The following is a 256,613-nucleotide window of genomic DNA, read 5'->3' as shown; positions in this document are numbered from 1 at the left end:
TGAAACTTTAGATCTGATCTAGTTTATAGGAAATCCATAAGCTGAAGGGAAAAAAAATCCAGAAGATGAGACACTATACATAATAGCTGGCCTAGTCTCTTTTCTTTTTTCTTTTCTTTTTTTTTTTTTTTTTTTTTTTGAGACGGAGTTTCACTCTTGTTACCCAGGCTGGAGTGCAATGGCGCGATCTCGGCTCACCGCAACCTCTGCCCCCTGGGTTCAGGCAATTCTCCTGCCTCAGCCTCCCGAGTAGCTGGGATTACAGGCACGCGCCATCATGCCCAGCTAATTTTTTGTATTTTTAGTAGAGATGGGGTTTCACCATGTTGACCAGGATGGTCTCGATCTCCTGACCTCGTGATCCACCCGCCTCAGCTTCCCAAAGTGCTGGGATTACAGGCATGAGCCACCGCGCCTGACTAGTCTCTTTTCAATAGAGAATGTTATGGGTGCGAGCACTATTTTCGAAGAGACTTAAGAGGTATAACCAAATGCAATGTAAATACCAATCAAATGACTCTCCATTGGATTCCTGTTTAAACAAATGAAGAGTAAACATTTGAGACAACTGGAGAAACAGGAGTTAGTTACTAGATGCTATTTAAGAATTATTAATTTTGGTGGCCGGGTGCGGTGGCTCAAGCCTGTAATCCCAGCACTTTGGGAGGCCGAGACGGGTGGTTCACAAGGTCAAGAGATTGAGACCATCCCGGTCAACATGGTGAAACCCCATCTCTACTAAAAATACAAAACATTAGCTGGGCATGGTGGTGCGTGCCTGTAATCCCAGCTACTCAGGAGGCTGAGGCAGGAGAATTGCCTGAACCCAGGAGGCAGAGGTTGTGGTGAGCCGAGATCATCACACCATTGCACTCCAGCCTGGGTAATAAGAGTGAAACTCTGTTTCAAAAAAAAAAAAAAGAATTATTAATTTTGTTTGTGATAGTGCTGCTGTGGATAAGTATGAAAATATTTTAGAGGTATATTAATTGGTAGTATGTGTAAGTATTTTAGAGATGCATATTAATAATTAGTGATAAAGAGTTATGCTGTCTGTAACATATTTTATATTCTTTAATATACTGAGGGAGTTATTACAACCTTACTGTATGTTGTAACCAAATTAGGGTTATGTTTCTTAAAAAAATTTTTTTTTTTAATCTTCTAGGCTGGCTAGGTGTGGTGGCTCATGCTTGTAATCCCAGCACTTTGGGAAGCCAAGATGGATAGATCATTTGAAGTCAGGAGTTTAAGATCAGCCTGGCCAACATGGTGAAACGTAGTCTCAACTAAAAATACAAAAAACTAGCTGGGCATGGTGGTTTGCACCTGTAATCTCAGCTACTCCAGGGGCTGAGGCACAAGAATCACTTGACCCAGGACGTGGAGGTTGCAGTGAGCTCATATTGTGCCACTGCACTCCAGCCTGGGCAACAGGGCATGACTCTGTCTCACAAATAAAAATTAAATTTTAAAAAAATAATTTTTTAAAATCTTTGAGAGAGAAATACTAGAAGGAATCTCAAATTTGTCTCAAAATACTTCAGTGGGGACCTCTATATAACAAGATTGGTCCTGTACTGATAACTGTTGAAGCTACTTGATGGGAACATGAAACTTTATTATTTTAGTCCTTCTGTTACATATTTGAAATTTTCCATAATAAAAAGGTTTTTTTTTTTTTTTTTACAAAAAGAGAGAGATACCACTACATACATAACAGCATACTAAACTTAGACAAAGTGCCAAGTTTTGGCAAGGATATGAAACAACCAGAAATCTCATATACTGTTGAGAGTGTAAGCCATTACAACCACTTTGGAAAACTATAGGTCAGCATCTAATAAGTTGAAGACTGGTAGACCCTACGATCCTGCAGTTCCACTCCTAGGTACGTTTCTAATAGAAATGTATGCATATGGTCAGGCACGGTGGGTCATGCCTGTCATCCTAGTACTTTGGGAGGCTGAGGCAGGTGGATCATGATGTCAGGAGTTCAAGACCAGCCTGACCAAGATGGTGAAACCCTGTCTTTACTAAAAATACAAAAAAATTAGCAGGGCACCGTGGTGAGCACCTGTAATCCCAGCTACTTAGGAGGCTGAGGCAGGAGAGTCGCTTGAACCTGGGGGGCAGAAGTTGCAGTGAGCCGAGATCATGCCACTGCACTCTAGCCTGAGCAAAAGAGCAAGACTCCATCTCTTAAAAAAAAAAAAAAAAAAAAAAGAAAGGAAGAAATGCATATGTACACCAACAAAGTATTGATAGCATTCTTGTTTATAATAGCAAAAAAAAAAAAAGGCAACAAAAAAACAATACAAATGTCCATCAAGAGCAGAACAGATAAATTGTGGTATGTCTGTACAACGGAATAATATATAACAATGAAAATAAACTACAATGACAGGCAATGACATCAATGAATCTAACAATGTAGAACAAGAGGGGCCAGACACAAAGATTACACATTGTAGAATCTTTCCACTTATATATAGTTGAAAAAGAAGGAAAATGAATCCATAAGGTTATAAATTGATAAACTGGTACATAGAATGAATTAGGGATTAAGAAGAGAAGAGAAATAAGGTGAGCTGCCAGGATGCTAATCATATTCTAGTTGTGGGGTTGTTTTTTGTTTTTTTGACAGGGTGTAGCAGTCTGGCTCTGTTGCCCAGGCTGGAATGTAATGGCAGAATCTCAACTCACAGCAACCTCTGCCTCTTGGACCCAAGCCATCCTCCCACCTCAGCCTCCCGAGTAGCTGGCAGTACAGGCATGCATCACCATGCCCGGATAATTTTCATAGAGATGGGGATCTCTCCATGTTGCCCAGGCTGATCTCAAACTCCTGGGCTCAAGCAATCTGCCTGCCTTGGCCTTCCAAAGTGCTGGGATTATAGGCATGAGCCACCGTGCCGGCCTATTCTAGTTCTTGATCCCTGAAGTAAGGAACACCCTTAAGTTGTGGGCATTTTCTGTCTATATTTCCATTAAAAAGTGAAAAGATACAATACTTTAACAAAGAAAAAAATGAAGCAAATGTTAACACTTTAGTTGATGAGTATACAAGTGTTCATAACACTACTTCTTATAAGTCTTCTGCTTAAAGATTATTAATAAAGAGTCATTATGATATGGGTGGTGGAACAGGACAACTCTGTTCTAAACCCACATGTTCTTAAATGTATGTTAAATAGTTATTCCCAGATAACATCTAATAACTAACTCAGATTTAAATTCCTCCAATTGACTCAAATATTTTTGGTTTGTTAAAACAGAAATCCAACGGAGAGTCACACATTTGTATTTACATTGCATTTGGTTACATTTTTTAAGTATCTTTTGTTCCAAAATAGTGCTCCTACCTATAACGTTCTCCACTGAAAAGAGAATAAGCCAGGTGTTCAGCAGAGTGTACCACCTTCTGGATTTGTTCCATTCAATCTCTGGATTTCCTATAAATTAGATTAGATCTAAAGCTAAGACTAGGGCTAAACAATTCTGACAAAAGAAATTCACAGAGGTGCTGAGGAATCTAATTCATTAGATTCACTTTTCCTAATGTAGAAAGGGACGGAAACAAATCCACAAACACCATAACCCCTGTCACAAGAAATTCTTCAATTACTATTGCTCATGACATGCCAAACATACATATGTATCTTAAATCAAACATTATTCAAGTTAAAATAAAGGGCATCTCTAGGTTGGGATGCTAATAATAAACAAATAAAGGGTAAAGGTTTTCAGAGCCTGCAGTAGATACAAAGAGAGAGAGAGAGAGAGAGAGAGAGAGAGAGGCTGCTGGGTGTGGTGACTCAGGCCTATAATCCCAGCACTTTGGGAGGCCAAAGTGGGAGGATCACAAGGTCAGGAAATCAAGACCATTCTGGCCAACATGGTGAAACCCTGTCTCTGCTAAAAACACAAAAATTAGCTGGGCATGGTGGCAAACACCTATAGTCCCAGCTACTTGGGAGGCTGAGGCAGGAGAATCGCTTGAACCTGGGAGGCAGAGGTTGCAGTGAGCCAAGATTATACCACTGCGCACCAGCCTGGTGATAGAGTGAGACTCCATAAAAATAAATAAATAAAAATAAAAAATGCTACTTTAACCTCCTTTTTTTTTTTTTTTTTTTTTTAGACCAAGTTTCACTCTTGTTGCCCAGGCTGGAGTGCAATGGTGCAATCAGCTAACTCTAACTTCCGCCTCCCAGGTTCAAGCAATTCTCCTACCTCAGCCTTCCCAGCAGCTGGGATTACAGGCAGGCGCCACCATACCCAGTTAATTTTTTTGTATTTTTACAAAAAAATGGGGTTTCACCACATTGGCCAGGCTGGTCTCGAACTCCTGACCTCAGTTGATCTATTCGCCTCAGCCTCCCAAAGTGCTAGGATTACAGGTGTGAGCCACCACACGCAGCCTTAACCTCATTATTGTAACCTATTAACTTGGCATTTAACCTGAAAGGCTTGGCCTGAGGGTCTTCTGCTACTTTGGTTTTTGCTTTTTAAGTTTCAAGTTATTAGTCAGGTTAATAAAGAATAACCACATATATTTAACTATAAATACCCGGGATATCAGGAATTGGCAGATAAAAATTGTAAATATAATTATTCTGACTGATAAAAAACATTATGTTTTAAATCAATGGCAAACAACAAAGAGAACCTTACCTTTCCAACAAATGGAACCAGGTGATGCTCACACATGGAAAACATGTCTATGTCCTTCACTATCACCATCTCGTCATGATCTTCATCAAATATAGCATCATTTAGGACATCTGAAACCAGAGGCTTGCTTTAGTAACATTTCCAGTTTTACAGAAAGGTAGAATTGAAGAGCTACTATGGATAAATATGAGCAGTCAACATAAACCAATGTTAATCCTCCCTAAAATACTAAGGGAATACAAATTAAAACTAGACATTTTTCCTTATCAAAGGAGCAAAGTCTTTTTCTTTAAGTTACATTTAAAAATCTTTTGATACAGTGTTACAGTGTTAATGCAAGATTATGAACATATCTGCAGTATGAAAAGAAGGGACAAGGGAGGGAGGAAAGGAAAAATTATACCAAAATAAAACAGTGGCTATTTCTGGCAGTAGAAATAAGCCACTTTCACTGTCTTCCTTACATTTTCTTCTACTTTATATTTTCTCTATAATCAATATAAGAAAAAGACTAATCCTTAGCCCTTTGACTTCCAAGGCCAGATACAAACACTTGTAAATTGACCTCTATTACCAATTCCCCAAGTAATTTTCTACATTTGTAAAGTGTTCTATATATTGCAGGCCAGCATCAGACTTAGTCTAAACAGCTGCCTTCCTAAGGAAATAAATCCTATAGTCTGTGTGTGTATGCCTTTCTAGGTAGGCTTTGGAAAATGAGCAGTGTCTCAAGCTATTGACTCTGGCACATCCGGCCAGACATACAATAAACATTTTTAAAAAATTATTTTTAAAAAATGCACTGACTTAGCCTTAACTATGCTATCTGCAAAGGGGAAGATTAATTAGATGATGCCTAAGAGAGTTCTGGCTCCCTAGCATTCTGTGACTGCAAGAACAGCCTGTCCTGGATGCTGAAGAGGGAGAGAGGGAAACAAGACACAATCCCCACCAATCATAATATAGCCATGGTACTGATAATAGGTGGGTACCCAAACAACATTGTAGGTAAACGCCCTATGATACAGAACTTCTTCAGCTATATTGTCAAATGAGAAAAGCAGCTACAAAGAAATAAAGTAGGATCTCATTTTTGGAAAATAAATATATATATAGAAAAAAATTGCACTGATACATAGAAAGCTTAGCAGACTAGATACATCAAGACACCTAGCTGTGTAATTTCAAGGATTTAGGGGATATGCAATATACATAGTAGAATTAGAGAAGGGAAGGGATGCATTAGAGCTTTGCACCTACAGCTCTTTTCCCTCAGAATGGCAGGCGGCTGAGTGAGTCACAGGAAGATGGACAAATGCCACCCACACCCCGTGACCTTCCATGGCTCCACTGCTCCTAGAATAGGGGGCTCACAGAGACTGAGTCATTATGTAAACCACAGTTATCACCCCAAGTCAGGCTATTCAAGGATACATTTGACTGTGTCGTAGAAAAGTCACTAGCGTGGTCAAAAAAAGTGAACATGGCAGGGTTAGACACACACAGCCAAACAGACACCCCTGGTAGAAGTGGCTGAGAAGATCCCAGGAGAAAAAGACTCAGTGTTACTAATTAAGTGAGTGTTTCTTCTCCCAAAGCACTTTTCTATTCTGAATATTCTGCCCCACCTTCAGTAATATTTCTGAAAGAAGACCAAAAATAGATCCTAAATGTTTCCAAAAGTTTGTTGGATTTCTCCCCAAGATTTTAATATGGTATTATTGCCACATATAGCTTACTAAAATCTTTAGTCAGACAAGAAATATTCCTGGAAGGAAAAACAAACCAAAAAAAAAAAAAAAAAAAAAAAGTCTTAAAGAAAAAAACGAGAGAGAATCATCAAATATAGGAAGCATTTGTTTTTTCTGGCAAAGAATCAGAGCATTTCCATCCTAAGCTCTGACGACAACCATGTGGCCCATGTTCAAGTCAGCCCTCAAAGCAGGCAAAGTGAAGATCTGGCTCCAGGCCAGGCATGGTGGCTCATGCCTGTAATCCCAGCACTTTGGGAGGTCAAGGTGTGTGGATCACCTGAGGTCAGGTGTTCAAGACCAGCCTGGCCAACATGGTGAAACCCCATCTCTACTGAAAATACAAAAATAAGCCAGGCATGGTAGTGCACACCTGAAGTCCCAGCTACTCAGGAAGCTGAGACAGAAGAATTGTTTGAAACTGGGAGGCCAGGGCTGCAGTGAGCCAAGATCATGTCATTATACTCTCCATCGAAAAAAAATATGTATATATGGATCTGGCTCCATCGCTTACTAGTTATCAGGTCTTCAGCAAGGTACTCTGTACCTCAATCTCCTTGGCTATAAAATGAACATAAATAAAGTGCCTGCTTCACAGGGTGTCATGAGGATTAAATGGGCACATGCGTTTAGAACTATGTAGGCAGAGCAAGTGCTAGTTATTGTTATCACTATTATTATTACAGTTAAGATTGAGGGAGTTGCAAAGCTATGTATCTCCCATGCACATCGTGGTACATCAAAATTTAAACAGCAATAATTTGCCTTAACAGAGTACAGAAAAGGAAAAATAGTAACTTAGTGGAGAAACCTGGCAGAGGCTATCTTTTAACCAAAAGATCAAGGTTAACTTTGCCAGTAACAGGACATACTGACATCAGGTAGCTCCTGATAGGGCACAATTAGAAGGGCACATCACCTCTGTGGTACTCTTCCCAAAAATCTGTAACTGCACCCTAATCATCAAATTGAGGGACAAAAAATACCTAAACAAGTACTCTTAAAAAGTATCAGGCCACGGCAGGGCATGGTGGCTCACTCCTGTAATCCAAGCACTTTGGAGGCCAAGGCGGGCGGATTACCTGAGGTCAGGAGTTCAAGACCAGCCTGACAAACATGGTGAAGCTCCGCCTTTATTATTAAAGAAAGAAAGAAAGAAAGAAAGAAAGAAAGAAAGAAAGAAAGGAAGGAAGAAAGAAAGAAAAGAAGGAAGAAAGCAAGCATCAGGTCAGGCACAGAGGCTCACACCTGTAATTCCAGTGCTTTGGTAGGGCAAGGCAGGAGGATCACCTGAGCCCAGGATTCTGATTCTGAGACCAGCCTGGGTAACACTGCAATATCCCATCTCTACAAAAAATTAAAAAAAAAAAAAAAATTAGCCAGGCATGACAGCACACTTCTGTAGTCATAGCTACTCCGGAGGCTAAGGCAGGAACATCACTTAAGCCCAGGGGTTCGAGGCTGCAATGAGTTATGATTGCACCACTCCACTCCAACCACGGTGACAGAGCAAGATCCTGTCTCTATTTTTTAAATGTTTAAAAATTAAAAGAAAAATAAAATAAGGCATCAAAGTCATGAAAGACACAGAAAGACTAAGGAATTGTCAGATTGTAGGAGACTAGAGAAATGACAAGGAAAATCTGAATAAAGTCTATAGTTTAGATAATAGTATTGTATCAGTATTACTTTTTAAAATAAAGTCTGTTGTTGTTATTATTTTTTTTTTTTAGAGACGGGGTCTTGCTATATCGCTCAGGGTAGTCTTAAACTCCAGGGCTCAAGCCATCCTCCCAACTTGGCCTCCCAAGTAGCTGGGACTACAGGCACGCACCACTGCCTGGCTCCAATATTAATTTCATTTATTAAATGTTGATAATTGTACCATGGCCATGTGTGATGTTAAACATTAGGAGAAAGTGTGGAAAGGGTGTATGAAAATGAAAACTCTATTATCTTTGTAATTATTCTGTAAGTCAGTTTAAAATTGTTTCAAAATAAAAAGTTTCTGTTTTTCTTTTTTTTTTTTTTTTTTTTTTTTGAGACGGAGTTTCGCTCTCGTTACCCAGGCTGGAGTGCAATGGCGCGATCTCAGCCGCAACCTCCGCCTCCTGGGTTCAGGCAATTCTCCTGCCTCAGCCTCCTGAGTAGCTGGGATTACAGGCACGTGCTACCATGCCCAGCTAATTTTTTGTATTTTTTTTTTTCAGTAGAGACGGGGTTTCACCATGTTGACCAGGATAGTCTCGATCTCTTGACCTCGTGATCCACCCGCCTCGGCCTCCCAAAGTGCTGGGATTACAGGCTTGAGCCACCGCGCCCGGCTTTTTTTTTTTTTTGAGACAGAGTTTCACTCTTGTTGCCCAGGCTGGAGTCCAAGGGCACGATCTCAGCTCACCACAACCTCTATCTCCTGGGTTCAGGCGATTCTCCTGCCTCAGCCTCCCAAGTAGCTAGGATTACAGGCATGCACCACCACACCTGGCTAATTTTGTATTTTTAATAGAGATGGGGTTTCTCCATGTTGGTCAAGCTGGTCTCAAACTCCCCACCTCAGGTGATCCAACCACCTCATCCTCCCAAAGTGCTAGGATTACAGGTGTAAGCCACCACTCCTGGCCCAAAAAAAAGTTTTCTAAAAAGCAAAAGAACAATGTCCATCAACTGAAACGTATAACCAATCAAGTACACCTAGCAAGAAGATGGAATGAATTACTGATACATGCAATAACATGGTTTGAGTATCCAAAGCACACTATAGTGTGAAAGAAGACATCCATAGGCAGAGGAGACTACCTGTGTTCCAGAAAAGACAAAACTATAGCGACAGAAGGCAGACAGGTGGCTTACCAGTGCCACAGAAATGGGAGAGTGGACTTCACTGCAAAAAAAAAAAAGGAAGAAACTTTTTTGGCTGATGGAAACAGTTCATATCTTCACTGTATGGGTGGCTATATACCTGTATATATTTGTTAAAATGCACATTGTACATATAAAGTTGGTAAATTCTATAGAAGGTAAGTTACACCTTAATAAAGCTAACTTCAAACATAATTTTTAGGCTGGGTGCAGTGGCTCATGTCTGTAATCCTAGGACTTTGGGAGGCCAAGGTGAGAAGATTGCTAGAGAACAGGAGTTCAAGACCGGACTGGCCAACCTAGTCAGACCCTGTTTTTACAAAGAAAAAAAATTTAAAGTATTGCATGGTGGCATGTGCCTATACTCCTAGCTATTCAGGCGGCTGAAGCAGGAGGAGCGCTTGAACGCAGGATAGGAGTTTCAGGCTCCAGTGAGCTATGAACACACCACTGCATTCCAGCCCAGGTGGCAGAACAAGACCCTATCTCTAAAAATCATTGTAGTAATAATTTTTAAAATTGTAGTATAGTATGTAACCTTTTGTGTAATGAAAGTGGAAGGAGGAGATATTAACATACATACATGTACATGCTTATCTGCAAAAAGAAACACTGGAAGGATCAATTTAAAAGCTAGTAAAAATGATCACCTATAAAGTACTAACAGAAGAGGACAGAAGGGTTATGGATGAAAGGGAGACATCTTTCATTATAATTTGTTATATAGTTTTCACCTTGGCATCATGTAAATGTTTTACATACTAAAATAAAATTAAATCAGAGAGAGAAAGAGAGAGAGAGAGAGAACTTAGTGATCCTCATACAGCTAAATGCTTCATGTGATACTGGAACACGAATATGTTGCCTATATTCCATTTTATTAAAATGAACCTAGACTATAAGCTTGACCTAGCCAAATCATTTTTCTTCAGTAATAAAGTTTCCCTGCTGTATTTACTTATGCTTTGCTCCAACATATCTAAAAGCTACCATCTGTAGATAGCAGGAACAGTACACTATCATATATTGTTTTAATTTCCTGCCTGTTATCAGCAGCAAGAAGGTAACCCTGGAAACGGAGATTTAAGGCATTCTGTTTCCTACTGTTGGCCATAACCACAAACAAACCAAAGCAGCCTCTGCAAGTGAAAGGTGTGTTTATAACACCACAACACAATGTCAGTTTTCAGGTATGCATTTCTAATGTCATTCATAATTAAACAGTGTCAACAAATAACACTGCTGGGTAACATCCCTCAAGTATTTAGTCTGCCAGGACTCTTTCCTGAAAGTGTAAGACAGGCCCACAATACAAGCCCAAGTGCTTATTTGCTTTTTTTTTAAAAGAAAAAAAAAACAGGGTCTCCCTCTGTTGCCCAGGCTGGAACACAGTGGTGCAATCTCAGCTCACTGCAACCTCTACCTCCTGGGCTTAGGTGATCCTCCCACCTCAGCCTCCTGAGTAGCTGGGATTACAGGTTCCAGCCACCATGCCTGGCTAATTTTTGTACTTTGTTTTAGTAATGGGGTTTCATCATGTAGCCCAAGTTGGTCTCAAACTCCTGAGCTCAAGAGATCTGTGAGTCTTGGCCTCCCAAAGTGCTGGGATTACAGGTGTGAGCCACCGTGCCTGGCCCCCAAGTGCTTATTTAAGCATCCTTCGAAACAGGAGTTTCCAGACTCCCCCAGTGGGCCTGTTAAGACACAAACCTCTAGGCCACACCCATAGGGTTTCTGTTTCAGGTGGTCTGGGTAGATGTGAGAATTTGCATTGCTAACAAGTTCCCAGAAGATCCTGATGCTCCAGGTCTAAGAATCAGAATGCCCCTGGTTTGAACTATTCCCTGTTTTGTGCTGCTACATAGTACCTTTCATCTCTTCAAAATGTGCCTTCTCAAATACAAAGATATATATATTTAAGGACAAACAGACCTGTTTCTGCTAGGGAGAAAGTGAGGGAAAGAGGTAAAAGGAAACCCTGGGAAAGATTTCCTCAAAAGGAAATTTCCGTCCAATGGACTTCCCTTTGAACGCACGATATAGGAATTAATGCTGTCTGGGATATTTGGTGATCAGCACCAACAACTGCAGCTGTTAGAGGAAGCTGGAATTTACACTGGATGTGTCTTCCTGGAAGAACAGCGTTAAAAGAAAGTGGAAGATGACTTGGAACATTTGAGTATGCATCCATTCTAAAGGACAGAAAAGAGCTAATGGAGTCTGCCTACTGGTTTTAGAATTAAGAAAAGACAGAGAGAAGTGTCTAGGGCATCACGCCTCTTTGCTTTTGGCTGAAATTAAATCAACTCAAGGTCTAACAAGGAAGCCTATCCTGATTTGGTGGAGAATGGTCCAGACCTTCGTAGTACCATCTAACATCAGAGCTGCTTCCACCAACATAAAGCCTGTATTTCATCATGCCTACTCCCATGATTAGTTGTGCTCATGTCCGCCAAACACACGGGGCTATAAGCTGCTGGGTTAAGCATGGTATCTGAAGGCTTTAGAGTTTCTACACAGTTCCCTGTAATGCCATGCACAACATTGGAGTTAAACAGAGATCTTCCACGTTTATCCAATTAATATGTCTGACTTTACCTATGATTCATTCTTTTTCAAGACAAGGTCTTGTTCTGTCACCTAGGCTGGAGTGCAGCAGTGCAATCCCAGCTCATTGCAGCCTCCATCTCCCAGACTCAAGCAATCCTCCCACGTTGGCCTCCCCAGGAGCTGGGACTATTTTTTTATTTTTTGTTGAGACAGGGTCTCATTATATTGCCCAGACTGATCTTGAACTTCTGGGCTCAAGCAATCCTCCTATCTCAGCCTCCCAAAGTGCTAGAATTACAGGTTTGAGCCGCAATGCTGGACCAAGTCAATTCCTTAAAATACATTTTTAAATGAGGGGACTCCAAAGAAATTCATGTAGCCAAGGGAACATAAGAATTTTCAGCTGTCCACAGTGGTTCACACCTGTAATCCCAGCACTTTGGGAGGCCAAGGCAGTTGGATCAATTGAGGCCAGGAGTTTGAGACCAGCCTAGCCAACATAGTGAAAACCCATCTCTTCTAAAAATACAAAAATTAGCTGGGTGTGGTAGCATATACCTGTAGTCCCAGCTGCCTGGGAGGCTGAGGCACAAGAATCACTTGAACCTGGGAGGTGAAGGTTCCAGTGAGTCCAGATCGCACCACTGCATTCCAGCCTGGGCAAGAGAGCAATAGCATGTCAAAAAAAAAAAAAAAAGTCACCACACTCTTGTGGGTAATAGTAAAAATAGAGAAATATGAATCCGAAGAGTAATTACCCAGTTTGGGTAAACTCACAATAAAATACGACCCCCATTGAAAACCCATTGCAGATTAAGGACTCAAAAAAAAAAAAACAACTCAGATATGAAAGTGAGTAAATTTGGGCTGCATTTCTAAATCCTTAAAAGGATATTCAGTGTAACAAGCATGTAGCAGAAGGATATGTAGAGTATAAGCCATTTAAATTAAGTAGAAACAATGTTACCTGTTGTTTGTAAACATACAGAGAAAATTAAAGTACAAAAACAGACATGAAAGTGGCCGGCACAGTGGCTCACACCTGCAATCCCAGCACTTTGGCAGGTCGAGGCAGGCAGATCACCTGAGGCCGGAGTTCAGGAGGAGCCTGACCAACATGGAGAAACCCCGTCTCTACTAAAAATACAAAATTAGCCAGGTGTGATGGTGCATGCCTGTAATCCCAGCTACTCGGGAGGCTGCGGCAAGAGAATCAGTTGAACCCATGGGGCGGAGGTTGCAGTGAGCCAAGATCACTCCACTGCACTCCAGCCTAGGCAACAGAACAAGACTCCATCTCAAAAAAATAAGGGACCAAATTCAGGATAGTGGTTACCTCTGTAGTGAGACGATAACTGGATCAGGAAGTGATAACTAGGGAGCGTAAACAAATATTAAGATTTGTTGCCGGGCGCGGTGGCTCAAGCCTGTAATCCCAGCACTTTGGGAGGCCGAGGCGGGTGGATCACGAGGTCGAGAGATCGAGACCATCCTGGTCAACATGGTGAAACCCCGTCTCTACTAAAAGTGCAAAAAATTAGCTGGGCATGGTGGCACGTGCCTGTAATCCCAGCTACTCAGGAGGCTGAGGCAGGAGAATTGCCTGAGCCCAGGAGGCGGAGGTTGCGGTGAGCCGAGATCGTGCCATTGCACTCCAGCCTGGGTAACAAGAGCGAAACTCCGGTCTCAAAAAAAAAAAAAAAAAAAAAAAAAAAAAAAAGATTTGTTAAAACCCAATGCATTTTGATTAAACTTGTTCTTCATAACATCTTGTATATTTGGGACATTTCATTAATAAAAATGTTTTTAAAATTAAGGTGTCTATACACAGGCTGGCATTTTGTTTTTTCCCGTTAAAAAAAAAAAAAAAAAAAAAAACCATTAAAAAGTAGGTTACCTTTGCATGGAGGGGCTAAAGGAGGAGGGCAAGGAGAGTACACAAGAAGAAGACCCAGCTAGCCTCACACAGGGCTGCCAACTCCTTCAAAACCCTCCCTAAATCACACCCTGCAACTCAAAGTCTTCCGCCTTGAAGATGGCATTAAGATGTTTTGCCTTCTACTGCCTGTTTGAAAAACTTACCCTACAAGTAAGAGCAATGTTAAAGCAAATTCAAAGAGAGAGAGAAAAAAAAATCACTCTCTCTGCTTTCACTTTCATCATGAGTACACCTCTTGTTAGAGCTTCCGACACTCACAGCTTTTTGCGCTCACCAAGACAGAGTTTGGAAAACTTGGCCAAAATAAGCATGAACCCAAACATTCCACAGACTGACACAATGGCGGAAACTAAGACGACTAGACACCCAGTCACACCATCTGCTGGAGTGCGCGGGCTGCCGCACAGCTTTGATATGCTCCACAAACTTATTTCATGAACTGTAGTTTTGTCAGCAGGAAAGACCTAATGCATTGCAAAAAAAAAAAAAAAAAAAAAAAAAAAGTAAAAGTTTGGTTATTTTGGAAATTTTCACTCCCTTCATCTTTGGCAAAGACAAATTCATATGTTGCTCTTAGCTATTAAAATATAGCCAAAGCTATCGAAATAGATGTTCTCAGCTGCCCTCAAAATAGCACCGACATGCATGTTTCCTTCAGCCAACCCAGTACTGGTGAGCTATTCTCATCCTCTCAGCCAGCCTTGTCACGAACACTACGTTTCTTGGCAAGAGTTCAAGTTTTCACATATAAAGTTATCTTTACTAACATTTTGCTCCTCATTACAACAGTAATATTCATGGAAGTTTATTGGTAGGATGTAGAAATAATGAAATGAGAAAGTGAAAGCACATCTACTCTCTCCACCCAGATGCAATTACTTTACTGGCTCTTAGGGGAACCACATAAACAGTGGTTCAAGATGCAGAATGGTAAAGTACAAGGAGTGCAAAGGGTCGAGACCCAAGTTCCAGTGCAAGCTTTGTGCCGATTGTGTGACCTGGGCTTCAGTGTCCTCAGTTAAGAGGATGATAGAAGAGAAGCTTAACATGACTCCCAGGGTCCTGGTTTGCACAACTCACGGGTGTTGGACACTGATGCCAAATTACAAGTTCCTCTTCTGCCCCACTGCTCAGCTTTTGAGACGTCCATGGCAGTGGCCAGGGCCTCTCTGTACTGAGGTAAGGGGAAAGTACCTGTTTTAAACTGTTAAGATTGATTCCTGGACAAAACTGAAGGCTGCCAATCATGTACCTTATTATTAACTCTCAAAGTCATCCAAGCCAAAAAATTCTCCTTTGTGGTCTCAGTTTACTACTCTGAATATTTCTGGAAGACCAAAATTAGAGCCTTAAAAACTGTCTAAGGAATCAAAACAGCGTATTCAAGGAATCATTTTTAAAAACATACACTTGCCAAATTTAGTTTTTTAAACGGATAATTTTGTGTATCTTTCACAATCCAGCTGTTAAACCGAAAATGGAATTTACACAACAGATGGTGATAACAAGGTCTGGTTCACAGCATTTCTAAAGAGAAAAACACACCAATCTGATTAAACTATCCATTTGCTTCAAAAGCCTCTAATAGGCTCATCCCTTATCATCCTACATTGACTTATACCATGAGATTTCATACAGATGGATGTTACGAAACTATCTGTAATCCCATCCAAGTAAGTACCATCAGAGTGCGCAAGCCACCATCATTAGTGACAGATGAAGAGATAAGGGATCATCCTTCAGAACAGGAGCTCCCAAATACAGCCAATCATAGGGAGCTTTGGAAAATACAGCGTCCCAAGCCACCCAGCAAAAACCTGATTTACTATGTGTATTGATGAACCCAGGATAAGTCTCTAAAATCTAAGTGATTCTGATGACCGGCTGAGGTGGCAGCATACAGGCTTGAGAGCTTAGGGTACATAAGGGTTAAAAACAGAACCACTCCTGGTCCAAATTTGCTGTTTAGCAAAGCCAAACAGTGGGCAATTCCTCACTATAACCCTCACTACAATTACCATGTCATTCCTGCGGAACACCATGAGGCCTGTACATAGCCGGATGGAGCAGTGGTGGGGTGGAGGCCGAAACAAGGAGTAAACTGGAGCCAACTCTACCTAAAGAAGGTGGGGCAGGAAAGACCCACGTAAAGGATCCACCTTTACTTTTTGCTGAAGCAAATTTTAGAAATTTGTGAGGACCTCACATCAGAAAGCTGAACCACCTCCTAGAAAAATATCACTTAAGAAACCAGTTGCATCCTATAGCTAACTCATTAGAAATCGGTGTCTAGGGTAACACAATCAAGTTTTCACAGTTCTGAGCTGAACACCAATCTATCAAACCATGACCTCAAGCAATTTGAGATCTTCAGAAATAAGAAACCTAGGTGTAAAAATATTTGGAGAATGGCAAATATTCTGACAGTTCACATAAAGGAAAACTTGGCCGGGCGCGGTGGCTCAAGCCTGTAATCCCAGCACTTTGGGAGGCCGAGGCGGGTGGATCATGAGGTCAAGAGATCGAGACCATCCTGGTCAACATGGTGAAACCCCGTCTCTACTAAAAATACAAAACATTAGCTGGGCATGGTGGCACGTGCCTGTAATCCCAGCTACTCAGGAGGCTGAGGCAGGAGAATTGCCTGAACCCAGGAGGCGGAGGTTGCGGTGAGCCAAGATCGTGCCATTGCACTCCAGCCTGGGTAACAAGAGTGAAACTCTGTCTCAAAAAAAAAAAAAAAGAAAGAAAGAAAGAAAACTTGCAGGCTGAGAGAAAACAATGTGATTGTATTGAAGATTAAAATTTTACCCAGGCCTAAAGTTTGAGTAGAAGGAAAGGTGGAGAGGTTTCCTAGAAAGGAGAAGGAAGAAAAGTACCAATTAAGATAAGATATAGAAGTAGGAAACAAGAAAAGGAAAAAAGCTGGTAGAGGTCTATGCATGGAACAGAAACCAGATTCCCTTCTATCTTAGAGCATTTTTCTTTTTTCTTTTTAAGGTTACACAGTAATTCATTGAGTGCCTCCTCTCCCTGCCCTTGCAGTCTCTAGGTTGCTCTTTCCGCTTGGAGATTTTGCACACGAGCCCCAGGAAGGTGGCTGGGGCAGGTGTGAAACACACTGCTCGATGAGACCCATAAGGTGGCTGTAACCACCTTCCACATACTGCAAGAACATACCCTGCAGATCCAGCTCCTCATACAATGCCTCCACCAAGGCCACCTTCTCAGTCCCCCTCTGCCTTTAATTCTCCTGCAGGATCTGGTGCTGTCCTGGAGTGGCCCGTTGCAGACAATGAACTGTCCGTCAGCTGTATTTGTTGTCATTTGTTGTCCTGGATGTGAGTACAAACTCTGCTGGTGGTGACACTGGGGTCCCCAAAGAGGTCAAGGTAATCATCCTGAATCTGAAGCAACTCTCAACTCCAGCAGGATCTTCCTGTCATTGGCCTGTGCTGGCCCACTCCTTCTCCCCATTGAAGTTTGCCACAGACATGGCTGCAGCTTCAGGAAGGTATGAGTAGAAAGCTGTTTTATACTTGACAGTAGATCTGTACCTCCTTTCAGTGAATCGGTCAAGATCTACATTGCCCTAGGGGGTTGTGCTGAGGTCCAGGGTCTGCCTGCTCTCAGTCTAACAGGAACTCTGCAGGAAGTGCTCTATCAAGTTCAGGTAATAAGCTTCAACAGGTGATAGACACATGCTTCCAGAAGCATAGTATCATTGATGGCATTCAAACATACACCTGGCTTCTGATACAAGCAGATCTGCCCCCAGCAAGTGAGGAACAAATCCATGATGTCGTCTGCCACCAGGAAGAAAGCTTGCAGCATCAGGCATGGTGGCTCACACCTATAATCCCAGTACTTTGGGAGGCTAAGGCAGGTGGATCACCTGAGGTCAGGAGTTCAAGACCAGCCTGGCCAACATGGCAAAACCCCGTCTCTACCAAAAATACAAAAAATAGCTGGGTGTGGTGGAATGTGGCTGTAGTCCTGGCTACTCTGCAGACTGAGGCACAAGAATCACTTGAATCCGGGCCAGGCACAGTGACTCACACCTGTAATCCCAGCACTTTGGGAGGCCAAGGTGGGTGGATCATGAGGTCAAGAGATCGAGACCATCCTGGTCTACATGGTGAAACCCCGTCTCTACTAAAAATACAAAAAATTAGCTGGGCATGGTGGCGTGTGCCTGTAATCCCAGCTACTCAGGAGGCTAAGGCAGGAGAATTGCCTGAACCCAGGAGGTGGAGGTTGCGGTGAGCCGAGATCGCGCCATTGCACTCCAGCTCCGGTAACAAGAGCAAAACTCCATCTCCGAAAAAAAAAAAAAAAAAAAAAAAATCATCCTGGGCAACAGAGTGAGACTCTGTATTTAAAAAAAAAAAAAAGGCAAGCTTGCAGCAGTTCCACACAGCAGCCCAGTAAGGACCTGCTGAAGACTATTGGCATCCTGTTTCCTGGGCTCTGCCAGCTTCTGTAATGCTACTAGCACCATCAAACCCTAGTGGTACTTGTCGCCAGCAGCAGTGTACTCCAGGACCTCTTTGAGCCAGGAAATAGCACCTCCTGTCTCTGGGTGTCCCATCTCATCCTCCGTCAGCACCCTGATAATCTAGGAGAAGTGCTGGATAAAATCCTGTTTTTCTTGGGCATAAACATCTAGATTTCTGGACTCCATTCATTTGGTTCCTAGATGCGAGTTCCTGCTTGAACAGCATTTTTCAAATTCAATTTTACATTTAGTTTGTGATTTCTTTCAAGCCTTACCACAACTCTGCATTAATCAAAACCAGTTATTGTCCCCACTTTACAGATGAGGAAATGGATACTGTCATTTGGAAACAATAGCTGACTGCTGAAGAAAAGCCAACCAGCTGGTGGGAGAGCTAGATTTTGACCACAGAGCTAGATTCTGACTCCAGACCACAGCCTAAATCTTGGGCTGAATTTAACCTACTAAAAGTATGGACTGAAGGGGAGAGCTCGCCTTCAACAAACACACGTCAGGGATTACCATAGGTTGAAGTCAACCCAGAGCCTGACTTTTCACGCTGGGTTAAGGCTAGACAAGGCCCAGAGCTGATGAAAGCAAAAGAAGACAGCAAATCTGATTTTTTAAAAGAAAAGTAAAATCAGTTATAAACATAGGAGTTGAAGGAGAGGAAAGGGTCAAACCTGTCAACCAGGAGAGCAGAAGAGAAAGAATGGTCTAATGTCCAGAGACTGCCGGAGCCAAGGTGGGCACATTGGTCACTAAATACTGTTTCACCAACTATTTATTTGGCTTATATGAGGAAAAATTCAGAAATTTAATGCTACATTGACCTTTACTTTTTAAATCAAACTGGAAGAATTTCAGGGGAAAAGAAAATCCCATTAAATCTTCAAACTAATAAAAAAAGCATTTTTTAAAAAAGGAACTTCTCTAGAGAAGTTTATCCTAGAAAACCAGTGAAACAGTGTTTTTAAAAACCAATTGCAAGTCTTTAAATCTTCAAGATCCAAATACTTGGTGCCTCCCAGTTGTGACAGTGCATGAAGTATACAGCATTCCTGCTAAAAATGTTTTCCACAAATTTAGCGAGGTCTTTAGACCTGATTTGCAGTTAGGAAGAGTATGGGAGACAGAGAAGTTAAGTGAAAACTAGAAAAAATAATCATACAAATCACAAGGGTGAATGAAATACCTTACAAGACAACTGACCTCTCTGATAAGGCAGTGGCAGGGGTTGGGGTGGTGGGTGCTATTCAAGATTAAAACATGATTGTCAAATGCAAATGTAAGAACCTTGAGTGGGTCCTCGCTGGAAAAAATCGTTAGTAAAAGACACCTGAGACACCTGGGGAAATGTAAATATATATTAGGTATTAGATGATATGAAGGAATAAAAAGTTAATTTTACAGAGGATGGAGTAAATTATTATGAAAAACACCTTTTAGGGTAGCATTTTACCTCTAAATGTGTCTCTGATTTACTATCAGTAAAAGAATAAACTATGCGAACACGGCAGAATGTTAGTTTTCAATCTAGGTGGCAAGTATATAGTGTCCATTATATAATTTTATCTACTTTTATGTTTGAAGGTTTTACATAATAAAAAATTAAAGTTTAAAACTACATGATAGCAACAGTGAATATTAGTTTTCTTGGTATTACTATTCTACCCAACCACTCCTTTTCTAGTCTATATGAAGCTTTATTAATAAACTAAAACTTCAAGCGCTACTAAAACTAACAATTGGTTAGTCTTTTGGAAGAAGTAACAATATCCTTGGTGAGGGGGGAAGTCTTTAAATAAAGGCTCTGTCTAATCAAAGGAGACCACAGATCTCAAGAACATTTAGATAAGAAATCTTTTCAAAAATCTCCATCATAAGAAAAAAGAGAGAGAACTGTTACTATAGAAACTATTTGCAGGGCTTGACCATTTCAAGGGAAAACAGCACCTTTAGCAAGGAAAGGAGGCTGAAGAGCTTGCTAGGGCCTTGCCTGTCAGCTGCTGGAAGTCAACAGAGTGAACAATGACAATTCTGACAGACACACCCATGCTCAGAGACCTTGGCATGACAACCCAACTCCTAGTCCTACTGCCTCTCCCTTCAGACCAGACCCAGAATGGCCAAGTGACTTGCCTACCTAAGTTTATAAACCAGTTAGCATGGATGTGGATGCTATGACTAGCCCAGGCTAGCCGTTCTTCCCAATACAGCAGGACAAATCTTTGTTGACATAGTAAACTAGTTTAAGAAACACCAAGTAGATTTAGAATTAGGTCAGTGAACAGAATTTCCAACACACTCAATGTGAAGTTGAAAGATGCAAACTTCCTTTTTATAAACGATTTCACTTGTAAATGGCCCCAGCCCTCAAAAAGCTGTGTTTACTGTGGTGGAGGAGGGGTAGAAGAGGAGAAAGCGATGTCACCAAAATTTAAGGACACCCAGTATAGGATAAGCATGGCCTCCAAGGAGGCAAAGCCTGACAGCACTAACAGCTGGAGGCTATCAGCAAAATTCATTGACGCCTAAGGGCAGACTGTTTTCCATGGGCCATCATAGAGGCACACCTCCAGGGCCCTCTATGCCATAAAAGATTAACAGTAGGGTCAGTAAGATGGGTATGATCTACTGCAGCGCTCCCTTAAAGTCAACTGAGCTAAAGCCTCTCATCCGAATTCCAGGCCTGTGGAGCCCTTCATTGCTGCTAATGAACACCAAACCACAAATGCACAGACCACATCAGCATAATTATATTTTAAGCTATTTTAGTGAGGGATTCCTTGTTTGGGATGTTTGCCAATGGCCTCTGTTGAACTCAGCTCTGATTCCTACTTAGGACAAATAAAAACTAATGTGTGATATATAAAACACATCACACTTCACAGCAAGAGCCAAGGCCTCTTGGGACTGCATGTCACAAACATTTGGACCAACTGGACCTCGAAAAATTCACCTGGAACTCAGCCACAGCCAGTTTCCTAACCTAAACCTGGCTGCTTGTTCACAGAACTTTCCATAAGCAATAGGTGTTGATAAACAGAGGCAGGCAGCCACCTCCCCACCGTTCCCAACCAAAAATAAAAATGATAGTAAGATAAATTAGAGGAGGAGGGCAGATAATAAAGGCCAAACATTGTAAAAGAATAAACCTCAGGACCTTCAGCTGGGTTTCCAACTCCAGTGAGGGAATCAGACAGAGTGGTTTCTGAGGATTAACTCTGCACTAAACTACACACTAAACTAAAATACTAACCTGCCTGTGTGAGGCAATGTGATGGAAGATAAGAAAAAAAAAGCCAAAAATGTAGCAAGAGGCTACAACACAAGAAGACCTCTCAGCAATGGTGAGGAAAGACAACAGAAAATCGGTGAATTGTTTTTGCAAGGAAATAACTTACTTGATTTTAGAGAAATCACTTTGGCATGAATGAATCAGAGCAGGACAAGCTAGGAGGTAAGTCGGCCAGTTGTTATTGTAGGACAGGTGCGGTGGATCATGCCTGTAATCCCAGCACTTCGGGGAGGCCAAGGTGGGCAGATCACAGGGTCAGGAGCTCAAGATCAACCTAGCCAACATGGTGAAACCCCATCTCTAGGGAAAATACAAAAATAAGCCAAGTGTGGTGATGGGCACCTGTCATCCCAGCTACTCAGGAGGCTGAGTAAAGAAAATCGCTTGAACCCAGAGGGCAGAGTGCAGTGAGCCGAGATGGTGCCAATTCACTCCAGCCTTGATAGAGGAGTAAAACCCATTTCAAAAAAAAAAAAAAATGTTTTTAATGTGGATGAACCCTGAAGACATTTTGCAAAGTAAAATAAGCCAGACATGAAGGACAAATATTGTATGTTTCTAGTTGCATGCAGTGGCTCATGCCTGTAACTCCAACACACTAGGAGGCCGAGGTGGGCCAGTCACTTAAGGTCTCGAGTTTGAGACCAGCCTGACCAACATGGTGAAACCCTGTCTTTGCTAAAAATATACCAACTAGCCAGGTGAGGTGGTGGCCACCTGTAATCCCACCTATTCAGAAGGCTGAGGCAGGAAAATCACCTGAACCTGGGAGGGGGAGGTTTCAGTGAGCCGAGATCGGCCCACTGCACTCCAGCCTGGAAGACAGAGCAAGACTCTCTCTCTCAATAAATAAATACTGCTACTAATGGGCTCCAACAGACTAAAATTCTAGTAAATGAATGTCCTCTTGGCCTTGAATGTAATAGATTTACCTTGGTTCAGATACTCTTTGCGTAACCCGGTCCATATTATCCCCTGATCTAATAATTACAGACTCTAGCAAATTTATAACCATAGGAAACATATTTGTTGGCATAACCTGGAACTGAGAATTGTTCACATAATCCAGGATTCATCATCTGGGATCCAATGATTCGACAGTTGCCCTCTCCTGGTAAGTTTTAACACTGCAGTCTGCTCAACCAACTGCCACATTCGAATTATAGTCTTCATATAGAAACCACTGCCAAATGAGGCTGGTGGGGAATGCCCAGGCATAGAAGGGTTTCTAGAGGTGGACACAGCAAACAGCAGAGAAAATACAAAAGCAGGGATAGGTGGGCAAGAGGTAAGAAAGGATTCAAATAAATTATTAAAATATTATTATTAAAATTAAATTGAGCCGGGCGCGGTGGCTCAAGCCTGTAATCCCAGCACTTTGGGAGGCCGAGGCGGGTGGATCATGAGGTCAAGAGATTGAGACCATCCTGGTCAACATGGTGAAACCCCGTCTCTACTAAAAAATACAAAACATTAGCTGGGCATGGTGGCGCGTCCCTGTAATCCCAGCTACTCAGGAGGCTGAGGCAGGAGAATTGCCTGAACCCAGGAGGTGGAGGTTGCGGTGAGCCGAGATCACGCCATTGCACTCCAGCCTGGGTAACAAGAGTGAAACTCCGTCTCAAAAAATTAATTAATTTAATTAAATTGAATGTCAAAGACTACAATGATTCTCATTCTCTATCATCCTCTCAGCTCCACCACTTTGAAGATACGGTCTTGGAAAAGTTTTCTTTGTGCCCCAGTTTCCTTATCTATAAAACAGGAATGATATTGCCTACCCCATCATGCTACTGTGTAGATCAAATGAGGTACACATATAAAAACTCAGTGTTTAGCACAAAGTCAGCAATTAGCAGTATTTGTTACTCTGACATCAGCTGGTGTAAGCATCGCTTCACCCATTCATGCTCCCATCTCCCAGCACTGGGCAAGTTCTTATGCCAAGCGCTCTCACTAAGCTGTGTTTTCATTTATCATCACATTCCTTAATCTCACAATACATTTCTACTTCATGTGATTCTACCTGCTAGACTATAACTTCCATGAAGGCAGGAACTATACCTGGTTTTGCTCATCCTGCATTCCCAGCATTTAGGGAAGTGCCTGGTACTTGATGGTAAATGAAACTGTACTAAGAGTCCTAGTAATTTTTCTGAATAAAAGTATTTAGTACTAATACAGGTTGAATTATGCCACCACCAAAAAAGATATATTGAAGTCCTAAACCCCACATATCTTAGTATGTGACTTTATTTGGAAGTAGGATTGTTGCAGATGTAATTAGCTAAACTAACACAGGCATACTGGAGTAAAGTGGCCCCTCCCTCATACAACAGACATCGTTGTAAGACAAAACAAAACTGTGGACACTGACAGAGGCGGACACTGACAGAGGCAGTCACTGGACTGGCGCAGCTGCAAACCAAGGAGCACCATCAACTGATGGCCACCGCCAGAAGCTAGGAAGAGGCAAGGACAGCCTCCCCACTACAGGTGTGGAATGAGTATGGTTCTGCTGACCCCTTGATTTTCACTTTAGTCTCTAGAACTGTGAGACTGTTTATTTCTGTCCCTTAAATCACTTAGTTTGTGGTAGTGGGTGATAGCAGCCCTAGGAAACTAGTATAGGTACCAATATGATGGCTTTCTCTGCCATTGTGAAATTATACATATTGATTTTTCCTCTGGTGTCAGAAAAACTGTTTATAGATAATCCTTTTTTTTTTTTTTTCTGAGACGGAGTTTCGTTCTTGTTGCCCAGGCTGGAACGCAATGGTGCACTCTCAACTAACCGTAACCTCCGCCTCCTGGGTTCAAGTGATTCTCCTTCCTCAGCCTCCTGAGTACCTGGGATTACAGGCATGCACCATCACGCCCAGCTAATTTTGTATTTTTGGTAGAGACGGGGTTTCTCCACATTGGTCAAGCTGGTTTTGAACTACCGACCTCAGGTAATCCGCCCATCTCGGCCTCCCAAAGTGCTGGGATTACACGCTTGAGCCACCACGTCCAGCCTTAGACAATCTATTTTTAAAAGAAACTGTTAGGATTGGCTTTTCTCCTCCTTTCTCAATAACTTCTTAACTGTTTCATTCCACTTAGACATGTCCAAAATTCCAATCATAGAATATTTCAAGTGCCTTGTTATTTTTTTCTTCTTTATTCACAGTGCTCTTTCTGGCAACAAACAAAACTAAGTCCTATATAAATGTTCATTAGCAAACCAAACACAAAAATGATTAACGGATCAAAATTTGAGTGAGCCTCACATCTAAAACAGTACCTCTTAATGATGAGATGAACATTTCTATAATATACTTTAAAACTTGGAACATAAACTCACCTTTCACTCATGATATAAGAGAGAATAGTAAATAACTTTTTGTTCTCCTTCACATCTTAGAAGTTGTTAAAATTCTTAGTTCACTACAGCAGTCTTAATTGTCTTAATTTAATAAATCAGAGAGGTTTATGATTCAAAAAGAAAAAGCTTTTGTGACTGCTAGCACATTTCAGTATGAGATGTCTAAAATGCATTTTTGTATAAGCAAAGTATCTAATTGCCTCCCATTATCTTTAGCGAATAGACATAATCTTCCAGTGAAAATGGTTGAGGTGGGGATATGACTCACTGTCACTGTCTGTGCTTCCTCAGCCCTGACAGGCAAACAGTCAGTCACCTCCAATGCCATCTCCTCACGCTGGATTACATACATGCTTCCCCAAATTTTGAACTGTTAACATGATTTATGAAAACTGACTTGGCAGACAAGCTAAAACATACTTTAACCAGAAATGTGACAGAGTCAAGACTCTTGCATGTTCCCATAAACTCACAAAGAAAACAACTGATGGAACCAGTCATATCCATTTAATCCTTGGTAGATAATGCTGTCTGAAAGGCTGTTCCCATTTATACCTGGAAGGGTCATTTATAGGGGCATGATGAGCAAGGCCCTCAGAGAATACTAGACTCTCCAATTAAACTAAGTATAGGTTCTGAATAAAAGAATAGTAGAAATACAGAAAAGGTACCTTATATAGAAAGGAGAACTCACCAAGATAACACCTTGAATATGTAAGAGAAGTAGGATGTGGCTAAACTGAAATGGGATAGAAATATAACAAGATGAGCTGGTCTGAGCTGGTCCAAGGATCAGCCTGTGATGCTAGACTCAAAGGACAGCCAGTTCCTGGGAGAGATGATAGCGTCTCCTCCAGCCCTCTCTCCTAGCCCATGAGCTACAGTCTGTAGCGAACAATACTGGGAGACTTGTATAACCATACACAGCCCTGTCACAGGTGACCACAGATTCTCCCATGGTAATGTACGCACTGGAAAGCACAGAAAAGGTACACAAGGCAACAGTCATGGAGAGATGCTGCATCGTAGGGAAAACTGAACAAATTCCCCAGAACACCAGGAATTTGCATCAATCCACACAAGAAGAACTGAGGGTGAAAAAAGGATTTTGAAGAATGTGAAATATCAACTTATTCTAAATTTTACAACACTGAAGTCAACATTACTAACCAGGAGTTAATATAGAGAATACAGATATATAAAAGATATAAAGTCCTGTATCTTGTTTACAAGCATAGAAAAGTGACCTTCAGAGCAGTATGTATGTACCTATCCAAAAACAATATATAGTGGCCACCGACTCATGCTCTCTAAAGAAATAAACCGGATTGAGCAGAATTGTTTATAGACTTAAAGATGTGGGTTCCCACTCACTCCTATCTCCCACCAGTATCCTTCCTTCTCCCTGCCATCCAGGTTGCTCTAAGACCCAGACCACCACTATTTGAGGTTCATTTCTTTAAGTTCAGCATCATCCTTGTTCTCACTACTCTGTCTTCTCTTTAATTATGTATATCTTAAGAAAAAATAAAAGGCCAGGCGCGGTGGCTCAAGCCTGTAATCCCAGCACTTTGGGAGGCCGAGGCGGGTGGATCACGAGGTCAAAAGATCGAGACCATCCTGGTCAACATGGTGAAACCCAGTCTCTACTAAAAATACAAAAAATTAGCTGGGCATGGTGGCGCGTGCCTGTAATTCCAGCTACTCAGGAGGCTGAGGCAGGAGAATTGCCTGAACCCAGGAGGCAGAGGTTGGGGTGAGCCAAGATCGCACCATTGCACTCCAGCCTGGGTAACAAAAGTGAAACTCCGTCTCAAACAAATAAATAAATAAATAAATAATAAAAAGAAATTAACTCCTGAAGCGGATCCCCTAGGGACAGCCTTTCAAACTTTTGACTACAACCCATAGTAAGAAATGCATTTTACATCTGGAGCCAGGGCACACAGAACAAGTTATACCTATATAACCTACACAGAAATTCCTCAAAACATTTATCCTTACTACATTGACTGATCTTGTCCATTCTACTCTACTTTTTCTTAATGCTGTTGATCCAACTCACAGTTTGAAATATATAGGTAAGGTACACTGAGTCAGTTCTCTGTGTAGAAATACAAGGAAGTGGCTAAGAGTTCTGCAGTCAGACTCTCTGGGATTCAAATACCAGTTCTACTACTTGTGTCAACCTTTCTGCCTCAGTTTCCTTGTCATGGGGATAAAAGAAATGTTTACTTGAAAGTTGGAAGATTAACCAAGACCATCAACATAAAGCTTTTAACCGATTAAAAAGTACAGTCTGCTGTAACAGGATGTTTTAGACTAGATAAATGAAAAATAAAAAGAAAGAAAAAATTACAAAGTACAGTCATTCACTGCTTACCAATGGGGATATATTCTGAGAAACACCTGAGAAATGCACAGTTTCATATCACAAACATTGAAAGAAGAGAGTGCTTACTCTTACACAAACCTAGATGGGATAGCATACTACATACCTAGGCTACATGGTATGGCCTATTGTTCCTAGGCTACAAACCTATACAGCATATTACTGTACCAAATGCTGCTGGCAACTATAACACAATGCTTTTGTGTATTTTAAGATATCTAAGGTAGGTATGGTGGTTCATGCCTATAATCCCATCACTTTGGGAAACTGAGAGAGGATCACTTGAGCGCAGGAGTTTGAGACCAGCCTGGGCAAAACAGTGAGACCCTGCCTCTGTACTTAAAATACAAATAATAATCATTTTAGAAAGATATCTAAACATAGAAAAGGTACAGTAAACATTTAGTATAAAAGACTTAAGATGGTATGTTTGTAAAGGGCACTTACCATGGAAGGAGACTGAAGGACTGGAAGTTGCTCTGGGTGAGTCAGTGAATACATGGTAAGTAAATGTCAAGGCCTAGGACATTACTGTACACTACTGTAAACTTCATAAACACCGTACACTTGGACTACACTAAACACAGAAAATATTTTCTTTCATCAATAATTTTAGTTTAATGTAATTATCTAAAACTTTGCTTATTTAAAACTTTCTCTTTTGTAGCAACACAGTTTAAAACAAAAACACACTGTATAGCTGTGCAAAAATATTTTATAAGCTTGTTCTATAACTTATTCTATTTTGAATTTTCTTAATTTTTATTTATTTATTTTTTTTTTTTTTTGAGACAGAGACTCACTCTGTCACCCAGGCTGCAGAGCAGTGATGCAGTCTCAGTTCAATGCAACCTCCACCTCTGGGTTCAAGTGATTCTCCTCCTCAGCCTCCCAAGTAGCTGTGACTGCAGGTGTGCACCACTATGCCCAGCTAATTTTTATGTATTTAGTAGAGATGGGGTTTCAACATGTTGGCCAAGCTAGTCTCTAAATCCTGACCTCAAGTAATCCATCCACCTTGGTCTACCAAAGTACTGGTACTGGATTACAGGTATAAGCCACCATGCCCGACCTAATTTTCTTAATTTTTAAATTTTGTTAAAAACTAAGACATGGGCTGGGCACAGTAGCTCATGCCTGTAATCTCAGCACTTTGGGAAGTTGAGGCAGGCAGATCACCTGAGGTCAGGAGTTTGAGATCAGCCGGGCCAACATGGTGAAACCTTGTCTCTACTAAAAATACAAAAATTAGCTGAGCGTGGTGGCGCATGATCCCAGCTACTCAGGAGACTGAGGCAGGAGAATTATTGAACCTGGGAGGCAGAGGTTGCAGTCAGCCAAGATCACACCACTGCACGTCAGCCTGGGTGACAGAGTGAGACTCCATCTCAAAAAACAAAAAAAACTAAGACATGGGGGAGAGGAGTAGGAAAAACTAAGACACAAATAAGCACATTAGTCTAGGCCTACACAGGTCAGGATCACCAAAACATCATTAGACAATGAGAATTTTTCAGCTCCATTGTAATCTTACAAACCGCCTTCATACATGTGGCCCATCACTGAATGAAACATCATGATGTAATGCATGACTATATTCAATTAGTGGCTTATAAAAATCTTACATGGGCTGGGTATGGTGGTTCACACCTGTAATTCTAGTACTCTGGGAGGCCAAGGCAGGCAGATCCTTTGTGCACAGAAGTTCAAGATCAGGTTGAGCAACATGGCAAAAGCTCATCTCTACAAAAAATACAAAAATTAGCTGGGCATGGTGGTATATGCCTGTAGTCCCGGCTACTTAGGAGATTGAGACGGTAGAATCACTTGAGTTCAGCAGACTGAGACTGCAGTGAGCCCAGATCGCACCACTGCACTCCAGCCTGGGCAGCAGAACCAAACTCTGTCTCAAAAAGATTAACAAAATAATAATAGGCCAGGTGCGGTGGCTCACACCTATAATCCCAGCACTTTGGGAGGCCGAGGCAGGTGGATCACGAGGTCAGGAGATCGAGACCATCTTGACCAACATGGTGAAACCCCGTCTCTGCTAAAAATACAAAAAATTAGCCGGGTGTGGTGGGGCTGGTCCCAGCTACTCAAGAGGCCGAGGCAGGAGAATGGCTTGAACCCAGGAGGCAGAGGTTGCAGTGAGCCGAGATCATACCACTGCACTCCAGCCTGGGCAACAAAGCAAGACCTCATTTCAAAAAATAATAATAATCTTAAATGGTATGTCCCATGGACTTATTTCTGAGACAAGGTCTCCCCATGTTGCCCAGTCTGTTCTCCTGGGCAACAACTATCCTCCTGCCTCGGCCTCCCTAGTAGCTGGGACTGCAGGCACACCACAAAGCCTGTCTTTATATTGTGGTAAAATACATATAAAATTTGTCATTTTAGCTGTCTTGAAGTCTACAATCCAGTGGCATTCACAATGCTGTGCAACTATCACCACTCTCTAGTTCCAGAACATTTTCATGACTCCAAAAGGAAGCTCCATATTCATTAAACACCTTGCCAGGCCATTAGTATTTTATTTGTTTCAGAGTGTCTAATGTTGATTTTCTTTCTTTTTTTTTTTTTTAATAGACAGGGTTTCACCATGTTGGTCAGGCTGGTCTTGAACTCCTGACTTCAGGTGATCCACTCGCCTTGGCCTCCAAAGTGCTTGGATTACAGGCGTGAGCCACCATATCCAGCCAATTTTCTTTTTTTCTGAGACAGAGTTTCACTTGTGTTGCCCAGGCTGGAGGGCAATGGCACAATCTAGACTCTCTGCAACCTCTGCTTCCTGGGTTGAAGCGATTCTCCTGCCCCACTTCTCACCAGCCCCTGACAAATACTGATCTGCTTTTTGTCTCTATATCCATGGACTTTTTAAATAATAAGTTAACATTTGACCAGAACAGTTTTTTTATTTTTTATTTTTTTTGAGATGGAGTCTCATTCTGTTGCTCAGGCTGGAGTGCAGTGGTGCGATCACGGATCACTGCAACCTCCGCCCCCCGATTCAAGTGATTTTCCTGCCTCAGTCTCCCAAGCAGCTGGGATTACAGGTGCCTGCCACCATGCCCAGCTAATTTTTTGTATTTTTAGTAGAGAGAGGGTTTCGCCATGTTGGCCAAGCTGGTCTTGAACTCCTGACCCCAGCTGATCCACCTGCCTCGACCCCCCAAAGTACCAGGACTACAGATGTGAGCCACCGAGCTCAGCTAACAAGAACAGTGTTCTAATGTGGAATGAAGTGTTCTTTGCAGTCATTAACCTTCTTTAGATCAGTATTTGCTCTGCTTCTGAGATACTTCTGCTTACCCGTTTCTCAAGTAAATGTGCGAGTCACTTTTGGTAATTCTGTGACCTGTCTCATGGTCAGAAATCCCTCTCTCTGGGTAATTAGATCCATGCTAGATTACAGAACACTGTCCTTTGAACACTTGCTGTGGAGTAAACTACTTTCTGTGTCTGCAAGGAGCAAAACGAGCAAGGCTTAAGATACTTCATTACATTGTGGAGTATCGCGCGCGCGTTCTCTCTCTCTCTCTCTCTCTCTCTCTCTCTCTCTCACACACACACACACACACAAACACACACACACACACACACAAACACACACACACACACACACACACACACAAATTTAAAGCCCTAGACGTCCAAAGAGCTGAATCCACAGAAAACTGAATGTTTATTCTTCAGTCTGCATTTTGAAACCGCTTCTGAAACCAAACTTTTGCAATTGAGAGGTAAAAACAAACAAACAAACAAACAAAACTTTTGCAATCGGAGAGGTAAAAAAGTGAACTTGGACACAGAACTTTAAGTCATTCTTGCTTTTAGAGTGTAACACCACTTCCTTTTGGGGCACCGCCCTTTACACATGCTGATTTCCCACCCTTCCTTTAGGGTGTGGAAGACTGGGCAAAAATAACTTTCTTTTTCCCAGGGTCTGTTTGGTGGAATCGCTTCATACCCTTTCAGAGAAATAACTGGGGCACGGAGCTTGCCTTTCCAGCGAACTGCTTTTCTTTCAGAAACAGTGAATAGCAGAATGCTTCTTAGGCCAAAGAAATAAATATCACTAAGATACACGGAATGTGCAGACTGGAAAACAATGTCTTTGGTCCCAGCTGTAGAAGCCAGACGTTTTGTTTTAAATATAGACCAACATTGGTTCTCCAGCAAACAGGCAGCAAAGTCCCCATTTTCCACCCTCCATCACCCGCCCTGCATCCTACCCACGCTGACTGCATCCCCACCCTCTGGGTGAAAGCCGACACGCCTCAGATGCTGACAGCACCGGGTCAACCCGGCTTTATTTTGGGATGGAGGGTGCGGAGATGCGACAGAGTCCTGGAACCCAGCGAGCCGCCAGAAACCCCGGAATAGCTTTACTGCTTTTTGCGGGGTTGGGGTGGGGGGAGGAAACAGGTATCGGTAGCAAATTGGCCCAAGCAATCTCACACCTCAAACTCCGCGGAAGCTCGTGCTCAGAATTGTGCCGAATTTTGTAAATGCCCTGAGCTGGAGTAAACTCGAGGTGGACAAAAGAAAAGTACAACTCTCTTAAGACTGCGGTCCCCCGGCAATCAGTGAGAGTGCAGGTCCCGAGGATGCGGGGAAGGATCGCGCCGAGGCTTCAACCCAGATATACCCCTCGACAACCGGCTCTAAATAAGAAACTACCCAGGAAGCCGTCGCCTCAGCAAGTGCCCAGGTGATTCTTAATCGTGGGGAAGTTTGGAACCGCAGGTGCCACCGAGAATCCCGCGCTGGGCGCTCAAGCGAGGGCTCCGGGCTCCAGTCCACGCCCGCCCGAGGTGCCCGAGGAGGGCTGCGCACTGGGAGCTCAAAGGGCCCCTGGAAGGCGGCTGCAGCGAGTCCCGGGGCGAAGAGGTCGCTGTCACCCAGGGCGCCCTCACAGTGTCCCATGCAGGGACTCGGTAGGGGGACGGGCTAGGGCGGGTTCGGAGGTGTCAGCGCCCGGCTCCCTGCGCCAAGAGTGAGGCAACTCCGGAAACTTCCTGGAGCCGGCGCGCATTTCCCGCAAGCACCGCCCCCGCCGCCTGTCCGCTGGATCAGCCCGCGGGCGCACTGACCTGAGATGGTCTCCTGGTAGCCCTTGGTGAAGAACTGCATGGCCGTGGCCGCCCTCCAGGGAGTCTTGAGCAGCCCTTGTCGCTGGGGGTTCTCGCCCAGCGAGCTCAGGATAGACGAGTAGGCGGCCGCCAGGTTGGGGAGGTTCAGCTCGTTATCCTCCTCGCTGCGGGGCCGCTCGCCCTTCCAGCCGTCCGCGGGCTGCGCGCTCTTGGCCTCGGGCCGCGGGGGCTTCTCCGCCGGCCTGCTGGGCCCGGGCCGCGCTGGATCCCGCTCGGGGAACCCATTGCTGCACCTGGCGCTCCGCGGCTTCTCCTCCAGCGCCCGCACAGGGCCCTTCTCCATGGACCCGGGGCCGCCGCTCGGGAAGGACCCTGGAGCGCTTCGAGGTCTGCGACTAAACTCCGCCGACAGCCGCGGACAATGGGCTGTGGCCGGAGTCACCTGAGGAAGGTATGCGACCAGCCTAGGTCACGCTCGGAGCCGCCGGCAGCCACAGGCCGGGGCGCTCGGCCGCGCCTCCTTTTTATGGCCCGGCGGCTCAGCCGGCGCCGCGGGACGCTCCCATTGGCCGCCGCCGCCTCGCGTCACGGCGCTCGCCCCGCCCCTCGTCCGCCTTCCTCGGGGCCCCCAGCAGGGGTCGCGACTCCGTGGAGGCCTGGAGGGGTTCGCAGGCGCTGGGAGTGAAGGAAAAGGGAGCTGGCCCGTAGGAACCGGCGGGACCCCTCCGCTTGTTGCGGAATGAGCCGAATCCGAAAACAGGCAGGCGTCCAATAGCTGAGACCTCGGTGGTAGCGACGCGGTCTGGGCGCCCGGTCGCCCCCTCTTCAGGTCAAGAGGGCGTTGGTCCGGTCCCCTCACCCTATAAAAGATCAGTAAACAGGTGGCCTTGCCGAGGGAGACACCGAGTTAAGCCACCGATAAGGAACCAACTCTTAACGCTTTCAAGGCAAGAGAATAATGTGACTTCAGACTCCTGCGTTTAGTTAAAAACGTACCTGCCACCTAGGGGCCAGGTGGCACCTCTGTCGGGGCAAGTGTCTCATCAAGTGGCCCTTATGTGGGTCCCTATATCTAGGAAGATAGTATTTATGGTTGCTAGAACTTTGATCCTGGAAAAACTGATTTGCAAACGAAGATAGAACTTTCACGTAAAATCCATGTGCAGCGGTGGCTCATGCCCGTAATCCCAGCACCTGGGGAGACTGAGGCGGAAGGATCGCTTGAGGCCAGGAGTTTCAGACCAGACTGGAAAACATAGCAAGACCTCGTCTCTATAAGACCCATCGAATGGACAGAGCAAAAGAGCCAAATCTGGCATTAAATAAATAAATAAATAAATAAACCATCGCATTTTCTAGAAACGAATTTGTGCGCAATTATATTACAGTTTCCATGCAAAGCTCCTTTCCCCAGATGTTGGTACAAATTGTGAAATGCTATTCACCAACTGAACTCTTAACCAGTGACATCTGCTGTAACTCTTTTCTCTGAGATTAAAAAATGGACCTTTTTACTCTCTTGAAGGATTATCTCATAATGCCAACAAGGGTGAGTTTGAAAACATGTAACAAAAAAATTTTTTTTCTTTTTAATTTTTTTTAGATGGAGTCTCACTCTGTTCCCCAGGCTGGAGTGCAATGGCGCAGTCTCGGCTCACTGTAACCTCCACCTACCGGGTTCAAGCGATTCCCCTGCCTCAGCCTCCAGAGTAGCTAGAATCATAGGCACATGCCACACCATACTGATTTTTGTATTTTTAGTAGAGATGGGGTTTCACCATGTTGGCCAGGTTGGTCATGAACTCCTGACCTCAGGTGATCCAATTGCCTCGGCCTCCCAAAGTGCTAGGACTATGGGTGTGAGCCACCTCGCCAGGCCATTAATATTTTATTTGTTTCAGAGTGTCTAATGTTGATTTTCTTTTTTTTCTGAGACAGAGTTCCACTCTTGTTGCCCAGGCTGGTGTGCAGTGGCACGATCTCGGCTCTCTGCAACCTCTGCCTCCTGGATTCAAGCGATTCTCCTGCCTCAGCCTCCCGAATAGCTGGGATTACAGGCACCTGACACCATGCCCGGTTAATTTTTTCCGTTTTTAGGAGAGGTGGGGTTTTGCCATGTTGGTCAGGCTGGTCTTGAACTCCTGACCTCAGGTGATCTGCCCACCTTGGCCTCCCAAAGTGCTGGGATTACAGGCGTGAGCCCCTGGTACCCAGCCTAATACAGATTTTCTGACATAGCAGCAGGTATTAATAGGCTTAGGATAAGACAAACAAATAGGGAAGTCCATGGAATTATTCTATACTAACAATGTAGCTTGGTCATTATAATTACTAATTAGTATTTATGGGATGTCTGCTCCAGCCATAGCCCCGTTGGAAATATTCAGGAAAGAAATATGGACACTGCCTAGCCTCCTAGGCACCTTTAGTCTAAAATGGAAGGCATATTCATGCCAGTGGGGTTTATTTATTTTAAAATTTTAATTTATTTAAGAGTGGGTTATGAAACTGGCTAATTTTTGTATTTTTGGTGGAGCTAGGGTTTCACCATGTTGCCAAGGCTGGTTTCGAACTCCAGGGCTCAAGAGATCCACCCATCTTCGCCTCCCAAAATGCTAGGATTATAGGCCTGAGCCACTGTACCCAGCCCAGTGGGGTTTTTACATATAGAATATGAACATCCTTTGGAAAGCCTCCTTGTCATTCTCCTCTTTGTTGAAAAATTTTAATTTTTTATTGTAGGGTTTTTTTTTGGTGGGGGGGAGTGGGGTTCTGCAACATTTTTTTCCTCTAACTGTAGTGCCCACTGTCTGCTGATACCTCCTGGTTAGAATTATCTGCTGGGTCTCAAGCTATTTCAAGCATAGTTGAAGACAACATTCAAAGGATGACCTTGCATTTAACAAATGAAAACAAAGATACCAAGAGAATTTCTTTCTTCTTCTTTTTATTCTAATTTTAAAAAAAAAATTTTTTTTAATAAAAAAAAGACGGGGCCAGGTGTGGTGGCTCACACCTGTGATCCAAGCACTTTGGAGGCCAAGACGGGTGGATCACCTGAGGTCGGAAGTTCATGACCAGCCTGACCAACATGGTGAAACCCCGTCTTTTTAAAAATATATATATAAATATAAATAATTTTTTTTTTTTTTTGAGATGGAGTTTCGCTCTTATTACCCAGGCTGGAGTGCAATGGCACGATCTCGGCTCACCGCAACCTCCGCCTCCTGGGTTCAGGCAATTCTCCTGCCTCAGCCTCCTGAGTAGCTGGGATTACAGGCACGTGCCACCATGCCCAGCTAATTTTTCTGTATTTTTAGTAGAGACGGGGTTTCACCTTGTTGACCAGGATGGTCTCGATCTCTTGACCTCGTGATCCACCTGCCTCGGCCTCCCAAAGTGCTGGGATTACAGGCTTGAGCCAACCGCGCCCGGCTAATATAAATAAATTTTTAAAAACAGGGTTTCACCATGTTGGTCAGGCTGGTCTTGAACTCCCAACCTGAGGTGATCCACCTGCCTTGGCCTCCAAAGTGCTTGGATCACAGGTGTAAGCCACCACACCCGGCCCAAGAGAGTTTCTTTAAAAATGGAGAGATTAGATAGAGATGCTTTCAGTAAGAATTTATTTTAGTGGTAATCTTTTGCCTTCCTTTAAAAACACGTGTAAACATTAACTAATATTGTATTCCCCAATGATAATTTCTAATTTTTACCCTAAAACTTAACATTTTGTTATACATATTGCCACTGAGGCACCTGCACTTCCGTCGCAGGACAGGGCCTATGGATACATGCTAACTTATCAAATGGAGGCAGTGCCTTTCAGCCAAATGCCCAAAAATAATATAAGAAAACTTTGAAATTTAATTCCAAGTTCTCTAAAAAAAAAGAGAGAGAGAGAGAGAAAGAAAGAAAACTTTGAAATCACCAACACTGTGTGAAGAATTTAGTAGTGAAATGTAGATAGTTGACAAGGATGGTTATAAGTAGCAACAGGAGAAAAAAGAGGAATAAACTAAAAGGGGAGTGTGTTCCATCGAATTTATTAGCATAAAATGGTTCAACAGTATCACTGGGAGCATTTTCGGCCAGGAATTGTATCCACATCCATGTTTTTTACCCAGTAAGGGATTCATTTTCAGCTTGGACCCACTCTGGGAGTTTCTTCCTACCAAAAAGTCAAGGAATTTTTAAAAATTCTCTCATTTCTAGGACAGTAGCAGAACAAAGAGGCAGATGAGGGAGACACACCATGTCAGAGACTGAACACTGTAGGCCTACAGAAATGTACAAAGAGTTGCTTGCCAAGTGTGATATGATATAGGTTTTCAGTCATGGTACCTTGTTGATAACTCACAGTCTTTTGTTATAATGTTGGGGTCCTTTAGGCTTCAGAAGCAGGCCTCAGAAAACAGAATCAATCTCTCTCTTTCTCTCTCTTTTTCTCTCACTCACCTTCTGCTCGCCTTCCACCCACCAAAGGCAGAACTCTCATCATCCCCTGCCTTTCTGATTATGGACCATAAACCCTCATTCCAAACAGCGTCCTGCCTCGTACCCTGGAAGGACAGCTGCACAGAGAGGTCAGTCACACTTTGACATGGCTGTCCGTGCTCCAATCATGCCTACACAATGAACTCTCCATCAAAGGTCCGGAGGACAGGGCTCAGGGAGCTTTTAGACAGCTGAATATGTGGAGGTTCCTGGAGGGTGGTATGCCCAGGGAGGGCATGGAAACTCTGTACCTCTTACCCCGTATCTCACTCTAGGCATCTTTTCATGTATATCTTTTGTAGTATCCTTCATAATAAACTGGTAAACATAAGTGTTTCCCTGAGTTCTTTGAGTCACGCTAGCAAATTAATCGAACCCAAAGATGGGGTTGTGGAAACCCCAACTTGAAACCAGCCAGTCAAAAGTTCCAGAGGCCTAGATTTGTGACTGGTGGAAAAGACAGGCCAGTGTTGGGGACTGAGTCTTCAATTTGTGGGATCTATGGCTATCTCTAGGTAGGCAGCATCAGAATTGACTAAGAGGACACCTAGCTGGTGTCCCCTGCTTGGTGTGTGAGAGAAAACCCTCGCCCATTTGGTCACAAAGTCTTCTGTGTTGATGGCTGTTATGGTGTGACAAAGAAGAAAACCACAGTTTCAGTTTTTCCAAACATCAACAGTAATAGATGAACTAACATTGGGTATTTGGCAACAGTAACTGGAAAAAAGCAAACTTAAGTGAACTTGATGGAGGCTCTATACTTGAAATTCAAACTCTGGAGGAGATTTTGGATCAAGGTAGAAAAGTACAAAGAAAAGTTGGCTGGGCATGGTGGCTTAAGCCTGTAATCCCACACTTTGAGAGGCCAAGGCAGGCCTCCCAAATCATTTGACATCAGTAGTTTGAGACTAGCCTGGCCAATATGGGAAAACCCCATCTCTACTTAAAAATACAAAAATTAGTGGGGCATGATGGTAGGCACCTGTAGTCCCAGCTACTTAGGAAGCTGAGGCAAGAGAATCACTTGAACCTGGGAGGCAGAGGTTGCAGTGAGCGAAGATCGTGCCACTGCACTCCAGCCTGAGCAACAGTGCGAGACTCTGCCTCAAGAAAAAAAATATACTTACCCCACCCCAACCTCCCAGAAGCAGGGCTGTAGGAGAATCTTGAGATGTCTCACTAAATTCACCAAACATAGGGAGAAGCAAACTGAATGGAGGCTCTTAACTTTCTTCTCTTCTGCCTGAGGAGGAATGGAATAACTTCTGAAGAGAAAATGGAAGAATATGAACAATAAGCTGATTCTCTGAGATGACAGAGAAGGTTCAAGAGCCTCATATTGAGTATAATAAGCCATCCAAAGCCTGAAGGCATCCGTAAAGGATGGGTAGACATACCCTAACCAGACATGTGTCCCTGGTAGAGAATCTGCAATAGCATCTCAGAAGAACAGGCAGATGCTGAGAGGGATGCTAATAGAGCGTGCACTTCAGCGCAGCTGATCTCTGTCCCCACCTCCACAGTCCCTCAGAAGAAGGGGATGCAACACAGCTTCTCAAGCTCCAGACTGCAGCAGAGTCAGGAAAACAAATGGGCTTCTGTGATCATGGAAAACCTGAAGATGTCTCAACAATACCAAAAATACACAATGTCAGGAAACAGCCACCCAAACGTGGGCAAGGGGCACAGAAACAGCATAGCAGCCATGCAAAAATACACCAGCCAAACAAAACAAAAGAAAACCAAGGGGGAAGATCATATTGCACAGGAGACATAAAGGCAAATAATGCAACTAAGAAGAAAGCAAAGCTCAGGGAACAGAAGAAAAGTCCTCAGAGGTATTTGACAGAGAATAACTCAATAAAAGCATAAATTCAGGCCAGATGCAGTGGCTCATGCCTGTAATCCCAGGATTTTGGGAGGCTGAGGCAGGAAGATCACCTGGAGTTCCAGGTGGTCCGGACCAGCCTGGAGTTCCAGAGTTCCAGACCAGCTTAGAGTTCCAGTTCCAGACCAGTTCCAGAACAGTTCCAGTTCCAGACCAGTTCCAGGAGTTCCAGACCAGCCTGGCCAACATGGTGAAACCCCGTCTCTACTAAAAATACAAAAGTTAGCCAGCGTGGTAGTGGGCACCTGTAATCTTAGCTACTTGGGAGGTTGAGGCAGGAGAATCACTTGAACTCGGGAGGCAGAGGTTGCAGTGAGCTGAAATCACACCACTGCACTCCAGCAAGCACCCTGGGTAATAGAGTAAGACTCTGTCTAAAAAAAAAATGAAAATAAAAACATGAATTTAATAAGACAAAAGCCAAAATAATAAAATTGAAAGGGGGGCTATGAATCAACAAAATAAATTGAGAACCATCATTATTACAGAATTAATTAGAAAGAACCATGTACAAAGTAGACACTGTTGAAAACGTAATTACTGACATGAGGAAAGGCACGAGAGTCAATACAGAACGAAGAACAATGATGAAAGCTATTAGAGAGATAAAGATGATCCAGTGTGAGGATATTTAGGGTTCCTGAGGTAGAGAACTCAATGAATGTGAGGGAATGTAATCAAAGATATCATACAAGCATATTTCTCTCCCAGAAATAAATCCTTACATTTGTGTTTCATTGATTTTTGAGAAGGATGCCAGGACAATTTAATGAGGAAAGAAGAATATTTTAAAGAAATGGCACTAGGATGACTGGATATCTACATACAAAAGTGTTGGAAACACATGCTTGGTGCTGCAAAGAAAAATTAGCACTGAGACAAAGGATCTTTCCGCAACACAATTTTTACTTCCTAGACTGCAGGAAGGGTACCCTCCCTAGCTATCATGCCAGGAGGGTATAATGAACAAAGGAAAACACACAAATTTGTCCCTATGCATTTGGGGTTGTCCTTACTGCTGTGTCTGATCTCCGTTGGTTGGAGCCAGACCTCACAATCTAAACTAAAACCCGACTGGCTAACAACTTAAAACTGTTTTAAACAGGTGAAAGTAACGGAGAGTTGGGACATGCCTATGAGCACATCCAGCACAGATATCTTGGTTAACATACAAAGACACAGAATGTACGATGTGCACAGCATGGCATGCCTAACGGCTACAAAGGATAGGGCTTAACAAAGAGTTATTTGCATACTTACTCTTTAACAGGACAAGAAACTTTAAAAAGGAACGTTTCGGCCGGGCGCAGTGGCTCAAGCCTGTAATCCCAGCACTTTGGGAGGCCGAGGCGGGTGGATCACGAGGTCAAGAGATCGAGACCAACCTGGTCAACACGGTGAAACCCCGTCTCTACTAAAAATAGAAAAAATTAGCTGGGCATGGTGGCGCGTGCCTGTAATCCCAGCTACTCGGGAGGCTGAGGCAGGAGAATTGCCTGAACCCAGGAGGCGGAGGTTGCGGTGAGCCGAGATCGTGCCATTGCACTCCAGCCTGGGTAAAACAAGAGCGAAACTCCATCTCAAAAAAAAAAAAAAAAAAAAAAAAAAGGAACGTTTCTACTTCCCGCAGAAAGGAAGAAGGTGGACCTCTATCTCACAACATATACAAAAATCAACTCACTGGGCAAGCACAGTAACAGGCACCTGCAGTGCCAGCTATGCTGGAGGCTAAGGATGGAGAAGTCTTGAAGCCAGGAGTTTGAGGCCAACCTAGGAGCATAGCGAGATCGTATCTCTAAAAAACAAAACAGAAGAAAATCAAAACATAAGAGGTAAAGTTATCAAACTCTTGGAAAAAAAAAATATAGGCATAAATCTTCATGACCTTGGATTAGGCAATTCGATTTCTTAGAAATGAAACCAAAAGTAGAAGCAATAAAAGGAAAAATTTGGAAAAACCCTAACAGCCATGTCACGTGGTGGTAAAGAAACAGCCTTCAGCGTCACACTGTCTGGGTTCACGGCCTGGCTCCATCAATTAACCTTTGTTGCCAATGGGCAAGTTTCTTCTTTAAGCCTGATTCCTCCTCTGTAAAATGAGTATTAGAATTGTAGAGTCTTTGTCATAGGCTCATTGTGAGAGTTTGAGAGAGCAAAAGTATTAGACACATGCAATTTGAAAAATAAGTATTGGCCATTATTAGTGGCAAAAATGTCTATATACAAAAGCAGTATTTTATTTTTAGCAAGGTCCTCTAGGTCCTATTGCTGCTATAACCAGTGGGAAAAAAATTTCTTTTTTAATTTAAAAAGGCAGATCCCAACAAAAAAATATATAAAAATAAAAATAAGGAAGATCCCTTGGGAAAAAAAATTAAGTATTTGGTGCTGATTTACTTAAGAGAATCTAAGTATAGACAGGAAACTTGAAGTGTTATTTCCTTTTTTTTTTTTTTTTTTTTTTTTTTTTGTGAGATGGATGGAGTCTCGTTTTGTTGCTTAGGCTGGTCTTGAATTCCTGGGCTCAAGAGATCCTCGGCCGGGCGCAGTGGCTCATGCCTGTAATCCCAGCACTTTGGGAGGCTGAGATGGGTGGATCACTTGAGGCCAGGAGTTCAAAACTAGCCTGGCCAACATGGTGAAACACCACCTCTACTAAAAATACAAAAATTAGTCGGATGTTATGGCACAGGCCTGTAATTCTAGCTTTGGGGAGGCTGAGGTAGGAGAATCCCTTGAGCTGGGGAGGCAGAGGTGGCTGTGAGCCGAAACTGCACCACTGCACTCCAGCCTGGGCAACAGAGCAAGACCCTATCCCCCACTAAAAAAAAATAAAAATAAAAAAGAAGTGATCCTTCCATCTCAGCCTGCTGAGTAGATGGGATCACAAGGCTTATGCCACCATGTCCAGCTTAAAGTGCTGTTTCTTATCATTAACCGATAATTAATCAGAAGTTGAAATAAAATATTTTTGTTCCTTAGCTAATAGGAATAGAAATTTTTTTGAAATTATAATTTAAGTCAATGGGATATGGTTTATTTCAATATTTTCAGCAATAGATTGTATTAACTGAGGTAAAACTGTATTGTAAATACTACAGGTTTGGTATTTATTTATTTATTTATTTATAAGAAAGGGTCTCACTCTGTTGCCCAGGCTGGAGTGCAGTGGCACGATCATGGCTCACTGCAGCCTGGAACTCCTGGGTCAAACAATCCTCCTCGCTCAGCCTCCCCAGTAGCTGGGACTACAGAAGTGAGCCACCATCTAATACTGTTGCTCTTTCAAATTCTCACACTTAAACTCCACCAACTAAAACTTGGGGGTTTTGTTTGGTTGGTTTTTAGAGATGAGGGGGTCTCACTTTGTTGCCTAAGCTGGTCTCAAACCAGGCCTCAAGAGATTCTTCTGCATTGGCCTCCCAAAGTGCTAGGATTACAGGAGTGAGCCACTGTACTGGGCCAACATTTTTTTTTAACGTACTTAGTACGATATCTGATGATGGAACCATGAAATTATACCTCAAAAGATGAATTTCACTGAATATAATTTACATACACTGAATTCCCAACTGGGCATTGTGAAATGACACCATTCAGCAAGGTTTTCTTTTCTTTTTTTTTTTAAATGGAGTCTCACTCTGTGGCCCAGGCTGAAGTGCAGTGCCACAATCTTATGTCACTGCAACCTCTGCCTCTGGGTCCTGGTTCAAGCAATTCTCCTGCCTCAGCCTTCCAAGTAGCTGTGATTACAGGCACATGACACCATACCCAGCTAATTTTTTCTATTTTTAGAAGAGACGGGGTTTCACCATGTTGGCCAGGCTGGACTTGAACTCCTGACCTTGTGATTCTCCCGCCTCAGCCTCCCAAAGTGCTGGGATTACAGGCGTGAACCACCACACCCAGCAAGTTTGAAAAGAAGGTTTTCAAACTTCTGTATGATGAGAACACTGGGGTAGGGCTCTATCGTCTGAGGAAAGGACGATGTAGACAAGGATCAACACATGTCTGCAGAGCGTTACCTCCAGCACCACAGTGTCCGATGGCAGAGCTGTATGTCTCATCTACACATTTCTGCTGCTCCCGGCTTTTCCCGAGCTCCTCTATCAATTAGGTGGTAGTTATTTTGGGAGGTGGTCTAGTTTATCCAGAGCAGAGGATGTGTTTTCTAGTCAGCAGATGCTCTCAAGTTGTAATTTAACTGTCAATGAAAAATAAATAAAAGGTGTTGCAAATTCTGTAAGATCTTGGCAATTCATGGAAGCTCTGTTGCTACTGAATATATCTCCCTCTCAGTTGCCTGGGGAACTGCATTTTAATGTCACACATGAAGCAGCTCTTTCCTGAATGTAATTGTAGTTTTTCTGATGCCATGGTTAAAGCTGTTCAAATGTTTGGCTTCTGGCAAATATTTCCTAACAGCATTCATGACAGTGATGGATCTGAAGCAATTTTAATGCATTTTATAATCTCACTAACTTATTAAATAACCAGAGAAAGAATCATATATAAACTGAAAATATCTTTATTACCAGAAGAAGTGTCTAGGAAGATCCATGTGAGTCTGTAATGAAATGATGTTTTCATGACCATGACTGGTTCATTGCAGGATAGCACATTAGAGGCCAGCCATGACATCTCATCAGGGGATGCCATATACCAAGATGAAGCCCCGTACCAGATGGACCATTGGTTTCTAGAAGTAACTGCTAGATGCCTACACCAATATCATTTCTCCCCTTCCTTTACTAAAGGATCTCCAACTTAGTTGAGAGAGGCCTAGACTTAGTTCAATACACTTGGACTTGACCAAACACACACACATTTTCCAAGTTCCCTGCAGTTACAATGGCCACACGACATAGTTCTGTCCAATGAGTTATCAGTAGAAATTGCTGGATGGCATGTCCGGGAAACGCCCTCAAAAGGGGGCAGATTGTGCTCAGCTGATAGGTCCCCTTACTCCCTTCACATCCTTCTCTTGCCAGGAGCACAGAGGCCATGCTAGAAGTGCATTTGCCATCGTGAGGCCAGGAGGTCACAAGAACATGCTCAGGTTGCCTGAGCAGAAAGATGGAAAGATGCCGAGCATCCACGGCATGGCAAAGCCTCCATCCGGCCCTGGGCCACCTCCCTCTAGACTCCTCATCACTTGAGAAAAATAAAGCAATTTGTTGAGCCAGCTTATTCAGTGTTTGAATCCCTGTCATTAGCAGCCATACACAATCACTAACTGATACTAAATGAAATTAAACCAGTAACAATGGATATAATCAGCAAGCCAAATTTTTATTGATAACTCTACTGTATCAGCAGTCATACACCCATAACTAACAGGACAGTTTGAATAAGAATTCTCTGACATAACACAAAACATAACAATATCATTATAGATAATTGAAAAGTAAATATCAGGCAACCTTTAGCCATATTCCACTCTAGACCGACTTGGGCTCCCACCAGATGCTGGGTTCCTCTCAAACCAGTTCCCTCTTCTCAAGCTTAGCTCTATTTGTCCAAGTCCTTCCTATCAATGCAACAACCACAATTACTGTCCATTTGTTTGTTTGTTTGTTTGTTTTGAGACGGAGTTTCGCTCTTGTTACCCAGGCTGGAGTGCAATGGCACGATCTCGGCTCACCGCAACCTCCGCCTCCTGGGTTCAGGCAATTCTCCTGCCTCAGCCTCCTGAGTAGCTGGGATTACAGGCACACGCCACCATGCCCAGCTACTTTTTTGTATTTTTAGTAGAGACGGGGTTTCACCATGTTGACCAGGATGGTCTCGATCTCTTGACCTCGTGATCCACCCGCCTCAGCCTCCCAAAGTGCTGGGATTACAGGCGTGAGCCACCGCGCCCGGCCTAATTACTGTCCATTTGTTGTATAAATTAGTTCATCTATCACTATGAGCCCAGCCCACCTCAGCCCTGAAGATCTTATACTTTCTACCCCCTAAAAGATATTTTGCTTATTATAGATAGTTCTCTCCTGCACCCCTGCTGCAGAGTTCTGTATTAATTAAACTACCATTTTACCTCTACAACATACATTATCTCAAAATCTTGAAGCTTCCTCAACCAACTTGTGGCTGTTTGTTGAAGTTCTTTATCATTTAATACCTGTGAAAAACTTGATTCGTCATGGAAACTATTGATTAAAAATTTATGGATCACCAGGCGAGGTGGCTCAAGCCTGCAATCCCAGCACTTTGGGAGGCTGAGGTGGGTGGACCACAGGGCGAGGAGTTTGAGATCAGCCTGGCCAACATGGTGAAATCCTGTCTCCACCAAAAATCCAAAAATTAGCTGGGTATGGTGGCGATGCCTGTAATCTCAGCTACTCAGGAGGCTGAGGCAGGAGAATTGCTTGAACCCAGAAGGTGGAGGTTGTAGTGAGCTAAGATTGTGCGCACTCCAGCCTGGGCAACAAAGTGAGACTTTGTCTCAAAAAAAAAAAAAAAAAAAGTATGGATTTAGTTTATTTCAAGTCCTAACAATTTCTCAATACTTCATCTGCATAGTATACATTGCTTTTCTAAGTCTAAGAAACATGATAATTAATACCATTATATCTATTTGTTTATACGCATTGCATTTCATGAAAAAATTCTGAGTTAATGTGCAGTTCTGCTCAGGTATCAGATTAACATTTTCATAAGGAACCCTAGAGACAAAAACACTTGAATTTGACGTTGGTAGGGAGGTATTTTTGAGCAGGAAAGCCTCAGTGCCCCTCAGTTTCCATCATACAAGAAGTCCTGGGCCACGTGCATTGGCTCATGCCCTGTAATCCCAGCACTTTGGAAGGCTGAGGTGGGCAGGCCACTTGCGCTCAGGAGTTCAAGACTAGCCTGGGCAACAGGGTGAAACCCCGCCTTTACAAAAAATACAAAACAATTAGCCAGGCGTGGTGGCCCTGTCTGTAGTCCCAGCTACTGTTCAGCCACTGAATGGAGCTGGCTTTGGCTTTCATGAACAGCGAGATGTGGGGAGGAAGAAATTTGTCTAATTTTATAGAATTAGAGAAAGGGGTACATTCCAGCACAGTAATGAGTAAGTCCTAGGCCTTGGGAAATAACATCCTATAGGTCTATATATTTGCAAACTGTGGGGAATCTAAAAGAAAAAAATTGTAAACTTTCCTCTCCAATTCTACCTCATTTTCTTTAACTCCCTGGTTTCATTTGACCTGTTTCATTCCTTTTGTATTCTTTCACACCTGTTCAAATCTGTTCTCACTTTTTTTTTCTTTTCTTTTCTTTTTTTTTTTTTTTTGAGACGGAGTTTCACTCTTGTTACCCAGGCTGGAGTGCAATGGCACGATCTTGGCTCACCACAACCTCCGCCTCCTGGGTTCAAGCAATTCTCCTGCCTCAGCCTCCTGAGTAACTGGGATTACAGGCACACATCACCATGCCCAGCTAATTTTTTGTATTTTTAGTAGAGACGGGGTTTCACCATGTTGACCAGGATGGTCTCGATCTCTTGACCTCGTGATCCACCCGCCTCGGCCTCCCAAAGTGCTGGGATTACAGGCTTGAGCCACCGCGCCCGGCCTGTTCTCACTTTTATTATACATATAATATTAGTTTTAAAAATAAAATATACTTCCAAATTGGTGAGCTTTTAATATGTATGCATATATAAATGTGCAAAATGTTCTTAATGATCTACATACAATTATACAGGAGTAGGCAGTTGTAAATTTTATTTTATTAATAATAAGCTATTTTATTTTATTTTATTTATTTTTTGAGACAGAGTCTTGCTGTGTCACCCAGGCTGGAGTGCAATGGCCTGATCTCAGCTCACTGCAACCTCCGCCTCCCGGATTCAAGTGATTGATTCTCCTGCCTCAGCCTCTCGAGTAGCTGGGATTACAGGTGCATGCCACCATGCCCAGTTAATTTTTTGTATTTTTGAGAGAGATGGGGTTTCACCATGTTGGCCAAGCTGGTCTGGAACTCCTGACCTCAGGGGATCCGCCCACCTCAGCCTTCCAAAGAGCAGAGATTACAGGTCCCTCTCAAACCAGTTCCCTCTGCACCCAGCTGTAAACTTTAATAAATGGGTTTGGAAGATATAGTTTAATTAGAAGATTAATGAGAACGTTAACACAATAGGACTGTGTGTTTGAACAGTATATGCCAGCTGGGCACGGTGGTTCAAGCCTGTAATCCCAGCACTTTGGGAGGCCGAGGCGGGTGGATCACGAGGTCAAGAGATCGAGACCATCCTGGTCAACATGGTGAAACCCCGTCTCTACTAAAAATTAAAAAAAATTAGCTGGGCATGGTGGTGCGTGCCTGTAATCCCAGCTACTCAGGAGGCTGAGGCAGGAGAATTGCCTGAACCCAGGAGGCGGAGGTTCCGGTGAGCCGAGATCGCGCCATTGCACTCCAGCCTGGGTAACAAGAGCGAAACTCCGTCTCAAAAAAAAAAAAAAAGAACAGTATATGCCAAGCTTCAGTCATTCAAGTACCATCTGGCTCTCTGATTGTGCCTATTTCTGAGGATATTTTAAAAGCTCCAGGATGTACCCCATATAACCAAAAACTTGGAGGGAAGAACAGAAATGTTCCCAGCTTTGTGTGTTGTAATCACCAACCTTCAATACATTCAAACTATGAAAGAGAAGAAGCCTTTTTGTGGCCAGCCTGTGGAATGGAATCCAAGTGAACATAGATCAGAAGGAAATCAAGAAATGATCGGAAGACAAAGAAACTCAACCCTCACCCCATGTCGCCTCATCACACTACCTCAAGCCAAGTGAGAAAGATACAGCTAAGCATGCAAGGAAATCTGAGCAGTGGCAGAGAGTGAGAGGAAACGGAGCCTTTGTAAAGGGACTCTGCAAGTCACTGGTTCTGATTTTGGCAAAGGTGCAGAGAAGGAAAACAATTTGCCATTAGATAGGCCTGGGTGGAATCCTACTTTAGTCACTTATTAGAAGCTAAGTAACCTTGGACAGATCATTTAACTATTCTGTACATCATTTTCGTCCCCTAGGAAATGGGACCAATCTGCCAAGTGCAGTGGCTCATGTCTGTAATCCCAGCACTTTTGGAGGCTGAAGCAGGAGGATCACTTGAACTCAGGGGTTCAAGACTAGCCTGGGCAACATAGCGAGACCCCTGTCTCCACTAAAAATAAAATTTAAAAACATTTAGCCAGTCATGGTGGCGGCTGCCGTGAGCTGTGATAGCGCCACTGCACTCTAGCCTGGGTGACAGAGTCAGACCCTGTCTCAATAAGGAAGGGAGGAAGGAAGGAAGGAAGGAAGGAAGGGAGGGAAGGAGGGGAAGAGAAGCAAAGGGAAGGAAGGGGAGAAAAGAAAGGAAGGGGAGGAGAAGGGGAGGAAGGGAGGGTAATGAAGGCAGGCTACTGTGGCTCATGCCTGTAATCCCAGCACTTTGGGAGGCCGAGGCGGGCAGATCACTTGAGGTCAGGAGTTCAAGACCAGCCTAGCCAACCTGGTGAAATCCCATCTCTACTAAAAATACCAAAATTAGCTGGGTTTGGTGGCACACACCTGTTAATCCCAGCTACACAGGAGGCTGAGGCAGGAGAATGGCTTGAACCAAGGAAGCAGAGGTTGCAGTGAGCCAAGATCACACCACTGTACTCCAACCTGAGCGACAGAGCGAGACTCCATCTCAGGGGACGAAAAAGAAAGATAAACATGGGACCAATAATGCAGTAATACCCTCTTTGCAACGTTGCTGAAGTGCTTTCTAAAAATACAATATAAATTATATTATTCCATTTATATAAATTTCACAAACACTTTGGGAAACCAAGGCAAGAGGATTGCTTTAGTGCAGGAGTTCAAGACCAGCCTGGACAATATAGTGAGACCCCATCTCTATAAAAAATTTTAAAATAAGCAAATTTTAAAAACAGAGAAAATTAGTCTGGAATGTTGCAAGTTAGGATAGTGCCGATCTTTGAGGGGAGAGGAGGGTCTTGCTTGCGAGAGGCACCTTGTGAATTTCTGAGGTAAGGGAAGGGACTTGGAAGGAAGGGATACGGAGCTTCACTTTGTGATAGTTTACTGAGCTTTACATTTACGTTGTGTGTACTTTTCTATATATAAATATACTTGCATTTTGTTGAAGTTGAAAGAAATAACACATATAATGGCTTAGCACTGTGTGTCACAGATTCTAGGTGCTTGGTTAATGACACCTGTTATTCGTCATTCATTCTAGATGCCAAAGCTTGTTGAAAAATGTGTAACTGAGTAATCAGTAAGAATGAAATCCTGGCCGGGCGCGGTGGCTCAAGCCTGTAATCCCAGCACTTTGGGAGGCCGAGGCGGGTGGATCACGAGGTCGAGAGATCGAGACCATCCTGGTCAACATGGTGAAACCCCGTCTCTACTAAAAATACAAAAAAATAGCTGGGCATGGTGGCACGTGCCTGTAATCCCAGCTACTCAGGAGGCTGAGGCAGGAGAATTGCTTGAACCCAGGAGGCGGAGGTTGCGGTGAGCCGAGATCGCGCCATTGCACTCCAGCCTGGGTAACGAGCGAAACTCCGTCTCCAAAAAAAAAATAATAATAAATAAATAAATAAATAAATAAAATAAAATAAAATAAAATAAGAATGAAATCCTGCTGTGCTGTGGTGGCGCGTGCCTGTAGTCCCAGCTACTCAGGAGGCTGAGGTGGGAGGACCGCTTGAGCCCAGGAGTTCTGGGCTGTAGTGCGCTATGCCAATCGGGTGTCCACACTAAGTTGGGCATCAATATGGTGACCTCCCGGGAGCAGGGGGGCCACCAGGTTGCCTAAGGAGGGGTGAACCAGCCCAGGTTGGAAACGGAGCAGGTCAAAACTCCCGTGCTGATCAGTAGTGGGATCACGTCTGTGAATAGCCACTGCACTCCAGCCTAGGCAACATAGCGAAACACTGTCTCTAAAAGAAAAAGGTTTTTTAAATTTCTTCTTATATAATAATAATAAAAAAGAATGAAATCCAATTTTAAAACTTCCAGTAGTTTGTGCTTCCATCCCATATCATTAACAGCCCCCATGAAAATTTGAGTGCTGTTATTAGCATCAGAGAGGGGTATAACTGGAACCTGTGAAAATTCACATCTGAAGGCAGAGAGAACACACTCCATTTTGCTGTTATGTAGCCCTCCTAGTTCTGGTGTCCCACTGGAGATGCCCTGAAATCTTTATCTCTAGTCTGTAATCCACCCACCGTTTAGGTCTGCATGTGCCCATTTTAGATTAAAATCAGGTTCCCACTATGTAATTTTTCCAATGAAAAGCTGGGGCACACAAAACCCTGTTGATCTCATCCAATCGTGACTACTGGCCCTGTTTCTTGCAAATCATGGAAGAAGGCATTTACAAAGAAATTCTGGTTTTGGTTTTTTTGTTTTTTGTTTTAATTGTTCCAGCCTTCCAATCAATTTAGGTGTAGGATTTTATCAATTTGAGTGTGCATTTATTTGGATGTTAGTAACTGGAGGATTCCACAAAATGGGGTAGAGAATACCCAGAAATATACTTACCTTTGACTTTTTTTCTTAATACTCAGATTCTAACTTTGATAGGGAAATAAGAAGTTACAAGTCAGTGTACATAAAGTTGAGACAGAGATGGAGACATATCAGCCCCACATCTCTGGAAAGGTGATGGGAAGGAATGCAGGTCAGTGTGGGGAAGGGGTTCATGGTGGACATGGGGCTGGGCTGGTCTCCCCACCTCCTCACACTATGCCTATAGGGACACAGACACATTCAGATGCAGAAAGAGAAGTCAGGGTTCTTGAAGCCATAAAGAGAAAATGTGGATAAATCTTGCCTCTCAGTCTTACACAAGGCAGCTGTCTCACACTTTACAAGGTGATGTGAGAGACAGAGCCCTGGGCACTGTCATTGCTTGCAGCCTGAGGTAGCCTCCTCCTTTTCTATCTGAGCTATTCTTTCTCCACATCGCAGCAGCGACCACGACTCCAGTGACTACAGCTCAAAGGACAACAGACCAGCAGTGATGCTCACAATGGGGACGGTGGGCTGGGAAAACGGCTCCCGTCTCAGGGTGCAGCCCCTCATGCTGCACATGGCACATACATCTTTGCTCCTCTCCAGAAGGCACACCACAGCCGCCCACTCTGGAAGGTTCCATCCCCTACAGGCCTGGTCTCCATGAGCTCCATGTCCTGGGTCTGGTCCTCCCCATCCCGCTGCCAGGTCAGTGTGATCTCTGCAGGGTAGAAACCCAAACCTTTGACTCTTAACTGTCCTTACCTTCCCATCCAAGCTTCTCAGACTGACTCTTTCTAATGTGTCAAGAGGAAACTGAAACCTTACCTATTGAAAATAAAAGTAGACAGTTATCAAGGAGCAAAAACACATCTTTAAAGAAGCTCTGAAGATTATCTTAATGGGGCTTAGTTTACACCCTAGGGTAAAAGTAGGATCTGATCCTTGTTATCAGCTGAAAGGAACAGATCGGCATAAGCTGTCCAACTTAATTGTGTGTGTGTGTGTGTGTGTGTGTGTGTGTGTGTGAGAGAGAGAGAGAGAGAGAGAGTCGGAGTTTCATTCTCACCCAGGCTGTAGTGCAATGGCGTGCGATCTTGGCTCACTACATCCTGGGTTCAAGTGATTCTTCTGCCTCAGTCTCCCAAGTAGCCGGGATTACAGGCACCCACCACAAGGCCAGGCCAATTTTTTGTATTTCTAGTAGAGATGGGGCTTCACCATGTTGTCCAAGCTGGTCTCGAATTCCAGACCTCAGGTGATCCGCCCACCTCGACCTCCGACCTCCGAAAGAGCTGGGAGTACAGGTGTGAGCCACCCACCGTGCCTGGCCCCAACAAGAAAGGAGTGGGCAGGGCAGGGTAGGGCATGGCGGGGGCGGGGGCGAGGGGCAAGAGCGGGGCGGGGCGGGGCGGGGGCGACGGGCAGGGGCGGGGCGGGGAGGAGAGGGGAGGGTGGAAAGGGAAGGAAAAAAAAGAGAATCATGGGGAGAAAGAAAAGATAAATTAACAGGAAACTAGTGGGAAATTGCATTTATATTCATGGCGTCTAGGAGGTTCCTAAAGCCCTTGGGAAATAAGCGTTGTTACTTCCATTTTGAAGAGGAAGAAACTGGTTTCTACTTGCAAAATATCAGCAATTTTTTCAGTCAAAGCTGCCCTCCAAAGCCCCACCTGGACCAACCAATCATAGTAGCTCCCAGGGGAAAAAAAGAGGGTCAAATCAACGCAATGTCTCTTTCCAGAGCTCCCTTCTAATCTCTGATTGGCTCTGGGAGATATAAGATTGACAATCAGGAGCCCAGATGCTCACCTGGAACTTTCTTTCACACAGTTGTCCTACTCCCAATTGCCTTGTTCCAAGACCCCAGTGTAAGGCCAGTTGCCTCGCCAGGAGGCCGGACACACCCACCTCTGGACTCAGCACCTGACTCTGCACCCCGCACTGGGCACCAGGCTCTGCACTCGGCACCTAGCTCTGCCGCATGGCTCCCCTGGCCGGCTCCCGCACCGGAAAACCCGCCCTACAACCCGACAACCAATAGCGGCCCACCCCATCCCAATCCCGCTCTCCTGGAGCCAATCAGAGCACCCAGCTGTTGCTCGTTCCTCATAGCCAGAAAAACCTGACGCCCCAGGAAGTCAGCGCGACTTCTCTGGCCCCTCTCCCTGGGACCATGGAACCTCAGGAAGCTGAATAAACATGGCATTTAATTTTCTTATACTGGCCTCAGTTTCCTCATTTTAAACTCGGCAATGACCCTTACGCCCAGCATCAAGCCAAATTCCAGCGGGTCCCCACCAATTTCCATATCATCAATGTCCACCTATACTTTTGTCCAGAGAGATTGGCTTGTGGCAAATCTCCTCTTCCATCTCTCTTTTCACAATTGCCCTGCTCTGTCTTTACCAAAAGAAAGTCATCCGCCGCAGGCATCCCATATCTTTCTCTGATACACACTGCCCCACGCATCCTGCGAAAGCAGCAGTTCAGAATGTTACTGTTTACAGGGGCAGTAACAATAATGACTAATTCTGCAGGTCAAGCAGCTCGGCTCTCAATTCTTTACCTTCATCAAAACTGAGCTGGGCGCGGTGGCTCAAGCCTGTAATCCCAGCACTTTGGGAGGCCGAGGCGGGTGGATCACAAGGTCAAGAGATCGAGACCATCTTGGTCAACATGGTGAAACCCCGTTCTACTAAAAATACAAAAAATTAGCTGGGCATGGTGGCACGTGCCTGTAATCCCAGCTACTCAGGAGGCTGAGGCAGGAGAGTTGCTTGAACCCAGGAGGCGGAGGTTGCGGTGAGCCGAGATCGCGCCATTGCACTCCAGCCTGGGTAACAAGAGCGAAACTCCGCCTCAAAAAAACAAAACAAAACAAAAAAAAAAAAACTGAAAGAGGACATAATCATATTGTCAGCTAATAGATCATTTAAGATAATTTTTACTATATTATATAAGCCGGGCGCGGTGGCTCACACCTGTAATCCCAGCACTTTGGGAGGCCGAGGCGGGTGGATCACGAGGTCAAGAGATCGAGACCATCCTGGTCAACATCCTGAAACCCTGTCTCTACTAAAAATACTAAAAATTAGCTGGGCATGGTGGTGCGTGCCTGTAATCCCAGCTACTCAGGAGGCTGAGGGAGGAGAATTGCCTGAACCCAGGAGGTGGAGGTTGTGGTGAGCCGAGATCGCGCCATTGCACTCCAGCCTGGGTAGCAAGATCGAAACTCCATCTCAAAAAAAAAAAAAAAAAAAATTATATATAATTTTGACAAATACATATAATTTTTCATAGAACTCAGGGAAAAAATTGAGTTGTTAAAACAAAACTCCTGCTATTCCCATCTACTCAGTACTTTTATCTTCTTTTTTTTTTTAGAGATGGGGTTTCTCCATGTTGGTCAGGCTGATCTGGAACTCCCGACCTCAGGTGATCCGCCCACCTCAGCCTCCCAAAGTGCTGGGATTACAGGCATGAACCACCACGGCTGACCTAGTACTTTTATTTTTAAAAACAAAAATTGGAATAGAACTGATTATGAGTATTTTCTCATTCTAGCAATAAACAATATTTATGCATGGCTACATGATTGAAATGGGAGGCAAGACCAGTTCTTTTGTTAAGAAATGGAGGCCGGGCGCAGTGGCTCAAGCCTGTAATCCCAGCACTTTGGGAGGCCGAGGCGGGTGGATCACGAGGTCAAGAGATCAAGACCATCCTGGTCAACATGGTGAAACCCCGTCTCTACTAAAAATACGAAAAATTAGCTGGGCATAGTGGCGCGTGCCTGTAATCCCAGCTACTCAGGAGTCTGAGGCAGGAGAATTGCCTGAACCCAGGAGGCGGAGGTTTCGGTGAGCCGAGATTGCGCCATTGCACTCCAGCCTGGGTAACAAGAGCGAAACTCCGTCTCAAAAAAAAAAGAAAGAAAGAAAAGAAATGGGTTTTTGGCCGGGCACAATGACTCATGCCTGTAATCCAAGAATTTTGGGAGGCCAGGGGGGATGGATCACTTGAGGTAGAGAGTTCAATACCAGCCTGACCAACATGGAGAAACCTCTTCTCTACTAGCAATACACAATTAGCCAGAAGTGGTGGCACATGCCTGTAATCCTACCTACTCAGGAGGCTAAGGCAGGAGAATCTCTTGGACCTGGGAGGCAGGGGTTGCAATGAGCCGAGATCACGTCATTGCACTCCAGCCCAGGCAACAAGAGTGAAACTCCATCTCAAAAAAACGAAAGATGAAAGAAAGAAAAGAAAAATGAATGTAAAATACTTCAGATAATTTTTATACTGATTACATATTAAATGATATTTTTGATACATCGCGTTAAATAAAATGTATTATCAAAATTAACGTCACAGGCCGGGCGCGGTGGCTCAAGCCTGTAATCCCAGCACTGTGGGAGGCCAAGGCGGGTGGATCACGAGGTCAAGAGATCGAGACCATCCCGGTCAACATGGTGAAACCCCGTCTCTACTAAAAATACAAAAAATTAGCTGGGCATGGTGGCGCGTGCCTGTAATCCCAGCTACTCAGGAGGCTGAGGCAGGAGAATTGCCTGAACCCAGGAGGCGGAGGTTGCGGTGAGCCAAGATCATGCCATTGCACCATTGCACCCCAGCCTGGGTAACAAGAGCGAAACTCCGTCTCAAAAAAAAAAAAAAAAAAAAAAATTAACGTCACCTATTTCTTTATGTGACTAACAGACTATTTTAAATTACATACCCATAAGTAGTCTGTGTGTGTGTTTCACGTGACATATATATTTTTTTCTTGAAATAGACTGGAGTGCAGTAGCGAGATCTCAGCTCATTGCAACCTCCACCTTCTGGGTTCAAGCGATTCTCCTGCCTCCTCCTCCCAAGTAGCTGGGATCATAGGCATGCAACACCATGCTTGGCTAATTTTTTGTATTTTTAGTAGACACAGTGTTTCACCATGTTGGTCAGGCTGGTCTCAAACTTCCAGCCTCAGGTGATCTGCCCACCTAGGCTTCCCAAAGTGCTGGAATTACAGAATGAGCCACCTTGTCCAGTCTCATGTGATATTTCTGTTGGACAGCACTGTGTCCAAATGTTTCCCAGACCTCAGAACTACCGTAGTTCTTCAAGATTTTTGCGGTATCTGCTATTACTGATGGTATTATGGAATTATGAAACTATTATTTTTTCACATTACATTGACATTTTACATTAAAGTTATTTTTAAAGGAAGCTATAGATCATGAACTTAATATATTAGCTCAAGTTGTTAATACACATTAAATACATAACTCTTGAAATTTTTAAAAAGTCTGTCTCTCAATAAATCTCTGAAACCATGACATGCTGCAGTCATACCAGGCCAACTATACATTGGGAAACCTTGCCCTGGACTGAGGAAGAGGGATTTAGAGGGAATTTCCTTGGGTGGTAGAAGCTCTTGCTCCAATCCCAAGCAGTGCTATTCCTGGCCACCAGAGAATTGGCCACCCAGAGCCATGACCTTGGGAGCAGCTGTGAGACAGAGTAGAATCTGAGCTTCAAAGGAGGGATGGAAACGCATGTCTTAGGGAGAAGACAACTCTAAGAAACACTTAGACAAGGAGCATCTCAGTGGCGACTGGATGGACCAAATAACAAAGATCTTTCTCTGTTTTCCATACGTTCCAAAAGCAGCCCCCCAACTCCTCATTCTGGTGTTGTCGTCAAAGGAAAAATTGCGCCCCGCCCCCCGCAGCCGACATATAGGTTTTGAAGTCAGGTTAAATTTGATTCAGAAAAATAATGTCAGTCTCACCCCCAGGATTGGGGAATAAAATTCAGATCCCTTAAACATATCTGCAACATGGGTGCCATGTTCCCCATATATGTATAAACGAAGCTCAGATGGCTTAAGTGACTCCCCACTGTCATTACAGTTAACAAGTGACAGCCTGCTGGCTCCAAATCTGGAAGCCTGTTATACCCATTTGCTCCTCTTTTATAATAGGCATCACAGACAGAACAGAGACATGGTCCTGCCCTCCACACACTTGAAATCTAATTGGGACCCCAAATATTTTTCCCCATTATGTATTAGGAAAACGCCAGAAAATGTTTTCACTGGCAAACATAAATCCAGTTCCCACAAATGGAATCTAAGGCCATGTTCGGCATCCTTCTGTTCGCCACAAATAAATTCCTTGTTATTTATTTTAATTTAATATTTTATAGAGACAGGGTCTCACCATGTGGCCCAGGCTGGTCTCAAACTCCTGGCCTCAAGGGATCCTCCCAACTCAGCCTTCCAAAGTGCTGGGACTACAGGCAAAAGTGATCATCCCCAGCCATTTAATATGTTCCTCTGACCACAAGGAAATGATCATATGGCAGCTGTGGTAACAAGAGCCCAGGCCGAAGTCTGACAGACATGGCTTCCAAATCCTAGCTCTGCCCTTTACCGTGAGACTTTGGGGAAATCCTTAACCTCTCTGGGCTGCGATTTCCTCACTTGCAAGAAGGAAAAAGTTGTTTTTTTTTTTATTTATTTTTTATTTTTTATTTTTGAGACGGAGTTTCGCTCTTGTTGCCCAGGCTGGAGTGCAATGGCGCGATCTCGGCTCACCGCAACCTCCGCCTCCTGGGTTCAGGCAATTCTCCTGCCTCAGCCTCCTGAGTAGCTGGGATTACAGGCACGCGCCACCATGCCCAGCTAATTTTTAGTATTTTTAGTAGAGACGGGGTTTCACCATGTTGACCAGGATGGTCTCGATCTCTTGACCTCGTGATCCACCCACCTCGGCCTCCCAAAGTGCTGGGATTACAGGCGTGAGCCACCGCGCCTGGCCTTGTTTTAAAAAATAAGAAACAATAGCTGCAGGCCGCGCACTGTGGCTACACCTGTAATCCCAGCACTTTGGGAGGCTGAAGAGGGCAGATCATTTGAGGTCAGGAGATCAAGACGTGCCTGGCCATCATGGGGAAACTCCATCTCTACTAAAAATACAAAAATTAGGTAGGCATGGTGGTGCACACCTGTAGTCCCAGTTACTCAGGAGGCTGAAGCACAAGAAACACTTGAACCCAGAAAGCGGAGGCTGCAGTGAGCCGGGATCATGCCACAAATGCACTCCAGCCTGGGTGAGAGAGACTCAGTCTCAAAAAAAAAAAAAAAAGAAAAAGAAAGTATGCAAAAGGCCTTGGTAAATACACCTAAATAATAATATTATGTTGATCATAGCAAATAATCATCCCTTATTCTTTTTTCTCAAAATCTGCCATCAGCTTTAATACAAAACAAGAGCAAGCCTTTCATCTAAGGAAAAATACAAAGGCTAAATGGCGTTTGTGTGGCTGCACCTGTCTGTTCACTTACTTAGTGTCACCATTTTCCTAGAATCAATATGATTATTTGCCTCTGGACATAGTTTCCCAGCAACACACATCTTGAACGAATTCAGGTGAATTTCCTCTGTCATTTATAGTCACCTGGCTTTTGCATCAAGTGGCTCTTTGCAGATCTCCATAAATATTAGTGTTATGCCTGCTTAAGGGAAATGAGCAAATATTAGGTTTATACACTGCCTTTCTCTTGGGATTTTATAATACTAAGCAAAGAGCCATCAGCTGAGGCTGCCACATTTTCTCTGAAGGACTTGGGTGGGGTTTTTTGTGCCTTCAAAACAGAACAGAAGAACAGATTTATCTCCAGGGTTTTCTGATCCTGTGAGAAAGGAGTAGTCCTTACTGAACAATCATTGCTAATAATCAGGAGAGAGACCTAGGAAATAATCTGATTTTCCCACACAAGGGTCGGACCTGACATTTTCTTTTTTCCCACTGAGAGCAGGCTGGCAAGCACCTTTAAGGCAAAACGACAGTCAAGTTATTGCCAAACCTTTTAGCAAATAGTGTATGAATTTTTCATTTTAAGTGTAAATATTATTTATTTTAAATTCTCTTTATCCTTCCAAGCCTGATTAAAAAAAAAAATTATGTTGTTTGACTCCCCACAGGCAGGATATTCACTCTGATATTCATTAAGTGGGTTTTTGTGATTGCTAAGTTTATCACGTTTAACAATAATAGGATGTTTTTAATTAGAAAAATAATGACACTTTTTTTAAATTGGATTAAAATGTTATAATCATTTTGCTGCATTTTTAAAAATCAGTTTTCCTATGTATGGTTATATTTTATTTTGCATTTCTTTTTTTTTTTGAGACAGGGTCTCTTTTTTTTCACTCAGGCTGGAGTGCAGTGACACAATCATGGCTCACTGAAGAAGCCTTGACCTACCAGGCTCAAGCAATCCTCCCACCTCAGCCTCCTGAGTAGCTGAGACCACAGTGCGTGCCACCATGCCCAGCTAATTTTTTACTTTTTTTAGAGATGGGGTCTCACTATATTGCCCAGGCTCATCTCCCACTCCTGGGCTCAAGCGATCTGCCCACCTCAGCTTCCCAAAGCGGTGGGATTACAGGCATGAGCCACCATGCCTGGCCTTATTTTACATCTTTACATTTCTTTGGTAACCTCCTCTTTTCTTTTATTGTTATTATTAGCACTATATGGATTTTACTGTGTTACAACAAAATGTTCATAGTTTACAAAAAGAGCTTCTTATTAAAATCTCTTATTAACAACAGAGGTCTTCATCATTGGCTATCACTCAAGGACAATAACTAAGATGACCTTTGTCAGTATCTTAAAGTTGTACCAGTTACAGATAAACAAATTACTCTGTTTTTAAGATACTTTTTTTTTTTTTTTTTTTTTTGAGACAGAGTGTCGCTCTTGTTACCCAGGTTGGAGTGCAATGGCACAATCTCGGCTCACTGCAACCTCCGCCCCCTGGGTTCAAGCAATTCTCCTGCCTCAGCCTCCTGAGTAGCTGGGACTACAGGCACGCGCCACCATGCCCGGCTAATTTTTTGTATTTTTAGTAGAGACGGGGTTTCACCACATTGACCAGGATGGTCTCGATCTCTCGACCTCGTGATCCACCCGCCTCGGCCTCCCAAAGTGCTGGGATTACAGGCTTGAGCCACCGGCCGGCCTTAAGATACTTTTAAAGATACTATTCTTTACTTGGATAAAAACCTAAAGTTCAGAGATAACACAAGCATGTGACCTTAGGAAAGTTATTTAGCCTCTCTTAACTCAGCCTCTTTATCGGTAAAGTGGGTAATAATGGAACCCAGTTCAGACAGACCTGAGATCAGTTCCTGTCACATGCTGAGCAATCAATAAAGGAACACAGGAGACATATGTTTTAAACAAGAATCATTTCCTGTCAAAACAAACGAAAAAACAAGCACTGGACTTTTACTACCAGATATCAAATGGAGGCAATGTGTAGGGGGCAGCCTAAAGAAATATAAGTTGACTGGGTACAGTAAGCTCATGCCTATAATCTCAGCACTTTGGGAGGCCAAGGTGGGGGGATCACTAGAGCTCAGGAGTTTGAGATCAGCCTGGGGAACATGGTGAAACCCTCTCTCTATATTAAAAAAAGGAAAGAAAAAAAAGTCATGTACAATCCACAGAAAATGTTATCTCTTGATTCAGCGGTGCTAAGCTTGCCTTTGTCAGAACCTGCCAGCCTCCCTCTCTGGCAGAGCCATGGCCAGACAACACAGCCGCTCTCTTCCCCTGCCTCGGTCAACTCAGTGCCTTCAGGCAAGCGTGGCCCGCCTGCATCTCTCAATAGCCCAGCACATCTTGAAAACTCTATCAGACAACACACAGCTGGTTTTCTACAAAGAGCAGGACATGTAATTTTCCTTTAACCCTTAAATGTCTAAATACTATTCCAAGCAAAATTTTATAATGATTCCCACATTTCTAATTCACTGCAAACTGTTTTTCAAACATGCCGAAATGCCTAGTGAGAAGGTAAAGAAATAATACTAGATTTTCCAGGTTTGTTTTAAATTCTATTTTATAATTTCAGATTTAAAGAAATCTGCAAAAACCGTCAAATAATTCCCATATACCCTTTAACCAGACCCCCTAAATATCAATTCCTACTTCAGCATTTGCTCTCTCATTGCCTTGAGTCAACCAATACTGTATACAAGTTCAACATATTTTCTTTTTTTTTTTTTTTTTTGGAGACAGAGTCTCGCTCTGTCACCAGGCGCCGAGCTGGAGTACAATGGCGCAATCCTGGCTCACTGCAACCTCCGCCTCCCGCGTTCAAGCAATTCTCCTGCCTCAGCCTTCCGAGTAGCTGGGACTACAGGTGCACGCCACCGCGCCCAGCTAATTTTTGTATTTTTTAGCAGAAACGGGGTTTCACAATGTTGGCCAGGATGGTTTTGATCTCTTGACCTCGTGATCCACCCGCCTCGGCCTCCCAAAGTGCTGGGATTACAGGTGTGAGCCACTGCACCCAACCTCAACATGTTTTTTTTACAGCCATTTCTTCATATGAGCTGGGGTGCTCCCTACTGTCATTGTTGCCTATAATTTACAACCCCACACAGGCTTTAAAATACATGTGTATTCACATATGTATAGATACATGCTTTTTGTTTTTTGTTTTTTGAGACAGGGTCTTGCCCTGTCACCCAGGTTGAAGTTCAGTGGCACAATTTCAGCTCACTGCAGCTTAGACCGCCCAGGCTCAAGTGATCCTCTCTTTTCAGCCTCCTGAGTAGCTGGGACTATACATGTATGCCACCAGATCCAGCTAATTTTAAAATTATTTGTAACAGATGCCTCTCACTATGTTGCCCATCCCTGGTTAATTACAAATGTGCCACATACTGCACAAGTATCAACCAAGTGATACAAACATATAGTTTTAAAAAATCAAATACAACAAGATGAGCTAGGCTGGGTGCAGCAGCTCACACCTGTAATCCAGGCACTCTGAGAGGCCATGGTGGGCAAGCTGCTTGAGGTCAGGAGTTCATGACCAGCCTGGGCAACATGGTGAAAGTTCATCTCTATAAAAAATACACATACACACACAAATAGCAAGGCATGGTGGCACATGCCTGTGGTCCCAGCTACTTGGGAGCCTCAAGTAGGAGGATTGCTTGAGCCCAGGAGGTCCAGACTGCAGTGAGCTGTGATCACTCCACTGTACTCCAGCCTAGGCAACAGAGCAAGGCCCTGTCAGGAAAAAAAAAAAAAAAAAAAAAGCTTATAATGGAAAGCCACAGTTCTACCCTCAGCTCTACTCCTGAGAGGCAGTAGTATCTTTTAACCAAAGCTCTGTGTTTTGATTCTTCCCATAGTGACCACCAAATCTTTAAACGATGTGTTTCAACTGCTATTTCTGTTTTTTGAGACAGATCTCCCTCTGTCACCCAGGCTGGAGGGCAGTGGAGCGATCTCAGTTTACTGTAACCTCCACATTCTGGTTGAAGTGATTCTCCCACCTCAGCCTCTCACATAGCTGGGACCACAGGCACACGCAACCACACCCATCTAATTTTTTGAATTTTTTGGCAGAGACGGGGTTTCACCACAATGGCCAGGCTGGTCTCAACTCCTGAACTCAAGTGATCCACCTGCCTCAGCCTCTCAACATGCTGGGATTACAGGCATGAGCCACTGTGCCCGACCTCAACTACTATTTCTTTTTTTTTCTTTTCTTTTCTTTTGCCAACTCACTAAGTAGTCAACTGCTATTTCTTACTAATTAGCTTCAGACATTTACTTTTAACTTACTGCTATGAAAGACAAGAATTTAACTCATCTACCCCTCTCCCCCATAATGACATCACTATTCCTAGTTCTTCTACTGGTCATCTCTGTATCTTCGATCAACATGCTTAAGTCTCAGATTTTTTCCCAGCCACCCTAGAAAGTGAACTGACCTCTCACTTTGTAAGCAGAGGACATTAGCTTACTAATTCCTTACCCTCGTCCCTTCTAAAGACAGCCCCCTATTTTCACATTATCAAAAATTTATAACATTTTATTCTGTTCTGTAACCACCATTCAAATTCCCATAATCTGTTCACTTAACGAGGAAGAAAACTAATAGGGAGAATTTACCTTTCCGTGACTATATGCCCCCAGGTCACTGCAGAGCAAGTGGCATATCAGGATTCCTTCTCCCCTGGATTGTGGCCAGGATTGTGATCATGTGTCACTCAGCGAAGAATGTTCCTGGAATGAAACTGAAATGGAGATCCTACCTCCACTAGACCCCTTGACCATTCTTCATGTTTCTAGAGTTCTTTTTTTTTTTTTTTTTTTTTTAATGGAGTCTCGCTTTGTCACCCAGGCTAGAGTGCAATGGCACAGGTCCAAGTGATCCTCCTACCTCAGCGTCCTGAGTAGCTGGAACTACAGGCACATGCCACCATAGCCAGCTAATTTTTTTTTTTAAAGACGGGGTTTCACCATATTGGCCAAGCTGGTCTCGAAACTCCTGACCTCAGGTGATCCGCCCACTTCAGCCTCCCAAAGAGCTGGGATTACAGGTGTGAGCTACCACGCCCGGCTTTATTTTTTAACTTTGTAGAGATAGGGTCTCGTCAGCTTGCTTGCCTCCTTCCCTCCCTTCCTCCCTCCCTCCCTCCCTTCCTTCTCTTTTCCTAAATTTGTTGAATCCTCTCATGCATGGATATCCCCATCCCTTTCACTTCATCATTAATCACTGACTTTCTGATTTATTTCCTTCTTATTTTCATTTCATTTATGTTATTTAATGGCATCTCTAGAGAGACAAGGAAAAATTTTTGTGTGGTCAGGATTCAGCAAGTGATCTGTCAGTTTTCAGAGACAGGTCTTAAAACACTGGAGCAATAGAAGATTTTACGAAGCCCTGTTTTGGTTTTGTTTTGTTAGCTTGCTTGTTTGTATTTTGCAGCTCTCCTCTCAATAAAAACACAGATGTGAGCGGGGATGACAGATGCTTATGATCTTAATGGAACAATTCCTCATGTGGATTCAGGAGTCTCCTGATGCTCTTTAGTGGATTACATTACACCTGGAAAACTCAGAAATGCTGCTGCCTGTAAGACCAGACCAGTGGCTACCACTCAGAAATACCGGCATTAGGGCTGGGTGCGGTGGCTCACGCCTGTAATCCCAGCACTTTGGGAGGCTGAGGCGGGTGGATCACAAGGTCAAGAGATCGAGACCATCCTGGCCAACATGGTGAAACCCCTTCTCTACTAAAAATACAAAAAAATTAGCCTGGCATGGTGGCGCACGCCTGTAGTCCCAGCTACTCCGGAGGCTGAGGCAGGAGAATTGCTTGAACCTTGGAGGCGGAGGTTGCAGTGAGCTGAGGTTGCGCCACTGCACTCCAGCCTGGTGCCTGGTGACGGAGTGAGACTCTGTCTCAAACAAACAAACAAACAAACAAACTAAAACCGGCATTAAAAAAGCAAACTGGAAATTACAATAAAGACAAATGTAATGGAACAGTTCAGCAGAGAGGTGCAAAACAATGCTTCGTTCTTTTTTTTTTTTTTTTTTTTTTTGAGACGGAGTCTCGCTCTGTCAGGCTGGACTGCAGTGATGCCATCTTGGCTCACTGCAACCTCTGCCTCCTGGATTCGAGCCATTCTCCTGCCTCAGCCTCCTGAGTAGCTGGGACTAGAGGCATGTGCCAGCATGCCCGGCTAATTTTTTGTATGTTTAGTATAGATGGGTTTTCACCATGTTAGCCAGAATGGTCTCGATCTCCTGACCTTGCGATCCTCCAGCCTTGACCTCCCAAAGTGCTGGGATTACAGGTGTGAGCCACTGTGCCCGGCCATAAAACCATGTTTCTTTGTGTGGGAAGTAGAAAAATTCCTCTTTAAAGTTTCCTTTCTTGTTAAAGAATAAATCATAAGTGTGCTAATAACTCTTTGTTAAGCCGAATCCTATGTAACTGTTAGACATGCCATACTTATAGGCATGTAGTACATTCTATGTCTTTGTATTTTAACCAAAATATCTATGCTGGATGTACTCACAGGCATGTCCCAGCTTGCAGCCTATACCTCTTCCTTATTTGGACTTCCTTTTTGTTCTCCATTGCTTTTACCTGTTTAAAAAAGTTTTCAGTTGTTAGCCAATCGGGATTTAGTTTAGATTGTGAGGTCTAGCTGCAGCCAACAGAGATCAGACACAGCAGTAAGGATGACCCCAAATGCATAAGGGATGAATATGTCTGCCTTCCTTTGTTCATTGTGCTCTCGTGACAAAATGGCTAGTGAGGTTACCCTTCCTGCAGTCCAGGAAGTAAAAGCTGCGTTACTAAAAGATCCTTTGTCTCAGTACTAATTTTTCTTTGTTGCACTGAGCATCTGTTTCCAACACATTGGCAACCCAGATGGGTACTCTCATGGCAAAATTGCTAACAAGGATACCCTTTCTATAGAAAGTAAAAGAAACTGCTTTGCTGAAAAATCCTTTGTGCCAGTACTGATTTTTCTTTGCAACACTGAGAATTTACATATAACACTTTGTTGTTCTGGCTGTATTTTTATTTTTAGCACCACAACTGCTACTGTACATTTGTCCCAGCCAGTCATCCAAGTATTTGTAGAAATTAACTGCAATGTTATGAATGTTTCACAGATGGATGAGCCAAAGCTGATGAGAAAACAAACGAATTCTGATCTTTTCACTGTTTGGGGGCTCTGAGTTTTAGCTGGCTGAAAATAAATATGTTTTCAATCAGACACTACTATGGAGACACACACACACACACACACACATACACACACATATAACATATATATATATATATATATATATATATATATATATATATATATATATATGTTTCTTTTTCTGCTAGAAACACAATGCCCAAATAAAAGCAGCTTAAACCAGTAGTTCTTAAAATTGACTGCATGTCAGAATCGCCCAAGAGGCCTGGCTCCCACCTGGTGAGATCTGATTTCATTCGCATGGGGTGTGGCCTGGACGTTAAGAGTGATTCTCTTATGCAGCCAAGGCTGAGAACCACTGGCTTAAACACTACATTTACTGTTTCACTTCACCAGAAGTCTGGAGGCAGTATTGTGGGCAACGACTCTAGCACTTACCAACTTTCTCCTTAGTCATTCTCAGCCTGTTGTCAATGTTTCCACATTGGCACAGATGATGTCTAGAGCTCTGAAAATAAAGGGTTCAAATACAGCAGGGAAAGTAAGGTCAAAAGCACTTCCTCTGCTGAGAGCGGTGGCTCATACCTTTAATCCCAGCACTGTGGGAGGCCGAGGCAGGAGGATTACTAGAAGCCAGGAGTTTGAGGCTGCAGTGAGCTAGGATCATGCCACCACACTCCAACAGCCTGGGCAAGAGAGAGAGGCCCTGACCAAGGGAAAAAAAAAAAAAAAAAAAAGGAAGAAAAGAAAAGAAGGAAGGAAGGAGAAGAGAAAAAAAGTACTTCCTTTTCATACTTGTCTTTCTAGATCAGCAAGCAAGAAAAATCTTCTTAAAAGCCCCAATTTCTCCTTATTTCATGGGCTAGAACACTATCACCCATAGACCAATCACTGGCAAGGAGGAATGGGATTGCCATAATTGACTTATGTCAATTACTTTGTTGTTGTTAGGAAACAAAAGGAGGCTTCCATTAAACTAAGTAAGAACAGAGGAATAGCTACTAGGTGGACAACCAGCAACTATCTCTGTTACCTTGTTATCTGAAACAAATCAGCAAAAGCTCATCATTAGCCATCAGGCTCCACCAAAACCAACTTTAGTTTTTTAATTTTCATTTTAGAGCACTTCTAATTTTTGTTTGTTTGACATGGAATCTAAAGTGCAATGGTATGATCCTGACTCACTGCAACCTCCGCCTCCCAGGTTCAAGTGATTCTCCTGCCTCATCCTCTCAAGTAGCTAGATTACAGGTGCCCACCACCATGCCTAGCTAATTTTTGTATTTTCAGTAGAGGCGGGTGCACACCACCACACCCAGCCAATTTTTGTACTTTTTATAGAGAGGGCGTTTTGCCATGATATTCAAGCTGGTCTCAAACTCCTGGACTCAAGCAATCCACCTGTCTTGGCTCCCAAACTGCTGGAATTACAGGTGTGAGCCACTGCTACCCAGACATATTAGGGTTTTTCATTGCCAGTTGTAGAATATCCCCTGCTACCATCTTCCCCTCTCCCATTTTCTCCCAATGTTAATAACTTACTGAACTGCAGTTCAATGCCAATAACAATATCAAAACCAATATCAAAACCAAGAAATTGACATTGGTACAATCCATAGAACCTATTCAGATTTTACCAATACAGACTCATTTGTGTGTTGGGAGTGGGTAGTTCTATGCAATTTTTTTTTTTTTTTTTTTTTTTAAGATGGAGTTTCGCTTTTGTTACCCAGGCTGGAGTGCAATGGCGCAATCTCGGCTCACCGCAACCTCCGCATCCTGGGTTCAAGCAATTCTCCTGCCTCAGCCTCCCGAGTATTTGGGACTACAGGTGCGCGTCACCATGCCCAGCTAATTTTTGTATTTTTTTTTTAGTAGAGATGGGGTTTCACCATGTTGACCAGGATGGTCTCGATCTCGACCTTGTGATCCACCCGCCTCGGCCTCCCAAAGTGCTGGGATTATAGGCATGAGCCACCGCGCCCAGCCTTTCTATGCAATTTTATAACATGTATAGCCTTGTGAAACTCCATCATAATCAAGATACTCAACTGTACCATCACTGCAAGTCTCTCTCTTGCCATTCTTTTATAGCCACATCAGTTCCCTCTTGACCTTTTACTTTTTTACCTTAAAAAAAAAATTGACCAAGCACAGTGGCTCACACCTGTAATCCCAGCACTTTGAGTCAAGGTAGGTGGTCTACCTTGAAGTCAAGAGTTCAAGACCAGCCTGGCCGACATGGTGAAACCTCATTTCTACTAAAAATACAAAACTTAGTCAGGCATGGTGGCTCATACTTATAATCCCAGCTATGGGGAGGCCAAGGTAGGAGAATCACCCAAAACTGGGAGGTGGAGGTTGCAGTGAGCCAAGATCACACCACTATACTCCAGCCTGGGTGACAGGGTGAGACTCCATGTCAAGAGAAAAGAAAGAAAAATATGCCGGGCGCGGTGGCTCAAGACTGTAATCCCAGCACTTTGGGAGGCCGAGGCGGATGGATCACGAGGTCGAGAGATCGAGACCATCCTGGTCAACAAGGTGAAACCCTGTCTCTACTAAAAATACAAAATATTAGCTGGGCATGGTGGTGCGTGCCTGTAATCCCAGCTGCTTTTTTTTTTTTTTTTTGAGACGGAGTTTCACTCTCGTTACCCAGGCTGGAGTGCAATGGCGCGATCTCAGCTCACCTAAACCTCCGCCTCCTGGGCTCAGGCAATTCTCCTGCCTCAGCCTCCTGAGTAGCTGGGATTACAGGCACGCACCACCATGCCCAGATAGTTTTTTGTATTTTTAGTAGAGACGGGGTTTCACTCTGTTGACCAGGATGGTCTCGATCTCTCGACCTCGTGATCCACCCGCCTCGGCCTCCCAAAGTGCTGGAATTACAGGCTGAGCCACCGCGCCCAGCAAGAAAAATATTTTTAATAGAGACACTGTTGTCCAGGCTGGAATGCAGTAGCATGATTAGGGCTCACTGCAGCCTCAACTTCCTGAACTCAAGCAATCCTCCCACCTCAGCCTCTGAAGAAGCTGGGATTACAGATTATGTGCCATAACACCTGGCTAATTTTTCAATTTCTGGTACAGATGAGGTCTCATTATGTTGTCCAGGTTGGTCTCAAACTCCTAGGCTCACACTGGCCTCCCAAAGTGCTGGGATTACAGGTGTGAGGCACTATGCCTGGCCTTCATCTTTAACTTTCAAACCAGTCATCTGTTCTTCATCTCTATAATTATGTTATTTAATAAATGTTATATGAATGAAATTTTGTAGTTTATATTCCTTTGAGATTGGCTTTTTTCACTCAGCATAATGTCTTTGAGGTTAATCCAAGTTGCTGAGTGTATCAATAGTTTATTCATTTTCATTGCTGAGTAGTATAATGTATCATAGTTTGTTTAACCATTAATACATCAAGGGATATTTGGGTAGTTTTCAGTTTGGTACTATTACAAATAAAGCTGCTATGAACAGTAATGAACAAGTCCCTGTGGAAAAATAAGTTTTCATTTTCTCTGGGATAAATGCCTAAGAGAGCAATTGTTGGTTTGTGTGTTAAATGCATTCTAGTTTTGAAAGAAACTGCCAGACTCTTTCCTAGAGAGGCTGTACAGTTTTACACTCCTACCATCTGTATACAAGCAATCCAGTTTTTCTGCATCCTCACTTGTATCAACAACATTTGGTATCATCAGGATTTTTCATTTTGGCTTTTCTGAAAGTCCTGTAGTAGTATCTCACTGCAGATTTAATTTGTATTTCTGCAATGGCTAGTGATATTGAACATCTTTTTATGTGTTTATCTGCCACCTGTATAACCTTTTATTGAATGTCTGTGCATGTCTTCTTTTCCTTAGTTTCTAATTGGATTATATTTTGGTTTTGTTTTTTAATGTTGAGTTTGAGAGTTCTTCACATATTTTAGATACACCCAGCTACTATTTTTAATCAGCTGCTATAACATTTCATATTCGGGGGAGATGACATCATATAGAGTCTCTGTCTCACCAAACCACACTAATACTCCTCCCTCTTTGGAAACACCATCTATATCAATTTCAATCCAGTCTTCAGAGAGGAACATTCTTTTTGAGGGACCAGTTCCAATCTTGGGTAAAATGTTTCATTTGCCATTAATCTGCTCCAAGAATAAGAATGCCAACTCTTCACCCTTCTTTTTCTAGGTTTTTTGTTATTAGAGCCACAAAAACAGCTGCGATAATACTGGGGGTGACAATTTTTCAGTTTGTTTTTAATTTTTTTCCCACTTTTCCAACTTCACTAGATTTTCTCTGCTCAGTGATGATCTCTCTCCTTCCCCACTTTAGCTTCCCTCTGCTGTGGCTATGGCATCACCTCTATATGACCATGTAGTTCAGTTCTGCAGGTGAACTGATTTGGCTTCTGTGTCCAAATTCCAAACATCTGGGAAAGATATTAGATCCCCCAATATTGAGGTCAGTTGCACTTCCAGCACAGTTGTGACCAGAGGAAGTGATGACAAGAGATATGTGGGCTAGCCTTCTGGAGATGTGGACTGTGCAGGCTGTCTGAGAAAGAGGTCTGAGCAAGAAATTACTGTCCCTTTTATTACAAGGATCATAAATAATGGGAAGTCAGAGAGGTTAAGTGGTCCCCCAAGGCCACATTACCCCAGTGGTAGAGACAAATATAAACCTTAAGCCTATCAAACGCCAAAGCTTGCACTGTATTGATTATGCCAATCACGTCACCAGCATGTTTTTTTTTTCTCTCTTAAAAACCTGGGTCTCTTGGTGAGATAAACAAGTATCCACAATTATAAAAGAGACACACAAATTCTAAAGAAATATACAAGGAGAAAGCAGAAGCTAAAGATCTATTAAATTAATTTACAGGCCTGAAAAAAAATTTTTTAAGGAAAAATAGAAGATAGAGATCTACTAAATTAATTTATAGGGCTGGAAAAATTTTTTAAGGAAAAATAATAAATAAATACAATTTACAACCAGATGTGGTAGCTCATACCTGTAATTTCAACACTTTGGAAGGCCAAGGTGGGAGAACTGATTGAGCCCAGGAGTTCAAGACCAGCCTGGGCAAGATGGTAAGACTCTGTCTCTACAAAACAATTAAGAATCAGATTTTCAAAGGTCAGCTGGGCATGGTGGCACACTCCTGTAGTCCCAGGTCCTCAGGAAGCTGAGGTGAGAGGATCCCTTGAGCTTAGTAATTTGAGGCTACAGTGAGCTATGATCGTATCACTGTACTCCATTCTGGGTGACAGAGTGACACCACATGTCTAAAATAAACAAACAGATAAATAAAATACAACTTACAAGTAAAGGAACAATAGCATCATTCCCTTTTTAACAAGTCTTGCAGTATTTTAAATTTATGCTTATATTACTATCCTCCTTATCAAAATATTTCAGTGTATTTATAAGCCCTTGGGTGATATGGTCTAGTGACACATGAAGTTAATTCCATAAAGTGACAGAAATAAACCAGATGGCACAAATCTTTGAACAAGATACATACTTTTGTGAAAGAACACTTCAATTTTGTGCTTAAATCAGCATTAACTGACTTTCTAATGTTAAACCAATCTTGTGTTTTTAGGATTAAGTCAATGGGGCAGCTGAATAGTATTTTTTAATACATTGTTGGATCTGGCCTACTAAAACTTTTACTTAAGATTTGTTCATCCTATGTTCATGAATGAGACTGGTTTATAATCTGTCTTTCTTGCACTAACCTTGTCAAATTTTATATCAAGATTATGACAGTCACTATATTCCATAATTATATAAGACTGTAAATTTTACTTCACTATGTGACAGAATTTTAAACTCATCTACACTGGTGATTTTCTTTTTGAAAATAATTCTAAATATAGACTAATTTTAAAAATTGGTTATAGATTATTCAGATTTTCTATTTTTTCTTTTTTTTTTTTTTTTCTTTTTTTTTTTTTGAGACGGAGTTTCGCTCTTGTTACCCAGGCTGGAGTGCAATGGCGCGGTCTCGGCTCACCGCAACCTCTGCCTCCTGGGTTCAGGCAATTCTCCTGCCTCGGCCTCCTGAGTAGATGGGATTACAGGCATGCGCCAACACGCCCAGCTAGTTTTTGTATTTTTAGTAGAGACGGGGTTTCACCATGTTGACCAGCATGGTCTCGATCTCTCGACCTCGTGATCCACCCACCTCAGCCTCCCAAAGTGCTGGGATTACAGGTTTGAGCCATCGCGCCTGCCTATTTTTTCTTAAGTTAGTTTTACTATAACAACTTTATTGAGCCATAATTCATATACTGTACTTTCACCCATTTAAAGTATACAATTCACTGTTTTGTTTTTGGTTTTTTTTGAGACGGAGTTTCCCTCTTGTCACCCAGGCTGGAGTGCAGTGGTGTAATCTCTGCTCACTGCAAACTCTGCCTTCCAGTTCAAGTAGTTGAGATTACAGGCATGTGCCATGCCCGGCTAATTTTTGTATTATTAGTAGAGATAGGGTTTCACCATGTTGTCCAGGCTCTTGAACTCCTGACCTAAGAGTGACCCACCTGCCTTGGCCTCCCAAAGTGCTGGAATTACAGGCAGGAGACACCACACCCGGCCAATTGATTCGTTTTTAGTAAATTCATATAATCATGCAACCACTACCACTACCTAAAACCAGATTTTAGAAAAATTTAATCACTCCAAAAAGAAACCCTGTACTCATCATCAGTCACTCCCACTTTCCCCTTAACTCCCAGTCCTAGGCAACCACCAATCTACTTTCTGTCTCTATAGACCCATTCTGGACATTTCATATAAGTGGAATCAAAATATGTGGTTCTTCTGTTTGAAGACATCCTAACTAGCCATCCTGCCTCAAGATAGCCTGCCAGTCCACCTTACTAACTTCACTCTACAACATCAATTCTGACCTCGATGTCCTGGATTTCTACCCTGCTGGCCAGCCCCATAAAAACTTCTGGGCTGCCAGGCCCCATGACCTTAAATTGATAATTCAAATATCAGACCAGTATATTCTGGAATGAAGTGGGCAGAATCTTGGGCCTCAAGATGAGCAAGCCCTGGTCTGCCCATGCTTGAGCAGGACAGGAAAAGCTTTGTGGGGTAAGGAGAATCCTGTTTCTTTAAAGGGAATTATTTTGAGGCTCTTCCCTTGAACTGGTAGAATAACATCTATATAAGGCTGATTTGGGCTTGGAACTATGGCCTAGAGTGCTTCCATTCTGCTATAGGGACAATTACATACATATTCTCAATATATTCCTTTTTTTTTTTTTTTTTTTTTTGAGACCCATGCTCTGTCACCAAGGCTGGAAGGCAGTGATGCAATCTCCATTCACTGCAACCTCTGCCTCCCAGGTTCAAGCAATTCTCATGTCTTAGCCTCCTGAACAGCTGGAATCACAAGCGCATGCCACCATGCCCAGCTAACTTTTTTATTTTAGTAAAGGAGTTTCACCATGTTGCACAGGGTGGCCTCAGGCAATCTGCCTACCTTGGCCCCGCAAAGTGCTAGGATTACAGGCATGAGCTACTGCACCCATCCTCCTAACTCTTAAAGAGCTTACTAGGTGTCTTCATGTACTGGTCTAGCACTCAATATTTATTCAAACTTCGAATGTGAACATCCCATGTTGGAAAATTACTAGCAGGTCTAGCCCCAAAGCTATGATGGGAATTCCAGGTTTCTGACAAGTTTTAATATTCCCCTAAGTTACTGAAAAACCACTTCTCTGGACCAGAAGTTTATATTCCATTAGGAACACCACTCTATAAACTGCTCCAATTGCTTGCTTACTAGTATTTTGTTTCTTTTTTCCTCCACCCCTGCTATTATCCCTCTTAATAAGTTTATTTTTATTTTTAGAAAAATAAAATATGTGGTTGTGAGCCTTCTTCACTTACCATAGTGCTTTTATGGTTTATTCATGTTGTAACATGTATCAGGACTTCATTTCTTTTTATTGTCAAAGAACATTTATCCACTCATCGGTTGATGGACATTTGGGTTGTTTCTAGTTTTTAGCTATCAGGAAAAATGGCATCATGAATATTCATGTATGTTTTCGTGTGTATCCACAGTTTCATTAATTTTGAACTAGCTAGCTGTGGAATTGCTGGTTAACTCTGTTTAATCTTTTGAGAAACTGATAATGTCACCATGTTACATTCCTCCCAGAAACACATAAGGGTTTCTATTTCTACACATCCTCACTAACACTTGTTATTGTCCATCTTTCTGATTATGGCCTTATAGCCATCCTAGTGGTAGTAGGTGTGAAGTGTTACCTATTTTTTTTGTTGTTGTTGTTGTTGTTCCTTAGAGACAGAGTCTCTCTCTGTTGCCCATGCTAGAATGCAATGACTATTCACAGGTGCAATCACAGTGTACTGAGGCCTTAAACTCAGCACTGCCAGTAATTTTCCCACCTCAGTGGCCTGAGTAGCTGGGACTACAGGTGTATACGGTGTGTGCCTGGCCTCTTTGTGGTTTTTGATTTGCATTTTCCTGATGACTAAACATTGAGCATCTTTTCAAGTGCTTATTGGCCACTTGCATATCTTCTTTTTTTTTTTTTTAAGAAATGGGGGTCTCACTGTCACCAAGGTTGGAATGCAGTGGTACAATCATAGTTCACTGCTGCCTCAAATTCTTGGGCTCTAGACATCCTCCTGCCTCAGTCTTCTGACTGCTGAGACTACAGACATGCACCACCATGCCCAGCTAATTTTTACAATTTTTTTGTAGAGACGAAGTCTTACCATCTTGCCCAGGCTGGTTTTGAACTTCTGGGCTCAAGCAACTTCCTGAGTTCTCAAAGTGCTGGGATTACAGGTGTGAGCCACTGTACTTGGCTAGCCCTTTTTCTTTCTTTTCTTTTTTTTTTTTTTTTTTGAGATGAAGTCTCGCTGTCACCCAGGATGGAGTACAGTGGCACGATCTCAGCTCACTGCAACCTCTGCGTCCTGGGTTCAAGCATTCTCCTATCTCAGCCTCCCAAGTAGCTGGGACTACAGGCATGTGCCACCATGCCTGGCTAGTTTTTTTTGTTTGTTTGTTTGTTTTTTGTCTTTTTAGTAGAGACGGAGTTTCAGTGTTAGCCAGGATGGTCTTGATCTCCTGACCTTGTGATCTGCCTACCTTGGCCTCCCAAAGTGCTGGGATTACAGGCATGAGCCGCTGTGCCGGGACAAAGCTATCATTTTCTTGATGGTGTTCCCCGCAACATCAAATGATGTTGACTTTATCACTTTTTCTCATGTTGATTGTAATTCTGGTACAAAAAGATTTACATCTATGTTTTCTTCTAAGGATCTTACAGTTTTAACTCCTACATATAGGTCTTAATTCACTATATGGTGTGAAGTAGGGCTCCAACTTCTTTTGGATGTGTCTAGATGTCCAGCACCATTTGTGGAAAAGACTATCCTTTTTCAACTAAATTTTCCTGGTATTCTTGTTAAAAATCAATTAATTGTAAACATGAGGGTTTATTTCTGGATTCTCCATTCTATTCCATTCATCTTTACGTTTATTCTTATGCCAGTACCCCACTGTCTTTGTAGTAAGTTTTGAAAATTAAGGGTGAATCCTCCAACTTCTTTTTCAAGAGTGTTTCAGCTATTTTGATCCCTTGAATTTGCATATGAATTTTAGGACCAGCTTGTCAATTTCTGCAAAGAAGCCAGCTGTGGTTTTGATAGGGATTGCACTGAATCTGTAGATAAGTTTAGGGAGTGTTTATCATGTTAACAGTACTAACTCTTCTGGTCCATAACTGTGAGATGGCTTTCAATTTATTTAGTTCTTCTTTTATGTCTTTCAACAAGGTTTTATAGTTTTCAAAGGGTAAGTTTTGCACTTATTTTGTTAAATTTATTACTAAATGTTTTATTATCTTTATCATAAATGTCTCAAGTCAATTTTGATAAGCTCTGCTTTTGTACATACCTGTTCATCAAAGTTTTTCAATTTATTGTCATAAAATTGTTTGTAATACCTTTAATCAGTGTTCAACCAAAAACCAGTAGGAGATCTATCTATCTATGTATCTATCTATCTATGTATCTATCTATGTATCTATCTATCTATCTATCTATCTATCTATCTATGTATCTGTGTAAGATTTCTTGAAATAAATTGGCTCACATAATTATAGAGCTGGCACAAACCCTAAATCCACAGGCCAGATCTTCAGGATTGGCAAAGTTGGAAGCCTTGGGCATGAGCTGAAGTTGCTACTCACAGGTATAATGTCTTCTTTTTCCTCAGGGGAGCCTCAGTTTTGCTCTTATGGCCTTTGAACTGATAGAATCAGGCACATAGAGATGATCTAGGACAGGCGTCCCCAAACTATGGCCCGCGGGCCGCATGCGGCCCCCTGAGGCCATTTATCCGCACCCCCACCGCACTTCAGGAAGGGGCACCTCTTTCATTGGTGGTCAGTGAGAGGAGCACAGTATGTGGTGGCCCTCCAATGGTCTGAGGGACAGTGAACTGGCCCCCTGTGTAAAAAGTTTGGGGACGCCTGATCTAGGATGTTCTCTCTTCTCCATATTCAACTGATTATGAACTTTAATATGATTCATAAAATACCTTCACGACATATAGGTAAGTATTTGATTGAATACTGGTGACTCTAGCTTAGGCAAGTTAACACACAAAACTGATCACAAGCTTCTTTTTTATATCGGTATCATTCGTAGTTAATAAATCTCTTTTCATTCCTAAAATTATTTTTTGTGCTTTTCTCTCATCTTTATCAATCTTGTAAAGACTCTTATAATTCATTAATCTATCAAAAGGCCAACTTTTGGCTTTCTTATTGAATTATGTTTACTTCCTATTCCATTAGTTTCTTCCCTTTATAATTAGTCCCAAAGTGGGTAGAAATCAGTGTCAATCACAGACAACCACCTTCTACCCACTCTGGCACAGGCCATCGTTCTAATTCTAAGCTTGGGGTTGGATGTGGTGGCTCACGCCTGTAATCCCAGCACTTTGGAAGTCTGAGGTAGACAGATCACTCGAAGTCAGGACTTTGAAACCAGCCTGGCCAACACGGTGAAACCCCGTCTCTACTAATAACACAAAAATTAGCTGGGCGTGGTGACACGTGCTCTTAATCCCAGCTACTCAGGAGGCTGAGGCCAGAGAATCACCTGAACTTAGGAGGTAGAGGCTGCAGTGTACCAAGATCATGCCAATGCACTCCAGCCAGGGTGACAGAGAGACTGTCTCAAACAAATACACGCTGTCATTGTTTTAAGTCATTAAATGTTGGGGTGGTTTGTAATGCAGTCATTATAACAAGTATAGGAGTTTGGTAAATGCCCTCAAAATGAAAGCTGGCTTCAACTTTCTGCTCCCCTCTGGGTTGCCACTTTCACTTAGTTTTTGGCTTCTGAGAATTCCTTACTAAATTGCCAGCACTTTATTGCATGTGAATGCTTTAAATATTTTACCATGCATTTTCTTTTTTTTTTTTTATTTTTTAAGAGACGGGGTTCCACCATGTTGGCCAAGGTGGTCTCAAACTCCTGACCTCAGGTGATCCACCCGCCTTAGCCTCCCAAAGTGCTGGGATTACAGGCGTGAGCCACTGCACCTGGCCACCATAGATTTTCAATGTGACAGTAGGTTAGTATATCGAATCCACCATGCTGGCAATTAAGGTCATTTTGCTTTTAAAAAATGATCTTTAGCGTTTATAAAGATGCACTACACTTGCAATAAATTCCAGAAATAACGAATAAATCTGTTAAATTTTGTCCCCTATTTAATTCATTCTATCAGGTGGCCAATGTTAACATTGTCTGCAGTCATTTTAACCTTGTGTTTTCTCTGAACAGTACTCTGTAATTCAAATACAGTTCCTGAGAGCACTCCAATCTGGTCTTCCAGTGGTTTCAAATATAAACTCTCTCAATTATGAGTAATGACTTTAGGAGAAAGAAAACCCCTATTCTATTTGGGAAATGGTCTCAATAATTTTATGCAAACTAAGATATAAATGCTACCTAAATTGAATACTGGGTTGGCAGCTCAAAATGTTAGTTTGTTAGCTGAAGTGTGAAAGTGTGATTTTCAAATGAAAGTTATGGGGTGGGATGGTAGGTAAGAAAATGCTGGTTATATAAAACCTAAATGAAAAAACAAGGGTTGCTTGGAAAAAGGACTATGAAAGGTACTAGAAAGAATACAGATGAACATTATGTGACCAGCATAATGATGTAGATCTGTGTTTACTTACAGGAAAAAATATCTAAAATACATGAAATGGAAAAAAGAACATCTGCATTAAAAAAAAACCTTAATGACATACAACAAAATGTTAATAGGGGTTATATCTGGGTATTAGGAATGGGGGTGATTTTTCCCTCATTCTTACCTATATTAAAAAGTATTTATGACCAGAACTGATGACTCACACCTGCAATCCCAACACTTTGGGAAGCCGAGGTGAGCAGATATCCTGAGCCCAGGAGTTTGAGACCAGCCTGGGCAACATGGTGAAACACCATCTCTATAAAAAATACAAAACTAGCCAGGCATATTGGCATATTCCCAGCTACTTGGGGCTGAGGCAAGAGGATCACCTGAGCCAGGGGAGGTCAAAGCTACAATAAGTCGTGATCATGCCACTGCACTTCAGCCTGGGTGACAGGGAGAGATGCTGTCTCTCAAAAATAAATAAATAAATAAAAGTACCTCTAATGATTAAATACAATGCTTAATTCTTGATTGTATCCTAAACTGGGGGCAAAAATGGCTAACAGGTACTTTGAGGGAAATTTTATTATAAAATACAGGCTATGTAATAATATCAGCTGTTAAATTTATTTGGTGTAATTATGGCGTCGTGATTATGCAGAAGAAAATCTTTGTTCTTAGAGTACCTCCTGGCTACTGAGGGATGCAGTGTATGCATATTTCAAACAGTTCAGGAAAAATCCTATCTATAAAGCATACATGGTAAAACGTCAACAATAAGAAAAATTAGAGGAAGGATACATGGGTGTTTGCTATAAAATTTCAAATTTTCTGTAGGTTTGAGAGATTCAAGATGAAAACCTGGGGGAAAACTATATATTCCGATAATAAAACAGATAGGAAACAAAGAAGGCTCGTAAGACAAATAATAACCAATGAAGATGCTTTCCACATGGATGGGTCTCATGCTTTTGTCCAAAGGGAGTACGTGACATTTGTTCCACGTTAGTGACAGTGACTCACCCTAGGCTGCTGCACAGATAAGAGACGCTATAGATCACAGCAGAGTCCCCAGAGTTGCACATAACCCCAGGCCTACGCACTTGCTCTCTGAAATAATTAGAGGACGCCCTTCTAATGAATGTAAATCTGTAAAGAAACCTCCTCTGAGAAGTTTTTGCTTTTGGAGAATAAAATTAAGTATATGTCAATTTTCTATAGTATACAATAAGCTCAAACAGGCAATAATTATTGATATGATGATGATTAATATATTAATCTATTTCCATTTCTACTTTCCTACTATCAAGTCCCAATTCTCTGGAAAAAACAGTGGAAAAAAACAGGTTTACTATTATATAGCAAAGAAATAAGGAAAACGTTTCTTGGTTTTAAAGTTCTGATTTGTAAGTTAAACCAAGTCAATACAAAAACCTTCCTTCAGACAAATAAAAGTAGGGAATTAAAAACCCTTCTGTAAATCCTTGGTATTATCAGGTTGCTATGAATCTGAAATACAACACTCACACAGTATATCCTTAAGCATTAGGTTGGCAGAAAAGTAATTATGGTTTTTGCCACTGAAATGGCAAAACTGCATTTACTTTTGTGCCAACCTAGTATTATAAACTATATGCAAAGCAAGGTGAGGAACCAAAAACAAAATACATGTCTATAAACATGCTTTCCAAAGTATTATAAATAAACCTTTACTTAAGATCTTGAAATACAAATTAGTTCATATAGTATTCAGAATCAAACCTAATGACAAAGCCAGATGAAATAAACAACAGCATCATTGTAATAGTAACATTTATACAAAAGATTACTAAGTGTCAGAAACTAATGCTTCATTTCATTTAATTCTCAAAACATCCCTATAAAGTAGGTACTATCATTATACCCATTTTACAGATGAGTGAACAAAGGCTAGAATTTGGGTCACTGGCCCAACATGACCCAGCTATTAATAGTAGGTAGAGAAGTCGGTCTTGGAACCTAGCTAGTCTGGCTTTGGAATCTGCTCACAACCACTGTGCTATAATGTCTCCAATATCAGCTATTAAAAAAGTCAGAAATGTATGTCTTCCTAACCTTAATCATCAGGGGATAAGGAATATTCTTTGCTCCTTTATGTCTGTAATTTCCAACATACTTTTTTCCTTTAAAGCTATTAACTATCCTCGATTTTGAGTCAGCTGGTTTTATGTTAGTGTTTCTTCCCCTCCCACCCCCAGTACACTGCCTTTATGTGTATTTGTATTAGTCTCTGTTTAGAATAATTAAAAATGTATGACATGATTAAACGCTGTGTGTTCAAAATAAAAGAAGAGTTAAATACTTTCAGTAACTTTACTCTCTTATCAAGCCTTCAAAAATTTGCTCAGAAAAGTACTGCTGATGTTGACAACCAGAGTATTCCACCAGGGGCACATGATGCCCTGGACTGCAATACTATCACGGCAGTGTCTTTAGTTCTTCTCTACTGTGTATAATGCAGAGCAAGATGGGGTTGGTGGTAGAAATTATGGTAGGAAATATAAGATGTATTTTCTAGAAATATATCCATTTCAAGGAAGGACAATGTTAAAATCATATTAAACCAAATATAGAAATGAAAAAGTTTTATTTATATAAAAAAATCCAGGCTATATAAACAGAGACACAATGCATCTCTGAATGGCCCTGCATTTGGAGGCAGGGTAATCTGCAAAGATGATAGTTTTCACATATGCCCTGTTTCCTATACCAATATAATTATTACATTATCTTTTTTTTTCTGAGACAGAGTCTTGCTCTGTCGCCCAGGCTGGAGTGCAGTGGTGTGATCTCAGCTCACTGCAACCTCTGCCTCCTGGGTTCAAGTGATTCTTCTGCCTCAGCCTCCTGAGTAGCTAGGACTACAGGCAAGTGTCACCAAGCCCAGCTAATTTTCTTGTGTTTTTAAAAGAGGCAGGGTTTCACCATGTTGGCCAGGATGGTCTCGATCTCTTGACCTCATGATCCACCTGCCTTGACCTCCCAAAGTGCTGGGACTACAGGTGTGAACCACCACGCCCAGCCTACTACATTATCTTATAAAGACAAACAGTTGCTTCAAACTCTTTAAAAAATATATAATGGGTTTCCCAAAGACTCAAGTCCATATTCAAAGATGAGTAAAAAAATCCCTTACTTTCCTAGGGTCACTTTCTTCCTTTACTCCTGCTTAAATGCAAAAGCTGATAGTTTCTGATTTGCAGAAAAATCTACAGGTTTCTGCTTTTTAGGCAAATCCAGATTCTCTTTTGCTTTTTCTTCCCGGTTTTCTGTTTCATCACTTTCAGCAACTACACGTTTTCGCTTCTTTGCTTCAGCTCCATCACTTGCCATCTCTCCTCTGGCCTTGTTAGCCCAGGCCTTTGTAAAATAGCAGCGGTGAACAGAAAAGATTGTTAGGTAATAACAAATAGAAAGTAAGTGAGTTATTTACTTTTTCAGGTAATATTTTTATATACAAAGCAGAATAATTAGTACTTGAATTGTTAAGTGTTCTCATTGCTAACAAACCTTTTATTACTTAAATGCAGAGCACATTAAACATTTATCTTACTTTTACATCTCGATCTAAGCTTTGCTTGTATTAATCATACTAACTGCAAAATACTATAGCCCAACAATCACAACTAGGGGACTGACATTGAAACAATCCCACTTTAGTCCTACTCATTTGGGTGTATGTATGTATTTAATTTTATTGTAGGTTGGTTTGTTTACCAACACAGTCAAAATACAGAACCGCTCCCCCAAGACCCAACAGCAACTCCAACCCCTGGCAACTACTACTCTATTCTCCATTCTGATCATGTTGTCACTTCAGGAATGTTACATAAATGAGTATATGTTCTTTGGGGTCTGGTTTTTACTCACTCAGCAAGAGCCAGACAAAGTCCACTCATTTCATCTGTCTCTTAAATCTCTTTTAGTCTATAATAGTTGCCCCCTCCTTCTTTACTTCCCTGGCCATTTCAAGGGCTCTTCAAGCTGTAGAATTTCTCAAATTAACAAACTGGATTTAAGTAAATGCTTAGGGCTTACCTTAAAAATACTGATTACATTTTTAAGTATTCAAAAACACAATCACACCCTTCGCCAAGTCTCTTCCTCTTTTGCAGTGTAAGGTGTTATTTATTCAGATTATCATTTTATCACATTCTTTAGGATTTTTATCCCTTTATACTTATTTAAAAATGAGAAATATAAAATTGTGAATGAGCTTCTAAATGACACAAAATGTAATTAGACCAGTTTCTGACTTCCTCATTATGCAACACCTTTATTCATAAAACCCCATTTACCAAAGCAAGTATCTGTGTTACTAGGTGCCGTGCTATGCCCTGCTATTCCTAAGGAAGTGAAACCTGAGGATTTAATTGGTACATCACACACATTCCTTCCACTTCTAACAGAGAGGCTGCTCCTTCTTTCCTTCACATGGCAGAAGTTCACGAGGAGCAAGTCAACCACCTGTCCCCAATTCCATGTGAGACGCTGGAACAGAACACCAGTCTTTTTTTTCCCAAAAGGAATAGTCTCATGTAGTATTCAATGTGTAAGTAGATAGATTTTTTAAAAATTCTGCTTGCAAGAACCCTAAAGTAGTATTCAAAAAATGTGAACTAATTTTTACTTATTAACTTTCCCTCCCCCTAGAAACACAGTCTCACTCTGTCACCCATGCTGGAGTGTAGTGGCACAATCATGGCCTCTGCCTCCCGAGTTCAAGCAATGCTGTTGCCGCAGCCTCCTGAGTAGCTGGGATTACATGCATGTGCCACCACATCTACCTAATTTTGTATTTTTAGTAGAGACAGAGTTTCTCTCTGTTGGTCAAGCTGGTCTTGAACTCCTGACCTCAGGTGATCTGCCCACCTCAGCCTCCCAAAGTGCTGGGATTATAGGAGTGACCCACTATGCCTGGCCTTTTTAAAAATCTTGATCATCGGCCGGGCGCGGTGGCTCAAGCCTGTAATCCCAGCACTTTGGGAGGCCGAGGCGAGTGGATCACGAGGTCAAGAGAGCGAAACCATCCTGGTCAACAAGGTGAAACCCCGTCTCTACTAAAAATACTAAAAATTAGCTGGGCATGGTGGCGCGTGCCTGTAATCCCACCTACTCGGGAGGCTGAGACAGGAGAATTGCCTGAACCCAGGAGGCGGAGGTTGCGGTGAGCCGAGATCGCGCCATTGCACTCCAGCCTGGGTAACAAGAGCGAAACTCCGTCTCAAAAAAAAAAAAAAAAAAAAAAAATCGTGATCATCATTTTCATTGTTATTATTATTGAGACGAGGTCTCACTATGCTGCCCAGGCTGGTCACAAACTTCTGAGCTCAAGTGATCCTCCCGCCTCAGCCTCCCAATGTACCAGGATTACAAGGCGTGAGACATCACACCCAGCCAAAAGGCATTTCTATGAGAATTTTTTAAATCTGGGAATTCACTAAGATTTCAATCTTGACACAATTATTCTTACCTTTCTTTCTTCAGTTGACAATACTCTAAAACGAATCATTCCTTCTTTTATTATGTCTGTTTCATCTGAAAAGTCAGGATTGTCAGACAAAATATTACTTCTGTTTTCTTCCAGCCACATCTGGAACCCAGTCTTTGGCCTAAAATCACAATTATGTGCAAATGTTTTATACTTAAGACAGAGTTTAAAATGCCTTTTGATTTTAAGTTAGTAATCAACCATAAGTCTTTGATACTTATATAAAGTAAGGAAGACACAGCTACACTTGTTAATATTCATATTAATATATATTTTTTGAGACAGAGTCTCACTCTGTCACCCAGGCTGGAATGCAATGATATGATCTCAGCTCACTGCAACCTCTACCTCCCAGGTTTAAGCGATTCTCCTGCCTCAGCCCCCCAAGTAGCTGGGATTACAGGCGTGCACCACCATGCCTGGCTAATTTTGTGCGTTTTTAGTAGAGATGGGGTTTCACCATGTTGGTCTCAAACTCCTGACCTCCAGTGATCTGCCTGCCTCAGTCTCCCAAAGTGCTGGGATTACAGGCATGAGCCACCACGCCCGGCCTCACATTACTTTAAACTGCCTAGAGTCTGCAAGATCAATGAACTGGGAAAATCCTTTGTAAGGTCGATTCAAAAGGATCACTTACATTTGTATTTTCCAAGTGTAGCAACCATGAACTCTGTTTTTCAACTTTTTAATGAACATTGACAGGCTCAAAGTCTCTAGCCTCACTTAGCCCTTCTCTTCTAACCTGGTAAAATTCTTCCACATGTACTTGGTAAGCTTTTTCCATTTCCCCAAACCTGCTATTTGAATTCCTCACAACTTTTCTCAAGCTGCTTTCCCATCGCCTCACCGTTGCCCTCAGAGCTGACCTGCATCAGCATGGACACAGCACATCTGTACATTTCATTAGATTCCATCATGACACAAATTGTCTTTAAGTCACACAAGTGAAGGTTTAATGCATATATTTAACATTTATTGATCACGTACTACCTATCAGGCACTATTCTAAAAGCTTTATGTATATTACCTCATTTAAATGAAGATAACACTATGAGATAGATACAATTATTATCTCCTTTCCATCCGTGAGAAAAGCAAGACTCAGAGAGGTGAAATAACGTATCCCAGGTTATACAAACAGTAAGAATGAGACCTAGGATTCAACAACTAGGCAATTTCTCCAGAGTCTCTATGTTTAACTCACCAGCTATACACCCCTCACTAGGTTGAACTAAATGAATCCTAAATAACAAGTCTAAACTTTGTAATTTAAAAAAAAAAATTATTTAAAAATTACTAGTATGACCATAATCACTTGCCCAATTTCTGAAAATACGCAAATTTTAAGTAATCTTAATGTACACCAATTTCCAGGAAAATAACAGAACAAATCAAAACAAATAAAAAAAATCAAGACTAAACAAAGGTTCTTGAATTTCCAAATATTACTAAAGACCCAATTTAATGAAACTTGGGGCAATGTCACAAGTCTACTAACAGCATGCAATCTTCTGCTTCTAAACAGCTATTTTTAAAAAGAAAACCAAAATCGAACATTTCTTTCTCTATTTATTTTGTTTTTTAAAGAGACGTGGGTCTCACTATGTTGCCCACACTGGTTCAAACCTCTGGGCTTAAGCAACCCTCCTGCCTCAACGTTCTGAGTACCCGGGACTACAAGAGTGAACAGCCACCTGGCTAAAACTGGATATTTCTGATTTAGTATATCAACATCTGGGACAAAATATTTGTTTCAACAGTGATAATTCCTTAAAATTTAAAAAAGTAAGTTTTCTGTACAACTGATAGTAAGAAATGGTGACTTATCAATCTTTTTATTAGATATAACTTAATACACTTGCAGCAGAATTATCAATCTTTTGTGGTGGTGTTTCAAGAAACAGCATCTTGCTTTGTTGCCCAGGCTGGAGTGCAGTGGTATAATCAGCTCACAGCAACTTCAAATTTCTGGGTTCAAGCAACCCTACCGCCTCAGACTGCCACGAAGCTTGGACTACAGGCATGTGGCACCATATCTGGCTGATTTTTTTTTTTTTTTTTTTTGCTGAGACGGAGTTTTGATCTTTTTACCCAGGCTGGAGTGCAATGGCGTGATCTCGGCTCACCGCAACCTCCGCCTCCTGGGTTCAGGCAATTCTCCTGTCTCAGCCTCCTGAGTAGCTGGGATTACAGGCACGCACCACCATGCCCAGCTAACTTTTTGTATTTTTAGTAGAGACAGGGTTTCACCTTGTTGACCAGGATGGTCTTGATCTCTTGACCTCGTGATCCACCCGCCTCAGCCTCCCAAAGTGCTGGGATTACAGGCTTGAGCCACCGCGCCCGGCCTCTGGCTGATTTTAAAACTTTTTGTAGAGATGAGGTCTCCCTACATTGCCCAGGCTGGTTTCAATCTCCTGGGCTGAAGCTATCCAACCACAATGGCCTTCCAAAGTGTTAAGCTTGGCCAGGTGTGGTGGCTCACACCTGTAATACCAGCACTTTGGGAGGCCAAGGTGGGTAGATCACTTGAGGCCACGAGTTTGAGACCAGACTGGACAATATGGCAAAACTCCCTACGAAAAATTCAAATATAACCGGGCATGGTGGTGCACACCTGTAATCCCAGCTACTCAGGAGGCTGAGGCACGAGAATCGCTTGAACCCAGGAGGTGGAGGTTGCAGTAAGCTGAGATCGCACCATTGCACTCCAGCCTGGGTGGCAGAGTGAGACTCTGTTTCAAAAAAATAGGCTGAAAAAAAAAGCCTGAGCCACTATGCCCGGCCTATCATTTTTCTTAAATAAAATTTTTACTGTTTAAGACTTAAATTCAGAACAAAACAGGAAATATGAAAACCACAGCTACTACCTCAAATTAAACTGATTAACATAGAGTTATTAGGAAAATAAGATGTACTTTATTTTATTATTATTATTATTATCCCTGGTCTGCTCAGCATGAAAAAATAAGATATATTATGGTAAAAATGAAATTGTGATTTTTCTTCTCTTTTTGTTTTTTTCTGAGATGGAGTTTCACTCTGTTGCCTAGGCTGAAGCGCAGTGGCACAATTTCAGCTCACTGCAGCTTCGCCTCCTGGGTTCAAGCAATTCTCTTGCCTCAGCCTCCTGAGTAGCTGGGATTACAGGCGTGAGCCATCATACCTGACTAATTTTTGTAGTTTTGATAGAGATGTTTTTTTTTTTTTGTTTTTTTTAAGATTTTGTTTTATTTATTTAGGTTCTGGGGTACACACGCAGATCGTGCAGGATTGTTACATAGGTACACACATGGCAAGGTGGTTTCCTGCCTTCCTCACCACCACCACCACTCCCGCCACCTCCACCAGTCACCAGTTTCTGGTATTTCTCCCCACGTTATCCCTCCCCACCCTACCCACCCCCCACGCTGTCCCTCCCCTAGTCCCAACTGACTGCAGTGTCTGATGCACCTGTGTCCACCACGTGTTCTAACTGTTCAACACCAGCCTTAATTTTTCTTATTCTGTGTATGTATGTGATATTTGTAAGGTTGAGAATAAAGACTAAAGTTAGAGAGAGAACACTTTACATTAATCATACAGCTCCTATGTAACCTTCTTGTTTGTCAAACATACCCTGAATGGTTTTGAAAAATATTAGGTTGCTGTATCCATCACTTATTAGACTTCAGTGATCACTTTCTACTTTATCCATTTAAATATTCCCTAACATATCCAAAGTTCTGTTATTGATGCATAAGTGCTCAGACATAAAACTATTAAAATATTATTGATAAAAAGATGAGGCTCTATTTTACTACAGCGTTTGTGCCACTAAGCTTAAGTCCCTTGAACCTTTAAAATTATACTTCAGTTTTTTTCTTTTCTTTTTTGAGATGGTGTTTCGATTTTGTTTCCCAGGCTGAAGTGCAGTGCAGATCTTGGCCCACCGAAACCTCCGTCTCCCAGATTCAGGCATTTCTCCTGCCTCAGCCTCCTGAGTAGCTGAGATCACAGGCATGCACCACCATGCCCAGCTAATTTTGGACTTTTATAGATATGGGGTTTCATTTATGTTTGTCAGGCTGGTTTCGAAATCCCGACCTCAGTGGATCCGCCTGCTTTGGCCTCCCAAAATGCTGGGATTACAGGCGTCAGACACTGCGACCGGCCCACTTTCATTTTTTCTTAGTTTTCAAATCCAGTTATGTCAAAAGTACATATAACAAGAATTTGAATGTAAATTATTTTGGAATTGAATCCAAATCATTAAATACTAAATTTGGCAAATGCATTTGACTGGGCCAGAAATTGTTTTTAAAAATTGAATAGAAAGTGTGACAAAGCTGAAACTTGTAAAATATACATGCTTTTATGACAAATCATTTTGTGATCATTTAAATTCTAAAGTTAGCAGTGTTATATAGTAGACTTGAATATAAGTTGGCTGTTTGAAATGTGAATATTGGGCCGGGAGCGGTGGCTCAAGCCTGTAATCCCAGCAATTTGGGAGGCCGAGGCGGGTGGATCACGAGGTCAAGAGATCGAGACCATCCTGGTCAACGTGGTGAAACCCCGTCTCTACCAAAAATACAAAAAATTAGCTGGGCATGGTGGCACGTGCCCGTAGTCCCAGCCACTCAGGAGGCTGAGGCAGGAGCATTGCCTGAACCCAGGAGGCGGAGGTTGCGGCGAGCCAAGATCGTGCCATTGCACTCCAGCCTGGGTAACAAGAGCAAAAATCCATCTCAAAAAAAAAAAAAAAAAAAAAAATATTGGGGCCGGAAGCGGTGGCTCACTCCTGTAATCTCAGCACTTTGGGAGGCTGAGGCGGATGGATAATGAGGTCGAGAGATCGAGACCATCCTGGTCAACATGGCGAAACCCCGTCTCTACTAAAAAGACAAAAATTAGCTGGGCATGGTGGTGCGTGCCTGTAATCCCAGCCACTCAGGAGGCTGAGGCAGGAGAATAGTCCGAACCCAGGAGGCGGAGGCTGCAGTGAGCCGAGATCGTGCCATTGCACTCGAGCCTGGGTAACAAGAGCGAAACTCCATCTCAAAACAAACAAACAGAAAAAAAACAAACAACAACAACAACAAAAAAAATCTTGGGACATTTAAAGATACACTTTGAGAATATATTTCAAGTAAAATAAGCCAGTAACAAAATGATGGATGTTATCATTTCACTTATATGATATAAAATAGTCACACTCATAAAAACAGAATGTGAAATGGTGGTTCTCAAGAGCTCAAGACAGAATAAAATGGGTAAATGTTATTTAACGCATACTGAGTTTTAGTTTTACAAGAGGTAAAATTTCAAGAAGTGTTTTGCATAATGAGGTAAATGTAGTTGACATGCCTCAAATACACAGTTTTGTTGTTTTGTTTTTTTTTTGAGACAGGGTCTCAAATTGTCACCCAAGTTTGAGTGCAATGGCACAATTATGGTTCAGTTCAGCCTCACACTCCCAGGCCCAAATAATCCTGCCCCTCAATCTCTCAAGTAGCTGGGACCACAGGTACACATCACCATGCCTGGCCATTTCTTATAAAAAAAAGTTTGTAGAGAGGATGTCTCCATATTTTCCCCAGGCTGTTTTGAAACTTTTGGATTCAAGCAATCCTCCTGTGCTGGCCTCTCAAAATCCTGGTTTTACAGATGTGACCCACTACCAATGTCTTCTGACATGTACATTTAAATAGATTTAAGAAGGGAATTATATATACCTTTACAATTTTTTTTTTAACTTGACAAAATACAGAATCATAAATCTTTTTTTAAATTACCTTTAAATCGCCGGATGTGGTGGCTCATGTCTGTAATCCCAACACTTTGGGAAGCCGAGGTGGGCAGATCATGAGGTCATGAGTTCGAGACCATCCTGGCCAACACGATGAAACCCCCGTCTCTACTAAAAATATAAAATTAGCTGGGGGTGGTGGCACGTGCCCGTAGTCCCAGATACTTGGGAGGCTGAGGCAGAAGAATTGCCCGAATCTGGGAGGCGGAGGTTGCAGTGAACCGAGATTGCACCATTGCACTCCAGCCTGGGTGACAGAGCAGGACTCCATCTGCAGGTCACAGGGCCACACAAGCCAGGCGTCTAGGCGAACAGGACACAGAGCAGTCGAGATGGGGTTTTACCATGTTGGCCAGGTTGGTCTCGAACTCCTGACCTCAAGTGATCCACCTGCCTCTGCTTCCAAAAGTGCTGGGATTACAGGTGTGAGCCACTGTGGCAGGCCAAAATTATGACTTTTCAAATTTAACAGACACATTACAAATAAATCCAGCATAGTAGAGATCAAGAACATTGGTAACATATTGTGTTTATGGACAAAGAGAATATGAACAAACAGGAACATTCATATTGCTGAAGGTATATAAAATGATACATCAATGCAGAACAATTTAGCATTGGAATTATAAGTGCACATTAACTTGAACCATACCTGAATCCATCTTATGGCTATAAATGCATCTGTGAGAAATGCTATTCATATAAAATTATTCATTGCAGTACTCTCTGTACTAGCAAAAGACCAGTAACCGTCTTTCGTCCACAAGTAGAGAACTACATGAACTATGACATATCTATATAATGGACATAAAAAGATTAAAGCTCTCATTTTTCTATCCATCCATTTATGTATTTTTCTGACAGCCTTGCTATAGTATAAAGAAGTTTTTTAAGTAGTAATATCAAATAAGCTGCAAAAACTATTGTTAAGTGAAAAAAGTAAGGTAAAGAATAATGTGTAAAACAAAAAAAAAATAAACAAATATGTATTTGTACATGAATAGAATAATTTTGGAAACCTCCACAAGAAACTTGTTGAAGAGGTTGTTTTTGGAGACAGAAACTAGTTGGATGAAACTACTTTTCCTCACACATCTTTTTGTATCTTTTGCTGTTTCTCACCATTAAACTATTTAAAAGCAAACAAAAATTAATTATAAAATATAACATCCCTATAAAATATAACTACAATTTAAAACATACAATTTATTAAGGCATATTTTAATAAATACTGTAAACAGACCTTAATATTTGTGGCTTCCTTAAAGTCACAAGTGTCCAGAATGCCCAGTACCAATGCCAATGTATTATTTATATTAAGGAATAACAGTGTTGCATAATTTTGTATTGCTGGGAAGGAGGCGGAGGAGGGGTAAGAAAAGCAAAAGAAAAAAAATTTTATATTGCTGCTACTGTATGCTTTTTACCTGGACACTGCAGGTTAAATTTCTCTATGTACTTACCTTTGGTTTTCAGTGTTTTGAGGACATATAGCTGGGGTTTCAGATAATACATTTTTAGGATTTTCTTCTTTTACTTCCTCAGTTTTGTTAGGTTGAGAAGTTCTTTTCTGGAAATAGGATGCTGCAGATGCCTATAAAAACAAACATGAACTCTGCAATGTTATAAGCAAGTTCTGAAAAACATGAAGAAACATCTATAATTACTGAGAATTCTTATATTAACACGTGAAATCTTGAGTTCTAAGTTGTAAATAAACAGGCAAACACATGCAAAACCAAAATACTACACTTCAAATTCCATGTTTTCTAAATGAATACAATTAAAAGAAATAGAAAAGATAAACAATAGATCTATTTTACTGATGACAAATCTGGGATCAAATACTTAGGAGAGTGGACAAAATCAGAATATAGAACAAGGAAAGATCAGGGCCATCTACAATATCAGCCATTATTAAATAAGAATATACATCAGAGCTATCTGGGTGATTTTAATAAAAATACAGACAGACGGGCCAGGCATGGTGGCTCACGCCTGTAATCCCAGCACTTTGGGAAACCGAGGCGGGCGGATCATGAGGTCAAGAGATTGAGACCATCCTGGTCAACATGGTGAAACCCCGCCTCTACTAAAAATACAAAAAACTAGCGGGGCATGGTGGCGCATGCCTGTAATCCCAGCTACTCAGGAGGCTGAGGCAGGAGAATTGCCTGAACCCAGGAGGTGGAGGTTGCAGTGAGCCGAGATCGCGCCATTGCACTCCAAGCCTGGGTAACAAGCGAAACTCCGTCTCAAACAAACAAACAAACAAAATACAGATAGACGTTTGAGCTTCTGGGGTCTGAATATATATATTTTTAAAAAGTGAATCTGGCCGGGCGCGGTGGCTCAAGCCTGTAATCCCAGCACTTTGGGAGGCCGAGGCGGGTGGATCATGAGGTCGAGAGATCGAGACCATCCTGGTCAACATGGTGAAACCCCGTCTCTACTAAAAAAGTGCAAAAAATTAGCTGGGCATGGTGGCGCGTGCCTGTAATCCCAGCTACTCAGGAGGCTGAGGAAGGAGAATTGCCTGAGCCCAGGAGGCGGAGGTTGCACTGAGCCGAGATCGCGCCATTGCACTCCAGCCTGGGTAACAAGGGCGAAACTCCGTCTCAAAAAAAAAAAAAAAAAAAGTGAATCTATAAAAAAACAGCGGCAGGGGTGGGTGTGGTGGCTCATGCCTGTAATCCCAGCACTCTGGGAGGTTGAGGTGGGTGGATCACTTGAGGCCAAGAGTTTGAGACCAGCCTGGCCATCAGGCTGAAACCCCATCTGTACTAAAAATACCAAAACTTGCTAGGCGCGGTGGCAGGTGTCTCTAATCCCAGCTGCTTGGGAGGCTGAGGCACGAGAATTGCTTGAACCCAGGAGACAGAGGCTGCAGCAAGCTGAGATCGTGCCATTGCACTCTAGCCTGAGCAACAGAGTGAGCCTCTGTCTCAAAAAAAAGGGTGGGGAGCAGGATAGTGGTCATGGAAGTCAGAATCTGCTATAAAGTGTGTAACAACTCATGAGGCAAAACAAGGAGAGATTCTGAAGCAAAAACACAACTGCTTTGGTGTTTTTTTTGAGATGGGGTCTCCCTTATATTGCCCAGATTAGACTCAAACTCCTGGGCACAAGTGATCCTCCCACCTCAGTCTCCTGAGTAGCTGGAACTACAGGTATATGACACTGTGCCCAGCTGCAAAACCAGAATTGAACCCACTTCCCTAGCAAGACAATTGTCAGAATCTCCTATCTTGTATCTGAAACAGTGAATAAAACAATCACAACCTCCCATCCTATATCTGAAACAGTGAACAAAACAATTATAGCCTCCTATCTGACATCTGAAATGGAACAAAACTGAAGACAAACAGATCCCATGCTGCTTACTGCAGATGAGGGTAACTGATACAGTACCTGCTTAGGCTTTGGCTTTGGAATCAGAGGCTTTATAATGGGAGACGTTTCATTATTTGTAGTTCGATTAAGTGCAGTGGATTTCTTGGATGATTTGGCCATATTATCTAAAATATTAGTTGAACGTGCTGGATTCATTGACATGGCTGGTTCTTTGGAACTGGCTGATACCTAAAGAGCAAGATAGTGTTAGCACTTTATGTTTAAAGAAGAAAAATAAAACCCCAAGAAATTAATTTTTTCCTTAAATTTCTGTTAAGTTTGTATTGCTGTCTCATCTTCAGAACTAAATACATTTGGTACAATCCAAATTTAGAATGATACATATATTCCCAAATACCATAGCTCCAAGAAAGATAGAGGTATCTTTCAAAAGGCTAAAGGTACTTAGAATGTAAGTAGAAAAGACAACTTTCAGCCTAAGTGCTGCTTTCTTTTGTTTCCACATAGATCAGTCTTTAATGCCTCCAAGTCTGGGGAGAGTCATTTCCTCATTTGAAAATATTTCTTTGGCTGGGCGCGGTGGCTCACACCTATAATCCCAGCACTTTGGGAGGCCGAGGCGGGTGGATCACGAGGTCAAGAGATCGAGACCATCTTGGTCAGCAAGGTGAAACCCCGTCTCTACGAAAAATACAAAAATTAGTCGGGCATGGTGGTGCACGCCTGTAGTCCCAGCTACTCGGGAGGCTGAGGCAGGAAAATTGCTTGAACCCAGGAGGCGGAGGTTGTGGTGAGCCGAGATCGCGCCATTGTACTCCAGCCTGGGTAACAAGAGCGAAACTCCGTCTCAAAAAAAAAAAAAGAAAACATTTCTTTGTATGGAAATGCATTTAAATAATATAAAACATAACTTCGAAGAGTTTACCTTGAAGGGATTTACTCGTCCTTGGCTGCTAAAGGTAACTGCACCTTTCACAAAAAAGAAACCCTTGCTTAATATGGTAGAAAATAGATGACTTCTGACATCTATAATACTCAACAGAATATTTTAATCCCCATTAAATGAAAACAAATGTATTCTGCAACTTTTTAAACTATTAACAACAGACATTATCTTTCCTACTTCTAAGCCAAAATAAAAGCTATTAAATGTGAACTATCCCAGTGTGCCACTATGAAACATATTCAGTATGTACAGATCTTCTGCTACTGCTGAAGAGCGGTGGCTCATCTGAGCTAAGGTTAGAATTCCGTTTACTTGTGTTCTGCATCCCACATCCTCCTGCTTTGTCAAAAAACCTGACCTATCAAGTTTCTTGACACCCGACATCTTTGACTTTTCCCTATGTATTGGCCCCTCAAGTTTCCCAACTTAAAAAGGAACAACAAACAAATATTCTCTAAACCACATTCCTTCCAGTCACCCTTTTCTCTTGCCTCCGGCATCCAGCCTTTTTTTTTTTTTTTTTTTTTTTTTTGGGAGACAGAGTCTCACTCTTATCACCCAAGCTAGAAGACAATGGTGCAATCTTGGCTCACTGCAATCGCCATCTCCCAGGTTCAGGCGATTCTCCTGCCTCAACCTCCTGAATAGCTGGGAATACAGGCACCTGCCACCATGCCCGGCTAATTTTTGTATTTTTAGTTGAGATGGGGTTTCACTATGTTGGCCAGGCTGGTCTCAAACTCCTGATGTCAAGTGATCCACCCACCTTGGCCTCCCAGAGTGCTGCGATTACAAATGTAAGCCACCACGCCCGGACATCCAGCCAAATTTTTCAAGAGCTGTTGACACTATTATTATTTCCTCACCATCCATACATTCCTCCATATAACATAGCACTTCCAGCCCTACTACCCTACAGAATCTCCTCTTGCTAAGGCCCTCTATGATCTCTACATGGTCAACCGTTAAATACCTTTCAGTCACTTTATCTGCTCTATCAACGGCATCCCACAGAGTTAACTGTTACTTTCTTCTTGATATTTTGTCTCTCTTGACTTCTGAGATACTGCATTCCCTTAGTTCCTTCTTCTCTGGGCCTGTGGACTCATTGTCTTCCAGTAGCTGGTTCCTCCTCTCTCTCTATCTGATGTTCAAATATTGGAGATTCCCTAGGCCTAAGCTCATTTTTCTTCTTGCTTTACATTGCCCCTCAATGCTTGCTTATCCATGGGAGGGAGAGAGGGAGGGAGGGAGGGAGGGAGAGAGGGAAGGAGAGAGGAAGGGAGGAGGAAAAGAGGAAGGAAGGGAGGAAAGAAGGGAGGGAGGGAGGGAGGAAGGAAGGAAGGAAAAAAGGAAGGAAGGAAGGAAGCAAGGAAGGAGGGAGGGAGGGAAGGAGGGAAGGAAGGACGGACTTTCCAGTTGACCATGGCAACTTGCGTCTGTAATCCCAGAACTCTGGAGGCTAAGGCAGGAGGATCACTTGAGCCCAGGAGTTCTAGACCAGCCTGGGCAACAAAGTGAGCCCCTTTCTCTAGAAAAAAATACACAAAAAAAATTAGCCAGGCATGGTGGCACACAACTGTAATCATAGCTACTCAGTAGGCTGAGGCAGGGGTATCACTTGAGCACACACGAGTTCAAGGCTGTAGTGAGCTATGACTGCATCACTGCACTCCAGTCTGGGTGACAAAGCAAGATACCCTGTTTCCAAAAAAAAACAAAAAACAAAAAAAAAACTTTCCGTCTAGCCAATAAAAATTACTTCATTTAGCTTGTTTCTGAAAATACTTTATGAAAGTTTCCCCTTTTGTCTCTCCTGGCTGAGTGCTAGCCCCTTGCAGCCTGGTGCCTCCCTGACTCATGCATCACGGAACACTCCAATTAATTCTTTAAGATTTAAGTGTGCTTAAGAGTTTCTTTTGCCGGGCGCGGTGGCTCAAGCCTGTAATCCCAGCACTTTGGGAGGCCGAGGCGGGTGGATCACGAGGTCGAGAGATCGAGACCATTCTGGTCAACATGGTGAAACCCCGTCTCTACTAAAAATACAAAAAATTAGCTGGGCATGGTGGCGCGTGCCTGTAATCCCAGCTACTCAGGAGGCTGAGGCAGGAGAATTGCCTGAGCCCAGGAGGCGGAGGTTGCGGTGAGCCGAGATCGCGCCATTGCACTCCAGCCTGGGCAACAAGAGCGAAACTCCGTCTCAAAAAAAAAAAAAAAAAAGAGTTTCTTTTGCCGGGCGCGGTGGCTCAAGCCTGTAATCCCAGCACTTTGGGAGGCCGAGGCGGGTGGATCACGAGGTCGAGAGATCGAGACCATCCTGGTCAACATGGCGAAACCCCGTCTCTACTAAAAATACAAAAAATTAGCTGGGCATGGTGGCACGTGCCTGTAATCCCAGCTACTCAGGAGGCTGAGGCAGGAGAATTGCCTGAACCCAGGAGGCAGAGGTTGCGGTGAGCCGAGATCGAGCCATTGCACTCCAGCCTGGGTAACAAGAGCGAAACTCCGTCTCAAAAAAAAAAAAAAAAGAGTTTCTTTTATTACAAGAAACAGAGTCACTCTTCATGCCCTGAATTCCTACACTCCCTTTACCATCTTCAGAAACAGCTCCCCAATTCTGCACATTCTTTCTACCATCACCATCACCACCCTAGCTCAAGCCCCTATTCAATCTCACTTGGACTGCCTCTGTAGTCTCTTTATTTTATTTTATTTTATTTTTTGAGACAGAGTCTTGCTCTGTCACCAGGTGCCAGGCTGGAGTGGAGTGGCGTGATCTCAGCTCACTACACTCTCTGCCTCCCCAGTTCAAGCAATTCCCCTGCCTCAACCTCCCGAGTAGCTGGGACTACAGGCGCCACTATGGCCAGCTAATTTTTGTATTTTTAGTAGAGACAGGATTTCACCATGTTGGCCAGGATGGTCTCGATCTCTTGACCTCGTGATCCGCCCGTCTTGGCCTCTCAAAGTGCTGAGATTACAGGCGTGAACCACCATGCCCGGCTATTTTATTTTTAAATTTTTGTTTACTTATTATTATTATTTTTTAGATGAAGTCTCACTTTGTTGTCCAGGCTGGAGTGAAGTGGTATGATCTCTGCTCACTGCAACCTCTGCCTCCTGGATTCAATCGATTCTCCTGCCTCAGCCTCCCTAGTAGTTGGGATTACAGGAAGGAGCCACCACACCCAGCTAATATTTTTTTGGATTTTTAGTAGACATGGGGTTTCACCATTTTGGCCAGGCTGATCTCAAACGCCTGACCTCAAGTGCTCCACCTGCCTCAGCCTCCCAAACTGCTGGGATTACAGGCATGAGCCAGTGTGCCTGGCTTATTTACTTATTTTTTGATACAGGGTCTTCCTCTGTCACTCAGGCTGGAGTACAGTGGTACAACCATAGTCCACTGCACCCTCAAACTCCTGAGCTCAAGATATCCTCCTGTCTTAGCTTCCCGAATACCTAGGACTATAAGTGTGCACCACCATGCCTGGCTAACACTTTAATTTTTTACTTTTTGTAGAGATAGGGTTTCGCTGTTCCCTAGGCTGGTCTCAAACGTCTGGCCTCAAGTGATCCTTCCTCCTTGGCCTCCCAAAATGCTGGGGTTACAGACGTGAACCACCAGTCTGGTCAGTAGTCTATATCTGCTCTTCTTTGGCACAGTGTGCCATGCTATCCGTTTGCTTAAAACCTACAACAGTCTCTCAATGACCTTAGAATAAAGAGCAAACTCCTGGCTGGGTGTGGTGGCTCACACTTGTAGGTCCAATACTTTGAGAGGCGGAGCCAAGTGAATTGCCTGAGCCCAGGTGTTTGAGACCAGCCTGGACAACGTAGTGATACCCCATCTCTATTTTAAAAAAAAAAAACAAACAACCAAAATCCTTAATATGGCCAACATAGATCTGCATGACTTGGCCCCTGCCCGTCACTCCAAAACCCTTCAGCACCACTTTCTCTTTGCTCTCTGAGCTTTTCACACTACCTTTTTACAGCCTTCACTTCACACATACTGTTCCTTAAACCCAAATGCATCTCCTCTGCTCCTGTTCCCATGCACCTTTGCCTCGATGACTGTTACTCATCCTTCAGGTCTCTGCTGTAAACACTCCAGGAGGCCTGCCTTGGAATCCCGACCCATCCTCCACCACTGACTAGATGACAGCTATGCGTTATATGCTCTTTTCATACCCTACATGGTTTTAAAGTTTATTTTTAAAATCAAAGTAACATATGTCCACAGTTTAAAAAGTCAAATGGTGCTATAAGGTTTATGCTCCCCAACCCAAAAAAGGCCAGCAGGGCCCTACTCTAACCTCCTCTATCTCCCAGGCCCCTACTCTAACCTCTATCTCCCACACTCCCTGAAGGTAACTATTTTCAACTCCTTTCAACTGTTTCTCCAATATCCTGCATGTTTCCTTAGTGATACCAAGATCTGTCTTCAACATCTGTCTTCTCAGCTGGGTTGAAATAGCATTAAAATACAAATCAACCAGGCATGTCTCTTTGACTTCTGTATCCACCTTTAAGTAAAATGCCTGACACACAATAGGTATTTAATAAATATATGTTATGACCACAGCTTCACAAATAACATCTGGGATTTTAAAAAAATAAAAATATAAACAAGAACAAAATGGCCCTAAGTGGTAAGGTATATTTGAGTAGATGTGTCACTTTATAGATGACTTGTAAAATTTCCTTGATATTGCAAATTTATAAATATTTCTCACCTGACTTAGGTGAAACATCAGAGGAATCTGTACTTCTGGGAAACGAGTTCTGTCCTACAGATTAAAATAAAGCAATATAATATAAATGGGGAAAATAAAGTCATCCTCAATATTCAACAATTAGACAGCAAAGAGGTCTGAAACAAGTATGAGTATTCAATTTCCCTCAGTCAAGTAAAACGGGAAATGCCACATTCATGATAGTTCTTATCATTTATGGGCTTGACAGTGTTTCTCACCATGCTTATGTATTTCCGGTTTTTCATCATCATTAGCTTCTCCACTGTCCTTGACATCTTCTTCAACTTGATTCCTGAACCTTGGCTGGCTCCACTCAGTAGCGGCATTACTGTAACTAAGAGAAAATTATCTACATATACTTTTTTTTTTTTTTTTTTAAGATAAAGTTTTTCTCTGTTGCCCAGGCTAGAGTGCAGTGGCATGATCTTGGCTCACTGCAACCTCCACCTCCTAGGTTCAAGCAGTTCTCCTGCTTCAGCCTCCTGAGTAGCTAGGATTACAGGTGTACACCACCATGCCTGGCTAATTTTTGTAGTTTTAGTAAAGATAGGGTTTCACTATCCTGGCCAGGCTCATCTCGAACTCCTGACTTTGTGATCTGTCTGCGTTGGCCTCTCAAAGTCGTAAGATTACAGGTGTGAGCCACCATGCCGAGAAAATAATATTATTCAATAAAGAGCTAAGCAAAGACCAACTTAACATTCAAGAGAGTAAAGGAAAATTCAAACAACTGAATTATTTCTTACCCAGCATTCAGCTTTCTTCTGAAATCTTCTTCTTCTTCCTCTTCCACCTGGGTTGCTGTCAATTCAGCTGCCTTCTCTACAGCCAGTTCACTAAGTCTTTGAGCCAATATTAATTTCCGAGAGCGAGAAGCATATTTAATCGCTAAATTCACAGCATTTTGAGTCATTAGATCAGCAAGTTCCACACAACGAAATTCCCGCTCCAGTTTACAAGAAAGCTAATCCAAAAAAAAAAAAAAATCAAACCATATTAAGCAAAACTTTTTAAAGACACTGAAACTAGTAAAACTCAGAAAATAGTTTTCTAGCTACTGTATCTCACCAGTTCTAAGATGCACATTTTTACAAGTTTTAACATCTCCAAAATTGGAAAGTACCTTACAATCAATGGTGGGTCTGGCCAGGCTTGGTGGCTGACACCTGTAATCTCAACACTTTGGGAAGCTGAGGCAGGAGGATCATGAGGTCAGGAGTTTGAGACCAGCTTGGTCATAATGGCGAAACCCTGTCTCTACTAACAATACAAAAATTAGCTGGATGTGGTGACATGCGCCTGTAATCCCAGCTACTCGGGAGGCTGAGGCAGGAGAATTGCTTGAACTCAGGAGGCAGAGGTTGCAGTGAGCTGAGATCATGCCACTGCACTCCAGCCTGGGTGACAGGGCCAGACTCTGTTTCAGGGAAAAAAAAAATTTCAAGAGGGCCAGGTGTGGTGGCTCACACCTATAATCCCAGCACTTTGGAAGGCCAAGGCAGAGGGATTGCTTGAGGTCAAGAGTTTGACACTAGCCTGGGCAACACAGTGAGACCCTGTAACTACAAAAAATAAATTAGCTTGGCCGGGCGCGGTGGCTCAAGCCTGTAATCCCAGCACTTTGGCGAGGCGGGTGGATCACAAGGTCGAGAGATCGAGACCATCCTGGTCAACATGGTGAAACCCAGTCTCTACTAAAAATACAAAAAATTAGCTGGGCATGGTGGCACGTGCCTGTAATCCCAGCTACTCAGGAGGCTGAGGCAGGAGAATTGCCTGAACCCAGGAGGCGGAGGTTGCGGTGAGCCGAGATTGCGCCATTGCACTCCAGCCTGGGTAACAAGAGCAAAACTCCGTCTCAAAAAAAATAAATAAATAAAATAAAATAAAATAAAAAATAAATTAGCTGGGTGTGGTGGCATGTACCTATAGTGCCAGCTACTCAGGAGACTGAGTCAGGAGGAACACTAGAGTCCAGGAAGTTGAGGTTACAGTGAGACACAATCTTGCCATTATACTTTAGCCTGGGTGACAGAGTGAGACCCTGTCTCTAAAAAACACAAAAAAGAAAACCAACAAACTGAGAAAAATTGGTACTTTGGCCGGGCGCCTGTAATCCTAGCACTTTGGGAGGCCGAGGCAGGTGGATCTCGAGGTCAAGAGATGGAGACCATCCTGGTCAACGTGGTGAAACCCCGTCTCTACTAAAAATACAAAAAAATTAGCTGAGCATGGTGGCACGTGCCTGTAATCCCAGCTACTCAGGAGGCTGAGGCAGGAGAATTGCCTGAACCCAGGAGGCGGAGGTTGCGGTGAGCCGAGATCGCGCCATTGCACTCCAGCCTGGGTAACAAGAGCGAAACTCCATCTCAAAAAAAAAAAAAAAAAAAGACAGCCTACACTCACATTCTGTAAAATAATAACAGAAAGCAGAGCAGTGGTTCTCAGTCTCCTGGAGGGCCTGTTAAAACAGACTGATAAGCAAAAGCAAAAGGGAAGTAACCTCAGAGATGTTTATTCCTGCACATAATCTTAGCTACAAGGTAATATTTTAAGTATTTCTAACTGCAAGATCAACTAGAAAATAGAACTTTAAGGGGGAAAATACCACCAGATAAAACTTAAGAATCTTAGGTTGTAGGACTCAGTGCTAATGCATAAACCTTTAAGAAATTCAACCTACATAAAAGCATTTAACTCTAATGTTTTCAGTATGTTTATTTTACTCACCGCAAGCATTTTCATTAGAAGTTCCTGTTGCTCTTTCGTTGCTTGATTTTTAGTGCTCTCTTCGTATTCATAACCATTTTTAGCTAAATAATCAAGGTGGTTGTGAAATATAACTGAACGCCAAAACTGCTCCTACAAAAGAAATAAAATTGCTTAATGACAACTATGACCTTAATATCAGGGAAGTGTTAAATAGTTAAGATACCAGTTTTCAATAAAATATTTTCTGAAGTCCTTTCTACAAGTTTATAATTCAAACTCTAGCATGATACTATAGCTTAACTTCTTCTCCTATCCTTAAAAAAGAAGACTGGGGAGCAATATAGTATTTAATACAGTTTCTTAGCTATCGCAGTTAATGCTCAGAGAACTTGGTAAACTAGCTTTTTAAAAGCTAATTTGTTTCTTATTTAGAATAACTAACTGCAATATTTCAGATGACATTTGATGACACAGGGCTAGGACTAGGACTAGGGTCAGGCAAGCCACATGCCTATGGCACAAAATATATGGAGGTACTTATTCTCAGGGACAACCTCATCCTGAGAGTAAGTCTTTGCCTAGTGGATCCCTAATAGTCACACCCATTTACTTAGTAGACAAAGTTCCTAGAAGTAGTGATGGCAATCAGGTGGTCTGGTGATCATAAGCAGTCCTCCTTCCTCCCTGCTACCCCTATTTATGTAATTATAGAGTAATGAATATCCAATACTGGCCACCATGATAATTTTAAACGGAATGTACCACAGGTACTGCATTAACAAATTCAAAGTGTTAAGATAAGACTTCCACATACCTCCATTTGTCCTTTATCTGTTGCAATCTGACAGTATGGAAGCTTAAAGGATAATATAGCAACAGCAGGGCGTGGAAGGGTTGGGGGAAACCGAGAACCTTTACAAGGAATGCACCTGTTAGTAAAGAAAAGTTCCACCATAAAAACTTGCTAACATGTCATAAAAAGTGCAAAACTTGGAGGCGGCGGGAAAAAACAACAACTGCAAAATTAAAAAAAATTTTCAAAAGTTAGTAACATAGTATAGTAACGTCATTATTCTAATAGCTGGCTTAATTATATGTAACACATATCTCTTTTTTAAAAAGTGTTTTAGTCTGGACACAGTGGCTCACACCTGTAATCCCAGCACTTTGGGAGGCTGAGGTGGGCGGATCACCTGACGTCAGGAGTTCGAGACCAGCCTGACCAATATGGAGAAACCCCATCTCTACTGAAAATACAAAATTAGCTGGGCGTGGTGACACATGCCCGTAATCCCAGCTACCCAGGAGGCTGAGGCAGGAGACTCGCTTGAACCCAGGAGGTGGAGGCTGCAGTGAGCCAGAGGTTGCGGCGAGCCAAGATTGTGCCATTACACTCCAGCCTGGGCAACAAGAGGGAAACTCCATCTCAAAAAAAAAAAAAAAAGTGTTTTAGGCTTGATTAGGCATAAAGACTATCCCTCTATGCATTTCAAGAATTGAAAAATTCCTTCTCACATCTCACTTGATTTTTTTTTTTTTTTTTTTTTGAGACAGGGTCTCACTCTGTTTTCCAGGCTAAAGTATGGTGGTGTGACTACGGCTCACTGAAGCCCCAACCTCCCAGGCTCAAGCAATCCTCCCACCTCAGCCTCCCAAGTAGCTGGGACTAAAGGCATGTGCCACCATGCCTGTCTAACTTTTGTACTTCTAGTAAAGATGGGGTTTTGCCATGTTGCCCAGGCTGGACTCGAACTCTTGGGGTAAAGTGTGCCTTCCGCCTTTGCCTCCCAAAGTGCTGAGATTACAGGCATGAGCTACCATGCCCAGCCCCACATCTCACTTTATTAAACGACAACCACTAAAAGTGAAATCAGCTCTCTTCATATTTTCCTTAGCAAACCGCCCACTTTTAAAACATAAAAATTGTACCATCAACACTTGTCATGGAATCCATGTTATCACCAAGATAAATGCTGATAAAGCTGCATATGGAACATACTCTAAGGTCAACCACATGCCTGGCCATAAAGTAAGTCTCAAAAATTATTTTTAAAAATTGAAATCATACCAAGCATATATTCTGAGCCCATGGTAAAATAAAAATAGAAATCAATACTGAGGATCTCTCAAAACCACACAATTACATGGAAACTAAACAACACGCTCCAGAATGACTTTTGAATAAACAATGAAACTAAGGCAGAAATCAAAATATTATTTGAAATAAATAAAAACAGACACAACAGATCAAAATATGTGGGACGCAGCAAAAGCAGTGTTAAAAGGAAAGTGTATAGCACTAATGCCTATATCAATGAGAAAGATCTCAAATTAACAATCTAATATTGCATCTAAAGAAACTAGATAAATGAGAACTAAACCCAAAGCTAGCAGAAGAAAACAATAAAATCACAGCAAAACAAAACAAAATTGAGACTCAAAAATCCATACAAAGGATCAATGAAACAAAAAAATTGGTTTTCTAAAGGATAAACAAGACTGATAAACTCCTACCTAGATTCACAAAGGAAAGGAGAAGCTCCATATATATATAGTCACAATCAGAAAATGGAAAACTGGGCCAGGCACGGTGGCTCAAGCCTGTGATCCCAGCACTTTGGGAGGCCGAGGCGGGTGGATCACGAGGTCAAGAGATCGAGACCATCCTGGTCAACATGGTGAAACCCCGTCTCTACTAAAAATCCAAAAAAATTAGCTGGGCATGGTGGCACGTGCCTGTAATCCCAGCTACTCAGGAGGCTGAGGCAGGAGAATTGCCTGAACCCAGGAGGCGGAGGTTGCGGTGAGCCGAGATTGCGCCATTGCACTCCAGCCTGGGTAACAAGAGCGAAACTCCGTCTCGAAAAAAAAAAAAAAAAAACAGTGAATGTGGTTTGGTACATGGTTTACACCTATAATCCCAGTACTTTGGAAGCCTGGCGCAAGAGGATTGTTTGAGGCCAGGAGTTTGAGATCAATCTGGGAAAGATGGTGAGATACCATTTTTACAAAATATTTTTAAAAATTAGGTGTGGTAGCTTGTGCTTATAGTTCTACCTATTAAGGAGACTGAGGTGCGTGGATCACTTGAGCCCAGGAGTTCAAGGCTGCAGTGAGCTACGACTGCACCACTGCACTCTAGCATGGGCAAATGAGTGAGACCCCGGCTCTAAAAAAGAAAAAAAGTTAATGAATATACTTCTTCTGATACTAAATATGCCAGTATTTAGAATGTAATATTCAGTGATTACAAGTGTAAAGGCAAAACACAAAGAAATAACCAGCAATTCCTCTGCAGTTTTCTACTAAATTTGGCTTTGCATTCCTTGAGACTATGTCTTTTCTTCTCAAACATCACACAATGCCAACCACTGCCTCCAAAAATAACCAAATTCTGCTTCGTGATCCGCCAACAAAACAGAAGACAAAAACAGAAGATAGGAATTTGTTACCTTTCAGCTACGAGATCTATCTGCATTTGTGCATATTTTCTTCCCTTTCACAACTGTTAAAACGTCTATTTTCTGATTTTAGATAGGTGATATAAAAGCTACTACGTTTTTTCTTTTAAGATTTCATTCCTTTCATTGGCTCCTTCTTTTACATTATCAATCTCACCTTCTTTACTAAATTCATTACCAAAAGATGACAAAAATGCTGTAGAATCCCTTCAGGTTGGGCCCCGTGGCTCACACATACAATCCCAGCACTTTGGGAGGCTAAGACAGGTGGATCAAGAGGTCAGGAGTTCAAGACCAGCCTGGCCAACATAGTAAATCCCTGTCTCTACTTAAAAAAAAAAAAAAAAAAAAAAAATTAGCTGAGCATGGTGATGGGTGCCTGTAGTACCAGCTACTACTTGGGAGGCTGAGGGAGGAGAATTGCTTGAACCCGAGAGGCAGAGGTTGCAGTAGGCCGAGATAGCGCCACTCCACTCCAGCCTGGGCACCACAGCGATGAGAGTCTGTCTCAAAAAAAAAAAAAAAATCCCTTAAAGACTTTATATCCTCCTTTAGGTGCCACCCCAAATCTGCTCCTCTTCACTACAAAGTTCTTTTTTTTGAGATAGGGTCTCTACTGCCTGGCAGGAATGCAGAAGAGTGATCATGGCTCCCTATAACCTTGACCTCCTGGGTTCAAGTGATTCTCCCATCTCAGCCTCTCAAGTAGCCGAGACTATATGTGCATGCCATCATGCCTGGCTAATCGAAAAATTTTTTTGTAGAAACTGGGTCTCACTATGTTGCCCAGGCTAGTATCGAACTCCTGGCCTCAAGCATTCCTCCCGCCTCGTCCTCTCAAAGTATTGGGATTACAGGCATAAGCCGCCCCACATGGCCCAATAGTCAAATTTCTTGATAAGTTATCACCATATTCTACTTTCATTTCTTTACCTCCCATGCCCATCCCAATCTGGAACTTTACATTTTATCATGCCGTTAAAATCACTTTTATCAGAGTCACCATTAACCTCCATGTAGCCAATTAAGAAGTCTTCTTGAGGCCGGGCGCGGTGGCTCAAGCCTGTAATCCCAGCACTTTGGGAGGCCGAGGTGGGTGGATCACGAGGTCAAGAGATCGAGACCATCCTGGTCAACATAGTGAAACCCCGTCTCTACTAAAAATACAAAAAATTAGCTGGGCATGGTGGCGTGTGCCTGTAATCCCAGCTACTCAGAAGGCTGAGGCAGGAGAATTGCCTGAACCCAGGAGGCGGAGGTTGCGGTGAGCCGAGATTGTGCCACTGCACTCCAGCCTGGGTAACAAGAGCGAAACTCCATCTCAAAAAAAAAAAAGAAGTCTTCTTGAACTTATTTATTCATTTATTTATTTATTTACTGTCTTCTATGAGAAATAATTTGGTTCAAAGGAGTGTTCTTGAACTTAACTTCTGGCCTTATCTGATTTAGTTTACTGAAATGCTGCTTTGTTTAAAAACTCAATTTATTTAAATTTTGAACCAGTAATTCAAAGTTACATGCTCAATTTATATGCTCAAAAAGTATAAAAACAAATAGAAAAGTCTCCTATACTATCCACTGAGTTTCTGAGACGTAATTATTATTGTTAGTTTCCTTTTTATTGTTCTAGGAATTCTTTTGTATATGTAAAGCAAATATAATTATATATTCTTATTCTCGCTCTACTTTTACACAAATGGTATTTCACTTAACACATCTTGCAGATTTTTCTGTATCATTACATTGTGTCCTCATCCTTTTTGATAACGGCTTTGTCAAGATATGATTCACATGATGTTGAGTTCCCACAGAATGTACCAGCTATATCGTATGGTAAGTATACAATTCAGCCAGGCACTGTGGATCATGCCTGTAATCCCAACACTTTGGGAGGCTGAAGTGGGAAGATTCCTTGAGCCTAGGAATTTGACACCAGCTTGGGCAACATGGTGAAACCCTGTCTCTACAAAAATTAGCTGGGTGTGGTGGTGCACACCTGTAGTCCCAGCTACTTGGGAGGCTTAGGTGAGAGTTGCTTCAGCCCAGGATGTCACTGCTGAAGTGAGCCATAATTGCAGCACTGCACTCCAGCCTTAATAACAAAGTGAGACTCTGTCCCAAAAAAAAAAAAAAAAAAGGGTGGGGGGGAGTACATAATTAAGTCGTTTTTTGCATATTCACAGAATCGTGCATCTATCATCACTAATTTCTTTTTTTTTTTTTTCTGAGACGGAGTTTCACTCTTGTTACCCAGGCTGGAGTGCAATGGCGCGATCTCGGCTCACCGCAACCTCCGCCTCCTGGGTTCAGGCAATTCTCCTGCCTCAGCCTCCTGAGTAGTTGGGATTACAGGCATATGCCACCATGCCCAGCTAATTTTTTGTATTTTTAGTAGAGACAGCGTTTCACTTGTTAACCAGGATGGTCTCGATCTCTTGACCTCGTGATCCACCCGCCTCGGCCTCCCAAAGTGCTGGGATTACAGGCGTGAGCCACCGCGCCCGGCTATCATCACTAATTTCTGAACATCATCACCCCGAAAAGATATCCCATGCCACGCACAGCCTATATATCATTTTTTTTTTTTTTGAGACGGAGTTTCACTCTTGTTACCCAGGCTGGAGGGCAATGGCGCGGTCTCGGCTCACCGCAACCTCCGCCTCCTGGGTTCACGCGATTCTCCTGCCTCAGCCTCCTGAGTAGCTGGGATTACAGGCACGCACCACCGTGCCCAGTTAATTTTTTGTATTTTTAGTAGAGATGGGGTTTCACCATGTTGACCAGGATGGTCTCGATCTGTTGACCTCGTGATCCACCCACCTCAGCCTCCCAAAGTGCTGGGATTACAGGCGTGAGCCACCATGCCCGGCTCTATATCATTTCTTACATGTGCTAGCCGCAGTACTTCCCAAACTTTAACGTGCACATGAATCAACATAAAATACTATTAGTCCAGGGCCAGGTGCAGTGGCTCATGCCTGTAATACCAGCACTTTGGGAGACTAGGGTGAGTGGATCACCTGAGGTCACAAGTTCAAGACCAGCCTGGCCAACATGGTGAAACCCCATCTCTACTAAAAATACAAAAATTAGCCGAATGTGCTGGTGCATGCCTGTGTAATCTCAACTACTGGGGAGGCTGAAGCAGAATAGCTTGAACCCAAGAAGCAGAGGTTGTAGTGAACCAACATCACACCACTGCACTCCAGCCTGAGTGAAAGAGCAAGACTCTGTCTCAAAAAAAAAAAAATTCTCTTAGTCCTTTCTTCCATTACAATAATCAAGCAAAAAACCTCAAAAAGCAGCTTAACTATTAATTATATATTTCAATTCTCAATTGAATATTCAGTTTAAATAACTTTTATTAATTATTATTTTTACTTTCATATTTATTATTTTTTTAAAATAAAAGACAATAAGCCAGGCACGGTGGCTCATGCCTATAATCCCAGCACTTTGGGAGGCCAAGGCAGGTAGATCACAAGGTCAGGAGTTCAAGACCAGCCTGGCCAAGATGGTGAAACCTGTCTCTACCAAAAATGCAAAAAATTACCTGGGCGTGGTGGTGGATGCCTGTAACCCCAGCTACTCAGGAAGCTGAGGCAGAGAATTTCTTGAACCCGGAAGGCAGAGGCTGCAGTGAGCAGAGATTATGCCACTGCACTCCAGCCCGGGTGACAGAGTGAGACTTCGTCTCAAAATAATAATAATAATAATAATAAAAGATGAAAAGCCATGTTTAATCAGAATTCCTCTCCCTGTGTGGCTGAAATGATGGTAAGGTCACCTTAATTATTTCTATTTTGTTCAACATGTTTCAAGTAAAGCAAGTAACTGAAAACTTCAGAGTGAATATAAACAAATTCCTAATTTAGTGACTATGGAAAGCAAGTAACTGGACTAAGATAAAAGAAAAGTACAGTTAAAGAGCCTAAGAAAAAGGATTTCAAAGTACTTTTAAAAAAGAGTCAACTTTAGATTTCTTTTAATAACCCACCTTAGTTGCTGGGGATTTTCATGGATACCAACCACCCAGTAGTGATCAGATTTTCCTTTGCAGTGTTCTCTTGTATTACATATAGGAGTCCATGTATTACCAAGTCCTCTGTTAAGCATTCGAACGATTCCTTCTGAATCCACATAACAAGGGGTACCTAAACCACAACAGAAAAAGAAATCATTTGGAGACATAGCTACATGTTGTTAAAGAAAGCCTATTTCAAATATATTATACATACCAAGGATTCAACTTTCCTTTCAAAGCAAACACAAAACAGAAGCACATAATCTAAGACTTAAAACACTGTAAAATTTACTTAACCACAGAGTATTCGATTTGATATGACTAAAATTTACACAAATAAAATGAAAAAACTGAGTTTCAGTGAAAACTATGCCACCTGCTGGAAGATAACAAAAATAATTTTAAAGCCAATTTTAGTGAAAAATTAAACACGAATCAGAAGGCTACTTACTGGTTGAGAAACATTTAGAAAAATGACCAAAACCTCATACAAGGTAATCTTTATGAAATTTATCTTTAGTATTCTTCCTCTCTCTTCTCTTTGTTGGCCTCATCACTGTTCTGTCCCCCATTGCTAGTTAAGCAATTCTTACCTAGGAAGGTAAGAATTCCTTACCTAATCCAGAGAAGGATTCTTGTTCTCCACCTATTCTGCTTCCAACTCAAGAAATCTGTGACAAATTATCTGATTATCCCTTTTCTTATCTGTGGCTTCATACCCCCTTACTCTGCAAACATCAGTTTCCTCATGGTCTGGATCTAATTGGTACTTGAGAGAAAAAAGGCTATACAAATGGAAGTTATCAATGGTTCTTATTATGAAAGCCTGAATGACTAATACCCCAACAGAAAACACACATAGAAATGATTGATATTTTAAAGAAAAAGTGGAGTTTCCAGCAATGTAAATGAACAACATGAATCTCCAAAAAGAGAACTATTTAAGTTCACATGAAACAGGGTTGACAGGTAATTTAAAATAAGGTATACGCAGGCCAGGTGCACAGGCTCACACCTGTAATCCCAGCACTTTGGGAGGTCAAGGCAGGTGGATCACCTGAAGTCAAAAATTTGAGACCACCCCGGCCAACATGGCGAAACCTCGTCTCTACTAAAAATACAAAAAGTATCTAGGTGTGGTGGTGTGTGCCTGTAGTCCCAGCTACTCAGAAGGCTGACGCACGATAATAGTTGAACCTAGAAAGCAGAGGTTGTAGTGATCTGAGATTCCGTCACTGCAATCCAGCCTGGGTGACAGAGTGAAGACTCTGTCTCAAAAAAAACCACAAACATGAAAGCAAATGAAATAAGGTACTCCTCAGTGTCTTTCAATCTGTCATAAGCCTCTAGAATTTGGTCTAAAATAGCACTTATTCAATAGAAATATCAGGTGAACCACAAGTATAATTTTTAATTTCTTAGTGCCAGCTACTCAGAAGGCTGAGTATCTGCTGCTCAGATAGTATCTGAACAATAACAACAACAACATTTTAGGCTGGATGTGGTGGCTCACCCTGAAATCCCAGCATTTTGGAAGGTCAAGGCAGGTGGATCACCTGAGATCAGGAGTTCAAGAACAGCCTGACCAGCATAGTGAGACCCCATCTCTATTAAAAATACAAAAATTGGCCAGGTGTGGTGGCTCATGCCTATAATTCCAGCAGTTTGGGAGGCCAAGGTGAGTGGATCACACGGTCAGGAGATCGAGACCATTCTGGCCAACATGGTGAAACCCTGTCTCTACTAAAAATAAAAAAAATTAGGCCGGGCGCGGTGGCTCAAGCCTGTAATACCAGCACTTTGGGAGGCCGAGGCGGGTGGATCACGAGGTCGAAAGATCGAGACCATCCTGGTCAACATGGTGAAACCCCGTCTCTACTAAAATTACAAAAAAACTAGCTGGGCGTAGTGGCGCATGCCTGTAATCCCAGCTACTTAGGAGGCTGAGGCAGGAGACTTGCCTGAACCCAGGAGGCGGAGGTTGCGGTGAGCCAAGATCGCGCCATTGCACTCCAGCCTGGGTAACAAGAGCGAAACTCCGTCTCAAAAAAAAAAAAAAAAAAAAAAAAAAAAAAAAAAATTAGCCAGGCGTGGTTGTGTGTGCCTATAGTCCTAGCTACTCAGGAGGCTGAGGCAGGAGAATCGCTTGAACCCAGGAGGTGGAGGTTACAGTGAGCCAAGATTGCCCCACTGAATTTGTCTCAACAACAGCAACGACAACATTAGCCAGATGTAGTGGCACAAGCCTGTAATCCCAGCTTCTCAGGAGGCTGAGGCAGGAGAACTATTTAAACCCGGAGGCAGAGGTTGCAGTAAGCTGAGATTGCATCATTGCACTACAGCCTGGGTGACAGAGCAAGACTCTTAATTTATTCCTAATATAAAGAATAATAATAATTTAGAGATGGCATCTCCCTATGTTGCCCAGTCTGGTCTTGAACTCCTGGGCTCAAGTGATCCTCCTGCCTCAGTCTCCCAGAATGCTGGGATTATAGGCATGAGCTATCATGCCCAGGCAAAAAAATATATTTTTAAAGAAAAAAAAGGATGAAGTTAATGTTAATACATTTTATTTCATCGAATATATCCCAAATATTATCATTTAACATGTAATCAATGTAAAAAAAAGTGTTGAAATCTTTTTTTTTTTTTTTGAGACAGAGTTTCGCTCTTGTTACCCAGGCTGGAGTGCAATGGCGCCACCTCGGCTCACCACAACCTCCACCTCCTGGGTTCAGACAATTCTCCTGCCTCAGCCTCCTGAGTAGCTGGGATTACAGGCACATGCCACCACGCCCAGCTAATGTTTTGCATTTTTAGTAGAGACGAGGTTTTACCATATTGACCAGGATGGTCTTGATCTCTTGACCTTGTGATCCACCCGCCTCGGCCTCCCAAAGTGCTGGGATTACAGGCTTGAGCCACCGCGCCCGGCCTTGAAATCTTTATATTATTTTTTCATGCTAAGTCTTCAAAATCTAGAGTATTTTATACATACAAGTACATCTGAGTTAGCCACATTTCAAGTGTTCAATAGCCACACATAGCTACTAGTTATTGTAGTAAACAGTGAAGTTCTAGAAAATTCTAAGTTTTGTGTATAATCTGCAGGAAAAGACAGAATTAATCATTGATTTGTATCACCTCCTTGCTATCTAATAAACTTTCAGAAAAATGTATTTCCCTCTTTACCAATCTTTTTTGAAACTAGTATTGCTCTGTGGCCCAGGCTACAGCACACTGTGGTACGATCTCGGCTCACTGCAACCTCTGCCTCCCAGTTTAAAGCGATTCTCCTGCCTCAGCCTCGCAAGTAGCTGGGACTACAGGTGACTGCCACCGCGCCTGGCTAATTTTTGTATTTTTAGTAGAGACAGGGTTTCAACATCTTGTCCAGGCTGGTCTCGAACTCCTGACCTTGTGATCTACCTGCCTCTGCCTCCCAAAGTGCTGGGATTACAGGCGTAAGCCACTGTGCCCAGCTTTATTTCCCTCTTTATACATTTTCTAATGAGAATTCTCATGAGAAGAGATCTCAGCCAGGTGCAGTGGCTCACACCTGTAATTCCAACACTTTGGGAGGCTGAAATGGGCAGATCACTTGAGCCTAGGAATTTGAGACCAGCCTGGGCAAAATGGCAAAACCCTGTCTCTACAAAAACTACAAAAATCAGCTGGCCGTGGTGGCACATGCCCATAGTCCCAGCTACTCAGAAGGCTGAGGTGGGAGGATGGCTTGAGCCCAGGAGATGGAGGTTGCAATGAGCCAAGATCATACCACTGCACTCCAGCCTGGACAACAGAGCCAGACCCTGTCTCGAAAGAACATAAAAATTAAAAAAAAGATCTTGTATATAAAACAATGGCTACCTTGCCTAAAGACTGCAGTTCCCAGTTCTGTCAACATATTAAAATAGAAATTTAAAATATAAAATAGAAACAATTTATCTTTAAAGAAATTAGGAATAAAACAATAAAATAATTTTCTTCTTGAAAAATGTCTTAATACTTTATATTTGTTTATTTTTAACAAATTTATCTTGCCTTCAGCAGAAAATCCAATCCATGTAAGGTAGGATTTCCTTGAAAGAGGAAGAGGTTCACCACATAAAATTTGTTTTTTCTTTTTCCCCAGCTCTAGTAGTTGAACTCCAAGGCACTGATCTCCATCAAATCCTGTACCTAATGAGAAAATGTAAATATAAATCAGGCATCAAAGGTTATACAGAGTAATATGTTACATATATCATTCACATAAAGTCCTTATAAATGGGCATTTATTCACTCAAGAAATATTTACAGAGACCTTACTACACACCAGCACTGGCCTAGATACTGGGGCCACAACAATAAACAAAGTCATTGCTCTCATTAAATTCAAATTTCAGGTAGAAGACAGATTTAAAAATACAAAAAGAACAAAGTTATCAAAAAGTTAAAATAATGTTATACAGAAGTGGCCTCTCAGAAAGTAAAGTTTAAGCTGAGACATGAACTGCAAGCTGGCGTCTGCCTCCACATTAGGGGAAGGAACACAATAGTGGATGGAGGAAACAGCTAATGCAAAGTCCCAAGATAGGAAGAACAGAGGGCTCGAAGAACACCAAGGGGTAGTATGGCCAGAACACAGTAATGAGAAACAATGGTAAGAGATGAGGTTAAAGAGGCAGGCAAAGGTCAGATTATGCAGGATTAGGAGATCACCTTGACAGCTATTAGAAGTTTGATTTTTATTCGAAAAGTAAAGTCAAGTCAGAGAGATTTGAGAAGAGGGGCATGATCTATGTTTTTCTTTTGTTTTTTTGAGACGAAGTCTCGCTCTGTGGCCCAGGCTGGAGTGCAGTGATGCAATCTCAGCTCACTGCCACCTCCACCTGCCAGGTTCAAGCGATTCTCCTGCCTCAGCCTCCTGAGTAGCTGAGACTACAGGCACATGCCACCAGGCCTGGCTTTTTTTGTTTTTGTTTTTGTTTTAGTAGATGGGTTTTCACCATGTTAGCCAAGATGGTCTTGATCTCCTGATCTCGTGATCCGCCCGCTTCGGCCTCCCAAAATGTTGGGATTACAGGCGTGAGCCACTGCACCTGGCTGATATATGTTTTTAAAAGATCATCTAGACTGCTGTGTGAAGGATGTACCTTAAAAGGCAAGAACTGAAGCTAAAAGACTATTTAGGAGGCTACTATGACAGTCCAAGAGATGACATCTAGGTTGTATGGGATATTAGCAGAATAAATGAAAAGAGACAAATTTAGTATGTGTTATTCCATAGAATTGACATGATGATATAATTTACTGTTGGAGTTGATTCAGGGGAAAGGGAAAGAGAAGAATCAAGGATAATTTTTAGATTTTTGGCTTCAGCCACTAGATCGCTAGTAGGCCATTTACTAAGATGGAGAAACTACGTAAGAAGCAAGTTTGGAAGGAAAAAAAATCAAGTTTTTATTGTGAGCAAACTAAGTCTGAAATGTCTGTCCAAACTCTAAATAGATTTTGAGTGGGCAACTGGATATGTAAGTCGAGAGACACAAGGAGAGGGTAGGCCTGAAAGTCATAGACACTGCAATGTACTTAAAACCATGCATTTTGATAAAATTCCCAGAGTGGTTTCTCAAACTGCATATTTTGACCTATGAGTCATGGAATCAATTTAAAGTTGAAACTAGCATTTTAAAAAAGAAGATTAAAAAAAATTTAAAACTGAAATCAAATAGTAAATATTGTCCATGGGACTTTTCAGATACATTTGCAGATATTTATGGAACAGTAATACAGAATATATTTATTTTCTTCTTTTTTCTTTTTTCAATAGAAACAGGGGCTTGCTATTTGTCATCCAGGCTGGTCTTGAACTCAAGCAACCCTCCTACCTCAGCCCCACAAAGTGCTGGGATTACAGATGTGAGCCACCATGCCTAGTCTAGAACTATTTTTTTTTTTCCACAATGAAGTCTCGCTCTGTCACCCAGGCTGCAGTGCAGTGGTGCAATCTCGGCTCACTGCAACCTCCACCTCCCAAGTTCAAGCAATTCTCCTGCCTCAGCCTCCCGAGTAGCTGGGACTACAGGCACATGCCACCACACCTGGCAATTTTTTTGTATTTCTAGTAGAGACAAGGTTTCACCATGTTAGCCAGGATGGTCTTGATCTCCTAACCTCGTGATCCACCCACCTTGGCCTCCCAAAGTGCTGGGATTATAGGCGTGAGCCACCGTGCCTGGCCCAGAATCTATTCCATACTGTGGCAAAGCAGGCAAAAAGACTGAAAGACCCTGACCTATAGAGCAGTAGAGAAAAAGGGGCTACACTCCAGCTAAAAGGTAGAGCCAACAAAAAAGTAAAAAGGGAGTTGCCAGGAAAAATATTTAAAGTGTGAAGCCACAGAAATCGAGAAGAATTTTCAAAGGAATTATTTTTTTAAAAAGCACAGAGATTATCAGTTACCTTGATAAGACCAGTCAGCAGAGTAATGGGGACTGAAGAAAGGCAGGAGGGGAGGAAAAGGAGCCAGTAACTTTTAAAAAGTCACATTCAGAATTATTTTGGTCCTTCCTACTAGAAGTTATTTTCGTGGAATTTCAACTCTGAAAAGTTCTCTGGTTGTGCTTACCAACTGATAAGATTTAGACATGGAAGGAATCAACCAAATTCCATCTTGGAATTGTCTCTGTAATATAGCTCTCTTAATAAAACATTTTCATTTTTATTGCTAATAGTGAATACAACAAAATTCTCTACATTTAAAGATTACACTAATTCAAGATGAAGTATATAATCCAAGACAAAAAGAGTATCAAAAAAGCTCAAGTAATTTCCATTTTACTTCAGGTCGTAGTAAAATTATAAAAGACTGAAAAAAATCTACCTCTGTGATAAACAATGAAAAGCTGTTCTCCATGTCCTGCCATTGACACCACAGGCCCAGCAAGGCTGAATACCTCTTTTTGAACCCCTCCAATAGTAAACAATCGAAGAAGCAGGGCACTAGTAGCAGCAGCAGTCCATCCCTGACCAACACATATGGCTTCGATATCCTCATTCTGAGGCATATCTATCATCCACTCTTTGCTCGAATCCCAAGAACTAAAGTGCAGGCAGTGAAGCTTGCTAAAAATTAAAACAAGACAGAAACAATCAAACGTTATATAATATTTATATATCTAAGTAATCATGATATTCAACAACAAAACCAACTAGTTTACTTTCTATTATACACTAATATAAGAAATCGCTTTAAAAAAGTAATTATAGCCGGGTGCGGTGGCTCAAGCCTGTAATCCCAGTACTTTGGGAGGCCGAGGCGGGTGGATCACGAGGTCAAAAGATCGAGACCATCCTGATCAACATGGTGAAACCCCGTCTCTACTAAAAATACAAAAAATTAGCTGGGCATGGTGGCGCGTGCCTGTAATCCCAGCTACTCAGGAGGCTGAGGCAGGAGAATTGCCTGAACCCGGGAGGCGGAGGTTGCAGTGAGCCAAGATCGTGCCATTGCACTCCAGCCTGGGTAACAAGAGCGAAACTCCGTCTCAAAAAAAAAAAAAAAAAAAGTAATTATGGGTATGGTAGCTCATGCCTGTATTCCAGCACTTTGGGAGGCTGAGGCAGGCAGATCACCTGAGGTCAGGAGTTTGAGACTAGCCTGATCAACATGGAGAAACCCCGTCTCTACTAAAAATGCCAAATTAGCTGGGCATGGTGGCACATGCCTGTAATCTCAACTACTTGGGAGGCTGAGGCAGGAGAATCGCTTGAACCCAGGAGGTGGATGTTGTGGTGAGCCCAGATCACACCATTGTGCTCCAGCCTGGACAACAAGAGTGAAACTCTATCTCAAAAAAAAAAAAAGTAATTATGAAATACCCTTAAAATGAACTATACTAAAGCCATTAATAGTCATATTTTGCAGGATATTTAAATAGACAGAAAAAGGCTGGCAACATAATGTTAAATTAAAAAAAGTAAAATCTCTCAAGTGTGATTTTCTATTATAAATGTACATAAAAACACAAGTTTTAAAAGAGGAAAAAGCATCAAAATGTTAAGCAACACTTCTCTCACTGCAAAAATAAAGTGGATATGGAAGACTAAAACAAGAAAAAGGAAAAAAAAATACATTATACCACCGAGATTACTAACCACTGCTTGGTATCTTTCTAGTCCTTTTTGCACATACATATATATATGTTATTATTATTAAATACAAATTTTTTTTTTTTTTGAGATGGAGTTTTGCTCTGTCACCCAGGCTGGAGTGCAGTGGCATGATCTCTGCTCACTGCAACCTCCACCTCCCAGGTTGAAGCAATTGTTCTGTCTCTTGCCTTAGCCTCCCGAGTAGCTGGGACTAAAGGTGGGTGCCACTGTGCTATATTTTTAGTAGAGACGGAGTTTTGCCACGTTAGTCAGGCTGGGTCTCAAGCTCCTGACCTCAGGTGACCCTCTGGCCTCAAGCCTCCCAAAGTGCTGGGATTACAGGCGTAAGCCACTACACCCAACCCAAAGGATACGAATTTCAAGTCACATAGAAGATGGTAAAATTCATTAAGTTTATCACTACTATGACCAGCTGAAGAAGAGATCAAGAGAGGACAACCTTGTGATTTATAAAAAGCTAAAAAAAAATTTCTTTTCTTTTCTTTTTTTTTTTTTTGAGACGGAGTTTTTGCTCTTGTTACCCAGGCTGGAGTGCAATGGTGCGATCTCAGCTCACCGCAACCTCCGCCTCCTGAGTTCAAGAAATTCTCCTGCCTCAGCCTCCTGAGTAGCTGGGATTACAGGCACATGCCACCATGCCCAGCTAATTTTTTTGTATTTTTGGTATAGACGGGGTTTCACCATGTTGACCAGGATGGTCTCGATCTGTCGACCTTGTGATCCACCCACCTCGGCCTCCCAAAGTGCTGGGATTACAGGCTTAAGCCACCGCGCCCGGCCAAAATTGTTCTTTTCTTTAAAAAAAAAAAAAAGGCCGGGCGCGGTGGCTCAAGCCTGTAATCCCAGCACTTTGGGAGGCCGAGGCGGGTGGATCACGAGGTCAAGAGATCGAGACCATCCTGGTCAACATGGTGAAACCCCGTCTCTACTAACAATACAAAAAATTAGCTGGGCATGGTGGCGCGTGCCTGTAATCCCAGCTACTCAGGAGGCTGAGGCAGGAGAATTGCCTGAACCCAGGAGGCGGAGGTTGCGGTGAGCCGAGATCGCGCCATTGCACTCCAGCCTGGGTAACAAGAGCAAAACTCCGTCTCAAAAAAAAAAAAAAAAAAAGCATTCTGCAATAACAAAAACCTGAAAAAATATTTTCTTTTCTTTTAAAAAACAAGCATTTGCTACCCATTGCTTTTCCATCACAATTTTTTTGTCAACATCTGTCTACCTATTTATTTATTTACCTCCTAATCAAAACATGTAAAATCCAAAAGAACATTAAGTAGAAAAAGCAAAATGGTAACTAGCACATTTTTTGGTTTGTTTTTCCAATTTTTTTCCCGCTTTTTCAAAAAGGTGTTTTTTTTTTTTCTTTTTTTGAGACAGGATTTCACTCTGTCACCAAGCTGGAGTGCAGTGGCACGATTTCAGCTCACTGCAACCTCCACCTCCCAGGTTCAAGCGATTCTCCTGCCTCAGCCTCCCATGTAGCTGGGACTACAGGGGCATGCTACCATGCCCAGATAACTTTTGTATTTTTTTTTGAGACGGAGTTTCACTCTTGTTACCCAGGCTGGAGTGCAATGGCGCAGTCTCGGCTCACCGCAACCTCCGCCTCCTAGGTTCAGGCAATTCTCCTGCCTCAGTCTCCTGAGTAGCTGGGATTACAGGCACGCGCCACCATGCCCAGCTAATTTTTTGCACCTTTAGTAGAGACGGGGTTTCACCATGTTGACCAGGATGGTCTCGATCTCTCGACCTCGTGATCCACCCGCCTCGGCCTCCCAAAGTGCTGGGATTACAGGCGTGAGCCACCACGCCCGGCCCTGTATTTTTAGTAGAGATGGGGCTTCACCACGTTAGCCAGGATGGTCTCGATCTCTTGACCTCGTGACTGGCCTGCCTCGGCCTCCCAAAGTGCTGGGATTATAGATGTGAGCCACCATGCCTGGCCTCAAAGAGAGATTTTAAATCTAATCCATAGTGACAAAAATTTACACTTAGTTGGCCAAAGCTAGGGTTGAATTAACTGCAAAGGGATATAAGAAAACATTTTCAGATGATAAAGAACATTCTGTATTTTGATTGTGGTAGTAGTTATTGGTGTATATTGTATATCTTTGTCAATTCGTAAATCCGGTACATTTTATTGTAAATAAATTACAACTCAATAAAATAAATTATGCTTGATGTGGTGGCTCATGCCTGTAATCCCAGTATTTTGGGAGGTTGAGGCAGATGGATCACCTAAGGCCAGGAGTTCGAGACCAGCCTGACGAACATGGTGAAATCCCGTCTTTACCAAAAATACAATTAGCCAGGTGTGGTGGCAGATGCCTGTAATCCCAGCTACTTAGGTAGCTGAGGCAAGAGAATCGCTTGAACCCAGGAGGCGGAGATTGCAGTGAGCCAAGATAATGCCATTGCACTCCAGCCTGGGTGACAGAGCAAGACTCTGTCTCAAAAAAATAAATAAAATAAAAATAAATGAAGTAAATTAAAATAAGGGAGGTTCTCATAGAAATAAATCTGGAAGGATACATATCAAATTGTTAATAGTTATATGTGAGAGTAGAATTCTGGGAGGACTTTTCATTTTCTGAAACTTCTATATTGTATACTTTTTTTTTCTTTATACTGAATGTACATTACTCTTATAATAGTAATTAAAAACACTTAATAATGTAAAAAAAAAATCCCATCTCTCTTGCATTACTAATCATGCCATGTCATTTTGCTACATAGTTAGAGCATGTAATGAGGAAACCATTAGGATAAAACCAGACATACATTCTGAGGTATTTTGGATGTGCTGGTGTTTGTACCAAACTCTTCTTTCTGAAATTTCAGACTACAAAGAATAAATTTTGTTTTATTAACTTTTTGTCTTTAATTTCAACAACTGTATCCAACAGTTTAACCGTACCAAATTCTTCCTAATAATCTTGAGTTTACCTTGCTAGCTCATCAGTGCTTTCACATGCCAACAAAATAGCTTCATGGGAAAGATCTGCTATTGTATAATTCAAAGTGTTTGATAAGTGTGTTGCATGGTGTATGGAGGTATCATGGAACTCCACATCTATGGCATTGTCTTGCTCATCATTATAGCAGCGAATAATTCCAACAGAGTTCCACACCTACAAACAGGTAAGATTAAATATAAGTCTGAGAAAGACCAATGCTCCTAGAATCAGAAGGCCACAGTAGTACAAATTAACAAATATTATAATGCAATCTGTAGCAAGATTTAAGTTTTGGGAGCTACCACATCTCAACTATCTCTAAAGAGTTTCTGACAGGAGTTGTAAAACCAGAGATACAATTACTTATTATTTTCTTTATGAGAAGAAGAAACATATATACTTATTAATTAGCAAATTGAGTTTTAATAATATTTAAAAATAAGCCGGGCACGGTGGCTCAAGCTTGTAATCCCAGCACTTTGGGAGGCCAAGGTGGGTGGATCACGAGGTCAAGAGATCGAAACCATCCTGATCAACATGGTGAAACCCCGTCTCTGCTAAAAATACAAAAAATTAGCTGGGCACCGTGGCGCATGCCTGTAATCCCAGCTACTCGGGAGGCTGAGGCAGGAGAATTGCCTGAACCCAGGAGGCAGAGGTTGCAGTGAGCCGAGATCGTGCCATTGCACTCCAGCCTGGGTAACAAGAGCGAAACTCCGTCTCAAAAAATAAATAAATAAATAAATAAATAAATAAATAAATAAATAAATAAATAACATGACTGTTACTTTAAAATTACATTACAGTTGGCCTTTGAACAACCAAATTCCTCAAAAGAAACATTTCAAAAATTGAGTTTTCTTACAAATATGAATGCAAATAACAACAGACTTTTTTCCTGTTCTAAGTAGTTATTTTATTATAGAATAAATATATGCATTTTGGCTGGGTGTGGTGGCTCACGCCTGTAATCCCAGCACTTTGGGAGGCCGAGGTGGGCAGATCACGAGGTCAAGACATGGAGACCGTCCTGGCCAACATGGTGAAACCCCATCTCTACTAAAAATAGAAAAATTAGCCTGGTCTGGTGATGAGCACCTGTAGTCCCAGCTACTTGGGAGGCTGAGGCAGAAGAACCGCTTGAACACGGAGGGGCAGAGACTGCAGTGAGCTGAGATCATGCCATTACATTCCAGCCTGGCTACAGAGCAAGACTTCGTCTCAAAAAAATAATAATAAAATAATTAAAATAAAATAAATAAATATACATACACACACACACACATTTTAAGGAAACATAAATTTTTTTTTTTGGAGATAGAGTCTTGCTCTGTCACCCAGGCTGGAGTGCAGTGGCATGATCTTGGTTCACTGTAACCTTTGCCTCCTGGGCTCAAGCAATTCTCCTGCCTCAGCCTCCTGTGTAGCTGGGGTTACAGGTATTTGCCACCATGACCAGCTAACTTTTGTATTTTTTTTTTTTTCAGTAGATACGTGGTGTTTTACCATGTTGGCCAGGCTAGTCCAACTCCTGACCTCAAATGATCCTCCCACCTTGGCCTCCCAAAGTGCTGGGCTTATAGGTGTGAGCCAATGAGCCTGGCCTAGTCAATACAAACTTATATCACTTGGAAAATTTATCTTCCACTGATGTCCATTATAGGCTCACACCAGGCCCTAAAGTTTCTAATAAAATTAGTGCCAATATTTTATTTAGAGTAACTATAAATAAAATATTGACACAAATAAAAAATTAAGACCTATAACTTTATGACTATTGATGGAAATAAAAACTTTTATTATTATTAATCATCACCCTTAAACTTTACATAAAAATTTATGCCAGGCCTATACTTATTATTATACTTTAAGTTCTGGGATACATGTACAGAATATGCAGGTTTGTTACATAGGTATACATGTGCCATGGTGATCTGCTGCACCCATCAATCCATCAGTCTACATTAGGTATTTCTAATGCTATCCCTCCTCTAGCCCCTGACCTCCTGACAGGCCCTGGTGTGTGATGTTCCCCTCCCTCTGTTCTCATTGTTCAACTTCCACTTATCAGTGAGAACATATAGTGTTTGGTTTTCTGTTCTTGTGTTAGTTTGCTGAGAATGATGGTTTCCAGATTCACCCATGTCCCTGCAAAGGACAGAACTCATCCATTTTTATAGCTGCATAGTATTCCACAGTATATATGTGCCACATTTTCTTTATCTAGTTTATCATTAATAGGCATTTGGATTGGTTCCAAGTCTTTGCTACTGTGAACAGTACTGCAATAAACATATGTGTACATGTGTCTTTATAGTAGAATGATTTATAATCCTCTGGGTATATACCCAGTAATGGGATTGATGGGTAAAATGGTATTTCTAGTTCTAGATCCTTGAGGAATCACCACACTGTCTTCCACAATGGTTGAACTAATTTACACACCCACCAACAGCATAAAAGCCTTTCTATTTCTCCACATCCTCTCCAGCATCTGTTGTTTCCTGATTTTTTTAATGATTGCCATTCTAACTGACATGAGATGGTATCTCATTGTGATTTTGATTTGCATTTCTCTAATGACCAATGATGATGAGTTTTTTTTTTTTCATGTTTGTTGGCTGCATAAATATCAGGCCTATACTTTTTAAAAGGCAAAATCTTCAGAGCAGAAAACGTCATATAACTAACATAGAAATACTAAACTTTTTAAGACCTCAAACTTAAGGCAAAAGCTAATATATTCATTTATCTATTCACAAAATATGTATTTAATGTGTACTATATCATACCTTGTTCCAAATCCTAAGAATGTATCATAAACAAATAAAAAATCTTTATTTTGTGTAGCTTACATTCCAGTGGGTGGTAGGGTGAGGAAAAGGGGAAGATTTTTTTCCTCCATAGTACTTTCCACCTTCTAATATATTATACTAGTAGTTGCCTTCTAAGAAAACACCTCCTTATTAGTGTTTTAATTAGCCTTCTAATTAAAAAATGAATATAGCCAGGCGCAGTGGCTCAAGCCTGTAATCCCAGCACTTTGGGAGGCCGAGGCGGGTGGATCATGAGGTCAAGAGATCGAGACCATCCTGGTCAACAAGGTGAAACCCCATCTCTACTAAAAATACAAAAAATTAGCTGGGCATGGTGGTGCGTGCCTGTAATCTCAGCTACTCAGGAGGTTGAGACAGAAGAATTGCCTGAACCCAGGAGGCGGAGGTTGCGGTGAGCCGAGATCGCGGCATTGTACTCCAGCCTGGGTAAAAAGAGCCAAACTCCGTCTCAAAAAAAAAAAAAAAGAATATAAAAAAATAAGGTCTGAAAGTGTTGCCAAGAAGTACTGCAAGATAGTAATATTTACTTATGTTCATTTAATGCCATTTTTTGCAAAGAAGAATTTTACTTAATGTCATTTTCAATAAGGTTGAAATAAGATTAAAACTGTGAGCTAATCATAAAATAAACCAACCACAAAACTATAGTCAACCGGTGCTCCAAGCTACTTAATCAAAGTTTTAAAAAATAGGTTTTATCCAACAAAATTAACTATAGTAAGAAAAAAATGCTGAAAACCTACTTAGAAGTTAAGTGTAGATCCAAAGCTTACCATGAATCTGTGAGTGAGATGCAAGGGTGTAGAACCTGACTGAAATGGCTTTTGCGGGGGAGTTGGCATGGGTCCATCATAAAAGGGCCTTTGGGATGTTACAAGTGGTAGATTGTGAATGTCTCCTTCCTGATCATCTTCCTCCTCCTCTTTGAGAAGACTAGAACCAGTTTTTAGCATTGAAATATCTACAATACAAAAGATTATAATTAAGGGTATCATAAACACCAATGATTTGGAAAAAGGAAAGCATTACGAAATCTAGTAACTTTTTCATTCGTATTCAATGACACTGACATGCTATTTGCCTCTTTCACTATGTTAAAGAGATGCAGTGATGGAGCAAAAGCAATGGTGGGTAAAACTCCTGGTGCCTTGGCACAAATCAAGGCAGTGGCACCAGACTGTATTAGCACTTAATGCATTGTTAACCATTACTCACTTGTAGTAAAAACATTAATTGTATTAAATCTTGACACTTATACAGATTTTTTCTAAAAAGTTCTGTATGCTAAAAAGAGAAGTGATGGTTGTCTTGAAAAAAAGCACTTACGCAATTGTTTGAGTTGTAAGCTCAACTGATTTTTTTTCACAGAAGACTACTTTTACATAAAAACAAATGCCAGATAAACTATGGCTAGGCAGAATTGGATCTCTGGCAAACATTTTCTTGGAAATGAATGAAGTAAGCCTGTCATTTAAGAAAAATAATTAGCAGAATTTGTTGCCAATGATAAAATTTGAGCTTTCAAGTGAAAATTAAGATATTGGAAAGCTTCTATTTGCCATTATGAGCTTCAAAACTTTCTAATATTTAGAAACTGCTGATAAGATTGGTATCAATACTAATAGATATAATTTATGGCCAGGTGCTGTGACTCACACTTGTAATTCCAGCATTTTGGGAGGCTGGGGAGGGAAAATTGCTTGAGGCCAGGAGTTCAAGACCAGCCTGGGCAACAAAGCAAGATTGTATCTCTATAAAAAATAAAAAATTAGGCCGGGTGCGGTGGCTCAAGCCTGTAATCCCAGCACTTTGGGAGGCCGAGGCGGGTGGATCACGAGGTCGAGAGATCGAGACCATCCTGGTCAACATTGTGAAACCCCGTCTCTACTAAAAATACAAAAAATTAGCTGGGCATGGTGGCGCGTGCCTGTAATCCCAGCTACTCAGGAGGCTGAGGCAGGAGAATCGCCTGAACCCAGGAGGCGGAGGTTGCGGTGAGCCGGGATCGCGCCATTGCACTCCAGCCTGGGTAACAAGAGCGAAACTCCATCTCAAAAAGCAATGTATGGCAATAGACTTAATCCAGAAGTAGACGAGAGAATCCAGCTGTCCTGTATGACAGACATTACAAAGATTGCAATGCCATTCTTTTATTTTTTAATAAAAAATTACTATTCATGTTTACATGAGTTTATTTTTATTAATTTTTAATTTAGTTATTTTTAAATTTCTGAATTTTAATTTATAATATGTAAATGACAACAGACCTAACTCTGTATAAATAACGTTCTCTGAAGGGTCCTCAAAATTTTTTAGAGTGTAAAGCCTACTGAGACCAAAACAATTGAGGGCTGCTGTTCTATAAACTCTTTAAGACTTCAAACCGTGCAACATAGCACTGCACATTGGCATTTTACTTGATAATGTTCAAGCATTATTTTAGCATGTAAGTTGTTAAAATAGGTACTTCTTTTGAAGATTTTAAATTACAATCTCAATTTCTAAATTTCGAAATCTACAATACTATTCAGGTTATCTATTGTTTCTTCAGTTAGTGTGGTAGCTTGTGTCTTTCAGAGAATTTGTCTATTTCATTTGTTAAATTTATGGGCACAAAGTTATTCATAATATTGCCATTATTCCTTTGATATCAATAGTAGCACTATCATACAGACACATAATGTTGAGCTAGTTATAATTTTAAATTTTCTAATAGCTATTTTTAAAAAGTAAACACCCATAATTTTAATAATACAGTGCATTTAAAATACATATTATCATTTCAACATACAGTGAATATTAAAAATGTTTTACATTCTTTTTTTCATATTGTCTTCAAAATTTGATTGCACTCTATAGTGAAACCCTATCTCTACTAAAAATACAAAGATTAGCTGGGCAAGGTGGCGGGTGCCTGTAATCCCAGCTACTCAGGAGGCTGAGGCAGGAGAATCGCTTGAATCCAGGAGGCAGAGGTTGCAGTGAGCCAAAATCACACCACTGCACTCCAGCCTTGACAACAGAATGAGACTCCGCCTCAAAAATAAAATCTGGTTGCACTCATAACATATCTCAATTTGAACTAGCCAAGTGCTCAACAACTACATGTGGCTGGTGGCACAAGTCTACGGAGCTATAGTGATGACCCACCCCTCTTTCATTCTCTTTTTAGTGATTTGTGTCTTCTCTGTCTTCATCACGATAGATATTTATCCATTTTATTGATCTTTTCTTTTCTTTTGAGATGGAGTCTTGCTCTGTTATCCAGGCTGGAGTACAGTGGTGTAATCTTGGCTCACTGCAATCTCCACCTCCTGAGTTCAAGTGAGTCTCCTCCCTCAGTTTCCTGAGTAGCTGGGATTATAGGAATGCGCCAACACACCCAACTAATTTTTGTATTTTTATAGAGACAGGGTTTCACCATGTTGGCCAGGCTGGTCTTCAACTCCTGACTTCAAGTGATCTGCCCACTTCAGCCTCCCAAAGTGCTGGGATTACAGGCATGAGCCACCATGCCCAGCCTTACGGATCTTTTCAAAGAACCAGCTTTTGATCTCACTGACTCTCTATAGTTTTTCTGTTGTCAATTTTATTGACTTTTGCTCTGTATTATTTCCTTCCTTCTATTTGTTTGGGGTTTAATTTTCTTTTTCTAGTCTGCCATAGCAGAAGTTTGGATTATAGATTTGAAATCTTTTTAACATTTAATGCTATAAAGCTTCCTCTAAGCACTACTTTAGCTACATTCTACAAATTTAATAATGACTTTAATAGTTCTAATAAAAAACCCAAAATATTAATCAACAGGGTAGATAATCACATGCACAAAGTCAAGTTCTTACCAACTGAGTTTTCATCATCTTCTAGGATATGACTTCGCTGTCTAGGACGACCTGAAGCCATCATGAGGTCTTCATCATCCTCATCATCATTCACAATCCCTTTTGAAAAAGAAGGGATCTCGACTGCATTGTCATTTAGAAAATCACCAGCATTACTCGTATCATCTCCATCAAAAAGATCATTGTAATTCTTTTCCACTCTGCTAGATACCTTGAACAAATTAATACAAATTAGAAAGTAAAAGTGAACGATTTAGAAAAACCCAATTACTAAAAAGGTAATCTTTTAATATGTACCTACAAATTCTGCCAAATAGCAAACTCACTGAATACATAAGAATAATTAGTAAATGTATTTACGAGAATTGTATTTATATTTACACAATAAGACCCAGTCCTTATTTCAAATGTCTTGTAGTCTACGGATGGGATAGGAGGATAGGGACTGACATGTAAACAAATATTGTATATGTCGAAACATAAAATATGGTTTTATTCCTCAGACACCATTCCCCAGAAAAGAAGTCATATTAATAAGATAAAGTCGGGCCAGGCGCGGTGGCTCAGGCCTGTAATCCCAGCACTTTGGGAGGCTAAAAAGGGTGGATCACGAGGTCAAGAGATCGAGACCATCCTGGTCAACATGGTGAAACCCCATCTCTACTAAAAATACAAAAAATTAGCTGGGCATGGTGGCGCGTGCCTGTAATCCCAGCTACTCAGGAGGCTGAGGCAGGAGAATTGCCTGAACCCAGGAGGCGGAGGTTGCGGTGAGCCGAGATCGCGCCATTGCACTCCAGCCTGGGTAACAAGAGCGAAACTCCGTCTCAAAAAAAAAAAAAGATAAAGTCCCTATAAAGTCTCTTATATTTTAAGACATTCTCTTATTTACTTTTATTTTGAACAAGATACTACATAAGATACATTTTCTTTACATTATCTCAGTTAGTTAGTGTTTTGATATTTATAAAAATAAAGTGATAGAACCAACAGAAAAACAAGGCAAAGAAATTCAACATAGAGTCCTGGCTTGGGGGCTCAAACCTGTAATCCCAGCACTTTGGGAACCTAAGGCAGGTAGATTGCTTGAGCCCAAGAGTTCAAGACCAGCCTAAACAACATGGTGAAACCCCATCTCCACAAAACATACAAAAAATTTGCCAGGCATGGTGGCATGTGCCTATAGTGCTGGCTACCTGGGAAGCTGAGGTGGGAGGATCACATGAGTCTGGAAAGTCGAGGCTGCAGTGAGCCGTGATTCCACTGCTGCACTACAGCCTGGGCAACAGAGTGAGACCCTGTCTCAAAATAAATAAATCAATCACTTTAAAAGTGATCTAAAGCAGACACACTGCAAAGATCCCAAGTTACTCCTATGGGATGAACAGAAACTGTCCAAATGTTAAGCCAATGGAAATTCACAGTTTGGTCTAAAAATCTAATGAGAACACCATTAACATATTAAAAAGTATTCCACCAGGCACAGTGGCTCACGCCTGTAATCCCAGCACTTTGGGAGGCCGAGGCGGGCAGATCACCTGAGGTTGGGAGTTCGAGACCAGCTTGACCAACGTGGAGAAACCCCGTCTCTACCAAAAATGCAAAATTAGCTGGGTGTGGTGGCACATGCTTGTATTCCCAGCTACTCGGGAGCCTGAGGCAGGAGAATAGCTTGAACTGGGGAGGCAGAGGTTGCAGTGAGCCGAGATTGCACCATTTTACTCTAGCCTGGGAGACATGGGCAAACCTCTGTCACACACACACAAAAAAGTATCATATCATAAACCTTTTATTTTCATTTATTTATTTACATATTTAATTTTTTTGGACACAGAGTATCACTCTGTCGCCCAGGCTGGAATGCAGTGGCATGATCTCAGCTCGCTGCAAACTCTGCCTCTCAGGTTCAAGTGATTCTCCTTCCTCAGCCTCCTGCATACCTGGGATTACAGGCGTGCACCACCAAATCCAGCTAATTTTTGTATTTTTCAGTAAAGACAGGGTTTCACCATGTTGGCCAGGCTGTTCTCGAACTCCTGATCTCAGGTGATGGATCCATCTTGGCTTCCCAAAGTGCTGGGATTATAGGTGTGAGCCACCGCACCCCAACTCTCACAAACCTTTTAAATGGAAGCAAACACAATTGTGCTCTGAAAACTCATTTAATAAAATGAGATTAAAAAGTATTTTTAAATCCATACATCAAAAAATATTTGATATGAGTAAATTAATAACTAAATGCTATAAGAAGATATTTAACCATTCCATTTATAGTCCTCAAAGTTTATGTCCTCAAGCTAGCAAAAAAATCTGTTTTTGGATTTTTTTATCTCTAGAAGATGACTCTATCTATCTATCTATCTATCTATCTATCTATCTATCTATCTATCGACCTACCTACCTATCTACCTACCTATCTAATCTAATCTATATGGATTTTCTTGTTGAAAAAATGGGGAGGCCAGGCACAGTGGCTCATGTCTGTAATCCTAGCCCTTTGGGAGGCCGAGGCAAGTGAATCACCTGCGGTCAGGAGTTTGAGACCAGTCTAGCCAACATAGCAACCCTGTCTCTACTAAAAATACAAATAATTAGCTAGGGGTAGTGGTGGGCACCTGTTATCCCAGCTACTTGGGAGGGTGAAGCAGAGAACTGCTTGAGCCTGGGAAGTGGGTTCCATCTATGGGAGATGAGGATCTGGTGCCCTTTCACAAGCACCTCAACCCCCACACTTGCATCTACACTATTCTCCGATCCCAATTCTCCCAGTACAGTTAGATACATCCTCTTTGTGATTCTCTCAATATACAGTATTTAGGTCAGTATGATCATGTAAATGCTATTCATGACTGAATAATAAAAATAATAGCCAACACTTATAATGCCAAATTTACGAAGTGTGCTAGACACTGTTCTAACTATAAATAATTCATTTAATCCTCCCAATAACCCCAAGTGGTTGGCACTATTTCTATCTTTTTATACAGGTATATATTATGATCACTTTTCCTTTCTTTTACAACTTTTTTTCCTGAAGTTAAGAAACTCTCTCTTTACATAGTTTCTCTTAGACAAATTTCCCAAAGATGATTTTTCCAATCTCTGGCCTGAAAAGCATAAGACTGGCCAACAATGTTCTGGGAACCTAGTAGAAGTGAGATGGTCATTTCAACATTCAAGTGTCTAATCTTTCATTTAATCCTGTTTTCAGTACAGTATCTACGCGTTACCCAAGACAACTCAACTGTAACCAGTGTCCCTAGATCAAGGACAGTCTCTGTTTTACCTTTTCTTTTTTTTTTTTGAGACGGAGTTTTGCTCGTTACCCAGGCTGGAGTGCAATGGCGCGATCTCGGCTCACCGCAACCTCCACCTCCTGGGTTCAGGCAATTCTCCTGCCTCAGCCTCCTGAGTAGCTGGGATTACAGGCACATGCCACCATGCCCAGCTAATTTTTTGTATTTTTGGTAGAGATGGGGTTTCACCATGTTGACCAGGATGGTCTCGACCTCTTGACCTCGTGATCCACCCGCCTAGGTCTCCCAAAGTGCTGGGATTACAGGCTTGAGCCACTGCGCCCAGCCTTGTCTTACCTTTTCTAAAAAACAAATCTCCAACATTCTGCCGAATACATGTGAAGATGGGGGTGGGCGGGTACCCAGCTTTGAACACAGATGTTGAGACTAAAGGAATCTACTTGCTTATTAAATTGCCTCTCCTGTTTTCAGCCCCACTTTTAGAAGTACCTAGTGCTACCAAATTCTGAATCTCTGGGGATTCAGAGAGGCAAACTGAGTAGCACCTCAGCTTCCAGACACTACAGTTTTAGAATTCAACTTTTTGAGAAGCTGAAGTGAGTTTCCAATCATCTATTTTCTTGCCTCCAATTTTTCTTTTTTCTTTTTTTTTTTTTTTTTTTAGATGAGGTCTCACTGTCATCCAGGCTGGAGTGCAGTGGCATAATCATAGCTTGCTGCAGCCTCAACCTCCTGGCTCTAGTGATCCTCCCACCTCAGCCTCCTGAGTAGAAGCATGAGACGACAGGCACACACCACCACACGTGCCTAACTTTTATTTTTTTATTTTTTGTAGAGGTGGGTTCCCACCATATTGCTCAGGCTGATCTCAAGCTCCTGGGCTCAAGCAATCCTCCCAAAGTACAGGGATTACAGGCATGAGCCACTGCACCGGGCCTCAAAATTTTTTTAATACTCATCCCTTCAACTGCCTTCTTTAACCTTGTGGGATTATGAATTTAAGAAAATGCCTTTAGTGTCGTTTTAATGGGGACAGAGATAAATGCATGTATTAAGTCTCCAATCTGCAACCACAAGTCTAAACTAAAAATATAAATAGGTACATCTGCCATGCAGGGTGAATAATGAACAAAAGCAAGAAGGTATAAAACAAGGTGCCTGTTTAAAACAAGAATGAACAAAATGAACAAAAGCAAAAGGTATAAAACAAGGTGCCTGGGCCGGGCACGGTGGCTCAAGCCTGTAATCCCAGCACTTTGGGAGGCCGAGGCGGGTGGATCACGAGGTCGAGAGATCGAGACCATCCTGGTCAACATGGTAAAACCCCGTCTCTACTAAAAATACAAAAAATTAGCTGGGCATGGTGGCTCGTGCCTGTAATCCCAGCTACTCAGGAGGCTGAGGCAAGAGAATTGCCTGAACCAAGGAGGCGGAGGTTGCGGTGAGCCGAGATCGCGCCATTGCACTCCAGCCTGGGTAACAAGAGCGAAACTCCGTCTCAAAAAAAAAAAAAAAAACAAGGTGCCTTTAAAGTAGTTCAGTAAAGCTGTCTGACTAAGCAGAGGAGGTATATAGGTAGTTCTAAGAGTGAAGGCTAATTCAGAGTAGAAATAGTCTGTAGGCCAAACTGAGACCTGATACAAAATACTATTTAATGAAAGGTATTCCTTGGAAAGGCATTATATGGAGAGAAAAAAAGTTTCTTAGTAAAATACACTTTGGAGACATCAGGTTGAACAAGTAAGTAGTTTTCTTTTTTTCTGTTGTTTTTGTTTTGGAAGTATTTATTGTTTTTTTATTTATTATTATTATTATTATTTTTAAGATGGGGTTTCACTATGTTGGTCAGGCTGCTCTTGAACTCCCAACCTCAGGTGATCCACCCGCCTTGGCCTCCAAAGTGCTTGGATTACAGGCGTGAGCCACCACGCCCGGCCGGAAGTAGTTTTCTTTACTACAGGTTACTACTCAGCATCTACTATAGTAAATAAGACAGGTAATTTTCCAAAAAAGGAAGGCAGTTTGTGGTGTCTTCCAAATCCACATGATAACAGAAATACTCTGAAGAAACTTGTACCATACTACTTTTTACCTTACTGCTTGATGTCTTTCCACTGGGGTCACAGACATTCTCTAGAAGCCCTAGATTTCCTTCTGCATCAGTGTAACATATTTGACCACAAGCAGGATGCCATGCCAGACCACAAATTGTATAACCTTTCTCATGTTTCACCCTGAAAGTTAAAAAGTAGGTTCTAAAAATATTGTCAACAAAAACATATATATAACCTGTACATATATATTTAGGTAAATTTTAGTTAGAAAAGATTAAACGACTTTTGATGATAATTTATAAGTAAGTTTAATTATATTTTTATTCTGACGATCTGATGGCAGATTTGAAATGTTTCAAAATAAAACAAATGCAAAACTAACAGAGAGAGCAAAGAAGAGACAAAAGATATACTAAATCATACCTTTCCAAGCAGTCTTTGGTTTCCACATTCCAAACTATAATTAGACCATTAATACTACCTGCAGCTAAATATCGCCCACAGGGAGACCAGGTTACTATATTGAGGGTCTGTAAAGAAAAATAGTTAATAAATAATGATTTTGTAAAATTTCAAACTACTCATTATGAAATTCAATTTTCTTTTCATTTTTTTTCAAGAATTAGAAGGATAAACAACCATATTCAAATTTTTATATCCCTAATCTATATTATTTTTAATTATATTTGATACACAAATGACAAGACAAAGTTCGCTTATTTTCTAACCTTATTTTTCAGTAATATTCAAGTATCATTACCAGCTATTACTTTGTTTATCATGAAAAAATATACTAGCACAATTTTTAGAGTCAGGGTCTTCCTCTGTCACCTAGGCATCAGCACAGTGGCACCATCATTACTCACTGCCATTTCCAACTCTTTATTTATTTATTTATTTATTTATTTTTGACATGCAGATCAAGCAATTTCCAACTCTTAAGCTCGAGAGATCCTCCTGCCTCAACCTCCCAAGTAGCTAGGACTATAGGCACGCACCACTGCACCTGGCTAATTTTTTAGTTTTTTTTTTTCTTTTTTTTTTAAAGAAATGGAGTCTTGTTTTGTTGCCCAGGTTGGTTTTGGATTCCTGGCCTCAAGCAATCCTTCTGCCTCAGGCTTCCGAAGTGCTGCGATTATAAGCATGAGCCACTGTGCCCAGCCACAGGCACAATTTTCAAAGCAAAATCTAAAAAATGTTATTATCTTAGAAAGAGAGATAATTCAAGACATTCTCTTAGCATTCACAATCAAAATGAAGAAAACTGGTAAGTGAAGTGAACTTTAATAAGCCATTGCTGACCTACGGGGCTTATATTTCCTTTTTTTTTTTTTTTGAAACGGAGTTTCGCTCTTGTTACCCATTTTTTTTTTGAGACGGAGTTTCGCTCGTTACCCAGGCTGGAGTGCAATGGCGCAATCTCGGCTCACCGCAACCTCCGCCTCCTGAGCTCAGGCAATTCTCCTGCCTCAGCCTCCTAAGTAGCTGGGATTACAGGCACGCACCACCACGCTCAGCTAGTTTTTTGTATTTTTAGTAGAGACGGGGTTTCACTATGTTGACCAGGATGGTCTCGATCTCTCAACCTCGTGATCCACCCGCCTCGGCCTCCCAAAGTGCTGGGATTACAGGCTTGAGCCACCACGCCCGGCCCGCTTATATTTCCTTAACTGTAAAATATGTGTGCGTGTAAGAGAAAGAGAAAATAGACCAATAACCCTTCTTGCTCTAAAATTTCAGATTCTATAATCACAAGTCTCAGTGAAACTCACTTAACAATAAAGGCTAACTACTGAGTAACTCGTTCTAATACTATGCAAGGATTAAATTTGACTTCTTAGAAATTAAAAGATCTTTTTATCAAATCTCACAAAGGAGAAAGTTAAGATAGGACCTAGCAAAGACCTATTTAGTATCCAGGTATTGATCAAATGAAGAAAGGATGAGAGTTAAAAGGTGGACCACATACAAGAGCCAAGAGTTTTCCATTCCAATAATATTTAACTGCAACTGTACTCAGGCAAACTACGCATTAAATATTCCTTATAGCCCACTGAAAGTGTCACTTTATAAAACCTACCTGAGAGATGAAATTATCTGAAAGATCAAATTGATGACTCCAAGTTTCTCTTCTATATAGCTTAACAGATTTTTCCACAGGAATTGCCAGTAACTATTAGAAAAGATAAACAATTCAAACAAAAGTTTACATTACACTGAATTCAAAGAGGGAAAAAAGGCCAAAATTTATCCAGATAAATGTATAAGACATAAAAGCAAATTAGTTTTATTGTTTCTATTTTTAAGGCAGTGTCTCACTATGTTGTCCAGGTTGGTCTCCAACTCCTGGGCTCGAGGGATCTTCCTGGCTCAGCCTCCCAATTAGCTGGTATGACAAGCACACACCACTGTGCCTGACACAAATCTGTATATTAAGTGACAACTAACAAAACTCAGAATATTACTTAAAACTTCAATAAGCAAAAAATAGGTGATAATCTGCCATGGGAAGAGAAAAAACTAAGGTGATCACTCTATTGCTTGTACCAAAAAATGGAGAACTTGTAATTACTAGTACTTTTAATATTACTATTACTTTTTTTTAAATTTTTTTTGAGACAGTCTCGCTCTGCCGCCCAGGCTGGAGTGCAGTGGCGCGATCTCTGCTCACTGCAATCTCTGCTTCTCAAGTTCAAGTGATTCTCCTGCCTCAGACTCCCAAGTAGCTGGGACTACAGGCACCTGCCACCACACTTGGCTAGTTTTTGTATTTTTAGTAGAGATGGGGTTTCACCATATTGGCCAGGCTGGTCTCAAACTCCTGACCTTATGATCCACCTGCCTTGGTTTCCCAAAGTGCTGGGATTATGGGCATGAGCCACCGTGCCTAGCCAACAACTTCGTATTTTTTCTTTTTCTTTTTTATAGAGACGGGGTTTCTCCATGTTGGTCAGGCTGGTCTCGAACTCCTGACCTCAGGTGATCCACCTGCCTTGGCCTCCCAAAGTGCTGGGATTACAGGAATGAGCCACCGTGCCCGGCCTAACAGTGTTATCTTTTTATGTACACTATCTGCTCATGTCTTTGCTCATCTTTCTGATGGATTTTTATTGATCTGTAAGAATACTTTGCACACTATGGAAATTAGCTCTGCTTTACTATTTCACACTTTCTTCCCCAGTTTGTCATTTGTACTGTTACTGTAATATTTTGTTTTGTTTTGTTGTTTTTGAGATGGAGTCTCACTCTGTAGCACAGGATGGAGTACAGCGGTGGCGATCTTGGCTCACTGTAACCTCTGCCTCCTGGGTCCGGTTCAAGCAGTTCTACTACCTTAGCCTCCCAAGTAGCTGGGATTACAGGCAGAAGCCACCATATCCAGCTAATTTTTGTATTTTTCGTAGAGACGGGGTTTCACCATGTTGGCCAGTCTGGTCTTGAACTCCTGATCTCATGATCTGCCTGCTTCGGCCTCCCAAAGTGCTGGGATTACAGGCATGAGCCACTGCGCCCAGCCAACTGTAATATTTTATATCATGCAAAATTATTTACTTTTTATACAATCAACTTTATTAATTTTGTTTTCTGAAAAGTTTCAAAATAAAAAAGTTGAAATAATAATATAGTAAATACCTGTATATAGACTCATCATGTGGAATAAAGTCTCCAAGATGGTCCTCAATGATTCCCACCTCCTGGTATTCATATCATTGTGCTAACACATTTGCTAAATCTCCTTTTCTCTACATTAACTTTCCATACACATTTGGGTCTATTTGTATCTTTAACAGGTATGTGTCTATTCAAGACTAATAGCAAACTTTTTATTCTCATAACTTTATGTTTTATTATCTGACTGAATTAAATTATTTGCATCATTTTTCTTTTTCATAACTTTTCGTTTTCCACATGGACCTTTCTTTTTTTCTTTTCTTTTTTTTTTTTTTTAGAAACCAATGTTTATTTTCTTTTTTTGAGACAGATTCTCACCCTATTGCCTGGCTGGAGTGCAGTATTGCAATCTCGGCTCACAGCAACCTCTACCTCCCAGGTTCAAGCGATTCTCCTACCTCAGCCTCCTGAGTAGCTGGGACTACAGGCACATGCCACCACACCTGGCTAATTTTTTGTATTTTTAGTAGAGATGGGGTTTCACCATGTTAGCCAAAATGGTCTAAATCTCCCGATCTTGTGATCTGCCCAACCCAGCCTCCCAAAGTGCTGGGATTACAGGAGTGAGCCACCAAGCCCAGCCAAGTTCAAGTGATTCTTATGTCTCAGACTCCCAAGTAGCTGGGATTACAGGTGTGTGCCACCATGCCCAGCTAATTTCTGTATTTTAGTAGAGACAGTTTCGTCATGTTGTCCAGGCTAGTCTTCAACTCCTAGCCTCAAGTGATCCACCTGCCTCAGCCTCCCAAAGTGCTAGGATTATAGGCATGAGCCACCAAGCCCGAACCAATGTTTCTTTTTCTTTTTTTTTTTTTTAGAGACAGGTTTCACCATGTTGGTCAGGTTGCTCTCAAACTCCCAACCTCAGGTGATCTGCCTGCCTCAGCCTCCCAAAGTGCTGGGATTACAGGCGTGAGCCACCGCACCTGGCCAATGTTTCTTTTTCATGAACCTTATTTCCATGTTGCTTAAGAGCCTGTGCAAGAACAGCTTAAGACCACTCAGTGGTTGTTACTATGAATTCAGTGGTCTGAGCAGTGGGGAGCTGTAGATCAGTCTTCCGTGGCAGGCTGAGTACTCCAGTTTTCAGGAGGGAAGTGCTAAAGAGGCCCAAAGGGCACCTGCAGGTCTTCAGACCAGTCTACAACCTCAGGCTGAGTAGCAGCAAACTGAGGAGCTGGAGCAGTCCTTTCACCCTGAAATTCCTCCTTGGTCACAGCATTTTCAGCAGCAGCCTGCTCTCCTTTTTCAATCTCTTCAGGAACTCTGTAGTAGAGATCAGGCATGACCTCCCACAGGAAATGGTACCACGCAAGACTTCCTGGATCAGCATCCACCACATCAACCCCACTGAGTGAGCTCCCTTGTTGTTGCATGAGATGGTAGTGTCCGCATAGCACAGAGGAAAATCTGTGTGACACAGAGCAGTAGTAGGTAGGTTAACATAAGATGCCTCTGTGAGAGGCTGGTGATCACCATGGGATTAGTCACCATAAGAAGCTGTAGCTCCTAAAAGCCTGACTGGATCTGGTCAGTCAAAGTTCGAGGAGTGAAGCAGCCAGCAATTGGAGTGACTCCAGCGGTAGGCAGCAGCAAACTTTAGCATGGCCCTCTGGCCAGTATTCCTAGATGATAGGATACTGACATCAGCAGGGTTTTCGATGGCAACAACAGTGTGAGCTCCCAGCAGAAGCTTCTCCCAGGTCCTCTTTAAATTTATAATGTAGATGCCATCACTTTTCCTTTTATAGATGTACTGTTCCACTTAGAAGTCAAAGCTGGTGCCACCTAAGCAGGTTCCTGCTGCAAGGAACCTAAGGACATCTTCCTCATTCATTTGCAGGACATCGAGGGTTCCAGACACTGTGAAAGTTTCCCTTTAAGTTACTATGGAAATCTAGAACAATGTCATATGGATCCTTCTCTGGGTAGCGTGGGAAGCCCACATGAGCTTTAGAATCAGCTCAATTTGGTCCTCCCAGGAATCTTACTGGTACTTTTATTTTGTTTTCTTTTTTTTCGTAAAGCCTACAGTTGAGATATTTTATTTTTGAGGTAGGGTTTGACTCTGTTGCCCATGCTAGAGTACTGCGACAAGATTATAACCCACTGAAGCCTTAATCTCCTGGGCTAAAGCAATCCTCCTGCCTCAGCCTTCCAAGTAGATGGGACTATAAGCATATGCCAACACACCTGGCTAATTTTCATTTTTTGTGGAGACAAGGTCTCGCTATATTACCCAGGCTGGTGTCAAACTCCTGAGCTCAAGCAGTCCTCCTGCCTTGGCATCCCCAAGTGCTGGGATTACGGGCATGAGCCACCACACATAGCCTGGTATTCTTATACATAAATGTTGTCAAAACTATAGATCAATTTAGGGAAGCACTCTTACCTTTATTTACCTCAAAAATTCCTTTCTAAAAATATGTTTCTATTTTTCCAAGTCTTCTTTTACTCCGCTTGGTAGCATGTTAAAATTTTCTTTACATAGATCTTTCACATTTCTTGTACATTTAACCTGTTACTGTATCTTTTTCAATTTAACAGTAAATGCATTATTTTTCCTACATTCTTTCTAAATGGCTAGGTTTACTTCGTTACCTTACTAAATTTTCTTATTATTAGTAATGATTTTCTTCCCCAGTTGATTTTCTTGGGATTTACTCATATACAAACATTTCATTTGCAAATAATGAACATTTTTTTTCTTCCTTTCAAACTTCTCTTATCTTTCTGTTGTCTAACTCTATCAGTTAATACCTCTAAAATGTTAGGTACTAATGGTGAGAGTGGACATAAGACTGTCTCCAGAGTTGTTCCATTAAGTATGAATGTGAAGAAAATATAAAATTAATTCATTCATGCAAAATTTACACTTCAAAATGAATCTTGAAAATTAGCATTTCAATTCCAAGTATTTGGCTCGGTACTCTAAAATTTATCATCTAAATTTTTAAAAAGTAACAATTAAAAAACTATTCTTATATTCAAAGTTGAAAAGGACTGAATAAAACAAAGATTGAAAAACAACAACCACTTACCTTCCCACTTTTTGGCTGCCAAGCAAGTCTGCAGATTGATTTTGCATTTATCACATCGTTGCATTTTTGTAGCAGTGGCCAACTAACAGCACATGTCTTATTTTTAAAAAAAGAAAATTTATTTCCCTTTATGAAAATTCTCTCCCAAAATATATGCAGAACTAAGTATATTTAAAGGTTTCTTCAAATAAATATACAGTCTCAGAAAAACACAACTTAATGTACCTTCATTATAATACCTAATATATCTAAACTGCTTTAAGTTCTTCAAAGATATGAAGAGTACAAATTTTAAATAATGAGAGTACTTTCTGTACAGAAAAAACAAATGATATAATCACTGGATAAACATACACACATAGAATTTCAATATGTGAAATTCTTAGAATGACTACAGAAATAAAACTTGTAAGGTCTATTAGAAAATGTTAAGGTGTCAAAGTCGGTTTTTTAAACAGCTCAAGAATGAAGGGAAGGAACTGTGAACATTAAGGCATATTTGTGGAGAATATTTCTATAGTCAATTACATTCATATTATGTCTAGAAATGCCAAGACATCACTGATTGCCTTGGGAAGACTTAATTGTTCCCTTGTCAATCTGGAGAACGCTTTATTTCGTACTTCCTTTAAAATCTTTATTAGGCTACATTTGAGTAAGTTGCATATGTGACTTTCCAAATCAAGTGTGATCCATGCTTTATTTCTTATCCCCAGCATCTTACCCAAAGCCCAACGCATGGTCTAACTTGTAAATATAAAATAACTGGATTTATTTCCTTGATTTACAAAACTTAAAAAATTAAATATAAGCCTATCATTCCCCTCGTGATTGGGTACAAATGTAATTTTAGTCTTCAATGTATTTACTTTGGTACTAGATTACTGTGGACTTTGATCACAAAAACAGTATTTATGCTACTCAAAGAAACAAATTCTAAAGAAAAGCAATATTAATTTGACCCAGTAATACAATGCATAACAATTTACTACAGATTTGGGCAAAAAGCTTTAAATTAAAATTGCTGAGTTTACCTGATCTGAGATTTGCCACACTCTGACAGATCCATCACAACTAGCTGATGCCTGCAGGAATAAACAATACATTTCCCTATAGTCATAGCCATAATACTACACGGAAAGTGATTCAATTAATTAAATCAAAAAGCCTTTTATCAACTGGGTGAAATTTCTTGTTAACTCTCTTACTGAATAAAACAAAGGCTGAAAAGTTAGCGAGTAAGCAAGACATTTTTTAGAGTTAGCAGGAAATACATTTTTAAATATATTCAGGAAAAACACAAAAAGAGAAGGAAAAAATAATTACCAGAAAGATGTCCTTAGGATCAAATGAAAGACTTAAAACAGGGGCATCATGTCCTCGAAATGTTTTCTGTTGGCTGCTATCCATCACATCCACAATTTTGACTAGAAAATCACTATGAACAAAAAGAGTAATGCAAATGAATAAATGCCAATACAAAGGCCTCACCTAAAAGCTATGACCCAAATATTTCAAAATCACAAGCACAAATGCTATAATTTCCTTATAGCAACTTATAAAATTTGGCACCCAAATTTAATGACTTTCCTTTTAGTTTTGCGCTATACATATGCTGAAAACACAAGTTGAGATTTCTCATTATGCTAAAATACAAACTAAACGGCTTCTTTAGTTACATCTTAAACTTCTGTTACTTGCTAATCTAATTATAGCTACAACCATTTTAAAAAGTACTATACCTTTCACTTTACCTCATTAATTCAACCAATTATATTGTTTTCCCATGACAAACCAGCATCAAGGGAAACTCCAAAATATTCCGACTGTACAGTCCAAGTTCTAACTTAATTTTTTTTTCTTTGAGACGGAGTTTCGCTCTTGTTGCCCAGGCTGGAGTTGAATGGTGCAATCGATCTCAGCTCCCTACAACCTCTGCCTCCCAAATTCAAGTGATTCTCCTGCCTCAGCTCCCGAGTAGCTGGGATTATAGGAGCCCACCACCATGTCCAGCTAATTTTTATATTTTTAATAGAGACAAGGTTTCACTGTGTTAGCCAGGCTGGTGTTGAATTCCTAACCTCATATGATCTGCCTACCTTGGCCTCCCAAGGTGCTGAGATTATAGGCATGAGCCATCACACCAGCCCTAAAATAATTTTTTAAAATTTTGCATCAAGCTGTGCTTTCAGTATTATTAAACAGGCCATCTGCAAAGCAATATATTTCTTTTCTTTTCTTTTCTTTTCTTTTTTGAGATAAAGTCTCACTCTGTCGCCCAGGCTGGAGTGCAGTGGTACCATCTCGGCTCACTGCGTCCTCCACCTCCTGGGTTCAAGTGATTCTCCTGCCTCAGCTTCCTGAGTAACTGGGATTACAGGTATCTACCACAACACCCAGCTAATCTTTTGTATTTTTAGTAGAGATGAGGTTTCATCATGTTGGCCAGGCTAGTCTTGAACTCCTGAGCTCAGGTGATCTGCCTGACTTGGCTTCCCAAAGTGCTAGGATTACAGGCATGAGCCACCACACCTGGCTAAAGGAGTATATTTCAATTCACAAAGAAGCACAAGTTTGTCCTCAAAAACCTTTACAAGATAAAAAAACACATATGATGAAACAACAACAAAAAATTAAGTGACAGCCCTGAAAACATTACCCTGAAACAAATAAATGAGGTCTTTTGTTCTAACATTATTTCCTTTTCTGTTGTCAAAAAGCCTTACCTAGATCCAGCAGCAATTTTAGTACCATCCCCACTAAAGACCACATGGTTTGCATTTGTAGTGAAGCGAGTCAATATACCATCTGGAACTCCTTCAGGAAATGTGTGAACTTGAATAGTATTATTAGAAACTGCAGTGACCAATTTTCCATTCTAAAAGAAAAATTAAGATACATTAGCAAAACAAATCCAAATCAACTGGGAGTCTCTCCATAGTTAAAAATCCAATAAAAAAACAAAAAAAAACTTAAAAATGTAGTTCATATCAAGAGAAAAATTACCACTAAATGTACAACTTTGCTGAAATGTACATCAGCAAAAAAAAATTTGCTAGCTTTACAAAAATGAATTGTACCTTTACCAGCCAATCCTTTAGCCTCTAATTTTTCTTTTACTTCTGGTAAGAAAAATATTTGAATAGTATTTTTATGGGTCCTAAGTGTCAATAAAATGAAGGAGATTCAAGCGAGTTTTTCAAAGAAAACAGAGCTAGTCTCAAAATGAGAAGGCATGGCCACAGTGACCACAACAGCATTGCCCTATGTTTCCACAACAAAATCATTACCTGTTTTTTTAAAGTCTAAATGTAGAATCCATGGCAGAGACTGGAGTGATATATCTACAAGGTAAAGAATGTTGAGTATTGCCACACCACCAGAACCCAGAAGTCAGGAATAGAACATGTTCTCCCTTAGAGCCTTGGGAAGAGCCAACCATGACGAAACCTTGATTTCAGACTTTTTGCCTTCTGAACTTGCCTTCTGATAATTATCTATTGTTTTAAGCCCCTAAATCTGTGGTAATTTGTTACATCAGCCTTAGTAAACTAATACAAGACCATGTTTACTTTTTTCTCCTTTACAGTCTTTTTCATATACAAAGACAATACATACTCACTGAAAGGAAAAAAATAACAACATGAAAATATTGGGCTGGGTGTGGTAGCCCAGACCTATAATCCCAGTACTTTGGGAGGCTGAGGTCGGTGGATCAACTGAGGTCAGGAGTTCGAGACCAGGCTAGCCAAAATGGTAAAATCCCGTCTCTACTAAAAACACAAAAAAATTGGCCGGGCGTGGTAGTAGGTACCTGTAATCCCAGCTGCTTGGGAAGCTGAGGCAGGAGAATCGCTTGAACCCAGGAGGCAGAGGCTGCAGTGAGCCAAGATCACACCATCACACTCGAGCCTAGGCAACATGAGTGCAAGTCCAGTACCAAAAAGAAAACAAACAAACAAACAAAAAACAAAAAACAAAAAACATCCTGAGTAGAGGGTGAATTCCTAATTTTATGAAGTAATCTCCACTAACATTTTGAGCTTAAGTAGTCTTAATTTTTTTTTTTTTTTTTTTTTTTTGAGATGGAGTTTCACTCGTTACCCAGGCTGGAGCGCAATGGCGCCATCTTGGCTCACCACGACCTCCGCCTCCTAGGTTCAGGCAATTCTCCTGCCTCAACCTCCTGAGTAGCTGGGATTACAGGCATGTGCCACCATATCCAGCTAATGTTTTGTATTTTTAGTAGAGGCGGGGTTTCACCATGTTGACCAGGATGGTCTCGATCTCTTGATCTCGTTATCCACCTGCCTCAGCCTCCCAAAGTGCTAGGATTACAGGCGTGAGCCACCGTGCCCGGCTTAACTTGCATTTAATGTATGTTGGTCATTTATGTTTTTTCTTCTGGGAATGTATTTTCCAGTTATATATGACCATTTTAAAAAGAGTATCTAAACATCATCTTATCTACCTTAAATGTGTCTGGGTTTGGAAAACATATGAATTATGTGGAAAGATTTTTCTACCCAAACACAATACACTCAAGTTAAAAGTCATCACAGGATGGAGTACAGTGGTGCAATCTTGGCTCACGGCGACCTCTGCCTCCAGGGTTCAAGTGATTCTCCTGCCTCAGCCTCCTTAGTAGCTGGGACTACAGGCATGTACCACCGTATCCAGCTAGTTTTTATATTTTTAGTAGAGACAGGGTTTCACCATGTTGGCCAGGATGGTCTCCATCTCTTGACCTCATGATCCTCCCACCTCAGCCTCCCAAAAAGTTGGGATTATGGGCATGAGCCACCGTGTCTGGCCTTTCTTGCATATATTTTAATTGGTCCACCATTCATATCCATTAATCACCTTTAAAAAACCACTCAGTTTACCTTTGAAATTTTGGGGTGGTCAGGTATGGTGGCATGCACCTGCAGTCCTAGCTATCCGGGAGGCTGAACTGGGAGGACTGCTTGAACCCAGGAATTTGAGACCAGTCTAGGCAACATAGCAAGATTCCATTTCAAAACCAAAAAAAATTGGTGGGGTAAGTTAAGGCATTATCATGCATTTAAAAATATTATTTCATGAGATTAAAAAAAGGTGTATCTACATTCAAAAATATTTTTCACTCAAGCATAAAAATCATATGCCAGTATCATTTCGTATCAATTGATACAACTGTTTCTACTACCTTCAAAGCACATGAATATGCCTTTTCTCCAACATTAATGAACTTAGGATCATCATCATCCAAGTCTTCCCAAATCCTCACATCACCATCACTTCCACAAGTCACAATAAAGCTGTGAAGAAAAGAGACAAATTAAAGTCATTGGGCATAGTGTCTCATGCCTCTAATGCTAGCACTTTGGGAATCAAAAGTGGGAGGATCACTTGAGGCCAGGAGTTTGAGATTAGCCTGGGTAACACAGAGAGACCTAGTATCTACAAAAAATTTTTTAAATTAGCCAGGCATGGTTGTGTGTACCTGTAGTACCAGCTACTTTGGAGGCTGCAGTGGGAGGATCATTTGAGCCTAGGAGGTCAAGACTGCAGTGAACCATCATGGCCCCACTGCACTCCAACCTGGGCAACAGAGTGAGACTCTATCTCGAGGGAAAAAAAAGTCACCTAGTTTCAGACATAAGCTACCTCTATATTTATCACTTTTTAATGAAGTGAAGACATTAGTATTTTTTCTCATTTTATACACATAAACCCTAAAAACAAACTGCTAATTTCCTTCTATAAAATAAAAGATGAGTTGAATACTCTAGTTCTTCTTTGGCGTAAAACTGTAAAATTTTGAGGCAGGGTCTCACTACGTTGCCCAGTCAGTAGCACAATTACAGCTCTCTACACCTCCGCCTCCCAAAGTCAAGTGATCAACCCACCTCAGCTTCCCAAGTCGCCGGGAACCCACCTCAGCTTCCCAAGTAGCCAAGCATGGCTAATTTTTTAATTTTTATTTTATTTTATTTTTTATTTCTTTTTTATAGATGGGGTTTCACCATGTTGGTCAGGTTGGTCTTGAACTCCCAACTTCAGGTGATCTGCCCGCCTTGGCCTCCAAAGCGCTTGGATTACAGGCATGAGCCACTACGCCCAGCCAATTTTTTTATTTTTTGCAGAGACAGGGTATCCCTACATTTCCCAGGCTAGTCTTGAGCTCCTGGGGTCAAGGGATTTGCCTGCCTTCACCTTCCAAAGTTAAGGGATTACAGACATAAGCCACCATGCTTGGCCAGCATAAAATTATTTATTTGTAAGAATGTGAAAAAGATGAGTGGACGGGTGGTGTGGCTCATGCCTGTAATCCCAGAATTTTGAGAGGCTGAGGTGGGTGGATCACCTGAGGTCAGGAGTTCCGAGACCAGCCTGACCAATGGAGAAACCCCGTCTCTACTAAAAATATAAAAAATAGCTGGGCATGCTGGTGCATGCTTGTAATCCCAGCTACTCAGGAGGCTGAGGCAGGATCACTTGAACGCGGGGCAGAGATTGTGGTGAGCCAAGATCCACCATTGCACTCCAGCCTGGGCAACAACAGTGAAACTACATGTAAAAACAAAAAAAGAAAGAACGGGCCGGGCGCCGTGGCTCAAGCCTGTAATCCCAGCACTTTGGGAGGCTGAGGCGGGTGGATCACGAGGTCGAGAGATCGAGACCATCCTGGTCAACATGGTGAAACCCCGTCTCTAGTAAAAATACAAAAAACTAGCTGGGCGTGGTGGCGCGTGCCTGTAATCCCAGCTACTCAGGAGGCTGAGGCAGGAGAATTGCCTGAACCCAGGAGGCGGAGGTTGCGGTGAGCCGAGATCGCACCATTGCACTCCAGCCTGGGTAACTCCGTCTCAAAAAAAAGAAAAAGAAAGAAAGAAAAGAAAAAAAAAAGATGAGTATATAATCATATATAATCTCTGCAATAGCAGGGATTGTATCTTCCTTGCCTACCACTGGATCCCCAGCACCAAACAGCCTGACAGAAACCTTAACAAATGTATATTGAATTAATAAATGAATAGATGTGTGAGCTCAATTATCCAAACGTGTTTCAAATAGCCATCTGTGTCTATCCTAACTTGTTTTAAACTTCTCACCTTTCAAGTGCTTTTACTCCTTTAGAATGTGCCCTATCTGCACACATACAAAAAACAAAAACACAAAATGTAATGTATATAATAAAATAGAAAAACATATAGTAAATAGCAAAAAAAAGAATCTATATAAAGAGCTGTGGCTGTTTAAAAGAAAAAGGTTAATTCTCAGCTGAGAAAATCAAAAAGGTTCATAAGAAAGGTAATATTTACACTGGGAAGACAAAAAACAAGTAGGACTAGATATGCTGAGACTGGTGACAAGGGCAGTTCCAGAAGAAACCACATGAACCAAACTATCAAGTTAATGTAGTACGAGGGCGTTTACCTGGAGTAGACAATTTAGGAAAGGAAAAGGAAAATGAAGTCTAGGTCACCTGTTTAGAATAACCTTAATGCCAGAGTAAGGTGGCTGGGCTCCTTTCTATAGGGAGTAGACAGGAGGACTACAAGTCTCAGTTTGCCCAGGATACTCCTGGTTTATGTGTCCAGTTGGTCCAGCATTTGTCCAAGACTTTTCACTTAAAAACATATTAGTATTAGTTGCATAAAAATTGGGTAGGCTGGGGCCTGACCAACATGGCAAAACCCCAACTCTACTAAAAATACAAACGTTAGTCAGGCATGGTGGTGTGCACACCAGTAATCCCAGCTACTCCGGGGGCTGAGGCATAAAAACCATTTGAACCTAGGAGGCAGAGCATGTAGTGGGCCGAGATCACAGCACTGAAGCCTGGGCAACAGCGCAAGAAGCTGTCTCAAGTGAAAAAAAAAAGAAAAAGAAAGAAAAAAAAGGCTAGGGTGGGTTTGGCAGTCCTCTTCTTTGTACTTCCAGCTTCTGCCATGGTGTCATTTAATAACATAACACACATGGAATGTGTCTCACTTTAACACATGGTGTCAGTCAGTAACGACACCGTTACTAAACACACACATTTAACACACTCACATTCACATTGGAAAAACGACCAATGATAACCCATCGCCCTTTTTCCTATACCCTTTCCTGATGCAATGTAACTAACAAATCCTTTCAGGGACAACATGTGAGGCATTCGCCAATAAAAAACAAAATGAATTCAGACATAAGCCCCTAGGGATAGCTACTTCTTTTAGTCCCAATGGTAATGAGAGAAGTATTTCACGTTTTTATTCCTACGCACTTTTTTTTTCTTTTGAGATGGAATATCGCTGTGTCCCCCAGGCTGGAGTGCAGTGGTGCTATCTTGGCTGACTGCAACCTCCACCTTCTGGGTTCAAGTCATTCTCTGCCTCAGCCTCCCAAGAAGCTGGGATTGTAGGCATGCACCACCACACCCAGCTAATTTTTGAGTTTTTAGTAGAGACGGGTTTTCACCATGTTGGCCAGGCTTGTCTCAAACTCCTAACCTCAGGTGATCCACCCACCTTCAGCCTTCCAAAGTGCTGGGATTACCACCACACCCAGCCCTGATGGATTTCTTGGTGTATCAGCTGGTACACTGGAGGAGATGCACAAAGTTGGAGGTGCCACTTGGTGGGAACAGTAGAAAATTACAGTGGAATTAATGAGAAATAAAGGCAGAAAATAGAGTTAAGCAGTCCTGTGAAAGAAGAGCTTTTAGAGTACTCTAAACATTCTTCTAAATGATTTTATCCTTCATTGGATCAAATAACTACTTATTAAATTTATTGTTTTCTATAGTGCTGTAGGAAAAAAAAAATCAATATTCCTTTTTTCCCTTTTGAAACACCCATCTCGTCCTCCCCAAGTGCTGGAATTACAGACATAAGCCACTGCACCTGGCCAGAAAAATCAATGTTCTTACTATATTAAGAAATATATGAGCCGGGCGCGGTGGCTCAAGCCTGTAATCCCAGCACTTTGGGAGGCCGAGGTGGGTGGATCACGAGGTCGAGAGATCGAGACCATCCTGGTCAACATGGTGAAACCCCGTCTCTACTAAAAATACAAAAAACTAGCTGGGCATGGTGGCGCATGCCTGTAATTCCAGCTACTTAGGAGGCTGAGGCAGGAGAATTGCCTGAGCCCAGGAGGCGGAGGTTGCGGTGAGCCGAGATCGCGCCATTGCACTCCAGCATGGGTAACAAGAGCGAAACTCTGTCTCAAAAAAAAAAAAAAAAAAAAAAAAAAAAAAAAATATATATATATATATATATATATATATATATATATATATATATGAAACACAAAAGTACTTGGATTTGGAATTGCAATTCATGATTCTGTCCAAATGAGCTGCAAGACAATTATACCAACAAAAAAGAAGCTATACTTGCCAAATTTTCAGATTTCATTTATATCTAGAATTGCTGAACAACAAAATTTTTGAAAAGAAAAATGTTTTGTTTTTGTTTTTGTTGCCGAGGCTGGAGTGCAATGGCCCTACCACAGCTCACTGTAGCCTTGACCTCCTGGGGCTCAAGTAATCCTCCCACCTCAGCAGTGCACAAACCAATGTTAAATACACAAAAAATACTAGCACTGCAGGACATACTTTCTCCCTCTGCTTAGAATGATGAGGTTTTTAAAATCTTTGAACCTTTGAAGAGTGACTATGTAAACTAACCTAAGTGTCCTACTGTAATAATATTATTATTATTATTAGAAACAAGTCCTCTAAATTTTAGTTGCATTTAGTTGAAAACAGACATCTTTAATCAAAGCATTCAACTTAAGCTTTTGAAGCTTTTAGTGAAATGCAATTCCTGAAAACAAAACTTATGCACAGGAAGACACTGAAATTTATCCCTACAAAAGCAAGTAAGAATTGAACAAATTGTACACGAAAAGCTGAAATGATGAATGATTTAATTTTAAAATTCTATAACTGTACTTTGAAATATCTTGATTTGTGGAAGAATCTTTCGATAGAACTCCTATTTTTAGTTGTATAAATTTATGTTCTGTGCCAGAATGAAATAAGAGTAGGCTTAAAATCTGTGAAACATCCAAAAGAATCAGAGGCAACTTGATGAATTTGGTCCTTAAAAATAGTGAAGACCGTATTAGTGAAGAAGGATACCCTGAATGGAGATAAAAAGACAGAAACTATAAAACTACTGAGGCTGAAATATTTACCCATTTCAATTAAAACAAATTCTTAAAAATTATGACTCTCCCAGGTAGCAGAATTTGCTCTGAGCCTGCTAGGTACCTTAGAACTTAACATTTTTCTCATTAAAAAATGTTATGGCCTAAAGAAAAGAATGAATTGAAGATCTTACTTCAAATTTGTTCAGCATAAAATGTAACTCTGAAGAAGATTTCAGCTAATTTTATGAGAAAAACTAAAACACTATATTAAAAGTATGCATTTCAGAAAAATATCAGCAATACCACGGGACAGACAGGCTAAAAAACTGATTAAAGTACACAAATATGTACCAGGAATGATTACCCTATATATGTTAATGTTTAGATCATATATTTAATGTATGGATATAATCAATGTAATAAAATATTATTTAAAATTTATTTTAAAGGATTATTTAAAATATTTTAATTTTTTTCTTAGGTAAACTGGGTAAATTGTCAATTTATGTATCCCTAGAAAATCATACTTTTGGTCCAAATTTTCAAAATTACTGGAATAAGGGTGTTACTGTATTCACATATCTTGAAGCCTTTATTATACCTTTTTTATCTCTAATATTCTTTTAATTGTGCCTTCTCTTTTTTGATTATTCATGACTCGATAAAACTTGGTTCTACCCCCAAGAAACCAGATTTTAGTTACAATATGTATGGGATTTGCTTTAAAATAATAAAGAGTAAGGCCAGGTGCTATGGCTCATGCCTATAATCCCAGCACTTGGGAGGTCAAGGCTGGCGGATCAATTGAGGTCAGGAGTTCAAGACCAGCCTGGCCAACATGGTTAAATCTTGTCTTTACTAAAAATACAAAAATTAGCCGACTCTCATTAAGGCATCTGTGATCCCAGCTGCTTGGGAGGCTAAGGCGGGAGAATTGCTTGAACCCAGGAGGCGGAGGTTGCAGTGAGCCAAAATGGCGCCATCGCACTCCAGCCTGGGCGACAGAGCTAGACTCCGTCAAAAAAAAATCCGCTGGCTGGGCATGGTGGCTCACGCCTGTAATCCAAGCACTTTGGAGGCCAAGGCGGGCAGATCACCTGAGGTCAGGCGTTCAAGACCAGCCTGACCAACATGGTGAAACCTCGTCTTAAAAAAAAAAAAAAAAAAAAAAAAAAAAGCCAGGCGCAGTGGGTCAAGCCTGTAATCCCAGCACTTTGGGAGGTGGAGGCAGGTGGATCACGAGGTCAAGAGATGGAGACCATCCTGGTCAACATGGTGAAACCCCGTCTCTACTAAAAATACAAAAAAATTAGCTGGGCATGGTGGCGCGCGCCTGTAATCCCAGCTACTCAGGAGGCTGAGGCAGGAGAATTGCCTGAACCCAGGAGGCGGAGGTTGCGGTGAGCCGAGATCGCGCCATTGCACTCCAGCCTGGGTAACAAGAGCGAAACTCCGTCTCAAAACAAACAAACAAACAAACAAACAAACAAACAAATCCACTATCAGTATCTGGGCACGAAGACCAATTATATCAAGACTTCATTCACTTTATGACATAACCTCAATGAGTCAATGATTACAACGGCATTTACTAGCTGGACTCTATCCTCAGAGAGCAACATTCCTTCCCTAATCTAACCACCTCTCCTTAACCGTTCTATTGAGTCTCATGAAATTCATGGTGAGGCACCAGTAAAATCTCTATATACTCAGTTTTCTTTCTGGTCATTCCTCTGGGGTCACTGCTTCCTCTTCAACCCTCTTAAGTAGTAACTTATTTCTTTCTATACCCCTCTGGTACTGGAGACAAAATCAAAACCATCTAGTGTCAACGTCACTAATTCAAATTCCTCCCTTTCCATTATATCTTGAATCCACTTCAAAGTGTTCATTCTTACCACTCCATAAAACTTGCCAATGACCTCCACATTGCTAAATCTAATGGTGAATTCTCAGTCTTCAACCTGACCCACCACCAGGAGCATCTGACAGAGTTTATTACTTCCTCTTCCTCAAAACACTTCATTTGGCCTCTAAACATCCTTCTTGTCTCTCAGTTCTCCACTTTTCTAGCTACTCCTTCTTAGTCTCCTTAGCTGGATCCTCTTTAACTTGATCTCTAAATATTTTGGAGTACCCTTGAACCTCTTTTCTTATCTACATTCACTCTTTCCCTAGGTGATTTCATCCAAGTTCACAGCATTAAGTACTATGTATATATGGACAATTCTCACATTTAGATTGTTAACCAGTAACTCAATCCTGAACTCTGGGAGGTTTCAGTTAAAGATGTAAAGGTTACCCTTGAACGACATGGACATTATTGGTTCCGACTCCTGAACAGTCAAAACTCTGCATATAAATTTTGATTTTCCGAAAACTTTACTAATAGCCTACTATTGATTAGAAGCCTTACTGATAACATAGTCAATTAACACATACTTTTTATATATATCATATACTGTATCTATACAATAGAGTACAGGAGAGAAAAGAAAATATTATCAGGAAAATCATAAAGAGAGAAAATATATTTACTATTAATTAAGTGGAAGTGGATCATCATAAAGGTCTTCATCTGTGCTCGCTTCTGCAGCACATATACTAAAATTGGAACGATACAGAGAAGATTAGCATGGCCCCTGCGCAAGGAAGACATGCAAATTCGTGAAGCGTTCCATATTTTTCAGCAAATCACACGGCCATGTGTGTACCTATGCAACAATCTTGCATGTTCTTCACATGTACCCCCAAACCTAAAATGCAATTAAAAAAAAAAAAGGTCTTCATCTTTGACATCTTCACACTGAGAAGGCTGATGGGGAGCAGGAAAAGGACTTGGTCTTGCTATCTCAGAGGTGGAGGAGGGGGAGGAAGTAGAGGAGGCAGGAGAGGCAGACAGCGACTTTATTAAAACACATCATAATTTCTGTCTGATTCTTTTGCTTTTTCGTTTCTTTAAAAACATTTTTATACAGTACCAATCCTTCCACCATTTCCTTTAGTTTCAGTGCCCATATCATAGAAGGGTCTATGTTGTAAACTAAGTCAAAAGCAGTCTTGAATAATCTGAACTCTTTTGCCAGACTGACTAAAGTCAATCTGTTTTCTGGCACTGCTTCTTTTACAGCTACTTCCTTATCACCTGGCACTAGTTTAGAATCACTCATTTCTATCAAGTTGTCTTCTGCTAACTCTTGGGTTTAGTGTTTATTAGCTTTTTTTTTTTCTTTTTTTTTTAAGACAGAGTTTTGCTCTGTTGACCAGCCTGGAGTGTGCAGTGGCATGAACTTGGCTCAATGCAAACTCCACCTCCCAGGAGAAGGTGGCGTGTAGGATTACAGGCATGTGCCACCACACCCGGCTAATTTTTTATATTTTTGGTAGAGATGGATTTTCACCATGTTGGCCCGGCTGGTCTCGAACTCCTGACCTCAAGCGATCCACCTGTCTTGGCCTTCCAAAGTGCTGGGATTACAGGTGTGAGTCACCGTGCCAGCCATGTCTGTTAGCTTCTGAATGTCTCTAAAGTTCCTATCTTGAAATCCTTCACTCCTTATCTTTTTTGCCATATCCACAATCTCCTTTAGGATTTCCGTGACTGTCTCTGCTGTCAATCTTAAGTCAGGGACAAAGTCTAGACAGAGTTTTCTCCAGCAGGAATTTATTGCTTCGGGCTTGATGGCCTTCAGAGCTTTTTCTGCAATGATGGCATCTTCAATGGTGTAATTCTTCCAGACTTTCATGATGCTCTCTCTATTGGGCTTCTCTTCCATAGCATTAACAATCCTTCCCATAGATTAGCTTGTGAAATGAGCCTGTAAATGTCTGTATGAACTCCTAATCTAGAGGCAAAATCAGAGACATTGTGTTTGGGGGCAAGTATACCACTTTGACACCTTCAGTACTGAACTAATGGGGTTCTGGGTGGCCAGGAACATTGCTCAACATCAGAAGAATTTTAAAGGCGGTCCCTTACTAACAAGATACTTTCTGACTTTAAGCACAAAGCATCAGTGAAATCAATCCAGAAAAAAAAAGTTCTCATTGTCTAGGCCTTCCTGTTAAACAACTAAGAGGCTGGTGTTTATCTTTTCCCTTCAAGGTTCAGGGGTTAGCAGCTTTATGAATAAGGGCAGTTCTGATGATAAACCTGACTGTATTTGCACAAAACATTACAGTTAGCCTTCCTGCCTTAAGTCTTGGTGCTCACTTCCCTTCCTCACTAATAAATGTCCTTTGTGGCATTTTTTCCCCCAAAATGGGGCACTTTTGTCTGTATTAAAAACCTGTTCACCAGCCTGGCCAAGATGGTGAAACCTCGTCTCTACTAAAAATAGAAAAATTAGCTGGGTGTGGTGGTGCAAGCCTGTAATCCCAGCTACTCAGGAGGCTAAGGTAAGAGAATCACTTGAACCCAGGAGGTGAAGGTTGTAGTGAGCCAAGATTGCGCCACTGCACTCCAGCCTGGGAGACAGAGCCAGACTCCATCTCAAAAAAACAAAACAAAACAAACAAAAAACCTTTCAGGCAGATGTCCTTTGTCCTCAATTATTTTCCTACTGGTGTTTGGAAATCTGTCTGGTAACTCTCGGTCAGCAGAAGTTGATTCTACTTTTAATATCGATTTTTTTTATCTTTTTTTTTTTTTTGAAATAGAGTTTCGCTCTTGTTACCCAGGCTGGAGCGCAACAGCGCAATCTCAGCTCAACGCAACCTCCACCTCCCAGGTTCAAGTAATTCTCCTGCCTCAGCCTCCTGAGTAGCTGGGACTACAGGTGCCTGCCGCTGTCCCCAGCTAATTTTTTATATTTTTAGTAGAGACGGGAGTTTACCATGTTGGCCATGCTGGTCTCGAACTCCTGACCTCAGGTAATCCACCCACCTCAGCCTCCCAAAGTGCTGTGATTACAGGCGCGAGCTACCACGCCTAGCCATCTTGACATTTTCTAAGCCAAATCTCTTTCAGATATTATCAAACCATCCTCTGCTGGTATTAAATTTTCCAGGCTTAGATCCTTCACCTTCCTTTTACCTTTGAGTTGTCATATAATGACTTCACTTTTTCTGGAACCACATTAGAGTCTATGGCTATGCCTTTCTATTGCAATCCTATACCCACATAAAAGCTGCACTGTCAATACAAGATAGTTATTTCACAAAAGGTGCAAGGTTTTCGTGTCTGCTGGTGTAGCTGAAGTAAGTGTCTCAAAGTTCCTTTTCACAGTGGTCCTTACACTGGATTCATTTATCTCGAAATAGAGAGCAACTGCAGTTTCAGACCTCAATCTACAGGACATATCAAGCAATTCAACTTTCTCTCTTAATGTCATGACTTTTCTCTGATTCTTGGGAGTATGTCCAGCATCACCAGCATCACCAGTGACACTTTATATGATTCCCATGATGTTATTCAGGGTTTACGGTATTGTACTAAACATGATGAAAAGACAACAGAGATGTCTTTTCACTGGAATAGGCAATTTACTGGAGAGACAAACTGCTCATAAGCATCATACAGTGTTTTTAGCATATATGACATCATACAATGTTTTTAGCAGATACAACATCTGTATTAGCATCATACAGTGTTTTAAGCAGATACACTTAAGTTTACCAAAACAACAACAGGAGGTGACTATGAAATTATTACAGAAATACAGTACACACTGCAGCACATTTTATGCAGTTATGATTTAACACTGCATCTTTATGTTTGTTTACATCTCTTGACTGTAGATGGTCTGGAAATATTTGCGTAAGTTTTAATACATTTTAACTTTTTATAATACATTTGTGTATATTTTATAGTAAGAAATGATAAAATACACTAGTATCTACATATACTTTATGCACTCACGACATATTTTTTCTTAATTTTTCCAAATTTCTAGGCTACATGGTTCATCTCCTAGTTTTTGCAAATTATTAGAAATTGCCACAAAATTTTCTAATATGTGTATTAAAAAAATCCATCAATAAGTGGACACACGCAGTTCAAATTCATGTTGTTTAAGGGCCAACTGTATATTTCTATCTCTAGCTCACATTTTTCTCTAGGCTTAAGACCCATTTATCCTACTGTCTACTTTACCCCTCTAGTTGATTATCTCAGAGAAATCCTAAAATAATCTTATCAAGCCGGGCGCGGTGGCTCAAGCCTGCAATCCCAGCACTTTGGGAGGCCGAGGCGGGTGGATCACGAGGTCAAGAGATCGAGACCATCCTGGTCAACATGGTGAAACCCCGTCTCTACTAAAAATACAAAAAAGTAGCTGGGCATGGTGGCATATGCCTGTAATCCCAGCTACTCAGGAGGCTGAGGCAGGAGAATTGCCTGAACCCAGGAGGTGGAGGTTGCGGTGAGCCGAGATCGCACCATTGCACTCCAGCCTGGGTAACAAGAGCGAAACTCCGTCTCAAAAAAAAAAAAAAAAAAAAAATCTTATCAAATGTAAACTCAATCTCCACCCACAGTTCTACCTCTGAAATATGCCCTTCTTCAAGTGTTGCTGTTACTTGCAAATGGAAGCATCACTTTCTCAACTGTAACATCCCTTAACGTAGACGTTATCCCTGATGCCTCTTTCTCCAGCCTTAATATCTGATCCATCCTGTTGACTTGATCTTTTTAAATATTTCCTGAATGTATCCTCTTTTCTACACAACTATGTTTACTCTAGTCCAAGCTTCCATCACACTTACCCAAACTAATACAGGTATCTTCTAACAGTCTTTCTGTATCCATGAGTGCTCCTCTGCCAATTCATCCTCCATGCATTTTCTCAAAAACTAATCTGATTACATCTCTCTGCTTCAAGCCTTTAATATCTTCTCAGTGCTTTTAGGACAAAACAAGACTCCTTAATAAAATCCAGACGGTCTTGGATAGGACATCATGGTCTACCTTCACAGATTCATCTCTCATCAAACTCTGCATCACTCTCTACATTTTAGCAAGGCTGGTTTTCTTTCAGTTCTTTGAGCATATCATGATGCCTGGCCCTTTTGGGCCTTTACACACGGTGTTGCCTCTGCAGAATATGCCATCACTCACTACCCTACTGCCACCACCACTCATCATCTCTTTTTACTGCTTACTGCCTAATCAGTCTTCAGATGGCCTCTCAAGAAACACCTCCTCAAAGAAGCCTTCCATGACTCCTTTAACTTAGATGATCTTCTCCTCATACATGTTTATGACTGCATATATTACTATTTCTAAATACACATTTATTTTTGTTATTAATTTGTGCTCAATGCCTGTCAATCCAAAAAGACCTTAAGCTCAATAGAGGAAAAAAAAAAAGCCTTGTTCACTCTATTTCTTTTTTTTCCTTTTTTTTGAGACGGAATCCTCGCTCTGTCACCCAGGTTGGAGTGCAGTGGCATGATCTCAGCTCACTGCAACCTCCACTTCTCTGGTTCAAGCAATTCCCCTGCCTCAGCCTCCCAAGTAGCTGAGATTACAGGCGCATGCCACCATGCCCAGCTAATTTTTTTTGTATTTTTAGTAAGATGGGGTTACACTATGTTGGCTAGACTGGTGGTCTCCAACTCCTGACCTCAGGGAATCCACCTGCCTCGGCCTCCCAAAGTGCTGGGATTACAGGTGTGTGCCACCGTGCCCAGCCTGGTTCGCTCTATTATATCTCTAGTAGCCAGCAAAAAAGACACACAAATATTTTTTCAATGAATCAATCAACCTAGGAGTGACAGTGAAAGCCGTGCAATCAAGCAGTACTGCCTAAGAATGGGACTTGGAAAGATAAAAGGACCAGAATAACCATAGGAAAATAATACAGTTTAGGAATCAAGCAGAGGAAAATGTGTGTGTGTGTGTGTGTGTGTTTTTTAAGCCGTCAAAAAGTTGGAAGGAAAAAAAAAAAAGGAAATAGCATCATTAAGCCATGGAAGGATACCACTCCAAACAGAACAGGCCACCGAACTTGACAAATAGGCAGTATCTTGTGATCTGACAAAATTAATAATGGGAGGGGCAGAGAAAGGGAAAATATGTGGGGAGAAGCTCGAACCTTTTCATCCTCTGGAAATACGATTTTTAACTTTGTTGATATACTAAAATTACCATGACGGTCCGAATCAAACAACAAATCTAAAGAAATATGCGTGCCATTTTAGATTTCAACATTATTCCTCTCTATCCACATGAGTCATTTTTCGGCCGACTGCATATATAACGTTTACGGATAAATGTTTTAACATTTGCACCTGTAACGTTCTGTTTTTCAAATACCTTACCTCCCAGAATCATCAAAACAGACCTCCGTGTGTCCCTCTGTATGTCCATATCTCATCGGCTTCCGTGTGGCCGGCATCTTTTCCTTTATCTACCTAAAAAATGTTTTATAAAAGCCAGTCTGATTATTTGAAATGAGAGAAAAGCAGCAAGGCTGGGGATCGGAAGACAGCTTAGTCTCCTCCAGGGCAGGCTCTCCGCAGCCCGGTTTCCCCTCCCGAGTGACACCAGCAGGATACGGCGGAGGGGCTGTCAGACAATAAGCCGGGAAGAGAACACGCATGTCCTTGGCGGGAGAGGGCAGCCAGAGTGGGGACTCACCCGGGTGACCAAGCCTCCGCGACACAGGCTCCTCAGCCGCTTCCCGCGCTTCGGCTCGCTCACCAAAATGCGCCTGCGCCGACCCGCCCACTCCCAACGCAGGTCCCGACAGAGGTCGCGGAGTGGTGGCGTCAGCGGCGGCGCCCTCCGCGTGGAAATTAGCCGGTCTCCTGGGCAGTGAGGGAGGAAGGGAGGAAGGGAGGAAGGGAAGAAGAGAGGAAGGGAGGAGGGGAGTGAGCTGAACACGGAAGTGGTGGCGGCGCCCAGGGACCTGGCTGAGGCGATGACTGTGACGGCTGGGATGGGACCAGAACGCCGAAGCGGGATTGGGGGTGACAGAAAGGCATCTGCTTTGTAAGACCTACACGAGGTGCCGGAGTGGTTGGGCCTCCCCTCCCCACTTAAGCAAGCGCCCTGAGTGATGGCGATGGTGATGGCAGCAGTTACTCTGGCAACCCCAGTTAAGCTGCGCTCCAGGAGGTGAGTGGGGGAAGGGTGGCCGCTGCTGGTCTCGAAGGCCGGGGTCTGGTTCCTGCCCTCCAGGGTCTCCTCCCGGTCAGCAATATCCGGATCCCTAAAAAGATCCGGTCCCTTCTTGGGGTCCAGTTAGCAGACAGATCTTTGAGCATCTTCTCTGGAGAAGAAGGCGAGATCTTTTCGAGCCTCTAATCTTGGCATCAGTCGTGCCCTCACCTTGTCGCTTCTGTAGAAATAAAGGAGGAATGACTTAATTTCAGTTCCGGTTGGTTACTCTTGGTCCCTGAAGGTATGGGGTATATACATTAATGTTTATTCCTTGCGATTCTATATATCCCTTTTGAAGTAACTTGTGTTGTCTATTCAGAGCCTACCTGAAGTTGACTGAAGTGAACGTTTAGAACCAAAAGGAGAGTTATAACTTAACTGCGTTGAGTGCTTACATTTGATCCATGCAATATCTGCTAGAGTCTTGGCCACTAAGTTTAAGTTTATGATTTTCTCGTATCTTCACATTCTCCCGATTGGTACACCAGCCTCTGATGAAAACCTTCAGAATGATATTCTTTCGTTCGTACTTATCTTTGAGAATTTTTCAGTGTTTTTGTGATACCTTCCAGTACCAATCACATTTAGTTGATGACCTAAGTGAGATGTTTTCTTCTGTTGAAGAGGTTTCCCTATTTTTTTTTTCAATGTAGTTCCATTGTGAAAAATTGCAAGCACACAGGCAAACCGTCGTGTTCTTACCTTTGATGGCATTGTGTGAGGCGTTGTTTTTAGTACTAGTACTAGAGCTCCAGATAGCCTTGCTAGACGCAGAGGTTTGTATATGAATGAAGAAGAATGACTGGCTTTAAAAGAACTTGGGATTTGTGGAAAAATAACCCACCGTTGATTTCCCGAAAGAGCAATGGTACCTGAGATGATGCTTTCTGAGTGACCTAATTTTTCTTTGGAGATCATTTGTTTTTTGGATAGACCGGTTTATAAATGTTTGTTCAAGTAACTTTCTGTCATTGGTTAAACTACATGGAGTTCAAGATGAACTCACATAATATTCAACTCTATGTTGAATAAAGCATGGGGAGATTTCTGGTTAGTACTATTCAGAGCTCAGCATAAGAAGAATCTCCAAATTAGAACAAGTTATAGCTAAAAAATGCCTTCACTGTATTATCTATAATATCCATGCGACTTTAAGACTATGATTGGTGTCCACACATCTGTCTTTTTCTCTTACCAATCAAATCATTTGATTCATAGGTTAAAGAACAATTTTCTTTGCAGATTTCGCTTGTATGATAAGAGCTTGAGCCTCCGAGTTCTACAGTCCTAGGTTTTAATTCTACCTGGCACTTATATGACCTTGAATATGTTCCGTTACTGAAAATCGAATTTCTCATCTCTAAAACGCAGATGACACCTACCTCCATTGCATTGTTAGAGTATATAGGAGATACTCATGGACATATAAAAGTAATTGTTATTATTGTCTCATGTTATTAAAGGGGTACTTTGGGTGGGTATTTAGTGGTTTTTGTTTAAAGTAGGATTTGTTTAAATAATTATCCAGTAGATTTTTCAAATGTTAAAAAAATGTATTCTTGCTTTTGCTAGTATAATGTTTTAACAGTTCGATTTGTTTCAGTCAGATGCCTACAAACGGCAATACCTTCAGTGAATTTATGGTCTTGTGGAGGGAACTAGACATTCAAACAATATGGACAAGATGATAGTGCAGTAATGAAAGATGTGTAACTTAAATATTAGCAAACTTGTCTAGTTAGTTAAAATAATATAGTTTTTAAAAAAGAACTCAGTGTAGTCATGTTACTGATATGAGTATCAAAAATTTTCCAAATAGAGTTATTTATCATTAACAGTGCTTATCTCATAGGTGTGGGTGGCTATTTGAACTGACTGAAAATGATGCTAAAGTTACAGATTGAATTGCAGTGACGGTTAGCTTTGCTGTGTTATAACCACTTATACTACCCTTAGGCTCACTAATTTTGTTGGTGTCAAGGGCAATTGAGTGAGAAAACATGGGTACATTTGCCATTCTACCGATGATGGTATTACCTATATAAAATCATGTGATCTTACAGAGCTTACCTAAGAGGATATACCAGTACTGGCTTGTGGAAGGAGTTTTAAAAATAATTTTTTATTAAAATACGTACTTGGTGCAAGTGATTAACCTTGTGAAAGGTAAGGCTAGAAGAGTGTAACAATAGCCAAGGAGACCAAAATATTAAAAAAGAAACATTGAAGGCACTTTAGAAATGCTAAGATTTTTATATTTCTGAATGTGTCCTGAAACTTACTAGCCTATTTAATAATTTTGGGGTAAAGTATTATTTATTTGGTAAATAGTACTTGTCTACAGGTAAACTTCATATGATATAAAAGGCAATACAGTACAAGTCCCCCTCCTACGCATACTCCCAGCTACCCAGTTCCCCTGGCTAAAAGACAGCCAGTATTTGATTCTTAGATTACATTAACACTAGATCCTTACTACAGCAAGACAAGATAATCAGTGTTTTATAGATAGAAAAACTAAGACAGAAAAGTTGTGATTTATCTCACACTCCTTTGAAATGTCAGAGCTAGAAATAGAACCCAGGTCTCTCACCTAGTCCAAGGTAGTCTACCACACTGATTCTTCAAATCATAGTTGTTGCCACAAAACTTAGAATGTAGTAAAACATAATGTCAGCGGGGCGTGGTGGCTCACGCCTGTAATCCAAGCACTCTGGAAGCCAAGGTGGGCAGATCACCTGAGGTCGGGAGTTCAAGACCAGCCTGACCAACATGGTGAAACCCCGTCTTTAAAAAACAAAAATAAATGCATAAAAGAAAAAACCAAAAACATAATGTCTAAAGTCACCTTTTTTTTGAGATGGAGTCTCACTCTGTTGCCAGGCCAGAGTGCAGTGGTACGATCTTGGCTCACTGCAACCTCCGCCTCCTGGATTCAAGTGATTCTCCTGCCTCAACCTCTCAAGTAGCTGGGACTACAGGATGGCCTTGATTTCTTGACCTCATGATACACCTGCCTTGGCCTCCCAAAGTGCTGGGATTACAGGCGTGAGCCACCGTGCCCAGCCCAGAGGTCACCTTTTACTGATTTGTAGGTAAAACTTGTTACCCAGCTTTAAATGTAAGCATATGTAATTGTTATAAAGCAGTGAAGAGAACATAATAAAATTTTGTAAAAGCTTTGCCTCTTTTCTATTTAAATCTATTAAGTTAGCTTTTAAAAAGCTACAATTTTTCTGTTAAAGAATTTAAAACTTTTTAAAAGAATATATTTAACATCAGGAATAATATGGTGCTTTGTGATGTTTCAGAAATGCTTGAGCTTCCTTGACTTTTGTGAGGCACATTTTTATGCAGAATTTTTAGCCTTACATGTAGTCTTTGCTTCCCTTCTCCTTTTTCTTAATTTTGCTACTTTCCCATCCCTCTTTTTTTTTTTTTTTTTTTTTTTTTTTGAGACGGAGTTTCGCTCTTGTTACCCAGGCTGGAGTACAATGGCGCGATCTCGGATCACCGCAACCTCCACCTCCTGGGTTCAAGCAATTCTCCTGCCTCAGCCTCCTGAGTAGCTGGGATTACAGGCACGTGCCACCATGCTCAGCTAATTTTTTGTATTTTTAGTAGAGATGGGGTTTCACCATGTTGACCAGGATGGTCTCGATCTCTTGACCTTGTGATCCACCCGCCTCGGCCTCCCAAAGTGCTGGGATTACAGGCTTGAGCCACCGCGCCCGGCTCCATCCCTCATTTTTAATCATGGAAACATCTGAGTAATACTAGGAAGCGGCCAATATTTGTTTTCATTAAGTTCAGTGTATGTTATTTTCATACATTTTATTCTTGGCAGTAAAAACATAAAGTGGCTGGCATTATCCAGATTTTACAGTGGGAGAACTTAAGCTAAATTAAAATTTTTTTTTTAAAGCAGGTAACATACCTAGTGAGTGCAAAGTCTGAATTTTAGCCCATATTTGACAATTTCGCAGCTCACACTATTTCATCTTCACCATGCTTATTTTTAAACATAGTATAGTGAAAAACAGTATAGGTTGTTGATTTTTTACAGATCTTTAAAAGTTTAAAATTTTCTCTTTATGCTTTATTGGTCTTATAAGAAAAAAGAACAAGAAACAGGCCAAAATGTCAAAATTGCCTGCTTTTAAATAATGGAATTATAGCTGTTTTCCCCTCCTTTTTAAACTTTTCTGACTGGTCCATGTATTATACAATGAGCATATTTTTTTTTATTATAGAAAATTACAGATTAGAAGAAAAAAATCTGTTCAATCTAATTTATTCCATAAAGTCTTACAGTACTATATCTTAAATATTCTGTTTCTTAAATTCTGTTAATCTTCTTCTACTTTTAGAAGTTCAAGTACTGCCGGCTCATAGTTTTCTGCTTGCTTCACTCTAGATTATTAGCCTCTTCAGTGATAGGGGTTCCTAGACATCTCTCCTTATCTTTAGCTAAAGCTTAGGGAATGTACACTCATGTTAACAGATTAGCCCATTAATGTTTCCCCAAAATTTGTTCCACAAAAGGATTTGTGGCAAAGTAAAGACAGGAAGCTATGGCTTACGCAGATTTCTTTACTGAGGGATCTCTTGGGAATGCTTGCTAAATATGCACTGTAATCTTTGAGAGAAGAAGCATTTCCCCAACTTATTTGACAAGAGAAGCTTTTTTTCTCCAGAATGTGTGTTAACATCTTTCAGAACTAGCGTCCACAAGAGTACAGAGTGGGCAAAAGTGATATAAGCAAACTATACTTAGGAAAGAACGTGGAAAAAGTGGGGAGAAGGGGAAAGGAGGGTGCAGTGCTGCTAAATTGATGATTCGTTTTTAGAAAATTGCCATTAAGTCCCATGAGCCCTGGCTCAGTAGCATGAAAAAATGAGATACTTTAAAATATTTACTGGAAAATGAACCTGTATTGCTTTTGTAATGAGAAAAACATTTGTTTTTTAGTCAGATATTTTTCCATACAAATAAACCCATTTTCACATTTTTTTCTTGACATTCCAAGGAGTTCATCTGTTATCTGCTATCCATTGACTTCCGTTTGTGGAGCCTAAATGTTTCTACAGAATCCATCTCAAATACACGGACTATGATTAGAATGCTTTCAAGGAGTTTTTGGGCACATGATGGCAGGTAAACTTTGGAATCATGAATTTGGTAGGGAAAATCCTTAGGCTTAATTACTACCATATTAATAATATATTTGTACATTATTAATGTAGTGTACTGAATTAGTCTTTATAAGATACATTAATTGTGGTCTTAGATGTATGTCAGCATTGTAGACATAAGTAGTTCAGTGAATAATTAATGTATGCAATAATGCTGTTACCCAACATCGTAGAGAATACTAGTGAATTTCCAGATAAAGGAAGCTTATCCTTTTAATTATTGGATTTTAATTGTTTTCTGTAGAAATCTTGAATTAAAATCACCTTTTCAGCCTTAGTCAGTATTACTAAATATTATTTAAAGATTTTATAGTGAAAATTGACATAATGGGCACTCATTCTGTTATCATTATCTTTGTAATTTGTGGTAGAATCTGGGACCAAATAGTGGCAGAATCTAGGAACTTGTTTTCTTGAGAAGGCTTTTATGTAAACTTGCTTTTTAAATATTTGCTTTTTGCTCATTAAGAAATATGACTTTAAAAAAAAAGATGTCATTCTGTACTCCCCAGGGCAATGTCACATAGCTGCCTTCATAAAAGATTAATTATTGAATCGAGCCAGAGCAGCCTTTTCCCAAGTGATTCTTTCACCTTCTTTTTAAAAAGCATTTTTGTAGCTACAATCAAAGATCTTTGATTTGTCAGCATCTTTCAAACTATCACCTTTGACTTTTGTGTCACTTAAAATTATTGGTGAAGCCACCTTATCATTTCCTCTACTACCTCATTTATACAAAGTTTTCATAAAATTTTAAGAATTAATCATAGGCTATCTGAAACAACTCGTTAAGATTAAGAACCCTACAGTTTTTTTTTTGCATTCAGATTTTACATGTACGGACAAAATTCCAAAGCACGTTTTCAAAATACTCATCTTTAGTCTTTATAACAATAAAAATAATTTTTCACTAACTAAAATTAATAGTTATTTTTATTGAAAGAAATATGATTTTTTTTCTATTTTAGAATTTTGGTTCAAAGGAGCTTCTGGAAGAGATGAGAAAATTCTCTTTAAAGTATATGAAAGTTTTCTGTCTCTCTCTCATTTTTTTAAATAACAGAATCAAATACTGGTGAAAGAAATTCTGAATATCGTTTTTCTAACAAGATCTCTCCATAGCATAGGGTTATTTTTAAGCAATTACTTTCTCAGTAATTAAGATTTTACTTATGCCAAAAAGTATATGATTAAATGCATGTGTTTTTAAAAAATATATCTATCTGCAAAGTAGCTTCGGAGAGCCACCTGTTATTTCAATAATGGTTATGAAATTTGGAAGACTGTTATTTTGTAAAAGAAAAATATGTAACGACCAGGCGCAGTGGGTCATGCCTGTAATCCCAGCACTTTGGGAAGCTAAGGCAGGCAGATCACAAGGTCTGGAGATCGAGACCATCCCAGCTAACACAGTGAAACCCTATCTCTACTAAAAATACAAAAAATTAGCCAGGAGAATCGCTTGAACCCAGGTGGTGGAGGTTGCAGTGAGTTGAGATCATGCCACTCCACTCCAGCCTGGCTGATAAGAGCAAGACTCTATCTCCAAAAAAAAACCAAAGAGCCAAGCACAGTGGCTCACATCTATAATCCCAGCATTTTGGGAGGCTGAGGCAGGCAGATCACTTGAGGCCAGGAGTTCGAGACCAGCCTGGAAAAAATGGTGAGGCCAGGCATGGTGGCTCATGCCTATAATCCCAGCACTTTGGGAGGCTGAGGCGGGCAGATCATTTGAGGTCAAGGAGTTTGAGACCAGCCTGACCACCATGGTGAAACCCTGTCTCTACTGAAAATACAGAAATTAGCCGGGTATGGTGGCATGTCAGTAATCCCAGCTACTGGGGAGGCTGAGGCAGGAGAATCACTTGAACCTCGGAGGCAGAGGTTGCAGTGAGCCAAGGCTGTACCATTGCACCCCAGTCTGGATGACAGAGTGAGACCCTATCTTGAAAACTAACAAACAAACAAAAAGATATAAACAGTACACTGAAAGTTAATAAAGAAATGGGGAGGGCTGGCTGCCATAACTTGTAAGCTTTTTGGAACTCCCATTCTTCTCTTAGGAACAGCACAGACAAATATCCATCTGACAATGCATGATGGTAACATCATCAACCATATTCAGTACTAATATTAGTTTTTGTAATTTTTAGACAAATATAAATAGAAAAATGTTCTTCTGACTTTGAAGACCAAAACATCTGATGACATTCTGAACCATATATAGATGGGGCAAAAAATTACATTTTATAAAAGTAGGATTTCTTGAGCAAGAACTTACAGTTTTCTAGCAAAAGAATAGCTATGTGAAATTTATATAAAGCTCTGATTCTGAGATAGATACAAAACAGTGACTAATTAGAAGTTTTTATTGCATTAACTCCTTTCTTTTTTTTTTTTTTTTTTTTTTTTTTTTTGCCTCAAGATGAAGTCTGGCTCTGTCACCAGGCTGGAGTGCAATGGCACGATCATGGCTCACTGCAGCAGCAGCCTCCCAGGTTCAAGCCATTCTCCTGCCTCAGCCTCCCAAGTAGCTGGAACTACAGGCATGTGCCACCATGCCTGGCTAATTTTTGTATTTTTAGTAGAGACGGGTTTTTGCCATGTTGGCCAGGCAGGTCTCGAACTCCTGACCTCAGGTGATCCATCCACCTCGACTTCCCAAAGTGCTGAGATTACAGGTGTGAGTCACAGCACCCAGCCTACATTAATTAAGTACAGGTAAATATGTGGAAAACTCAACTAGGGCAGTGATATTTTTAACTTTATTTTATGGACATCCATAGCATTAGGACACATTAAAAACAGTTAACCTAAAATCCAGACACACTTGATTGACTGGTACCTGTGACATACAAGTTGGTAAGCCTTGCAAAAGAAAACCTGTTTTGCATGTAAACTTGTTCTTTGGGAGGTGACATCAAATCATTCTGTAACTTCATGGTCTGTTGAGTTTCACCTGTATCTGACATGTTTTCATGTCGTATTTTTCACTTTGAAACATTAGTTTTCCTCCTGAAAATTATATTTGCTCACAAAAATCTCTTTACTTTGTAGTAACATTGGGCTAGAGACAGAGGTATTCTGTGATTTCTTATGAAGAAAACTGTAAAGCCAATGAAACTGGGCTTAGGTGCTTTAACAAAACAACATATGTAGTCTTTGTTTCTTTTTTAAAAAAAGAAATGAACATATATGTTAACATATATTGAGTACTTAATACATTTAGGACCTGAGCTGAATACATGCATTATGTTATGTAATCCCGAACAGCCCAATGAAATAGATGGCATTAGTACCTCACTTTTACATGTGAATGAACTAATGTTTCAAGGTTATATGGCTAGTTCAAAACAGAAACTGGACTCAACCATGTTTCTAATGCCTGCTGTCACTATGCTGTGGGAGTGCATCCTTGCCATCCATATACATGTATAGAGATATTAAGAATGTTAAAGTGGTTACTGCTGGGGGATGGCATTCTGGATATATTTGCTTTTTTGTTGAAACTTTATGCCTGGTTTGGGTTTTCCATGGTGAGCATGAATTTTCCCTCTCAGAAAGACTTAGTATCTCCTCTTTATCTCTAGGCTTCTAAAATTAGAATAATGTACTTTGATATTGAGTGGGCTCTTTCAATATGCAGGTGCCTGTCCTTATGGGAAATTTTCTAATATAGTTTATTTGATAATTTCTCCCATCTATTTTGTTATTTTCTATGAAATGCCTGTATTAATCGCTAATGTTCTTGTCTTTTCTGTTTAGTTCACCATTTTTTCCTATTTCCTGTATCAGTTCCTAAGCATACCCACCAACTTTTCTATTAAATATTTTATTTCAGGCCAGGTGCAGTAGCTCATGTCTGAAATCCCTGCCCTTTGGGAGAAGTAGGCAGATTGCTTAAGCCCAGGAGTTTGATACCAGCCTAGGCAACATGGCAAGACTCCATCTCTACAAAAAAATACAAAAATTAGCCGGGCATGGTGGCACGTGCCTGTAGTCCCAGCTACTTGGAAGGCTGAGGTGGGAGGATCACTTGAGCCCTGGGAAACAGGTTGCAGTGGGCCGAGATCATGCCACTGCACTCCAGCGTGGGTGACAAAGTGAGACCCTGTCTCAAGAAAAAAAAATTATGGCTGGGTGCAGTGGCTCACACCTGTAATCCTAGCACTTTGGGAGGCCAAGGCGGGTGGATGACAAGGTGAGGAGTTCAAGACCAGCCTGGCCAACATGGTGAAACCCTGTCTCTACTAAAAATATTAGCTGGACATGGTGGTGGGCACCTGTAATCTCAGCTACTCGGGAGGCTGAGGCAGAGAATTGCTTGAACCTAGCAGGCGGAGGTTGCAGTGAGCCGAGATTGCACCACTGCCCTGCAGCCTCGGGGACAGAGCGAGACTCTGTCTCAAAAAAAAAAGAATTATTTCAGCAATCATATTTATAATTTCAAAAAAAAGAAAATCTTGGCCCGGCACAGTGGCTCACGCCTGTAATCCCAGCACTTTGGGAGGCCGAGGCGGGTGGATCACGAGGTCAGGAGATTGAGACCATCCTGGTCAACATGGTGAAACCCCGTCTCTACTAAAAATACAAAAAATTAGCTGGGCATGGTGGCGTGTGCCCGTAATCCCAGCTACTCAGGAGGCTGAGGCAGGAGAATTGCCTAAACCCAGGAGGCGGAGGTTGCGGTGAGCCGAGACCGCACCATTGCACTCCAGCCTGGGTAACAAGAGCGAAACTCCGTCTCAGAAAAAAAAAAAGTCTTATTCTAGTTGTCTGCCCCTCCTTTTATTTATTTATTTATTTATTTATTTATTTATTTATTTATTTATTTATTTTAGAAGGACTTTGGATCTTGTACCCGGACTGGAGTACTGGGATGCAGTCCCAGCTCACTGCAACCTCTGCCTCCTGGGTTCAAGCAATTCTCCTGACTCAGCCTCCCAAGTAGCTGGGATTACAAGCACCACGACCATACCCAGCTAATTTTTGTATTTTTAATAGAGACAGGGTTTCACTATGTTAGCCAGGCTGGTCTCAAACTCCTGATCTCAGGTGATCCGACCACCTCAGCCTCCCAAAGTGCTGGGATTACAGGTGTGAGCCACTGCCCCAGCCCCTCCTCCTTTTCATAGCATCTCTCTTATTCATAGTTGTAATATCTTCTCTTGACTTGAAAGAAGTCAGTTTTAGTTTCTGCTCTTCCCATAGTTGTTTTCTCTAAGTTCTGTATATTTTGTTATTTCATATATGTTAGAAACTTTCCTTAAAAGTCATATTATTAGTCTGTTCTCACGCTGCTAATAAAGACATAACCAAGAATGGGTAATTTATAAAGGAAAGAGGTTTGACTCACAGTTCCACATGGCTGGGGAGGCCTCACAATCATGGTAGAAGGTGAATGAGAAGCAAAGTCACTTCTTACACAGCAGCAGGCAAGAGAGCTTCTGCAGGGGAACTCCTATTTATAAAACCATCAGATCTCATGACACTTAGTACCATGAGAACAGTATGGGGGAAAGTGCCTTCATGATTGAGTTATCTCCACCTGGCCCTGCCTTTGACACATAGGGATTATTGCAATTTAAAGTGAGATTTGGGTGGGTACACAGGCAAACCATATCAAGTCTGATGACCCATGAGTATTCTTTCCTAGTTTAGAGTGTACAACTATGCTTCCTGGAAGCTGTGTGTGAGTAGGCAGGGCCTGTGGACGTGTGTGCTTCACTGCATGCTTGGGTGGTCTTCCAGCTTTATATTGGAGGATTCCCAGCTGTCAGCTTTGATAGGTCTTTTCTCTTTGGCCATTCTCTTTTCCAGAAAAGTGTCTTTCACTCTTCTATTAGGGAGGTATAAATCTAGCTCCTGGAGTTCTGGGAGCTGGATGGTAGAAGAGAGCAAGGAACTTTTAATTTGTTGCTGTTGTTTAGGCCCAATCTTCTCCTCTACCCTTGCTGTTTCTGCTATTTAAAGTCCCAAGCCCATCTGGTTCAGTTTCTCCAAATAATAAGTGTCCAATTTCCTCTAGATGTGGGATAAGAAACAGAAATCTGCCTGCTCTCAGGCAGAATATCACCTTATCTCCCATGTTGCACCCTGTTCTCCACCTACACTTTCGGTAGCACCCAGTGCCTATGGGTCCTGAACTTTACCTGTTCTGTTGACTTGCGTCTTATCTGTGTTACCTCTGTGCCTGATGCCTCCTGTATCTCTGCTGCTGAGTCAGTTATTGTTCATTCATTTTCTGTACTTCTATTTTATGACTTTGGTTATAGATATCTGTTCGTTTCATTGAAGAAGAGGTTTGTGATTTTCTCCTATTTTCTTGTTGATTGGACTGACTTCTGAGAGAAGAAGGGGCAAAAAGGTTTTCACTCTGCCATTTTCTGACTGGGGTAATTTTTGTTTTATAATGAGAAAAAACCAAAAAGCTGTTTTCATCTTGAGGGGAAATCAAGTTACACTACTCATTGAGAAATTTAGGGCCAGGCTCAGTGCCTCACACCTATAATCCCAGAACTTTCACTTGAACCCAGGAGTTCAAGACTAGCCTGGACAACCGAGGGAGGCTCTGTCTCTACAAAATAAATATTTTTAATTAGTCTTGCTGGTGATACGTGTCTGTAGTCCCTGCTACTCCAAAGGCTGAGGCAGGAGAATGACTTGAGTCTGGGAGGTCAAGGCTGCAGTGAGCTGTGATCGCACCACTGTACTCCAGCCTGGGCGATAGAGACCATCTTAAAAAATAAATAAATAGGCCGGGCGCGGTGGCTCAAGCCTGTAATCCCAGCACTTTGGGAGGCCGACGCAGGTGGATCACGCGGTCAAGAGATTGAGACCATCCTGGTCAACATGGTGAAACCCCGTCTCTACTAAAAATACAAAAAAATTAGCTGGGCATGGTGGTGCGTGCCTGTAATCCCAGCTACTCAGGAGGCTGAGGCAGGAGAATTGCTTGAACCCAGGAGGTGGAGGTTGTGGTGAGCCGAGATCGCACCATTGCACTCCAGTCGGGGTAACAAGAGTGAAACTCCGTCTCAAAATAAATAAATAAATAAATAAATTTAATGAAATGGTAACAGTTATGACTAAGAAAGCATTATAATCACTGAAAGACTTTATAAGGAGACTTGGTTACTTTTGAAGGTAGCAAGAAGTTTGAGAGAGAAATTGAAGTAAGGCCTTGGTAAACGTGGAAATGTCGTCAAGAACACAGAGAGCTTAGCTCTCATATGAAAGAGAAGGAAGACATGCCACAATTTAGAGGTAGCAGAGAGACAAGATTAGAGGTCACACTCAGAAGTGAAGTTCATGTAGTAAATAAGAGCGCCAAGCATTTCAAACTTTGATAAATTATTCTTCATATTCTTCAGCCCACCTTGTTGCTTCTAGGTTTTATTCAGTGGAATTTAGTCAATGAACAGCCAAAGCATGCAGCTGAATACAATCTTGGCTATGCTAAGTGATGAAATTGTTTCAAAATTAGATAAGAAATATTTTTCCCTAAAGATCTTAAATGGTTATATATCATTGAGCATATTAAATCAAAATACAGGTGTTCTTCCATACCTGTGGAGATTGGTTCTAGGACCCCTGCAGATACCAAAGTCCATGGATGCTCAAATCCCTTAAAATAAAATGGAGTAATATTAGGACATAACCTACCCCTGTCCTCCCAAATACTTTTAATCATTTCTAGATTACTTATCATACCTAATACAATATAAATGCTATATAAAGAGTTGTTATACTGTATTGCTTTTAATTTATTAGGTTTTTTTTCCTTGAATATTTTCGATCTACAATTGGTTCAATCTGAGGATGGACAACCCATGGATGTGGAGGGCTGACTGTAATAGCTATAATCACCAGATGGTGTTTTTTTTGGAACTGGGGTAAGGCCAGGTGTGGTGGCTCACGCCTGTAATCCAAGCACTTTGGAGGCCAAGGCGGGTGGATCACCTGAGGTCGGGAGTTGAAGACCAGCCTGAGCAATGTGGTGAAACCCCATCTTAATAAAAAGAAAAAGGAACTGGGATCTCACTCTGTCATTCAGACAGGCGTGCAGTAGTACAATCACAGCTCACTGCAACCTCTGCCTCCCAAGCTGATACAGTCCTCCCACCTTAGGCTCCCGGGTAGCTGAGACCACAGGCGTGTGCCACCACACCCAGCTAATTTTTTGTATATTTGTTAGAGACGGGGTTTTACCACATTGCCCAGGCTTGTCTCAAATTCCTTAGCTCAGGCAATCGACCCGCCTCGGCCTCCCAAAATGTTGAGAATACAGACGTGAGGCACTGCACCCAGCCTTAGAAAACAGAATTCTTTATATGGCAAGTCTTTATTATTAGTTCATACTTTTAAGCACTTGCCAGTCATATTCTCCAATACAGATACTTGTTTCAAATCCTGCTACTTTGAAAATGGATTCAGGTGTCTGTAGACATTTACTTGACTGCTGGGATTTTAAAAATTTTCCTCTGACATAATCAAACTTAATCGTATCAGACTGTTGAGTATGACGGGATTTTTTTTTTTTTTTTTTTTTTAGTTACAAAATTTATGTTTCATTTGCAAAAAAAATTGAGATTATGGGACCTCTTGGCTTTTTCACACCGAAAATTAGCTGTGAGAAAGGAACTCTTCACTCTATGGCACTATTAAGTTATCATATATATTATATAGCATTTTATTTAAGTGGGAACAAACTTTTCCGTGTACTAACCATGCTTCTTCCTCTTGTGTCTAATTGAAGCTTAATATGTAAACTAGACAAGGGAGATGACAAATGGTTAATGGCTTTTTCTTTTTCTTTAGATACATCCAGAAAGTGCCCAGAAGAAACTTCCTGCTGGAAAAATAGAAAAAGCAGTATTTATAACATTAGAATTTGTGGATAATTTGTTAAAATGGCAGAAAATAATGAAAATATTAGTAAAAATGTAGATGTAAGGCCCAAAACTAGTCGGAGCAGAAGTGCCGACAGAAAAGACGGTTATGTGTGGAGTGGAAAGAAGTTATCTTGGTCAAAAAAGAGTGAGAGTTGTTCAGATGCTGAAACAGTGAATGATATAGAGAAAACTGAAGTTTCTTTAAGGAACCAAGAAAGGAAGCACAGCTGTTCATCCATTGAGTTGGACTTAGATCATTCCTGTGGGCATAGATTTTTAGGCCGATCTCTTAAACAGAAACTGCAGGATGCTGTGGGGCAGTGTTTTCCAATAAAGAATTGTAGTAGTCGGCACTCTTCCGGGCTTCCATCTAAAAGGAAAATTCATATCAGTGAACTCATGTTAGATAAGTGTCCTTTCCCACCTCGATCAGATTTAGCCTTTAGGTGGCATTTTATTAAACGACACACTGCTCCTATAAATTCCAAATCAGATGAATGGGTAAGCACAGACTTGTCTCAGACTGAATTGAGGGATGGTCAGCTAAAACGAAGCAATGTGGAAGAAAATATAAACTGTTTCTCACATACCAATGTTCAGCCCTGTGTCATAACCACCAACAACATTTCGTGTAGAGAAGGTCCTATGACTGGCTCTGTGATGAACCTGGTTTCAAATAACAGTATAGAAGATAGTGATATGGATTCTGATGATGAAATTCTAACACTTTGCACAAGCTCCAGAAAAAGAAACAAACCCAAATGGGAATTGGGTGATGAGATCCTGCAGTTGGAAACACCTCCTAAATACCATACACAGATTGATTACGTCCACTGTCTTGTACCAGACCTCCTTCAGATCAATAACAATCCATGTTACTGGGGAGTGATGGATAAATACGCAGCCGAAGCACTACTGGAAGGAAAACCAGAGGGTACCTTTTTACTTCGAGATTCAGCACAGGAAGACTATTTATTCTCTGTTAGTTTTAGACGCTATAGTCGTTCTCTTCATGCTAGAATTGAACAGTGGAATCACAACTTTAGCTTTGATGCACATGATCCCTGTGTCTTCCATTCTCCTGACATTACTGGGCTCCTAGAACATTATAAGGACCCAAGCGCCTGTATGTTCTTTGAACCACTTCTATCCACTCCTTTAATTCGGACTTTCCCTTTTTCCCTGCAGCATATATGCAGAACAGTTATTTGTAACTGTACAACTTATGATGGCATTGATGCCCTTCCAATTCCTTCTTCTATGAAATTATATCTGAAGGAATATCATTATAAATCAAAAGTTAGAGTACTCAGGATTGATGCACCAGAACAACAATGCTAGTAACAGGATAGGAATATGGGAATGATAACATATATTTTCATTTAATATTTTATTTTTCTTATGCCACTCAGAATTTTTCTATGAAGGCAGTGATGTCCAGAGAAATCTCTGCCCTAAATTTTACTTCTAAATCCATTTTTTTAATGATACACTAATTGTTTAAGGTTATACACAAGAGCCTAAATAGATATTTTTTAACCAGGTGTTTGGTTTTTGTTTTTACCGTGTAGATTGTATACTTAAATTTTTTCTTTCCTGAATTTATACATGATCCAGGCATATTTGAAATTTGGTAGGCATTGCAAACACATTTGAATATTCTGTATTTCATACTTTTCTTAAAAAGTTAATCTTACAGTTTTTTCTACATGTGAAATATTTTGTTGATCTATGCCATTAGTATTATATATAAAATATACTTCTCCATCCCCCTTTTCACTGAGTTTGACATTCTTCAGTAAAGCTGAATGTTGTAATTCACCATCCATACTAATGTTACTGACTTTTATAACTTACCATTAGGGATGTTAAAGGTAACAAAACCAAGTCAAACTTGATGTGTTTTCATTTTAAATATTAACTCTAAAGCAGGATTACTAAATTTGATTAATCTGGTTGATGAGAACCAAAAGAAAACAACATTCTGGAGGGGCACTTACTCTTCTGTAATATGGCTGGATCATTTGTCATTCCTGAATAGGTCTTTGTCCTCAACCTAGAAGAGTTAAACCATCTTCAAAACTTCTCACTGGAAGCTTTGAAAATAGTGATAACACTATTAGTAGCTAGTAGTTACTAAAGTGCTAAACTAATTGTGGGGTTTTTCTGTATTAGCTTATGAACAGTTACTTCTGTTTAGCCCTTTTATAGAAACCCTGAGCTGTTGCTTTGGGGAAATTTCCACTAGTAATCAAAGAGTACCTAAGTAGTTTTTTATTATTTTAAGTTGAACTTTGGTAAAGATTCAAGAAATAAACATGGAGCTCAGTATTCAGGAAGCTTAATGTTGTTTTTAATCTACAAGTTCCAAATAATTATCCCTATCTTCATAATTAACTTACATCTTTAATGTGGCTTCAAGAAAAAGGAAAGCCATTTGACAGCTACATGACTTACGCCATACAAAACAGTACTGGACAAAAGGGGTGATCTTTTAAATTTACTGTCCCAGAAACAGGGTAACGTTTTTAGAAACATCTTTAACCCAAGGTAACTAGGAAAAATAAATGGAGTGGTATCCTATCTAACTTCTTTTTTTAAAGAACCAATGAATCATAAATGTAGACAGACAATTTTTCTTCTGGTGAGCTGTCTAACCCTTTGTACAAATTGGCATTTTTTAATATGGTAATTGACTTCTTGATGCTAGTTTAGCTATATTAGGAAACTGCTCCTACCTGGATTGAAAGAAATTGGACTCAGAAACTTCCAAGTTAGGACAATGTTTCTTCATTATTGTTGCTTTTACATGAACAGTGTTTCCCTATCTGGCAGTTCTGCTGTTAACATGGAGATGACATTTTTCCAAAATAGCTTTGAAATAAATTTTTAGTAATTATTACAAAATTAAACAAGGAAAATCTCTGTTGCTATTACCTTCTATCATTTATTTTTCCTCAGTGATCTCAAGATTGTCTTAGTCTCAATGAGATGTAGCTACAAAAATTGCACCTCTCTCAGCAGTGATGAGGCTCAGGATATCATAACACCAGTGTCAAGATAAATATCTCTTGTAAAGATGATACTTACCTTTTCCAATGTTAGAAAAGTCTCATACTACCTCATCTTTATTGTGGCGCTTTTGTAGATCACTGAGAAGCTTATCTTATTAACCAATATAACACTTCCTAAATATCCATCTTTGGTGAAAGAAAATAGTGTGGTAGACTACCCATGATTATAGTTTTTTATCAGAATTTGATAAGATTTTCTGTTTCTGTGAAACAATTATTTTAAATATTTTTCTTTTAAAAATAACTTTTTATCAGTACAGAAAAACCTAAGGGATGATTAGCTTACAATTATTCTGTTAAGGGGTAGTTTTATAAAGAAAAATGATATATAATTATGTTGTCTTTTATAGTGTTAAAATTAGTATTTATATGAAAGTCAAGATCTAAGTACCTTTTCATATAATTCAAACTGATTGCTTGTGATTTGTTTTCTCTGGCTTTTTTATTTTTTCAGCTTCAAGGTATTAACAGCTTGAAGGTATTAACACTTAAAAATACTGCCACATATGTAGCCTTGAAGTAGATGGTCTAATAAATGAGGGCAGGGAAGAGATTCATTAACTTTGAAATGATTTTTATTTTTCCTTTGGTATTTGCTACAGTGAAAAGAAACTTGGAAAGTAGATATATAAAGACTTGAGAAGGGAATTTTTTAAGGGAAATAAGGGAAAATAAAGTAATAATTTTTTTAAAAAATTAAAGAATTGGAATTCAGAAGGGTTACCCCCTTCCTCTGTGTCTTTGTGAGGATACACTTGGAAGAACATCCAGTATTCAGAAATGTTTACCTATACAATATGTAAACAATATATTGGTTGCACTATATAAATGAGTAAACCTTGAGTGGAGCAATGTGAGAACGTATAAATTTGTCTAAAATTTTGTAACTCTATGTTGAACAGTGGGGAAGATTTGAAAAGTGTAAATTCCAGAGTTGAGAAAGCATTTAGCATGGTGGAAATGTGGAGAGCTTATTGATGAGAGACAATGGAGCTAAGCGAAATAAGATCAAATATTAAAATTAGGAATTTAGGCATTACCTCAGGGAAAAGCCTTGACAGTGAAAAGAAACTACTTAATCGCTAATAGCTAGTCTGGACCAGACACTTAACTGCGCTTTGGGAATCTTCCTGGGCGAATCAGGAAATAAACTTGACTTTTCTATTTTTCTCTGAAGCTTTACAAGACATACTCCCACTCCCATTTTTTTCCTAAGCCTACAGCATCTTGATTCATAGTATAATTCCTAAAGTATGCTGAATGGACTTTTTAAGGTTCCTTGAGCATTTTTGTATAGAGTGATATGTGATCTATCTATAACCATGTCATTCACCTAAATAATTCATAGAGGGAATGGTTTAATTTAAAGGAAGACCTAATAGGAAGAAGATTAAAGGAAGCTTTTAGTCAGCCTGTGGCTAGATTTATTGATTTGGTGATCAAACCTGTGTTCTTTCCTGAATTTCAGCTAATGGCCAACTGTGGTCAAAGAATGGCTTTCAGTTAGTTTTGCCTTCTTAATTATAGATAATATAAAGAATGTCTTAGTAATTAGAAATCCTTTAATAAGTAGAACAAATGTGGCAAGTAGGACTCCTATCATTACACAAATTCCATTTATTTTTATAAGAAAAACACATAAACCATTATCATTTATTCATGAGCCAAAGCCATTAAGCAGATAAATCCAGTTATCAGCTTCCTGTCACTGAAGTTTGGATCATTTTATAGATACATGCAATAGAGAGCTTCCTTCCTATGAAACAAAAACCTTGAGAGCTCTTTTGTTTGTTTGTTTGTTTTGTGTTTGTTTTTTGAGACAGAGTCTTGCTGTTGTAGGCACAGGCTGGAGTGCAATGACATGATCTCGCTCACTGCAACCTCCACCTCTCAGGTTCCAGCAAGCCTCCCAAGTAGCTAAGATTACAGGCGCTCGCCACCATGCCCAGCTAATTTTTGTATTTTTAGTAGAGATGGGACCTTACCATGTTGGCTAGGCTGGTCTCGAACTCCTGACCTTAGGTGATCCACCCACCTCGGCCTTCCAGAGTGCTGGGATTACAGGCATGAGTCACCGTGCCTGGCCAAGAGCTAACTCTTTTTTTTTTTGAGACAGAGTTTCGCTCTCGTTACCCAGGTTGGAGTGCAATGGCACGATCTCGGCTCACCGCAGCCTCTGCCTCCTGGGCTCAGGCAATTCTCCTGCCTCAGCCTCCTGAGTAGCTGGGATTACAGGCACGCGCCACCATGCCCAGCTAGTTTTTTGTATTTTTAGTAGAGACGGGGTTTCACCATGTTGACCAGGATGGTCTCGATCTCTTGACCTTGTGATCCACCCGCCTCGGCCTCCCAAAGTGCTGGGATTACAGGCTTGAGCCACCACGCCCGGCAAGATCTAACTCTTACATTTATTTTCCATTAAAAAGATTTCTTGTCACTCTTAGCTATAATCAAAATCCAATAAACAGCTTAAACATTCATTTTGGTAAAGCAAATTTCAAGGAAAGTAAACAAAACTATAAAACATTCCTGGAGACAACACAAGAAAAACAATGTTTAAATGTAGAATAGCCTGTGTAATGTTAGGTAATATAATGCACAAGTGAATAAAAGACTTTTTTTTTTGATACGGAGTTTCGCTCTTGTTACCTAGGCTGGAGTGCAATGGCGCGATCTCGGCTCACCGCAACCTCCGCCTCCTGGGTTCAGGCAATTCTCCTGCCTCAGCCTCCTGAGTAGCTGGGATTACAGGCATGCGCCACCATGCCCAGCTAATTTTTTGTATTTTTAGTAGAGACGGGGTTTCACCATGTTGACCAGGTTGGTCTCGATCTCTTGACCTCGTGATCCACTCGCTTTGGCCTCCCAAAGTGCTGGGATTACAGGTGAATAAAAGATTTTAAGTCAAGCAAACTACTGTTTCTACTTTGGAGGTAAAAAGTCAGTTTTACATTTTTATTTTAAGGAAAGAACAGAAAGCACAAAAGTTTTTTTTATTAATGGCCTAAATATGAGCAGTGCAAGAGTCCACCTGTACTATTCCTATACAGTAAAATATTAGACGCAAAATGGAGGTAACTTTTTTAAATAGATTGGCTTGGAAGTTGAAATGCAGATTAATGGATATAACTCAATAGAAAGGGATTTTCAAATAAAGCCAAAGTCTATATTTTTCTTTCTAATTTTAAATAGATTACTCAGTCCTAAATCTTTGCGTTTATTTCCTAAAAAATGTAGATGATACTTGTCACTCTACTTCCTGGAGGTTAGTTCTTCAGCAAGAGGTGACCCTGGGAGCATACTTTAAAATAATTGCCGTACAGCCATTGAGTACTAATGTGATGATAGATTTTCAAAAATTTTCCTTAGCGGACCCTGCAGAATCACATTCACTTCTCTTAGACTGTAGTAAGCTTTCTTGGCTTGTTTTAATAGTAGAGATAGCAGTACAATTTGAATTTATGGTTTAGGCTCTGCAATTAGAAGAACAATTGCAATTTCCCCCTACACTTCATGTGGTCTGTGTAAAACTTACGTTTGCCTAACTTATTTTAAAAGTTGATTACATTTTCAGAAAATAAAGATAATCACTTTTGCCATGGTTATAATCAAATCTAAGCTTTCAGACTTGAGAGCCATGGTGTAAAACTCAAGGAGGTTTACTTAAATTATGCTGACTTTCCTAGAATTGGATAAATTCTGTATAAGCCAAGTATGAGTTCATATGTACTCTAATATACAGTTTTCACAAAGCTATTACTCTTGTCATCAGGCTTCTATGATCTACTCCTTACTACGAAAGAAGTAGACAATTGCCACTTTTATTGCTAATCCTTAAGTTGAATATTTCTTCTTGGATGTAAGTTCAAATAAATTGATCTGGATAAATTTTCATTTCTTCTTAATTAAAACTTCCTATGTAAAATCCAAAGGTTTTGTGTCTTATTTTAAAACATTATTATATGTCTTTACTTCACACCTTCATTAGAATCGGAAAAAGATAGAGAAATCCATTTTCTTAACTTATTTTCTAATTTATAATACACTCCTTTAACTTTTAGTGTTTGGGTCTTCCAGAAGCCGATGCCAAGATGTGATTAGAAGTGCAAGAGATTTATTTGGAGTGAAACGCCTATAAAGATAAAGGAGAAGGGAGCAGAAAGTGGGAATTCTTCATACCACACTGAAAGTCTGACACCAGAAGGAAGGATTGGGTAGGGTGGGTGGGCCTCGGATTAAAGTGCACCCACCTTCAGACTGCTAGATGAGGACTTGGTTCCCAAGCAAAGGTTGCTGGTAGACAAGTCCACAAAGGACAGGAATGGCCTAGACCCTCCCCGCAAAACGTGCTCAGCTATTAGCTGATTTCAGGCAAGGATAAATTGGAGGCTATCCATTACTGGTACACAGCACCAGTACTAGGATATGGTGAGACACTTGGGCACAAATATTTGACTAAAAGACTAAGGAAGACAATGTTTTGGTGCAATATTCTAAAATAAGAATTCATGCAAAAAACGAAAACAAAAAACTGATGAGCAAGATACCAAATTTAAAATCAAAGCTGACCAGATTACTGACTTCCTGTTGCTTCGGGCTTTAGCATAGCTCCACAAGGCACTGCTGATTCACTATCCAATGAGGACCGGGTAGGTCCACACTAGTGTAATTTTCCATAGGCCTGTGTGCCTTATCCAAAAATAAGACTCTTGGCTTAGGTATTTGTTCCTCTGTTGCCCTGTTTTTCAGTGTGAGAATTGTGTGTGCTATGGAACACATCCAGAGATGTCTTCCTTTAAACAAATTCATGGTTAAATGTCCACCCACTTGCCCACTAATGCCTTATACAAAGCAAGATGCAACTGTACAGCATACTTCTAGGATATTTTTACAGGTTAAAAAAATGTATATTGGCCGTGCACGTGGCTCACGCCTGTAATCCCAGCTCTTTGGGAGGCCAATCATGCGGTTAAGAGATGGAGACCATCCTGGCCAACATGGTGAAACTCCGTCTCTGCTAAAAACACAAAAATTAGGCCGGGCGCGGTGGCTCAAGCCTGTAATCCCAGCACTTTGGGAGGCCGAGGCGGGTGGATCACGAGGTCGAGAGATCGAGACCATCCTGGTCAACATGGTGAAACCCCGTCTCTACTAAAAATACAAAAAACTAGCTGGGCGTGGTGGCGCATGCCTGTAATCCCAGCTACTCGGAAGGCTGAGGCAGGAGAATTGCCTGAACCCGGGAAGCGGAGGTTGAGGTGAGCCGAGATCGCGCCGTTGCACTCCAGCCTGGGTAACAAGAGCGAAACTCGGTCTCAAAAAAAAAAAAAAAAAAAAAAAAAAAAAATACAAAAATTAGCCGGGTGTGCCTGTAGTCCCAGCTACTCCGGAGGCTGAGGCACCAGAATCACTTGAACCCGGGAGGGGAAAGTTGCAGTGAGCCGAGATCCCGCCACTGCACTCCAGTCTGGCAACAGATGTGACACTCCGTCTCAAAAAAAAAAAAAGTCTATTGCATATATGTATATATTTTGCACACCATATAATTATCACATCTTCATAACCCAGTTAGTAGGTTCCTTGACTGGGGTCATGTCATCTGTGCCTGACACAGGAGATGATATTTATTCAAAAATGAACATGAGGGCCAGGCGCCGTGGCTCACACCTCTAATACCAGCACTTTGAGAGTCGAAGAGTGGGGGGTGGGGGGAGCGGATCGCTTGAGGCTAGCAGGGTGAGACCCCATCTCTACCAAAAATACAAAAATCAACCGGGTGTGGTGGCACACGCCTGCAGTCCCAGCTACCCGGAGGCCAGGATGGGAGATCGCTTGAGACCAGCAGGCGGAGGTTGCAGCGAGCCAAGATCGCGGCCACTGCACTCCAGCCTGGGTGACAGAGGCCGGTCTCAAAAACAACCAAAACATGGGAGAAGAGGCATTGATGAGGAAAAATGTGCAAAGACAGCAAATATCAATTTATCAAGCTATTTGCAAACGTCTTCCCTTCCCTGAATTCACCTTTTCCCTCTCCCCACTTTTGGCCCAGGATCTGAGTCCTCGGGTCACGCCGAAGTCTGAACGCGTCCATACCCAGCCTTCTTCGAGGCCTGGCTGTAAAAACCGCTGAGCAAAGGGAATCCAGAATCAGCCCTCAAGCCACTCGAGACAAGTTAGCAATTTCCGCCGGGCTGCCCTGAATATTGCAGGCCACTGGCGCTTCCTCCGAGTCCTCGGAACTCCGGAAACTCCGGGAGCTTTCAGCCCGCCCACCAGGGGAAAGAGGCCCGGGGCTGGGGCCAGGTGGATCCCAGGCCCCCGGGTCCGGCGGGCCGCAGTACCGCCAGAGGCCTGCCGGGGGCGCACGCGGCGCGGCCCGAGGGGAGGGAGTGCGCGGGCGGAGGCGGTGCGCTAGGCGCTTCCTGTTCCGGCGCCAGGAGGAGTCGCGCGCTGCTGCTGCTGTTGCCGCCGCTGCTCTCGCCGCCGTCAGTCAGGCTGCGTCCGCTTCTTCAGGGCCCAGTCCCTCGGACCCATCGCCGCTTCTAGACCCTCCTGCGGTCTCGGATCTTGCCGGGTGAGGCTGCTTCGGTACTGGTGGGAGTCGTGGAGGGGAATCGGGGGGCTGGGGTTGCGGATCCCGCGGGCGCGGCCAAGCGGGGAGCGGACGCGGTAACGGAGGTGCGTCGAGTTACGTCCAGTGCTCGGGCCGTGGGCGCCTCCCTAGGACCGGAGCTAAGGGGTTCTCTCGATCGTCTTTCTCCACGCTGCGGGCTGCCTCCGGATCGCCCCCCAGGGAGAAGGCTTCGGAGGCCGCTGACGTCGCGGCCGACGGGTTTCTGGGCGCCTGACGTCAGGTTTGGCTGCGGGGCGGGGCGGGCGCGGGCCGGCCCCTCCCCCACTCCTCGGCGGGCGCGACCCGCTCCGAGGCCGGTTCGCTCTGGTTGATCCCGGACTCTCTTTGTTTGTGCGTCCCTAAAGGGCTGCCGGCCTCGTGCCCCTTGGCCCCGATTTCCTCTCTACCCGTACTCCATTATACCCATTCATTAATTTCTAATAAAAACGGAAAGGCCTTAAAAGACCCTAAGAATCCCGTACGCTTGTTAATAATCCGCAGTGTGACAACGTTCTGGTTGTGACTTGCTAGAGGAATTGCTCACGGCTACGTTAGGTGAATACCCAGGGCAAACCACGAGAAGGGCAGATGTTCAGTGATCTCCTTTTTTTAGGACTGAGGCGCACATACCTACGACAGCTTACACAGAGCTGGAGCGTTTCCCTCTTTACCTTGAAAACCAAGAGTGCAGCTTTTCGTAGGTAAAGATTCCAGTGTTAAAGCATCAGGCCAGACTCACTCGACTGAAAAAATTTTTTTACCTTTACTGCTAGAGAAATACACACTTAAGCCGGGCGCGGTGGCTCAAGCCTGTAATCCCAGCACTTTGGGAGGCCGAGGCGGGTGGATCACAAGGTCGAGAGATCGAGACCATCCTGGTCAACATGGTGAAACCCCGTCTCTACTAAAAATACACAAAATTAGCTGGGCATGGTGGCGCGTGCCTGTAATCCCAGCTACTCAGGAGGCTGAGGCAGGAGAATTGCCTGAACCCAGGAGGCGGAGGTTGCGGTGAGCTGAGATCGCGCCATTGCACTCCAGCCTGGGTAACAAGAGCGAAACTTCGTCTCAAAAAAAAAAAAAGAGAAATACACACTTGGGAGTTGTAAAGGTCTGTTTTGAAAACGAACCCTTATTACAGGCACAGGTAGCCTTCAGAAACATTTCCTAAGTTCTTTGTTCAATGCTGTTCTTTGGGGGAAGAATAGAAATTTTTCATGCTGGCATCTCTTAGCCCTCAATGCAAAGCGAGTTTGCTTCAGAAACTTTTGGAAGGAATTGCAAATATTGGAATGTTCTATTCCTCTTTCCAGGAGGAATGGGTAATATCCATCCCCAGTCTCTTAGCCGAAACTCTTGAAGCTAGTGGGTTTTGATTTCAAAAATCCTTAGGTTTTATCGTTATCTTTTTAGAAAGACAACATATTAGACAAGAGATAACACCCCCAGCAGAGTGGGGCACCGCATAATCCAACATTAATATTTGCCGAAATAGATGTGAACATTCATTCTAAGTGGGGCCTAATAGAAACTATAAATAGCTTCAGGTCAAGTTTTGCCACCGTGTAAGTTTTCTGCCAAACTTGGGAAAGTTTTCTTTCATTTTCAGAGGTCTCTGGATTGAGAAGGGCGATAAAGATTTATGGACCTAAAAGTAGCCATCGTAAAAGCTAGTATCTGCTGAGTTGTTGCTATATTCCAGGGAGTGACTAAGAGATTTGTTTATTATCTAGTCTCACAGCAGATCTCTGATGCAATCTTCCTTTGCCTCAAGTTTGGAGAGTTGGACTTGTCAGCTCTGGCGGAACCAACCAGCGAAGAGCTGCAGTTTTAGCTAGGTAGTCATACGTTAGCATTCACTCTTTTACCTGTAAGCTAGATGTCCATATACAAAGAATTCGGTACTTGTTTTCCACCCAAGCACTATTTTAGGCACTTGGCTGGGCAGAGTCCCATTTAGTTCCTCATAACATTACTGGCCTGTTTTGTTTTGTTTTTTTGGACTGTGTGCTTTTCACAAATAGTATGGCCTGTTCTTTATAGTTGAAGAAGCAGGTTCATTCAGAAGAGCCGACTCTTAGTGAAGTAAGTCAGACCTTTATCTAAGGTCTCTGCTTAGACTTTCTTACCCCTTCCCTTTCTTGCTATTTTCTAACCGATCTGAATGCTTATACTTCCCCACAGATTCTCCCAGTTTTTACGCTAACTGCTCTTCTTTCCCTAGGTCCCATTTCACCACTGGGCGTAATTCTCCCAGCCGTTTTTTTTTTTTCCCCAACCTGGGTACAGGTGGGCTAAGGCCGAAAAGGGCATTGGCCTTCTCCCAGCTTTTATGGTCCTTATAGGCGGCAAAAGACATCACATCTCAGGAATCTCCATGCAATGCTACTGATTTCTCTAAAGCCCAACACATTGTTTGGCACATATATTCCAATAAGTATATAACTAAATGCCAAGAAATATTTCAGGTTGCATATCCCTTATCCCAAATGCTTGGAATCAGAAGTGTTTCAGATTTGGGGATTTATTTTTTTATACTACACAGGTTGAGCATCCAAAATCCAGAATGCTCTAATGAGCATTTCCTTTGGCGGCATGTTGGCACTCAAAAAGTTTCAGATTTTTGAGCATTTCAAAACCCCATTTTTTTAGTTGGCCAGATGTAAAAAATATAATCAGATAAATTGAACCAGTACTAAAAACTAGCATGTATTCTACCTAATATATATTTTTGAGACAGAATTTCTCTCATCACCTAGGCTGGAGTGCAGTGGCATGATCTTGGCTTACTGCAGCCTTCGCCTCCCAGGTTCAAGTGATTCTCCTGCCTTAGCCTCCCAAAGTAGCTGGGATTACAGGCGCCCACCACCATGCCCAGCTAATTTTTTTGCATTTTTAGTTGAGACAGGTTTCACCACGTTGGCCAGGCTGGTCTTGAACTCCTGACCTCAGGTGATCCACCTGCCTCAGCCTCCCAAAGTGCTGAGATTACAGTTGTGAGCCACTGTGTCTCGCCAATATTTTATATTTTCAATGATACATACCATCCCCCCACGCTAGACAAATCAACCCAAAAATTCTGATTTCACTTAGTTTCTCCTAATAAATATCTAAATTTATGTGGCACTTTATAGATTGTGTTATTATTAAATTTTTATGCAGTGGGTGGGAATTATAACTTCCACAAATGGGAAAGTGGTCTCTTATTGAGAATTTCATTTTTGTCAAAAGATGTCCGGGTTTTATCATTGTGTAGTCCCACACTGTTTATCACTCCATCACAATTTGAAGGCTCTCTGAAATATCCATGAACTCTACTAGTAATTCGTGGAGTTCAGCTTTTTACCCTAACAGCCATGAGAGTTTCCAAAATGTTGTTTTAGTCTTCTAGTGTATGTCAAAAGAAATTTTGTACTACTGTTTTTTTGTTTTTTGGTTTTTTTTGAGACGGAGTTTCGCTCTTGTTACCCAGGCTGGAGTGCAATGGCACGATCTCGGCTCACCGCAACCTCCGCCTCCTGGGTTCAGGCAATTCTCCTGTCTCAGCCTCCTGAGTAGTTGGGATTACAGGCATGCACCACCATGCCCAGCTAATTTTTTGTATTTTTAGTAGAGATGGGGTTTCACCTTGCTGACCAGGATGGTCTCGATCTCTTGACCTTGTGATCCACCCGCCTCGGCCTCCCAAAGTGCTGGGATTACAGGCTTGAGCCACTGCGCCCGGCTGTACTACTGTTTTAAACTTACTATTCTTACTGCTCAGAGAATAAAAATTATTTTTCAGATGATGAGTGGATCATGCTATAAGATAGTAACAAAGTTTTGGAAGTAATAGCTTTAGATTATTACAAAAAGAGAAATGAAGGCCTTTCTTGAGTATAAATTTTTTTGTGTGAGTTCAAGGTTACATTGGCCTCATTTTAATAACTTTTTATTTATTTATTTATTTTATTTTTCTTTTCAAGACAGAATCTCACTATATTGCCCAGGCTGGTCTCTAACTCCTGGGCTCAAGCGATCTTTTCACCTCAGCCTCCTGAGAAGCTGGGATTACAGGTGCCTACTACTGCACGGCTGAGAATAACTTTTTAGAAAACCTAAACTTATGTTCTGCAGCTCTCCTCATATCCAGCTCTGTTTTTTACCTTTCTAATGAAAGTATTCTCCAAACAGCAAATTGGAATGGTTCCCATTATAGTTGTCCCCGCCTTATCCTGGGGGACACATTGCAAGACTCCCTAGTGAATGCCTGAAACAGAAGTCTATATACACTGCCGAAGCCTAAATATACCGTGCTTTTTAGATCTAATGGCCAAGATAGACTGATAGTGTATAGTGTATACAGCATGGATACACTGGACAAAGAGATGATTCATGTCCTAGGCAGGACAGTGCAAAGTTTTATTTTGCTACTTAGAACATACTCTTGCCCCATTTAAAACTTAGGAATTGGACGGGTGCAATGGCTCATGCCTGTAATCCCATCACTTTCGGAGACCGAGGTGGGCAGATCACTTGATGCCAGGAGTTCGAGACCAGCCTGACCAACATGGTGAAACCCTGTCTCTACCAAAAATACAAAAATTAACTGGGCATGGTAGCACGTGCCTGTAATACCAGCTCCTCAGGAGGCTTAGGTAGAAAAATCGCTTAAACCCAAAGGCAGAGGTTTCAGTGAGTCGAGATCAGGCCACTGCACTTTAGCCTGGGCAGCAGAGAAAGAATTGTCTCAAAAAAAAAAAAAAAAAAACTTGGCCGGGCGCGGTGTCTCAAGCCTGTAATCCCAGCACTTTGGGAGGCCGAGGCGGGTGGATCACGAGGTCGAGAGATCGAGACCATCTTGGTCAACGTGGCGAAACCCCGTCTCTACTAAAAATACAAAAAATTAGCTGGGCATGGTGGCACGTGCCTGTAATCCCAGCTACTCAGGAGGCTGAGGCAGGAGAATTGCTTGAACCCAGGAGGCGGAAGTTGCCGTGAGCCGAGATCGCGCCATTGCACTCCAGCCTGGGTAACAAGAGCGAAACTCCGTCTCAAAAAAAAAAAAAAACTTAGGAATTGTTTATTTCTGGTATTTTCCATTTAATATTTTCAGACCTTGAGTAACTGAAACTATGGACAAGGGGTGATTACTCTAATGTGAACACTGTTTATTCTAGGTATGGAGAGCTGGTCACTTTCCTAAGATAGTGCCGTAGAACAAAACTTGTTACTAATTACTGTGCTAAGGGCTTTATTATTTAATCACGAGATTCTAGCACCTCCCCTATCTTCCAAACTTTGATTTTTTGAACTTTAAAATTTTGAAGTAGTATTGCGAATCAGTTGACTATTATTAACTTGCAGAATATATTTTCTGTAATTCTGTGACTAGGTAACTGTATATTGTGTATGTTTTTCCTCAGTTGAGAGGGAAAAGAGTAATTCTGAAAACTGAACAGCAAGACCATTTGAAATTGAATGGTTTGCTTTGATTCTCTACTCCCGAATTAATGTGAACTTGGATACAGAATCATTTTCTATTTCAGAAAAGCTAATCCTGTTAAAAAAGCATGTTAGTCTTACAACTTAACATTATTTTCTACACTGTTAGTCCTAAGAATTTTATTGTGTGATGTTAAACCTTAACATGGGAATGGGTTGTATGTGTTTTTTTAATATTCTGAATAAAAAGGATACAGCAGTTGGAATAGGCTTGGGTTCTTGGCCTACATGTTCTTGTCCTTTATCATTCCTCTTGATAACCAAGTCAAAATTAGAAATGAGATGCTAAGAGGCCAGGTGTAGTGGCTCATGCCTGTAATTCCAGCCTTTTGGGAGTCTAAGGTGGGTGGATCACCTGAGGTCAGGAGTTCGAGATCAGCCTGACCAACATGGAGAAACCCTGTCTCTTTTTAAAAAAAAAAGAAAAATAAGATGCTGAGATTACAAAGGTGGCTCTATATTAATACTGTATTGATAGGTCAAAGGAGAAAAACCATGAGATCAATTCATTAGATACTGAAAAGTCTAAAAAATTTTTTAACAAAAGGTACTAAAAAATCCTGTAAATTTAGTGTCTTCTTGCTTTCTAACGAAATAAGTAATAGCATAGCCATAAATAAAAAAACTTCCTAAATGTAATTTTTAAAAATCTCAAACCAAAAATGAGAATCATACTTAAACATTAGAAGCATTCCCAGGAGAGTTGGAACAAGATTGCTATGCCTGCCATCACTACTTAACATTTCATGTTTTAAGTCCTAGCAAGTACAAAAGAGAAAAGAGGCGTAAATGTTAGAGAAGGAAAATTATTTTTTGCAAATGGCATGTTTTTTTTGCAGAGGTGGGGAGGCCTGGAAATTCCAGAAATCAAGTGAGAAACTTTGAAGAATAAAATAATTCAGTAATATTGCTTACTTATCATCAGTGGGTTCTTGGAAAGTGCAACTTTAAGCAAAGCAATGCATAGCAAAACGAGCTTTACGCTAGGTTATTATAAACAAGAGTTAAATTCCTGCAGCATAATTCTGGTCAGAAAAACATCACTAAATGCTTCTAGTATTAAACATTTAAATGATGTCTACTAAAAATTTTAAAACTTACTTGGATGTGGTGGCGGACACTTGTGGACCATGCTACTTAAAAGGCTGAAGTAGGAGGATCACTGGAGCCTGAGAGGTCAAGGTTGTGGTGAGCTGTGGTCATACTACTGCACTCCAGCCTGGGTGACAGAGCAAAACCCTGTCTCAAAAAAAATTTGAAATGAATGTGAGCTGTGTGTACATTTAAGAAATATGAATAAAAAGTAAGATAATTATCTGCCTCCCTGTTCCAGTTCAGGGTCTCAATGGCTAGAGCCTTTCCTGGCAATTCAGGGCCCAAGGTGGGAACTAGCCCTAAACAGGACGCCATCCCATTGCAGAGTGCTCTCATGCACACCCACACTCACTGATACTGGGCTGCGTAGACACACACACCCATTCATGTGCATCTTTGGGATATGGGAGGAAACTCAAAGCATTGGAGAAGACCCATGAAGATGTGGGGGGAATGAGCCAGCTTCACATTGACAGTGACTTCAGCTGGAACTCCTTTTTTTTCTCATCAACATTAGAACAAAATTAAATTGAATGAAACATTTTTTGAAGACCTGCTGTAGACTAAAATTTTAAAACCCTGTCCCATATATGAACAATCAGAAAATATAATGAAAGAGCCTATTTACAACCACAGGAAAAAGTTTAACAGTTAGAAATCTACTAGAAATACAAAATTAGCTGGGCATGGGGCGTGTGCCTGTAATCGCAGCTACTCGGGAAGCTGAGGCAGGAGAATTGCTTGAACCCAGGAGGCGGAGGTTGCAATGAGCTGAGATCATGCTATTGCACTCCAGCCTGGGTGGCAGAGTAAGACTCTGTCTCAGAAAATATATATATATATATATATATATATATATAAATTACTTCGGGGGAAAACAATAAAAACAATAGAAAATAAAAGTTAATATATAGTGCTTACATTGTTTTAAGTAATAGAGATGCTTTATACAGGAGGATGTGCATAAGTTATATCCAAATACTATACCATTTTTATATCAGGTACTTGTGCATCCTGGGATTTGAGTATTTGTGGGGTTCCTAGAACCATTCTCCTTCAGATATTAAGGGATGACTTATACCTTGTTCTTGACCGAGAAGATTTGACATTTTAAATATATCAGATGTTCCTCTAGATTAATTTGTAAATTTAATACATTTCCAACTAGAATGCTAACAGGTTTATTTATTTTTTTAATGGCCTGGAAAAAATAAAAATACATATATAGGAAAATCTGAAGAAAAAACAGTAGGGTGACTCAAATGTTTACTTTAAATATATTGTAAAGCTTCTGTAATTAAAATGGAATGATACAGTTGCAGACCAGTAGAAAAGAATAAAGTCAGCTGGGTGCGGTGGCTCACGCCTGTAATCCCAACACTTTGGGAGGCCACGGCAGGCAGATCATTTGAGCTCTGGAGTTCAAGACCAGCCTGGATAACATGGTGAAACCCCGTCTCTGCAAAAAATTAGCTGGGCAGAATCGATTGAGCTCAGAGGTCAAGGCTGCAGTGAGCTATGATGGTGCCACTGCACTCCAGGCTTGGCAACAAAGCAAGACCCTGTCTCGAAAAGAAAAAGAAGGAATAAAGTCCACAATATCTGTGGGACATGAAGGAGGCTCTGTAGCCTGCTTGTTAAGAGCCTAAACTTGAGGCAAACTCGACTGGGTTTGAACTGGTTCTCTCCTTATCATTAGCTCTGGAACCTTAAACGGGTTAACTTGCCAAGCTTCCTCTTCTCAGCTGTAAACTGGGAGTGAAAATAAAATTTGCATCATAAGGTTCTGCAGCTACCAAGTGAGGTGGTGCACACTGCCTGTTCCACGGTAAACATTGGATAAATGCTACTTATAAATGGCCGCAGGAGAGTGTGGTAAAGATAGCTTGTCCAATTAGTTGAGAAAAGATAGATTCTTTGATAATTATTCTTTGAAGAATTTGAAGATTTTAAACAAGTTAAACCATAAAAATAGGAAAGTAAGGCTAATCTCAGAGTAGGGAGGGCCTTTGTAAGTAAATCAAAAAAGCCAGAAGCCACATGTAGGAAAATATTGATAGATTTGATTACATGAAATTTAAAACTTTTGTACCAAAATATGCCATTTAAGAGATCTACAGATAAAAGGAATTTGGGAGAAAAATTTTAATCTCATTATGAGAACTAGTCTCCTTAGTATCTTATAAAGCTGAGAAAGCAGGGCACGGTGGCTCACGCCTGTAATCCAACCACTTTGGAGGCCAAGGCGGGTGGATCACCTGAGGTCGGGAGTTCAAGACCAGCCTGACCAACATGGTGAAACCCCGTCTTTAAAAATAAAAAAAAAAAAATTAAAAAGCTGAGAAAAAAAGATGTACTACTGAGCAGTAAAATGATCAAAGGTAAAGAGTACACACATACAGTCCTTTATGTAAAATGAAAGAACAAGGAAAATTAAGTCAAAAATTGACTGCCATAGGGCATGGCAGTTGATTGGAAAGGAGCATGAGTAAACTTTCTAGAGTGAAAAATGTTCTGTATCTTGAGGTGGTTACAGGGACGTATATAGTTATCAGAACTTGTTCATCTAAACTCTTAAGATCTCTGCATTTGGTTGAGTGTTAATTACACTTCAATTTAAAAATTGGTAAAAGTAGTTCAGGGTATCAGTAAATTTAAATTTGGGGTTACACACCGTGGCTCATGCTTATAATCCCAACATTTTGGGAGGCTGAGGCAGGAGGTCTTGAGACCAGGAGTTTGAGACCAGGCCGGGGCAACATACTGAGATACCTATCTGTACAAAAAAAAATTTTTTTAATTGAAGAAATTCTTGGGGCATGGTGGCGTAAGCCTGTAGTGCTAGCTATTAGGGAGACAGGCAAGATGACTTGAGCCCAGGAGATTAAGACTTCAGTGAGCTGTGATCTCACCACTGCACTCCAGCCTGAGCGACAGAGTAAGACACTGTCTCCAAAAAAAAGAAAAGGAAATATAAATTTAAATTAGACGCTAATTTTTAGTGTCATCATTATAAACAATTAAATTTTAATATCCACTGGTAAAAGAGGAGTTAGAGAAGTGAGTGACTAAATTGACATGGACTTTTCAGATGGATTTTCGATAAATTTATCTGTTGACTCTGTAGATTGCATGTCCAGTGCTTCTTCCTGGTGATAGATTCTCACACATGAACAAAGATAAGTGTTCAGAGATGTTCACTGTATTATATTTAAAACAACCTATACTGCTACAAAATAATGTAAATGAAATTACAAATCATTTGTGTATGATGTGCAGCCATGAAAAGGGACAAAGTTGATAGAACTGGATGAACTGTTGTGGAAAACTTACCTATGTGAAGAAAAACACTTTACAAAAAAGATTCCATTTAAGTAATAATAATGTATGCATAGAAAGTTCCTTAAGGAATATTTAAGAAATGGTGAACACTGATTTTGAAATTTTTCTTTCTTCCTTCATTTCTTTCTTTTTTTTAGGAAAATGTCTGATGAATTTTCGGTAAGTTGATGAGTTTATCCATGATAAGTTTTTCATTTCTTAAGAAAAACAACATGGCCCTAACTATGGGCTACATAAATCTTTTCACTTAAAAGAGATTCTTTTAGCTGGGTGTGATGGTATGCGCCTGTAGTCCTGGCTACTTGGGAGGATCCCTTGACCCCAAGAGTTCCAGGCTATAGTGAGCCATGATCATGCCATTGCACTCCTGCCTGGGCAACAGAGTGAGACCCTGTCTATAAATAAAAGAGATGCTTTTTGTGATTCTTGGCTTTGGGGTTGGGGGAGGAATTTTGATAGGTGATTTGCCTTAGTTTGCTTAGATAATGTTTGGAAATGTTTCCTATAGATCTTTATGAATCCTTAAGTGAAAATTTAAGATATTACTTCTGTTGTTCTCTTTTACCCTGATAGTATTAATCAAAGCCAACATTTATTGGAAATTATTATATACCAGGCACTCTGTTAAGTGTACTACATGAATTACCATATTTAAGCCTCAAGTTAACCCTAAAACAGTTTTTGAAAAGAAGCTCTATCTCAGAGTATTTAATTCCTTTGAGGAAAGCCAGGATTCAAATCCATATCTTGACTGGCCTAGCCTCTTAATTACTATACTTTGTTATATTAATACAGCAGAGAAATGAAGCATATGATTAGTTGTATTTAGAAAACTTGAGCTTCTTTGAAGAATTTGTGTTGTAAAGTTGAGATTCAAAGTAACACCAAGTTTTGTGTTAAATAGAGTATTTTTTTATATGAACAGCTTAGCTTTTGAAGATGTTCTTGGAGTTTATAATCCCTTGCTCTATAGCTTACTGTTTATTTTCTGTGGGTTTATAATAGTGTTTGGTATGACTTTTCCCTAGACAAGATAGATAAGATGTATGTTTTGTATTCCAGTTGGCAGATGCGCTACCTGAACACTCCCCTGCCAAAACGTCTGCTGTGAGCAATACAAAACCTGGCCAACCTCCTCAAGGCTGGCCAGGCTCCAACCCTTGGAATAATCCGAGTGCTCCACCTTCGGTGCCATCTGGACTCCCACCAAGTGCAACACCCTCTACTGTGCCTTTTGGACCAGCACCAACAGGAATGTATCCCTCCGTGCCTCCCACCGGACCACCTCCAGGACCCCCAGCACCCTTTCCTCCTTCCGGACCATCATGCCCCCCACCTGGTGGTCCTTATCCAGCCCCAACTGTGCCAGGCCCTGGCCCCACAGGGCCATATCCTACACCAAATATGCCCTTTCCAGAGCTACCTAGACCATATGGTGCACCCACAGATCCAGCTGCAGCTGGTCCTTTAGGTCCATGGGGATCCATGTCTTCTGGACCTTGGGCACCAGGAATGGGAGGGCAGTATCCTACCCCTAATATGCCATATCCATCTCCAGGGCCATATCCCGCTCCTCCTCCTCCCCAAGCCCCTGGGGCAGCACCACCTGTTCCTTGGGGCACTGTTCCACCAGGAGCCTGGGGACCACCAGCACCATATCCTGCCCCTACAGGATCGTATCCTACACCAGGACTCTATCCTACTCCCAGTAATCCTTTCCAAGTGCCTTCGGGACCTTCTGGTGCACCACCTATGCCTGGTGGCCCCCATGTGAGTGTTCAATTTGTTACTTAAAATGTACTGATTGTACATAAGCACAACTGAAAGCTTGTTTCTCCCCAGTTTTGGATGGAAGATTAAGAAAGCTTTTAGGGTTTTAAAAGAGGGTGGATGTATATTAAATGAGTAAATTTTAAACCTTGAGGTGAAGCATTTAAAAATGAAAGCCCTATTTTAAGTATTCCTTGTGCTAAAAAGAAAAATTTTCCAGGGATCCCCAGAGACTGTGTAATGTAGTAAGCAATGTCCTCAGTAGCATCCTTTAGGTAAACTCTGAGGTTCATTTCATTGGGATGTTTTGTTTTGTTATTATTTCTCAGTATTGTTTTGTAGCATCATACCAAAGCACAGTTCAATACAAGCAGTCTCTACCTGTCTGGCCTGATAGAGGTAGATTTTAGAGAATCCGAGGCAATGAGTAGATAATGTTGCTCATCTTTCAAGCAATTCTCGAACTCAATATTATACCCCTATTCTTTATTGTCAGTTTACATATGATGCTTTATGCTTTACTGTCGCCAGAGTGGGGTTAACATCTTAGTTGAGGAACCTGTTTTGGTCATATAACTGAGTAGAAAAGTACTCCTGTGAGGTAAGCCAAGTGAGTATCCAAATGCAGAGTAAAGAAACTAACTTAGGAAAAAAAATTGTTAACCTTTTTTTTTTTTTTTTTTTTGAGACAGAGTCTTGCTCTGTCACCCAGGTAGAAATGCGGTGGCACGATTTCAGCTCACTGCAACCTCCACCTCCTGGGTTCAAGCTGTTCTCTTACCGCAACCTCCTTAGTAGCTGGGATTACAGGTATCCGCCACTATGCCCAGCCAATTTTTGTATTTTTAGTAGAGACGGGGTTTCACCATGTTGGCCAGGCTGGTCTTGAACTCCTGACTCAAGTGATCACCTGCCTCAGCCTCCCAAAGTGCTGGGATTACAGGCCTGAGCATCCTCGCCTGGCCAGGAAATAAAAATCTGTTAACTCTTAATACACAAATAACTAACTGGTCAGACCTTCAATTAGATTAGTCAGACATCCACTTCAGCTATAACAGAAAAAAAAAAAAATCCATAAAGTACCCCCAAAACTTCCTACTTGCGTTAGTGTAATTTCTTGCTCTATATATTCTCTAAAAATATTTGGTTTTGCATTAAGTGTATGCCATAGTAAATGACGTAACTCGCTTTTTGGATTTATTAAGCAATAAATTTAAGCCACAGTAAGGAGTTAGTAAACTCCATTTGCAAAATTTAGAAGTTGACTTTTTCTTTCTTCTATTGCAGTCTTACCATTAAGTTAACAATGGACGAAGAGATGACGCTTTGCTTTTTGAAGTACATCTATATGCACATGAATGCATATATAAAAATTGCTGGTTTCACTATTAGAGGGCATTCATGAAAGAACAACTCTTGCACCTCTCAGAGAAGATAACTGCCTCTTGTACTTGGATGTGTAGTACATCATATGTATACAATCAGATAAAAGCATAGAAGTAAATCATTCGGATGTGATTTTTATTTGGTTTTCATGGAAAGTTAAAGTGATTAAGTATCTTGAATAACTCTGACAGAATTTGTTTAAACTATGAAACTGCACACTTAAAAATCTAAGATAATGTGTGGATTATTGTTAGAATCTGCAACTCATTGGCAATTTATTTCAAGTATTTTTCTATAATCACTTTCCCCTCCAAATAAATACACTTTGAGAATAACCCCTCATATCTAAACAAATGATGCCTCTCAACATTTTGAGCTGCTCTGTCGGATAAATAAACCTGGTCCTCTCGAGGTTATATTTTGGATATACATTTTTAAACTGTCAGTAATTATTGTCAGATGTGAAGTTCAGTAGACAGCCAGTGTTCATTTTTATCCTTGAGCATTTAATAAAACTTCGTTTGTTTTTAGTCATATGGGCCATACAGCACTAAAATCTGCTGTTTATGGAAACTAACTTTTTTCTTTTTAATCCAGGCCAACATGTATGTAAATTAAATTTTTAGATAATTGATTATCTCTTTGTACTACTTGAGATTTGATTATGAGATGTGCATATTGCTTTGGAAAAAGCTCAAGGAAGGAAATAATTCTCTCCTTTGTTATGAACCTCAAACTAGATAAACCCTAGGAATTGCTTAATTGCAACAAGTAGTTTTCTTTCCCACAAAAAAACAGGCAGCTCTTCTGCCCAGGGCATTCCCTGCAGCCACGCCCACCCCAGTTGCCCTTGGTTCTTTAGAAGGAGCACAGCCCTTGATTCCTCCCTGATGTGGTAAACTGGCACACTCTAGAGGTGTAAAACATAAAACAGTTGTGTTTAGAGAACCTTAAGTCATGCAGATATGACTGTTCTCTTTGTACAAGTGTGAATCAAAATAATGTATCTTTCAGAGTCTGGTTAAGCTATGTCATTGTCTCCTGCATAGTTTCCTGAGTCTTTTTGTAAAGTGCTTATGGCTAACAGTTCAGTTCTGTATTTGTTGACAGGTAAATAAGTGGAGTTGAGTGCCATCTTTGAAAAAATTACCCTCTAGCTCTAACACTGAAAATAATAAAAAATTGTAGATCTCTGCAACTGAGTTTAAAGCAGTGTGACTGTATTGCTTAAATATTAATTATTGTTTATAATCACCAAAAAACAGCCCTAGTAGTTTTTTGGCACCTTATGTTTAAATCAGATTCTTAGATTTGGGGTAGACCTGACCTTTGTTATTTATTAGATAACATTTTGAATGTATCCATTGGATTTCTAAAATGTATTGTGAATTTTCTCAGACAAACAGGATTTATGCTGGAGCTCTGTTTTTGCTTAGAAATAAAATATTTAGTTTATTTCTGCTCTAATTAAAATGTCAAGAATGCCAAATGCTGCCAGTTTTTTGGTTTGATAGCTACCTCCTTTTAAGAAAGCAGAATGGTTGGTTACCTTTGAGAGGAACATTCAGTGTTTAAGCCTCCATTGTGTTAACTAGATGATAGATTCAAGCATTCAGAAATGAGAAGCTAATTTGTAAACATATTTTCAGACCGGGGAAAGTTGTTAGATGGCTCTTACCATAGTGACAAACGTCATCATTTTTTCTTTCACTTCTCTGTAAGGACAGGTGTTAGCTATCTACAATACTATTGAACTCTTGTCAAAGTAGCCCCCAGTGAACAAGGCAGGTAGCCTTAGGAGTCACAGCTTGAATTGTCATCGACATCAAAATGTCAGTTAACCATGGAGGGATAAAATGATCTGAAAAGTGAGATGGCTGCGAAGATACCTCTCCTTATAGTTACTTTAGCTATCCTACATTGGGATAAGCTGACAGCGTAGCAGTATTTAGTTTAACACTACAGCGGATATAATTTGACTAGGAAGAAGAGATAGCAGTTTTAGGATTCTGTAAATGTGAAGTCCATTGATTTGGGAAGAAAAATCTGTTGCTAAAGCACATGAAGGGCTATGAACACGATTTGGGATTACTACTCCCAATAAGCATAACTTAGCCAGTGACCCATGTGCCCTAAATGATACTGCCATTGTAGTCCCTTTGTTTTCAAGGACTTTATGACTGGTATTTTGGGGATTTTTTTTTTTAATATAAGAATGGAGATAAAAGGGATAATAGAATTTGCTTTTATATTCTTGTTTTTGTAAAGCATCTTTTCTTCAATTCTTGTTGGCATTCTGGGCCAAAAAGTATTTTAGGTTGGTTCAGTGTGGAGTTAAGAAAGGCAGGAGTTTCAGTGGAGGAATGGGGAACCACACAGAGAAAGGCTTTTTTCCTTTTTAAAAGGGAATAATGTTGCTTTCAATACAAGACATAATAGGCTGAAATCGGTTTAGGGAAAAGACTGCTTGCTAGCAAGTATGTTTGGTCTTAGTGGGGATACAGGTTATAGAATATGCTGACATTTCGGCTTCAGAGGAAGAACTTTCAAATACATCTAACAGAAATAGTTGAGATGTGTTCAGAAATACTGTTTCTGGAGTTGGAATCTTAAGTTTTGAAATGTTGAAACCAAAAACACAAAAATTAAAACATAGACCTTAGGTCCTCATTCACACACAGTTCTCAAGAATCAAGTGGAGTGCTTCAGATACCTTGGCTTGTCTGTCCCAGCCTGCCACCACCTCATCTTTTCATGCTTTTGAAGACATTTACAGCTCTGACGCAGTCCTATTTTGTGTAAAGTAATACATTGATTATTCAGAAATAGACAATACATTTTTTAATTACCCAAGGACTGACTTCCTTGTCTACTGTTGGTTGTCTTCACTAGAGAAGAGTAATAGGGCAGCGAAGAATATATATTTTGCCTCAGTCAGTCATACCACCACAATGGAATATTGGAATATTTTCTAGAAAACCAATCCATTTGCCCTTGATATATTACCTCACAAATTATTAGTGCTACCTATGGCACTCAAATGTACAGCTTTTGAAACTTTGTGTAGATGAAAATAGCTCTACTCAAGAGTTTTTGTTAAGACTGTGCCTACTTTAAATATCAGTTGCCTAAACTTCTAAACAGTAAGTGCCAATGCCTCAATTCTCTCACCCTGAATGACAGAAGCTAGCTTTATCAAATGCCAGGGTTAGAAAGCCTGGAAATAAAGCACAAACTTTCAAGTTTTTGAAAACCATAAGCCTAAATTCAGATAAGTCACACTAATCTCTTGTACTATGCATAGAAAGTTGTATGTGGCTTTCAGGGAAGACTATTTTTTGATTTTAATAAAGCAATATTTAGTATTGAAAACAGACACCTTTCAGAATTCTGCCATGTAAAACAAAAATTGCCAATAAAAGTCAGTATTTTGTAAATGCCAGGCAAGCTTCTAGCTATCGAAAACATCTGAGTCATTTTTTCAGTAGATGCTTTTGTCCTTGATCCAGGTTCTTTGCCAGCTAGGAGGGAATCCCTGTCCTTGAGAGGCTCATAGTCTGGAAGTAACATTACAGAATTGGTTAGCACACCATTCATTATTAGTTTACCTAGATAAACATGTTAGGGTTGCTGCTGGTGGAAATTATAACCAGCCTTTGGGCATTTTAAAGGGCAACATGTGGCATACTTTTTCTAAAAACTAAGAAATTAATGTTTTTCAAGATTGTAGTGTTGAGCACAATTCAAGTGTGCGAAGTAACAGGATAGTTTGTTTGTCTCTTCACTTTACCCCTGGATAAAGGCACTTTCACTGCCTGTCACTGATTAACAGATACTGATTTGTTGCCATTAAGTAAACTTGACTATGTGTGCTCTATGAAAGTTCTTTGTAATTTTCTTGAAATTGTGATTTTTCATTGACAGTAATGACAAATTTAATGTATGTAATTGTCTATACATTTTAAGTTAAACTGCCTAAAATGTGATTTGAGACATATACATTTGTTTGTATTATAAATTGTAAGCAATCAGTTTGAGTACTAGGTTTTATCACCTGCTGCTGTATTTGTAAACAAAGACAAATGTTGCTTTAAAAAGTAATTATAATTAGGAATAGGCTATGGATGTGATACTTGATATTTTTTAAGATAAACTTGTTTGCTTTTGTGTATTATACCTAAAAACTTTTTTAAAAAATGTATTTTCATGGTTTCACAGATTTTTTTCATGTTTATTCTTTAGGCCTAATTCTTTCTGGGCTTCTCTGAGCAAGTCCAGAGCCTAATTAACACAAATTTGTTGTCATAAAGGAGGAAAAAAGGGCCTGAGATACCTCTTTGCATGTGACCTACATTCACTAAGGATGTCTGGAAACAACCATTCCTCCACACACCCTCTTTCAGCAACATGGTGTCCATTGTGGTGATTTTCTTCTTTCAAGGCTAGGCTACTCTTTGTAACCAGATTATCTGCATATACAATAATATGAAGTAAGGGAACTTTCTCTGTCCCCACTCCCCTCACTCCCCCACTTTCTGTTATCAAAGATAGTTCTACGTTTGTCATTAACTGCTACACATTTAGTGAAGGTCACATTATTAAACTTGGTGGAGTTTACCATTTTCCCACAGCAGGCTTTGCTGAAATTCCTTGGAACTCCAGTTGGAATAGGGCAATGAATGAATGAATGCTTTGCAGTACTTTTTTTTAGAAGGAATTTCTTGTTTTTGCCTTATAATGGAACAAATTGCAGCTGTAAAATTTTAAATTGTTTTTGATATGTTACTCAATATCCCGTGAAAGTATCCTCCTAAAGTGGAGCTATGAAGTGGATGGTGCAATAAGACCATTCTGGAGCAGGGCCAGTTTCTGTTTTTCCTGTTGTAAGATGACAAACACGCTATCCTGCGTTACCTGACCCAAGCAAGTGCTGTTTTTAAATCTCAACACTCTTAGCACCAATCCTTTTGCAACCCATCTCGAAAGCAAAATAGAATTCTGAATATTAGCTCACTTATTTTAAATAAGGCATACAATAGAATTCTAATGCTAGAAGAGGATTTGGGTCATCTCATAGAGCTTATTCCTGTGGCTTTTATTTGTTTTCAAGACAGAGTCTCACTGTGTCACCCAGGCTGGAGTGCAGTGGTGCAATCTCACCTCACTGCAAACTTCAGTTCAAGCGATTCTCCTGCCTTAACCTCTCAAGTAGCTGGAATTACAGGTGCACACCACCAGTCCTAGCTAATTTTTGTATTTTTACTAGAGATGGGGGTTTGCCATGTTGGCCAGGCTGGTCTCAAACTCCTGACCTCACAGGATCCGCCCGCCTCAGCCTCCCAAAGTGCTAGGATTACAGGCTTGAGCCACCATGCATGGCTCTCCTGTGACACTTTTCTCTCATTTTTTTCTCTCATTTGATTTTCCCAGTGCCAAGGAGAGGATCAAGTGAACAGATCTTATAGAGCTTAGTCTCTTCCTCCTTTTACTAAAGCACTTCCACTCGGCACTTTATGTGTTTTCCTTAATGGTAAGTTGTTTCAGGAAGTGTAGAGATTTGCTGCTTTTAAATTTTTAAAAACTGCCTTTATAGATGACCATGTCTCCTGCTTGAGGTTTGTTTAGATCATAGTCAGAGGTTCCCAAGTATAATAGAATCAGGTCATCTGGGATTCTAAGCCATACTTAGTTTTACATAAGAAAAGAGGAAATAGAACATTTTTAAAGTTTTCTCTATGTTTTATGCCAGAGGTGGTTTTATTTAATGGTCACTTAGTCTAGCTTTCCTTAAAGATAAGTAGATTTAAAAGTGTCTTTAGAGATAAGGAAACCAGGTTTAAAAGAGATGCGGGATGCCTCATGCTTGTGAAATCCTAACACTGAAAGGCCAGGGCAGGAGAATCACTGGAAGCCAGGACTTTGAGACTAGCCTGGGCAACATAGCAAGACCTCATCACAAACCAGAATTTAAGAATTAGCCATGTGCGGTGGCGTGTGCCTCTAGTCCCAGCTACTCAGGAGGCCAAGGTGGCAGGATCACTTAAGCCCTGGAGTTAGAGGCTACAATGCTGCACTCCAGCCTAGACAACAGCAAGATCCTGTCTCTAAAAAGGTTAAATTCCCAGAGTCATACCACATAAATAATGGAACCAGCTCTTCCAACACCAAGGCTTAGAGTTTAAACACTAGGTTCATGCATCTAGTACTACAATTCTTCCAAAACCATACCTGGAAAGTCAAATCTATCTCATATCGAATGTTACGTAGCAGGCCTCTCACATATTTAGTGAGTTTCATTGAACATTCGGGAAAAAAAAAAAAAGCTAATGGTTATGTTTGAAATGCATTGTTTTGTGAATAATCACAGTTCTTAAATTGCTAACCTAGAACATGAGGTGTGTTTTCATAAAGGCGAATGTTCAAAGGTGTAACAGTTAAGCGTGGGTTTAAAATGTGAATGTGAGAATTGTTAAGAAAAGGTAGTGGATGATGAAACCACTAGTTCCAGGTCCAACCTTTGCAGTTACCAGTCACTGGGGACATGGGTATCCAGCTACCCTGCAGTGGTACACCCTAGGCCAAGGCTGTCAGAGCAGCTAAGACAGAAGAGGTCTCTGTTAGCAGTGCATGGGCAGCCAAGATGTACAGAAACTGCACAGAGTGTGGAAGAGTCAGAGGGAGGTTCTGCCAAGCATGGCGTGACAGTTCTTTTTTTAAACGTGCCAATGCAGGACATGCTAAGTTAAAATATCTTAACTGTTGCTTAGTTACTGCGACACACAAAAACCCCAAGTACTAAGCTTAATGAATCACCTGCATCCCTTCTTGAATGCTCAAATCTACAAAAAGACCAAACTGCATGACTAATGATTAGGACTCTTACTTGGGCTTTTTATAGAAGTGGGTTGAAGAGGACTTGTGTGAACTAGGAAAAGCAGCTTCCAAACATAAGATTTCTTGTCTGAAAGGTGGTAATAAGTCTCCACCTCCCATCTGAGATCAGATTCTAAAAGGGAGCCCTTCATGGCTCAGCAAGTAACCCAACTGCTGGGGATTCATAGGGCAGAGTTTGTATTTTTATTTTTTACTTTTTAAAACAGTGTTGGGTCATGAATTTATTTTTTGGAGTTTTTACTTTGAGCTTTGATCTCAGCTCTGGTGTGTGATTTAGGGCAATTGATTAGCTTGCTGTACTCACTTCCCTTACCTATAAACATACTAACACTCAAAGTACCATGAGGGAAAAAACATTCTTCATTCCCTCCAGCCAGAGATCCAGTGGGTTGTGTTAGCATACCCCAAACAATGCACATTTTATATAGTATGTCTACATGAATATTCCTTTTGTAAAGGCCAGGTGGTTGCGTTCTTGCACTCCAGTCTAAGCAACAGAGTGAGACTCCCATCTCCAAAAAAATAAATAAATAAATCAGATTATCACACAGATGTGGTGGCTCATGGCTATAATCCCAGCTACCTGAGTGGCTGAGGCAGGAGGATCACATGAGCCCAAGAAGCAGAGGTAGCAATGAACCATGATGGCACCATGCCTGAGTGACAGAGTAAGACCCTATCTCAAAAAAAATTAGATGATGATCTAATTAGATGATCAAGGTCAAGGATTAAATGTTACACAATGTGATTAGCTCTTACTTCACGTGGCAGGGGAAACAGGGAGTATACAATGTGCTCATAGTATTTATCAACCACCAGCCTTGTGCTCCAAGCAAGTGGTCATACATTCCAGTTAGCCTGGAATTATTCTGGTTTCTGTTTTCCAGGTACATATATATATATATTTTTGAGATGGAGTTTTGCTTTTGTCGCCCAGGCTGGAATGCATTGGCACGATCTCAGCTCACTGCAACCTCCACCTCCCCGGTTGAAGCGATTCTCCTGCCTCAGCTTCTCGACTAGCTGGGATTACAGGTGCATGCCATCACATCCAGCTAATTTTTGTATTTTTAGTAGAGACGGGGTTTCACCATGTTAGTCAGACTGGTTTCAAAAAACTCCTGACCTCAGCTCATCTGCCTGCCTTGGCCTCCCAAAGTGCTGGGATTACAGGCATGAGCCACTGTGCCTAGCCTCCAGGTATAATTATTGAAGCACCTCCTTTGTATCCTCAAAAGTGTCCTGGTTTTAGTGATAAGTTATGTGATTGTCCTAAATATAACAACAACAACAAAGGCCGGGCATGGTGGCTCAAGCCTGTAATCCTAGCACTTTGGGAGGCCGAGGTGGGTGGATCACGAGGTCAAGAGATCGAGACCATCCTGGTCAACATAGTGAAACCCCGTCTCTACTAAAACTGCAAAAAATTAGCTGGGCATGGTGGCACGTGCCTGTAATCCCAGCTACTCAGGAGGCTGAGGCAGGAGAATTGCCTGAACCCAGGGGGCAGAAGTTGCGGTGAGCCGAGATCGTGCCATTGCACTCCAGCCTGGGTAACAGGAGCGAAACTCCGTCTCAAAAAAAAAAAAAAAAAAATGACAACAACAACAAAAAAAGAGTACCAGTGAAGATTTTATTTTCTCAAGAGAAAAAAAAATGTTTTTTTTTGTCCTAAAAAAACTTGTTTTGAGGGCCAGGCCAGGCGCAGTGGCTCACTCCTGTAATCCCAGGACTTTGGAAGGCCAAGATGCATGGATCACCTGAGGTCCAGAGTTTGAGACCAACCTGACCAACATGGAAAAAACCCATATCTACTAAAATGCAAAATTAGCCAGGCGTGGAGGCACATGCCTGTAATCCCAGCTACTCGGGAGGCTGAGGCAGGAGAATTGCAGTAGGTGGAGGTTGCGGTGAGCCAAAATCACGCCACTTCACTCTGGCCTGGGCAACAAGAGTGAGACTCCATCTCAAAAAACAAAAAAAAAACAACAAAAAAACCCTGGCTGGGTACGGTGGCTCCAGCCTGTAATCCCAGCACTTTGGGTAGCCGAGGCAGGCGGATCACAAGGTCAAGAGATCAAGACTGTCCTGACCAACATGGTGAAACCCTGTCTCTACTAAATATACAAAAATTAGCTGAGCATGGTGGCGTGCACCTGTAATCCCAGCTACTCAGGAGGCTGAGGCAGGAGAATTGCTTGAACCTGGGAGGTGGAGGTGCATGAGCCGAGATTGTGCCACTGTACTCCAGCCTGGCGCCTGGTGACAGAGTGAGACTCTATCTCAAAAAACAAAAAGGTGGGCCGGGCGCGGTGGCTCAAGCCTGTAATCCCAGCACTTTGGGAGGCCGAGGCGGGTGGATCACGAGGTCAAAAGATCGAGACCATCCTGGTCAATATGGTGAAACCCCGTCTCTACTAAAAACACAAAAAATTAGCTGGGCATGGTGGCGCGTGCTTGCAATATCAGCTACTCAGGAGGCTGAGGCAGGAGAATTGCCTGAACCCAGGAGGCAGAGGTTGCAGTGAGCCGAGATCGCGCCATTGCACTCCAGCCTGGGTAACAAGAGAGAAACTCCATCTCAAAAAAAAAAAAAAAAAAAAAAAAAGGTGTTTTAGCATAGAAGTTACCCCTTCGAGCCGGGCACGGTGGCTCAAGCCTGTAATCCCAGCACTTTGGGAGGCTGAGGCGGGTGGATCACGAGGTCAAGAGATCGAGACCATCCTGGTCAACATGGTGAAACCCTGTCTCTACTAAAAATACAAAAAAATTAGCTGGGCATGGCGGCGCATGCCTGTAATCCCAGCTACTCAGGAGGCTGAGGCAGGAGAATTGCCTGAACCCAGGAGGCGGAGGTTGCGGTGAGCCGAGATCGCGCCATTGCACTCCCGCCTGGGTAACAGGAGCGAAACTCCGTCTCAAAAAAAAAAAAAAGAAGTTACCCCTTCATTCACATGCAGTTGGCCCCTTGTATCTGTGGGTTCTGCATCTGGGGATTCTACCAACCTCAGGTGGAAAATATTCTGAAGAAAAACAACAATTAAGTATTATAAAATGTAAAATACACTATAACAACTATGTACTAGCATGTACATTGTATTAGGTATTCTAAGTAATCTAGAGATAATTTAAAGTATAAGGGAGGATGTGCATAGTTTACATGTAAATATAACACCATTTTATATCAGGGACCAGAGCAGCTGTGATTTTGGTATCCAAGGAGGGTCCTGGAACCAATCCCCTTTGGATATTGAGGGTCCTGGAACCAATCCTCTTTGGATATTGAGAGACGACTATATTATTTAGGGTACTACTCATACTGCATCATCTTATAAAGGTGAAGAACCACAGCCAAGTCATTCAATTGCAGCTACATTATCTTCAGTAAGTCCCCAAAGCAAGAAGCAAGCGCATTCCAGTCCTGGGGCAAGAAGCAAGCGCATTCCAGTCCTGGAACAGGGAGTCATTCTTCTAAGATAGAGGAGCTAGATAGAGAAAGCGGGTTGGGAACAGGGCTTTCTCCTTTTCTGGGCATCTCTCCAAAGATTTCTGCTACATGGCCACAATTACGTCTTTTTCCCTCTCAAGTCAGAAAGCAATTTCCCTTAAAGCTACAAGTTCTTGTTACCAACTTCATCCCCTCGCAAACCGAGTAGTACCAAAAATTATGTCTATTTTATTTATTTTTATTTTATTTTATTTTATTTTAGAGATGGGATCTTGCTACGATGCCCAGGCTGGTCTTGAACTCCTGGACTCAAGCAATTCGCCTGCCTCGGCCTCCCAAAGTTCTGGGATTACAGGCATGAGCCATCATGCCTTGCTTACGTCCAATTTTGGAGGGTTTCTGGCTGCTGCCTACAAACATTACCAAATCTGTAATAGAATTGCATTTCATTTCCTCCTGACATACATATTTTGTTTCTAATTCACAATAAAGAGCAATGGAAGCGGGCAGTGAGATTATTATTTCATAGGGTAATTTACAGGCAGGGAAATAGCAAAAATTTGTTAAACCATTTCAGAAGCTGGGTACAGTGGCTCACTCCTGTAATCCCAGCACTTTGGGAGGCCTAGGCGGGCAGATCATGAGGTCAGGAGTTCAAGACCAGCCTGGCCAACATGGTGAAACCCCATCTCTACTAAAAATACAAAAAACTTAGCCCAGCATGGTGGCAGGCACTTGTAATCCCAGCTACTCAGGAGGCTGAGGCAGGAGAATTGCTTGAACTCAGGAGGTGGAGGTTGCAGTGAGCTGAGACTACACCATTGCCCTCCAGCCTGGGCGACAGAGCAAGACTCCATCTCAAAAAAAATTTTTTTTTCAGAAATATCTATTGGCTGAGTAAAAGCTGTCAACTTTCTGGTGCATTTTTGAATACTAGAACATGTGGCTCTCCTGTAAGGATTAAGTGCTTCAGGTGTTACCACACTAGTATTCATCAGGGTGTTTGAGGAAAGCATCTGCTGCCATAGCCAAGTTCTCTTACATAGTTACACAGCAAAGTTCTTACGTGCTGCCGGAAGCAATCTGTCTGTGACTGTGGCTTCATGTAGTAACAGTCACCTCTTCACTCCTGCCACTTGCATCTGTTCTTCCTCATCTGCAGCACCAGCCATCTTTTTTTTTTTTTTTTTTTTGAGACGGAGTTTCGCTCTTGTTACCCAGGCTGGAGTGCAATGACGCGATCTCAGCTCACCGCAACCTCCACCTCCTGGGTTCAAGCAATTCTCCTGCCTCAGCCTCCTGAGTAGCTGGGATTACAGGCATGTACCACCATGCCCAGCTAATGTTTTGTATTTTTAGTAGAGACGGGGTTTCACCATGTTGACCAGGTTGGTCTCGATCTCTCGACCTTGTGATCCACCTGCCTCGGCCTCCCAAAGTGCTGGGATTACAGGCTTGAGCCACCGCGCCTGGCTTTTTTTTTTTTTTTTTTTTTTTGAGACAGAGTCTCACATTGTCACCTGGGCTGGAGTGTAGTGGCATGATCTTGGCTCACTGCAACCTCCAAATCCCAGGTTCAGGAGATTCCACTGCCTCAGCCTCCCAAGTAGCTGGGATTCCAAGTGCCTGGCACCATGCCCAGCAATTTTTTTTTTTTTTTTTGAGATGGAGTTTCGCTCTTGTTACCCAGGCTGGAGTGTAATGGCACGATCTCGGCTCACCGCAACCTCCGCCTCCTGGGTTCAGGCAATTCTCCTGCCTCAGCCTCCTGAGTAGCTGGGATTACAGGCACGCGCCACCACGCCCAGCTAATTTTTTGTATTTTTAGTAGAGACAGGGTTTCACCATGTTGATCAGGATGGACTCGAGCTCTTGACCTCGTGATCCACCCTCCTTGGCCTCCCAAAGTGCTGGGATTACAGGTTTGAGCCACCGCGCCTGGCCCCAGCAATTTTTTTTTTTTTTTTTGTATTTTTAGTACAGACAGGGTTTTACCATGTTGGCCAGGCTGGTCTCGAACTCCTGACCTCAGGTAATTTGCCCACCTCCCAAAGTGCTGGGGTTACATGCGTGAGCCACTGCACCCCATCCAGCACCAGTCATCTTAACATTCTGGCACTCACTACCACAGAAGTGTGTGTCCCCAATTTGTGGCAAACATTAACTTTGCATGTTGACAATTTAATGACACATCTGTTCTCAGCACACTATTAGACTGCAGCACTGAGGCTGTAAAGTTAGAATAGAAAGAAGCTCACTGACAGTATCAGTTCACATTGAAAATGAAACTTCAGGCTAGGTGCCATGGCTCACGCCTGTAATCCTAGCACTTTAGGAGGCCAAGGCAGGCGGATCATGAGGTCAGGAGTTCAAGACAAGCCTGGTGAAACCCTGTCTCTACTCAAAAAAAAATTTTTTTAATGAAACTTCAAACTATAAGTTTGAATATTCATTTGCTGCTAGCACCTTTTATAACATAAAGTACTTAGGAATCACATCGAAAAATTTTATCTTTCAAATGACTAATACTCTATAATGAAAAGCATGTTAGCATTGCCAGGGGGAGGAGTGGGAGAAGGATGCTGTGGGGAGAGGATAGATTCTGGATATATACATATATACATATGTGTGTGTGTGTGTATTATGGATATATACATATACACCCAGAATCTATCCTCTCCATGCCTTTTTTTTTTGGAGATAGAGTCTCACTCTGTCGCCCAGGCTGGAGTGCAGTGCAGTGCATAATCACAGCTTACTGCAGGCTCAACCTCCTGCAATCCTCCCACCTCAGACTCCCTGGTAGCTGGAACTACAGGCATACGCCACTAGGCCCAGCTATTTTTTTTTTTTTTTTTTTTTTTTTGTAGAGATGGTTTTTTGCCATGTGGCCCAGGCTGGTCTTGAACTTCTGGGCTCAAGCGATCCACCCACCTCAGCCTCCCAAAATGCTGGGATATTACAGGTGTGAGCCATCATGCTTAGCCTGAGATTCTGGTAATATTCTATTGAGTGAGGTAGTGGCTATACATGAGAATTCATTAGGTTTATTTAATTCCAAAGGTATGTAATTCTCTTGCATATATGGGACCTGAGCACCTAATATTGAAAGAAAACTCCAGTTTCACTGAGACTGTCTTTGAGAGAGGCAGACAGGCCTGACTTCAGTGGTGACTGGTGTCTGGGGCATGTATCAGTAGCACAAGGCTGTGCCTAGCATCCATGGTTTCCTTTTATGCTGATAGCTGAAAATCTCAATTACTTTAGGAAACAGGGCTGTCATTTAGAACACAAGAGCATAAAAGGGTTTTCGTAGTGGTCCACTCAGTCTAGTGTCCTGTCTGACAATGGCACCCAGAAATGTTTTTGTGAAAGAGCATAATTGGGTCATAAACCCAGCATGCCAGACCCAGCTCTGCATCAATGGTGAGGCGACTGTAAAGCATTCAGCTGTGTAAGGCATTGTGTTGAGCCAGTACAATGAGAACCGCAGAATAAAGATGGCCCCACAAATACAAGAGACAATAGGGATGGTATTTTTCATTGTGCTATTAGGGAGAAAAATGAGAAAAACATAATTAGACTAAGGACTGAGGCAGCGTAGTAGAGGTAAAGAGCAGGCCGGGAGTGGTGGCTCATGCCTATAATCCCAGCACTTTGGGAGGCCAAGGTGGGTGGATCACTTGAGGTCAGGAGTTTGAGACCAGCTTGGCCAACACGGTGAAACCTCATCTCTACTAAAAATACAAAAATTAACCAGGCATGGTGGTGTGCACCTGTAGTCCCAGCTACTCAGAAGGCTAAGGCACAAGAATCACTTGAACCCGGGAGGCGGAGTTACAGTGTGGAGGTTACAGAGCCGAGAACATGCTACTGCATTTCAGTGTAGGTGACAGAGCAAGACTACATCTCAAAAAAAAAAAAAAAAAAAAAAAAAGCACAGGTTCTAGAACCTGGCCAGCTGTGTTTAAATCCTGACTCCACTGCTTACTACATAGATCATATTGGCTGAATTACTCTACCTTGTGGTGCCTTCATTTTATTCAGCTGTAAATTGAGGGTCAGACGTGGTGGCCCACACCTGTAATCCCAGCACTTTGAGGGGCTGAGGCGGGTGGATCATGAGGCCAGGAGTTAAAGACTAGCCTGGCCAACATGGTGAAACACTATCTCTACTAAAAATACAAAAATTAGCTGGGCATGGTGGTGGGCTCCTGTAACCCCAGCTACTCAGGAGGCTGAGGCAGGAGAATCACTTGAACTCAGGAGGCAGAGGTTGCCGTGAACCAAGATTGTGCCACTGCACTCCAGCCTGGGCAACAAGATGACATCAGATACGAGCTTATCATGGGAGCTGAAAGGCATTTTTCTAGTTATTGGGCCTACAAGTTACAGTTTAGCAGAAGAAACAGAAAAATGAGCAGGCCATTTTTATCTGGCATGATGTTACTGAGGCAGGAGGCACAGACTGCTCTAAGGATACCTGAGAAGCATCTAATAGTTAAACAGCTGTCATTTGTTGAACACTAGTGATGTCTTAGACAGTCACCCCCGTGCTTTGTTTTCTGTTTTCTCCCTTAGCAATGACCTATAAGCCCCGTCCCTTACCCAAGGCCTTTACTCACAACTTAAGTTGTTGTGACCTCACAACTTAAGCAAGGGGTAAAATTCACAGCTTGGGGAGGGCAGAACCATCTTTTTTCCCCTTTATCATGTAGGGTACCATTAATATTTTAATGCACTTCGGAAAAAGACCTGTCTAGGAGAAAGAGTCCAAAAGAAAGTCTGTCTTATGGCCGGGCACAGTGGCTCACACCTATAATCCCAGCACTTTGGGAGGCCGAGGCGGGTGGATTACAAGGTCAGGAGATAGAGACCATCCTGGCCAACATGATGAAACCATGTCTCTACTAAAAATATAAAAATTAGCTGGGAGTGGTGGCATGTGCCTGTAATCCCAGCTACTCGGGAGGCTGAGGCAGAAGAATTGCTTGAACCAGGGAGGCGGAGATTGCAGTGAGCTGAAATCGTGCCACTGCACTCCAGCCTGGGTGACAGAGTGAAACTGTGTCAAAAAAAAAAAAAAGTCTGTCTCCTCACCTCATGTCACCTCATGGTACTTTGCAACTGGCCATATTTCCAAATCAAATTCACACCCTGTTTGAAAGCAGCTCACCTTGGGGATGAATTCGGAAAATTGCAAGCCCCAGGCCTCAGTATGTGACTGAGTTTCGGCAAGAGGTGAAGGGCAGGCAGGCGCCCTGTCTGGGAGGAAGTCCAGTGTCACAACTGTACCTCTGAGTAGCGTGTTCCCAACATTCCAGAGAACAGCTCCACCCTGGAACAGCTTTTATGCGTTATCCGCACTGACGTCAGCCACGTACCTGTGAACACGACTGGCTTCTTGGCTGCCCACAGCTGCACTGTTCCTTCTTGCTGGGTTTTGGTAGTACACATGAGCTATTCATTTCAGAGTCTCAGGCCCACTAGCAACTCTGAACACCTCATACTCTAAAAAAGAGCACTGCTTTTCCCAGCTCATCTGAGATTACATGAGACTAGACTGTACAGGAAGGTCAACAACTATTCTGATTGGGGAATCGGCAAGAGAGGCCTTCTTGGAATGAGTCTCTAGGGATCTGGGCCTTGGACAAAGGAGTTGATAAGATTTTGACCTAGGACAAAGGAAGATAGAACAGGCCTAAGAGAAATAAGCAAAAATATTTCAGCACCTACGTTTCATTCAACTTACTGGTATGTATGTATGTATGTATGTATGTATATATGTATGTATGTATGTACATATGTATGTATGTGTTTTTTTTGAGATGGAGCCTCGCTCTGTCACTGAGGCTGGAGTGCAGTGGCAAGATCTCAGCTCACTGCAACCTCTGCCTCCCAAGTTCAAGCAATTTTCCTTCCTTAGCCTCCCAAGTAGCTGGGGTTACAGGCACCAGCTACCAGGCCCCGCCTAATTTTTGTATTTTTAGTTGAGATGGGATTTCACCATGTTGGCCAGGGTGGTCTCAAACCCCTGACCTCAGGTGATCCACCTGCCTCAGCCTCCCAAAATGTTGGGATTACAAGTGTGAGCTACCGTTCCTGGCCTATTTATTTATTTTGTTAGGATTAATTTGTGGGGACAAGGTCTTGCCCCATCACCTAGGCTGGAGTGCAGTGGCGTGATTGTAGCTCACTGCAGCCTCAAACTCCCCAGCTCAAGCAATCCCCTGTCCTACCTCAGCCTCCTGAGTAGCTAGGGCTACTGGTGTGAGCCACTAACTGGTATTTTTTCACCACTTACTCTGTGCCAATGCTGGAAATTCAATACTGCACTAGTTACACAGTTTCTGCCCTTTTGAGTAGCTCACAAGCTAGTGGAAGAAACAATCACTAAATAACATAAATTACGCCGGGCGCGGTGGCTCAAGCCTGTAATCCCAGCACTTTGGGAGGCTGAGGCGGGTGGATCACAAGGTCAAGAGATCGAGACCATCCTGGTCAACATGGTGAAACCCTGTCTCTACTAAAAATACAAAAAATTAGCTGGGCATGGTGGCGCATGCCTGTAATCCCAGCTACTCAGGAGGTTGAGGCAGGAGAATTGCCTGAACCCAGGAGGCGGAGGTTGCGGTGAGCCGAGATCGTGCCATTACACTCCAGCCTGGGTAACAAGAGTGAAACTCCATCTCAAAAAAAAAAAAAATATATATATATATATATATATATAAAATTATATATATATTTTATATATATAAAATATATATATAAAATATATATATATATATATAAAATTACATTTGTGATAAGTGATGGGGAAATAACATATACCCTAGTAGGCTGGAGTCAAGGAAAGCTCACCAGAGGAAATAATGTTTGAGCTGCAATTTGAAGGCTGAGAAGGATTCAGGCTGGAGATAAGCTTAGGGAAGGGTGCAAGAAGAGGTTACAAAAAGGGCAAGGGGGAAAGACAATCCTGTGTGCAGGATGTTATGGTACGGGTCAAGGGGAGAGTTATCTGCCTACGTGGTGATGGTGTTGGGGCCAGAGGATGTGTAATGGAGAGCGACAGGGTAGGTGACCTATGATTGGCTCTGTTTCTGTCCCTATATTCTGTCTACTAGATTAAGTTACCTGTTTTCCCATCTATAATACAGAGGGTTCCGATAAACTCAGCTTTAAGTCTTTAGAATCCCTTGGCCCTCCAAGCTAACCACGTGAGGAAGATCCTTCCCACAGAGATTTGGGTTCCCTAGTGTTCTATTAGGCATATTTTTCTAGCCAGGTGGAAGAGGAAGTCTCCTTTTTATAATCCTACTATCTTTCAGTATGCCTAATATTTGTCAAAGAATTAGTCTCAGCACTGTGCTGTTTAGGGGATGGGACATTATCCCTGGATTTTCTCAAAAGGAGAAATTAGAAAAACCCTTGATTACATAATTGAGTCAGCTTATACCCCAAGTAACTTCAATTTCCCTATCTTGCTTCTTGTTATTGTTTTAAAAAATAACCTAGAAATGCAGGATGTTTATACTGTATAAAAGGACCCAGGGGAATTTCAGTTCAGCTGTTGAGTCTATGGCTGCTGTAGTAAACATCTGTACTTCCAAGGCCTTGCACAGAGTAATCCCCAGGGCAGCATTTCCCAAGGTCTGTTTTATACAACACTAATTCCTAGAGCTGCACCTTGAGTAAATGGCTCCAGGGGTCAGTACATTTGAGGACGCTGAATATGAAATCCATTCATGAAGAAGTATCACTACATGAGTGAATTAAGGGGCTAGCAAGTCCTATAGCAAAAAACAAACAAACCAATATTTCCCAAGTACTTAACCACAGGAATCCTTTGAATATCTGTTTATTTCTATGGCAAGACTATCTGAGATTATTGCTCATTTTTATTATATTATTATTATTATTATTATTTGTTTGAGACAGAGTCTTGTTCTGTCACCAGGCTGGAGTGCAATGGCATGATCTTGGCTTAGTGCAACCTCCACCTCCCAGGTTCAGGTGATTCTCCTGCCTCAGCCTCCCAAATAGCTGGGACTACAGGCATGTGCCACCAAGCCTGGCTAATTTTTTGTATTTTTAGTAGAGACCAGGCTTCACCATATCAGCCAGGATAGTCTCATCTCCTGACCTCATGATCTGCTCGCCTCGGCCTCCTAAAGTGCTGGGATTACAGGCACGAGCCACTGTGCCCAGCCTATTATCATTATTATTTTTTGATACAAAGTCTCACTCTGTCACCTAGGCTGGAGTGCAGTGGTACAATTTCTGCTCATTGCAATCTCAGCCTCCTGGGCTCAGGTGTTTAACCTCCCCAGTAGCTGAGATCGCAGGTGTGTTTCACCATGTCCAGCTAATTGTTGTATTTTTAGTAGAGATGGGTTTTTGCCATGTTGCCCAGGCTGATCTCAAACTCCTGGGCTCAAGCAATCTGCCTGCCTCAGCCTCCCAAAGTGCCCGGATGACAGGCCCGGTCCTGCTTATTTTTTATTTAACATTTATTCAGCATTACATGCAAAGTAAGTGTGGTGTCATAGAGAAATGAATAATATAGGGGAAGGGTTTAATATGCATTTGATGTATCATTTCAAAATATTCACTTCTTTTACAGAAGAAAAGAAACAGGATGAATTCATAAAATATATCAAGTAGGTCAGATACAGTGGCTCACGCCTGTAATCCCAGCACTTTGGGAGGCCAAGGTGGGCAGATCACTTGAAGTTGGGAGTTCAAGACTAGCCTGACCAACATGGAGAAACCCTATCTCTACTAAAAACATAAAATTAGCCAGGTGCGGTGGCACATGCCTGTAATCCCAGCTACTTGGGAGACTGAGGTGGATAATCGCTTGAACTCAGGAGGTGTAGGTTGCGGTGAGCTGAGATCATGCCATTACACTCCAGACCTGGCACCAAGAGCGAAACTCCATCTCAAAAAAAAAAAGTATAAATCAGTAATTAGCCTATAGAAAATGTGTGGGTTAAACAAAGATGATAAGAGTTGTGAGAACCAAGAGCACATGTGGTAATAAACATAACTAAGGGGCACCCGGGCACTAATTAGTGCTACATTAATACCAGTATTCATGAGTCTTTAATATGGTCACCCATTGGTGATACCTAGCCTGGCTTCATGTGTTCTCTGAACCAAAAACCAACCAAACAAAAAAACCTCTTAGCAAACTAGAAAAAGAAGAACATTTCTTCAACGTGTTACAGGACATGTAAAACTAACATCATACTAAATGGTGAAAGACAGTGCTTTCCCTATAGAATCAGGAACATGGAGATCACATCAAAAAATCCATGGCTGTTCAACAGACTATTGACAAGCTACAACTCTGGCCAATTGCTTCTCTCCAATAGAGCAAATATGTACCATTGACCCAGGACCTCCTTCTTCCCTTGCTTGAACCTCACTGTTGGCCTGGAAGTCCCTCACAAGGTTAAACATAAAGTTACTGTATGACCAGCAATTCCACCTCTAGGGATATACACCCAAGAAAAATGAAAATAGGCCGGGCGCGGTGGCTCAAGCCTGTAATCCCAGCACTTTGGGAGGCTGAGGCGGGTGGATCACGAGGTCAAGAGATCGAGACCATTCCGGTCAACATGGTGAAACCCCGTCTCTACTAAAAATACAAAAAATTAGCTGGGCATGCTAGCGCATGCCTGTAATCCCACCTACTCGGGAGGCTGAGGCAGGAGAGTTGCCTGAACCCAGGAGGCGGAGGTTGCGGTGAGCCGAGATCGCGCCATTGCACTCCAGCCTGGGTAACAAGAGCGAAACTCCGTCTCAAAAAAAAAAAAAAAAAAAGAAAATGTAAGTTGAAAAAGCATTTAATACACCTAACATACCAAACACCATAGCTTAGTCTTGCCTACCTGAGACATGATTAGAACACTTACATTAGCCTACAGTGGGGTAAAATCATCTAATACAAAGCCTATTTCATAATAAAATGTTGAATATCTCATGTAATTTATTGAATATTATACTAAAAGTACGAATCAGAATGGTTGTATGGGTACTTGAAGTACAGTTTCTAGGGAATGCATATTGTTTTCATACCATTATAAAGTTGAAAAATCATAAATTGAATCAATGTTAAGTCAGAGATCATTTGTGTATGCCCAAAGACTTACACATAAGTGTCATATCTAATATCTCCAAACTGGAAACAGCCCAAAATGTCCATCAATAGGTAAATGGGTAAACAAGGCCGGGCGCGGTGGCTCAAGCCTGTAATCCCAGCACTTTGGGAGGCCGAGGCGGGTGGATCACGAGGTCAAGAGATCGAGACCATCCTGGTCAACATGGTGAAACCCCGTCTCTACTAAAAAAATACAAAAAAATTAGCTGGGCATGGTGGCGCGTGCCTGTAATCCCAGCTACTCAGGAGGCTGAGGCAGGGGAATTGCCTGAACCCAGGAGGCGGAGGTTGCGGTGAGCCGAGATCGCGCCATTGCACTCCAGCCTGGGTAACAAGAGTGAAACTCCATCTCAAAAAAAAAAAAAAAAAAAAGGGTAAACAAATTTTGGTACAGCCAAACAATGGAATATTACTTAGTAACTGATAGGTGCAATGACATGAATGAATCTCACAACATAGCTGAATAAAGAAAGCCCAAAAAGAGTATATATACTATATGATTCCAATTACATAAGTAAGATTCTAGGAAATGCAAGCTAATCTGTAGAGAGAGATAGTAGATAGTGTCACCTGAGGACACAGAAGTGAATTACAAACATGTATAAGAAAACTTTGGCCAGGCATGGCGGCTCATACCTGTAATCCCAGCACTTTGGGAGGGCAAGGTGAGTGGATCACCTGAAGTCTGGAGTTCAAGACCAACCTGACAAAAATGACGAAACCCCATCTCTACTGAAAATACAAAATTGGCCGAATGTGGTGGCAGGTGCCTGTAATCCCAGCTACTCAGGAGGCTGAGGCAGGAGAATTGTTTGAACCTAGGAGATGGAGGTTGCAGTGAGCCAAGATTGTGCCACTGCGCTCCAGCCTGGGTGACAGAGTCAGACTCTGTCTCAAAAAAAATTAAAAAAAAGAAAACTTTTAGGGATTATGGATATGTTCATTAACTTGATTATGGTGATAGTTTCACAGGCGTATACACGTCAAAACATGATATTCTATATTTTAAACATGTTCAGTTTATACTGCATGGCAATTACTTCAAGAAAATGGTTTTAAAAATCGGAGGATAGAATTTTCAGAAATAAATGGAGCATCCATTTAAAACATAATAGCTAATATTTATTGAACATTTACTATATGCCCAGCCCTATGCTAGTTGAGAGTTATTACATGAAAGACATTTCTTTCCTTCTCCCAGTAACCTTAGGAGGGAGGTACTACTATTTCCATTAAGTAACTTCCTGAAGTAACTCACTCAAATCACATAGGCCAAATCATAGTAGTAGACGCAAAAACAGAATTCACACCCTGGACCATCTGACTTTCTTATCTGCAATCATATCCACTGTGAAACCTCGTTCCAGGAGATCTAAAAGGAATTTGCAGTCTAGTAGAGACATGGACACCTCTCCGCAACTTACAAGAGCGTAAACGAAGGTGAGAGAAAAGGAAAATTTAGTGAAGACGAACCTACCCTCTCACTAGATTCCAAGCTGTAACACTGACCCAACAGCATTGGCAATGCTCTAGCCGTGGGATCCTGTCAGGGCACGGAGGCAGGGGGAGGAAGGGAAGTCACTCTCCAGACTGAAGGAGGACAAACTATGTGCACTTGGTCCAGGTGAGCTCATCATTCCGGGCTCCACCTTTTTCTGCCCATGGTAAAGACATTCAGAAACAACTGAGCAAACATTTCATCAATTCCAAGAAAAGCTTTTAACTGAAAACCCTAAGGTTTAGCACCTGGGGAGAGTCCTTTCACTGTTCAGAATTCCCATTTTCTCATCTATAAGACGGGGAAGTGGAAGCAGGTTGTTGTGGTTTTTCCTAGGTTTCACATGCTCTTTCATGCCTGTTTTTATGGTTTTCCAAAAGTGTATAAAGGCTCTGATGGGCATCTATGACATTTCTAGTAGGGTGACTGCTGTCTTAGCAGCTCTGCTGACTACAGGAAAATGTGCTGAGCCTACAAAGCATCATTAAGTAACCAAAAAGAAAATCATTATGTTTGGATGCATTTATGTTAATAGTTACTTTTCCGATTATATAAGTAGTATATGTTGGCCGGGTGTGGTGGCTTACTCCTGTAATCCCAGCACTTTGGGAGGCCAAGGCAGGCAGATCACCTGAGGTCACAAGTTAGAGACCAGCCTGGCCAACATGGTGAAACCCCATCTCCACTAAAAATACAAAAAATTAGCCAGGCTTGCTGGTGCGTGGCTGTAATCCCAGCTACTTGGGAGGCTGAGGCAGGAAAACTGCTTGAACCCAGGAAGCAGAGGTTGCAGTGAGCTGAGATTGCACAACTGCACTTCAGACTGGGTGACAGAGCGAGACTCCATCTCAAAAAAAAGAGTAATATATGTTAATTATAGACATTTTAGAAAATAAAAACTGTGAGGAAAGAGTTAACACAGCAGGTCAGTTTGCAAAATCTTGCCGGTTTCCAAGGGATCCATGATTAACCCTTGGCCAACCACTGGGAATATAATCCTTAGAGAGTTCTTTATGCTACTGATTGGTGATTTTGTTATATACAGCTGGAGCAATGAACCATCCCATACTGGTTTGTCAGGTTGCTTTCCATAAACATCAATATTGAGCTTTCATTGTTAGGGTCCTGAGTTTTGCTTGCCATTGCTAATTGCATAGCAGGATATACTTACATGACCAGCTCCTCATAAAAGCCTTGGACTCTGAGATTCAGGCAGGCTTTCATGGGCAAAGATATTCCACACCTGTTCTTGTAGTTAACTGCTTGAGAGGGAGTACTCTTGTGTGGCCCCAGACAATGAAAGATGTTGGAAACCTGTGTTGAACCTCTCTGGAGCCTGCTGATGTATTTTTCCTGCTGCTTTTGCTATGTATACTTTGCTATAATAAATCTTAGTAGTGAGTATATAAGCTGCCACTGAGTCTTTTTTTTTTTTAACATATTTTTGAGATAGGTGTCACTGTCGCTCAGGCTGGAGTAAAGTTGCAAGATCTTGGCTCACTGCAGCCTCAACCTCCCAGGTTCTAGTGATCCTATTACCTCAGCCCTTGAGTAGCTGGGAGGTTTGTTCCACCACGCCTGACTAATTTTTTGTAGAGGCAAGGTTTTGCCATGTTGCCCACGCTGGCCTCGAACTCCTGGGCTCAAGCAATCCACCCTTCCTGGCTTCCTGAAGTACTGGGATTTCAGGCATGAGTCACCACACCCAGCCAACCAGTGAGTCTCGTGAGCTTTTCTGGTGCATTGCTGAATGAAACGCAAAGTAAAAAGAAAATATAAATGAACCCATCTCCCTCCATCTAGAGATAACTATTTGGCTAGATATAAAAATAGGTTTTGACCAGCCAAATTATCTTTTGAAAGTCCTTCTAAATTGTTAGGAAGCAAACAAACTTGCCAATTAAATCGATTATAAAAAGTTATATTGTGAAGTAAGAATTAAGTTTTATGGAAATCCCATATTAAGACTTAAAAAATAAGGCCGGGCGCGGTGGCTCACGCCTGTAATCCCAGCACTTTGGGAGGCTGAGGTGGGTGGATCACAAGGTCAAGAGATCGAGACCATCCTGGTCAACATAGTGAAACCCCGTCTCTACCAAAAATACAAAAAAAAATTAGCTGGGCATGGTGGCGCGTGCCTGTAATCCCAGCTACTCAGGAGGCTGAGGCAGGAGAATTGCCTGAACCCAGGAGGCAGAGGTTGCGGTGAGCCGAGATCGTGCCATTGCACTCCAGCCTGGGCAACAAGAGCGAAACTCCGTCTCAAAAAAAAAAAAAAAACACTTAAAAAATAACTTTACTTGGTTTTTGTGACATAGTAATGATTTCATGGATGATTTTGTCCTTAATTTGGAATTTGGAATCTTTTTTCTTTTTGCTCTACATATTCAGAGAAACTTCCCTACTAGCAAACTATAGAAATGATTCCTGAAAATATAGTCTTGGAATCCAACTTTTAACTTTGATTGATTCCTACGGGAAGAGATAGGAGACTTTAGAAGAAATATATGATATACATTTATAATATACCCCAGGAATAGGTTGTAGTGAAAAACAGAGGCTGCCTGTGCCCGAGAGTTTTGGGAGAGGAATGTGGGGGAGGAAAGTGAACTAAGCTAGCTAGCTTTCCTCACTTTGTAAATTATCCTTCTGTGACAGCTTCCTGCAGTAACTTTAGTAACTACTAACTTTTATTGAGTACCTACTCTGAGTGAGATACTATTCTAAGCACATGTGTTTTGTTGTTTAAGCTTTACAATTTGCTATTCAGCAAATACTTTTTTTTTTTGAGACAGGGTACTTTTTTGCCCAGGCTGGAGTGTTGTAGCATAAAAACAGCTCACTGCAGCCTCCACTTACCAGGCTCAAGTGATTCTCCCACCTCAGTCTCCTGAGTAGCTGGGACTACAGGCGTGTGCCAACATGCCCAACTAACTTTTGTATTTTTTGTAGAGACAGGGTTTTGCCATGTTGCCCAGGCAGGTCTCGAACTCCTAAGCTCAAGCGATCCGCCTGCCTCAGCCTCCTAGAGTGCTGGGATTACAGGTGTGAGCCACTGCGCCTGGCCAAATATTGCCATTTTCTCCCTTATACAAATGAAGAAACCAAGGCTAAGAATGATAAAGTAAAAGTGCATGATGCTAGTAAGTGGGTTGGGCTGGGACTTAAACTGGAACCCAGACGGTCAACTGCTATATTTCAGGTCCCTTGATAGTTATTTAAATATGATGTCACTGACACAAAATAGATTTTAGAGTTGGGTTTTGATCAGTTAGGGTTCTCCAGAGAAACTGAACACATAAGGGATACACACACACACACTCAGATTTATTTTAAGGAATTGACTAACCCACCTGTTGGGATTGGTTAAGTCTGGAATCTGCAGAGCAGGCCAGCTTGCCAGAATTTCAGGGAAGAGTTAGTGTTGCCATCTTAAATTTAAAATCTGCAGTCTGGAAACTCAGGTAGGGTTTCTATATTGCAGACTTGAGGCAGAATTGATTCTTTTCCAGGAAACCTCAGTCTTTGTTCCTAAGGCCTTCAACTGATTGGATGAGCCAACTCACATTAGGAAGAGTAATTTGCTTTACTCAGAGTCTACTGACTTAAATATTCATCACATCTAAAACAATATCTTCCCAGCCACATCTAGATTAGGGCACCCTAGCCTAGCCATGTTGACACACAAAATCAGCCATCACAGGTTTCATTTTTCTTCTTGGAAGAGAAAGGGAAGGATGAATCCCCAAAGGTGATTCATTCAAGACTGTTAATAACCCCAAGATGAGCCTGCCCCAAGTGAAAAACCAGTCCCATGTGTTGGCAATCCTTTAGCCACAGCCATGCAAATGTAGCATTGGCCAGGAGAGGGCGCTGCCTCCTACTCGTGTGACTACGTTTGTGGAAACCAATAGGATGGACGAGGTTTGGACGCTACTTTCAAATAATTATTATTTTTTACAGCCTCTGATTTCACTTAGCATAACCTTTGATAGAATAAATCCCTGCAAAATTTTAGTATCACGGTGGGACCAAAGTACTCCTTGGCAGTACTCAACGTTTATGTTCAATAATGCAGGAAGGGCAGGGTGCAGTGGCTCTCACCTGTAATCCATGCACTTTGAGAGACAAAGGCAGGAGGGTTGCTTGAGCCCAGGAGTTCAAGACCAGCCTGAGCAACATAGTGAAACCCCATCTTTTTTAAAAAGTTAAACATAATAGTAAGAAGACTTGGAAAGATTTTATCCTTTGGCTTTACTATCGTGTTATAGCTGATCTGTCAAGGCAGAGCCCAGTTTTTCCAGATCAGGCAAAAGCCGGCTGATGCTGGGAGGAGGAAGCTGGGGTACTTAGAGATTAAGAGAAGACACCAAGAGGAACCCTGGACCTCCAGATAGTTGAGGAATCTTGTAACAAAATACAAGGGATAGGTTTGGAAGGTTGCACTTTGTGTCCAGGTTTGAGAGAATAATACTGCAGACCCCTCTGGCAATACAGCGCTGCCTAACAGAGCAGTTAATCTAATCTGTGGATTCTTAATTGGAGGTGGAAATTCACATAACTATAGTTATTCTTTCCTCATTAATCATTAAAAAGCTCCCTCCTCCTCTGTTTCCGCTTTAATGACAGCTTACGTTTGTGCAGCACTAGTTTTTGTGGAAGGTTGACCCATCCCAAAAGGAACAGAGCAGGTACTAATTATTTCTGATTTCTGATTTACAGTTGAGGAGACACAGAGAGCACATGATTTGCTTTGGCTTCCCTGTTAGCCAACCCTGGGAGGGGACCAGAAGCCTGGGACCTGATTTTTACCACTGTGCTCTTTCTCCTATCAAAAACACATTTGCAATTCTCATACACTGCGATTTCTGGTGTCCACTAAAGCTGAGTGTACGCCTACACTGTGACCCAGAAATTCTACTTTTAGCAATCTGGCCGACAGAAATGCATGCACACAACCACCAAAAGACGTGTGCAAGACAGTTCATAATTTGTAATAGCCCAGACTGAAGAAAACCCAAAATTCCATCCACATAGAATGGACAAATAAATGGTGGTATTTTTAGATAATGGAATGCCATATAGTAATGAGAATAAATAAGAAGATCTATGTACATTGTGAATACATTTCACAAATACATTATACATAAAGTTCAAAAGCAGGCAAAATTAATATAAAGTTTTAGAATTTAGGTTAGTGGTGATAACCCACAGGATTAGTAACTGGAAGGGGAATGAGGGTGTCGCTAATGTTCTACTTCTTGAGTTTCGTAATGGGTTCACTTTGTACAAATTCATGAACTTATGCACTGACGATGTGTGCTCTTTGATATACATGTTACACTCAATCAAAAGTTTTTTAAAAGCCTGGTTTGTTTACACAAATTACTTTTACATGAGAAGATTTTAATTCTACCGAAACTTAGCTCATCCCTGCTTTAAGATGGAGCAGCCTTGTTTACCGTTCTTCTTTGACAGCATACCAGCGTTCCCTGAAGACTTTCTGAAGGGTTGTGAGAGCAAATCAACACATTGCATTTTGAGTGCAAGAATACATTTCAGGGGAGCTGCCACACAGGAAATTCATACTCTGCCTTTAATACTACAAACATATGCTCTTTCTGTGTGTCCAGAAAATAAGGAAGGAGAGGCCGGGCATGGTGGCTAACGCCTGTAATCCTAGCATTTTGGAAGGCTGAGGCAGGCAGATCTGCTGAGGTGGGGAGTTCGAGACCAGACTGACTAACATGGAGAAACCCTGGCACTACTAAAAATACAAAATTAGCTGGGCATGGTGGTGCATGCCTCTAATCCCAGTTACTTGGGAGGCTGAGGCAGGAGAATTGCTTGAACCCAGGAGTCGGAGGTTGCAGTGAGCTGAGATCTCGCCATTGCACTCCAGCCTGGGCAACAGGAGTGAAACTCTACCTCAAAAAAAAAAAAAAAAAAAAAAGGATAACTCAATCAAGATAGTTGTAGGTGGAAAAAAGGAAAAGAGAAAAAGAAAGGAAGAAGACAATTTCTTCTAAGTGGGGCAGGTCAGATGCATCAAAACATCTCACACAAATGGCAAAGCTCAGAACTCACTACAGTCTCGACCTCCTGGACTTTTGAATAGCTGGGACTACAGGTGCATGCCACCACACCTGACTCATTTGTAAATATTTTTGTAGATACAGGGTTGTACTATGTTTCCCAGGCTGGTTTTGAACTCCTGGGCTCAAGCAGTCCTTCTGCGTCAGCTGCCCAAAGTTTTGGGATTACAGATGTGAGCCACCACGCTGGCCCATATCCCATTTTTAACAGCTAATGGCACTAGTACTATCTTCAGGAAAAGGAAGAAACCCAACTTGTGCATCCTAAAGGTGCAGATTGTACCTCCAGAGGAGAGGGATGTGAAAAATGGAGCAGCAAACTAAAGCTGCTCAAAACTCCAGGGCAAGGCACAGTGAAGTCATAAATGGAACCAGATTTCCTGTTTCCCCAAGTACACCTGCTCCTCATTAGCCCTTACTGCTTCTTGCAAGACCAGCGGGCTTGAAAATATTAAAGGACAAAAGTATAACATATTCCTGAGGTCCATCACAAAGAGACACATAAGTATTCCTTTTGGGAAGTGAGCCTGTGGTCTCACTTGAGCCTTGTTCTTGGGCTTTGTGGTTCTTGGGGATGGATTGTATTTTTGTTATAAAATCAGTTCATGAATAAAAAATTTATCAATGAGTAAAAAAAAAAAAAAGTATAACATATTCAATCAGGGGTTGGCTGTCTGTTTATGGCTACACATACACACACACGCACCCACACACATACACACATGCACATGCACATGTGCATACAAAGACATGCACACACATGTGCTCACACACATACATAATGCATACATGGACATATACAGAAAACATACACAGACATGCACACACATACATATGCACACACACATATACACACATGCACGCACACACACAGACACACACACACACACACACTCCCTTGGCCCCTCTGCTGCTTTAGACTGCTCCTGACACTTGAGCTCCTTGTAGCTTCCGTCTCATTGATTCTCTCCCACCCCGCAAGCAAAAGAGTAAAAATCCTGAAAAACAATGCTAGAAATCCAGTTGCATACTTTCTCCAGCTAGATTGCTTTTGGAGGAGTTGACCCCCTTTCTTTCCTCCCAGTGGTCAGAGGGACATGGGATATGTCTGCAGTTTTTGCACCTCTCCATGATGGGGCAGTGGGGTTGGTTTCAGAACTCTGGCAGGCTGTAACACAGGTGTGTTTGCAACCACAACTGCAGGCTCGTAGTGTGGGAAGTGAGGGAGCCTGCTGTACTGCCACAGGCTAAAGGAGTCCTGAGGGCAGAACAGATACCTCGGGGTCTGCTGGCATAATTGGCACCTAACACCAGGAATTTTCTGGCAGTGGCAATAATTCAAAGCCAGGTAGATGGCACAAAGACATACACAAAGGTGTCCATTATAGCACTGTTGTCAAAGAGAAAAAGAGAAACAACAAAAACATCCAGCAAACAGGAAGTGTTAAATTATATATAATTGCCCAGGGAAGATGGCTCACGCCAGTAATCCCAGCGCTTTGGGAGGCCAAGGTGGACAGATCACTTGAGGTCAGGAGTTGGAGACCAACCTGGCCAACATGGTGAAACCCCGTCTCTACTAAAATAGAAAAATTAGCTGGGCATGCTGGGACATGCCTGTAATCTCAGCTACTCGGGAGGCTGAGGCAGGAGGAGAATCACTTGAACTCGGGAGGCAGAGGTTGCAGTGAACCAAGATCGTGCTACTGCACTCCAGCCTGGGTGACAGAGTGAGATTCTTTCTCAAAAAAAAAAAAAAAATCTACACACACACACACACACACACACACACGTATATGTGTGTGTGTGTGTGTGTGTATATATATTTATTTATACATATATACCATGGATTATCACACAGCTATGAAAAAGAATGAGGCAGCTCTATATTAACCACCATGGAAAGAAGTCCAACCTATATTGTCAATGATAAAGGCAAGCTGGAGAAAATACATATAGCATGATCCCGCATATTAATTAAAACAATTTGTATGCACACACACACTGTTTCACAAGTTAGACTTGATAAAATGATAGAAAAACTTCTAGGAAAAAGGAGGAGGAGGAGGAAGAGGAGGTGGAGAAGGGGAGGAAGGTCTTGAAGGATACACACTTAACTATTATCCAGTTATTTCCGGGCAAGGGAGTGGAAGTGGGGGTTGGTGAGGAGAACTTTCCAATTTTGCCGTATTTATTTCTCTGTTATTTAGGATGTACCAATAGTGCTTCCCTATAAAAACTATGGGGATGGAGTATGGAGGAGGCATGGAGGCACATTTGATAGAGATGTTAGCACAGCCAGAGGCTTCTGGGAGTCAGGGCCAAGGGTGGGAAGCAGATGAAGAGTTGTGGGAGAAGCTCTAAGCTCCTGACCATGCACGACATTGTCCTTTTCTTGTTCTGTCTCCCCTTTCCTGGGACTCTTTTCAAACCCAGGCAGCTAGAGAAGAACCCCCTCCCTAGGAAAATCCAGAGAGGACAGCTTGGTTTGGCTCCAGGCCTTAGCAAAAAAACTCTTCTTTCCCCTAGTGCCCATTTCCTTGGGTTTTTTTTTTTTTTGTTTTTTATTTTTGGTTTTTTGAGACAGGGTCATACCTTGTCACCCATACTGAGTACAATGGTGCAATCACAGCCCACTGCAGCCTCGACCTCTTGGGCTCAACAGATCCTTCTGCCTCAGTCTCCTGAGTAGCTGGTGCTATAGACATGCAATGAGACCCCGTCTCTACAAAAAAATAAAAAATTATCCAGATGAGGTGGTATGTGGTAAAGTGTTGTGCTACTATATTACAATAGCTCTGATGTCACTAGGCAACATTGTGAGACCTCAAACTCCTAGACACAAGTGATCCTCCTTCCTCAGCCTCCCAAAATGCTGGGATTACAGGCACATGCCACCTTGCCCAGCCTTCCTTGGGGTTCTCTTCCTGGGCCTTTTGCTATCACAGCAAACGATCTCCAGGGGCTGAGGAAAAGAGGCTACAATAATTTGGCTGGCTTCCAATGGAGACCACTGTTGTTTTCTACCCAGCCTCCTTAGAATTGCCAGGGGAGCTTTAAAAAAATATGTAAGCCTCACGTACAATCATGCATCACTTATAATAGACAGGGATGTGTTTTCAGAAATGCATTGTTAGGAGATTTCATAATTAGATGAACATCACAGAGTGTATTTACCTAAACTTAGATGATATTGCCTACTAAACAGCTAAGATATACTATAAAGCCTATTCTTGCTTCGAAGCTATAAACCTATACAACATGTTACAGTACTGAACACTGTGGGCAATCCTAACAAGACGGTCTTTGTGCATCTACACACATCTAAACATAGAAAAGGTAATGTGTTGTGCTACTACATTACAATAGCTATGACCACACTTTCAGCTCCATCATAATCTTATGAGATAACCATTGTATATGTAGTTCATTGTTAACCGAGATGTCATTTACGCTGCTTAGTGTATAGACATATACAATGAAGTATAGAATAAATGTTTTATTTTAGCAAATATCCAATGCTGGATAAATAGAACATATTTCCTTTTATTCTGGAATGAGTGTAAATTGGTTAGGAACATTTTGAAAAGCAATTTGACAATACCAAAGTCTTATATATATATATATATATATATATATATATATATATATTTTTTTTTTGAGATAGAGTCTCGCTCTGTCACTCAGGCTGGAGTACAGTGGCATGATCATGGCTCACTGCAGCTTCGACCTCCCAGGGTCAAACAACCCTGTTACCTCAGCCTCCTGAGTAGCTGAGACTACAGTCACATGCCATGAAGCCCCACTAATTTTTTTTTTTTTGTAGAGATGGGGTTTTACCATGTTGGGCCAGGCTGGTCTTGAACTCTTGAACTCCTGGCCTCAAGCAATCCTTCCACCTCAGCCTCCCAAAGTGCTGGGATTATACGCATGAGCCCCCTTGCCCAGCCAAAAATATTATTGTACTATTTTGTTCAGCAATAAAACCTCTCAGAATTTGTCCTAAGGAAATATTTTTTCCAGAAAATGTGTGCGACAGTTGCTCTCATGATTCCTTTTATAATTGCTAAAAATTGGAAGCAAATTAAACCTTCAACAAATGGCAGGTCTTAACTACATTTGACATTTTGCAGCAATTAAAATTGTAATGAAAATTTGTAACAGTATATAAAATATCCTGACAATGAACTTGTAAACTTTTTTTTTTTTAACTTAAGTGCTTTTGTGCTTTTATGAAAGTTCATTTGAAAGGAAAGAATAACCATGCTAGGCCGGGCGCGGTGGCTCAAGCCCGTAATCCCAGCACTTTGGGAGGCCGAGGCGGGTGGATCACGAGGTCAAGAGATCGAGACCATCCTGGTCAACATGGTGAAACCCCGTCTCTACTAAAAATACAAAAAATTAGCTGGGCATGGTGGCTCGTGCCTGTAATCCCAGCTACTCAGGAGGCTGAGGCAGGAGAATTGCCTGAACCCAGGAGGCAGAGGTTGCAGTGAGCCGAGATCGCGCGATTGCACTCCAGCCTGGGTAACAAGAGCGAAACTCTGTCTCAAAAAAAAAAAAAAAAAAAAAGAATAAGCATGCTTAGGCCTCATCCCAGTCAAATTAAATCAAAACTCGGGGAGTAGGTACTGGTCATTGGTATTTATTATTTATTTATTTGTTTATTTTTTATTTTATTTTTTTTTGAGATGGAGTCTCACTCTGTTGCTCAGGCTGGAGTGCAATGGCGTGATCTCTCAGCTCACTGCAACCTCTGCCTCTTGGGTTCAAGCGATTCTCGTGCCTAAGCCTCCAGAGTAGCTGGGATTATAGGTGCCTACCACAATGCCAGGCTAAATTTTTTGGTATTTTTAGTAGAGATGGGGTGTCACCATGTTGGCCAGCTGGTCTTGAACTCCTGACCTCAAGTAATCTGTTCACCTCAGCCTCCCAAAGTGCTTGGATTACAGGTGTGAGTCATTGCGCCCAGCCCTATTTATTTTACTTTAAAAAAATTTGTTGCCAGGCACGGTGGATCACGCCTGTAACCCCAGCACTTTGGGAAGCCGAGGCGAGCAGATCATGAGGTCAGGAGATCGAGACCATCCTGGCTAACACAGTGAAAACCCATTTCTACTAAAAAAAAATACCAAAAGTTACCCGGGCATGGTGGCACACACCTGTAGTCATAGCTACTTGGGAGCCTAAGGCAAGAGAATTCCTTGAACCTGGAAGGTGGAGGTTGCAGTGAGCCGAGATTGCACCACTGCACTCCAGCCTGGTGACAGAGCGAGACTCTGTCTGAAAAAAAAAAAAAAAAATTGTTTTAACACAGCAAAATTTCATCATGAAAGCTTGGTAGTTTTTAAAGTTCCCCAGTTAAAATGATCTAGGGGGAACTTTAATTGAAGCCAAGGTTTTGAAACAACCATTAGCCTTGGATCCAAGTAAGATTCCACAGTTCAGCAGTGGCCCCGTCTAGCTTGTTTGGATGGAGTTCTAAGTGGGGTACTAAATGGTCTGTTTCTCTAGCCTTGTCACCTACAAATACCTCTCAGGGACTAGTCGGGCCAGTGGTGGTCCCAGGAGGAGGCTAATCGTAAATTTAGGATAATGGCCAAATGGATTTACATCTTACCACAGCCAGCAGCGGGTAGACTCATTGGGAAGTAGGTGTTAAATTAATCTAGGTAGAGTCAGTGAGGGCTAGACATGGGTCAGGGCAGCAGAGGAAGGCAGGCAAAGGCAGAACCTGCACCACTGAGCACTTGAGCAAATCCAGGATCTACAGTGTGGGAACTAAATTCTGGAATGACTCTGGCCTGTCATGGAGGGGACCCAGCCGTACAGAGGCCCTGGTTGCTTGCCTGGTAGTGTCTGCACAGTCTTGCTAGAGGGGATAAAAGCAGAAAGCTTGGAGGGTTTGCCACTAGAAGATCCTGGCAAGAGATGCTGGTGTCTGCGGGGCTCTTTAGAGAAAGGTGCTGCAGCCAATTTGCTGTTGGACCAAAGGAAACAACAAAAATTGAATAGGAAAAAGAAGAGTCAGGAGAGCAAAAGAGGTCCATCAGGAGAATATAATGATCCCTTTATGGCCCAATATTCTGATGACCTCAGGGGAAGAGGGACACAGGTGATACAGCATGACTGGTGAGGCAGCAAAGAGCCCCCTCGTCAAAGTCCTCCCCCTAGCTCCCTATTGCCTGTAATTCCACCACTGGGTCCATTCTACTTGGATTACTAAGCAATGCCCATTCATTATTGTCAACTTCTAAAAGCAGACTCCCTAAAGGGCTAACAATTTGACTCAGCAAAGATTTAGTGGAATTCGTTTATGATGTATTCAGCCAGTCTGAGTGCCTAGTCACTAGGAAGTCAGATACAATAGAAACAGGAACTTGTCAAGGGAACTAAGAAGACTCAATTCAGTTCAGAAGTATCTACTAGACATTTCCTGGTCACCTGACAGGGTAGGAAAAGAGAAAAATGCATGACGCTGTTACCCCCCTCAATGAGCTTTTAGCCTTGTTGGGGGGAATTCAAGCGCACCAAAGCCACAGACAGAACAAGCAACTGCTTATTAAAGGCTAACACAGGGCCAACATGAAGAGAAGAGCTAAGTGCCTTCATGTCCAAGAGCCTTTTCAAAAGCTCCTGTGACTGAACCACACTGACCCTTTTCAAATAAGCTATTACAACCCCACTGTTCTCTAAATATTATCCTGGGTGTAACTTCCTGATTCTAAGGAACCTTAGTTTCTACGCTGCACCATAGAGGTCTTGCCTTTGCATTACTGAGAGTCATTCACAAGCATTTCAGGGTGCGTAGGAGCTCACCTACCTTCTCTCTTTGTCCTTCCACCTCTGGCCACTTGCCACATCTTCTGGGTGTGCTGAGTGATTTCGCATTTACTAATCACCCATAAGACACATAGTTCCTGTCTACCCTCACAGTCATGCTCACAAAGAACCCTTGTGAGAAAACCTCATCACCTCCTGTCTCAGGCTATCGCTGGAAGAGGGCCGTAACCATCATAAAATTGGAAAAAAAGAAGGAAGATTTAGGCAGGGCATGGTGGCTAGTACCTGTAACCCCAGCACTTTGGGAAGCTGAGGCAAGAAGGATTGCTTGAGTCTAGAAGTTCGAGACCAGCCTGGGCAATATAGCATGAACCCATCTCTACCAAAAAAAAAAAAAAAAAAAAAGAAGAAAGAAGGAAAGGAAGGAAGAAGAAAAGGAGGAGGAGGAAAGAGGAAGAAGAGGAGAAAGAAGTATGGACCAGGTACAGTGGCTCATGTCTGTAGTCCCAGCACTTTGGGAGGCCAAGGCAGGCATATTGCTTGAGCCTAGGAGTTTGAAACCAGTCTGGGCAACATGGTGAAACCCCATCTCTACCCAAAATACAAAAGGTAGCAGGGTATGGTGGTGTGCTTCTGTAGTCTTTGCTACTCAGGAGGCTGAGGTGAGAGGATCACTTGAGCCTGGGAGGTAGTGGCTGCAGTGAGCCATGGTCAACCACTGCACTCCAGCGTGGGCACAGAATAAGACCCTGTCTCAAAAAAAAAAAAAGTATAAATCACAAGGGTGTATCTATATATAAAAAATTATTGAATTGTATCCTTAGGACTTGTGTATTTCAATATACATAAATTTTACCTTTAAAAATGTGAGCAGGCCGGGCATGCTCATGCCTGTAATTTCAGCACTTTGGGAGGCCAGGGCGGGTGGATCACCTGAGGTCAGGAGTTCAAGACCAGCCTGGCCAACATGGTGAAACTCCATTTCTACTAAAAATACAAGAAATTTCTGGGGCGTGGTGGTGGACGCTTGTAGTCCTGGCTACTCGGGAGGTTAAAGCAGGAGAATCACTTGAATCTGGGAGGTAGAGGTTGCAGTGAGCCAAGATCGCACCATTGCACTTCAGCCTGGGCAACAAGAGTGAGACTCTGTCTCAAAAAAAAAAAAAAAAAAGTGAGCAAATTGAACTTACTTTAGCAGTGCTATGGACTAGTAATTCTGAAACTACATTCTCTATATTCTTGAGCATAAGGGTAACGGGAACCAGACTTTTCACTGTTAGAAAAGAAGTTACAAATATGGAAAGTTTACTGCATCAGAAATGGAGTTAATCAGTAGGAATTCCTGTTTTCTAATATACATCTATGTCTCTATTGCTATTTCTGTGTGTGTATAATCTATTACCTAATCCTGTCTGCTGAGAGGGCCTACAAGCAATGACACACCAATAGGAATGAGCATGATAAGCACCCAGGTCTTGCTTTCCAAATGCCATTCTTCACTAAAGGAACCAGGGATCCAGGGATCTTTGAGAAATGGCTTATTCCAAAGCTGGAGCAGGAAAAGCCGGAGAGGATTAACCTGAAACATCTTGGCCAAAATGTAAAGAAGTGCTCCAAGAAAAATGGGATGTTCTAAGGACCAGAAGCCAATTTGGAGAGGCCAAATCTGAAAGAATTTAAGTATCAAAATAAATAATATTTGTAATGGGTCTTATCCCATTGAATAAAATAAGAATCCATATGGTTATAAACAAATGCAGTTTTTAAATAGAAATGAGGGGAAATCTCTCCTTCCTTCCTTCCTTCCTTCCCTTTCTTTTTTTTTTTTTTTTTTTTTTTTTTTTTTTTTTTTTTTTGAGACGGAGTTTCGCTCTTGTTACCCAGGCTGGAGTGCAATGGCGCGATCTCGGCTCACCACAACCTCCGCCTCCTGGGTTCAGGCAATTCTCCTGCCTCAGCCTCCGGAGTAGCTGGGATTACAGGCACGCGCCACCATGCTCAGCTAATTTTTTGCACCATTAGTAGAGACGGGGTTTCACCATGTTGACCAGGATGGTCTCGATCTCTTGACCTCGTGATCCACCCGCCTCGGCCTCCCAAAGTGCTGGGATTACAGGCTTGAGCCACCGCGCCCGGCCCCTTCCTTCCCTTTCTTTCTCTCTCTCTTTCTTTTTTTGAGACAGGATCTCATTCTGCTGCCCAGGTTTGAGTGCAGTGGCACAATCATAGCTCACTGCAGCCTTGCTCTCCTGGGCTCAAGTGTTCCTCCCACCTTAGCCTCCCAAGTAGCTGGGACTACAGGCATGTACCACCATACCTGGCTAATTTTTGCTTTAAATTAGTTTTAGAGACAGGGTCTCACTATGTTGCCCAGGCTGATCTCAAATTCCTGGGCTCCAGTGATCCTCCTGCCTTGGCCTTTCAAGGTGCTAGAATTACAGGTGTGAGCCACTATGCCTGGCAGAAATCTCTACATTACAGTAAAATGCCAATTAATAAATATAGAAGGAATGATGGAGGGAGAAAATCATCAATGAATGCTAAAACTGGTGAGTACATGTTTGATAAGAAATAGGGCCGGGCACGGTGGCTCAAGCCTGTAATCTCAGCACTTTGGGAGGCCGAGGCGGGTGGATCACGAGGTCAAGAGATCGAGACCATCCTGGTCAACCTGGCGAAACCCCGTCTCTACTAAAAATACAAAAAATTAGCTGGGAATGGTGGCACGTGCCTGTGATCCCAGCTACTCAGGAGACTGAGGCAGGAGAATTGCCTGAACCCGGGAGGCCAGGGAGGCGGAGGTTGCGGTGAGCCGAGGTCGCGCCATTGCACTCCAGCCTGGGTAACAAGCGAAACTCCGCCTCAAAAAAAAAAAAAGAAATAGGATATACAGTTGCAAAGTGTGCTCCCACAAATTACTTATTTATTACAAAGGGTAAATAATAACTTCACAGTGGCAGATACCACTTCAATCAAGTCATCAAACCTTAGATCACTATATTGGCATAAACCAATATACAATATCCAATATCATGTGCCTTCCAGTAAGATGCTTGGAGAAGGAAATTAAATAGACTTGGCAACTGAATGCTATTTTGTGATCTTGGACACAGGAAAAGAAAGTAAGAGCCCTGTCAGGGCAATGGATGAGATACACAGCAGCACTGTATTAATGCTTAATTCCTGATTGTGTTAATTGTACCACATAAGAAAATGTAAGGGAAGGTAAGAGAATGTCTTTGTTCTTGGAAAAGGCACACTGAAGGCCAAAGCAGAAGGACGGTTTAAGGCCAGGAGTTTGAGACAAGCTTGGGCAACATAATGAGAGCCCGTCACTAGAAAAAAATATAAAACTTTCCCAGGAACAGTGGCAAGTGCCTGTAGTTCCAGCTACTTGGGAGGCAGAGGCAGGAGGATCACTCCAGCCCAGGAATTTGAGGTTATAGTGAGCTAGGATTGTGTTACTATACTCCAGCCTAGGCTACAGAGTGAGGCTCTGTCTCTATAAAAAAGAAAAGCACATTTAAGTTTGTGGGGGTAAAGGGGCACACTAGCTCCAAGTTACTCTTTCTTTTTCTTTTTTTTTTGAGACAGGACTCGATCTGTTGCCCACGCTAGAGTACAGTGGCACGATCAAGGCTCACTCCGCAATGCAACCTCAACCTCCTGGGCTAAAGTGATTCTCCCACCTCAGCCTCCTGAGTAGCTGGGACCACAGGTACATGCCACCACATCCAGCTAACTTTTTTATTTTTGGTGGAGACAGGGGTCTCCCTATGTTGCCCTAGCTGGTCTCGAACTCATGGCCTCAGGCAATCCTCCTGCCTTGGCCTCCGAAAGTGCTGGGATTACAGCCATAAGCCACTGTGCCCAACCAACAATTTACTCTTAAATGGTTCAGTAGGTTATATATATATATATTATATATATATATATATATATATATATATATATATCTCACATACATATTTATGGATAGAGAATAAGACAAAAAAATGCTAACTATCAGTGACTCTGGCTAAATGATTGTAGGAATTCCTTCTATTATTCTTGTAATTTTTTTTGCAAGATTGAAATTATATCAAATTAAAAGGCCCTCCCCCAACAAAACAAACCAACCTATGAGTGTGGCCAGGAATCAGGCAACAGTTTGGCATGAGGAACCAGGAGGCCTTGTGCTTCCTGCTGGGACCAGAGCCAGCCCAAAATATGTCCACTCCAGGGCCTGCAGGAGGGCATGAATATCCACCCTGCAGGGTAGGCCTGGTTGGCAGGAGCACGTATTATGCAAATTCTGCCAACAACTAGACCACAAACTGGGTTGCAGTTCCTGGTAGAACTCACGCTGTCCTTAGAGCAGAGAGGTCTTACAGCTGTTTCGTGTTACATGATTCACAGACAACGTGCAGCAAACAGAAGAATCATTGGCGAATGTGTGAATTGCACTTGTATTTCATCTCTTTTCATAAAAGTAATTATTATTTAAGTCTGCTTTTATTACAGTTCATTAATAAATGGAATGTTTTTGAATTTTTGCAAGGAGGCCTGAATTTTTAACATCTAATAATCTTGACCAAAGAGCAAGAATTAGTTAATTTCCCATTTAGCAAGAGTAGTAATTAACACATACACCTTCCCTAAGCAATTCCTTTTCAAAGAGAAGCATGCATTTAAAGAGAATTCATCAGTATCTCTTCTGAGGCTGTTTATCAAGTGTCTGGCCTTTTGTCATGGCTCTAGAGCACAGGGGTCTCTTTTTCTCCTCTTTTTTTTAGCCAGTCTCTGAGAATCTCTGAATTGCTAAGTATTATATGTTTCTTTCATTTTACCCCCAGAAGCTTCGTAGTCAGTTTTTGATTTTTTGGCTTTGTTTTTTGAGCAATTTGGATGTCCCACACATCAAAGGCCAATTAGCTAAAAGACAGACTTCTTCACACAACCCCTATGTGATACTGTCTTTTTCTCAAAGCAAGAGGAAGCCGGGTGGCCAGCTCTAAAACCAATCCCACCACGTAAGTTTTTCCTAACCTCTGACTTACACCTCTCGGTTGTGCCTGGTTAACCTTCTTGTTTTCCTCCTGGGGCCAAGAGTGAGCTGCTGGGTAGTAAAACAGACAAAGCTCCACGTTCCTCTCCTGCTGCCTATGGGGAACAGTTTTTAAACTCCCATCCCGGGCGCACGCAGGGGCAGGGCAATGCTGGTATAGGGAACACCTGGCCAACAAGGCTGAAAAGGCCCTGCCCCAGAAAGGCCTGAAAAACAACTCATTAAAGCTAGGGCTGAGTCATCTGGGTGTGGAAGCTGTTGGGTCACATTCTTGCAACATAACAGGCAAACCGAGGATAGGCAGAGAACATCTAGACTCTGGGTTCTGTAAAGCTTTTTCAAGGCCAGTTCACGAAAGCATTCCCTACTCTGTGAGCGTGAAATAAAAGGTGAGTGCAGCCCCAGTGCCAGAACACAAGGCCAGTCAGCGCTATGCAGGCTCAGCTTAGCCCTGGGCTGACTCCGAAGATCAGAGAAAAGTGATGGGGAAGTGACTCCTCAGCAAGTCTTTTCCAAGTTTCTGGTCTCTTCGAACTCCTAGCTGAACAGAATTTATCAAAGCAGAAGGTAGCTGTTCATACCCTGGGTTACCCAGGCAAAGAGAAATGCATTGGAATTGAGATATTTTCAGGGCATGAGTGGTTTAGACCTGTGAAATTGGAAGATGAAAATCCAGGTTATTAGAGATCAGCAGCACCCGAGAGGCAGGCTTGCTGGCGCCTGAAGACTCGCAGACAAGTCTTGGGAGCCTGGCTTGTTTTCCTTGCAGCTTAAAGCCATTTCTTTGAGGTCATAATATGAAAGGGGACACTGAGCCCTGAGACGTAAATTCTGGTCCCTATGAGTAAATGCTTCTGATAGATTGAGTCGGGGAACCCACACTGAAGAAGACTGAGACTAACACCATGGTGTGACAGCCAAACCTGTCTCCAAAGTGGACACACCGCCCCACCAGGACATCACCAATCTGACATTTAGCAATGAGACACTTGTTTTCACTCCTGTGGTCAAAGTATGGGGAAATAGATGCTTTCTGTCTTCTTGCCTTTGGCTATTTTTTCTCCTGCTTCCTGAGCTGGGCTGGGAGAGACAGAAAAGAGAAAAGGAGAAACCCAGGGAGGCAAAAGCAGTTTCTTCTGTGTTTTGACACATATATTTTCTGCTCCTGTAGTGGTGGAAGCAGGCCATAGGATGGCTGGTCTGCTCCACTCACATTCTGGTCATTTTCTCTACCAGGCAAGGATGGCTAGTATCTCCAGTTGTGTGGAATGTTTCTATCAGGGGCCTGTGTACAGTATCTTTGACATCTGGAATGTATCATTCAAGCAAGGAGGGCCAGGTGTGGTTGTGGATGGTGAGATGAAAATTCATCTTTGCCTCTGGGAAAACATTTAGAAGGTATGCCTTCCTGAAGGTGGGTATATCTTCTCTAAATCCAGCATATTGTAGAACATTATGGCGTAGAGCAGAAAAGAAACCTAACATTTGGCTGGGGGCGGGCTAACTGTACTGGACATTTTAGCTATGTTCTCAATCTCCCACCATCTCTGAGGCAGATAGCCTTGCACCTGTTTTACAAACAAGGCAACTGGGGCTGTGGACTTGACAAGGCACTAGTTGCAGGACCTCAGGTAACTGGCAGAGTTAGGATGTGAACCTCGGGTGGAACCTACTCATCAAGCCTGTGTGCACTCCATGGGACCAGGCACTCTGTGCTTGACTTTCCCACTGGTTTGATATTCAAGTCATTTGTTCATCCCTTGCCACCTACCACTTCTTTAGTTTTCCACGATTTCCTGAAGACTGCCAGGAGTGATTGTAAGGCCACTGGTGATTTGAATTTGATCTTTTTAATATATTTGATTTTTGTGTTTAAATATACTTGGATTTCATTTTCAAATATTTTTAAACTATAATTAAAAACAGGCTGGGTATGCTGGTTTATGCCTGTAATCTCAACACTTTGGGAGGCAGAGGTGGGAGGATCACTTGAGCCCAGGAGCTCAGGAGTTCAGGACCAGCCTGGGCAATGTAGGGAGTCCCTGTCTCTATTATTTTTATTATTTTATTATTTTTAGTTTTTAAAAATAGAGATAGGATCTCACTATATTGGCCAGGCCACTCTCAAACTCCTGGGCTCAAGTGATCCTCCTGCCTCAGCCTCCCAAAGTGCTGGGATTATAGGAGTGAGCCACTGCACTCAGCCTCCATTATTTAAAAAAAAAATTTTTTTTTTTTTAACCTGGTGACTCATGCCTATAATCCCAGCACTTTGGGAGGCCAAGGTGGGTGGATCACTTGAGGTCAGGAATTCGAGACCCGCCTGGTCAACATGGTGAAACCCCATCTCTACTAAAAAAAAAATGCAGAAATTACCCACCCATGGTGGCAGACACCTGTAATCTCAGCTACTTGGGAGGCTGAGGCAGGAGAATTGCTTGAACCTGAGAGGCTTGAGAGACTCTGTCTCAAAAAAATAAACAAATAAAAATGAAAATAAACTTAAAAACCTATAATTAAAAGCACAACGTGTAGTTGTGCTAGATACCAAATTATAATAATGCTGGCACATAACTTTAGCTGGCAGTCTTTTGGGCAAATATTGGATTGAAGCTTTCTGGGCCCTTCCTCCTTCCCTCCCCACCTCTCTCCCTGTCCCTCTCTCTTTCACTGACTCATTCAGCTAACAGGACATTGAAATATAATTAATCTACAGCAAAATGCACAATTCTTAAGTGTACAGCTCAGCGGGGTGTGGTGGCTCACGCTTGTAATCCTAGCACTTTGGGAGGCCGAGGTGGGTAGATCACCTGAGGTCAGGAGTTCAAGCCATCATGGTGAAACCCCATCTTTACAATTAAAAAAAAAAAAAAAGTGTACAGCTCATGAATTTTCCCATGTATATATTGCATATAATTACTACCCAAATCAAGATATAGATAACGTCCCACACTCCGGAAAGTTTCCTCGTGCCCCTTTCAAGTCACAAGCGTCGCCTCTTGTTACTATTCTGACTTCTAGCACCAAAAATCAGTGAGTGGTACAAGTGATTTAGGAAGGTTATGGGTCTGCCCTGGCCTTTTCTATCTGTTCCTGCAACAGTGTTCCCAAGAAGACAACTGCTGCACAAGCTCAGGATTTTTGGTTCATATTCTTGTCATGCCTCAGTTGTGCTATGAGGCTCTACTGCTTGTGAAAAGTTTTGAGTATTTAGTGTCTGACTTTTTATTTAGGACAAGAAGTTCAATAGACTTTTTTTCTTTTTCTTTTTCTTTTTTGAGATAAGGTCTTCCTTTGTCACCCACGCTGGAATGCAGTGGCTCAATCTAGGTTCACTGCAGCCTCTACCTCCCAGCCTCAAGTGATCCTCCTACCTCAGCCTCCCAAGCACCATATCCAGCTAATTTATAAACATTTTTTGCAGAGAAAAAGTCTCACTATGTTGCTCAGGCTGTTCTCAAACTTCTGGACTCAAGTGATCCTCTCATGGCAGCCTCCCAAAGTGTTGGAATTACAGGTACGAGCCACGGCACCCAGCTTCAATAGTCTTAATAATTCACTTTGAAAGTTAAAAAATGTTCTGGTATTCCTTTTTCAAATGGTATCAGTTTAAAGATGAGACAGATAGCAAGGCAAGCTGTTTTTAAATATTTGTTTACCTTTTGCAACTAAAACAATATATGGAAGTAAATTAAATGCTGAGCTTGATAAAAGATTGCAATGGTTATGTCTACATTATTTCAAATTTTGGTATTCATCAAAACAGTACTTTTTCTCATAGATTGACTCTATAAGAAGCAAATACTAAATTAATTTTAACTTAAATGTACATTCACAAATTATTTCTTTTGTGTTTATATCTTTTATTTTTTGAGACAAGAGTCTCACTCTGTTACCCAAGCTGGAGTGCAGTGGGCCGATCTTGGCTCACTGCAACTTCTGCCTGCTGGGTTCAAGCAATTCTCCTGCCTCAGCCTCCTGAGTAGCTGGGATTACAGGTGCCTGCCACCACACCCAGCTAGTTTTCGTATTTTTAGTAGAGACAAGGTTTCACCATGTTGGCTAGGCTGGTCTCGAACTCCTGACCTTAGGTGATCCACCTGCCGTGGCCTCCAAAAGTGCTGGGATTACAGGCATGAGCCACCACACCCAGCCAGTATTTTTTAATTAGAGTTCTTACAAGATTTATCTGAAAAAGCAATACTACTAAAAAATTTTGCAACCCACAACCAAGGACATAATTTGGCCCTTAAAGTAGCTGGATGAGCTTTTCCAGGTTTACAATCTTCTTGAATGTCCTTGTTCCTTTCCTATCCTATTTGAAGCAAAATGGTTAACATTTCTTCACTTTCACCAGAACAGTCCTATTTGCCCCTTCCTTGTCCTTGTAAGCCTGGTTTTATAAAGCCCCTTTTGCAGGGGTGGGGACAGTTAATAGCATTGGAGATTGTCCCTTGTTTCCTGTAGGTGAAAAGTATTTTTCTGTTGTTTAAAAACAAAATCAAGGCCATTCTCGAAAATCATTTCCTGAAATAAAGCGTGGGAGGAAGCCATGGGCATGAGGATGAGTCATCAGCAGCACGGGGCTGCAGGCGTGAGCGGGGAGGCCTGGTTTCATCCTCCACAGGCTTAGATCCCTGAGCTGAGCAGGCCATTGGGGCCCTCTGCCATGAGAAGAGACCTACTGAGAGGCAGGGGTTGGTGGTGGCAGGGGGGTTGCTTTTGACCTATAGGATGGTGGTCAGCATGGGTGGATGGAGGCACAGGTGAATGCAGACAGGCACTGGGTCCTAGGGCCACTCAGCTGCTAGAAAATGAAGTTCAGAGTTGTTTGGACTACCTAAAGTAGGATGGAACCAGCCGTAGCCCTGGTTAGGTAACATGCCAGAGGCACCTGAGCAGAAACGTGAACTGGACCATGGACTTCCCAGGCAGGACTTCCACGGAGGAGAGCCAGGGGAGAGGAGTGAGGGAGCAGAGGGCAGTTCTCCATCAGATAAGTCCAGACTGCAGATAAGTCCCAGATAAGTCCAGAGTGCAGCTGTATTCTCTTAAAGCAACTGCTGAGTAGAAGAGTCTCCAGCCACTTGAAAACTGGGGAGGAGGCTCTGAAAGGCTGCTGGGGGCAAGGTCCACAACTAGGGTAATCCAATTTCACCCCAGGCTGCATGAGAAATTATGACTCTAGCAGCCAATCGTGTGGGTGATGAGAGAGTGGGAGAGGGATTTTCCAGATAAAATGCCCACTAGAGCTTTTTTTTGAGACAGAGTCTCACTCTGTTGCCCAGGTTAGAATGCAATGGTGCAATCTCAGCTCACTGCAACCTCCACCTCCCAGGTTCAAGCAATTCTCCTGCCTCAGCCTCATGAGTAGCTGGGATTACAGGCACACGCCACCATGCTCAGCTAATTTTTGTATTTTTAGTAGAGACTGGATTTCACCATGTTGGCCAGGATGGTCTCGATCTCATGACCTCGTGATCTGCTCACCTTGGCCTCCCAAAGTGCTGGTATTACAGGTGTGAGCCACCGTGCCTGGCCCACAGCTTCTAAGAGAAGAAATTAGGGAAGCAGGACCATGAGAGGCCTGGTCCCACTCAGTGTGCAACATCACCAGTGACATACTGTAAGTTTTGCTATGGTGACCTGCCTCAGCAACATGGTGAGACCCCCCCATCTCTACAAAAAAAATAAAAAATAAAAATTAACCAGGTGTGATGGTGCATACCTGTGGTCCTAGCTACTCAGGAGACTGAGGTGGGAAGATCACTTGAGCCCAGGAATTCAAGTGGTCTGTGAGATGTGGTCACACCACTGCACTCCAGCCTGGGTGAGAGAGCAAGATCCTATCTCAGGAAAAAAAAAAAAAAAAAAAAAAAAGATAGGACCAATTATATGGTAGAAACATCTGTGTATGGGAGACACACTTGACAGAAATAACCTAAGCATTCCCTGAGAATGACCCTGTATGGCAGATGCATTCTGTGTTCAGAGTGCCAAGCATGGCCAACTTGGAGATTCATTCCTTATCTGTGAGGAACATCTGGGCTCTTGTCCTGCCCTGGTAGGTTGTAGAGGAGATGAAGGCTCTTTGTGTCGGGTTAAGTGAAGGTCACCAGGTGGTGGTTGTTAGGGAGAGGTGTTAAGTGAAAATGCTCTATAAACTGCATGTGTTTTGACAAGCAGTGGCATTCTCCTGTCCAGCTCAGCTCCATCAGACCACTCTGCATGTAAGTGCCCTTCAATAATCCCTGTGCTGGCTGTGTGCAGTGGCTCATGCCTGTAATCCCAGCATGTTGGAAGGCTGAGGCAGGAGGATCCCTTGAGCCCAGGAGATTCAGAGTAGCCTGGCAATATAGCAAGGCCCCATCTCTAGTGAAAAAAAAGAAAAGGAAAAAGAACAAAAACATCTTATGTCTTATTTGCTGGATCTCTTCTTTGGCCTCTCAGACATGGTACCATCCTTACTGGAATATTTTTTTTAATTTTTAAAAGATTTTATTTCATTTATTTGTATTTATTTATTTTTAATAATAGAGATGGGGTTTCACCATGTTGGCCAGGCTGGTCTTGAACTCTTGACCTCATGATCCACCCATCTCGGCCTCCCAAAGTGCTGGGATTACAGGCGTGAGCCACCACGCCTGGCCTAATGTTTAAAAGATTTTATTTTTTATTTTATTTATTTATTTTTTTTTTTTGAGACGGAGTTTCACCCTTGTTACCCAGGCTGGAGTGCAATGGCGCGATCTCGGCTCACCGCAACCTCCTCCTCCTGGGCTCAGGCAATTCTCCTGCCTCAGCCTCCTGAGTAGCTGGGATTACAGGCACGCGCCACCATGCCCAGCTAATTTTTTGCACTTTTAGTAGAGACGGGGTTTCACCATGTTGACCAGGATGGTCTCGATCTCTCGACCTCGTGATCCACCCGCCTCGGCCTCCCAAAGTGCTGGGATTACAGGCTTGAGCCACCGCGCCCGGCTGTTTAAAAGATTTTAAATTAAAATTTTTATTTTTCCAGTGCCAGTAGGTCAGTAACATCCTGACCTACTGGATTTAATGGTATCCAGCATGACAGTTGGTGAGCCCAGCAGGAGGTGGGAGAAAAGCCCCAGCGATGAGATCGGAAAAGGGGAGATCCATGGGGGGAAATTCCAGGTTGACCATCCATGTCCACATGGGGCCTAAAAGCTGCTATCCTTGATGGATGGAGCCCAGCACGTGAGTAAAGGGATGCCCTGAAAACGTTGAACGTTCTGGAAGAACAGTTGCAGGAGGAAGACCTGACTGAGCAAGGGTCAGATTCCTGAGCTGTGGCAGCTATAGTTGGCTGGCCACTTCCAACCATGCTCCAAGCAGCCATGGAGGCTGAGCTCACAGCATAAGCAAGGGTCCAACTGGGCACAGATGGTGGGTGGCATCTCTTCAGGACAAGATGGACTTTTGAGTCTGCAAAGAGCCACCCCTCTCTTCTACCAGGGACCTGCCTGGCACATCCAAGAGGAGCTCCCAAGAGCTTGGAAAACTTTTTTTTTTTTTTTTTTTTTTTTGAGACGGAGTTTGCACCTGACAGTAATAACTTAAGCGTACCCTGAGAATAATCCTGTATGGCAGATGCACCTGAATTTGGGTTCAGCGTTCCCAGTGTGGCCAACCCAAAGATTAATCTTACTTTATTTTATTTATTTTTTGAGACAGAGTCTTACTCTGTTGCCAAGGCTGGAGTGCAGTTGTACGACCTTGGCTCACTGCAACCTCCGCCTCTAGAATTCAAGCCATTCTCCTGCCTCAGCCTCCAGAGTAGCTGGGACTACAGATGTCCACCACCATGCCTGGCTAATTTTTGTATTTTTAGTAGAGACAGTGTTTTGCCATGTAGACAGGCTGGTCTTGAACTACTGACCTAAAGTGGTCTGCCCGCCTCAGCCTCCCAAAGTGCTGGGATTACAGGCATAAGCCACCAGGCCCGGCCTCACTGTATCTTTTTATTTATTTATTTTTTTGAGATGGAGTTTCGCTCTTGTTACCCAGGCTGGAGTGCAATGGCGCGATCTCGGCTCACCGAAACCTCCGCCTCCTGGGTTCAGGCAATTCCCCTGCCTCAGCCTCCTGAGTAGCTGGGATTACAGGCACGCGCTACCATGCCCAGCTAATTTTTTGTATTTTCAGTAGAGACGGGGTTTCACCATGTTGACCAGGATGGTTTCGATCTCTTGACCTCGTGATCCACCCGCCTCGGCCTCCCAAAGTGCTGGGACCACAGGCTTGAGCCACCGCACCCGGCCGTCACTGTATCTTGTCTATGAGGAACATCTGAGAGCCTGGGCCATCCTGTGGAATGGGCTGTGCAGGGGATCAAGGCACCTAGTTTTGGGTTAAATGAAGGTTGCCAGGTGGAGGTTGTTGGGGGAGGGAACTAACTGAAAACACTGTAGAAACTGCATGTTTTCTATAGGCACTGGTGCTTTTCTTGCCCAGCCTGCTGCCACTGGACCACCCTGCATAAGTTCCTCTCAATAAACCCATGTCTCATCTGCTGGCTTTGGGTCTCTTCTTCAGCCTCTTGAACCTGATGTCATCCCTACTGGAGTTAATAGGGGTCGGGCGTGACATCAACTCTTTTTTTTTTTTTTTTTTTTTTTTTTTGAGATGGAGTCTTGCTGTGTCACCCAGGCTGGAGTGCAATGGCACCATCTTGGCTCACTGCTGCAACCTCCACCTCCAGGTTTAAGCAGCTCTCCTGCCTCAGCCTCTTGAATAACTGAGACTACAAGCATGCACCACAGCGCCTGGCTAATTTTTGTATTTTTGTAGGGATGGGGTTTCACCATGTTGGCCAGGCTTGTCTTGAACTCCTGACCTCAAGTAATCCACTTGCCTCAGCCTCCCAAAGTACTGAATTACAGGTGTAAGCTACCACTCCTAGTCCAACAGCCAACTCTTGAGGTAAAAACATTTAAATGAGAAAGTATATAAAGCTCTAGGCATGGGTAAGGGTGATGGTAAGGATAGAAATAATAGTAGCAAGAGAAATAGTGAGGATGCCAAAGCAAATAGCAGTTACGTACTGGTTTGGGGATGGGGGAGTGGATGGGAAGGTGGGGAAGGGTGCCCTGCAAGATTGGGGCCTAAGGGAATCTGAGAGGAAGAGCTTCCTACTGTGGTTAGCCTCTGAGGGCCTCATTAGCACAGGTGGGTTCCTCTTAACCTGCCCACAGCTCTGGAAATCCCCCCTTCACTTGAGACTCTTCACTGAAATCATCTGGAGTACCCAATATCAATAACTCAGCCTCCCAAGTAGCTGGGACTACAGGCACACACCACCATGCCTGGCTAATTTTTTGTAGAGTGGATTCTGTTTCCTGCTGGGACCCCAGCTGAACCAGTACTTGAGGATTGCTGTGTGTCCTTTCATCAGTCTTTTGAGCTGGTCCTCAAACCAGCCCCTTCTCTGAACTTCTCTTTGCTTCTTCCCTTGGCTGTGGGTGCTAACATCTCCTCAAGCACCCAGCTGTGACTTTTAGTCATGCCTGACTGATGCTTCCCTCTCTGTGAGCCCCCACATCCTGACACTCTTACCCCAAGAATCCCTCATGCCCACACCTTCCTTTCCCTTCCCATGGCTTTTCCTTCCCATTCAAACCTTCCTTCCTCCCTCTTGGGCTGTGACAGGCATCTCCCAACTCAACCCCAAGGTTCCTCTACACCCTCATTCACCCTCATTCAGATGAATCTCCCTAAAGCTGGAGATTTCTTATTTTCCCTTTTTCTCTTTTGAGACATTTTTAGACGAGATCTTGCTCTGTCACCTGGGCTGGAGTGCAGTGGCCTGGCTCACCACAGCCTAGACCTCCCTGGCGAAGCCACTCTCCAGGCTCAGCCTCCCAAGTAGCTGGGACTATAGGCACACACCACCATGCCCAGCTAATGTTTTGTAGAGACAGGATTTTTCCATGTTGCCCAAGCTGTCTGGAACTCCTGGGCTCAAGTGATCTGCCCACCTTAGCCTCCCAAAGTGCTAGGACTTCTAGGTGTGGATCACCATGCCCAGCTAAAACTGGAGCTGTCAAGCTTTTTTGACCATGACTCGTACTAAGAAATATATACATATACTTGAGACAGGGTCTCGCTCTGTTGCCTAGGATGGAGTGCAGTGGCATGATCATGGCTCACAATCATGGCTCACTGCAGCCTTGACATCCTGGGCTCAAGTGATCCTTCCCAGTAGTTGGGACTACAGGTGTGTACCTCCACACCCAGCTAATTTTTTTTTTTTTTTTGAGACGGAGTTTCGCTCTTGTTACCCAGGCTGGAGTGCAATGGCGCGATCTCGGCTCACCACAACCTCCGCCTCCTGGGTTCAGGCAATTCTCCTGCCTCAGCCTCCTGAGTAGCTGGGATTATAGGCACGCACCACCATGCCCAGCTAATTTTTTGTATTTTTAGTAGAGACGGGGTTTCACCATGTTGACCATGGTTGGTCTCGATCTCTCGACCTTGTGATCCACCCGCCTCGGCCTCCCAAAGTGCTGGGATTACAGGCTTGAGCCACCGCGCCCGGCTAATTTTTTATTTTTAGTAGAGATGAGGTCTTGCTATGTTGCCCAGGCTGGTCTCAAACTCCTGAACTCCAAGTGATCCTCCCAAAGTACTGGTATTATAGGCATGAGCCACTGTTTCCAGTCAAGTATATTTTACCTTACAACCCAATACATATACATAGAACTCACAAAGCAATACTGCATTCTGATATGTTTTTTTTTTTTTTTTTTTTTTTTTTAGACGGAGTTTCGCCCTTGTTACCCAGGCTGGAGTGCAATGGCGCGATCTCGGCTCACCGCAACCTCCGCCTCCTGGGCTCAGGCAATTCTCCTGCTTCAGCCTCCTGAGAAGCTGGGATTACAGGCACGTGCCACCATGCCCAGCTAATTTTTTGCACTTTTTTAGTAGAGACGGGGTTTCACCATGTTGACCAGGATGGTCTCGATCTCTCGACCTCGTGATCCACCCGCCTCGGCCTCCCAAAGTGCCAGGATTACAGGCTTGAGCCACTGCGCCCGGCTCTGATATGTTTTATTCGTGATGCACGAAATTGACTTTGTGGCTCAATAGCGGGTCATATCCCAGTTTGAAAACACTGCCTCAAAGCATAGCTCTGATTATGTCACTGCTCCAGGAAAAGCTTCCTGTTATCTCTGGCATCCACTGAATTGAGTACAAGTTTAACCTGGCATTAAATGTCTTCTATGAGATGACCCCAAGCTGTCTAAACATTTCTTTCTCTACCATCATTTATGCCATTTCACCTGTCCAGGTCTTAGTGGTCTAATATATTGGATGGGAATAAAAAGACTTCCCTAGCCTGAAAGCCAGGGGTAGACCAGATGGTCCATTTAGTTTCCTTTATCTATAAGAGCTATGATTCTGGGATTGTAAGTACCCAGTATCAATAACCAAACACATCTGCTCTCTGGTGTCTGTGCATTCTCATGTCTGTATCTGGGTTCATGGTGTTCCCTTTAGTCATCTCCCTCTATCTTCTTGTGTTGAAATCCCAACGAAGTCCAACAAGAGCAAAGGAGACAGGAAGGAAGGGTAGGAACTTAAGGAATGCAATTAGGCCACTCAGGCCGGAGACAGGAAGGCTGGCATGTTACCTGAGATGGGCTGGGCTAGATGACACCAAACCAAGAGCCTTGGGCTGAGATTTTACTTAAATTAGAGGTCCTAGGGAGTTGGGGCTAGCTTCCAGGCAGGTGTGACATGTTCAAAGGTGAGGTTGAGCCAGGGGCAGTGGCTCACGTGTGTAATCCCAGCACTTTGGGAGGCTGAGGCGGGTGAATAATTTGAAGTCAGGAGTTTGAGACCAGCCTGGCCAACATGGTGAAACCTTGCCTTTACTAAAAGTACAAAAATTAGCTGGGCATGGTAGTACATGCCTGTAGTCTCAGCTACTCAGGAGGCTGAGGCAGGAGAATTGCTTGAACCTAGGAGGCAGAGGTTGCAGTGAGCTGAGACCATGCCACTGCACTCCAGCCTGGGCGACAGAGCAAGACACTGTTTAAAAAAAAAAAAAAAAAAAAAAAAAATGGTGAGGTTGAAGGCTGATTTACCTTGAGCTAGAGACATAACAGTTTACTTCAATAGTAAAAAGGACACCGCCTGGATATAATTAGTAACAGGCCAGACCATGGATGATCCCAGAAATCCAGGCAGGTCGCATCTAGGGGGTTTGGCTTTGGCTACAGATAAGTGTGCTGGAGAGCAGGATGGACAGTGTGGAGATAAAAGGGGCAGGTATGAGCAGCAAGTGCCTGGCTGGAACACAGTGCAGGGATACCTCCAGGGACTGGGACTTGGGAGCCGGAGGCCATCCCTGGGAGGGCTGATGAGAGCTGAGCTTCTGACAGCAAATAAAAGGTGTTACTATTTACTCAGTTCCTGCTGTGATGGGTTCCCTAGAGAGCACTCTTGCTTGCCATCCATCTGTCACCAAAACCTAAACTCTGAATGATGCCAAACTACTATCAAGGTATCTCAGGACAGATGCCAATTCTCTCTCCTCCTGGGACCTAGCACAATGCTTTCACAGAACAGGATTCGACAGGTATTTGTTGGGTAGAATTGCAAAGATTATCATTGTTATCATCCCATAGACAACAGTGCTTCTTTGTCTTCATGGGTGACTTTTTTTGTGTCCTGGGCCTGAATTGTCTTCTAAATACTAGAGCTCTGTGGCTGATTATGTCCCTACTCTGATTTCATTAACCTAAATGCAATTTTAGATGAAAGCCTTGATATGCAGCTTCAACAACTGGTGACGGTGTGAACTGGCAAGCCAGCAGCGTTACTGTGCTTTCATCCCAAAACCCTTGAGGAGCACTGAGAACTCAGCACTGTGGTGAAACAGTACCTGAGAATAGTCATGAGACTTATTTGCTCCAGGTGCAGAGGAAGAAACTTACCAAGCTAGGGTTGGAGAAGCCAATACTATGGCAATGGCTTTTGAGATAAGAAAACCCTTATTGCGAGTTGACTGGCGAGGACACAGGAGGCAATATTCAACTCTATTGCCAGGATCTGGGCGGTTGGGTGAAACTTTTGTGGTATTTCTAAGTAGTCCCAATCCCCTATAGCAGTGGGTCTGCTATGCTGGCAGTGCTAACAATGAGGAGGGTAAGCCCTTCCCATGGCACATACCAGGCAGTTTTGACTGTATGACATGCTTAAAGGTGAGACTGGACAAACTAACAGCTGTTCAGCTGTCACCGTAACAACTTAAGCAATAGTTAATTGGTTTGAGCCATTCCCATGGTTACAAATCCAGCACTATTCTTTTTTTTTTTTTTAAATAGAGACAGGGTTTCACCATGTTGGCCAGGATGATCTCAATCTCTTGACCTCGTGATCTGCCTGCTTCAGCCTTCCAAAGTGCTGGGATTACAGGCATGAGCCACGTGCCCGGCCAAATCCAGCACTATTACTTCTCTTTTCATATACTGTCTTCCACATATGCCATAAACATCCTGGTCCCTCCCAGCCCACCTACGGGTCAAGGGGCTTAGTTGCTGGGTGGTTCCACTGAAGGAGCAGTGTCAGGAGGAAGCTGAGTCCTGGGCTGGAGCTCTTGCTTCTGTGTGGATCCCACTGTCATTTTGGCAGCCATGACGCAGGCGGGGGAAGGTGGCTGGGGTCTGTTTGGAGCAGCATACTCTTGGGGTGAGGAGGGAATGTATGACTGCCAGGAAAAGAGTAAAACACTTTCCCTTGGTAATCTCTATGAGCATGGATTTATTCAGAATCCATGAGTCCTGCTTATTCATTAACACTCACTAAAAGCTCCTTTGTTAGCACATAAACTGTTAACAAAGGCTGGCCCATTCCACTTTCCAGGCACATAACATACCAAAAAACAAAAAACAAAAAAACCAGTCCAAATGGGCCGGGCACAGTAGCTCATGCCTGTAATGCCAGCACTTTGGGAGGCTGGAGTGGGTGGATCACTTGTGGTCAAGAGTTCGAGACTAGCCTCGCCAACTTGGTGAAACCCTATCTCTACTAAAAATAAAAATAAAAATAAAATAGCCAGGTGTGGTGGCATGTACCTGTAATCCCAGCTACTCGGGAGGCTGAGAGGCAGGAGAATCGCTTGAACCTGGGAGGTGGAGGTGGCAGTGAGCCAAGATCATGCCACTGTACTCCAGCCTTGGCGACAGAGCGAGATTCCAACTCAAAAAGAAAAAGTGCAAACAGCTAAACAACATTTTAAAATTGTGGTATATTTTAATGTTTGTTTTTAAAAATTAAGACTGTATAATTGTTGTAACCGAGTGAGCTCCAAGTCACCACTGAGACAAAGACTAGGCCAGATTACAGGGTCTTTACTGACGGTAGCCACGGAGGACTTGCGTCTCTCTAACCTGTGGCCCCGAAAGGAGGGTGTCAAGACCTTTTATGCCCTACCACCTCCTGGGTGGGGTGAGGGTGAGGGACTTTGGACATTCCGGTTGTTACTTAAGTGGTTCACAGAAGTCAAGATAAGTGGCCGGGCGCGGGGTGGCTAAAGCCTGTAATCCCAGCACTTTGGGAGGCTGAGGCGGGTGGATCACGAGGTCAAGAGATCGAGACCATCCTGGTCAACATGGTGAAACCCCATCTCTACTAAAAATACAAACAATTAGCTGGGCATGGTGGTGCGTGCCTGTAATCCCAGCTACCCAGGAGGCTGAGGCAGGAGAATTGCCTGAACCCAGGAGGCAGAGGTTGCGGTGAGCCGAGATCGCGCCATTGCACTCCAGCCTGGGTAACAAGAGCGAAACTCCGTCTCAAAAAAAAAAAAAAAAAAGTCAAGATAAGCATTAGTTTACACATTGTCTGAGTAGGGTGGAAATTACAGACCTTAGTTACTTATTACAAATCTTAGTTTTTCTTAAAATGGCGCAGGGGCCAAAATGGCCTTGGTTTGGACTGCTTGCCTGTCACATTAGGGTTACAGAGAGCAGTTTCAATGGAAAGGCGAGGTATGGTTGAGGTATGCAGTTTATGGGGCAATTACCATGTCACATAATAATACTGCCTTTCCCTCCCATAGGTATAACTTTGCGTCTGAGTTCATAACCTCACTTGCAGATAGCTCAAAAGCCCATATTTGAAGTCCTTTATGAATATGGGGACTGGATCTATCCCCACCCAGGGCTGGTCCTTCGTCCCCATCCCCTATCATCTCCCCTGCCATGTCATGATGCACAGAGGCCGGAACTGTGGCTTATTATGTATGGCTTAGACTAATGCTGGACTATCCACTCCTGTTCAAACAGAGGAGACTCCCTTTGACTTCAAATTGAGCCTGGAGCTTTGATCTGCCCTGAGAATCTCACTCTCAGATGCAGGAGTCTTTTCTGGTCTGAAGCAACTCTCCTGGGTTGGGAAAGCCTTTCCTGCCCAGCCGACAATAAACCATGCTATTTGGCTTGAGTTACCCCTATGTACTACAACTGTGGGAACACCCTCTATGTATATGCTTGGATATGGTCATCTGTAGCAACAGGGGAAGAAGGAATTCCCCAGGGAGCCTCTTTTGCTCGGACATGTGATGAACGCTTCTAAAGCCACAGAGTCAGGAATAGGAGGTGCTGTGATGTACAAACACAAAAGCACATGATTTGATTTCCATTGTGATAATATGAGGAACTGTCAGCGCTTTTTTTTTTTTTTCCAGAAACAACAAAGAGACCTAACCCAAAACATGAATAGGTTTACTCTACTGAATTTTGGTTTTATAAAACAATGACTCTGAGACTCATTTCTTTGGAATCTGCTGCTTCTACAGCTTAGGGTTTGTGGCTAGGGTGTAGGGTATGGTGGGGGTGGAGGGGTCGGGGAGAGGGAGGGACCAAAACTGGGGCCTCCCACAAGGCCAACCAACCCCTGAGGCAAAACCTTGCTGGGTTTCCTTACTAAGATCTTTTTTCTAAGAATTTCACATTTGTTTTGAGAGACTTAAGGAGTTAGGACTTCCCTGACAACCACCACGAAGAAAAGGGCTTCTGCCTCTTGTGGAAGTGGAAAATCTGAGCCCTGTGGCCTGTTCCATGTCCTTGGTGGTAGACTGATGCCTGCCCCAGATTTCACTGACAGCTGAAAATGTGAAGAGACGCCGAGGAAGAGGGGGTGACGCAGTCAGAGGGAGCACTCTAAAGAACTTGGGAACCCAGAAAGTGTTCATGTTTAAAAATGCCTACCCGTCAGAAAAAGCAGATGAGAAGGAGTAGGCAGAATAACACAGAGTCTCTAACATTGCTTAAGGAATAAAAATACTTTTTAAAATATCAATTTCATCTTAATTACAAAGATGCATGAATGTGATGATGTAGCTGTCAATATTGTGTTTTCTGGCACACAGCTATGTCATTTTGTTTCCTCACAGGCTTTTAGCAAAAGAGAAAACATTTAAAAAAATTTAAATCTCAAGGGGAAAAAAGACACTAGTGGAGGGAACATTTTTTTCTTCAGACCAGATCACACTTGCATTTGAAAAAGTAGCATATCTCAACATACTTATTTTAGGAAGCTTCCACCCTCCCAGGAGAAGGGCTAGAAATTATGGCTAGTTACTTTGTGTTTATCTTGGGTGTTAGCTCTTGAAAGAAGATAAAATTATAATGGAAGTATCAGCCTATCATTAATTACTGAGCTTCAGAAACCCTGTCACATGACTTGCAGTGTGTCTTTCTAAAGGAAATAATGACCATGGCCTTCACTTCCTTACTTTGCCTTTAAGAGTAAACAATCTGGCCGGGCGTGGTGGCTCAAGCCTGAAATCCCAGCACTTTGGGAGGCTGAGGCGGGTGGATCACGAGGTCAAGAGATCGAGACCATCCTGGTCAACATGGTGAAACCCCGTCTCTACTAAAAATACAAACAATTAGCTGGGCATGGTGGTGCCTGCCTGTAATCCCAGCTACTCAGGAGGCTGAGGCAGGAGAATTGCCTGAACCCAGGAGGCGGAGGTTGTGGTGAGCTGAGATAGTGCCATTGCACTCCAGCCTGGGTAACAAGAGCGAAACTCCGTCTCAAAAAAAAAAAGAATAAACATTCTGGTATAGCTTTTATATGAATTCTGGGAAATTTGATCATAACTACAGCAGTTCCTTTACTCCTGTCCCACCACCCTTTCTCACCAGCTAAAGATGATTTTCTCCATTCCCTAACATCAAGAACATTGGCAGACTGGGCAAAGTGGCACAGGGTGTAATCCCAGCCCTTTGGGAGACTGAGGCAGGAGGATCACTTGAGACCAGGAGTTTGAGGCTCCAGTGAGCTATGACTATACCACTGCACTCCAGCCTGGGCCACAGAGAAAGATCTGCCCTGTCTCTCAATAAATAAGTAAACAAATAAACAAACAGAACACTGGCCCTGATGACTCCTTCATATTTAGGAAAAAGATATTCTGCCATTTATTCACTTTATTTGGCAGGTATTCATTCAGGGCCTGGTATTTTGCTAGGCACTGGGGATAAAAAGAGTGACCAAAAAAGGACAGAGCCCCATTATTAAGTAGTAAGAATCATAGCAATACATATGAAATGACACTCCATGACAATCCTTTTTCCAAGAAGGAATCCTCCTTGTTCCTAGCTCATCCCTCCCTAACCCCCTTGTCCCTTTCCAGCTGCAGCCTTAACCCGTTCACCTATCCTTCTTCCCAGGCAGCAACATGCTCCGGTTTCCCCTTTTAACCCTGCCTCCAAACAGTCTTATCTTTATCACCTTCTTTTTTTAAAATTTTTTAAATTTTTGAGACAGTCTCACTCTGTTGCCAGGCTGGAGTGCAGTGGCACAATCTCAGCTTACTGAAACCTCCCGGGTTCAAGAGATTCTCCTGCCTTAGCCTCCTGAGTAGCTGGGCACGCACCACCAAGCCCCGCTAGTTTCTTGGGTTTTTTTGTTTGTTTGTTTGTTTGTATTTTATTAGAGACGGTGTTTCACCATGTTGGCCAGGATGGTCTCCATCTCCTGATCTCGTGATCCACCCGCCTCAGCCTCCCAAAGTGCTGGGATTACAGACTTGAGCCACTATGCCCGGCCATTCCTCACCTTCTTTTTAGCCAACAAACCCTGTAAGTTGGTGACTACTGGCTTTCTCCAACCTACTGAAAATGCCCTCTCAGGACTGGCCGCAAGGGTCTCCCCGTTACTGAATCCTCACCGCTGCCTTCATCGTTGCTCCTGACCTCTCCACAGTGTCTCACGCCCTGACTACCTCCACCTGGAAACATTCTTCCCCCATCAGACAAGCCTGTCTTCTTTATCCGTATACCACATAGGGACTGGTGTTCCCCAGTTTCCAGTCTTGGCCTTCTTCTGTCTTCTGTCCATTTTGGGAGATGGCATTGAGTTTCAAGCCTTCAATGACACTCTCCCCTACACCTTCAATTTGAGTGTCTCCTGAGCTCAGACCCATGTTTTCATGCCAGCCTTTATTCTTGGATGCCCTATTGGTCTTCAAATCTGAAGATGTACAAAACACACCTTATGGTTTTCCCTCCCAACCCACTCTTTTTCTGTTCTTTGTCACAATCTACCGCATGACTTTCCATTCAGAGATCCACGGCAGAAACCTCCAAGTTGTCTGTGACTACATTATTTTTTACCTCATTGAGACATTCTGTCTGCCATCATGTCTACCCGGAAATGTCTGTCACAATGACAGATGACAAATAGGTTTTATCTAATCTAGCAGCTGTGACCAAGTGGCAGTGGCTGCCTGGAGCACTGTGTTGAGAAAGATTCTGAGGCAGCATCTGACCTCAGCAAGAAAAAATAGGGTGATTTGTTACCACCTCTGCCTGGGGTGGTGGAAGACATGCCAGGTATTTGCCACCTGGCTGCAAACTTCACCCGTAAGAAAATGGAGATAAGTCCCTCCAGGTCCCATCGCCACTGCCCTGGGTTCTCTCTCAGAGTGTTGCAATAACCTCTCTTGGTCTTCTCCTTTCTGTCTCTCTTCCTGTCCGCTCACCCAGCCCTTGCATTATCCCTCTAGAGCAAATTTCTCATACTAGATTAAAGCACATGGCATTAAAGGCCATTGAGAATCTGCCTACAGCACCCCTCCCTACCTCCATACGTCCCGTGTGCTCCCGGATCCAGTAGTATAGCATCGTGGTTCACAGCATGGACTCGAGGTCTTCCTGCCTTGTTTCAAACCCCAAATCTGACACTAACTAGTTGTGTGAACCTGATTAAGTTATTTGACTCTCTGTGCCTCTGTTTTCTCAGCAGTAAAATGAGAATATCTACCTCACAGGGTAGTTGTGAGCATTAAATGAGTTAAAGTATAGAAAATGCTCAGAATATCTGTGGGCATATGATAAACCCAATGTCAATGTTCAGTCTTATTGCTACCACACCCACACCCTAATCCTCATTGGCTTTGGTCAGGCTGTTTCCATGGGCCCTGCCCCACCTTCCCCACTCCCAGGAAGAACGAAGTGATCTTTGTGTTGTCCTTCCATAGCCTGTGTCATATTCTTCTACTCCAGCAGTTGTTGCATTGCATTGGGATTAGTTGTTCATGTGTGTGTCTGATCCAACAGTTGGGGGATCCTTGAGGGTAGGGAACATGTCTTTCCTTCTTTTGTGTCCTCTCTTTTTTTTTTTGAGATAGAGTCTCACTCTGTCACCCAGGCTGGAGTACAGTGGTGCAATCTTGGCTCTCTGCAACCTCTGCCTCCCAGGTTCAAGCAATTCTCTTGCCTCAGCCTCCCTAGTAGCTGGGACTATGGGCACTTGCCACCATGCCTGGCTAATGTTTTTGTATTTTTAGTAGAGACAGGGTTTCACCATGTTGGCCAGGCAGATCTCGAACTCCTGACCTCGTGATCCACCCGCCTCAGCCTCCCAAAGTGCTGGGATTACAGGTGTGAGCCACCGCACCAGGCTTGTGTCCTCTATTTCTATTTCTACCAGAGTAGAAGTCTGAAAAGCAGTAGATATGATAATGTCTGAATGATGACATAACGAATAACTGGATGAATGAATGAATGAACGAATGAATGAACTGGCAGTAGAACGAGCACTGGGTGCCAATAATGGTTATAGTGGAAACTTGCTTATCTCCAAGGGAGATAATAAACAACAGTTAACCTCCTGGAATACTATCTCCATAGCAGGTAAATTCTTTCTTGAATGTATCTCCAGCAATCAGTTACCCAGCTCTGACTTCTCCTTTGCCCCTAAAAAGGCTTTTATTAACTTAAATGTAATAGAGTTCATTCTCATCTCTATAAACATAAAGTGCACTTCTTATGGCCTAGTTCCTCCCATACCTGGAATTCTATGCTAGGTATACAACAAACAGGAAGTTCTTACTTGATTCTTAGACCTCTGACCTTTACTCTCAATGGCACCACGAGCTAGTAACGCTGAGGACTAATGCTGAGGATTTCATGATTGCTGCTAATGATAATGAGGCATTTGGAGAACTCTGACTTGCAACCTGGATGAGAAGGAATTTAGCTCTTTTCTGAAAAATACCTGCCACTGTTTGCTGCCTCATGCTCTTGCTATGATTTAGATTGTGCATTTGCAGTCAATAGACTTCCACAGTTTATAGTCAACAGCCAGACTTAAGTACATGTCTCTTAGCTTCTCTTTGAGGTTTGCAACCTTGGTTCTGCTCTTGGCAGAAGCACATGGCATGCCCTTCTAAAGTGCAGAGAGGGAAAATCCTCCTCCATGTTCCCTGATTTTCTGCACAAACCAGATCTCCCCAGCTCATTCCACAGAGATATTTATTATGGTTGCTGGCTAGCAGATACATTGAAAATATGCGTGGCATGTTGCTAATGTGCAGATCTGGAAGAAACAGGAGCCTGTCAGTCCTGTACCACCACACCCTGCCACAGCCTTGGCAAGACCCATGGGTCAGTTTGCGCCGTGAGCACTCCCACTCCATTGCAGGCGGTGCTTATCAATAGCGGCCCTGGCCTCCTCCCTCTGCTCTCTCTAACATAACAGGTTGGCAATGCCTAGAGAGGATTTTGACTATTTCAGTTTTTGTAAAAGGCTGGGGGAAATCCATATCAAGCAAGCCTATTGTTCTTGGGGAGAAAAAGAGTATGATTTTGGGATAGAGAAAAGAGGAGGACGGAATCTACAGAGGAACGGGTAGGAAACAGGATGACAGTCCTGGAGAATGCCACAGGTGGAGGCCAGGACATGGTGGATCCAGGCAAATCTGAACTGACAGGGGGCCAGGATGAGATGCCTTGCAGGGAAGGTACAGCTTAACCCCAGCTTCCCAGGAAAGGCTTCCCTCTGCATTGTGGGTGGGCAGTGTGGGATTCAGTGGGGAAATCCTACAACATGAGTCAAATAGCAGTAACCATGATGACAACACTGAAAGCCAGCTCTCTCTGACTCACATCTCCACCAACACAGACACAGGACCCAGCCCTTCGGTCATGTGGGTTCCAGTGAGGCCCCATGCGGGTTTATATTTTGTATGAGGGCTTCTTGGTAGTCAGTGACAGAGACTGGCCTCAGCAAGCCTGAGCAGAATAAGGATGTGAAAAAGGGAGCTGGGCTGGATGTGGTGGCTCACTCCTGAGGCTATAGTGAGCCGAGATTGTGCTACTGCACTCCAGCCTGGGCAACAGAGTGAGAGTGAGACTTTGTCTCAAAAAAAAAAAAAAAAAAAAAGCAAATAAGCTATAAGTCTGCCTTTCTTCATGGTCCAGGACACATGGCCCTCTTGCACAAATAACAATATTCCTGCTCCTAGCTATCTCCAGACCCTTGATTGATAGAAAAAAAAATTCAAGTTAGCTCACTGCAACCTTGGCATCATCAGTACTGCACAAAGCCCTCTTCAGCACACAGCACAAGCCCCATTCTATAAAATCCCCAGCAAGCCTTCATCTCCTTTCACTCAGCTCCTCTTTTGCCAGCCTGCCCATTACTGTCTTGCAACATATTTTTATACTTTCTCTAATAAATCTGTCTTTCTTTACTTACAACTATCTTGATAAATTCCTCTTACCCCCACGCTACCGGCCTCTGATAGTCACTGACGGCTCAACCTTCAAATAGAATCAGAAAGAACTCCTAACGCAGCTGAGCATTTGGTTTCTCTCGCCTGAAAGCTTGAGTTTGGGCCTCTGATGGATCGTGCATCAGTGGGTGTGTGTAGCTGCCTCTGCACCATGTCAGCCTGGGAGCCATGCACACTCTGCCATGAGAAAGGAAGAGTAGAGAAAGCTGGTCTGCAGAGGTGAGTTGAGAAGCTGTACAGAGCGAAGGAACAAGGCAGAGAGTGCGCAGAATATGTAAATTCCTGACGCCTGGTCTCACGTCTGCATTTGGATTTTGTGTATTGCTCTTGCCCCTACACCCTTCCTCTCCTTTTCCTCAGATTCTAAATCCAGTGAATCCAACCCCAACTTCGCCTAACACTTTTTTTTTTTTTTTTTTTTTTTTTGAGACAGGGTCTCACTCTGTCACCCAGGCTGGAGTGCAGTGGCATGATCATGGCTCACTGCAGCCTCGACCTCCTGGGTTCAAGTGAATCTCCCATCTCTGCCTCCCAAGTAGCTGAAACTAGCCCAATTCTCCACCCTCCCCTGCCCCAGTTAGGACTCCACAGTTCTCTCAACTCTAAGGTGAGAGGTCATGAAGTGCTAGCTTGGTTTTCGGGCCACCTTATGAGGATGGCAGGGAGGGGATTCTGAGAGAAGTGGGCAGGAGGTGCCCCATGGGTGTCTGTTCTGGCTCAGGTCCCTTTTGCCACTCACACTGCTCTTCTTGCCATTCCCACTTTCTCAGATCTTATTTAGGTCTCAAGTCAAATACCACCCCCTTGGAGACATCTCTGTTGACCACACTTGCTGAAGTGAGTCAGCTCCTCCCCTGCCCTTCTCTGATATGGGAGGAATTGTGTCCCTCTCTCCTTGCAAAAAAATTCATATTGGTACCATCCTAGCCCCCAGTACTTCAGAGTGTGACCATATTTGGAGATGGGGTCTTTAAGGGGGTAATTATGTTAAAATGAGGACTTAATCTATTATGATTGTGTCCTTCTAAGAAGAGGAG

At 42.0% G+C, this 256,613-nt stretch overlaps 4 protein-coding genes, 1 non-coding gene and 1 pseudogene across 10 annotated transcripts in view; 3 read left to right on the top strand and 3 right to left on the bottom strand.

Annotated features, from left to right (window-relative positions):
• Positions 1 to 32,944, bottom strand: part of GCH1 (GTP cyclohydrolase 1) — a 53,130-nt gene extending 20,186 nt beyond the window's left edge. The window contains exons 1-3 of one of the 3 annotated variants that reach the window (XM_074393921.1): positions 32,434 to 32,944; positions 7,677 to 7,775; positions 4,678 to 4,787 (exon numbers count right to left, since the gene is read on the bottom strand). In XM_074393921.1, the coding sequence (XP_074250022.1) occupies positions 4,678 to 4,787; positions 7,677 to 7,775; positions 32,434 to 32,776 (552 nt within the window). In that variant the 5' untranslated portion in view covers positions 32,777 to 32,944. Of the gene's footprint in view, positions 1 to 4,677; positions 4,788 to 7,676; positions 7,776 to 14,050; positions 14,197 to 32,433 lie in introns of those variants that run through there. The other 2 variants (XM_003930511.4, XM_074393922.1) reach the window with 2 other exon arrangements.
• LOC141583619 (farnesyl pyrophosphate synthase pseudogene) lies at positions 16,404 to 30,902 on the bottom strand (annotated as a pseudogene).
• Positions 32,945 to 78,311: 45,367 nt separating the features above from the next.
• Positions 78,312 to 156,290, bottom strand: WDHD1 (WD repeat and HMG-box DNA binding protein 1). 3 transcript variants are annotated; one of them, XM_074393919.1, is made up of 26 exons: positions 156,208 to 156,290; positions 155,889 to 155,981; positions 142,684 to 142,795; positions 140,222 to 140,373; positions 138,822 to 138,933; positions 138,530 to 138,580; positions 137,496 to 137,591; positions 132,863 to 132,955; positions 131,206 to 131,312; positions 130,821 to 130,962; positions 125,472 to 125,682; positions 122,403 to 122,590; positions 118,782 to 118,966; positions 114,541 to 114,782; positions 111,717 to 111,854; positions 107,646 to 107,802; positions 101,002 to 101,116; positions 100,206 to 100,337; positions 98,222 to 98,439; positions 97,694 to 97,803; positions 97,455 to 97,508; positions 92,695 to 92,738; positions 91,827 to 91,997; positions 89,879 to 90,009; positions 82,607 to 82,745; positions 78,312 to 80,493 (listed from the first exon to the last, which is right to left on the bottom strand). In XM_074393919.1, exons 2-26 carry the CDS (start codon positions 155,963 to 155,965, stop codon positions 80,293 to 80,295), a joined length of 3,378 nt encoding a protein of 1,125 aa, XP_074250020.1. In that variant the 5' UTR covers positions 155,966 to 155,981; positions 156,208 to 156,290; the 3' UTR covers positions 78,312 to 80,292. The 3 variants fall into 3 exon arrangements, with proteins under 3 accessions (XP_074250020.1, XP_039324585.2, XP_074250021.1); XM_039468651.2 differs by having other exon boundaries at positions 78,313 to 80,493; positions 97,694 to 97,809; XM_074393920.1 differs by having other exon boundaries at positions 78,313 to 80,493; positions 92,695 to 92,732; positions 97,694 to 97,809.
• LOC120364071 (U6 spliceosomal RNA) lies at positions 150,207 to 150,313 on the top strand. Its single transcript, XR_005579424.1, has one exon. It is a non-coding gene; the product is annotated as a U6 spliceosomal RNA (small nuclear RNA).
• A 36-nt stretch (positions 156,291 to 156,326) lies between the features above and the next one.
• Positions 156,327 to 191,681, top strand: SOCS4 (suppressor of cytokine signaling 4). Of its 2 annotated transcripts, XM_010341074.3 has the most exons (4): positions 156,327 to 156,687; positions 161,763 to 161,890; positions 170,749 to 180,470; positions 191,493 to 191,681. In XM_010341074.3, exon 3 carries the CDS (start codon positions 170,841 to 170,843, stop codon positions 172,161 to 172,163), a length of 1,323 nt encoding a protein of 440 aa, XP_010339376.1. In that variant the 5' UTR covers positions 156,327 to 156,687; positions 161,763 to 161,890; positions 170,749 to 170,840; the 3' UTR covers positions 172,164 to 180,470; positions 191,493 to 191,681. The 2 variants fall into 2 exon arrangements, with proteins under 2 accessions (XP_010339376.1, XP_003930559.1); XM_003930510.4 differs by lacking the exon at positions 161,763 to 161,890.
• On the top strand, positions 180,388 to 197,798 carry MAPK1IP1L (mitogen-activated protein kinase 1 interacting protein 1 like). The gene is made up of 4 exons (XM_003930509.4): positions 180,388 to 180,470; positions 190,568 to 190,589; positions 191,493 to 192,200; positions 193,488 to 197,798. The coding sequence occupies exons 2-4, from the start codon at positions 190,572 to 190,574 to the stop codon at positions 193,497 to 193,499; spliced, it is 738 nt and encodes a 245-aa protein (XP_003930558.1). The 5' UTR covers positions 180,388 to 180,470; positions 190,568 to 190,571; the 3' UTR covers positions 193,500 to 197,798.
• Positions 197,799 to 256,613: the final 58,815 nt, after the last annotated feature.

Source organism: Saimiri boliviensis, chromosome 2, assembly GCF_048565385.1.
Source record: "Saimiri boliviensis isolate mSaiBol1 chromosome 2, mSaiBol1.pri, whole genome shotgun sequence".
NCBI lineage: Eukaryota > Metazoa > Chordata > Mammalia > Primates > Cebidae > Saimiri > Saimiri boliviensis.
Note: the sequence above shows the minus strand (reverse complement) of the source record. Positions and strands in the feature narration are given on the sequence as shown.

Excerpts from the sequence above, each read along its gene's own strand:
- SOCS4 (XM_003930510.4), top strand. The coding sequence starts at position 170,841 with ATGGCAGAAAATAATGAAAATATTAGTAAAAATGTAGATGTAAGGCCC.
- WDHD1 (XM_039468651.2), bottom strand. The coding sequence starts at position 155,965 with ATGCCGGCCACACGGAAGCCGATGAGATATGGACATACAGAGGGACAC. Across the intron at positions 114,783-118,781 it reads AGCACTGATGAGCTAGCAAG|CAAGCTTCACTGCCTGCACT; the intron begins GTAAACTCAAGA and ends TTTAATTTTTAG. Across the intron at positions 101,117-107,645 it reads GAAAATCCCCAGCAACTAAG|GTGCATTCCTTGTAAAGGTT; the intron begins GTGGGTTATTAA and ends CTTTACTAACAG.